This window comes from Pan troglodytes, chromosome X, assembly GCF_028858775.2.
Source record: "Pan troglodytes isolate AG18354 chromosome X, NHGRI_mPanTro3-v2.0_pri, whole genome shotgun sequence".
In the NCBI taxonomy this organism is placed as follows: domain Eukaryota; kingdom Metazoa; phylum Chordata; class Mammalia; order Primates; family Hominidae; genus Pan; species Pan troglodytes.
In genome coordinates, this window is record NC_072421.2 from 41,440,503 (window position 1) to 41,724,586 (window position 284,084).

General features: G+C 41.3%; 1 protein-coding gene, 1 long non-coding RNA gene and 1 pseudogene across 7 annotated transcripts; 2 read left to right on the top strand and 1 right to left on the bottom strand.

The window, feature by feature from the left end:
* Nucleotides 1-1,395: 1,395 nt before the first annotated feature.
* LOC129138632 (uncharacterized) lies at nt 1,396-24,291 on the bottom strand. The gene is made up of 4 exons (XR_008541955.2): nt 24,012-24,291; nt 10,325-10,465; nt 4,971-5,112; nt 1,396-4,218 (listed from the first exon to the last, which is right to left on the bottom strand). It is a non-coding gene; the product is annotated as an uncharacterized LOC129138632 (long non-coding RNA).
* A 47,574-nt stretch (nt 24,292-71,865) lies between these two features.
* Nucleotides 71,866-72,829, top strand: LOC739812 (chloride intracellular channel protein 4-like; annotated as a pseudogene).
* Nucleotides 72,830-80,263: 7,434 nt separating this feature from the next.
* Nucleotides 80,264-227,117, top strand: USP9X (ubiquitin specific peptidase 9 X-linked). Of its 6 annotated transcripts, none has more exons than XM_016943056.4 (45): nt 80,264-81,081; nt 118,546-118,799; nt 124,065-124,210; nt 126,506-126,585; nt 129,775-129,887; nt 131,871-132,089; nt 135,723-135,838; nt 136,033-136,284; nt 136,360-136,498; nt 138,326-138,478; nt 139,556-139,660; nt 143,430-143,636; nt 145,988-146,124; nt 148,020-148,153; nt 157,869-157,956; nt 160,959-161,301; nt 162,569-162,664; nt 163,094-163,305; nt 165,084-165,324; nt 165,559-165,708; nt 166,934-167,054; nt 179,076-179,206; nt 179,483-179,761; nt 181,603-181,728; nt 183,076-183,201; nt 184,393-184,559; nt 191,340-191,448; nt 191,681-191,827; nt 192,458-192,604; nt 193,617-193,839; nt 196,210-196,430; nt 200,471-200,661; nt 205,677-205,850; nt 208,783-208,924; nt 210,109-210,862; nt 211,411-211,534; nt 212,561-212,786; nt 213,291-213,420; nt 217,406-217,591; nt 218,928-219,148; nt 219,235-219,323; nt 223,436-223,592; nt 223,750-224,010; nt 224,670-224,765; nt 226,561-227,117. In XM_016943056.4, exons 2-45 carry the CDS (start codon nt 118,704-118,706, stop codon nt 226,696-226,698), a joined length of 7,713 nt encoding a protein of 2,570 aa, XP_016798545.1. In that variant the 5' UTR covers nt 80,264-81,081; nt 118,546-118,703; the 3' UTR covers nt 226,699-227,117. The 6 variants fall into 6 exon arrangements, with proteins under 6 accessions (XP_016798545.1, XP_016798547.1, XP_016798544.1 ...); XM_016943058.4 differs by having other exon boundaries at nt 223,750-223,962; XM_016943055.4 differs by having other exon boundaries at nt 80,287-81,081; nt 148,005-148,153.
* Nucleotides 227,118-284,084: the final 56,967 nt, after the last annotated feature.

Sequence of the window (284,084 nt, forward strand, 5' to 3'; positions counted from 1 at the left end):
GAAAGAGCGGGAATCAAAAGAATTCCTTTGTTCCCCTGTAACTTTCAGGCTATAAAAAGCAAACACTCGCATTGTTCAGGGCCCTCTTGTATGCTGTGGAATGGAGGGACCAGGTTCGAACTTGTAGTAAAGATCCTTGCCGCTTGGCTTTGACTCTGGACTCTGGTGGTCTTCTTTGGGGAACTAACGGTCTGGGCATAACACCAGCAACTCGGGAGGCTGAAGAGGGAGAATCACTTGAACCTGGGAGGCGGAGGTTGCAGTGAGCCAAGATTGCCCCACTGCCCTCAAGCCTGGGTGACACAGTGAGACCCTGTCTCCAAAAAAAAAAAAACCATGCTGCTAAGAGCATGTCTGCACATGTATCCTTGCACACTTTTCCATTTATTTTTGTTACCCAGGTGACTCCAGGTCCTCCAGTCTGCACAATTTACCTTTTCCTTTAATATCTAAATAAAATGCTGGAGACTCATCCCCTCCAACAAAGGGAAGTTCAGCACTTCCCCCAAGGTCTTCAAGAGGTCTCAGCGGGGTTCCGTTCCTCTCAATCACTTCTCACTCTGTTTTCCTGTTTATCCCTGCAAGCATTTCATCCTCTTGGGCAGCTGTCCCCTTTCAACATGACTTTGCCTTTCTTCCTTCATCTGTCCAAAGTGCCCCTAATGCATGGCAGCCACGTGTAGCTGCCTTTCACTGAGCTTTGGGGGAAATGAAAGACAATCACAATACAGGGCAGGAAGTAATCAAATTCACACCAGATATTACTGTTCCTAGAAAGTTGCTGGCCATTCTCCACCACCTGGGGACTTCTCATGGATGGCATTCCTTTATGGATCCTGCCATGCTCCTGGGACCTTCTGCCTTCTGCTCTCTTTACTGACCCCCTGACCTTTTTATATCTTCTCTCCTTTCTGTGTACCTAAACTCTTTTTTTTCTTTTTTGAGATAGAATCTCACTCCATCTCCCAGGCTGGAGTGCAGTGGCTCAGTCATAGCTCACTGCAGCCTCGAACTCCTGGGCTCTAGTGATCCTCCCACCTTAGCCTCCTTGGTAGCTGGGACTACAGGCATGCATGACCACGCCTGGCTAATTAAAAAAAAAAAAAATTGGCCGGGCGCAGTGGCTCACGCCTGTAATCCCAGCACTTTGGGAGGCGGGCAGATCACGAGGTCAGGAGATCATGGCTAACATGGTGAAACCCCATCTCTACTAAAAATACAAAAAATTAGCTGGGCGTGGTGGCAGGCGCCTGTAGTCCCAGCTACTCGGGAGGCTGAGGCAGGAGAATGGCGTGAACCTGGGAGGCGGAGCTTGCAGTGAGCCGAGATTGTGCCACTGCACTCCAGCCTGGGCGACAGAGCGAGACTCTGTCTCCAAAAAAAAAAAAAAAAAAATTTAATTTAAAAATAAGGGTCTCCCAGGCTGGTCTCAAACTCCTGGCCTCAAACCATCCTCCTGCCTCTGCCTCACAATGTGCTAGGATTACAGACGTAAGCCACCATGCCCAGCCTTTGTACCTAAACTCTTTATCTTCTCACTCAAGCAGCCCTGAAAATTCCAAATGCCTCCTGCTTATTTTTATTTTTTATTTTTATTGAGACAGAGTTTCGTTTTGTCACCCAGGCTGGAGTGCAGTGGCACAATCTTGGCTCACTGCAACCTCCGCCTCCCAGGTTCAGGCGATTCTCCTGCCCCAGCCTCCCAAGTAGCTGGGATTACAGACGCACTCCACCTTGCCTAGCTAATTTTTGTATTTTTTATAGAGATGGGGTTTTGCCATGTTGGCCAGGCTGGTCTCGAACTCCTGACCTCAGGTGATCCACCTGCCTCAACCTCCCAAAGTGCTGGGATTACAGGCATGAGCCACTGCGCCCAGCCCCTCCTGCTTATTATTTAATCCCTCCCACATCCCAGGCAGCAGCTTCCTCCTTAAAACATCTTCTTCATTTAGCTTCGAGAACGCTACATTCTCCTGGTTTTCTTCCTCACTCACTGGCTCATTCTCTTCATCCTGACCTCTCAGCATCAGGGTGTCCCAGTACGCAGACTTTAGATCTCTTCTCTATTATTGCTTACTCCTGCATGAGCTCACCCAGTCTAACGGCTTTAAATACCCTCTATACACTAATGAGTCTCAAATTTGTATTTTCTGTCCTGACCTCCAGACTCATGTGCCCAATTGCACCACTAAAAACACAAAAGTATTGGATAGAACCTAAATAACCCAGTTTGAATGGTTATTCTGTATCTCATTCTTTTTCTTTTTTTTCTTTTTTTTTTGAGACAGGGTCTCACTCTGTCGCCCAGGCTGGAGTGTAGTGGCACACTCTCGGCTCACTGCAACCTCCACCTCCCGGGCTCAAGCGATGCTCCTGCCTCAGCTTCCCAAGTAGCTGGGATTATAGGTGCGCACCACCATGCCCAGCTAATCTTTTTGTATTTTTAGTAGAGATGGGGTTTCACCATGTTGCCCAGGCTGTATCTCATTCTTAATCTGTCCATAACTAAATTCTGCATTATTCCCAAACCTGCTCCTGCCTAGCATCCCCCTTCTTAGTAAATAACGGCTCCATTCTTCCACTTGCTCAGGCCAAAAACCTTGAAGTCATCCTTGACTCTCATCTTTCTATTACAATTCACATTTGACCTCGTAGCAAATCCCTTCAGCTTTGCTCTTATAGTGTTATTGCCTCTGACCACTTCTCACCTTCTCCACTGCTGCCCTGCCCTGGTCCAGCCTCCTGACAGCCTCCTGGATGGACCACTTGCAATAGGTCTTAATTGGTCTCTCTGTGTCCACTCTTGCCCAGCTGTAATTTACTCCTCATGGATAGCCTTTCAATATTTAAGCCAGCAAAGGTCATGTTCCACTTCAAAACTTTCCAATGGTTTCCCACCTGACTTGACCCAAATCAAAAGCCAGTGTGATCTGTCCCCTGGCTTTCTCTCCAACCTCAGCTGCTATCACCCTCCCTGCTTGCTCACCATGCTCCAGCCACATTGGTCTCCCTGCTGTCCCCTGAATAAAGAAGTTCATTCTCAGGAGGCTGAGACGAGAGGGTCGCTTGAGCCCAGGAGTTCGATGTTACAGTGAGCTATGATCACGCCACTGTATTCCAGGCTGGACGATAGGATGAGACCTTGTCTCAGAAACGAAGTTCGTAAACTTCCTTCTCATCTTCGGCCTGTGTATTACTTTCTCCGCTCCTGAAATGTTCTGCCTTCAGATATCAGCATAGTTTCCTGCCTTTGTTCATTCATGTCTCTGACCCAACGGCACCTCCTCAAAGAGGCCCCCCTTGACCACCTTATCTAAAAATAGCACCCATATTACTCTCTAATCCTTGACGCTGCTTTATTTTCCCTCTTGGTACTTAATCTGACATTTGGTGACATTTTTCATCTTTATTTTTATTTATTTATTTATTTTGAGATGAAGTCTCGCTCTGTCGTCCAGGCTGGAGTGCAATGGCACAATCTTAGCTCACTACAACCTCCCCCTCCTGGGTTCAAGCAATTCTCCTGCCTCAGCCTCCCGAGTAGCTGGCCTTACAGGCACGTGCCACCACGCCCAGCTAATTTTTGTATTTTTAGTAGAGATGGGGTTTCGCCATGTTGGCCAGGCTGGTCTTGAACTCCTGACCTTGGGTAATCCGTCCACCTTGGCCTCCGAAAGTGCTGGGATTACAGGCGTGGGCCACCGCGCCTGGCCCATTTTTCATTTTTAGATTGCCTCTTTCCCCCATGAGGGCAGGAACCTGGTCTGTTTTGTTTATTGCTATATTCCTATTATCTGGAAGAAGAACTGACACAGAAGGGGTGCCACAAATTCTTGTTAATTCTCTTCGTTTACGTTATGCAAGGTTCAAGTTCTTCCCAAATAGAATATAGCATGGAAGTTCTTGCGGGTGCTCTCTCTCCTCAATGCAAGACATGGCCACCTCTGAGATACAGTTGGCTCACCCCTAAAATGCTAAAGCCCAGCGATCACACAGGCGCACATATTAGAGCACTTCCTTCTCATAAACTCCCAGAAGCAGAATTACTAGATCATGAGCTAAACTCCCAAATTAACCTCCTGAGAGGTCAATGCTAATCCCTTTCCCATCAGCAGTACTCCATTACGGTGTACTCTGGGCCTTCAGGCAAATAATAATGATGATGATGATGATGATGTTGATGATGATGATGATAGTGTCCTCTTCACTCTTTGTTAACTGGAAAATAAACAGATCTCTTTAGTGGCAGGGAAACTTCTGGGTTATCAGGACCAGTGAGGTCCTGGGATGGGCTTTTAGGAGAAAAGAAGCTCTTCTGGCAGCTTCCATCTCTGAAATTACGTCCCCACCAATACTGTAAATTGCTTCCCCATGATGCCAAGTCATGTTTATTCAGGAATTCATTCACTTCATAATTCCTTTTGAGTATGTATTTTGTACATAAACTCCAAACATTTGCCAAGCTCAAGAATATTCCTTGAAATAAAGGAATTTGGCCAGGCATGGTGGCTCACACCTGTAATCCCAGCACTTTGGGAGGCCGAGGCGGGTGGATCACCTGAGGTCAGGAGTTTGAGACCAGCCTGGCCAACATGGCGAAACCTCGTCTCTACCAAAAATGCAAAAATTAGCCAGGCACAGTGGCAGGCGCTTGTAATCCCAGCTACTTGGGAGGCTGAGGCAGGAGAATCGCTTAAACCTGGGAGGCGGAGGTTGCAGTGAGCCGAGATTGTGCCGTTGCACTCCAGCCTGGGCGACAGAGCGAGACTCTGTCCTCCCCGCCCCCGCAAAAAAAAAAAAAAAAAAAAGGAATTTATAACTATCCTGGCATTTAGCAGTTTACAGGGGGGTTTCACTTCCGTTTTCTCATTTGGACCATGCAAAAGCCAACTGAGTACAATTCTGCCCATTTTACAGATGAACAAACCAGAGGCACAGAGGAGAGGGATTTGCCCGAGGTTACACAATACCTGTGAGTCACAGCCAGGACTAAGGATCCTGTGAGCTTCTCAGCACATGCCACTCCTTCCTACAACACCCTGCCAGGTCCACCACCTCCGTAAGTGGAGAATCTTAACGAAGGGCGACCTATGCACGCACCTGACTTCTGAGCTGAGGAACAGTAGAATGAAGGAGTTATTTTTAAATGGCTTTTACCGAGCCTGTGATGTCATTTCATTGATCACGCTGGGAGATGCGGTGCTGAGTTGTGCTATGGCAACTCGATTAAGGCTGGGAACTCCATTTCCTAGAAGCCCCTCCCTGCTGTGATTCCGGGTTAGAGTTGGCCAAAAGAGAACCTTGTGCAAGAATTGTAGGGCGGAAGGCGAGCAGCAGTCACTGCCCTTGGCAGGTTTCCCGTCAGATACAGTGAAGGACAGAAACAGAGGGGCCCTGAGAGGCCCTGCAGCTCCCGGTTTATCCGGCTCTCTCCTCTGCTCCCTCCCAGCTAACATTTCCTGCTGTTGGCTCTGCTACCCAACAGCTGCCTCGGGCCCACCACCAGGGGCTTGGCTGTCGCCCCACATGGGGCGGGAGCTACGTAGAGGCCACAGCTCCCATAAACCTCTCCACGAACTCCCCCTCCGCGGCCCCGCTTCGGTGGCTAGATGTGCTTTGGCTTCTGGAATTTTCCTGCAAGCTCTGATTTGTCCAACTGCACCAGTGCTTCCGGCAACGGCTAGTGACTCTCTGATCTTCTGACTCCTCCTTCCAGACATTCACTTCCCCAGCTCTTCCCACAGCTGTGAACGGTTTTATTCCTAGAATACTCACAGTGGCTCTGTTTCCCTGGCTGAATCCTGTTACGATACTTACAGATTCTGCTTTACATGAAAAATAGCATAAGAAAAAAAAACTGTTCTGGAGTGTAAGGCAGAATTCCACCTGATACTTAGAATCTATATATCTCATGTGCTTGATTTATAGATTGGATATGTGGGAACTAAGGAAAGAAGATTATTCAATGAACCAGTGGAGGAAGAATCGTGTATGCTTTCAGTGTAGACCAAACTGGGGAAATAGATGAGAGAGGAATAACTGAAAAGACATAACCTTCTTTATCTTGTTTTTCTAAGCTCAAAAGATGGAAGAGGGGAAGGAATTGGTAGTGAAGCCATTTTTGTAGTCTGGAAATTTTCTGTCAAGTTTTACATAATTCCTTAGGGCATACCAAAGAAAATAATCAGTCCTATCTACCCTCTAAGTAACTATCTTCTCTTGAAAGAGAAAGGAGTGATTCTTACTTAGGAAATCTAGTTCTTTAAATATAAAATACGAAATTGAGCCTGGGCAACATAAGGGAGACCTTGTCTCTACTAAAATTCAAAAAGAATAAAAATTAGCCAGGGGTGGGGCGCAAGCTGATAGTCCCAACTACTTGGGGGACTGAGGTGAGAAGATCGCTTGAGCCCAGGAGGTTGAGGCTGCAGTGAGCAATGATCTCACCACTGCACTCCAGCCTGGGTGATACAGTGAGACCCCATCTCAAAATAGATACATTAATTAAATTAAATGTGAAATTACACGTGAACAGGAGCAAACCGATGTTTAAGGATTCTTAAACATTATAAAACCAACAGGACAATATCTACCTGGTTAATGCTGAGGTGAATAGTCAAGGCTCTAATGTTAATAAATAAATACATCAAAGATCTTTTCCTTTCTCTTCCTTATTGTAGCCTCCTCTCTTTGCAACAGAGAAAGGAGGTCTTAGAACAGTTTCCAGTGGAGAAGAATTTTGAAATTCAGCGTTTTCTTCCTAGCAGCCTGTATATATGTGAATGTTCTATGCCATTGTTCTTTCAAAATCATGCTTGTTTGTCTCCCTCTTCCACCCTCACGCAGTGAGCGTTTTCACCCAGTGTCTTTAAAACATGCCTGCCTCAGGTGGCCGGTCACTTTATCAAATAAAAGGTGGCTGGCTTTGCCAATTTCTTTTCCCTACTCTGCATTAATAAGCCTGGCTCACAGTGCAGTAGAATTTTATTTCCACCAAGCAAATACAGATTGCTTTCTCCTTGGCTGCTTTTTAAAAGTCTTCTCACTCTCACTTGTGTCTAGATCATCCACCCATCCCTGCAGCACTAATGCTGACAGTGGCCAAGAGTATGAAATGTTCTCAAGCCAGTCCTGAACCCGCAGATTCCTCCTCGGCCACTGGTCACAGGAGTGCACAGGGGGACCACTGTGCAACCCAGACAACCACCAGCTCATCCTCACAAAGAAGAGATCGTCTCCACTCCTGGAACCCCCTGAGACTCCCAGGGACCCAAACTCTTGGCTCTTGGCTCTGCCTGGAGTTTTATCTCCAACTTGCTGGGTTTACTACCAGAGTCCTAGTTCTCTAGGGCTGCCGTAACAAAGTACCACAAACATGGTGGCTTCAACCCACAGAAACACATCCTCTCGCACTTGTGGAGACCAGGCATCCAAAACTAAGGTGTCCACAGGGCTGTACTCCTTCTAGCTTCCGATGGTTGCCAGCAATCTTTAGCATTCCTTGGCTTATGTCCTCATCACTCCAATCTCTGCCTCTGTTGTCACAACTCCTCTGTGTAGCTGCATCTTCTCTTCTGTCTCAAGTCTCTCTCTGTCTCTCCCTTTTTTATTTTTATTTTTATTTTTTTTGAGACAGGGTCTCGCTGTCACCCAGGCTGCAGTGCAGTGGCGTGATCATAGCTCACTGCAACCTCTAACTCCTGGGCTCAAGTGATCCTCCTGCCTCGGCCACCCAAAGTGCTGGGATTACAGGTGTGAGCCACTGCGTCCAGTTTATAAGTTTTATAAGTTTATAAGTGCCCTAATAAGGACACTTGTCATTGGAATTTAGGGCCCACCTAGATGATCCAGGGTGATCTCCTCATCTTGAGATCCTTAACTTAATTACACCTGCAAAAACCCTTTTGCCAGATAAGGTCACATTCACAGGTGCCGGAGTTAGGAATCAGAACACATCCCTTGGGGGCCGCCCCTCAACCCACCAGGCTTTGTCTGCCTGGACTCAGAAGTATTTCCTTTCCAGTTTTTTTTTTTTTTTTTTTTTTTGATACGGAGGCTTGCTCTGTCGCCAGGCTGGAGCGCAGTGGTGCGATCTCAGCTCACTGCAACCTCTGCCTCCCGGGTTCAAGCGATTCCCCACCTCAGGCTCCCTGGTAGCTGGGACTACAGGCACGTGCCACCACACCCGGCTAATTTTTTGTATTTTTAGTAGAGACGGGGTTTCACCATGTTGGCCAGGATGGTCTCGATCTCCTGACCTCATGATCCGCCCGCCTCGGCCTCCCAAAGTGCTGGGATTACAGGCGTGAACCACTGCGCTTGGCCTTTCCTTTCCAGTTTTAAAGAATTTTCAGGCCGGGTGTGGTGGCGTGGTGGCGCGTGCCTGTAATTCCAGCTACTCAGGAGGCCGAGGCACGAGAATCGCTTGAACCCAGGAGGTGGAGGTTGCAGTGAGCCAAGATCGTGCCACTGCACTTCAGCCTGGTGACAGAGCGAGACTCTGTCTCAAAAAAAAAAAAAGAATTTTCTGGCTGGTGCTAAGGTTCACACCTTTCACGCCTGTAATCCCAACGCTCTGGGAGGCCAAGGCAAGAGGATCTGTTGAGCTCAGGAGTTCAAGACCAGCCTAGGCAACATAGTGAAACCCCTGTATCTACAAAAAATTTAAAAATATCCAGATGTGGTGTGCATGCCTGTAGTCACACCTACTCTGGAGGCAGAGGTGAGAGGATTCCATGAGCCCAGGAGTTTGAGGCTGCAATGAGCTATGATGACACCACTACACTCCAGCCTGGCCCACAGAACGAGACACCATCTCTTAAAAAAATAAACAAATGAAAAATAAAGGCCAGGCACAGTGTAGTCCCAGCACTTTGGGAGGCCAAGTTTAGCCTGGCCAACATGGCGTAACTCCATGTCTACTAAAAATACAAAAAACAAACAAAAAAAATTAGCCAGGCATGGTGGCACATGCCTGTAATCCTAGCTACTCGGGAGGCTGAGGTAGGATTGCTTGAGCCTGGGATGTTGAAGCTGCAGTGAGCCGTGATCACGCCACTGCACTGCAGTCTGAGCAACAGAGTAAGACCCTGTCTCAAAAAAAAAAAAAGTTAAGCCAATATATTTCCTCTCCTTTAAGAGGCAGCTTATGGCTGGTGCTGGTGTTGGCTCTGATTCGAACAAAACTAATTGTGTCAAACCAAGTGGTTTGACATCCTTAAGGGTCTAGCAGAATTCTTGGCCCTGTTTCTGAATGGTTTTACGATGTCACCAGAGTGCGATGCTGATTTCAGCACTGCCATTCACTTATGTCCTTCAGGTTTCTGGATCATTCTAGCTCTCTCTGCCTAACCATAACTGTCACCAGACAGGCAGGGTTTACAATGACTGCGTAGGTGATTTCAGCGCATTATCTTATTTCTTTTAACGTACGTTTCTGCCATTATCTTGAGCCTAGTTTTGTTGTTGTTGTTTTTTTTTAACAAGACCTTAACAAGAACAAACATTGTCTTTTTAAGGGGAGAACGGCTGTAGAATTGCGGGACTGGAGGAAGGCAGCAACAGGCCGTCATGAAAAGTTTAGAGAAGAAGTGGCCACCCTTGGGTATCAATTAAAGAAAATGGTTGAGAGTTTCTCCTGATGTTCTGCATAGTACAGCTCAACTCAATCAAGAAGCAGTCCCTAAAAGGCAGACAGTAACTGTTCAATTGAATTGATTGGGGATGGATGGATGAGTAACAAAAATTGGCCTTAAGTGGAACCCACACATCCCACACATGTATAGCAATTCAGAGTTTATTCAACCAAATTCTGTGGCCACAGATACAAAATCACTTGATTTAGCCACACTGTGATGACGGACTCTTCCTTCATTATGTGAATCGCTATTATGCCTTCATGATAATAACTAAGATGAGTTTGGGATGAAAAGGTAACAATGACATAAACTGACTCATAGGCTTAGGTAGCGGTTGGGCAACAAGGTAGAAGAATAACTCAAAAATTATATTTGAGGTTGATTGTCGTGACTCATGCCTGTAATCCCAGCAGTTTGGGAGGCCAAGATGGGAGGATTGCTTGAAGCCAGTAGTTCAAGACCAGCATGGGCATAGTGAGACCCTGTCTCTACCAAAAAAAAAAAAAAAAAAGAAAACCAGAAAAAAAAAGAATGATAGTTTAGAAAAGAAGAGAACATTGGGTCTTAGAAAAGTCAGAACCGGAGGGGACATATATTAATACAAATAGGATGGAAGTTAAGCAAGACAATCAAGAAGAGGTGGGTGGAATTTTGTTGAGAAGAGGCTGAAGAAACATTGATCTTACTTGGATACGTCTGAGAGTACAATTCAGAGAACCTGTGAGCTCCAGGGACAGAAATACCAAAAGCTTAATTCTGGCTTGAAACCGGTGCCCAAAGGAGTGAGTTTTCTCTATCTTCCAGCCCTAAAGAGCTTGTGAGGCAGCCTGAGGGAAAAAGATCAGAAATTTTAAAAAGTCTGATGTGCACATTAAGTCGTATCAAATTGTACTTAGGGACTAGGCAAAGCTCCTATAATTCACAGACCAAGAAAATATAGCCAGCCTGGGCAACATGGCAAAACCCTGTCTCTATAAAAAACACAAAAATTAGCCGGGCATGGTGGTGCATGCCCGTAGTCCCAGCCACTCTGGAGGCTAAGAGGGGAGGATTGCTTGATCCTGGGAGGTGGAGATCGTGCCACTGCACTCTAGCCTGGGCGACAGAGTGAGACCCTGTCTCAAACAAACAAACACCACAGAAAAGAAAAGAAAATATAGACCAAGGCCGGGTATGGTGGCTTACGCCTGTAATCCCAGCACTTTGGGACACTGAGGCAGGCAGATCATGAGGTCAAGAGATTGAGACCATCCTGGCTAACACAGTGAAACCCTGTCTCTACTAAAAATACAAAAATTAGCCGGGCATGGTGGCGTGCACCTATAGTCCCAGCTACTCGGAAGGCTGAGGCAGGAGAATCGCTTGAACCCGGGAGGAGGAGGTTGCAGTGAGCCGAGATTGCGCCACTGCACTCCAGCCTGGCAACAGAGCGAGACTCCATCTAAAAAAAAAATATATATATATATGTATATATATACACCAAAGTTCCTCACCTTTTGGTAAGACAGATGTGTTGGTGACCAAAACAGAGCAAATGGAATCCTGAATGAGACTGAAGGGCTGCAGCTATGTGGTAGAAAAGACAGGAGACTACCCTAAGGCCTCTTTGCCTACAACACAGATGCCTAACAATATTTTTTTCTAAGGTTCTCAGTGATAGTTGGGTGTCATTTTTACATATTGTGTTTTGAAATTATAATCCAAGCACTTAAATAGAAGAGAGGCCTAAGGTAAACATCTCGGGTGACCAGATGATTTTCCTATATGACTCTTTTTTTTTTTCTTTTTTTTCTGAGACAGAGTCTCCCTCTGTTGCCCAGGCTGGATTGCAGTGGCTTGATCTCGGCTCACTTCAACCTCCGCTTCCTGGGTTTCAACGATTCTCGTGCCTCAGCCTCCCAAGTAGCTGGGATTACAGGCGTGCACCACCACATCCGGCTAATTTTTGTATTTTTAGTAGAGACGGGGTTTTACCATCTTGGCCAGGCTGGTCTTGAACTCCTGACCTCAAATGATGCACCCAACTCAGCCTCCCAAAGTGCTGGGATTACAGGTGTGAGCCACCACGCCCAGCCCCTATATGACTCTTGTAGTCGTTTTTCACCCACTAAGGCTCAGTCAACTCATAGTAGTAATAAAACCCTTGTACTCATACAGTACTTTACTGTGAAAAAGTATTCTAGACAGTATTTCATTTCATTGTTTCCTAAAGTCCTGGTGAGGAGACATGCCCTAAAGGCCCAAGCCTTTGAGAAAGAAGGAACCCATAAAGAAGGAGGTCATTCTGGAAGCTCCCAGCTGTGCCAGTGAAGGTCAATGCAGTACCCTGAGGCCGTTATCACTCGTAGGTCCAAAGTCAATGAGACAGAGTGGTAATTGGAACCCAAAAGGGGAAAGTCCCTTAAAGAAGCTACCTTGAAAAGAGCTATGACCTTTTGTCTAGGAACACAGCCACACTGAAGTGACCTCGAAGGGAAAAAACCAGGAACGTAGATCCCTGGCTTCACTCTACCCTGTTGCTTTACAGACAGGGTCTCACTCTGTCAGCCAGGCTGGAGTGCAGTGGTGCAATCACAGCTCACCGTAGCCTCAAACTCCTGGGCTCAAGCGATCCTCCCACCTCAGCCTCCCAAGTAGCTAGGACTACGGGTGTATGCCACCACATTCAGCTAATTTTTTTTTTTTTTTTTTGCTTTTGGTATAGATGAGGTCTTACTATGTTACCCAGGCTGGTCTCAAACTCCCGGCCTCAAGAGATCCTCCTGCCTTGGCCTCCCACATTCTTCCTTTGATTTCTTGCTGGAGCTCCCCCTTAGCCCAACACAAGCAGAAGTCAGAGGGACAGAGAGCAGGGTGGAGGAAAATGGAGAGCAGGTCTGAGAAGCAACAGAAGCTATCTAGCACTACCTGAGTGACCAGGATTTTCTTCCTTAATTGAACCCTTCTATGCCATATCATCGCATCATTTAACTCTTGCCAGCCCTGGAAGTAAATGGTATTTTCCCTATTTTAGACGTGAAAAAACAGTGACCAAGAGAGGTTAAATGATTTAGCCAAGGTCCCTCAGTTAGTAGGTAGGGGGGCCATGATATGACCCAAGTTTGCTGACACCAGAGCTTGTTCTGTTCACCACCCAGTTCAGCCTCCTCAATGCCACGGAGCCTTCACAGGATTGAGATGGCTCTAGGAATCAGATAAGACAGCAAAGGGAGCCAGGCACAGTGGCTCATGCCTGTAATCCCAGCACTTCGGGAGGCTAAGACAAGTGGATCACTTGAACCCAGGAGTTTGAGACCAGACTGGGCAATATAGTGAGACCCCATCTCTTAAAAAAAAATTACGGCCAGGCGTGGTGGCTCACACCTGTAATCCTAGCACTTTGGGAGGCCAAGGCGGGTGGATCACCTGAGGTCAGGAGTTTGAGACCAGCCTGACCAACATGGAGAAACCCCATCTCTACTAAAAATACAAAATTAGCCGGGCATGGTGGTGCATGCCTGTAATGCCAGCTACTCGGGAGGCTGAGGCAGTAGAATCGCTTGAACCTGGGAGGCAGAGGTTGCGGTGAGCCGAGATCCTGCCATTGCACTGCAGCCTGGGCAACAAGAGCGAAACTCCATCTCAAAAAAAAAAAAATTTGCTTTTAATTAGCTGGGCGTGGTGGTGCATGCCTGTAGTCCCAGCTACTCAGAAGGCTGAGGTAGGAAGATGGCTTGAACCCAGGAGGCAGAGGTTGCAGTGAGCTAAGATGGCACCACTGCACTCCAGCCTGGGGGACAGCAAGATCCTGTCTCAAAAAAATAAAATAAAATAAAATAAAATAAAATAAAATAAAATAAAATAAAGACAGCAAAGGGGATGCTCCTGCATCACAGGAGATGTTGCTCTTGCCATCCTTTGAAACCCTTAAAACCAAGACGGACACACCAATTGTCCTCAGGGACCACAGAAAAGGGGACATTGAGAAAACTTGCTTTGAGAGGAAGCAACTATGAGAGAGGAGAGGGAAGCCAAACTGGGAAGAAAGGAAGAAGCAGGAACCAGAGGCTGGCCTGCCTGGAGACGCAGAGAGGCAGGAAATTCCCCAGGCACAGCCGAGGCAGGCGTCATCAGAGGGAAGAGGACTGAGGTGGGGAGGCCGGCAAGTGGGGTAGATTTTGGGCAAGCTAATCGCAGGCCACCATGCAAACGCCTCTGGTTTCATCCACCCTGCAAGCTGGTGACATGAATATTTTCTCAAAAGTAGAACTGAACTAATTGGAGACATAACTATGCCTCAAAGATACTCTGCACATATTTCAGCAGAGCCAGGGAAAATCAGTGAGTCAGGCCGCTAGAAAGAGCTGCTCAACCTTAGGGATAGTTCTAGCTGGTTGGGGGCAAGAGGATTCAGTGTAACAAATGCCTTTCCGCAGGGGTCCCTTCTCCCCTTATGCTCACATTAGAATTTTCCCTTGACCTATTGAATGATGGAAGAGAAATCCCTGCTGGCCAGTTTCACATGAGCTTCTCACAACTCAAAGAGGGAATGAGTGCCAGGCTCACATTTATTTACGTAGTCCTGGGAAATGTGTTTTGCACATATTTCTTACTTAAATACGTATTTCTTATTTAAATCAACCTACATGTAAAAAGTACTGATTTCCTTTTACAAAGAGGAATTTGAGGCTCAGAGAGTTGAAGTTATTTCCTGAGGTCGCGCTAGTTACTGGGAAAACGGAGTTCCAATATTCAGGCCCTCAAATCCCAGTACCTATTTCAAGTGACTCTGATATATTCTGTATTTCTGAAATTCAGAAAATTCAATAGAGGGTAGCCCACTTGGAGAAGGAACAAGATGTACACCACAGCAGCAAGGGGAGGGGAGAGGCTACGCAGATCTAGCAGAACCCCTAGAGATCTTAACTGAGAAGAGAATAACCACGAGCCGGAAATGTACCAATGTAATTTTGAAAAGAAGGTTGGCCACAGCAGAGGCTCACGCCTGTAATCCCAGCACTTTGGGAGGCTGAGGCGGGTGGATCACCTGAGGTCAGGAGTTCGAGACCAGCCTGGCCAACATGGTGATACCCCATCTCTACTAAAAATACAAAAAAATGGCCATGCGTGGTGGCTCACGCCTGTAATCCCAACACTTTGGGAGGCTGAGGTGGGCAGATCACGAGGTCAGCAGTCTGAGACCAGCCTGATCAACATAATGAAACCCCATCTCTACTAAAAAAAAAAAAAAAAAAAAAAATTAGCTGGGCGTGGTGGCAGGTGACTGTAATCCCAGCTACTTGAAAGGCTGAAGCAGGAGAATCGCTTGAACCAGAGAGGCGGAGGTTGCAGTGAGCCAACATCGCGCCACTGCACTCCAGCCCGGGCGACAGTGTGAGACTCCATCTCAAAATAAATAAATAAACAAACAAAAAATCAGCTGGGCATGGTGGCGTGCGCCTGTAATCCCAGCTACTCAGGAGGCTGAGGCAAGAGAATCGCTTGAACCCGGGAGGCGGAGCTTGCAGTGAGCCGAGATCGCGCCACTGCACTCCAGCCTGGGCGACAGAGCGAGACTCCGTCTCAAAACAACAACAACAACAACAACAATAAAAATGAGTAAGAGTTCACCAAATGGAAAAGCAGGGCAGAGCACTCCAAACAGAAATCCACAAGTTGCTGCTCCTCCCTCTCTCTCTTTTTTTTTCTCCCTCTTTTCTTTTCCTTGCAATTTATTCATTGAAAAAAAATGGGGTGATTTGTCCTATAGAATGACCTGTTACGTTGGGGTTTTGCTTATTGCATCCCAGAGTGTCTTTAACAGGTTCCTCTGCCCCCTGTATTTCATATAAATTGGTAGTGGAATCTAGAAGTTTTATCAAAATCAGGTTTGATTTTTTTTTTTTTGGCAGCAATACTTCATAGGCGATGTTGTAAACCTCTATCAGGAGGTACATGATAGCTCCTTTTTTTGTCATATGGTGACCATTGATGATTAATGCCTAAATCTGTTACTTCAGTAACTATTTGGAAAATAATGATATTCTAATTCAAAAGTTCTCAAACTTTTTGAACTTAGAATTCTTCTGTGCTCTTAATAATCATTGAGGCTCCCCCAAAGAGCTTTTGTTTGTATTGGTTATAGCTATACATATTTATCATACTTAATATTAAAACTGAGAAATTTTTAAATGTATTAGTTCATTTAAAAATAATAATCACTGGGCATGATGGCGCATGCCTGTAATCCCAGCACTTTGGGAGGCTGAGGTGGGAGGATTGTTTGAGCCCAGGAGTTCGAGGCTGCAGTGAACTGTGATCGTGCCACTACACTCTGGCCTGGGTGACAGAACAAGGCTCTATCTCTATTAAATACATAAATATCTGCCCGGGCATGGTGGCTCATGCCTGTAATCCCAGCACTTTGGGAGGTTGAGGTGGGTGGATCACCTGAGGTCAGGAGTTCGAGACCAGCCTGGCCAACATGGTAAAACCCTATCTCTACTAAAATTAGCCGGGCATGATGGTGCATGCCTGTAATCCCAGCTACTCAGGAGGCTGAGGCAGGAAAATCGCTTGAACCCGGGAGGCGGAGGTTGCAGTGAGCCGAGATTGTGCCACTGTACTCCAGTCTGGGCAACAGAGTGAGACTCCGTCTCATAAAAACAAACAAACAAAAAACCATAAATATCATAAGCACAACATATTTTATGAAAAATAACTATATTCCCCCAAACAACAAAAAAGTAATGAGAAAAGTGGCACTGTCCATTTGCTTAAATCTCTTTAATGTCTAGTTTAATAGAAGACAGCTAGATTCTCATGGCTTCTATTTTCAAACTGTTGTAATATGTTGCTTTGGGTGAAGTATATGAAAAATATCCAGCTTCACACAATATGTAGCTAGAAAAGGGAGGAACATTTTTAATAGCCTCTACAGATAATTATGGAGATTCTTTTCTGAAAGTAGTTGTGTCATAAAGGTTAATTGCAATGTGGAATCTGAAACCACATCGATGTCCTCTTCATACTCTGTTTCATTGAAATATATTGTATACTTTGGATCTTTTTATATCAGTTATATCTATTCATATTTACCATACTTAATATTAAAACTGAGAAAATTTTAAATGTATTAGTTCATTTAAAAATAACAATCATTGCCGAGTGCGGTGGCTCACGCCTGTAATCCCAGCACTTTGGGAGGCCAAGGAGGGCAGATCACAAGGTCAAGAGATCAAGACCATCCTGGCCAACATGGTGAAACCCCGTCTCTACTAAAAATATAAAAATTAGCTGGGCACGGTGACACGCACCTGTAGTCCCAGCTACTCGGGAGGCTGAGACAGGAGAATCGCTTGAGGTTGCAGTGAGCCGAGATCTGCCACTGCACTCCAGCCTGGCGACAGAGCAAAACATTCTCACAAAAATAAAAATAAATAAATAAATAACAATCACATCACTTCTCGGCCTTTTGGCTAAGATCAAGTATAAAAATAACAATCACTGCGCTCAGTGGCACATGCCTGTAATCCCAGCACTTTGGGAGGCTGAGGTGGGAGGATTGCTTGAGCCCAGGAGTTCGAGGCTGCAGTGAGCTATGATCGTGCACTCTGGCCTGGATGACAGAGCAAGCCCCTATTTCTATTAAATAAATAAATAGATTTATTTTATTATGTATAACATATCTTATGAAAAATAACTATATTCCCCAAAACAAACAAAAAAAAGGAATGAGAAACATGGCACTGTCCTTGTTGTTTTGGGTGAAGTACATGAAAAACATTCAGCTTCACACAATATGTAGTTAGAAAAGGGAGGAACATTTTAATAGCCTCTACAGATAATTATGGATATTCTTTTTTGAAAGTGGTTGCGTCATAAAGGTTAACTGCAATGTGGAATCTGAAACCACATCAATGTCCTCTTTATACTCTGTTTCATTAAAATCTATTTTGTACTTTGGATCTCTTACTCATCCTTGATTGTGTAACATCATGCATTAGTCATTTCAAAAATATTGGTTCACTGAATTTTACAGGTATTGCAAATGTTGACACATTTCATTACACAATATCCAAAATGTCCCATTCATTAATGTCACCACCAATCTCATCAGAAAAGTCTTAAAGTATTGAGAAGATATTAAGCTTACAGTGGCACATACAAGTTTCCCAAAATTCCCATTTTCATTTGAAAGCTCGAATTTTATGATTGGTAACAAATACTGTCAAATTGTTTCCCTTGAAGTGACAAGGCTCCCTTCTTAATTTTCAGTAAAATGTCTGCCAAATACCACTGTGTGAATATCCATAATTTGCTGTCAGTGGTTCTTTCAAGTAAAAATGGTGTTCCACAAAAAAAGTGGCTAGTTCAGCTCTCAACTCAAACAATTGCCCATCTGCTTTTCCTCAAGATAGCCACCATCCCTCAGAGTGCAGCCAAAGTGCTTATTATTATTATTTTAACTGAGACGGGGTCTTGCTATGTTGCCCAGTCTGGATTAGAACTCCTGGACTCAATCGATTCTCCCACCTCAGTATCCCAAATAGCTGGGATTACTGGTGTGTACCACCGTATCCAGCTGGAGTATTTTATGTAGATTTCCCATTTCACCATATAGAATATTTAAAAAACATGTACTCAAGGGTTGAAATTTAATAAAATTAATAATTTTGACTCCTTCAACAAGGCCATTGTTAAGTGAAACTAGCAATTTCTTTTACTGTGAATGTGGCAATAAAGAATACAGTGACTACTAGTTTAGTCCGTACCACTGCCTTGGTTCATACTGAGGTACCAGCAGTTTTAGCCACTCTTGGTTTTGCACCATCCCTGGTCAACCTAGTGAAAGAGGTAAGTAATATCTTAGTTGAATTATGAAAATAGTTTGACCTCATGGACCCCTGAAAGAGTCCAAGAATCCACACTTAGAGAACCATTGTTCTACTTCTATCATTCCTTCTTCATTTTTACCTTAAAACAAAATTATTCATTAGCCTCTCCATTCAGAGCACAACTTCTTCATTTTTAAACTGAAATACTTCCATAGAGAGAAAATTTCCCTCATTCACTATGTGGTCACCTTGAGGTCAGTTTGTACAAGAAAGGCAAGAAAGGAAGTTACCTTCTTGATTCTTTCCCTTTATTTATTAGTTGTTGTTGTTTTGTTGTTGTTGTTTAATAAGGTTCTTGAGGCCAGGCTATGGCCTCAAAATCTGGTCCCAGCTCCTCAGGAGGCTGACACAGGAGGATAGCTTGAGCAAGGAGTTCAAATCCAGCCTGAGCAACATAGCGGGACTCTCCACTAGTTTGTTTCATTATGAACTAATGGATTTAAACATATTTGATGTTTCAATCCATTGCAGTTATTTTTATTGATACTTAAATCATCCCATTATTTGCTAATGAATGCCTCTTCACATTGGCTACTGAGTCCTTTTGACATGACCCCAGTAATCTTTGACAGCTCCCCTGCCTTCTCGTACAAGATGTTCCCTGGTCATACAGTACTTTTCCTGACTCAGACCTGGAATGAAACATTTCTCTGAGGAGCTCTGGTTTCTTTCAGTAGGAAATGATGTTCAAAGATCATAATCCAGGTGCCAGGAATGCTGTGGCATCCAATTTATTGCCTCTCAGGTCCAAATTCATCCTTTTAGACTGTTCTGTGAAAATGAATCTGGGCCCTTTAAATTTTTTTCCTTTGCCAATCAGCACTGAATTTTTGTCAGTAGGGGACGCTAAAGAGACAATTCCACGGCCAGGCACAGTGGCTTACGCCTGTAATCCCAACACTTTGGGAGGCTGAGGCAGGCGGATCACTTGAGATCAGGAGTTCAAGACCAGCCTGGCCAACATGGTGAAACCCATCTCTACTAAAAATGCAAAAGTTAGCCAGGCATGGTGGTGGGCACCTGTAATCCCAGCTACTCGGGAGGCTGAGGCCCAAGAATCACTTGAACCCAGGAGGCGGAGGTTGCAGTGAGCCGAGATCACACCACTGCACTCCAGTCCGGGCAACAGAGCAAGACTCTATCTCAAAAAACAAACAAAAAAAAAAAAAAAAAAAAAAAAACAAAACGAGAGAATTGCAGGAGGAAAGGGGTTTTGTTTGTTTGTTTGTTTGCTTTCTTGGGTTCTGCGCACTCTCTCAGCAAGTTCCTGTAGCATTGTCCAGCACCAGGCTCCTGTAGCACGGCACATTCTCCAGCGCCCAGCTCCTGCAGTGTGTAGTGGCCAGCAGGACCCAGTAATGAACAGCTTTCCCTAACATCCGAGAGGGTAGATTTCTTTTCTTTTTTCTTTTTTTGAGACAGGGTCTCACTCTGTCACCCAGGCTGGCGGGCAGTGGCACGAACATGCTCACTGCAGCCTTGATCCCCGGGGCTCAAGCCATCTTCTTGCCTCAGCCTCCAGAGTAGCTGGGACTACAGGCACGCGCCACCCCACCTGGCTAATTTTTTTTTTAGTTTTAGTAGAGACAAGGTCCCCTATATTGCCCAGATTGGTCCCAAACTCCTGGGCTCAAGCGATCCTCCCCTACCTTGGCCTCCCAAAGTGCTGGGATTACAGGCGTGAGCCACCATACCTGGCTTGTACTTCTTTTTTGTCCTTAGGGTATACCCCATTATAAACTTACAATCAAATTACTATCTTTTAAAGTTCACTTGAAATAATTTGTCTCCATGTGATTAAGCCTGCAGCTCAATACACAGATCCGTTCGTTTCATTTTGCTTTTGATTTTTAAATGCTGTGTTTTAAAATGTTGATTTAATAATGCTTTATAATTATGTAAAATATTGACATTGTTCTAAAGTTAAATCTGTAAGTCAAAGTATCTTCAGAAAAATCTAGGTTCTGTCCCTTTATTTCCTTCTTCCTCCCACAGGTAACCATTTTATTTATGGTCTAACCTTCTATTGTCTTTAAAAATATAAGTACATAATATATACATATTTGTATATGTTCTTTGATTTTTCTACCTTGCTTTTTTTTTTACTTTACATTATATCCTGGAAAATACTTCATAGCAGTACATAGAAGTATTATTTCTTCCCCTTTATACTTACATAGTATCTCATTGTGTAGATGTATCCAAATTTATTCAGTTAAGCCCCCAATAAGCATTAAAGTTGCTTCCGGTCTTTTGCTACTATAATTAATGCTGAAAGCAATAGGTTTGTGCTTTCATCTTTTGGGATACATTCCTAAAAGTGAAACTTTCGGATTTTTGCGGTCAAACTTTTGGATTTTTGCTAACCTGCGTCAACCTAAAAGGAAGAAGAGGCTGAGGCACAAAATCTAATTTAAAACGTTTACTTGAGCCAAAGGGAGGACAGCTGCCCAGGAGACCCAGCCCCCAAGTAACCTTGGATAAGAGCTCCGGCTGGCCTTTGTTACAAGCAGTTTTTTAAAGGCAAAAAGAAGGGGGAGAAGGGGTGGGCTGATAAAAAGCTGTTTGCCGAAAATTCTCACTGGTTTACAGAAGTAACATTGATTAGTAATTGACTGTACATTGTTCAGCTACAGGGTGTGGGTTAGTGTCCAGCATTGTTAAATTAATTTATAGCCATCTGTGGCAATAGCAAGCGATTTGAAGAGATGAATACTTAGCTCAACGGGGGAGTAGGATGTGATTGCTGTATCATTTTAATGTCTCTCCGGGCCTGATAATTTAAAGAGACTTGGCATTCCTCAAATAAAAGTTCTTTTCTTTTCTCGCCTGCTAGGAAAGAAAAGGTATCTCATTGTAGTTTTAATTTGCATTTCTCTTACTGTGAGCAAGATTGAGCTCTTTCCATATGATAGAGAGTCATTTGCATTTATTTCTCATATCTTTAGCCCGTTTTCTTGAATTCTTAGTCTTTTTCTTCTCTAGCTTTAAAAGCTTTTCATATATTAGGGATAGTAACTCTTTGTGATACAAATTCCAACTATTTTTTTTTCCCATTTTCCCACTTATTTTTATTCTATCTAAGGTGCTTTTGTTTCTTTTTGCATGCAACAGGTTATTTTAGTGTAACCAGATTAATCTATGTTTTCCTTATTGCTTTTGTACTTTGAGTCACAGTTGTAAAAGCTTTATCCTCTCCCAGATAATAAGGCAGTTTTGTTGACTAAATATGGTCCTCAGATCAGCAACTTAGGCATCACCCGTATTCTGTTAGGAAAGCGGACTCTCAGGTTCCACCCAGGCCTATTGAATCAGCCTCTGCGTTTTAAAAAGATCCACCACCACCACCACCCCGCTCCCCGCCATAGTAAATTTGCAATTTAAAATTTGAGAAGCACTGGTCTAGAGAATTCTGCCCATATTTTCTGCTAGAACTGGTGAGGTGGATGAATGATTTTTAATTGGAACTTATTGGTGACATCCTATCCACAGCTGCTGAAGAAAAACAAGAAAAGAGGCCAACCCCAGCAAAGGGTGTAAATGAAGCCTGCCTAGATAACTAACATTATTAAATACAGACACGAGAATCTTCTATTGAAAAAGTCATTAAAAATACATATTTTGCAGTGCTAGGATTACATGATTGACATATTGATCCGTCAATTTTATGAAACATCTGTGGACAAATTACTAGTGAAAAAAATGGGCTTTGGTTATTTTCCAAATGAATAGCATTATCTCCTGCTGTTAAGCTTTTCAAGATTCTCGTGACCAGGGACTTTGCAGAGGAAAAAATAGACCTCTTTAAGGCTTGCTGCACTGCACAAGCAAATTCTATTCCTCTCCCACAAGCTGCAAAGATGGTCACATGACCTGCACTAAATAAATGGGTGGGTAAAAGATTCCATAGAAAGATTCTTATCATGCCTTTCCATCTAGCATCATGTAGCTGTTTGTCAGTAATTTTCATTTCTGCCAGAATGTGTTACTCAATCTCCTTTGCCAATAGGTTATGTAGAACTTAATAAGAATGAGCAGGGCCAGGCACGGTGGCTCACGTCTGTAATCCCAGCACTATGGGAAGCCGAGGCGAGCAGATCACCTGAGGTCGGGAGTTCGAGACCAGCCTGACCAACATGGAGAAAGCCTATCTCTACAAAAAATACAAAATTAGCTGGGCATGGTGGTGCATGCCTGTAATCCCATGCACTAATGGGAGGCTGAGGCAGGAGAATTGCTTGAACCTGGGAGGCAGAGGTTGCAGTGAGCCGAGATCGTGCCATTGCACTCCAGCCTGGGCAACAAGAGTGAAACTCCATCTCAAAAAGAAAAGAATGAGCATACTGGAGAATGAGATCTTGACTCAGCTGTTTGTAACAGCTTTTTGCACTTTTCATTGTCTTGGAATGCGAAGAGGTTTTGCAAGAATGATTAAAGCAGGAATCAGCCATGATAAGATGGTGCTATCATTCATTTTTAACACACAGGCCTGGATTCAAGAGCCACTAGGAGTTCTGAACACTATTAGAAAAATAACTGCTTAAAAGTGCAGAACTGCGCCTCTGGGCATGAGGAACATGCTGGTATAAATTTGACAAATGATTTCTCGCTCTAGTTCAGTTTTGACTTTACTAGTATTTCTGAAGCAAAGTTCTCGAAACTCAGTATCTCGTTTTAAACCTAGATTTCAGATGAAAAGTAGGTTTAAAAATATATATGTGGGCAGGACCCGGTGGCTCGCACCTGTAATCCCAGCACTGTGGGAGGCCAAGGCAGGTGGATCACCTGAGGTCAGGAGTTCGAGACCAGCCTGGCAAATGTGGTGAAACCTGGTCTCTACTAAAAATACAAAAATTAGCCGGGCATGATGGTGCACGCCTGTAATCCCAGCTACTCGGGAGGCTGAGGCAGGAGAATCGCTTGAACCTGGGAGGCAGAGGTTGCAGTGAGCCGAGATCGTGCCACTGCACTCCAGCTGGGTGACAGCCGAGGCGGGCAGATCACGAGGTCAGGAGATCGAGACCATCCTGGCTAACACAGCGAAACCCCGTCTCTACTAAAAATACAAAAAATTAGCCGGGCGTGGTAGCGCGCGCCTGTAGTCCCAGCTACCAGGGAGGCTGAGGCAGGAGAATCGCTTGAACCCAGGAGGTGGAAGTTGCAGTAACCCGAGATCGTGACACTGCACTCCAGCCTGGGTGACAGAGCGAGACTCCGTCTCAAAAAAAAAAATATGTGTGTGTGTGTGAAAACGCTTCATAAACTATAAAGCGGCATTTTTATTTTGGTGTTTGTCATGGGATTATGGTTCACATTTCAGTTTTATAAAAAGCAGAAAATTTAATATTCCAAATTAGAAAGATTATTTAGTGAACTTCCATATGAAAAGCAGAAATATTAATATTCTAAATTATAAAGATTAATGAATTTCTATAAATAAAGTAACAGCTTTCCCCAAATTCAAGAAAGACATGATCCTCCCCAGCTTCAGCCTTACCTGGTATTCTATGCTTGCAGGAACCATTCCCATGAAATGTTTTTCTGTAGTCATAGCATCAGCCTTTTTACACAGACAAAATACACAGTGAAAATACTCAGTTGCTAGCTGTTCTTATACATTGCCAGTAGAATATAAATTGGTATATCCCTAGAGGTTGATTTTGCAAAATTTGTCAAAATTACAAATACATTAATTTTTTTTTTTTTTTTCTGGCGGAGAAGGCTGTTCTCCCTTCACTTCCCTAGTCTGGGCTAGCTTTGTGACTTGCTTTGGTCAATAGAATAGGGCAGGAATGACTCAGGACTCTCACAGGTCAGGAAGTTTGAAGCTTCTGCCTTTTGCGTGTGTGTTTGTTTGTTTTGAGACAGATCTCACTCTGTTACCCAGGCTGGAGTGCAGTGGCACGGGTCCAGGCTCCCTGCAGTCTCTGCCTCCTGGGTGCAAGCGATTCTCGTGCCTCAACCCCCCGAGTAGCTGGGATAACAGGCATGTGCCACCACACCCGACTAATTTTTGTATTTTTAGTAGAGACAGGGTTTCACCATGTTGGCCAGGCTGGTGTTGAACTCCTGGGATTACAGGTCTGTGCCATCACACTTGGCAAATTTTTGTATTTTTATTAGAGATGGGGTTTCACCATGTTGGCCAGGCCGGTCTCGAACTCCTGACCTCAAATGATCTGCCCACCTCGGCCTCCTAAAGTTCTGGGATTACAGGCATGAGCCACCGCACCTGACCAGAAATACATGAATCTTTTGATCCATCAATTCCACTTCTAAAGATTTATCCTAGAGAAATATTTACACACATGTGAAATAATGCATGTAAAGGTTATCATGAACATCAAAGATTGAAAACAATCTAAATGTCCTTCAGTGGGAGACTAATTACATAAATTATGCCACATTCATGGAATACCATGTAACTATGAAGAAAAAAATGAGAAAGTAGTCTGTGTGGTAATATGTAAATATATCCAATATATATTGTTAATGGGCAAAAGCAAGAAACAGAATATAGTATGCTGCCATTTAGGCAAAAGGGGGACATTATATACACGTGCACAAACACAAAAGAGAAATATAGGCCGGGCGCGGTGGCTCATGCCTGTAATCTCAGCACTTTGGGTGGCCAAGCGGGGAGGATCATGAGGTCAGGAATTCGAGACCAGCCTGACCAACATGGTGAAACCCCGTCTCTACTAAAAATACAAAAATTAGCCTGGCATGGTGGAACATGCCTGTAATCCCAGCTACTCAGGAGGCTGAGGCAGGAGAATTGCTTGAACCTGGGAGGCGCAGGTTGCAGTGAGCTGAGATCACACCACTGCACTCCAGTCTGGGTGACAGAGCGAGACTCTGTCTCAAAAAAAAAAAAAAAGAGAGAGAGAGAAATATATATACATAACGAAAGAAAAATATATGTGTGTGTGTGTGTGTATATACATACACACACACAAAAATATAATATTGCTGGGGGAGTAAAACTGGATGTCTGGGGAAACAGATGAGAAGAAGACTTTTTTCACTATGTACTCTTTAATACTTTGAATTTAAAACTATGTGAACCTCTGGGCACAGTTGCTCAGGCCTGTAATCCCAGCACTTTGGGAGGCTGAGGCAGGTGGATCACTTGAGCCTAGGAGTTCGAGACCAGCCAGGGCAACATGGTGAAACTCCATCTCTACTAAAAATACAAAAATTACCTGGGCGTAGTGGTGTACCCCTGTAATTCCAGCTACTCAGGAGGCTGAGGAACGAGAATTGCTTGAACCGGGAGATGGAAGTTGCAGTGAGCTAAGATTGAGCCTGGACTGCGCCACTGCACTCTAGCCTAGGTGACAGAGTGCGATTCCGTCTCCAAAAAAAAAAAAAAAAAAAGCACAGTTACCAGTAGATTGTGGAGAAGTCTGACCAAGCAGCTCCACTGCTACCCTTTTGCTCCTTGCTGGCCTGAAATTTTCTCCATCGGAATCACCTCCCTGGGTTGTGTGACCGTGCCTGTAGCTCACCTATTCCCACAGTTTCGGTCACTGTTGATTCACATATAGGCTCAGCCTGACCTCAGCCCTAAGGCCAAACAAGACCCACTGGGTAAGAAGGTTATAGGAGACCCCTAGCACCATGCAGGGATTCAGCATCAAGTTGGCCCAACTGCCATTTGAGGATCGGCAAGGGAATGCCCAGTGTTCCTGACATGTGGTCACCCTGCGTTGTGCCAGGTGTAAGAACCGCACGCAGTGTGGGTAATTTCCCTCTGTAGGACTGCATTCTGCCAGACTTTTGTTCGTAATTGTCCCAGAGATTGCAGTCTTTGCATCTGCTAGCAAACATTCCCTAAATAGACTCCTTGCTTAGCTGTCTGCCTGCCTCAGGCTCTGAATGTTGCCTTCCCCTGGAGCCTTGGTCGCCAAGTTCTGCCCTCTTGGTGAGAAACCCCATTGCTCCATCCCCATGTTTCAGCCTTCCGTGCTGACCATTTCATTTGTTGTTCACTGCCAAACTCTTCAGTACCGTTGCTATTATTACCTCCATATTGTGTCGTATCTGCTGGAATGAATTTTGTCTTTGTGCCTATAACTAGGGTGCAAGGTCCAAAGTACAACCCAGCCCTTCCCAGGCTGTCCCATCCCATTGCCCGAAATAAGACATGCTGGAAACTGGGAGCAAGTCCACTGTTAAAAATGTGCATCCCGTTCGTGACCAGCCTGGGCAACATGGCGAAACCCCATATCTACAAAAAATACCAAAAAAATTAGCCAGGTGTGATGGTGTGCACCTGTAGTCTCAGCTACTTGGGAGGCTGACATGGGAGGATCATTTAAGCCCAGGAGGCGGAGGTTGTAGTGAGCTGAGATCACGCCACTATACTCCAGCCTGAGCAACTGAGCCAGACCCTGTATTTAAAACAAAAACAAAAACAAAAAAAACTGCACATCCCTTACTGGGGGGTTTTCTGTGACTCCTCTAAAATTTAGTCTGCTTAACATTTTCTTTGAATATGTATAATCTATTGGTTACTCATTGACATCATACACTCTTCCCCCCCCCCCCCGAGACAGTTTCCCTCTTGTCACCCAGGAGAGAGGGGTTTCACCATGTTGGCCAGGCTGGTCTCGAACTCCTGACCTCAGGTGATCTGCCCACCTCGGCCTCCCAAAGCACTGGGATTACAGGCGTGAGCCACCATGCCCGGCCGACATCACACACTTTTTTTTTTGAGATGGAGTTTCGCTCTTTTGCCCAGGCTGGAGTGAAGTGGTACGATTTCAGCTCACTGCAACCTCTGCCCCCCATGTTCAAGCGATTCTCCTGCCTCAGCCTCCCTAGTAGCTGGGATCACAGGCGCCCGCCACCACACCTGGCTAATTTTTAAAAAATATATATTTTTGGTAGAGATGGGGTTTTGCCATGTTCGTCAGGCTGGTCTCGAACTCCTGACCTCAGGTGATCCACCCGCCTCGGTCTCCCAAAGTGCTAGGATTACAAGCGTGTGCCACCGTGCCGGCCATCATACACATTTAATGGAAGCTTAAGATGTCAACTTTTACACACAATGCCAAGAAATAGATCGGCTATAATCAAATCATCTTCACAAAAGATGAGCAGAAGCCATGGAAGGCACCACAGTGGCTTACGACAGTGGTTCTCAAACTTCAGCGTGCATCAGACGGAGAGATTGTGAATGCAGAGTGCTGGGCCCCACCCCCAAGGCTTCTGATTCAGTAGGTCTGGGGTGAGGTTGAGAATATGCGCTTTTAAAAAGTTCCCAGGTGGTGTTCATGCTATTGGGCCACACACAGAGGTTAAGATGAGAAAACTGAGCTAGAGGGATTATATGACTTGCCTAAAGTCACAAAGCTAATAAGTGGTAGAACCATAATTTTGAACACAGATATTTTGACTCCAGGAACATCACTACATCATATTCCTTTTGGCAAAAACAAAACAAAAAAAAATAGCAATATTGTTACGGGTGAAGGGTATCCAGATTCTTGGCGTTTTGAACAAATAATTGGACAAAATGCACAATCAAAGCAAGAAAAAAATGAAGCAACAAAAGCAGAGGTTTATTGAAAATGAAGGTACCCGAGCATAGGGGCTCAAGAGCCCAGTTGCAGAATTTTCTGGGGTTTAAATATCCTCTAGAAACATTGATGTACACCCTATGTAAATGAAGTAGTGGCCTGCCATCAGTCTGATTGGTTACAGAAAGCTTTCTGCAACCAATCAGAGACTGAAGAGAAGTTACAGAGGTTGCCCTCTATGCAAGCATCTGATTGGTTGTGGAAAGCAACCAATCAGAGGCAAAAGTGAAGTTACAAAGTTACACTTCTATGCAAATGAAGACTTAGCATGCAATCAAGTCTGATTGGTTGTGGAAAGCACCAATCAGAGGCTGAAGTGAAGTTACAAAATTATACTCCTATGCAAATGTCTGATTGGTTGCAGAAAGCAACCAATCAGAGGTACTTTCAATTTTCCATCTGCCACTGCAGAAAAGGGAGGGGGTTTGCAAAGGGAGTAGCCTCCGGTCCTTTTGTTACTTAGTTGTGGAAAGTTGGGGTTTTCCTTTTGATTTAGTTCTAGGAAGTCAGCGTGAATCGGCCTTAGGTTCCCTGCCCCCAGACCCTATTCTCCTGCCTCAATATAAACAAACTTAAAATCTAAAATCTAAAGAAAACATGAACATTTTAGAATCATTGTGATATAGCATTTTAAAAAACTTTTTCATAACATCTATTTTTTCAGCACCCTGAGATTCTCTACTAAGTGCTAGTGCTATTAACCATTAAATAAATTTTCTCAATAGTTTTAATTGTTTTCAATATAGAAGAAAACAAATGTTTATTGAGCATCCAGTATGGTAATCATGGATGGTAATTGCCAAAAATATAAACAATGCACTTCAGAAAAGCCTCTATTCATTCATCAAAATCACAAATAATTTAAAATTTTTCTGGCTGAATTTTTAATAATTTAATGCAAAGCTACAATTTCATTGGCAACGGTTCTGTTAAAATGTTCCTCGGTACCTTTTCTGCATTTTTCACAGTGGCACCTTTATGCATTTGAAAAATTTGGACTAAGAAATGCAAATAAATCAGCAACTGTCCTTACCCTTAAAATTGTGTGTCTTGCCAGGTACTTACTCTATCTATTACATGATTAAAAACAGTAACCTATAATTCCTTTCCCTAAAAATAAGTGTCAAAGTTATGGTGCTATCACACAGGCAGAGCAAAAATCTTTAAACTTACTAAATTTTGCCGGACATGGTGGCTCACACCTATAATCCCAGCACTCTGGGAGGCTGAGAAAGGAGGATCATTTGAGGCCAGCAGTTCCAGAAGAGCCTGGGCAAAAGAGTAAGACCCCATCTCTACAAAAAATAAAATAAATAAGCTGGGCATGGGGGTATGTGCCTGTAGTCCGAACTACTCAAGAGGCTTTGGTGGGAGGATCACTTCAGCCCGGGAGTTCTGGGCTACAGTGAGCTATGATCATGCCACTGCACTCCAGCCTTAGGCAACAGAGTGAGACCCTGTTTGTTTAAAAAAAAAAAAAAAAAAAAGGCCAGGTGCAGTAGCCCACGCCTGTATTCCCAGCACCTTGGGAGGCCAAGCAGGCGGATCTCGAGGTAAGGAGTTTGAGACCAGCCTGGCCAACGTGGTGAAACCCCATCTCTACTAAAATTACAAAAATTAGCTGGGCATGGTAGTGCATGCCTGTAGTCCCAGCTACTTGGGAAGCTGAGGCAGAAGAATCACTTGAACCCAGGAGGCGAAGGTTGCAGTGAGCCAAGATTGTGCCACTGCACTCCAGCCTGGGCAACAGAGCGAGACTCTGTCTCAAAACAAAACAAAAGTTATCGACTGGATAAAGAAAATGTGGCGCATATACACCATGGAATACTATGCAGCCATAAAAAAGGATGAGTTCATATCCTTTGCAGGGACATGGATGAAGCTAGAAACCATCATTTTCAGCAAAGTAACACTAGAACAGAAAACCAACCACCACATGTTCTCACTCATAACAGGGAGTTGAACAATGAGAACACATGGACACAGGGAGGGGAACATCACACACCGGGGCTGTCAGGGGTGGGGGACAGAGGGAGGGATAGCATTAGGAGAAATACTTAATGTAGATGACAGGTTGATGGGTGCAGCAAACCAACCTTGGCACATGTATACCTATGTAACAAACCTGCACGTTCTGCACATGTACCCCAGAACTTAAAGTATAATTTAAAAAAACAAAATAAAGAAAGAAAGAAAAAGTTTTTCTAAATTTTGCTAACATATTGACTAAAGGAGTCATCCATGCAGATAACGTACATCAAAAAGTATAATTATCTTGTATGTTTTAAGACAATCCTTTATGAGTATATAATATATTTTATAATATGTAATTCCATCTGACTTCCTCATACTTGCAGCTAAGAAATGGCCAATTATTAATCCATCTCTGCCACAAGGCTTTATCTTTACCTTGCCAACAAAGGCTTCAGAATCCTTTAGGCTAAAAAGCTAGCAAGTTTAAAAAGCTTTGAGAAATGTTCTTGACACACCCGTGAACACCTGTGAGCTCTAGGTAGGCTCTCTGTGTACATACAAGCTCTGTTCCATTCCAACAACCTGGACAGTAGTAACACATGTAACAAGTGTGCTCTTTGGTGAAATGGAGATTCTGAATTATTCATGGTAGTTTCACCAATAAAATGATCTAATGTGATACTGATTAAGTTTGTGTTCATATTTTCATTATACTGTATAATCTGGTCTAGAAATGCTTCAAACGTTAGACCTAAATGAAACTACAAAACAAACAAATCAATTTATTACTGGATAGGTCATTGATTAGGTAATTTAGAACATTTACAGAATTTTATCTTATGAAATTACACCAAGGTCACCAAGCTGCAAAATAAAACTTGTGGGCCAATACAGTAGGCAGAATTCTAGGAGTTCAGGAATCTGCATTAAGTCCCACATATACAGAATAAATTCTATGTAGCTGGGCAAAGAACGATTTCCTTTTTTTTTGTTTTGAGATGGAGTCTTGCTCTGTCGCCCAGGCTGGGGTACAGTGGCACGATCTCTGCTCACTGCAATCTCTGCCTCCCGGGTTCAAGTGATTCTCCTGCCTCAGCCTCCCGAGTAGCTGAGATCACAGGTGTCCACCACCATGCCTGGCTAGTTTTTTTTTTTTTTTTTTTTTTTTTGAGACAGAGTTTCGCTCTTATTGCCCAGGCTGGAGTGCACTGGCACAATCTCGGCTCACTGCAACCTCTGCTTCCCAGGTTCAAGCGATTCTCCTGCCTCAGCCTCCTGAGTAGCTGGGACCACAGGCATGCACCACCATGCCCTGCTAATTTTGTACTTTTAGTAGAGATGGGTTTTCTCCACATTGGTCAGGCTGGTCTCGAACTCCTGACCTCAGGTGATTCGCCTGCCTTGACCTCCCAAAGTGCTGGAATTATAGGCATGAGCCATCGCGCCCGTCCAATTTTTTGTATTTTTAGTAGAGACAGGGTTTCACCATGTTGGCCAGGCTGGTCTCAAACTCCTGACCACAGGCGATCTGCCCACCTTGGCCTCCCACAGTGCTGGGATTACAGGTGTGAGCCATTGCGCCTCGCCGCAAAGAACGATTTCTACAGAAATAGCTACCAGGAAGTTGTATTCAAACAATTTCCAGAGTTCACACAGGACCAGCGATCTTCCAAGTTTCTACCAAGCTGAGTAAAGAAACTTTGTTGAATAAATTGGGAACTCAGTAGAGACCCCAGAGGCATCACACCCTAGGGGTGTGGCTAACCAAGCCCTAAAGGAAAGGTTGCTCTGAACCTACCCTAAAAATTTTAAAAAGCAAGCCTTGAAGAGATCAAGCTGATCTGCAAGTAACATAAACTGTCTGCCAGAGCAAAGTCCAACAGTATTTAAAGAAGAATGACGAATTCTAGGACTTAGCAATGTAAAATTCATATGCCTGGCATCCAAAGAGAAATTACCTAGTATGTGCCCAGGAGTTCAAGACTATCCTGGACAACATAGGGAGACTCCATCTCTACAAAAAAATTTAAAATTGAACCAGGCATGATGGCACATGCCTGTGGTCCCAGCTACACAGGAGGCTGAGGTGGGAGAATCGCTTGAGCCCAGGAGGTCGAGGCTGCAGTGAGCCATGATCACAACACTGCTCTTCAGCTTGGCAACAGAGTGAGGCCCTGTCTCTAAAAAAGAAAAAAAGAAATTTCCTAATATATAAAGAAACAAGGCCAGGCACAGTGGCTCACACCTATAATCCCAGCTCTTTGGGAGGCCAAGGCGGGTGGACCACCTGAGGTCAGGAGTTCAAGACCAGCCTGGCCAACATAGCGAAACGCCGTCTCTACTAAAAATACAAAAATTAGCCGGGTGTGATGGCACGTGCCTGTAATCCCCGCTACTCAGGAGGCTGAGGCAGGAGAATCACTTGAACCCAGGAGGCGGAGGTTGCAGTGAGCCAAGATTGTGACACTGTACTCCAGCCTGAGTGACAGAGCAAGACTCCGTCTCAAAAAACAAACAAACAAACAAACAGAAAACCCAAAATATGGCCCAAAACTAAGAGAAAAAATAGTCAATGGAAATAGACACAGGAATTACGAAATGATGGGGTTAAAAGACAAGGATAATAAAACAGCTATTATACATATTCTTGGATGGGCTCGGTGGCTCACACCTGTAATCCCAGCACTTTGGAAGGACGAGGTGGGTGGATCACTTGAGGTCAGGAGTTCGAGACCAGCCTGGCCAACATGGTGAAATCTCATCTCTACTGAAAATACAAAAATTAGCTGGATGTGGTGGCTCTTGCCTGTAATCCCAGCTATTTGAGAGGCTGAGGCAGGAGGATCACTTGAACCCAGAAGGTGGAGGTTGCGCTGAGCCGAGATCATGCCACTGCACTCCAGCCTGGGTGGCAGAGTAAGACTCCATCTCAAATAAATAAATAAATATTCTCAATATAGTAAAGTAAAAATAGGAAGTACAGTAAAAGGAAATATGAATTGAATGAAAATATAAATGGATAATACAAAAAAAGAACAAGGCCGGGCATGGGGGCTCACACCTGTAACCCCAAGACTTTGAGAGGCTGAGGCAGGCAGATCACTTAAGGTCAGGAGTTTGAGACCAGCCTGGCCAACATGGAAACCTGGTCTCTAGGAAAATACAAAAATTAGCTGGGCTTGGTGGTACACACCTGTAATCTCAGCTACTGGGGAGGCTGAGGCATGAAAATTGCTTGAACCCGGGAGGCAGAGGTTGTACAGAGCCAAGATCACGCCACTGTACTCCAGCCTGGGTGACAGAGTGAGACTCTGTCTCAAAAAAAAAAAAAAAAAAGGAAATTCTAGGTATGAAAAACAAACCAAGTACCTGAATTTACAGTTTCATTGAATGGGATTAATAGCAGATTAGACACCAGAGAAGAAAAGACCAGAGATTTGAAGACAGAAACTATCCAAAATGAAGCACAAAGAGAAAAATGGCTAAGAAATGATACATAGGCCAGGTGCGGTGGCTCACCCCTGTAATCCCTGCACTTTGGGAGGCCAAGGCACGCGGATCACGAGGTCAGGAGGTTGACACCATCCTGGCCAACATGGTGAAACCCTGTCTCTACTAAAATACAAAAAATTAGCCGGGCATGGTGGTGCACGCCTGTAGTCCCAGCTATTCAGGAGGCTGAGGCAGGGGAATCACTTGAACCTGGGAGGCAGAGATTGCAGTGAGCTGAGATCGCGCCACTGCACTCTAGCCTGACAGCAGAGTGAGACTCCGTCTCAAAAAAAAAAAAAAAAAAAAAAGAAGAAAGAGAGAAAGAAATGATACATAGAGCCTCAGTGACCTATAGAACTATAGAATAATACTAAGTGATTTAATATATGTGTAATTGGAATCTCAAGAGAGGAGAAAGGAGGAGGACACAAAAATACTTGAAGAAAGGATGGCCAGAAATTTTCCAAATTTGATTTTTAAAATCCTGTAAAGCCACAGATCCAAATAGCACAATGAACCCCAACGAAACAAAACTGCATCAAGACACAACAAAGTCAAATTGCTAAAAACCAGTGATAAAGAGCCTTTTTTATTTATTTATTTATTTTTTGAGACAGGGTCTCGCTCCGTTGCCCAGGCTGGAGTGCAGTGGCTCGATCTTGGCTCACTTCAACCTCTGCCTCCTGGATTCAAGTGATTCTCGTGCCTCAGCCTCCCCAGTAGCTGGGATTGCAGGCACATGACACTATGCCTGGATAATTTTTCTATTTTCCGTAGAGATGGGGTTTCACTATGTTGGCCAGGCTGGTCTCAAACTCCTGGCCTCAAGTGATCTGCCCACCTTGGCTTCCCACAGTGCTGGGATTACAGGTGTGAGCTACCATGCCCGACCTAAGAGAAAATCTTTTTTTTTTTTGAGTTGGAGTCTCACTGTTGTCGGCCTGGGCTGTAGTGCAATGGCACAATCTCGGCTCACTGCAATCTCCTCCTCCTGGATTCAAGCAATTCTCCTGCCTCAGCCTCCTGAGTAGCTGAGATTATAGGCATCCGCCACCACACCCAGCTAATTTTTGTATTTTTAGTAGAGTTGGGGTTTCACCATGTTGGCCAGGCTGGTCTTGAACTCCTGACCTCAGGTGACCCACCCGCCTCGGCCTCCCAAAGTGCTGGGATTACAGATGTGAGCCACCATGCCCCACCAAGAAAATCTTAAAAGCACACAGAGAAGAAAGGTACATTATGTACAGGCGTACAGAGGTCAGAATCACTGTAGACTTCTCTTCAAAAACTATGAAAGGCATAAAAATTCTTTATGGAACTGAAAGCGGGAAAAAAGGGTTTATTTAGAATTCTCTACCCAGAAAACATCCTTCAGAAATGAAGGTTAAAAAAAAGTTTCAGACAGAGCCGGGCGTGGTGGCTCACGCCTATAATCCCAGCACTTTGGTTGGCAGATCACGAGGTCAGAAGTTCGAACTTGGCCAATATGGTGAAACCCTGTCTCTACTAAAAATACAAAAATTAACTGGGTGTGGTGATGGGAACCTGTAATCCCAGCTACTCGGGAGGCTGAGGCAGGAGAATCACTTGAACCCAGGAGGCAGAGGTTGCAGTGAGCTGCAATCGCACCGCTGCACTCCAGCCTGGGTGACAGAGCAAGACTCCGTCTCGAAAAAGAAAAAGTTTCAGACAAACAAAAATTGGGAGAATTTGGCACCAGCCCATCCGCACTACGAGAAATGTTAAAAGAAATTTTTCCAGCAGAGAAATATGATACCAGAAAGGAACTTGGATATACACAAAGGATCAAAGAGTGCTGAAATGGTAAATATGTTGTTAAATGTAAAAGTCATTTTTCTAATTTTCTAATTCTTTTACGAAATAATTGTTTATAGCAAAAGTAATAACAATGTACTGTGGGGTTTCTAAGACAGGTAGAAATAAAATGTATGGCAAATTAACACAAAGGCCAGTAAGGGAAAAAGGGAAGTACACTGTTGTAGGGTTCTTACACAATATGTGAAGTGGTATATTATTTGAAAATAAACTATGATAAGTTAAAGAAGCAGTTTGTAAACCCTAGAGAAACCACCTTAAATGAAACAAAGAGGCACAGATGGGCAGGTGCGGTGGCTCACACCTGTAATCCTAACATTTTAGGAGGTGACATAAGAGTATTGCTTGAGCCCAAGAGTTCAAGGCTGCAATGAGCCATGATCATGTCACTGCACTCCAGCCTGGATGACAGAATGAGACTCTGTCTCAAAAAAACAAAAACAAAAACAAACAAACAAACAAACAAACAAAAAACTACAAAGCCATAGTAACCAAATCAGCATGGTGTTGGCATAAAAACAGACACATAGACCAGTGGAACAGAATGGAGAACCCACATAAAAATCCACACATTTACAGCCAATTCATTTTTTAGACCTTTTTTAAAAATTAATTTTTAAAATTTTATTTTTAATAGAGACATGGGGTCTTGCTTTTCCCAGCATGGTCTCAAACGCCTGGCCTCAAGGGATCCTCCTGCCTCAGCCTCCCAAAGTGCTGGGATTACAGGCGTGAGCCACCATGCCCGGTCCAACCAACTCATTTTCGACAAAGGCGCCAAGAACATGCAATAGGGAAAGGACAGTCCCTTTAATAAATGGTGCTGGGGAAACTGGATAACCATATGCAGAAGAATGAAACTAGACCCCTATCTTTCACCATATACAAAAATCAAACCAAATAGATCAAAGACTGAAACTGTGAAACTACTAGATGAAAGCATTAGATAAATGCTCCAGGATATTGGTCTGAGCAAAGATTTTTTGGGTAAGATCTTAAAGGTACAGGCAACAAAAGAAAAAATAGACAAATGGGATCACATCAAGCTATAAAGCTTCTGCACAGCAAAGGACACAATCAACAAAGTGAAGAGACAACCCACAGAATGGGAGAAAATATCTGCAAACTACACCTCTGACAAGTGATTAATAACCAGAAGATATAAGGAGCCCAAACAACTCAATAGCAAAAAAAAAAAATCCTAATAATCCAACTTAAAAATGGCCAAAAGACCTTGAATAGACATTTATCAAAAGAAGACACACGGGGTTGGGCACGGTGGTTCACGCCTATAATCCCATTACTTTGGGAGGCCGAGGCAGGCAGATCACTCGAGGCCAGGAGTTCAAGACCAGCCTGGACAACATGGCGAAACCCCATCTCTACTAAAAATTAAAAAATTAGCCAGGTGTGGTGGCATGCGCCTGTAATCCCAGCTACTCAAGAGGCTGAGGCAGGAGAATCGTTTGAACCCGGGAGGCGGAGGTTGCAGTGAACCGAGATAAGGTCGTAGCACTCCAGCGTAGGCTACAAGAGCAAAACTGTCTCAAAAAACAAAAACAAAACAGAATTACCATATGATCCAGCAATCCTGCTGCTGGGTATATACCCGCAAGAAAGGAAATTAGTATATTGAAGAGACATCTGCAGTCCCATGTTTATTGCAGCTCTGTTCACAATAGCTAAGATTTGGAGGTAACCTAAGTGTCCATCAACAGATGAATGGATAAAGAAAATGTGGTACCTATACACAGTGGAGTACTAGTCAGCCATAAAAAAAGAATGGGATCCTGTCATTTGCAATAACATGGATGGAACTGGAAGTCATTGTGTTAAATGTTATTATGTTATTACCTCTTAGAGAATGCATTATGTTAAATGACTTCCAGTTCCATCCATGTTATTGCCAGGCATAGAAAGACAAATATTGCATGTTCTCATTAATATATGGGGGCTAAAAAAGTAGATCTCATGAAGATAGACAGTCGGTTGGTGGTTCGCAGAGGCTGGGAAGGGTAGCAGGGAGAGGGAGATTAAGAGAGATTGATTAGTGGGTTCAAATATACAGTTTGATAGAAATAAGACCTTGTGTTTGATAGATCAGAAGAGTGACTACAGTTTACAATAATTTATCATATATGTCAAAACAACTAGAAGAGAAGAATTAGAATGTTTCCAGCTTTATGCTGGAAAAGACAAATATTTAAGGTGATGGATACCTCAACTATACTGATTTCATCTTTACAGATTATATGAATGTATTACATGATCACATGTACCCTCTAAATATGTACAGCTATTATGTATCAGTGAAAAGAATAAAATTTTAAAAATACCCCACACAACTACAGAATACACATTCTTTTCAGATGTACATGGAACACTCACCAAACAGACCATATGCTGGGCCATAAAACAAGTCATATTAAATTTAAGAGGACTGTAAGCAAACAGAACGGGCTCCTCAACCACAACAGAATTAAATTACAAATCAATAAGAGAAAGATATCTGGAAAATGCCCCCAAATTTGGAAACTAAACAACACACTTCTAACCCATGGGTCAAAGAAGAAATCACAGAGGAGCTAATACTGTATTTTTAATGGGATGTAAACAAAAATACAACATATCAACATTTGTGACTTGCAGCTAAAGCAGAGTTTAGATCTTAGAGGAAATTTTATAATATTAACTACTTATATTAGAAAGAAGAGGCCAGGTGTGGTGGCTTATGCCTGTAGTCCCAGCTATTTGAAAGGCTGAGGTGGGAGGATTGATTGAATTAAGGAGTTCAAGGTTGCAATCAGCTATGATTGCGCCACTTCATTCCAGCGTGGGTGGCAGAGCAAGACCCTGTTTCTTGGGAAAAAAAAAAAAAAAGGAAGAAGAAATGTCTAAAACTGATTATCTAAGCTTCCACCATAAGCTAGAAGGCCGGGCAGGGTGGCTCATGCTTGAAATCCCAATACTTTGGGAGGCCGAAGCATGGAGGATCACTTTGAGACCAGGAATTCAAGACCAGTTTGGGCAACATACCAAGATCCTGTCTCTGAAAAAATTAAAACTAACAAACAAACAAACAAAAAAACAAGCTAGTAAAAGAACATATTAAACCCAAAGAAAGGAAAAGATAGGAGCAGAAACCAATATAATAGGAAATTAACAAACAATAAAAAGATCAATGATACCAAAACCTGGTTCTTTGAAAATATAAAATCGGTAAACCTCTAGCTAGACTGACCAAGAAGAAAAGAGAGAAGACACAAATTACCAACATCAGGAATAAAGGAGGGCACGTCATCCAGATCACAGAGACTATATATACATATGCGTTGCTACGTGTGTGTGTAGCAATGCATAATCAAAATAGATAATAACTACATTAATTAGAAAAGGATGGATAATTATAAATCTGGTTTTAAAGCAAACATACACACATACACTCACACAAGCAACCAACCAGTAAATCTTTTTAAAGATTTTTCCCAATTCAGGTTATTACCTCTCAGAGAATGCATTTTCCACAATATTTCAGCACATAACATCAAGAATATTCAAAGCTCTAGAAAGCTGCCACTGTGACTCATCATGACGCAGTCTGAATAGAATTGGCAAAAAGTACCTCTTATTTTTATAAAAAAAGGATATGTTTATTTCAGAAACACAGCATTGGTGAACAATCTGAAAATAAATGTTACTATCTGCCATATTAACAGAATAAAGGAACAAAATTATACGTGTCTCAAAATGCATTAAAAGTATTTGATACAGCTTCTACTCATGATAAAAATCCTTAGAAAGCTACAAAGAGACATAGGCTTCCTTAAAATGACACCGACAACAAACATACACAATGATAAAATACTGAAAGCTTTGAAATCGAAACAAGACGAGGTTATCCACTCTCACTATTTCATTGCCATTGTAATGCAGCTCCTAGTGAGTACAATGAGGCAAGAAAGAATAAACGAGAATGCATCATGTCTTACAAAGGAGCAATAACTCTCATTCTTTGTCAGAAGCATGATTGTGTATATGGAAAGTTGTATATGTGGAAGGTCACCAAAGTGCAGGATAAAACGTTAGTATACAAAATCAGTTGCATTTTTATATGCCATAAAAAAATTAGGAAATGAATTTTTTTTTTTTTTGAGACGGAGTCTCGCTCTGTCGCCCAGGCTGGAGTGCAGTGGCGCGATCTCGGCTCACTGCAAGCTCCGCCTCCCGGATTCTAGCCATTCTCCCGCCTCAGCCTCCCGAGTAGCTGGGATTACAGGCGCCCGCTACCACGCCTGGCTAATTTTTTTGTATTTTTAGTAGAGACGGGGTTTCACTGTGTTAGCCAGGATGGTCTTGATCTCCTGACCTCGTGATCCGCCCGCCTCGGCCTCCCAAAGTGCTGGGATTACAGGCGTGAGCCACCGCGCCTGGCCAGGAAATGAAATTTTAAGAGAAATCATTTATAATAGCACAAAAGAAGCAAATACTTAAATCTATCACAATTGTGCAAGAACTCAACAGAGAAAGCTGTAAAATACGGTTGATATTATTAATAGAAATGCAAGGAAACTTACACCGAAAAACTTTATATTGTGAAAATATCAATTTTCCACAAACCTGCTAGATTTAGTCATCTACATATTGTGTCTTTAAGGGGAGATTGGCTAGCTTATTCTTTTTCTGAATATGAATTTTAATCCATAATCAGTGCCATTATTGAGAATATTAAGATGCTTTCATGTTGAACTGATTAAAACAGCATTTGGAATAGTAAATGACATGTAATGTATGAATAACCTCCAGCTGGCCGGGTGCTGTGGCTCATGCCTGTAATCCCATCACTTTGGGAGGCTGAGGAGGGTGGATCACTTGAGGTCAGAGGTTCGAGACTCGCCTGGGGAACATGGTGAAACCCCCTGTCTCTACTAATAATAAAAAAATTAACCGGGCGTGGTGGCACACGCCTCTAATCCCAGCTACTTGGGAGGCTGAGACAGGAGAATCGCTTGAACCCGGGAGATGGAGATTGCAGGGAGCCAAGACTGTGCTACTGCACTCTAGCCTGGGCGACAGAGTGAGACTCTGTCTCAAAAAATTAAAATTAAAATTAAAAAAAACCCTCCAGCTATCTTTTTTCTTTTTTTTAAGTGTAAAAATTATAAGCAACTATAATGAAAAGTCTTCAGAAGTATTCTCTGGGAGACTCAGGATTGAAGAGGCCAGAAGCAGAGAGCCAGCAGGTCCTAGGAGGTGGTCTACTACAAGATCTGGGGGCTCACCGCCTACTTGAAAAGATACAGAACTCCTGCCCTCAATAAATGAAAGAGAAGTTGAACTACTCTGCAAGTCAGTTTTCATCAGTATTCATTTTCTTTCGAATCGTTGAAAGACTGAAGATGCCTGTTAAAATAGGTCTCTGTAATAATCCTGTAGGAAAAGTTTGCCAAGTTTTTCTGATTTTGAACCCAAATATTGCTTAAGCATCTGGGGCACAGCTCCAAATGTATTGAACTTGCTTCTCCCCCTTGCCAATGTTGCATAAGGCCCTTTTCAAAGCCATCTTAATTCCATTTTACCAGCAGTATAGACCACACACAAAGTGGTGCTTCTGGCTTTTGTAATCAGAACGCAAAGGCACCATCCTGCCAGTACTGAAGTCAGCCAAGCCCAACCCTTTGCAGGGAGCTCCTTCTGGTGTGATGGCTGATCAGCCTGCTGGCTTCAAGAAGAGCTCTCTGAGTACCAGCATAAACAGCACCGGTATAAACCAATCCACCAAGGCAAAGTTTTGTGGAAGAGCCTGGCAGGTTCCTCACCCTATACCCATCCCCAATGCACCCTGTGACTCCACTCCCTCCGCCACTCCCATCAGCCTCTCATCTGCCACCAGAATGATTTTTTTTTCCTGCCTTCCTGTGTGTTGCTTAAACATTTTTTAGAATGCTATTTTGATTTAGCTTTAGTGTTCTTTGGGTGTATCTCTTTAATGGTTGCCCTAAGGATTGCCTTATATATATATATATATATATATAACTTATTCTACGGTTGTCAACATTTTACCAGTTTGAGTGAAGTGTTGAAACTTTACCTCTTTTTATAACTCTCAATCCTCCCCCGTTTATAATATAATTGTCTTAAATATTTCCTCTACATACATTGAGAACTACTGCATAAGCCAAGATTATAATTTTGTTTCAACTGTCAAATATAATTTAGAAAACTCAAGAAGAGAACAAAAGTCTATTGTATTTACCCATGCTTTTGGCTTTATCATTCTTTCTTCCTTCCTGATGGGCCAAGATTTCTTTTTCTCTCATTTTCGTTTTGCTTAGAGAATTTCCTTTAGCTATTCATTAGGGCAAGTCAGCTGGCAACAGATTCTTTCAGCTTTTTGTCATCAGAGTATATCTTGATTTCCTTTTCGTTCCTGAAGAATATTTCGGCTATACAATTCTGCATTGAAAGTTCTTTACAGCACTTGAAAAATGTTTTGCCATTTCCTGCTGGCCTTCATGGTTTCTGTTAAGAAGAAATCCACGTTCGTTTGAATTGTTTTTCCCCTACAGGTAACATGTTGTTTCTGTCTGGCTGCTTTCAAGATTTTTTTCTTTGTCTTAATTTTCAGAAGTTTGACTGTGATGGGCCTTGGCATGGATTTCTTTAGGTTTATCCTGTTTGGGATTTTCTCAGCTTCTTGAGCTGTAGGTTTTTGTCTTTTGCCGAATTTCAGAGCTTTTAGCCATAATTTCTTCAGTTCCACATTTTTCTCCTCTCCTTCTGGAACACCCATGGTCTGAGTATTAGATTTTTTGTTACAGCAGTCTCACATGTCCCTGAAGCCCTGTTCTTTTTGTTTGTTTGTTTGTTTGTTTGTTTTTTAGTCTATTTTTTTCTCTGTTGTTCAGATTGGGTAAATTCTATTTGATTCTCAAATTCTGATTCTTTCTTCTGTCTATATTCTGCTGCTGAGCATATGCCTTGAGTATTTTATTTCAGTTATTGCAATTTTTAGTTCAAAAATTTCCCTTTGGTTCTCCCTTATTATCTTTGATTTCTTTGCTGAGACTTTCTACTTTTTTTGTTGTTTCAAGCATGTTTGTAGTTGCTCGCCAAAGCATTTTTAGAATGGCTGCTTTAAAATCTTGTCAAATAATTCTAGCAACTCTGTCATCTAGGTTAATTGTCTTTTCTCATTCAAGTTGACATCTTCCTGGTTCTCAGTATAACAAATGATTTTTTTTTTTTTTTTTTGAAACCAGAACATTTTGGGCATGATGTTGTAAGATTCCAAATATTATTTAAATCCCGTGTTTGAGCAGACCTCTCCTGCCTTACTATTGGCAGATGAAGGTGAAAGTCCAGGTTCTCCCCTCAGGGGGAGTGAGTGTGGGAGGAGTGTTCCTTGTTATTGGCAGGCAAGGGTCGGGGTTCAGGCTCCCCAGTAGGCTTCCTTTGATACCACCCTGGTTAGGAGGGTTGAAGGTGTTTCATTATTGCCTCCCTTGACGCCATCGTATCAGGGTGACCTCATTACCATGGAACAGTGGTGAAAGTTCAAACTCTCCACTCTTCTGACACCACCCCAGAGAGGAGGGGGAGGAGTACTTTGTTACTGCCTGGTGGAGGTGGACATCCAGGCTGCCCATGTGGTTTCCATTGACACAGGGAACGAGGAGGCTCCTTACTCTCCAGCAGGGATGTTCCGCTGCCTTCCTACTCAGCCTTCTCTGACCCCACTGGGTGTGGGGAAGGGGTGGTGTGAGGCACGTCCTTACAGTCTGGTAAGGGTGAAAGTCTAGGCTCCCCATTTGGCTTTTGTCCCACAGGGTGGAGCCACAACTTTTTTTCTGTCGTGTTTGCTTGCAGCAAAGTGATTATTGTCTAGAAGTTTTCTGTCTTGCTAGGCTGTCCTTTTCCTGGTCCTTTGGCTAGAAAGAGCAGACTTTTCTTGGAGGTTTTATGTTTTGCGTTTTTGTCTGTGGCTATTGATGTTTCTAGGTTGCTGGCTTCACCAGCACCCAGTCAGGAAGATGTCAGACAAAAAGAAAATTCTGGGAATTCGCAGCCATGTTGTTCCTTGGGTCCCAAGGCCCCTAAATGACTGTGCCTTTTTCTCTCTGCCTTTCAGTCTTCATATGCTTATTTTACATAGAAAATCTAGGGTGTTGGCGGGCGCGATGGCTCAAGCCTGTAATCCCAGCACTTTGGGAGGCCAAGGCAGGCAGATCACTTGAGGCCAGGAATTCGAGACCAGCCCGGCCAACATGGTGAAACCCTGTCTCTACTAAAGTAAAAAATAGCTAGGTGTGGTGGCACATGCCTGTAATCCCAGCTACTTGGGAGGCTGAGGCAGGAGAATCCCTTGAATCTGGGAGGCAGAGGTTGCAGTGAGCCAAGACCGCACCACCACACCCCAGCTTGGGTGACAGAGTGAGATTCTGCCTCAAAAACACAAACAAACCAACAAACAAATCTAGGATTTTGAGCTGTACTTAGCAGGAGGAATAGTACATTTACTCCATCTTCTCAGAAGCAGAAGTCCCAAAGGCTGCCTTTTCACATTTCATCACAGCCAAGAAAGTATTACTCCACTCTGCTCTATGTTTGGATTTGGAAGGCCTTTCCTACTGTAAGGGAGTCTATGTTGGAATGGGGAACTGTCTTAAAAAACAAATTACTGGGCCGGGCGCGGTGGCTCACGCTTGTAATCCCAGCACTTTGGGAGGCCGAGGCGGGCGGATCACGAGGTCAGCAGATCGAGACCACAGTGAAACCCCGTCTCTACTAAAAATACAAAAAAAAAAAAAAAAATTAGCCGGGCGTGCTGGCGGGCGCCTGTAGTCCCAGCTACTCAGAGAGGCTGAGGCAGGAGAATGGCGTGAACCCGGGAGGTGGAGCTTGCAGTGAGCCGAGATCGCGCCACTGCACTCTAGCCTGGGCGACAGAGCGAGACTCCGTCTCAAAAAAATAAAAATAAAAAAAATAAATTATTGGGTCTAAAAAAGAACAAACTTGAGGCCAGTCGCAGTGGCTCACACCTGTAATCCCAGCACTTTGGGAGGCCGAGGCGGGTAGATCACATGAGGTCAGGAGTTCAAGACCAGCCTGGCCAACATGGCGAAACCTGGTCTCTACAAAAAAATACAAAAATTAGCCGGGCATTATGGTGGGCGCCTGTAATCCCAGCTACTCGGGAGGCTGAGGCAGGAGAATCATTTGAACCTGGGAGGCAGAGGTTACAGTGAGCTGAGATCACGCCATTGCACTCTAGCCTGGTTGACAAGAGCAAAACTCGGTCTCAAAAACAAACAAAAAAGAACAAACATCAAAAACCTAAGCCCCTGCCAAAATTGTCCTGTCTCCCTGCTGTTAAGATTATGTAGGACAACAAATCCACGATTTTGGGGAGGAGATGATGAACCCAAGTCTGGGGGTTTTCTGCATGTTTTTTTTTGAGAAGGAGTCTCACTTTGTAGCCCAGGCTGGAGTGCAATGGTGCAACCTCGGCTCACTGCAACCTCGGCTCACTGCAACCTCCTCCTCCCCGGTTCAAGCAATTCCCCCACCTCAGCCTCCTGAGTAGTTGGGATCACAGGCGTATGCCACCGCGCCCAGCTAATTTTTTTGTATTTTTAGTAGAGATGGAGTTTCACCATGTTGGCCAGGCTGGTCTCAAATTCCTGACCTCAAGTGATCCGCCCACCTCGGCCTCCCAAACTGCTGGGATTACAGGCGTGAGCCACCGCACCTGGCTGAAAATGTAGTTCTTAAGTTTATATGGAAATGTAAAGGACCAAGAATATGAAAAAGAACAAAGTTTGAGAACTTACGTTACCTGATTTCAAGGATTATTATAAAACTATTATCATCAACAGAGTATGGCATATAAATTAACAAGTAGAATAAAAAGCTAGAAGTAGACACACACATATATAGTCATGTGATTTTTTACAAAAGCACCAATGCAATCTAGTGGGGGAAGGAAAGTTGATGCAACAAGTGATGCCACATGGAAAAATATGAATTTTTCCTCACACCATATACGAAAACTAATCTGAGATGGATCACATACCTAAATGGAAATGGTAAAACCATATGTCTTTCGGAGGAAACCTCAGAAGAGTATCTTCATGATTTGGGATAGGCAAAGTTTGCTTAGCAGGTCACAGAAAACAGTAACCGTAAAAGAAAACATTGATTAGAGTTCATCAAAATTTAAAACTTCCGTTCATCAAAAGACAACATTAAGAATATCAAGGCCAGGCACAGCAGCTCAGATCTGTAATCACAACACTTTGCAAGGCCAAGGCAGGAAGACTGCTTGAGCCCAGGAGTTTGAGACCAGCCTGAGCAATATAGGGAGACTCCATCTCTTAAAAATAAATAAACAATGGCTGGGCGTGGTGGCTCAAGCTTGTAATCCCAGCATTTTGGGAGTCTGAGGCGGGCTGATCACTTGGGGCCAGGAATTCAAGACTAGCCTGGACAACATGACAAAACCCCATCTCTACCAAAAATACAAAAATTAACCTGGGCGTGGTGGCCGTGCCTGTAGTTCCAGCTACTCAGGAGGCTGAGGTGGGAGGATCGCTTGAACCCGGGAGGTGGAGGTTGCAGTGAGCCAAGATGGCAGCACTGCACTCCAGTCTGGGCAACAGAACGAGACCCAGTCTCCAAAAATAAATAAATAAATAAATAATATTGAAAGCCAAGCCACAGACTGGGGAAAATATTCATAGAATACATATTTGACAAAGCACTGCTATACAGAAAATATAAAGAACCTGAAAAATCAGTAATACTAAGACAAATGGCCCAACTTAAAATGGGCAAACAATTTGAGTAGACACTTCCTAAAAGAAAATAAACAAATGAACAATAAGCACATGAAAAAGTGACCAAGGTCATTAGTCACTAGAGAAATACATATTAAAACCGCAATGAGATACCACTACACACCTATTAAAATGACTTGACCACCCCAAATGGTGAGGATGTAAAGCAACAGGAACTCTCAAACCCTATTGGTGAAAATGTATAATTGTATAACTACTCTGGAAAAAGATCTGGCAGTTTCTTATAAAACTAAACAGTTACTACGCTATGACCCAGCAAGTCCATTCCTAGGTATTTACCCAAAAGAAATGAAAATATTTGTCTGTCCAGGCACGGTGGCTCATGCCTGTAATCCCAGCACTTTGGGAGGCCAAGGCAGGTGGATCACGAGGTCAGGAGTTCAAGACTGGCCTGTCCAATATGGTGAAACCCTATCTCTACTAAAAAATACAAAAATTACCCGGACGTGGTGGCACATGCCTGTAATCCCACCTACTCGGGAGGCTGAGGCAGGAGAATCACTTGAACCCAGGAGGCAGAGGTTGCAGTGAGCCGAGATCACACCACTGCCCTCCAGCCTCTCCAGCCTGGGTGACAGAGTGAGACTCTGTTTCAAAAAAAAAAAAAAAGGAAAGAAAAGAAAAGATTTCTCTACACAAAGGCTTGAATATGAATGCTCAATGAAGCTTTATTCAAAACACCTAAGCCCAGGAAAAAACTCAGGTGTCCATCAATAGGAGAATGGGTAAACAAGCTCTCATACATTCATACTGTAGGGGAGGCAAAATTTTACTTCTACCTTCTTTGGATCTCCAGCAGGGCCTGAGAATTAATTTGGCATAAGACAGATGAGCAAGAGAAAAGCATACAAATTTATTCAATATAAGTTTTCTATAATACAGGTGACCTCATAATAAGGAAATGAAGACCCAAAGAACTGGCAAAACTTGGCCGGGTGTGGTAGCTCACGCCTGTAATCCCAGCACTTTGGGAGGCCAAGGCAGGTGGATCACTTGAGGTCAGGAGTTCGAGACCAGCCTGACCAACATGGTGAAACCTCATCTCTACTAAAAAAAAAAAAAAAAAAAAAAAAAAATTAGCTAGGCATGGTGGTGGGCACCTGTAATCCCACCTACTCAGGAGGCTGAGGCAGAAGACTCGCTTGAACCCGGGAGGTGGAGGTTGCAGTGAGCTGAGATCCTGCCCTTGCACTCCAGCCTGGTTGACAAGAGCGAAACTCCGTCTAAAAAAAAAAAAAAAAGAATTGGCAAAACCAAAATGCTTTTATACTGAGTTCAACAGAGAGGCAACTGTGGAAAAGTAACTAAAATATATGAGAAGATTAAAGAAGATCAGTTTGTACAGAATTCTCTCAGTCTCAACTGCCCATCCTTGATAAGAATGTTTCTATTCTCTTGATACAAAGAAGGCCGTGCTCGCTTAATAATTTTATCTCGTATTTTTTAAAAAGAAAAGGGGGATCAGAGTGTCCTTCTTGCGTCTGCTGTTTTTCAAGTGCCTTTAACCCCAAATAGTCAATATGGCATGGTGACATATTTTAGGGTGACATGTTCGGAATTCCTTCAATACAATGGAATACTACACAGAGGGAATGAATTGCTGATAGATACCATAACATGAAGAATCTCAAAATCATAACGCTCAGTGGAAGAAGCCTTACATAAAAGACTACATACTGTATGATTACATTTACACGAAATTCCAGAATGACCAAAGTAATCTATAGACGAAAAAAACAGAACAGTGGTTGCCTCTGGTAGATGGGATGGGACAATGCTTGGGAAAGAACATGAGGAAATTTTCATCAGTGATGGAATTGTTCTATATCTTCATAGGGCTTTTGATCATATGACATTTTTCAAAACTCAGTGAATATGCTCTTAAAATTTGTGTCTCTTGTTATAGGTAAATTTTATATAGAAGAAAAACTATAAACAAATTTTTCAACTCTTATTAACTATTTGCCTGCTAAAGTATTTAGGGAGATGAGTACTGATGTTAACAATTTACTTTAAATGCATTAAAATAAGATAGACTAATGGATGGATAGAAGGATAGAAAAATAAATAGATTAGTAAGAAAACAAATGTAGCGAAATGTGAATGCTAAAATCTAGATAATTTTATGAATGTTTGCTATAAAACTCAATGTTGCCATTATGTTTAAAAATTAAACGAAAATTTTCGGCCGGGCACGGTGGCTCGCGCCTGTAATCCCAGCACTTTAGGAGGCCGAGGTGGGCAGATCACCTGAGGTTGAGAGTTTGAGACCAGCCTGACCAACACGGAGAAACCCGTCTCTACTAAAAATACAAAATTAGCCGTGCATGGTGGCATATGCCTGTAATCCCAGCTACTCGGGAGGCTGAGGCAGGAGAATTGCTTGAACCCGGGAGGCGGAGGTTATGGTGAGCGGAGATGGTGCCATTGCACTCTAGCCTGGGCAACAAGAGTGAAACTCTGTCTCAAAAAAACAAGCAAGCAAACAAACAAACAAAAAATTAAATGAAAATTTTCATAATAAGACCAGGCATGGTGACTTATACCTGTAATTACAGCACTTTGGGAGGCCAAGATGGGAGGATTGCTTAAGGTCAGCAGTTTCAGACCAGCCTGGGCAACATAGCAAGACCCTGTCTCCATTTTTTATTAAAATTTTTTTTCATGATAAAATGTTAAGAAAAAAGTAAAAAAATTCAAAAAGAATATGTAGTAAAAAGTAAAGTCCCCCTTTTACTACTCACCCCAACCAGTCCCCCTTTCCAGAAGCAACTACCACTAACAGTTTGGTAGATATTGCTCCAAATCCTTTTCTTTAAATTTGCATATATGTATATGTTGAAATATATAGTGATCTTTTAAAAACATAAATGGGGGGCCAGGGGCGGTGGCCCACACCTGTAATCCCAGCACTTTGGGAGGCCGAGGTGGGCAGATCTCCTGAGGTCGGGAGTTCGAGACCAGCCTGACCAACATAGAGAAACCCTGTCTCTAACAAAAATACAAAAATTAGCCAGGCGTGGTGGCGCATGCCTGTGGTTCCAGCTACTCAGGAGGCTGAGGCAGGAGAATCCCTTGAACCTGGGAGGCAGAGGTTGCAGTGAGCCGAGATTGCGCCATTGCACTCCAGCCTGGGCAACAAGAGTGAAACTCCGTCTCAAAAATAAATAAATAGGATAATACTATTCACATATTAAGTAACTTGCTTTATTTTGTCTTGGAGTTTGTTTCATGCCAGCACATCTACATTGGCTTCTTTGTCTTTAACTTCTGCTTGCTACCCTATTCCCAATAGAAATGTAGGTTGCTTAAAGTTTTTTTGCTATTAAAAATTACTCTTCAAAAAGGCTGGGCCAAATTACCTACAAAATGACTATTTTTTAATATTGTGTGTATCAATGCCTGATTCCCCACACTTTTGCCAACACTAGATACTATTGATCTTTTTCATTTTTGTCTACGTGATGGGTGAAAAACGTTTTGCATTTTCCTGAGAGTTGGTGAGATTGAGAGTCTTTTAATGCTTTATTGGCCATGTATGACTTTTCTTTTGTGAATTGCCTTTTCATATTCTTTGCCCTCTTCTCTATTGGATTTGACTTTTTCTCATTGATTATATATTCTGGATAAAATCACTTGTCAGGTATCATGTTGAAAATATAAAAATGTCTCTAGTTTGTGGCTCGTGTTTTTGTCCTTTCATTAACAAAACTTTTTAATTTAAATTTATTCAAATGTATAAGCCTTTCTTTATGGTTTGCACTACTATGTCTTATTTAAGAAACTTCCCAATATCACAAGATTATAAAAATATTCTCTTATTATTATCTCCTACAAAGTTTCCTAGTTTTTTTTCCTTTTCTTTTTCTTTCTTTCTTTTTCTCTTTTTTTTTTTTTTTTTTGAGATGGAGTCTCGCTCCAGGCTGGAGTGCAGCGGAGCAATCTCGGATCTGCCTCCCGGGTTCAAACAATTCTCCTACCTCAGCCTCCTGAGTAGCTGCGATTACAGGTGCATGCCACCACACCCAGCTAATTTTTGTATTTTTAGTAGAGATGGGGTTTCGCCATGTTGGCCAGGCTAATCTCAAGCTCCTGACCTCAGGTGATCCACCCACCTCAGCCTCCCAAAGTGCTGGGATTACAGGCATGAGCCACCACACCTGGCCCCCAGATATTTTTTCTAGGCTGACCTATAACCTGTATAGTTAAAAAAACAGGATGACATCCTGCATACTGCTTTATAACTTGTTTTGTCATTTAGCTATATATTTTGAACATCTTTTCATTTGAATAAATGTATCAGTAGTGTTGTGGGCAGGGTTTCCCAGGAAACAGACTCTGAGACAGAGATTTGTGTGCAGGAAGTTTATCAGGGAATGCTTTCAGGATCAACATGTATGGGGGAAGGGAATGAGGTAGGATTAGACAGGAGGAGAAGTTAGACTGTGGTGCAGTATCAACAAGGGCTCCGGCTTTGTTGCTTAGAGGCCCTGCAATCCTGTCACAAATTGAAGAAAGAAGGCTGGGCCTTTATATACCCGTGTCGTTTGATGTGAGCTGCCCCTGGGAAGGGGTGGGGGTGACATTGAGCAAGGCAGCTGACTTCAACTGAATTCAATTCCCAGAGGCAGATGAAGCCTGTAGCACTCCCAGTAGCTGGGAGTCCTGAAGTGGGATCTGAGCCCTGCAGTACAGAATCCACCATAGTTAGGGACACTATTGACTTCAACCAGCAGAAAACCCAACCATCCCTTGTTTCATAAATAGAAGTTAGTCTCAGTTAACAAGCCCTCAGTAGGTGATTGCTAGCATCAATGCTATCTATCCCTTTTATTAGGAAAACAAAAACTTTCTGAGAAATACTCGGTAGATTTATCTTTACGTTTCATTGGCCATAACTAAAATGTCCATCCCTAGGTGCAAGGGAGGCTGCGAAAGTAGTATCAGAATTGTCAGGATTTTGTGCCTGGAGCAGTGAACATTGCTGCCCTGAACAGTGTCCAGATTGTTAGTATAGAAGAAGAGCATAAAGGATATTAGACATGCAACTAACAAAATAGACTTGTACAAAATTAGTTTGAATAGTTGCATATGGATTTAACTTACTAAAACAGTCTCCATATTGCTGGACACTCGGTAGTTTCCAACTTTTTGCTACTATCCACCGTACTGCAATAAACACCCTAGATATTTTTCTCTGCCCATTATTCGTTGGGGATGAAATTGTAAACATATAATTGATAACAACAAAAAAACCAGGGGAATGGATCTTTGAAATAATTTTGATGCAGATTACCAAGAAGTACCTTTGAAAGTCCCTACAAATTCATGTTTTCTCCTGCATTAAAAAAAAAATTTTTTTTTGAGATGGAGTCTCTCTCTGTCGCCCAGGCTGGAGTACAGTGGTGAGATCTCTGCTCGCTGCAACCTCCACCTTCCGGTTTCAAGCGATTCTCCTGCCTCAGCCTCCTGAGTAGCTGTGATTACAGGTGCGCACCACCACGCCTGGCTAATTTTTGCATTTTAGAGATGGGGTTTCACCATGTTGGTAAGGCTGGTCTCAAACTCGTGACCTCGTGATCCCCCTGCCTCAGCCTCCCGAAGTGTTGGGATTACAGGCATGAGCCACCATGCCCGGCAGTCCGGCAGTGAGTTGAGAGGTCTATTTTTCCTCACCACATCCTCACTGTAGTCCCAGCTACTCAGAGGCTGAGGCAGGATGACTTTAGCCCAGGAATTGGAGGCTGCAGTGAGCTATGACCACACCACTGCATTCTAGATTGGGCAACAAAAGTGAGACCCTGACTAAAAAAAAAAAAAAAAAAAAAAGTATCTTTTTTTTGTTTGTTTTTTGAGACGGAGTCTCACTCTGTTGCCCAGGCTGGAGTGCAGTGGCGTGGTCTCAGCTCACTGCAAGCTCCACTTCCCGGGTTCAAGCAGTTCTCTACCTGAGCCTCCTGAGTAGCTGGGATTACAGGCGCCCGCCACCATGCCCGGCTAATTTTTTGTTTGTTTGTTTGTTTTTGCTTTCGTTTTTAGTAGAGATGGGGTTTCACCATCTTGGCCAGGCTGGTCTTGAACTCCTGACCTCGTGATCCACTTGCCTCGGCCTCCCAAATTGCTGGGATTGCAGGCATGAGCCACCTCGCCCGGCCAAAAGTATTTGTTTTAAATCTCATTTTGTGTAGACTTTTACTGTCCATATTTGCTAATTTTTGCACTGTAGTTGAAAAATGTGCTCCAGACTGTTTTGGCTTTTTGGAACGTATTGAAATACAGTAGATGTTTTTGTTCTTGTGCTGTGAGTGATAATTCCAACAGGTCTGAGTTGCTTTGCTGGTCAAGGCAAGAAACATACAAATTAATAATGTTTCCTGGCCGAGCGCAGTGGCTCACGCCTGTAATCCCAGCACTTTGGGAGGCTGAAGCGGGCGGATCACCTGAGGTCGGGAGTTCAAGACCAGCCTGACCAACACGGAGAGACCCCGTCTCTACTTAAAAAAATACAAAATTAGCCGGGCGTGGTGGCATGTGCCCGTAATCCCAGCTACTCCGCAGGCTGAGGCAGGAGAATCGCTTGAACCCAGGAGGCACAGGTTGCAGTGAGCTGAGATCGCGCCATTGCGCTCCAGCCTGGGCAACAAGAGGGAAACTCCGTCTCAAAAAATAAATAAATAAATAATTAAAAATAATAATAATTTTCCCTTTTAGCTAGGAACCTCACAGGCTGGAAACATACAAATTAATAATGCTTCCTTTTAGCTAGGAACCTCGTCAAACATACAAATTAATAATGTTTCCTTTTAGCTAGGAACCTCACAGGCGGGATGGGGGCGGGGGGCGGGGGCCCACGGCAGAAAGATTTTCAGAGCACTTTGACCCAGTTTGATAGAATTGTTTATTGATAGCAATTAGGTTAGCCGGCGCGATGGCTCACACCTATAATCCCAGCCCTTTGGGAGACCGAGGCAGGCAGATCACCTGAGGTCAGGAGTTACAGACCAGCCTGGCCAGCATGGTGAAACCTTGTCTCTAGTGAAAATACAAAAATTAGCCGGGTGTGGTGGTGGGAAACTGTAATCCTAGCTACTTGGGAGGTTGAGGCAGAAGAATCACTTGAGTGTATGAGGTGGAGGCTGCAGTGAGGTTGCAATGAGCCGAGATCTGCCACTGCACTCCAGCCTGGGCGTCAAGGTGGGACTCTGTCTCAAAACAACAACAACAACAACAACAACAACCACCAAAGAAAAAAAAAACGACCAGGTGCAGTGACTCATGCCTGTAATCCCAACACTTTGGGAGTCCAAGGCAGGCGGATTATGCAGTCAGGAGTTTGAGACCAGCCTGGCCAACATAGTGAAACCCCGTCTCTACTAAAAATACAAAAAATTACCTAGACATGATGGCATGCGCCTGTAATCCCAGCTACTTGGGAGGCTGAGGCAGGAGAATCACTTGAACCCAGGAGGCGGAGGTTGCAGCTAGTGGAGATCGAGCCACTGCTATAGCCAAGATAAAATCATAATGCTACAAATCCAACAAAATAACTTGAATATTTCACTCTCTCTAAATATATGAATATATTATACTAAAAATGTTTGGAATAATTTTTAGTGAATATTATATGGAATATAATAAAAATCATTGATGCACTTTATCATTTTTGTACACATTATAGTCTTCATGGAAATGTAAGTATTAAATATTTACTAGCTCAGAAAAATTCTATAAGTCCACATGCAGTTCAGGTTAAATATATAGAAAAATTAAATAGTCAAAAATGGTATTTGAAATATATATAATACAGTTTTTAAAGTAACAAGTTATCACTGAAATACATAAAGTAAACTAACTTAGTAGTAAGAATGATGTGAAAATATATGGACACTACAGAAATCCACTTAGGTATATCTGTTAAAATAGTGAAGATTAAAAAGAATTAGGCTACCAAATGCAGATCACAATACATAGAAAATGAACACTCTCTGCACAGTAGGTGGAAACATAATGCAGTATAACTCTTTTGTGAACCAATTTAGCAACACAAAAGCAGAACATGAAACTTTCCATATCTTTGACTTAACAAATCTCTGTGTGTCTAGCACCCTAAGATAAACCTACATCCAGCAAAACCTTTATACATAAAGATATTCATTGCGGCGTTATTTATGATGATGAAAATTATAAGTAACTAATGTCCAAAAACTGGAGAAAAATTGATAAATGATGAAGCCATTACAACATTATGTAAACTACAGGATCACTATATAATGGAGTTGAATGAAGGTATAAAATAGAATAAAGATGTCTATAGGTTGCCATTAGGTGGTCTGTTGGACACGGCATTAATTGAAGAAAGCAAGGTGCTGAAAAGGTGTATAGTAAGTTAATTTTGGAACTACAGATATATGTACATATTTTTTGATATTTTTCCAAACAAAACAATGGAAAAATAAAGCAGGTAGTAACAAAAGTGGTTTCTTAAAGGTGGAAGTAGGCAATGTGGAACACACAAAGGTGAAAGCCAGAACTCTCTGAATGTATCTTGCTTTATATTTTTGCTTTGTGTAAAAGATGGCCCCCAACAATCCCCACGTTGTGGTATTTACACCCTTGTGATGTCCCCTCTGACACTGTACCAGGGTTGATCTGTGAGACCAGTAGAATTTGGCAGAAGTTACATCTGTTTTGTGTGTGGGGAAAAAAACCAAAAAAAACAGAATTTGGCAGAAGTGATGGTATAAACATTTCCAAGATGAGATTCTAGAAGACAATGTAGCTTCCTTTTTACCCCGTTTCTCTCTCTTGGATCACTTGTTCTGGGGGAACCAGTTGCCTTGTAGAGCAGTCCCATGTGGCAAGGATCCAAAGCCCAGCAAAGCCATGTGACCGAGCCCTGGCGGAAGCAGATCCTCCGGCGTTAGTCGAGCCTTACCACATCCCTGGCTGACATCTTGACTGCATTTCAGGAGACCCTGAGCCAGGGCCACCCAGCTAAGCCACACCGGATCCCTGATCCACAGAAACTGTGAGATAATAAAAGTTGGTTATTTTAAGCCGCTAAGTTTGGTATAATTTGTTATGCACTAATAGATGTTAGAACAGTAAGATTGTTGTAAATAATTTAACAACTGGGCCAGGCGCAATGGCTCACGCCTGTAATCCCAGCCCTTTGGGAGGTCAAGGCGGGTGGATCGCCTGAGGTCAGGAGTTTGAGACCAGCCTGGCCAACATGGTGAAACCCCGTCTCTACAAAAAAATACAAAAAAATTAGCCGGCCTTGGTGGCGTGTGCCTGTAATATCAGCTACTCAGGAGGCTGAGGCAGGAGAATCACTTGAACCCGGGAGGCGGAGGTTGCAGTAAGCCGAGATCGCGCCACTGCACTCCAGCCTGGGGGACAGAGAGAGACTCTGTCTCAAAAAATAATAATAATAATAATTTAACAACTGAATATAATCCAAAAGAAAAGAGGCAGTCATTAAAAATTGAAGACAAACGAAACAAATTGAACCTGATTGTATATCAAGTTGGTGGCAAAACTACACATATAATAATGATTTCAAGAGATTCATGAACACAATATTTTCCCTGTACATCCTTAGTGGGCTGGATCCTAAGGACTAAAATAACTGCGAATAAATCTTAAATGGCATTTGGTGATCTAACTGTTAGTAATAACATTGGTATTGTTATGCTGAAACTATTTTATCTATATAGGGGAAGAAAGCAAATAGGTCATTATGTTAATATCATTAGGAACCAAGATTTTACACATGAGAGAAGAGATGCAAACACAAAATCAAAGAAATTAAGTAAAAACTCTTTAATCTTTAATTGAGGTTAGAAATAGCAGTATTTATTCATAATTTATTTTAATTTTGAAAAAAAATTTCTTAGCTTTGTGCACTGAAAAGACCTGAAAGTAATGACAGCATGATAGCAATAAAGACCCAGCATCCATATCATAGTGAGTAAATATAATTTAAAACAAACAAACAAGCAGAACTCCTTAGGGAAGTGGCTAATTCCAATTCCCAGGTAGGAAATGTAAAAGATGAACTTGGAATTACTAGAAGTTAAGGGAGAAATTACAGATTCCAAGGGTTGTATGACAGTATAAGGAGCCGACTTTTTAAGGTCCCTCACTGGTACAAGATGGATAATTTGAGCATCAAAAAGCATAATGAGGCCGGGCATGGTTGCTCACACCTGTAATCCCAGCACTTTGGGAGGCCAAGGCAGGCAGACCACTTGAGGTCTCGGGTTCCAGACCAGCCTGGCCAACATTGTGAAACCCCATCTCTACTAAAAATACAAAAATTAGCCGGCCATGGTGGTGTGTGCCTGTAATCCCAGCTACTCGAGAGGCTGAGGCAGGAGAATCGCTTGAACCTGGGAAGCAGAGGTTGCAGAGATTGAAGGTCGCACCACTGCACTCCAGCCTGGGTGACAGAGAGAGACTCTGTCACACACACACACACAAATGACAGAATTGGAGCATCAGCTTTTATGAAGGATAGTCTAGGTTATGGAAATGCTTTATGTCTTGATGTAAATGGTGGTCACATAGTTGTACAACATGTAAATATTCATCAAGCTGTTCACTTAATATTCATACATTATATTTTAGGTAGTTTAATTAATTTAACCTTAATTTAATAATTTTACCTCAATTTTAAAATTACACTTCAATTTTTAAAAATCTCCATTGTGGGGCTGGGCACGGTGGCTCACTCCTGTAATCCCAGCGCTTTGGGAGGCTGAGGTGGGCGGATCATGAGGTCAAGAGTTCGAGACCAGCCTCAAAAAAAAAAAAAAAAACCTGGCTACCAAATGCAGATCACAACACAGAGAAAATGAACACTCTTTGCATAGTAGGTGGAAACGTAATGCAGTATAACTCTTTTGTGAACCAATTTAGCAACGCATAAGCAGAACATAAAAATTTTCGGCCAGGCGCGGTGGCTCACGCCTGTAATCCCAGCACTTTAGGAGGCCGAGGTGGGTGGATCACGAAGTCAGGAGTTCGAGACCAGCCTGGCCAGGATGGTGAAACCCCGTCTCTACTAAAAATACAAAAAATTAGCTGGGCATTGTGGTGAGCGCCTGTAATCCAGCTACTCAGGAGGCTGAGTCAGGAGAATCTCTTCAACCCAGGAGGCAGAGATTGCAGTGAGCCGAAGTCGTGCCACTGCACTCCAGCCTGGGCGATAGAGCGAGACTCTGTCTCAAAAAAAAAAAAAATTCATATATTTGACTTAATAAATCTGTATCTGTGAGTCTAGTAGTCTAAGATAATTCCACATCCAGCAAAACCTTTATACAGAAAGATATTCATTGCAGCATTGTTTATGATGATGAAAATTATAAGCAACTATGTCCAAAAATTGGAGAAAAATTGATAAATGATGAAGCCATTACAACATTATGTAAACTACAGGATCACTATATAATGGAGTTGAATGAAGGTATAAAATAGAATAAAGATGTCTATAGGTTGCCATTAGGTGGTCTGTTGGACACGGCATTGATTGAAGAAAGCAAGGTGCTGAAAAGGTGTATAGTAAGTTAATTTTGGAACTACAGATATATGTACATATTTTTTGATATTTTTCCAAACAAAACAATGGAAAAATAAAGCAGGTAGTAACAAAAGTGGTTTCTTAAAGGTGGAAGTAGGCAATGTGGAACACACAAAGGTGAAAGCTAGAACTCTCTGAATGTATCTTGCTTTATATTTTTGCTTTGTGTAAAAGATGGCCCCCAAGAATCCCCACGTTGTGGTATTTACACCCTTGTGATGTCCCCTCTGACACTGTACCAGGGTTGATCTGTGAGACCAATAGAATTTGGCAGACGTTACATCCGTTTTGTGTGTGGAAAAACAAAAAAACAGAATTTGGCAGAAGTGATGGTATAAAAATTTCCAAGATGAGATTCTAAAAGACAATGTAGCTTCCTTTTTACCCTGTTTCTCTCTCTTGGATCACTTGTTCTGGGGGAACCAGTTGCCTTGTAGAGCAGTCCCATGTGGCAAGGATCCAAAGCCCAGCAAAGCCATGTGACCGAGCCCTGGCGGAAGCAGATCCTCCGGCGTTAGTCGAGCCTTACCACGTCCCTGGCTGACATCTTGACTGCATTTCAGGAGGAGACCCTGAGCCAGGGCCACCCAGCTAAGCCACACCGGATCCCTGATCCACAGAAACTGTGAGATAATAAAAGTTGGTTATTTTAAGCCGCTAAGTTTGGTATAATTTGTTATGCACCAATAGGTCACTAATAGATGTTAGAACAGCAAGATTGTTGTAAATACACACCCACATATATATATATATATTATATATATATTGAAATGGAGTCTCACTCTGTCACCCAGGCTGGAGTGCAGTGGCACGATCTTGGCTCACTGCAACCTCCGCCTCCCAGGTTCAAGCAATTCTCCAGTCTCAGCCTCCCGATTAGCTGGAATTACAGGCATGCCCCACCACACCCGGCTAATTTTTATATTTTTAGTAGAGATGGGGTTTCACCATGTTAGTCAGGCTGGTCTCTAACTCCTGACCTCATGATCCGCCCACCTCAGCCTCCCAAAGTGCTAGGATTACGGGCGTGAGCACCACTGCGCCCAGCCAAGTTGTAAATAATTTAACAACTGAATGTAATCAAAAAGAAAACTAGAGGCAGTCGTTAAAAATTGAAGACAAACTGAAACAAATTGAACCTGATTATATATCAAGTTGGTGGCAAAACTATGCATATAATAATGATTTCAAGTGATTCATGAACAAAGTATTTTTCTTGTACTTTGTGGGCTGGATCCTAAGGACTAAAATAACTGCGAATAAATCTTAAAAGGCATTCGGTGATCTAACTGTTAGTAATAACATTGATATTGTTATCCTGAAACTATTCTATCTATCCGTGGAATAAATCAAGTAAGTCATTATGTTAATATCATTAGGAACCAAGATTTTACACATGAGAGAAGAGATGCAAACACAAAATCAAAGAAATTAAGTAAAAACCCTTTAATCTTTAATTTAGATTAGAAATAGCAGTATTTATTCATAATTTATTTTTATTTTGAAAAAAAATTCTTAGCTCTGTGCACTGAAAAGATCTGAAAAGAAATGATAGCAATAAAGACCCAGCATCCAGATTATAGTGAGTAAATATAATTTAAAACAAACAAATATGCAGAACTCCTTAGGGAAGTGGCTAGTTCCAATTCCGAGGCTGGAAATGTAAAAGATGAACTTGGAATATCCTATCTTACCAGAAATTAAGAAAAAAATTAAGGACTCCAAGGGTTGTATGACAAGAATAAGGAGCCGGCTTTTTAAGGGCCTTCACTGGTCCAAGATGGAACAATTTGAGCATCAAAAAGCATAATGACTGCAAAGTACTGTAATATTTACACATCAAGTATTTTAAAACTCCATGAGTTCATAATGACATCAATAATCAATAAATAAAACCTCACTGGTTACCTTTTGGAGGCTGCTGGAACATCAACTGACTAATTGTATAATAGGCAAATAAAGGAAAAGAATCACATTTATTTTGTTTTTCTGGGCAAACTATATTCAAGAGCATCCAGAAATGATAGGAAAGTTCTTCATTATGAACTAATTCAAGTTCATAAAAAAATGACAGAATTGGAAAATCACCTTTTATGAAGGATAGTCTGGGTTATGGAAATGTTTTATGTCTTCATATAAGTGGTGGTTACATGGTTGTGTAAATATGAATATGTAAATATTCATCAAGCTGTTCACTTGATGTTTGTTCATTATATTTTAAGTAGTTTAACCTTAATTTAATAATTTTGGCTGGGCACAGTGGCTCACGCCTGTAATCCCAGCACTTTGGGAGGCTGAGGTGGGCGGATTTCCTGAGGTCGGGAGTTCGAGACCAGCCTGACCAACATGGAGAAACCCTGTCTCTATTAAAAATACAAAATTAGCCAGGCGTAGTGGTGCATGCCTGTAATCCCAGCTACTCGGGAGGCTGAGGCAGGAGAATCACTTGAACCCGGTGGCAGAGGTTGCAGTGAGCCGAGATTGTGCCATTGCACTCCAGTCTGGGCAACAAGAGCAAAACTCCGTCTCAAAAAAAAAATTTAAAAAAAAATAATAATTTTACCTCAATTTTCAAATTACACTTGAATTATAAAAAAATTTCCATTGTGGCCGGGCCCAGTGGCTCACGCCTGTAATCCCAGTACTTTGGGAGGCCGAGGGAGACAGATCACTTGAGGCCAAGAGTTTGAGAGAAGCCTGGCCAACATGGTGAAACCTTGTCTCTACTAAAAATACAAAAATTAGCCAGGCATGGTGGTGCGTGCCTGTAATCCCAGCTACTCGGGAGGCTGAGGCAGGAGAATCTCTCCATCCTGGGAGGTGGAGGTTGCAGTGAGCTGAGATCGCACCACTGCATCCAAGCCTCGGTGATAGAGTGAGACTCCATCTCAAAAAAATAAAGAAAATTTAAAAATCTCCATTGTGGCCAGGTAAGGTGGCTCACGCCTGTAATCCCAGCATTTTGGGAGGCTGAAGTGGGCGGATCACCTGAGGTCAGGTGTTCGAGACCAGCCTAGGCAACATGGTGAAGCCCTGTTTCTACTAAAAATACAAAATTAGCTGGGCATGGTGGTGCGTGCCTGTAGTCCCAGCTACTCGGGAGGCTGAGGCAGGAAAATTGCTTGAACCCTGGAGGTAGAGGTTGCAGTGAGCCAAGATCGTGCCACTGCACTCCAGCCTGAGCAACAGAGTGAGGCTCCGTCTCAAAATTAATTAATTAATTAATTAATTTAAAAAAAAAGGTCAGGCGCAGTGGCTCACGCCTGTAATCCCAGCACTTTGGGAGGCCGAGGCAGGCGGATCACCTGAGATCAGGAGTTCGAGACCAGCCTGGCCAACATGGTGAAACCCCATCTCTACTAAAAATACAAAAATTAGCTGGGTGTGGTGGGGCATGCCTGTAATTCCAGCTACTCAGGAGGCTGAGACTGGAGAATCGCTTGAACCCAGGAGGCGGAGGTTGCAGTGAGCCAAGATTGCACCACTGCACTCTGTCTTGGGTGACAGAGTGAGACTCCATCTCAAACAACAACAACTATAACAACAAAAAAAACAAGTGTTCTCTAACCAGGCATGATGGTACATGCTTATAGTCTCAGCTACCTGGGAGGCTGAAGTGGGTGAATTGCTTAAGGCAGGGAGTTAAGGCTGTGGTGAGCTGTGATCTCACCTTTGAATAGGCACTGTACTCCAGCCTGAGCAAGAGAGTAATACCGTGTCAGTAAAAAAAAGAGAGAAAAATGTATACCTGGAGAGCACTAATGCCCTTCTCTTACTACAGACTTCCAATAGCTGCCTTAGCCTATATTTCCATCTGGCACTGCCCTGTACTGATTTAGCAGAAGATAACATGGGGGGAGAGCTGTTCATCCCAACCACCCACAGACCACCGCACATCTTCTGCAGACCCCTACAGTCCAGGGGGCCACCAGGGGAGAACTATTGCAATCCTGCAGGAAAAACCAACACCCTAACCAAGCCCTTAGAGTGGCAGCAGTGTCTGTGGTATCCAGCTGAGAGTAGAGTCTTACAGAGACTGTTGCAGTGGACTTGTTCCTAAGTATGTGTGACAACCCCCAGCAACTCCTGGAAATAATGAGGTGCTTTTTGTGGGGAGTTGAGGTTCTTGCATGAACAGGTGGCAGGGCAATTAGGTTACACCTAGATTTTGTTTTATGGCAACAGTGGACCTGGATGTCTGTGGGAGTGGCAGCTTGCAGGAAGAAAGGTAGACTGTTTCACTTTCCCCTAAATAGGCCTGGGGCTGGGATCCACAGTGATCCACTGGGATCACAGTGTGGGACTGGGATCCACCGGGCCTGGGATCCACAGGAAAAACAGTTTTTTCCTGGCAGAGGAATCAGCAAAGGCAAAGGTGGTAGCATGTTTGTTGTTAAAGGAATGGTAAGGAGGCTGGCTGGAACGGAGGGAGTGAGCGGGGAAAGTAAGAAATGAAGTCAGAGAGATAATGATGGGGATTGGAGACCATGGCAGCCTTCTCTGATCATTTCCTGCCCAAGGGTTGTTTTACACCTCGAAGCGTTTGAGAGCAGGCTCTTGGTTTCTTTGGTAATTTAATTCCTTCAAAACCATAGAAGGCTTCAGATCTCTTTGCTTCCAGACAGTTCCATGCGCTGTAATGTAACTATGCCCAATGTACTTTCCTAGACATAGTGGTAAAGTCTCCTTTTTGCAGTGTTTGTTTCTTGTTCCTGTGCTTCTTTCTCTTTCAAATTAATGTTGGCTACCTCAATGTCATCTCAAGCAACAGGCTTAGGTGAGGGCACCACCACCCTTAATCTAATTTTTGCTTTAGGGCAGGGTCCCTCTAAGTGAGGGGTCTTTATGGACTATTGTGTCAAGGGGTCAAAAGCTCACAAGATAGGACATGAAACTGCCTTGCAGCAGTTCCTTGCCCTTATCTCCCCTTGTTCCAGGAAGAATCGGGGGGCATTCTGCCAACACTCAGGTCAGACTGCAGCCAAGCCTCGCTTGTGTGGCCTACATGAAGATGTGCAGCGTCACCAGCATATCATGACAAAGTCTTCCCGTACACTTTGTGACACAAAGTCTTTTTCGGTCTCCTCTCTTCTTATTTGGGATATAGAAGTTGTGAGCTTTTCTAACCCTGTATCCCCAAATTTCCCAACTCTTTCTTTTTAACTTTTAGGTTCAGGGGTACATGTGCAGGTTTGTTATATAGGTACATTGTATGTCACAGGGGTTTGGTGTACAGATTATTTCACCGCCCAGGTAATAACCAATAGATAGTTTTTTGATTCCTCCTCTCCTCCCTCTGTCCACCTTCAAGCAGGGCCTGGTGTCTATTGTTCCCTTTTTTATGTCCATGTGGAATCAGTGTTTAGCTCCCACTTATAAGTGAGAACATGAGATATTTGGTTTTCTGTTCCTGTGTTAGTTCACTTAGGATAATGGCCTCCAGCTTCATCCATGTTTCTGGGAAGGACATGATCGTGTTCTTTGTTAATGTTGCATAGTATTCTATGGTATATATGTACCACCTTTTCTTTATCCATTCTACCATACATGGTTGTTTAGGTTAATTCCATATATTTGCTATTGTGAATAGTGCTGCAGTCAACATATGCATGCATGCGTCTTTATGGTAGAATGATTTGTATTTTTCGGGGTATATACCAATAATTGGATTGCTGGGTGGAATGGTAAGTCTGCTTTGAGCTCTTTGAGAAATTGCCATACTGCTTTCCACAGTGGCTGAACTAATCTACATTTTCATCAGCCGTGTATAAGCATTCCTTTTTCTCCACAACCTTTCCAGCATCTGTTGTTTTTTGCCTTTTTAATAATAGCCATTCTGAGTGGTGTGAGATGGCATCTCGTGTTGGTTTTTTTTTTTTTTTTGACATGGAGTCTCGCTCTGTTGCCCAGGCTAAAGTGCAGTGGCGCGATCTCAGCTCACTGCAACCTCCGCTTCCCAGGTTCAAGCGATTCTCCTGCCTCAGCCTCCTGAGTAGCTGGGATTACAGGCATGTGCCACCATGCCCGGCTAATTTTTTTTTGTGTGTGTATTTTTAGTAGAGACAGGGTTTCACCATGTTGGTCAGGCTGGTCTCGAAATCCTGACCTCGTGATCCGCCCGCCTCAGCCTCCAAAAGTGCTGGGATTATAGGCGTGTGCCACCATGCCCAGCTAATTTTTTTTTTTTTTTTTGTATTTTTAGCAGAGACAGGGTTTCACCATGTTGGTCAGGCTGGTTTCGAACTCCTGACCTCGTGATCCGCCCGCCTCAGCCTCCAAAAGTGCTAGGATTACAGGCATGAGCCACCGTGCCTGGCCGTGGTTTTTTTTAATTTGACTTAAGGGCAGGGGGACTTTGGGGACTTTGGGGTCATTGTGGTTTTGATTTGCATTTCTCTAATAATTAGTGATGTTGAGCCTTTTTTCATGTGCTTGTTGGCCATGTGTATGTTTTTTTAAATTTAATTTAATTTAATTTAATTTGAAGTCCTGGGATACCTGTATAGCACGTGCATGTTTGCTACATAGGTTAACATGTTTCATGGTGGTTTGCTGTACCTATCAACCCATCACGTAGGTATTAAGCCCCTCATGCCTTAGCTATTTGTCCTGATGCTCTCTCTCCCCTCACTTCCCTGTGGATGTGTCTATGTCTTGTTTTGAAGAGTGTCTGTTCTTGTCCTTTGCCCATTTTTAAATGGGGTCGTTTGTTTTTTTTTCTAGTTGATTTAAGTTCCTTACAGATTCTGGATATTAGACCTTTGTCGGGTTCATAGGTTGTAAATATTTTCTCCCATTCTATAGGGTGTCTGTTTACTCTGTTGATAGTTTCTTTTGCTGTGCAGAAGCTCTTTAATTAGGTCCTATTTGTCAATTTTTGTTTTTGTTGCAACTGGTTTTGGCATCTTTGTCATGAAATCTTTGTGAGGTCCTATTCCAGAATGGTATTTCCTGATTATCTTGCAGGATTTTTATAGTCTTAGGTTTTACATTTAAGCCTTTAATCCATCTTGAATTGATTTTTGTGTATGGTGTAAGGAAGGGGTGGAATTTCAATCTTCTGCATATGGGTAGCCAGTTATCCCAGCACCATTTATTGAATAGGGAGTCCTTTCCCCATTGCTTGTTTTTGTCAACTTTGTTGAAGATCAGATGGTCGTTGGTGTGCGGCATTGTTTTAACTCTTTTTTTTTTTTTTCAAGACGAAGTCTTGCTCTGTTGCCCAGGCTGGAGTGCAGTGGCACGATCTTGGCTCACTGCAACCTCCACCTCCCGGGTTCAAGCAATTCTCCTGCCTCAGCCTCCCAAGTAGCTGGGACTACAGGCATACGCCACCACGCCCGGCTAATTTTTGTATTTTTAGTAGAGACAGGGTTTCACCATGTTGGCCAGGCTGGTCTCAAACTCTTGACCTCTTGATCCCCCCACCTCGGCCTCCCAAAGTGTTGGGATTACAGGCGTGAGCCACCGTGCTCGGCCTATTTTAACTCTTTATTTTCTTTCATTTCTGCTATTGAACCAGCCGGTTCTTGAGTCAGCTTTTGTCTTCATGTAATACCTTGCTAAATACAGCAAGTAACCATCAATACATACCTAAAATTGCTTTCTATCTTTTTTTCCCTAGAGTTATAGGCCCAGGAGACATTTGATCTGACTTCTAATTTATTACAGGCGACTTTTTAATCAAGAATTTTGCTGCTTTTTAACATGGGTCTCCATGTTGTATCCTCCAATATCAGTTTTGTCACTGCACACTGGCTCAAATACAACACGTTTTGTTATTGCTCATCTTAAAGTATTATGTGGGTGAACAGGTCAATGGGGCAGCCTTCCTCCATGCAGTCATTCAGAAACCCAGGGTGACAAGAGCTTTGCTACCTTCAGCACATGGCCACCAAGGTCATCCTTGGGGGTCGCATGCAGTCATCCCTACTGCAGCAACCTGTCAGAGGAGAAAAACATAGGAATATGTTTGTGAGTTTTATAGGAGCAGACTAAAAGTGGCATGAGAAATTTGCTCTCATATTTCATTGCTTATAAAGCAATTTCATCATATGACTATATCTAACTGCAAGGGGAGGCTGGGAAATGTGTGCCCAGGAAGAAGAGGAAAGCATGGATCAGGTGAGGAGCTAGCCATCTCTGCCACGGGTGCTTTGGAATAGTGTATTGGCAATGAGAGTAGTGAGAAGTTGTAGAATTTTAGGTTTATATTGAAGGTAGAGACATCAGAATTTGCTGACTCCAAAGCTTTTGGACTAAATAATCGGAAGAATAAAAATGCCATATACTGATATGGTAAAGACTATTGAGAACTCAGTTTTGGGCATTTAATTTTTGAGATGTCTATTAGCATCCATGTGGAGATGTCAACTAAGCAGTTGGATATGCAGGTCTACAATTTAAAGAAATGGTCAGTATTGAAAATGTAAATTTGGGGATCCTTAGTACATGGATGGTATTCAAAGCAGCTGTATACTAAATGAGAAACTATATATAACAATACTGAATTTCATTCACTCTACGAAGTGCAATTTCCTCACATCTTTGAAATTGGAATGCACTTTAGAACACTCAGCCTTCAGTTATGATTGGCAGTGTTTTCTTTCTTTGTTAATGGCACATAAAATAATGATGTATCTACAATTGATGGCACCTCAGATTCAATGAAGCATAGTAATAATGGTAAAAATGATAATGATAATATTGAGCACTTAATATTGTGGATGAGACACTGTGCTAAGCCACTTCTACGATTATCTTTATATGCAGTTGTAATATAGAAAGGCTAAGAACACAGACACTGGGGCCTGACTGGGTGGGGTCTGTCTGAATTTTAGCTCTGTGCTTACTAATCACATGACTCCAGCCAGATGCTTTATCTATGCCATAGTTTTCCTATCTAAAATAAGATGATAATACCACCTAACTTACAGGTTTATTATAAGGATTAAAGGAATTAATACACATATAGTGCCTAGAACGAGGAATTAATACACATATAGTGCCTAGAACAGTGCTTAGCACATAAGTACTGAAATGATTTAATATTATTGTTAAAATATGTGAAAAGCATATGTAGGTCAGGCACGGTGGCTCACGCCTATAATCCCAGCACTTTGGGAAACCGAGGGGGGCGGATCACTTGAGGTCAGGAGTTGGAGACCAGCCTGGCCAACATGGTGAAACCCCGTCTCTACTGAAAATGCAAAAAAATTAGCCGGGCATGGTGGCGTGTGCCTGTAATCCCAGGTACTCAGGAGGCTGAGGCAGGAGAATCGCTTGAACCTGGGAGGCGGCCACTGCACTCCAGCCTGGGTGACGGCAAGACTCCATCTCAAAATAAATAAATAAATAAATAAAGAGCATATATGTATGCATGTAAAAATTGACTATACTCGTTTTTGTTTTTGTTTGTTTGTTTGTTTAAGACAGAGTCTCCCTGTGTCACCCAGGCTGTAGTGCAGTGGAATGATCTTGGCTCACTGCAGCTTCCTCCTCCCGGGCTGAAGCCATCCTCCCATGTCAGCCTCCCAAGTAGCTGGGACTACAGGCATGAGCCACCATGCCCAGCTAACATCCCTTTACTTTTAATCTATGTCTTTATATTTAAAGTTGGTTTCTGTTAGATGACAAATAGTTGGGTGTTGGGTTTTTTTAATCTCTTCTGACAGTTTCTGTCTTGTAATTGGTGTATTTTATAATAATTAGACCACTGATGTTTAAAGTGACTGTTGATACAGTTGGATTAACGTCTACCATGTTTGTTACTGGTTTCTATTCATTATCCTTGTTCTTTGTTTTTTTTTTGTTGTTGTTGTTGTTTTTGCCTTACACTTTTTTTCTGCCTTCTCTGGTGTTAGCTGAACGTTTTTTTTGTTGTTGTTGTTGTTTTTCTAAACAGGATTTTGCTTTGTTGTCCAGGCTGGAGTACAGTGGCATGATCTTGGATCACTGCAGCCTCGACCTCCTGGGCTCAAGTGATCCTCCTACCTCAGCTTCCTGAGTAGCTGGGACTACAGACGTGCGCCAGCACACTTGGCTAATTTTTGTTTTTTTTTTGGTAGAAAGAGGGGTCCACCATGTTGGCCAGCCTGGTCTCGAACTCCTGGGCTCAAGCAATCTGCCCGCCTTGGCCTCCCAAAGTGCTGGGATTATAAGCATGAGCAACCGTGCCCGGCCAGTTGAACATTTTATATGATTCTAATTTCTCTCCTCTCTTAGCATATCAATTCTACTTCTTTCTTTTCAGAAGTTGCTCTAGAGTTTGCAGTATACATTTACAACTAATCTAAGTCCACTTTCAAATAACACCACCACTTGACAGGTAATACAAGTATCTTATAACAGAGTATTCTCAATTCCTCTCTCACACCCCTATAACATTGCTGTCATTCATTTCAGTTATCCATAAGCTATACTGAATACTGCTAATATTGAATCACTGCTATTATTATTTTGAACAAACTGTTATCTATTAGATGTATTAAAAATAAAAATAAAATATTCTATTTTACCTTTATTCCTTCTCTAATCCTCTTCCTTTCTTTTTTTTTTTTACTTTGAGACGGAGTCTCACTCTTGTCACCCAGGCTGGAGTGTAGTGGAGCAATCTCGGCTCACTGGAACCTCCGCCTCCCAGGTTCAAGCAATTCTCCTGCCTCAGCCTCCCGAGTAGCTGGGATTATTGGTGCCTGCCACCACACCTGGCTAATTTTTGTATTTTTAGCAGATGGGGGGTTTCACCATATTGGTCAGGCTGGTCTCGAACTCCTGACTTCAGGTGGTCCACCCACCTCGGCCTCCCAAAGTGCTGGGATTACAGGCGTGAGCCACTGCGCCTGGCCAATTTGAAACTTTTAGTAGCCTGCAGTAGAGTCGTTGGGGGTGCCTCTTTAACTTGGCCCTGGCTCTCTTGATTCTAGAAAGCTCTGTGTGGAAACAGGGCCCTTTCACATGCTTTAGAGAAGCTACTTTAATTACTAAAAATGATTTAGAAGTTTAGCATTTTAGCAGATTTTTCTAAAATATTCCAAACAACTCTGTAATAGAGACTAGATTATAAATAATTCTCTTATAATTTTGTGTATACTGTCGATTTGAATATGCTTTCTTTTTTTTCTTTCCCCCAATGATAGGATAAGCATAAAATTCAAGACAGTTGCTGTCTAGAATATCATGTTCTAATTTAGTGAGATCCAAATTAATGATGTTATAGTAGATGAATTGGTAGCAAATGAGCATATTTGCTTATGGGCTTTAAAAGTGTTTACTTTTTCTGAGATAAGTAGTAATATTTCCAAATTAGAGTAGACTTTGAAGAAACTCTAGCAAAAGGAAGAGTTGGTTGAAAATCTCCCTTTTTACAAGACTTCTAGGCTAGTCAAGAAGAAATAGCAGTGCTAAGACAGAAAGCAGGACAGAACTGAAGCTTCTCCAGGCTGCAGTCATGTCGAGAATTTGACTTGATGTCTGACTTGAATTAGCAAATGGTTGGTCTGGGTGACTGCAGTGCAGTTTTGATTGTGAATATGGCTGGAAAATTTGGAATCCTCTAGACGGTATGTAGATATATATCTGAGATATACCACTGCTAAGGAGCAATGGATTTACTAGAACTAGCATAGGGTCAGGAATGAGGCATAATTAGTGCCACAAACTGGTGATATCTCCTCCTGGGAAAATATGTACTTCTTAGGCCTAGATGAAATAAACACGATTTCGCTAGTAAAAACAAAAGGATCAAATTATTTTGCGCTATGGTGGTTTACATAAAATATTTAAGGTACAGCCTTATTTTTTTTTATTTTTATTTTTAAAAGCCCCAAAGATCTAAAAACTCTACAGTAAAAGGAGTGAAATAATACCTAAAACACTGGCTAATAAACTCTGGTGGAATATTAATAGTGATGCCCCCTGGGGTAAGGTAAGGTGGAGATGCAGAGAGGCAGGTTGGCCTGGGGTCAGCTCTGGGGTCCCTCCAGCACTTTTCAGGTCTTACTCCTCAAATCTTTATTTTTATTTTTTATTTTGTTATTGTTGTTGTTTGTTTTCAGATGGAGTTTCGCTCTTTTGCTCTTGTTGCCCAGGCTGGAGTGCAATGGCGTGATCTCGGCTCACTGCAACCTCTGCTCCCTGGGTTCAAGCGATTCTCCTGCCTCAGCCTCCCGAGTAGCTGGGATTACAGGCATGTGCCAACACATCTGGCTAATTTTTATATTTTTAGTGGAGACGGGGTTTCGCCACATTGGCCAGGTTGGTCTCAAACTCCTGACCTCAGGTGATCCACCAGCCTCTGCCTCCCAAAGTGCTAGGATTACAGGCATGAGCCATTGCGCCCGGCCCTGCTTTTTGTTTTTTTTTTTGAGACAAGGCCTGGTTCTGTCGCACAGGCTGGAGTGCAGTCGTGTGATTTTGGTTCACTACAGCCTCAGCCTCCCCAATAGTTGGGACTACCGGCATGTGCCACCATTCCTGGCTAATTTATTATTATTTTTTATAGTGATGGGGTCTCCCTATGTTGCCCAGACTGGTCTCAAACTCCTGAGCTCAAGTGATCCTCCCACCTCGTCCTTCCAAAGTGGTGGTATTACAGGCCCTGGCTGATCCTTGCTCTCTCAGCGACCCCTCCTCCTTTTTGCTCCTACCCCAGATTTCTTCTTCGGGTTTCCTGCAAAGCCATCCAGTTTGATGCCCAGGCCCTGGGGGCTCAGCTTCCACCACTTGGGCCTCTCAAAGTTCTTTTGAAAATCAGAATAAGAAATATTTCATCTCATTGCGTATCTTTATTTCGTTTGGGTTTTTCTTGGCTTTCTAAATTGCTGGGGGGATTTTAAAAAATCTTTTTGTTTTTTAACTAGAGAAACTAACAAAATATACACAGACTCTCAAATGACACTATGGGTACCTTCATGGCTTTGCCTTTAATTATTTATTATTACCTTATTCCTCTTCACAGGGGCAAACCCATGCTTTATGAAGCCTGATGCTTACACAATTATGGGAGCCTTCTTTGAAAAAAAAATTTCAAAATTACAAATGCAAAATTAGGTACAAAAGGGAATATTTACAATGAGAAATCACCACAAATGGCAAGATTTAAACAGCTGACAAATTAAACAGCGCAAAATCCAGGAAAAAAAAAAACCATGGTTGATCAAAATTTCTTCTTTTCTTTTCTTTTCTTTTTTTTTTTTGAGATGGTGTCTTGCTCTGTCGCCCAGGCTGGAGTGCAGTGGTGCCATCTCAGCTCACTGCAACCTCTGCCTCCCAGGTTCAAGCGATTCTCCTGCCTCAGCCTCCTGCCTCAGCCTCCTGAGTAGCTGGGACTACAGGCACGTGCCACCAGGCCCGGCTAATTTTTTGTATTTTTAGTACAGACGGGGTTTCACCGTTTAGCCAGTATGGTCGCTATCTCCTGACCTCGTGATCTGCCCGCCTCAGCCTCCCAAAGTGCTGGGATTACAGGCGCCATCTCGCCTGGCCTTTTCTTATTAATAATTTAGAAATGTTTATTCAGCTTCACAACTTGTTAGTAATATCAAGTACTTTTTGTTTTGTTTTTTTTGAGATGGAGTCTTGCTCTGACCCCCAGTCTGGAGTGCAGTGGTACAATCTTGGCTCACTGCAAGCTCAGCCTCCCGGGTTCAAGTGATCCTCCTGCCTCAGCCTCCTGAGTAGCTGGGATTACAGGCGCCCACCACCACGCCCGGCTAATTTTTTTGTGTGTTTTTAGTAGAGATGGGGTTTCACCATGTTGGCCAGGCTGGTCTCGAACTCCTGACCTTGTGATCCGCCCACCTCGGCCTCCCAAAGTGCTGGGATTACAGGCATGAGCCACCGCGCCCGGCCAATATCAAGTACGTTTTTAAGATGATCAACTTTGGTCGTGCGCAGGGCGTGGGGAGGTGCTGAGGGGCCGAGGCCGCGGCCAGTTAGACGCCGTACTGTCCAGAGAGCACTGCGGCGGGAGCCGGCAGTCGGAGCAGCCTTGGAGCAGGAGCAGCAGCAGCAGCAGCAGCAGCAGCCGTCGCCGTTTGCGGAGCGCAGCCGAGCCGGCCATGGCGTTGTCGATGCCGTTGAACGGGCTGAAGGAGGAGGACAAAGAGCCCCTCATTGAGCTCCTCGTCAAAGCTGGCAGTGATGGTGAAAGCATAGGAAACTGCCCCTTTTCCCAGAGGTTCTTCATGATTCGTTGACTCAAAGGAGTTGTATTTAGTGTCACAACTGTTGACCTGAAATGGAAGCCTGCAGACCTTCAGAACTTAGCTCCCAGGACCCACCCACCGTTTGTAAGTTTCAACAGTGAAGTCAAAACGGATGTAAGTAAGATTGAGGAATTTCTTGAAGAAGTCTTACGCCCTCCCAAGTACTTAAAGCTTTCACCAAAACACCCAGAATCAAATACTGCTGGAATGGACATCTTTGCCAAATTCTCTGCATTTATCAAGAATTGAAGGCGAGAGGCTAATGAAGCACTGGAGAAGGATCTCCTGAAAACCCTGCAGAAACTGGATAAATATCTGAATTCTCCTCTCCCTGATGAAATTGATGAAAATAGTATAGAGGACATTAAGTTTTCTACACATAAATTTCTGGATGGCAATGAAATGACATTAGCTGATTGCAGCCTGCTCCCCAAACTGCATATTGTCAAGGTGGTGGCCAAAAAATATCACAACTTTGATATTCCAAAAGAGATGACTGGCATCTGGAGATACCTAACTAATGCATATAGTAGGGACGAGTTCATCAATACCTGTCCCAGTGATAAGGAGGTTGAAATAGCATATAGTGATGCCAAAAGACCCACCAAGTAAAATCGCATTTATGAAAGAGATGTCTTCATGTCTTCCCCTAAGAATATGCTTTTCCTAACAGGCTACTCTTCTTCTTATAGAGTAGAAATTGTATTTTGCACGAACATGCAGTTATTGAGGATTAGGATCAAGGGTAGACAAGGTATAGTAGTTATCTTAAAATATACACTCCTTGACCAGGTGCGGTGGCTCGTGCCTGTAATCCCAGCACTTTGGGAGGCTGAGGCGGGCAGATCACCTGAGCAGGAGTTCAAGACCAGCCTGGCCAACATGGTGAAACCCCGTCTCTACTAAAAAAAAAGAAAAAAAAATTAGCAGGACGCGGTGGTGCGCACCTGTAATCCCAGCTACGTGGGAGGCTGCAGCTGGAGAATCGCTTAAACCTGGGAGGCAGAGGTTGCAGTGAGCCGAGTTCACGCCACTGCACTCCAGCCTGGGAGACAGAGCGAGATTGCATCTCAAAAAAAAAAAAAAAAAAAAAAATATATATATATATATATACACACACACACACACACACACACACACATACACTCCTAAGCAGTATTATTTTAAAATCCTTTTACCCTGCCTACCTCTGTACCCGTGTTCCCCTCTTTTTAATTTGGAGACACTCCACCACAAACTTTTCACTTTAGAGGTAGCCTGCCATCTTTCAGGAGCCCTCACCATTGTGTCTATTCACTGTGCATAGATGGCAGAATTTTGAAGTGCAATGTCTGTTTAAATAGTAGCTACGACTTTATCAGGCAACCCCAAACTGGTGCATAATGCATGGTATAAGGAATATTTATGTATTTTTTGGATTTTTGTAATATTTAGTGCAGGGTGGAGGGCTAACAGAGGAAAGAGCTCCATTCTTCAAACTAGAGTGATGAAAATTCATTCTGAAACTCAAAGTATTTTCTTTTCTTCTTTTTTTTTTTTTGAGATGGAGTCTCACTCTGTCGCCCAGGCTGGAGTGCAATGGCACGGTCTTGGCTCACTGCAACCTCCTCTTCCCGGGTTCAAGAGATTCTCCTGCCTCAGCCTCTCGAGTAGCTGGGATTACAGGCGCCCACCACCGCGCCCAGCTAATTTTTGTATTTTTAGTAGAGAGGGGGTTTCACCATCCTAGGCAGCCTGATCTTGAACTTGTGACCTTGTAATCCACCCTCCTCATCCTCCCAAAGTGCTAGGATTACAGGCATGAGCCACTGCGTCTGGCCCAACTCAGAGTATTTTCATTTTGGATATTTATTCTGTTGTTTTTTATTAACCCAGTGATTACACTTGGCCACGTTCGAGGAAGGTATGTCCATTGTAATTTTGATGATCAGAATTATTTTTTTTTGTTGTTGAAAGACAGATACTACTTTATCAGGGACGTTAGTCAAATCAAATGGAAATTGGTAAATGGACAAAAGCTACCTAGTTAAAAGGATGATCTGACAACATGCTTTAATCCCACTGTATGTGGAAAGAGCATAGCTTAAAATCTTGAGAAATTTGGACCATAAAATTTTCATGGTAGACAGTTCGTGCAGTATATAAATTGGCATAATGGAAATAATCTGATTTTATTTTTACAACTAACAAATCATTCCTCTTCATTTAAACACCTTTTGTATTTATTTCAATGAGGAGATTGGAGTCTGAATGGAAAGTCTTACTGTTTTCCAAGGGATTCTGAGAAAGTTTTGTATTCAACAGTTGGAAAGTTCTCTACTATTCTAGTTGATAAAACTTCCCTTTTTTGATGTAGATGCATATTTTCTATACAGTTCTGTTGTCTTCTTTTACTACGACTGTTAACTTTTGTCATAAAATTCAAATAAGATTTTATTTCTTGGTAATTTTGACTTTCACAATTTATCTTTAAATCCTTGAGCAATCTGTTTACAATTAAGAGATTTCTGACATTTATTCTTACACTAAGTGGATAAACTCTAGGATTTAGGCATGTTAACTTTATTTCTGTTGTGTTTTGAATCGCTCCAGAGTTGCATGTAGATAGTATTTATTTCTGTGCACTTAAACCTATTTAGAAAATATCTACGAAGTAAAAATGGAGAGGAAATAGAAATGTATTTTTTCATGAAAATTTTGATGGAAATTTCATCAAGTTTAATGATTCACCAATTTCTTACATTAATTTGAATTAAGCATTTAATTCAAAGAGAGGGGAGCATTCATTATTGATATATTTGGGCTTTTAAAAACTCCATCCTTTATAAATAGTCAAAGTTTGGGCCACACAAATTATATTTTCATCATGGAAAAATTTCAACTTCTCAAGCCATAATGTTGAACAGAATTGGAGTATTTTCTTTAGAATTTCTTGAACAGGCAAATGAAAGCTTATTATAGCATGCATGTATTTTCTTTTCTTTTTGGAACATCAACACCAGTATATTGTTGGCAGCTATTGTATCAAAAAAATAAAGTATACTTTCACTATCATAAAGGATTCTTTCCCCCCCCTCATGAAAATAAACAACAACTTGGGGTAAAAAAAAAAAAGATGATCAATGTTGAGACAACTGTCAAGTTTCTTTCATACATGGGCTGCAAGTTTTCAAGACTTTTGTGCAGTTACTAATATGAAATAGTCTTTGAGTTGATAACACTTCTAACTAGCTTATCCTCGATGTTCTCCTTCTAATGTCAGTGGTATTGATTGGTGACTAAGCCCCATGTACCATGACTAAGACCAGGTAGCTGGTCCCCTTTGAGTGGGCAGATACATGGTAGTTTTGCTTTAGATTCCTTTATGTCCCCAGAACTCAGGGATGATCCAAGGCTGGGGCTACTCTTGCTGTCCTTACATCCAAGTCTTTGGCTGGGAATAGGTCAGTTTCAGAGACATTCCCACAGAGCAGGAGGGACAGACTACTTCTAAGCAGGTTGTTAGGCACTGGTGTCTAAAATTTGGTCAAATTTTAGACACCATGAGCAATAGCACATTATCAACTGTGATCATTTAATTATCTCTTGTTTTCCCTAGCTACATTTTCTGCCTGTTGTCATAAAGATTAAGTGGGACCACCTACTTAGATTTTTAGTTATTGTATTTTTATATTAAAAATAGTAACTCATTGTGGACTTTGCTCATTCCATTCAATCACAAAGCCTTCTCTAGGGAACATATTATCAAAGGTCCCTCCTCTTCTATTTTAGTTTGGCCATTAGCCCAGAAAGTATTTCCACAGGTATGAAGCATATAACCCCTTGCCTATAGAACTTTAAAATTTGTACCCCTGAAAATATTAAATAACATCAATTTATCCAGGAAAATTTGTCTATGATTTAAGATAAGTGTCCTAGTAAACAATGAGTATACTTATCAGATATTTCTGGAGCAGGGGGAGTGGGGAGAGAGAGCAATGAGAAATTTCATGAGGAAATGTAATATAATAAGGTTTTGCCCTAATAAAGCAGAACCAGGAAGTTAAAAAAAATTACAGTTTGAAAACTAAAGGACAGGTGTTAGAAAAGAGAAACCCAAACAAAGGAAGAAGAAAGACCTGGACTATATGGATTTTAATTTAAGGAGTTGCACTGTGATAATAAACCTATTCTTTTAACTCAAAACTGTTTATTTCCTATCCCATTAACTAAGTGGAAGATCTCAAAAGGGGACAGTCCTGTAGGCCAAATCTACCCTGGGAGCCAAGGTGCACCCTCTGGGTAGCTCGAGAGAGCACAAGGCATCAGTTGGTGGTGAGCTTGACTTGAGAGTTGAGACTAAAACAGCTGGTGGGAGAGTAATGTATAGCCTAAACCATATGAAATTGTATGTGGCTGGATTTTCTTTTCTTCATTTTTTTTTATTGTAAAATACAGATAACTTAGAATTTACCATTTTAAGAGTACTATTCAGTGGTATTAAGTACATTTGCAATGTTGTGCAACCATCACCACTTTGCATTTCCAGAACCTTTTTCAACATCTCAAACAGAAATTCTGAACCCATAAAACAACTCCCTATTACCCTCCCCCTAGCCCCTGGTAGCCTCTATTCTACTTTCTGTCTCTATGAGTTTGACTACTTTAGGTACCTCATATAAGTGGAACCATACCATATGTGGCCTTTGTGTCTGGCTTCTTTCACTTAGCATAATGTTTTCAAGGTTCATCCATGTTGTAGCATGTATCAGAGTTTCATTCCTTTCTAAGGCTGAATAATATTTCATTGTGTGTATACACCAAATTTTGTTTATCCATTCATTTGTTGATGGACATTTGGGTTGTTTCCACATTTTGGCTATTGTGAATAATGCTGCTATGAACGGTGGTGTTCAAGTGTCTGTTACAGTCCCTGTTTTCCCTTCTTTGGGGTATATACCTAGGAGTGGAATTGCTGGGTCATATGGTAATTTTATGCTTTTTGAGAAACTGCCATGTTGTTTTCCACAGCAGCTGCACCATTTTACATTCATGCCAGCAATGTAGGAGGGTTCCAATTTCTCCACATCCTGGCTGGACACTGTATTATTATTATTTTTTTGGTTAATAGCCTTTCTAATGGGTGTGAAGTGGTATCTCATTGTGGTTTTGATTTGCATTTCTCTAATGACTATGATGTTAAGTGTCTTTTCATGTGCTTATTGGATATTTACATATATTCTTTGAAGAAATGGCTCTGCAAGTCCTTTGCCCATTTTTGACTTGGGTTTTTCGTTTTGCTGAGTTGAGTTGTAGGAGTTTTTTATATGTTCTGGATATTAATGCCATATCAAATATATTATTTACAAATATTTTCTCCCATTCTGTAGGTTGCCTTTTCACTCTGTTAATAGTGTCTTTTGATGCACAAAAGTTTTTAATTTTGTTGAACTCCAATTTGTCTATTTTTTCCACCTGTGCTATTGTCATAGCCAAGAAATTATTGCCAAATCCAATGTTGTGAAACTTCCCTGTCACGTTTTCTTCTAAGAGTTTTATAGTTTTACCTCTTATGGTTAGGTTTTTGATTCATTTTCAGTTAATTTTTGTATGTTATGTGAGGAAAAGATCCAACTCCATTTTTTTGCATATATATATATATATATATATATATATATATCCAGTTTTCCCAGCACCATTTATTGAAAAGACTATCCTTTCCCTCATTGAATGGTCATGGCACCCTCGTGGAAAATCAGTTGATCATATATGTTAAGGGTTATTTATGAGCTCCTTATTCTATCCCATTGGCGTATATACCTGTCCTTACGCAGTACAGTTTCATAGTGAGTTTTGAAATCAGGAAGTAGGAGCCCTCCCAACATTGTTCTTCTTTTTCAAGATTGTTTTGGCTAGTGGCGAGGTGGGGGGGAAACTCCTTATCTGTATGAATTTTAGCATCATCTTGTCCATTTCTGCAAAAAAAAAAAAAAAGCCTGCTGGGATTTTGATAGGGATTGCATTGACTCTGTAGATCAATTTGAGGAGTATTGCTATCTTAATAGTATTATGTCTTTTAATCCTTGAATATGGGATTTTTTCATTTATTTCAGTCTTTAATGTTTTTCAATGATGTTCTGTAGTTTTCAATGTACAAATCTTGCATTTCTTTTGTTAAATCGATTTTTAACTTTATTGATTTTGATGCTATTGTAAATGGAATTTTAACTTAATTTTCAGATTGTTTATTGCTAGTGTGTAAAACTATAACTGATGTTTAAATATTGATCTTATATCCTGCAGTTTTGCTGAACTTGCTTATTGGCTTTATTTTTTTTATAATGGATTTCCCAAGATTTTCTATATATAAAATCAGGTCATGTGAAAGTAGCGATAGTTTAATTGTTCCTTTCTTATCTGGATGCCTTTCATTTCTTTTTCAGGCTAGAACTGCAAGTACAATATTGAACAGAATTGGTGAGAGGGGACATCCTTGTTAAAGGTGCACTTTTGATAGGGTTAAAAGACCAGTGTTCAACACTTTCCAATCCTGACTTTGGGGAAATCATTTACCCTTTCTGTTTCCTTATCTAAAATCGAAAATAACAGCCTATAGTGTACGCGGGTGGTCGTGTCTGCTTTTTAGAAGCCCATGAGCTAGTGGGGAAGCAAATGATTCATGGAAATAATTATAAAAACAAGGTAACATATGCTAAGAGTTATTAGGGCTATGAATGATACATCTTGGATACCCTATTAGATAATTTGTGGTGAAAAATTTGTAAACAATCTTGTGCTAAATAGAGAAATGGTTTAAAAATTTAAGATACCAGTAACTTGCTTTCACTGTCACCTACATTAGTTTGGTTCCATTTTTAACAGTCTTTTATTACAAACTGATATAATCATAGCATAACTAAATTCAACCCTCTTCTCTATAAAATAGATCTCGGTTTGTAGGGTTTTACTATGATTTTGCATGCCATTTGATGTCCACAGGTATTTTTTAAGTCAAAAGGAAATCTGTAAATTAGGAACTGTTAATTTCCTCTTCATTTGGGCATCCTAGGTAGACTGTACAGATTTGTTCCAAGCACCCCATTAATTTGAGATTAGCCTAAGTTTTTCCTATGCCCGCACTTTGGAATATAAACATGTAGAAAATAGTCCATGACACAGCGGATGGGTTCATAAGTTTCTTCCGGGTCCTAACACCGAATTGTGCTGATGATCTGGCAATGGAGGCTAATCTTGCCACATCAAGTACGGCCTATTCGCTAGGCCGTCTGGGGCACTTTATAATTTTTTTCTTTGCTGGTCTGTTTGAAGGGCTCCTATGGCCAAAAAGGTGGTCAGTCCCGTCAGCTAGGCTGTGAGAACGCCTAAACGCTTTGAGGTAGTGATGCCGCATGATCGTGTGAAAGAGTTTCTCAGAGCACCTCCCTCGCGGGGTGGGGAAAAGGACCTCACTCCCCACGCCCCCTCCTTCCGCTGCGGGAGATAGCCACACCTTCCCCCTATCGGCGCCAAGCAGGTGGCCAGGCCCTCGGGACCTCGCGCCCCCGCAGCCAGTGGCCCGGCCAGCTCGTGCGTCACGTGACGCGGGTCAGCTGCACCGCCGGGACCTCCAGGCACCGCGGCGGCGACCGCCCAGCGCGTGGTCTCGAGATCTCATCTTTCCGCGCCCCTCCCCCCACGGTCCCGGAAAAGGGGGAGGCCGGTGACGTCATCATCCGGGTTCTTGTCGGCGGGGCCACGGTTCACAATGGAACAAAAACAAGCGGCCCGAGTCAAACTATGAGCGACGCGGCTGCGGCTCACGCGATTAACCCTGTCGTGGCCACACACCCCGCCAGTCCCTGCCGCCCAGCCCCTCCCGAGTGGTGTGCCAGATCTTTTCGGGCCTCCCTTCCCCATCTTCGGTCCTAGAGCCACCTCTGCGCTCGTCCCGCTCCTGAGCCGAGGGGCATGGAACAGGATTTCTGGCGGTAGCACGACCCTGAAGGGGCCAGCCGGAAGAAACAGTACTGCGCGAACAATCTTTACCGCATTGTCTTCCCCTCCCCCACCCTAGCTCTCCGGGTTCCCGGCGGCTCGCGCCCAAGCCCAGCCCCCTCAGCGGCTCGCGCTGCTCTCCCAGCCTTGACGGCCCGGGGTGGAGGGAGAGAAGAGGGGGCAGCTGAGCGGGAGGGGGCTGGGCAGGAGCAGGGGGAGGGCCGAAAGGAGGGGCCTGAGAGGGGCGGGCCCTGACGGGGGCGGAGAACTTCGGGTCTTGGGCGGCTCTGGGGCTAGTGGGAGTCTGCGCCGCCGCCGCCGCCGCCACCGCTGCTGCCGCCGTCGACGCTACCGCCGCCGCCACTGGCCGAGCGGTTTTTTTTTTTTTGGTTTGCCGGATCCGCCATATTGACGACGACGGGCATCCGCGGCTGCGGACGCTAGTCTCCGCCGCCGCCGGAGCCGCAACCTCTCCGCACCCGGCCCCGTCAGGGCCTCTGTCGCGCCGAGCCCCTCCCCGCCTTACACAGCTCCTGGGCCTCGCGGGAGCCCGCCGCCGCCGCCTCTCTCTCACGGGAGGCGGCCGCGTTAGCGCCCGGTGCTTGGGTCGGCGCCGGGAGCGAGGAGCGAGCTACTTCAAAGCCACCGGGCCTGGAGCGGGGACAGAGGCGGCGACTAGGGGAAGGTGAAGCCGTCGCTGCAGGAGGAGGAGCAGGAGGAGGTGACGCAGGAGAAACGCACCGCCCGGAGCCCGTCTGAGCTCTGCGAGAGCCCCAGCCTGAGGGGAGAAGGGGAAGAGGGCCGTCGCCGGCCAAGGAGGAGGAGGAGGAGGCGGGCGCGGCGAGGAGCGAGTTCCGGCGCCGCTGTGCAGCCTTTTGGTTGAGACGCCCGCAGCCCCGAGCCCGGCCGCCGCAGCCTTTCGATACACTTTGTTGCCGGTCACCCCCGGGCCTGGGATGCACCCAGGGTAGGTCTCGTCCCGGGACCCAGCCCCACCGTCGCCTGGTGCCTCCCGCCTCCGTGTGCCCTGGTTGCGAGAAGACGTCTGTGTCGTGCGGTGAGTGGCCAGCTGCACTGGGGCGACGCTCTTTCCCGGGGCCAACAGCTGGATGTGGGTGAGGGGAGGAGGGCGAGGGGGGTGTGCGTGTGTGCGAGCCTCTTGCCTCGGCGGCTGCCGGCCAGGCTGGGGCTTCCCCGTTCCCCCTCCTCCGGCCCGGGCTGGGCGGGCGCGCGGGCCCGTGGGCCCGTGTTGTGTGTGGAGCCGGTGTCCCGAGAGCGTGTCTGTGTGTTTTGGACTGTAAGGGAAAATGGCTGACGGCTCCGTCCCTCCCCCTCCTCCCCCTTCCCGTCCTGTCTGGGGCCGAGTAGGAGGATGGAGTCTCCGGGCGTGGCGGGCAGCCCCCCCGCCGTCCGCACCCGGGGGCCGGGTCGGTTTGGGGGCTGGCCGCCCCCCGCCCGGCGGCCGCTTTCCTACCCGGTCTGGTTCCACTTGACACCAAACGCCATTACTGAGGTGGAGTGATTTGGAGCCGGGGAGCTAGGCCTCGGCTACGCCTGGCTATCAGGCCTGACGACTTGTCCGCCTCCCCCCACCCTCCCGCGATAACCCGCAGTTTCTCCCCGGCCCTGGGCTCCTGGAGTGGGAGCTGGGTTATCGGCCTCCTACACCTCCTTCGCCCCGCTTTATTTGCGGAGGGCCAAAGCCGTGAAAGGGGTTTTTGAATGCAGAAATCGCTTCCAAGCTAGCTTGGACCTGTTACCTTTCTATTTTTAACTGTTTCTGCAAATATTAGCATGTGCGAGTTTGGTAGGGATCAGGTCTTCAGATTCTTGTGACGTGAGGCTTAGGGTTGGATAAATGGCTGATTTTTCATTCATTGTGAAATAAGTTAAAGAGTTATACAGCAGGTGTGTAGATGGCTTCTTAAATTATTTGTGTGGATTTCTGTAGCGACTAGAACTTACACGAGAATTTGCAAAATTTCTAGTAGAACCTGCTTAAATTAAGCATGTTATTTTTTGGAAGTTCCATAGTTATAACGTTAATTGAATTTACACGGTGCAGTTTACAGGTGTATATGATTGTTTCAGATTGTCTTTTAATTTAAATAAGCAAGTTGTAGGTATAGATTAAATATTCATGCTTTATTTTTCGGGGAGAGAAGTATGTGTACTGTTCTTTTACCTGGAAACCCATGAGTCCCTAAATCTACTTAACGTTTGTATACTTTCACTTTTGAGGAAGAATGATTTGGGGTGCATTGATTAGGAAACTTTCCAGCAGGTACTTAACCCTCTCGGAGCTGATTACCCTTAGGTAAGGACTCCTTAACCATGACTAGCTTGGCTGGTTAGTACACTTGAACTTAAAAATAGAGACTACAAACTCTCCTTTAGATCTCGCTCGTCTTCTAATTCGCTGGGCTGCCATTTTGGTTTCAGCAAATGCCTTCAAATTCTTGAAGAATTATGTATTAAATATAAAAAAGTGTCAACATTCGTTTTCTCAATTTTTAAACTCATGTGCTGTGTCATACATCTAACTTTAACCCTTTAAACTTTATCGTTCCAGCTTTTGGGTGGAGTGAAAGCTTGAAGTATTTGGAATTGGTGTTCCACAGGTGAACTCAAAATGTCTTTGGTAGTTTACTGTTTTGTTTTCTCTAATTTAAAAATAGGACGTTTGGACTATATGAATTCTCTCTACGCCTTTTCTTGTATTTTTTTGCATGAACATGTAACTTGTAATTCTGGTTATCAACGTTCTCATGTTTCTTTTGTTTGCTGACCTTGGTAGTTTCTGAGAATTTCTGGAGGGAGTAATAGCACCAGCAACAGTACATGTGAGAATCTTAAGTTACTTCAGGAAGGAACTTTGAAGGGCAGATTTTACCTTTCACCAGGTTATTGGGGTCTCTAGTTTGGTGTTCCATAGTCCATAGTTCTCATGGTTTTGTTTGTTTGTTTTTTGTCTGTCGCCCAGGCTGGAGTGCAGTGGCACGATCTCGGCTCACTGCAACGTCCACCTCCCGGGTTCAAGGGATTCTCCTGCCTCAGCCTCCCTGGTAGCTGGGACTACAGGCGTGTGCCATCACGCCCGGCTAATTTTTTGTATTTTTAGTAGAGACGGGGTTTCACCGTGTTAGCCAGGATGGCCTCGATCTCCTGACCTCGTGATCCGCCCGTGTCGACCTCCCAGTTCTCATGTTTTATCTATGGAATGCTCAAGTAGGATTTACTTTAGATCTTTTTTCTTCCAGAGTCTTGTTTTTAATATCTTAAGGTATGAGATTTCTTTGCTATCTTCTCAGAGATTTTTCTTTGACATGGTGGTAATAATGCAGCTTATGGTTTTGAAATGGATGTTTGTCATGAATTTGCTAATCATCCAGTTCTTGATTAGTTGGTCACACAAGTGTCTTTGAGCTTATTTTTATTTAATAAGATCAATTTCTAACGTTTTAGTTTCAAAATTTTAGTATTAAAACCAATCTTTGTTTAAAACAGATGTTAAGAATTAGTTGTTTGAAATATCTAGCAGTGTGTGTTAATGGATTAGTGTTCTTCTAAGTCTTTTGGGCAGTGAAGGTGAGGGGGGTCTTATCCTGAGATTGAATTAGTTGATTTTTATTCTGAAAGAACGTATTACTTTTTATGGTAGCCTACATTATGTTTCCCCTCTTGTAGGTATGTTTTCTGAGTCTTGAATTGTTTTTCTTTTTTTTTTTTTCAAAAAGGGAAAAAACCGGATTTTAGTTTTCATTTGGTTCTTTTAGGAGCTGTGTTTTTGAAAGCCATTCTGTGTATTGCTAAGTTCTTGTATTATTTTAACATAGAGTTTAACGTTAATATTTGGGAAAGAGTTAGTGCATTGGACCTCAACCCTGACTGGACATGAGAATCACTTTGCGGGGTTAAAAAACAACCACAACAAAAAAACTGATCCCTGGGTTCCACCCCCAGAGACTGATTAGTTGGTCTGATAGGGAGCCTGGGCAAAGGTATATTTTAAAAGCATTGTGGATGATTCTTACATGCATTTGGAGTTGAAAACCACTGGGCTATTGTTTTTATCATGTTGTTAGAACTTTCAAGTGGATAAATAAGAAAATGGATTTTTTTCTCAATTGTTTTCAGTTATTAGCATGATTATCATTTGAGCATTAATTGTCTGTCAGCACTGTTAAGCATTTTCCATTTATTGCCTTACGATGGGTCTGAGGTCTGTCAGGTTCAACCAGTGGTGCTTCGACTACTGTGCTATGTTAGTGAAATGACACTGATTGCTATTTTTAAAAAAGCATTTAGAGCTTTTGGTTTGTTTCTCGTACCAGAGTAAGTTAAGATATAGTTTAGTTTTTAAGACTATCAAGATAGTCTCGAATTTGATAAATATCTTGGTTGCCCAAGGGAGATGTTAAAAGCTATGTGGCAAATAGGTTTCTCCCCTTCCATATATCTTCCAGCGTGCTCAGGGTGATAGTTTAGTTGTTGCGTTTATGACAAAATATTACACAACATTCCTAAAAGGTGTAGAAACTGTGCATTTGTCTCCTAGTAATTTATTTAAATGATCCCACAAATTACCGTTTAGTGTCACATGAAATTCTGTTATCTCAGTTTGAGAATTTAGAGTTTTATTTGTCTTAGTCAAAATCAGTTTGATTTTGATTAAGCGTTTTGAATTTTGTGTTGTTTTGGGATTGATATATACTTGTTTTATGGAACGAATGAAATAACAATAACAGACATTTATTTGGAGTTTCTGTCTCTTAATCCCCTTGGTCCATTGGACCAAATTCTGCATGGTGGGGGCATGGCAGCAGGGAAGCCTATAGGAGTTTAGGATCTATGAGGGTTTTTTGTTTTTGTTTTTGTTTTTTTTTTTTTTTTGAGACAGATTCTCACTCTGTCACTGAGGCTGGAGTGGTCACGGTTCACTGCAGCCTCCACCTCTCCTGGGCTCAGGTGATCCTCTCCCCTTAGTCTCCTGAGTAGCCGGGACTACAGGTGCTCCCATGCCTGGCTATTTGTATTTTTTTTGTCTTTTATAGAGATGGGTTTTGCCTTGTTGCCCAAGCTGGTCTTGAACTGCTGGGCTCAAGCTGTCTGCCTACCTGGGCCTCCCAAAATGTTAGGATTCCCGGCATGAGCGACTGGGCCTGGCCCTATGAGCATTCTTAGTGTGACACAAGATTCCCCGAAGATCTTTTTGTTAAATTATAGAAAATGAGACTATAAGGATCATGAAAAAAGTTGATGTAATAAGGAAAAAGACTTAAAACTTCTAACACTTATCTATATTGGGCATTGAATTTATCATTTATTGTGGATTATAAAGTGATGACCATTGTAATATACTTTTAAAGAATAACTTGTGAAAAAGTATATTGTTAGGATGAGATCGCTTACCTAAAATTTATTCTTCAAAGATACCCATGCCAAATCTTGGTGTCTTCAACGTGTGTATACACACATACCTTATATTTGGCAGCAAATGGATTTTCAATTTTATTCTCAATCACTGCCTAACAAGGATTTTCTACCACCTCTGTGTATCAATCATCTGTGGAGCTTTTTCAAAATATATATTTGCTCTATAGGTGAGTCTGATGTGTAACCAGAGGTTTTTTTTTGCAGTCCCTTTTGGAAAGGGGAGAATTGAGACCCTTTGCATGTCATGTGTTCCACCATTAGGCAGCAGTACTCTTGCTTGAGTTTCGTTTTGTTAGTCACACAGTCAAAAATTCCAGACTGAAACACAAACATGTAGTGAAAAGCTCAAACACTAGAAGAGACAGGGATTCCACACTCACATGTATTATATACAGTATATGTGCACATATATATCAAATTTATTGTCACTTAGCACCTCGGTGTTACGGTTCCAGCTCTACTATAAACATTAATATCTGTTAAGACATTTGTTTCCTTTTTAATCCGTTCAACAAATACTTCTGGGGCATCTGCTGTGTGCTAGGCACTGTTCTAGAGATTACTGTTGTCTAGAAGCTAACATATGAAGTGAGGTGGGCTGGACTAGCTGATCTCTAAAGTCTTTAGTGCTAATTTTCTGGCATTCTTTTATGTACCTCGTAGGAGAGATTGGATTAAGTTGTTATTTAAAAAAACTTTGTTATGGTATATGCCAAGTGAATTTTTTTTGTCACTCTAAATAGAATTTCATTCTGAACTCCAGTTTTCTCCAGTGAGCCCAAATGTCAAGTATAGTAGAAATAGGTTCTTTTGGAATTCTTGGCATACTGGCTTTAGGAATAGCTGTACTTCTGATGCTGTTAATTTTTGACCAGAAATTACATACTCTGGTGTCACCCCTTACTCCTGCCATTCCTTTGCTGTATTGATGCTCTATTATCTCTATACAGTGTGTTTTTCTATTTAATTTACTTTGTTTAGGTGTTTTGATTAATTTTGTCCTCACAATTCTATCTTTTAAGGTTAGTGGCTTTCATTCTAAGTCAGTGATAATATCCTTAGCACCTAGAAAGTGCCTGGCATATAGACATTTAGTGTAACTGTTGGATGAATATAGTTTATCACATTCTTGCTATTTTACTTATTTTTTGCTAAATCTTTTTACTTCTGGGAGTCACTTTTCTTACTAATCTCATTACAATGAGAAATCCTGGAAGAGATCTCAATTCTTTCTAGTCAGACCCTTCATTTTTCAGATGAGAAAAATGGCTCAAAGAGGTGAAAGGTGAAGTAACTTGACCAAGATAGCATGCCATAGACTACCTTCTTTATGAAGCTATATCTATATGTGTCAAATCACATTAATTATTAAATTCTCTGTAGTCACTCATAAAATTAACATTAAACTGTCTCCCTGGTAATGGATAATAAGGTCAGGGATTCTGTCCTTTACCTTTGTATATTACAGAGCACCTAGAATAATACTGTTTACAATAACCATTTGATTACCTGAATGGGAAAATCTGGGGCAGTATTTAACTTGCAGTACCTCCAACCTCTTGTACAGAATTGATGCATCTTCATTTTATGGCACCCTTCAGTTTATTCTTATTAATCATGTGAGCTTTGAACACCATGTTAGTCAACCATAATCAAAGGAATTGTTTTCCTTGGGATGAGTTTGAGCTGGTGATCTTGGATATTAGATCCCATCTTCTACAGAGCCTGTGAATTGGGTGGAAAGGAAAAAGGGAGTGGCGAAGCCTCCTGTTAGTATCCTTGATGTCCATTTTATTCCTGCTGACTTTGGTGGCTATTGAGAGTTATAAGTTGAGGCTGTTGGTTACATCTCTCATTTCTAGTCTTTTCTGTTAACTGGTTACTTAGAACTCCTAAGTAAGGCCGCTCATTATTAACTCGGACCCCAGAGAGCATGGAAGTTACCGTATAGTATTGAACCCATTTCTGCCTAACAGTGTTTTCTCTCTGGTCGAGGTGTAGTGTACAAAGTTTTTGTTGCTCTGCTTGGTAACATCTCTGGAGTTCAGAGCACAGGGATCAGTAAACTTTTTCTGTAAAGGGCCACATAGTAAATACTTTGGACTTCGTGGGCTAAGAGGCAAAATTGAGGACATTGGGTAAAATTTTTATTGGTGAAATAAAAAATATAATTAAATACAGTTATGTATAACTTAGGTCTAATGAGAAAAACAATTTGGTGTGTGTGTGTGGAGGGGAGGTAATACAGTATTTTGCTTTATTGGGTAAAGTTCAGTGTTCCCTGTCATCAAATTGATTGCAGACGTTCTGTGTGAAATCCATTCTTACCTTGTGAGCTGTACAAAAACAGGAGACTGGAATTGGTCTGTTACCATAGTTTGCCAGCCCCTAGTTAAGAGCAGTGATTTTTTTTTTTAAGAGGAGGGGTCTCGCTGTCACTCAGGCTGGAGTGTGGTGACGCAGTCATAGCTCATTGTAGCCTGGAACTCCTGGGTTCAAGCCATCCTTGCACCTCAGCCTGCCGAGTAAGTAGGACCACAGGCCGACATCACCTCACCTGGTTAATTTTTGTTAGAGAACAGGGGTTTGACTGTGTTTCCCAGGCTGGTCTCAAACTCCTGGCCTCAAGCGATCCTCCTGTTTTGGCCTCCCAGTGTTGCTGGGATTATAGGCCTGAGCCATTGTGCTTGACCCTCCTATTTGATACACTATATGTTAACAACTCTGAACCTCCTTTCCTTAAGTCAGGTTCGAACTTCTGTACATTAGCTGATGAAAGGGATTTCTTTTTATTGCAAGGTGGTATTGCCTGAGAATAGTTTGGTTTCAGCAGCTTTGCTGTATTTGTACGGCAGTATCTTGTGTTTATGTGCAAGTTCCGATGTATTTTGCCTTTTTATAAGAATGAGCAGAAAACAAAAAAGTAAATGGCAGGATCTCGGCTCACCACAACCTCCGCCTCCTGGGTTCAAGTGATTCTCCTGCCTCGGCCTCCTGAGTAGCTGGGATTACAGGCATGTGCCACCATACCCGGCTAATTTTGTATTTTTAATAGAGTTGGGGTTTCTCCATGTTGGTCAGGCTGTCTTGAACTCCCGACCTCAGGTGATCCGCCTGCCTCGGCTTCCCAAAGTGCTGGGATTACAGGCATGAGCCATCATGCCTGGCCTACCTGGAGGTCTTAAATATCCTTGAGACAGAGGGAACTGGTTAGGGATATGAATCTTAAACCTTACTGGATTAGGTTGTGCTCATTGGTTAGGTTAGTTGGCTTTGTTCAAATAGTGAATGAAATAATTAGAATGAAATAGGAATTAAGTGAGGCAAATGTATGATGAAGTTTACATTTGAAAGGTGAGGGTATAATTAGAAATAAAATTTTCTGTACTCTGTGAGTGGGAAAAACCCCTAAAAACGTGACTGTTGTTTTTGAAATTTTTGACTTCTCTCACATTTTCGGGAATGTGAAAGGAGGATACTGGCTATGTACAGCATTTGTCCAGACTTTTGAAAATATAGAAAATCTCATTTACTCATTTAATTAGTGTGTATATTATCTGTTTACTGTGTCCTTTGTAGATATAATTAATTATCCAGGATTCTTAAGAGTTGACTTGGAGCATGCTGAGCTGAGGCAAGAGGGATTGTGGGGCCAGACTGAGTGTTGGAGGAGGAACCTACTGTAGTGACTACAGGTGTATTTCTTTTTTCTTTTTTTTTGAAATGGAGTTTCACTCTTGTTGCCCAGGCTACAGTACAATGGTGTGATCTCGGCTCACTGCAACCTCCGCCTCCTGGGTTCAAGTGATTCTCCAGCCTCAACCTCCTGAGTAGCTGGGATTACAGGTGGGTGCCACTATACCCGGCTAATTTTGTATTTTTAGTAGAGATGGGGTTTCACCATGTTGGCCAGGCTGGTCTCGAACTCCTGACCTCAGGTGATCCACCCGCCTCATCCTCCCAGAGTGCTGGGATTACAGGTGTGAGCCACCGTGCCTGGTGTGTTTCTTGTCTGATGTCAGTGCATGTCGTTATCTGAGCCATATCAATGTCAGCTGAGGATTGCTTTGTTATCCTCGGTGCATTATGGGAAGGAGAATCGTGTCAGTGCTACCTTACTGTGATTGAATTGAATTCATTGATTTAATATAGATTCAGTTAGTACGCCTTATCCATAATATTTGGGATCAGAAGTGTTTCCGATTTTGTAATTTTTCCCCCATATTTTGGAATATTTGGAATATTACTTGCGGGTGAGTGAAAATTCAAAATCCGAAATTTGGGGCCAGGCGCGGTGGCTCACCCCTGTAATCCCAGCACTTTGGGAGGCTGAGGCGGGCAGATCACTTGAGGTCAGGAGTTCGAGACCAGCCTGGCCAACATGGTGAGACCCTGTCTCTACTAAAAATATGAAAATTAGCCAGGCATGGTGGTGTGCACCTGTAATCCCAGCTACTCAGGAGGCTGAGGCTGGAGAATCCCTTGAACCCAGGAGGTGGAGGTTGCAGTGAGCCCAGATCGCGGTACTGCACTCCGTCTAGCCTGGGTGACAGAGCGAGACTCCGTCTCAAAAAAAAAAAAAAAAAGTTCAGATTTTGGAGCATTTTGGATTCCAGATTTTTCAGATAAGGGATGCTCAACCTGTGCCATTTTAGGCACCAGAGGGTATATAAAGATGATTCTCTACTTTCAAGGCTCTGAAGTATGGTGAACCAGACAGTTATACAGTGCAATTACAGCTGTATTAAGTGGAGGTGTGAAAAGTGTAGTAGGAGAGATGGAGAAATCATTGTTTGGCATTGGGTGAGGTCTTCAAAGATGTCCTATTTTCATGGCCCTATTAATTAGAGCAGGGACTTCCGGTCAGAGGGATCAACTTGAGATCAGGCAGGGTTTTTTAACCCTATTGACAGTTTGGGCCAGATAAGTCTTTGTTGTGAGGTGCTGTCCTACTCAGCCCTGGCTTCTACCCACAAGATGCCAGTGGTATAGCCCCTACCCCACTCATATGTCTTCAGACATTGCCAGTTGTGCCCTGGGGGCAAAATTGAGAACCATTATTTGAAGTGGAGCAATGCAAGTGTGAAAGTATAGTGTTTTCAGAGTAAGAACTAGTAAGAGAGTGTGCAAGGAACACTAGAGATACTGGGAGGGGAGGGGTTATGGGAGATGGAACTGAAAGGTAGTTTGAGTGAAGCTAAAATCACAAGGGGTAACCTTGAGTGCCCTGTTAGGACATTTGCCTTTTACTGTTAAGGTAATGAGAGATGTACTTTCAAGTTTAAGTGAAAGGAGACATTAGATTTGATTTGTGTTTGTTTTTGAAAGATAATTCTGATGGCATTCGTGGCAGATGTGTTGGAGAGTTGAGTGTCGGGGGATTGAGATGGTATTTTAACCGTTCTTCTGAAAGATAAGAAATAATGATTAGGGAATGGAATAAAGGAAGGAGATCAATGGGGTGATCAATGGGGTGCTCCCATGGTATGAGGGAGGTGCTGCTAATTTGAGTTTGGCTTTTCTGCCACAGAATGGAGTACTGAGCTAAAAAGCAAAACACCTCTATTGTCTTCCCTTTCAACTTTTCCTGCCACCTCCAATTCCCTTTCCTCACTGAGAGCTGCTGTCTGTTGAGGTCTGTTGAAAGGTCATTAAGAGAAGGGAATCTGGGTTACAGAATGACTACTCTCTCAATGTGGTTCCTTAAACAGTGGATTATCAAAGCACAAGTGTCATCTTCCCCCCCCGCTCCCCGCAAAGGGTTAGACTGGCATCCAGAGAGCATTAATTGTAGCCTCTCCTTGGTTTGTGTAGATGTTATTTTGCCCTAAAATACTTTGATATACAAACATAGGTGAATAATCTGATGGTTTAATTGTAATTATTTCATTGCTTCCTATTTTGGAGGTTAGCTTTACTATTTTAAGTGAGAATGTAGTCAGTGGAAGGGTACTGGACTTGGAGTCACAAGATCTGTGTTTTATTTTTTTTATTTTATTGATTTTTTGAGACAGAGTCTCGCTCTGCCACCCAGGCTGGAGTGTAGTGGTGTGATCTCAGCTCAGTGCAACGTCTGCCTCCTGGGTTTAAGTGATTCTCCTGCCTCTGCCTCTCAAGTAGCTTAGGATTACAGGCACCACCACCCACGGCTAATTTTTGTATTTTTTGTAGAGATGGGATTTTACTATGTTGGCCAGGCTGGTCTCAAACTCCTGACCTCAGCTGATCAGCCTGCCTTGGTCCCCCAAAGTGCTGGAATTACAGGCATGAGCCACCGCGCCTGGTCAAGAGCTGTGCTTTAGTTCCAGTTACCCAACTCCCTGTGTTAAATCACTTAGCTAACCTCTTGGGTCTTCATGACTCTGTAAAACCAAGATGTTGGGCAAGAGGGTGAGTTAAACTACTACTTTTTTAAGTTCTTAAATTTTATCTTTATTCCCAAAGATGTGGAAAAATCTGTAGTCTAGAGAAGAGAAATTGTCAAGTAAAGGAAAACAGAGAAGGTAAACACTTTAATGGGTTTAGAAGTTGGTTATATTCCTCCATTTACTTGTCAATCCAACAACTTGAATGTCTCCTCCCCCTTGTTTCTCCTGTGTGTGGTCTGAAGGGCTTTATTTTATTTAGAATCTTGTGGGTTAATTGTGCTTGGCCCACAGCTTGTACTGTGAATTTAGGGACCATAGACTTTGTAGCCAGGGGTATAATTTCTTTGTTGGCAGAGCAACTTAAAGTTTGGTTAAGTTTTCATCTGCAGTCTAGTGCTTTAATAACATAACTTGCTAAAAAGTGATATAGCCTGCTAGGGGAAATAGTATTTAGGGGGAAATTATTTTTTCCGAATTGAAGATGAAAATACACAGATAAATACAGTAATAGTGATTTTTATCTGGCACAGATGGTTTCAGAGAAAATGTTGATACCTCATTTCTTATTTTACTGTAAGAGAACTAGCAAAAGAAGCTTATTTTGTTTCTTAGGTGAGTCATTCTCAAACTTCTTGATCTCAGGATGCTTTTATACTCTTAAATTATTGAGGATCCCAGAGAGCTTTTGTTTATGTGGGGTTACAGCCATTGATTATTTACTGTATTAGAAATGAAAACAGACATTTAATAAAGTTATGTATGCTTTTAAAAGTAACAAAACCCCACTGCATGTCAATTAGATATTTTTATGAAAAATAACTTTTCCAGAACAAAAATTAGAAGAGAGGCATTGTTTTACATGTTTTACAAATCTCCTATCTGGCTTAATAGAAGACAACTGGATTCTCTGCGTCCTTCTGCCTTCAATCTATTGCGATATAATACATCATATAGCCTTTGGAAGAACTCCATAGTACACTTGAGAAAGAATGACAGTGAAAATGGCAAGTAAAGTCTTACGAAAACAATTTTGACCTCTCTGACCTCTTGAAAGGATCTCAGGGATCTTTGAGAACCAGTGTCTTGGACTGCCAAGAGAAGATGTGATGTTATCTTTTGAGTGGCTTATCTACTGTAAATTTTATTTTAACTGAGATATATAACTTACAGTAAAATGCACAAATATTAGATTGTATAGCTTGATAAATTTTTAGAAAATATATACATCTGTGTAGTCATTCAGATCAAGATACAGAATATTTCCAGCACCCTGGAAGGTTCCCTTATGCCTCTACCTCCTCCCTGTAAAACCCCAAATACCCTGACCTCTTTTTTTTTTTTTTTTCTTGAGATGGAGTCTCGCTCTGTTGCCCAGGCTGGAGTGCAGTGGTGTGATCTTGGCTCACTGCAGCCTCCATCTCCTGGGTTCAAGCGATTCTCCTGCCTCAGCCTCCCGAGTAGCTGGAATTACAGGCACACACCACCACACCTGGCTAATTTTGTATTTTTAGTAGAGATGGGGTTTGGCCATGTTGGCCAGGCTGGTCTCGAACTGCTGACCTCAAGTGATCTGTCCACCTCGGCCTCCCAAAGTGCAGGGATTACAGGCGTGAGCCACCGTGCCCAGCCTGACCTCTGTCTTTTAATGAATGTTATGCCTATTTTTGAACTTCGGATAAATGGAGTAGTACACTATATACTCCTGTATCTGGCTGCTGTTGCTCAATACATGATCACTAACTGTCTTTTTCTTTATTGTTTTTTTGAGATGGAGTCTTGCTCTGTTGCCCAGGCTGGAGTGCAGTGGCGAGCTTGGCTCACTGCAACCTCCGCCTCCCAGGTTCAAGTGATTCTCTTGTTTCAGCCTCCCGAGTAGCTGGGATTACAGGCGCCTGCCACCACACCTGGCTAATTTTTGTGTTTTTAGTAGAGATGGGGTTTCGCCACATTGGCCAGGCTGGTCTCGAACTGCTGACTGCCTGCCTCAGCCTCCCAAAGTGCTGGGATTACAGGTGTGAGCCACCGTGCCCAGCCAACTTCGTCTTTTTCATTACTGTATAGTATTGTATTAAATCCATGATTTATTTATCCATTCTGTTGGATTGAGGTGGGTTTTTTTCATTTGTTTGTTTTGAAACAGGGTCTTGCTCTATCACTCAGGCTGGAGTGCAGTGGTGTGATCACAGCTCAGTGCAGCCTTGTCCTTCCAGGCTCTAGCGATTCCTCCCACCTCTGCCTCTTGAGTAGCTGGGACCACGGCCACATGCCACAATGCCCAGATAATTGTTTTTTTTTTTTTTTTTTTTTTTTTTTTTAATAGAGATGGAGTCTCACTATGTTGCTCAGGCTGGTCTCGAGCTCCTGGGCTCCAGCAATCCTCCTGCCTCAGCCTCCCAGAGTGCTGGGATTACAGGTGTGAGCCACTGTGTCTGGCTGACGTTTGAGATTGTTCACAGTGTTTTCACCAATATAAAGAATGTTGCCATGAACACTTTTGTATATGTCTTTTGGTGGTCTTTTGCTGCATATCCAGGATTGGAATTGCTGGTTTATAGGATACATATGTGTTTAGCTTTAGTCAATACTGCCAAACAGATTTCCCAAGTAGTTGTACCAGTTTAAACTCTTACTAGCAGTAGGTCGTGTTGCTCTTCCTTATCAATACTTAGTATTATTATCAGTCAGTGTTTCTAATTTTAGCCCTCTTGGTGGAAGTTTAGGAATATCTGGTGGCTTAAATTTGTATTTGTGTCTAGTGTTTAGAATACTTTCACGTGCTCACCAGTCATTTTACTATTTAACTCTTGCTTACCTATAAAATTTGAAGCTTGGCTAATAACATCTTTTGTAGTTCAAAATCACTAGTTGAATGAATTTTCTGAAATGAGGCTTTTAAAAATAAACTTAATTGGCTGGTCATGGTGGCTCACACCTGTAATCCCAGCACTTTGGGAGGCCAAGGCAGGTGGATCACGAGGTCAGGAGATCGAGACCATCCTGACCAACATAATGAAACCCTGTTGCTACTAAAAATACAAAAATTAGCTAGGCTTGGTGGCATATGCTTGTAATCCCTCTTCTGAGAAGTCTTTAATAGATACTCTCTACCCTCTTCTAATTTACTCCCTTTCCAAGCGTTTTATTAAGGAAAAATCAAACATACACAGATGTAGATAAACTTCCATTTGCCCATCAATCAGCTTCAACTCATGGCTAGTCTTTTTTACCTACCCCCTTCCATTTTGATGCAAAACCCAGACAGCATTTCATCTTACATATTTCAGTATATCCCATTCTAATTTAGATGTTTTTTTCCTTGGTGCTCATATTGTGCTGCTCTATTGTAAATTATAAGTTCAATTTAGTTCTTACATATTCTCTCATTCTGCTTTGTAAACTTCTCACAGGTAACAATCACTAACACTTAACACCTGTGTGTGAGGATCTATGAAATTGCTTCACCTGCATAAATTCTTTATATTCTTACAACAGCTCTAAAAGGTAGATATTACTGTCTCTGTTGTATATATAAGGAAACCAAGGCACAGAGGTTGAATAACTTGTCCAGCTTGTACACCTAGTTAAGTGGTAGAACAGGAATTCAAACTAAGGCAGTTTATCTTCAGTCTTTAGTGTTAACTACTGCATTACATAATGTCTGAGTAAATGAGCGCTCTACTGCATATAAGTTCCTTCAATCGTCCTTTTTAATTAGCATTTTTTCCTTGTTAATTTTGCCTCCTGTCTTGCATTTCCAACGGCACACAAGTATTATTTGCTCTTTCATAAAATCTAGCTAAAAGGGCCCTTAGCATACAACTCTCTTATTTTTTATTTATTAAAAAAAATTTTTTTTTGAAATGGAGTTTTGCTCTTGTCACCTGAGCTGGAGTGCAATGGCGTGATCTCAGCTCACTGCAACCTCTGCCTCCTGGGTTCAAGCAATTCTCCTACCTCAGCCTCCTCAGTAGCTGGGATTACTGGTGCCCACCACCACGCCCAGCTAATTTTTGTATTTTTAGTAGAGATGGGGTTTCACCATGTTGGCCAGGCAGGTCTCGAACTCCTGACCTCAGGTGATCCACCCGCCTCAGCCTCCCAAAGTGCTGGGATTGCAGATGTGGCCACCTCTCCTGTTTTAAAGATGATCATCCCTTGCTTTTAGCTGTTCTGCTTCTAATTTTATATGTGATATTCTATCAAAAAATTGCTGACCTCTGGTCTTTTTGTTTAATAATAGTGTCTCTATAATTATGGGGAGAAGGTACCACATACTGAATTTAAATATTTTCATCTTTTATATACTATATTTTAAATTTTTAATGTTTTTATTTTTGCTTTAACATTGTATTTGAAAATTTCATTTGCAGTAACTCGATACAGCTTTCACTTTAGATTTTTCTGTTTTGAGTATTAGCCCTTACGGTGTTAATTTGAGTGTTCGAATCTTTAGGATTAATTGTGCAAAGATATAAAGACTTTAGAGAAGCCAGCCAGGCACGGTGGCTCACACCTGTAATTTCAGCACTTTGGGAGGCTTAGGCGGGTGGATCACGAGGTCAGGAGTTCGAGAGCAGCCTGGCCAATATGGTGAAACCCAGTCTCTACCAAAAATACAAAAAAAAAAAAAAAAAAAAAAATTAGCCGGGTGTGGTGGCACATGCCCGTAGTCCCAGGTACTTAGGAGGCTGAGGTAGGAGAATTGCTTGGACCTGGGAGGTTGGCTCACTGCAACCTCCACCTCCTGGGTTCAAACAATCTCCCTGCTTCAGCCTCCCTAGTAGCTGGGATTATAGGTGCCCGCCACCACGCCTATAGCAAAGATCGCACTACTGCACTCCAGCCTGGGCGACTGAGCGAGACTCCGTCTCAAAAAAAATAAATTAAAAATAAATAAATAAATAATGACTTTAGAGGATACTTCTTCTCAGATCTTTCTTAATGGAATTTGTGTAGTAAAACTATTACAGAAACAACCCAAATGTCCATTGTCCATCAAGTGATGAATGCATAAATAAAATATACAATGGAATATTATCTGTCAATGAAAAGAAATGAAGTACTGATACATGCTACAACTTGGATGAACTTTGAAAATGTTATGCTTAAGTGAAATAAACCAGTCACAAAAGACCTCATATCACATGATGCCATTTATATGAAAATAGATTAGCATGGGACTGAGGGGAGGTTGGAGGGAAGGGAGAATGCTATTAATGGTATGAAGTTTCTTTTTGGGGGTGATGAAAAAATAATCTGAGATCGATTTTGGTGATAATTGTGCAACTCTGAATATACTGAGAACCTTTGACGTGTACACTTTAAATGGACGATTTGTATGGTATGTGAATTAGATCTCAAGGGCGTTATTTTAAAAAACTTAAATATAATTTATAATGATAATCTCATTGATTAAACATAATTTGAAATTCTTTGGTGTACTTTTTCAGATTGTTTACATTTATGATTTAACCAATCTGGTTTTGGAAGATACAGGCAGAAAGAACACCCAGTGGAGGCACATAAAAAATGTTATTAGACTGGGTGCAGTGGCTCATGCCTGTAATCCCAGCACTTTGGGAGGTGGAGGTGGGCGGATCACTTGAGGTCAGGAGTTCAAGACCAGCCTGGCCAACATAGGGAAAACCTGTCTCTACTAAAAATACAAAAAATTAATTAGCTGAGTGTGGTGGCACACACCTGTAATCCCAGCAACTTGAGAGGGTGAGGCACGAGAATTGCTTGAGCCCAGGAGGTGGAGGTTGCAGTGAGTTGAGATCACGCCGCTGGACTCAAGTCTGGGCGACAGAACGAGACTGTCTCAAAAAAAGAAAAAGTTAATTATTAATACTGCCTTGTCTAAAATGTCATAAATGAAATGAGATCTTTGTTTTCAGTGTATTGGGTTAGCATTTCATGATTGGGTTAGTAACTTAGAAAAGTTAGATAATTTTGTCAAAAATTGGTAAAAAGCTGTTAACAGATAACTTTGAGTTTATCTTTTTTTTTTTTTTGAGACAGAGTCTTGCTCTCTCACCCAGGCTGGAGTGCAGTGGTGCAATCTTGGCTCACTGCAACCTCCACCTCCTGGGTTCAAACAATCTCCCTGCTTCAACTTCCCTAGTAGCTGGGATTATAGGCGCCCGCCACTACGCCCGGCTAATTGTTGTATTTTTTAGTAGAGACAGGGTTTCGCCATGTTGGCCAGGCTAGTCTTGAACTCCTGACCTCAGGTGATCCGCCTGCCTTGGCCTCCCAAAGTCCTGGGATTACAGGCTTGAGCCACCACGCCCGGCCTAACTTTGAGTTTATCTTAACCTGTTGTTTCAACAGAGTAGATTGATTGATAGGCATACCCGCATTCTGTAACATTTGATGTGACTTATGTCTAATATTAAGTCAACATTGCTCACCTATTGGCTGATTTAGGGACTGGGGTTTGTCGGAACTTCACAGCCTTTGTAATGATTTAAAAAAGGAGTTTTCTTTTTAAAATAAGTCTTTTCGTTTTGATGATATTTTTCAACATTAGTACATGCATTTTTGTATTATCCGGATGACTGCCTCATAATCAAGAACTGTTAACATCATTTTGGTACTTATGTTAGCTTAATAATGTGTTGGTGCCAAGGGCAAATGATGTCACAGGATACTATGTGTATAGAGTAGTGTAATCATTCAGGTAGAAGTAGGAACATATGATGGTGGTATAGCCATGCAAAACTCGAACCCATGCCTTAGCATTCAGTAATACACTGCCATCTGTCACGTTATATTAATAGTTTTATTTGTATTCCATTTATAAATTTATTTTGGTTTTAGTTATAAGAGCAGTAAGCATAAGGAATTTAATCCTAATTTCATTTCTGCATTTATTTAAGCAACATTAAAATAGAAAGTGATTAAATTAGTTTTTAAAAATTCTGTTATGATAGAACCAGAATTTGCAAGCTTGAGCCAGCTTACTTAATATTATTGCTGGAAACCTAGCATTTGGCATTAGGTGACTGGAACTGGGACTGCAGTTTTGTATTTACTAGGTTATTTCTCTATTTATGAAGTGGGAAATATATTTCTAACTAAAAGGGTCGTTCATTTGTTCATTCTTTCACTCAACAGATAATTAGTTGTGTAGCACCACATAATTTTATCTCATTACTAGTTTAATTTTCCCTGCTGTCAAATTTTCTTTAGAGCCAGCACAAAATCTGATAGGAATATTATGCTATGAATTGTCTTCTAGAAGGTAAGATACCACCCCCACTCCCCCTTTTTTGAGACAGGTTCTTGCTCTGTCACCCAGGCTGAAGTGCAGTGGCGTGATCATGGCTCACTATAGCCTTGAACTCCCAGGCTTAAGCCATCCTCCTGTCTCAGCACTCCCAGTAGTTGGGACTACAGGTGCATGCTACCACGCTGAGCTAATTTTTGTATTTTTTGTAGAGAAGGATTTTGCCATGTTGCCCAGGCTGGTGTGCTGGGCAATTCCTGGGCTCAAGTGATCTGCCCACCTCGGCCTCCCAAAGTGTTGGGATTACAGGTGTGAGCCACTTCACACGGCCTATACCTTTAACTTGAAATTTACTTTTTAAAAAATAGGACAAAATAATTTTAAAATGTGGTAGGATTCTGTTGTAATGCAATGGAATAACAGCTATATCAGTAAAACTGTTGAGGCTGTTCATTTATTTAAAAACCTAAGCAATTGTGGTGTGTATACCAGGAGCAGAAAATTCTGATAATTTATAGTTGGGAGAATAATTTTCCTCTGGGCTGGTCTAGAGATTATATTTATAGGGACCCTCTGAAGATTCAAAAATAAGAATTGTCAAGAGGGGATAATCAGCATTTCAAGAGAGGAATAACCAGCACTTGTTAAAACACCTGCTCTTTACTGGGTCCCTCCGTGTGTCTGGTACTTCACATACATTCTCCTATTAAAGCTTTTCAACAGTCTCTGGAGGTATTAGCCATCTTGAGAGAGAGAAAAAAAAGATACCTGGAGTTAGAACATCATCTGTTGTCGGCCTGTCTGCTATGTTGCAGTATATGCATTGTTGAAAACCTCATAGTCTGCAAAAATCAGGTACCAAAAACTAACAATGTGTATAGGGAAAAATGGGCTTAAGAGTAAACTGATCACTTCAAAGCTATGTTACTTTGTAATTAGAGCACTAACAAAACAATAAAAATTCCAGTAAAATAGCACAGTTTTGAAGATCCTAAATTTCTGACAAACTACAATAAATATAGGACTTGAAAAAGGTAGCTTGATGGAAGGGGCAGGTATAAGGGGGAGGGTTGGGGTGACTGACTTAGGGAGACAAAGCTAAGATGCATAAATATCAGGTGGAACTGCGTACATACTTCTGAGACAGAGCATGTGGCCTGACTAAGCCAAGAAGAATAATGTGGGGCTAGGAGGTGGTGGTGATGAGCATCTGGTTCAGACGTATAACCCCCAACCCCATGCTGCATTCAGCTTCTGTTACTCGTGGGTACAAAACATCAATGTGTTGGGGGAAAAGTGGCAACCACTATTCTACTTTGTGAATTTGACGACTCCAGGTACCTCATAAGTGGAATCATAAAATATTTGTCCTTTTGTGACCGCTTTATTTCAGTTAACATAGTGCCCTCAAGGTTCATCCATATTGTAGCATGTCAAAATTTCCTTGCTTTCTAAAGCTGGATTATTTTCCATTGTTTGTATGTATATTTTATTGACACATTCATCTGTCAAACGGATACATATGCTTCCACATTTTGGCTATTGTGACTAATGCCGCTATGAACATGGGTGTACAAGTATTTGTTCAAGTCCCTTTCAGTTCTTTTGAGTGTATACCCAGAAGTCGAATTGCTGTATGTATCATATGTAAATTCTGTGTTTAACTTTTTGAGGAATCACCATATGTTTTCCACAGTGGCTGCACCATTTTACATTTCTTCCAGCAATGCACAGGGGTTCCAGTTTCTCCCCTTATCCTTGCTATCACTTGTGTTTTCTGCCTTTTTGATTATAGCCATCCTAGTGATATCTCATAGTGGTTTTGGTTTGCATTTCCCTGATGGCTAATAATGTTGAGTATCTTTTCATATGCTTATTGACCATTTGTATGTCTTACACATTCAGATCCTTTGCCCATTTTTCAACTGAGTTGTCTTTTTATTATTATTGAGTTGTATGAATTCTTTGTATATTCTAGATACAAGTCCCTTACTGGATACATTATTTGTAAATGTTTTTCTTGTAACTTGTGGGCTGTGGGTTGTCTTCTCACTGTTTACAGTGTTCTTCGGAGCACAGAAATTTTAAAATTTTGATAAAGTCCCATTTAACTATTTCTTTTGTTGCTCCTGCTTTTGGTATTGTATCTGTTAGAATCCATTGCCAAATCCTAGGTCATTAAGATTTACCCTCATGTTTCATTCTAAGAGTTCTATAGTTTTTTTTATCTTATATTTAGGTCTTTGATGCATTTCATGTTAATTCATGTTGTTACTGGGAAACACTTCTATATGTAGTAGGCTCAACAATGAATTATACACATGTTGTGTTACACAATGCATTTTAAGTCAGTTAAGAGAAAGGAGAAATATGCAGTCATACTGTTTTCTTATAATTGCATAATTGTATTTACCAGTGTTATTTCACTGAGGTTGTGTCTTGTCATGCTCCTCCGGTTGTCATACTGGAAGTTGATTTCTGAATTAATTTTTTTTTTTTTTTAGACAGAGTCTTGCTCTGTCACTCAGGCTGGAGTGCAATGGCGCGATCTTGGCTCACTGCAACCTCCACCTCCTGGGTTCAAGCACTTCTCCTGCCTCAACCTCCGAGTAGCTGAGATTACAGGTGCCTGCCACCACGCCCAGCTACTTTTTTGTATTTTTAGTAGAGATGGGGTTTTGCCATGTTGGCTAGGCTGGTCTCAAATTCCTGACCTCAGGTGATCCACCAGTCTCGGCCTCCCAGAGTGCTGGGATTACAGGCGTGAGCCACTGCACCCGGCCCTGAATTCATTTTTGAAATAAATTTGGTTGATAGTTTTCTTTCTTTCTTTTCTTTTTTCTTTTTCTTTTTCTTTTTTTTTTGAGACAGAGTCTTGTTCTGTTGCCCAGGCTGGAGTGCAGTGGTGTGATCTTGGCTCACTGCAACCTCTGCCTCCTGGGTTCAAGTGATTCTCCTGCCTCAGCCTCCCGAGTAGCTGAGATTACAGGCGCCCGCCACCATGCCTGGTTAAGTTTTGTATTTTTAGTAGAGATGGGTTTCACAATGTTGGCCAGGCTGGTCTCGAACTCCTGACCTCGTGATCCACCCGCCCTGGCCTCCCAAAGTGCTGGGATTACAGGCGTGAGCCACTGCGCCTGGCCAATTTTTGTATCTTTAGTAAGGATGGGGTTTCACCATGTTGACCAGGCTGGTCTCGAACTTCTGACCTCAGGTGAGCCACCTGCCTTGGCCTCCCAAAGTGCTGGGATTACAGGCGTGAGCCACTGCGCTTGGCACGATAGTTTTATTTCTTTCAGTGCTTGAAGAATGCCATCCCACTGCCTTCTGGCCTTCATGTTTTCTGGTGAGAAATCAGCTGTTGGTCTTACTGATGATCCTTTGTATGTGGTGATGGATGCACTTTTTGCTGCATTCAAGATTGTCTTTGTATTTGGCTTTTGACAGTTGATGATGTTTCTCAGTCTGGATCTTGGATTTATCCTACTTGGAATTTGTCGAGCTTCCTGCATGTGTAGATTAATGGTTTTCATTAAATTTGGAGGCAGTTTTTGATTCTGATTTCTTCAAATGTCTTTTCTGTTCCCTTTTCTCCCGTTTCTGGGGCTCTCATTATGCATATGTTGGTTTGCTTATTTTGTCACACATTTCTCTGAGGCTCTGTTCATTTTTATTCCTCTGTTATTCAGATTGCTTAATCTAACAGTCTGTATCTTTGCTGATTCTTTGTTCTGACAGCTCATTGGCTGAATTTTTCATTTCAGTTATTGTACTTTTCAACACCAGAATTTCCGTTTGGTTCTTTTTGTTGTTAAATTCTGTTAGTCTCTGTTTGTTTAGAAATTGTCATATTTTACTTCTTTAAGCATGGCTTCCTTTAGTTCATTGAACATAAGCATAAGAGCTGTTTTTGAGGTCTCTGCTAAGTCTGGACCTTCTCAAAGTCAGTTTCTTTTGCCTACTTTTTTTCTGTGTGTGGGGCACACATTCTTCTGTGCATGTCTTAAATTTTTTTGTTTAAAACTGGACCTTTTATATAATATAGCAACTTTGGATACCCTACACCTCTAGCAGCTTTGTTGTTTTTTGCTTCCTTATTTATGTAGTGACTGGCTGAACTATTTTAGTGCCTACCCCTCAGCCTGTGATGTTGCTCTTCAGAGGGTGTAGCCTTAGTCATGCCTGGGATGATGGTGATTTTAGCAAGGCTTTGTGAGTTTCTGTGATCTCTCTGTTAAACCTCTCTCTGTGTTGATATCACATGCACATATTAGCCTCTACTAATTGCCTACTGATTGGTCTGTTGATTTAAATGACTCTTTGGGACATAAATTGCCCCACAGTCTGATCCAGTTAAATTCTTATGCTTTCCAGGGGTAAGTAATCTTTGAGGCTGTGTCTGAGGTTTGTTCTGACCCCAGGAAGGTTCTTAGCTTTTATTTCCCTGGTTCTCTCTGGTAAGCTGCTAGCTGAGTAGTTTAACTTGTTGCTGTCCACCACAGGTCTTTTGATAGCTGCTTATTACCATGATCTCTCCTGTTTTCTGTTGTTTTCCAACACACCCTCAGGCAGCATATTACCATATTGTTTCAAATAGTTCACTTTAAGACAACTTCAGAACTCTGTTCTTACGGCCTGCCTTTCCCCCTGGGCAAAATCTTTACACCACTGCTTCAGAACTGGGTTGGACTGTGGCTCACTTCTCAGAGTGACACCTCTGCTTCTTGAGCAGGGTGATTGGCTTTGCCTGCCATGGAATCTTGACTCTGAGTGAGGTGGGGTGGGGGCCATTAGGACCACGCTTTTCTTGACTTGCTGCACCTGGGGTTAAGAGCGTCTGCCTCACAAGTGGGGCCTAGCTGGAAAAAAGAGCCCCAGACTTCTTAGCCACTCTTGGTGCAATAGAGCCTCTGCAACTCAAAGTTGGGGGTGTTGAGAAATGCTGCCTGCCTTTCCCTCCTGGGGAGATACCATCAACTGGGAGCTGGGTCGGGGGAGGTGTGTTCTTGGCCGTTCTCACCTGGAGTGGAGCTACTGTCCTGCTGAGCTGGCTCAAATGCCACAGACTGTCCTTACTGAGATATGGTAGATTTTCTTAAATAAATTATTTTTTCATTTGGTATATGCCCTTAGGACAATTTCCAGAGGCTTTTAGTGTTTTTTGTTTTTTAAAAAAATAATTTTCACCAGTTAACGATTGTTTCACTGGGGAGAGCATTTACGGAGCCTTTGATGGCACCATTCCAAAAGTTATTTTTAATGTAAAATTACTCAAATTGCCTACAGCCACTTAAAAATTTGTGTTTGAGAATGCTTTGGAAAAGATGCTGAAGTTTATATGTATGTAAAAGCTTCATTACTCTAATTGTGTACGTACAACTTGACAGATGCTCGATATGGAGGAGGTTTGAATAAGGGTGTTTGGCCAATTACTGAGCATTTCTAAAAGAATAAATTTCTGCTGCCACAAAGAATTTTGAATGCAGGATGCAGTTCTGTTGCAGTGACTTATAGGAAGTAGCCATGGATGTACACAGTAATTTAGTGACAAAAATCAGGAATCTGTAAGGGGTGTGTATGTGTGTGTGAATAGTGTTGGAAATAAAATATGAGCATTTAGCTCAAGTAACGTATTTGAATTTAACAAAGATTAATTGGACATCTTTATTTGCATTAACCTGAATTATTGATTGGATTTAAAGCTGTCTAGAAGTAGCATCACACTGGGGATGGGGAGGGCAGGAAACCTGTGCTTAATACAGTTATCTTGACTGGCTTTGGGTATAATTTATCATAATGTGTGATAAGAATGATAAAGTCTGTGCAAATGATAATGGCAGTGCTGGTGGAACTAGGAGAAGAAAAGCTTTTACCTTTGAGCAAAGGCCACATTTTAAAATAACTTAGGGATGTTTAGGTGTATAGCTGTGGGCTCAACTATTAAAAATAACTTACTGTATTTCAGACTCCTTAACATGAACCTCCCCATTTAACACACTCTCTCTGTCAGAGGGAGAGATCCCCAGACTTCTCAGCCACTCCTGCCTGTTTGAGAAGCATTCTCAAACACCCCCTCCCCCAGAGAAGGGGCCTCATTTTGTTGCCCAGGCTGGCCTCAAACTCCTGGGCTCAAGTGATCCTCCTGTCTCAGCCTCCGGAATAGCTGGGGCTATAGGTGTGCACCACCACAGCCAGCTAATTTTTATAACATGATTTTTTATTCCATATATCTGAGGAATACAGCTAATTGTGTCTTAGTTCCTTGATATGTACTATAACAGTGACAACGATACTTAACATGCAGAAATTGTGAATTAAGTGAAAAATACAATTTTGTAAAACATGTTTCTGCATCAAAAACTAAACAGTTTGTCTTGGGAGTGGGGTTATGGTGAGATTAATGGTAGTTTCCCCCTCCCTTTTCTGACATTATTGATGTATGGTGTGATAGTTAAAACTGTAGGACACTGGCACTTGTACTGTCTGAGTTTGAATCCTGGCTCCTACCACTTTGACAGCCTGTAGTCCTCTGTCCCAGTTTTTTTACTCATGAAATTGGGCTGATAATAGGGTTGTTCTAAGGATTAACTTGCTTAGAATAGTGCCTGAGACAAATACTTAAATGTTAGCTATTGTCACTATTAATGAGGAAAATGTTATTTAAAATTTGAGGTGTGTCAACCTGGCTGCACTAGTATTGAAGTTGGGAAATGAGAGACAAAGTTGGAAAAATAAGTTAAAGGCTGATTATGAATGACCTTGAATATGTACCAGATGGAGAAGAGAAGCCATTCAAGGTTTTAGAGATTGAAAGTGTTGAGATTAATTTAGCATTAATATACTGAACGATTGGTATGGTAGTGTGGACGCTAGCCAGGATGCTGTTAAAATAGGAGTCTAGGCTAGAGTGGTTTGAGTGGGAGTGGAAAAGATAACATTGGACACATCATGAAAGAAGAATGAAGGAGATGGGAAGGGAGAGATTTGACTTTGTTTTTACTGTATTTCCCCACACTCCCAATTTTAGTTTTGAGCACTGCTATAGACTGAACGTTTGTCTCCACTCCTCCACCTCGCAAATTCATATGTTGAAACCTAACCCTCATGTGATGGTATTAGGAGGTGGGGCCTTTGGGAGGTGATTGGGTCATGAGAGTGGAACCTTCACAAATGGGATTAGTGCCCTTGTATTAATAAAAGAGACTCCAGGGAGTTCCCTCACTCTTTCTGCCTTGTGAAGATACAGTAAGAAGATTGCTATCTGTAAACCAGAACGCAGGCCTTCACCAGACGCTAAATATGCTTGGCACCTTGATCTTAGACTCCTCAGCCTCCAGAACTGTTAAGTGTTACTTGAGCCACTCACTCTGAGCTTTTGTTACAGAAGGGGCTAAGACAAACAAACACCTGTTGTTTGCCAATGAATCCTTGGGATTCAGTGATGAGCAAAGCTTGCATAGCTTCTGCCCTTAAGGAGCTTTTATGTTTTAGTAAGAAGATAAACTCACACAGGTGCTATGAGAAAATAGGGTAGCTGGCTCCTAGAGCCTGGGATGTGAGTACTTGATGAATCCTGAGTCAGGAGAATTGGGAGCTGCTGAATTAATATGGGTAAAACTAAGCAGACTGCTTTGTTCAGAGGCTCTCAGAGGTGGCATGAAGGAGCACTTTGTGAAGGAACAACAAGAAGGCAAATTGAACTGGAGTTTGAACAAGCTTTGGCTGGGGTTAGCTGCAAGATGAGGCTGGAATTGGGTGTTTGAGGGCCTTGTAGACCATTAGATAAATATTTTGATCTTCATCCTGGTCTTTGAAGATTTTTTTTTTTTTTTTTTGAGACGGAGTTTCACTCTTGTTGCCCAGGCTGGAGTGCGGTGGCGCAATCTTGGCTCACTGCAACCTCCACCTCCCGGGTTCAAGCAGTTCTCCTGCCTCAGCCTCCCTAGTAGCTGGGACTACAGGCATGCACCACCATGCCCGGCTAATTTTGTATTTTTAGTAGAGATGGGGTTTCTCCGTGTTGGTCAGGCTGGTCTCGAACTCCCGACCTCAGGTGATCTGCCTGCCTTGGCCTCCCAAAGTGCTGGGATTACAGGCGTCAGCCACGGCGCCCAGCCAGTCTTTGAAGATTTTTAAGCAGTGCTATGACATATTTTGCATTTCAGTAAAACTCATAGCGATGATTTTTAATACCGAAAGAACAAAACAATGGTAGGAATGGATGCAGGCCTGACAGTCACTGCTTTCAAAAGAAAGCTCAATCCCTTTTCCCTGTTGTTTCCTTTTCTCCCCGTTTGAATTTATAGAGAACAACAGAGATTCTGTAGAGAACCTTCATGGTATAGTTGGAAGAGCCAAGGGTTTTAGAGTCTTAACGGAAATTATTGTGATCTTGTATAAGCTCAGTGTACTTAATCTCTTAGCTTCTATTTATGTCTGTTAAATTGGACTGATGGCTGTATGAGATAGGTATTATGATTAAATGAGATTATACAAATAAAGCACCTACTGTTGTGCTTGATACACAAGTAAGTACTTAAAACTTTTCAAGAATAATATACAAACTAAGAACTGGAAAGGAGCCACAGAGAACTTTTGAATGGAATGGAACCAACAAGTCCACAAAAGAAAAAAAATCTTTAGCATAAATACTGAGACCTGTTTCGCCTTGCCCACAGGGTGGTTATGGACCATAGTGTCTAAATATAATTGATTGTGAGGTGTATGCTACAAGTAATTATAAGCAATTAAATAATTAGTTAAAATAGTAATGTTTGCAAATGAGATTACCTAAAAATATTAGAGTCAAGATTATCCCCTTAATTATTTTCACTCACATTTCATGTGTTTTCGATTGAGGCATCAAAAGAACCCTTGAAGTCCAGCATATAAGCTATTAATGTTTGCTGTTTTTATTTTGTGTTCTGCTTTATACAGTTTTTGTTTTTTGGCAATTTCTCTGTGTCCATAGAAGTGTGTCAAACCTGTGATAACCTTATTTTAGTGTCCTTTCTCATGCTGTGGTAGAAAAACTGCTGTGTAGGTTACTTTTTCTTCTAGACAACAATGCACTAAAATTTTGTCTTTAAAAACATAATTGAATCTGTCATAGCAACAGCATGTTCAATTTAAAAATTCAAAAAGATCTAAACTTGGCTTAAAATAAGTTTTTTTGTTGTTGTTTTTATTTGAGACGGAGTCTCGCTCTGTCGCCCGGGCTGGAGTGTAGTGGTGCGATCTTGCTCTCTGCAAGCTCTGCCTCCCGGGTTCACACCATTCTCCTGCCTCAGCCTCCCGAGTAGCTGGGACTTCAGGCACCCGCCACCATGCCCGACTAATTTTTTGTATTTTTAGTAGAGACAGGGTTTCACCGTGTTAGCCAGGATGGTCTCCATCTCCCGATTTGTGATCTGCCCGCCTCGGCCTCCCAAAGTGCTGGGGTTACAGGCATGAGCCACCGCGCCTGGCCAAAAATAAGTATTTTTGTACTCTAAAATGGTGGGCATTTTGAAAGAAAGCTTAGCTGAAAAGATGCTGCTTACTGGATTGTAATAAACATGAAACAATTGATTTATACGTTCACATTATAATTTTAAATCAGTATATAGTTGACCCTTGAACAACATGGGTTCAAACTGTGTGGTCCACTTTCACTGCAGATTTTTTCAATAAATATATTGGAAAATATTTTGGAGATTTGTGACAATTTGAAAAAAAACAGGATAAACTGCATAGCTTGGAAATACTGAAAAAATTAAGAAAGGTGTGTCATGAACACGTAAAATAAATGTAGATAATCTATTTACTACCATAAAATATACATAAATCTATTATAAATTTAACATTTATCAAAACTTAATGCACACAAACGTTTTTATAGACCACATGTGGTGCCACGTGCAGTTGAGAGAAATGTGAACAAATGTAAAGATGGATTAAGTCATAACTGCATAAAATTAACTAGTACATTCTCTACTACTGTAATTTCATAGCCATCTCCTTTTGCAACTGCGATGAGTTTGTTGTAAGTATCCGATGAAAATATGTGACGCTAATCTCTGCATGAGCAGTTCATCTCTCCAGTAAATGGTCTATCGTAGTAAAAAATGATCTCTCATGTTCTCATGTATTTTTCATCATGTTTAGTGCAATACCATAAACCTTGAATAACATTACGGGACTCATGAAGTGCCACTAGTGGTGCTGGCGAACGGGCTCCCAAGAAGCAGAGAAAAGTCATGACGTTATAATGTTCTGCAAAGTTTCTTATAAGAAAAAGTTGAATTGCTTGATAGGTACCATAGATTGAGGTCTGAGGTCTGCAGCTGTGGTTGTCCGCCATTTCAGATGATTGATCTTGTAAACAGATGATGTAATCTTACTTTATTGGTAAAAACAGTACAGTACTATAAATACATTTTCTGATTTTCTTCTTTCCTTTTTTTTCCCCTTTTCTTTTCTTTTTTTTTTTTTTTTTTTTTGAGACTGTCTCACTCTGTCACCCAGGCTAGAGTGCAGTGGTGCGATCTTAGCTCGCTGCAACCTCCACCTCCCGAGTTCAAGCGATTCTCTGCCTCAGCCTCCCTAGTAGCTGGGATTAAAGGTGCACACCATCACACCTGGCTAATTTTTTTTGCATTTTTTATTAGAGACGGGGTTTCACCATGTTGGCCAGGCTGGTCTCAAACTCCTGACTTCAAGTGATCCGCCCGCCTCAGCCTCCCAAAGTGCTGGGATTACAGGTGTGTGAGTCACCACCCCTTCTGAGTTTCTTTTTTTCTCTAGCTTGCTTTATTGTAAGAATACAGTATTATAATACATGTAACAAAATATGTTAGTCGCCTCTTTATGATCAGTAAGGCTTCTTGTCATCAGTATGCTGTTAGTAGTTAAGTTTCTGAGGAATCAAAAGTTATTTATGGGCCGGGCGCAGTGGCTTATGCCTGTAATCCCAATACTTTGAGAGGCCGAGGCGGGTGGATCACGAGGTCAGGAGTTTTAGACCAGCCTGGCCAACATAGTGAAACCCCATCTCTACTAAAAATACAAAAAGTAGCCCGGCATTGTGGCACCTGTCTGTAGTCCCAGCTACTTGGGAGGCTGAGGCAGGAGAATCACTTGAAACCAGGAGGCAGAGGTTGCAGTGAGCCGAGATTGTGCCACTGCACTCTAGCCTGGGCAACAGAGCAAGACTCCGTCTCCAAAAAAAAAAAAAAAGAAAAAAGAAAAAAGAAAAAAGGAAAAGAAAAAAAAAGTAGTGAGGTCTGGCGCCCTCTGCTGGTGAAGGCTAAGTATAGCTTGTGTTGTACAGTTAGGTCTCTTGTCTCTAGTGAGTCAAATATTTTAAGAATGGAAAAACAAGGGTTATAGATGTCGGTTAAACATAGAAATTTGAAAGGAAGAGAAGTAATTCCCTTTGATTGTTGGTACATAAAACCGGAATAGGCAAAATTCACAAGTCAAGATAATTTCCAAGTCAAGATAATTTCCATGTTTGAGCTTAAGGATGATCTATCAAATTGTTTTCTAAGAAACTCATTTCACTTTGATGTCCAGTAAAGGAAATAATCTGGTAGGGGGTTGGAGTTGCTGTTGCTTGTTTATTGTCTCTATCCCCAGTCTGTAATGTTCCACAAAAGCAGAGATATTTGATGCACTGTGTACTTCCATATATTCTCCTATGATTAGAACAATATGTGGCCCATTGCAGATGCTCAGTACACAATTTTTGAATGACTAAGCTTTGAGTTTTTATTTAAACACCTTTTTTTTGGATGAAAAGAAAAATTGAGAGAAGCAAATCTTAAGTATCCTAGGATCATATATAGAATCAGAGGATTTCAACGTGCTGTATAAAAGGAGAGAGATTCTGGAACATAGGGCAAATTTTAGCAGAGTTGGGATAATGACTGGGTAAGAAAGGATAATTCTTTGTCCTAAAAGGGATTTCTCTGGTATTAAGGCCCTGTGTGAAAGCTGCTGGAGAAATTCAGTTCTGCAAAGTTTAAAGTAAATGGTTTGCTGTTTATGGAGTACTAGATTACTTAATACAGTCCAGCCTTTATCTAGGTAAAGGTGATGCTTTTCCCATTGTGGAAGATGTTAGGATGCTAAGTTTGAATATGAAAATGTGTTGTGTGTCGTAGAGGCAATCAAATCACCATTTTGGTTGTATTTCCCATTGCAGAAAATTAAAGATGCTTCTGTTTGTATAATAATTTTGTTTTTATGAAATAAAGCGTAAAACTTCATGTGGTAAATTTTCACACTGTGATTCATTGTATTTGAGCATGCCTATAGAAAGTAATTGTTACTGTGTCAAATAGTGAATGATTTGAATAATTACTAAGTTGTTCAGTTGTGTGTAGGATACTGCTGCTTTGACTTGGTAGAGAGCTTGTTCTAGCCCTGCTAGGTATGCCTAAATCTCTGTGACATAAAAAACAGGCTCTTTTAGAGTTGTGAGACTGCTACTTGAAATCAGGCAAAGCTGTGTGATTCCCAGCTGTTTCCACCACTTGAGTATTGAATAGGATTTATTAAGAAAAGTAGTGGTGTTATTCTTGGATAACTTAGTTGTATCTGTGATAAGTTTTTTTCCCCCACTCAAACCTTTCCAAATTATATCTGAAGGCAATATTTTCAGATTCATTCCTGAAATATTTAGGAACTCTGCACAGTACATTGTAGAAAGGGAAAAGAAAATTTACATTTTTTTGAGAATTACTGTGCTTGCTATTTGCGAGACTCCTTTTATTAAAGCAATTCTCATGGCTTTCTTTTTTTTGTGTGGGTAATAGCATCTCAATTTTAAATACCTGGAAAAAGAATGAGAGAGGTTGTTACTTTCTTTTTAAGATAGGCAGATTGTAAGTGACAGAAGTTGGATTTTGAATGAGTTATGTTTGAATCCAGAAATTATTTTTAATTGCTCCATGCCTATTTCCTGCTCTTTATCTTGCATCTTAGTGTGCTGAGGGAAAGGGATCAAATTCTTATGTGGTAGTAGAGAGATGCAGCAGAATATGCTGTGCTGAGACCTGACATACCTGCTCAGCAATACCGGAAATATAGAAATGAGGACAGCTTGTCGGGTAGAAGAAACAGAAACCAAGAGCTAGAAAGGCGAGACTATATAAGAGATAGGGATAGCAAGCAGCTTGAGGCTTTTGCTGATTGAGTGTCCTGTCATAAGCAGAAGATGATTTAGTTCTGTGGTTTTAGAGAAAGGTGTTTTGAGAGAGGAGTTTCACACTGCCGCTTTTCCCATTTATCTTAGTTATTTTGTTTAAAGGGATAGTCCCTTAGTTATCCACATAATACTTTTGTCTAGAATAACTTATACCATGACTTTTGCCAGGTATTTCTGATTTGTGTATAGATGGTTACTGAATTCATATAGATGGAAGGATATTGTGCATAAAAATATGAGAATATAATTTTGAGGTATTTTAGCTCAAATGATCTCCAAATGCTAAAAGAACTGCAAGGTAAGGGAACAGTGAGTACTCTATATATACAATTTTACTGTGGGAAAATATACATAAAATTTACCATTCTAACCTTTTTTTTTTTTTTTTTTTCTTCTTTTTTTTTTTTTTTTGAGACGGAGTTTTGCTCTGTTGCCCAGGCTGGAGTGCAGTGGTGCGACCTCGGCTCACTGCAAGCTCTGCCTCCTGGGTTCACGCCATTCTCCTGCCTCAGCCTCCCGAGTAGCTGGGACTACAGGCGCCCGCTATTGTATGTTTATTAGAGGTGGGGTTTCACCGTGTTAGCCAGGACGGTCTCAATCTCCTGACCTCGTGATCCGCCCACCTTGGCCTCCAGAAGTGCTGGGATTACAGGCATGAGCCACCACGCCCGGCCCTTTTTTCTTCTTTTTTGAGACGGAGTCTCACTCTGTCATCCAGGCTGGAGTTCAGTGGCACCAACTCGGCTCACTGCAACCTCTGCCTTCCGGATTCAAGCGATTCTCCTGCCACAGCCTTCCGAGTAGCTGGGATTACAGGTGTGCGCCACCACGCCCAGCTAATTTTTGTATTTTTAGCAGAGACAAGTTTCACCATGTTGGTCAGGCTGGTCTTGAACTCCTGACTTCAGGTGATCCACCTGCCTCAGCCTCCCAAAGTGCTGGGATTACAGGCGTGAAACACCGTGCTCAGCTGATTTTAACCATTTTTAAGTTTGCAGTTCAGTGGCATTAAGTACATTCACATTGTGGGATGCTTACCATCATCCATTTCCAGAACTAATCTTCTTTCCAAACTGAAGCGCTGTACCCCTTAAGCAATAACTCCCCATCCCCCCAGCCCCTGGCAACCATCATTCTACTTTCTGTCTCTACAAGTGTGACTAATCTGGGTACCCGTGTACGTGGAATTATGCAGTATTGTTCTTTTGTGAATGACTTATTTCACTTAGCATGATGTCCTCAAGGTTCACCCATATCGTAGCACCTGTCAGAATTTCCTTTCTTTTTAAAAAATTCTAAATAATCCACTGAACATAGGTACCACATTTTGTTCGTCCTTGGATTGCTTCCTGGAAAGACTTTTAAAAGAGACACAGTATTGGCTTAGTAGACAAGGTGATCTCCCTGGCCCCCTACTTGCCCCACACTTGGGAATATATAGTCGCTAACCTCATCACTCTCAGGAGGAGATGGTAGGGAGTGGAGGTTGTATTTATTTTTGGGAAAAAAAACAGACTCCCAGGTGGTGCTGATGAATCCATCTCTTCCTACCCTTTTGTGAATAGTTGAATCTGTGTTCAAGATTCCCAAGTTTTGCCTGAATTCTAGACGTGTAGAGCCAACTCTCTAGTGGTTTTCACCTCAGTTTCAATGTTAAGAACTGTACGAACTGCCACTCTACCCCTTTCCTTGGAAGAGAAGTGGACGGGAAACCTGGAGTCCAGGATTATATAAGCCAAGGAAGCTCAGAGTTTCAAGAAGGGAGAGGTGGTCAGTGTCTAATGATGAGAAGAGGGCAAACAGGATGAATATTGAGAAGCAGTTATTTGATTTGTCAGTAAGTAGAACATTGATCTGTGGACCTTCTTCTCATGCGTCCCCTAATGCACATACTCAAAAGCTTTGTATGTAATTTTTTAGGGGAATTAATCTTGAAGCCCATCCCTACATCTCGATTAAGACCTTCTGGCTTAAAGCAGTTTTAGTTTTAGTAGCTTTGGATGGAGCCAGGTGATGAGAGAGAATGGACAAAGTGGAAGGTGAGATGGGCGGGGCATGGTGGCTCACATCTGTAATCCTAGCACTTTGGGAGGCCAGGGAGGAGAATTGCTTGAGCCCAGGATCTCGTGACCAGCCTGGGTCTCAAAACAACAACAATAAAAAACCCAAAATTTACAACTTACCTACTTTGTCTTCATCACATTTATTTAAAAAGAAAGAAAAAGGGGAAATGGAGACAGTCTTATGACTTGTGGGAAAAGGGAAGGGCAGACACTGGTGATTTTCAGTAGGGAAGATTCAAGCACAGGCTGGGAAAAGATTGATTGGGGATGATGATGATTGGAGCATCATCCCTTGGAGAGGGTATACAATGGGATCATGACTCCAGGCTGAGGGACAAGAAAAAGAAGAAACTGGAGCAGATTTGAAGTAGACAAGAATAAAGTTGAATTGGTTAGCTAATATTTTGAGTGCCAAGAAAATAATTATTCACATATTAGCCAGGTGTGGCAGCACGAGCCTGTAGTCCCAGCTACTCGGGAGGCTGAGGCAGGAGAATTGCTTGAACCCGGGAGGCGGAGGTTGCGGTGAGCCAAGATTGCGACACCGCACTCCAGCCTGGGTGACAGAGCGAGACTCCGTCTCAAAAAAGAAAATAATCATTCACATAATTTGTCAGCAGACCCAAAGTGGCTAAGGAAAATGATATGCAAGTTTCTCAAGGTTTTGAAAATTGTCTGCTTCACGTAACACTCTTTGTAATTTAGGGTGTATAAAATGGATAACAAAAGCGAAAGAGGGACTGCTTAAATCAGACCTTTTCATTTTTTTTTCCACTTTATGTATTTAAAGAGCTTCTATGTCTTTAGACTCACCAGTACTTGATAGTATCAGTCTTAAAACTTTGTTTTGCTTCGCCAGTTTGATCAGTGGAACAAATTTTGGTTTTGTAATTTGCATTTTCGCAATTACTAATGAGGTTGAGAGGCAGGCTAGTGTAGCATTTAAGAGCTATGGACTCCCTGGGTTGGAATCCCATTTTGCCACTTAGTACTTACTGATACGGTAATTTACTTTTGCTCTCTGTGCCTCCCTTTCCTTACCTGTAAAGAGGGATGATACTAGTTCCTACTGCATACATTTGTAAGGATTACGGTGCTACAAACAGTGCCTAACATGCGAAAAGCTCTATTTTAAAATTACGTCTTATTTCATGTATTTATTAGTCACTTCTATTTCTTTTTGAGAAGTCTATCTTCATATCTGTTTTTCTACTTCTCCCTGAAGCTTCTGAATTTTGCCTAGAGGAGGACATATCTTTTTTGTGTGTGTGACAGAGTCTCGCTCTGTTGCCCAGGCTGCAGTGCAGTGGTGCCATCTCGGCTCACTGCAAGCTCTGCCTCCCAGGTTCACGCCATTCTCCTGCCTCAGCCTCTCCAGGTAGCTGGGACTACAGGTGCCCACCACCACGCCCGGCTAATTTTTTGTATTTTTAGTAGAGACGGGGTTTCGCCATGTTAGCCAGGATGGTCTTGATCTCCTGACCTCATGATCTGCCCGCCTCAGCCTCCCAAAGTGCTGGGATTACAAGCGTGAGCCACCGCGCCCAGCCAACATATCTTAACAAATCAGTTTTTGTGTGTGCTTTAGTCAAGTTTTTTTTTTTTTTTTGAGACAGGGTCTCGCTGTGTTGCCCAGGCTGGAGTGCAGTGGCCCCATTTCATCTCACTGCTACCTCCGCTTCCTGGGTTCAAGTGATTCTCCTGACTCAGCCTCCTCAGTAGCTGGGACTACAGGGGTGAGCCACCATGCCTGGCTAATTTTTTTTTTTTTTTTTTGTATTTTTAGTAGAGATGGGGTGTCACCACGTTGGCCAGGCTGGTTTTGAACTCCTGACCTCAAGTGATTCGCTTGCTTTTGGCCTCCCAAAGTGCTAGAATTACAGGCGTGAGCCACTGCGCCTGATTTTAAACATATTCCTCTAGCACTTTCTATAGTTGTTTACATTTTCCTCATTAATCTGCCTGTAATTTGTGTGTATGTCAGGTGGTGGCGGGGGTTAAAATGTACGTCAACTTTTTTTTGACAATGATAGAGAACTTGAAGAGGAAGAAGTCTTAGAGTCAGATCTGAATTAGAGTCTGCTCTGCATAACTTAGGCAAGCCCCTGCTGTCTCTTATTTTTGACTCTGTAAAATGGAGATAATACTCAATTTCTGTGCTGCATAGACTGAGTATGAGAATCAAGTGAGTTGTGGCAAAGCACTTCGAAACTTCCTGCAGTGGCTTGGTAACCTAAGTGTCTGGTGAAAAATACTTGGGTATTAATATTACAGAAGCAAGCCCCAGGTAAGTTTTATATACCATGGTATACATTTGGTTTTGAATGTCTTAAGCCAGGTCATAATTAGAAAACTTAGAAATGAAACTTTGCAATGCTTGTGGGAAGTCTCTCTCAATCTCTTGAGAGCCAGTGAGTTAGAACCAATCAGTTAAGTTTCTCTATCTGGTGGCACATTAGAGTCATTCACTGGGGGAGATTTTTTGCAAAGTTCTGATGCCTAGGCCTTACTCCCAGATATTGTAATTTATTTCATCTGGAGAGGAACCTGGGCATCAGTGTTTTAAACAAAATCACTTCAGGTGATTTTATTGTGTAGCTGAAGAGGGCTACTGATCTAATGAATATAGAATTGAGGATTTGGTAGCATTCTCCTATACTTGTTTGCTGGTCAGTTTGTAAAGAAGAGTTCCCTGTTCTTAAACAGTTGTGGCCTTGTAACCCTGTTATGGCTCTAGGAGTGGCTGGAGCCAAAACCTTGCCAAAGTAGAGAGCTGAGATCATCTGACAAATTCAGTTGTATTGGAGTATTATGTAGTTTGAACCCTCTTAAAATTTTACCAGAGGTTTTTGGGGGGTTTTCAGGGTTTTTTGTTTGTAGGGGGTGGAGAGAGCGGGGAGCTTAACAGAAATTTGTTCTCTCACAATTCTGAAGGCCAGAAGTCCAATATCAATGTGTTTGGTAGGTTTGGTTTCTTCTCTGGCTTGCAGGTGGCCACCTTTTTGCTGCATCTTTACGTGGTCTTTACTCTGTATGCGTGCACCCCTGATGTTTCTCTCCAAAGCGTCAAAGTTTATGTTAAAAGTACTTAGAAGCTAGTTTAAAAAACCGTTTATAATGCCCTAGTATCAGTGATAAATGTTAGTTGTGCGGCCTGCCTTGAAATGTTTTAAAAAATCACTTTGTACTTTGTCTTAGTACACATGTTACTGAAACAGGAGAGTTCCCTGACTCCCTCACAGGATGTGTGACAGGGATGTGGCTCATTTATTCCTCTTATGGGAAGGGGAGCACACAGGTGAGCAGGTACAGGGGCCAGGGTGAGCACTTTTGGGCTCCGGCCCCACAGCAGTGTCTAGGAGTGTTACAATGCTCCTTTAGCCTTGCTGTCCCAGCATAAGTGTTAAACAGCTCAGAGAAGAGTCAGTGTGACAGCCTTTTTGGGTTTCCGCATTTAGGGCATCCCGAGTTCTTTTCCTGTGTCTGGGAAGAATCAGGTCACAGGGACTTGAAGGATGGTGAATGTGGGGATTTTATTGAGTGGTGGAGGTGGCTGTCAGTGGGATGGGGAGCTGGAGAGGGGATGGAGTGGGAAGATGATCTTCTCCTGGAGTTCGGCTATCTCACAGCCAATCTCCAACTGCCCCCAGCTTGAACCTCCTCTCCACCTTTAGACACTTCCTCTCTTCTCTCCTTCTCTGCTGTGCTTCTCTGCCACTCTTCTGCTTTTGGAGCCTGGGGCTTGGGGTTTATATGGGCACGGGATAGGGGTGCGTGGCAGGCCAAAAGGGAACACTTGGGCATGAAAACAGGAATGCCTGTTCTCATTTAGGGCTGCAGGTCCAGGCTTGAGCCCTCACCAGGGACCCCACCCTCATACCTCTTGTCCTTATTCTTACAGTATAATGAATGCATCAGCAAATTGAAAACAGATAGTTTTTGCCGTTTCTTAATTTAATTAAAATGACAGTTAAGTACTTTGATATATTGCCTTTGGAGTCATTTCCAGGAGGCTATATTTGTTTGTTTTCTTGGTATAATGGCCAGTGTACCAATGATCAGTTTTAAGTTAAATGTAGTATTAATGAAACTTCAGCTTTTTACTTTCTCTTCTTGTTTGTATAGCCCCTTTTTCCTGATTAGATTCACTGGTGATACTAAATTTGAACAGTTCCATAATTCATGTTTTTTATATCTAAAACCAATTACTTTTTCCCCTTTCTATTTGTAGGTTATGCAATGGTCTCTGCAAGATGGTTTATTCTTGAATTGGACCTTTTTAAGACTGACAAATGCTGGTACTTCATCTTCTATAAGTGGACTATAATTTCTTTTCTCAAGACAACTACATAAGCAGACAAAATTGCAAAGATCTGCCCTGTGTCGAGTATGACAGCCACGACTCGTGGCTCTCCGGTCGGAGGGAATGACAACCAGGGCCAGGCTCCTGATGGACAGTCTCAGCCCCCCCTCCAACAGAATCAGGTAGGATGTTGAAGATACTAGTTAAAGCTACAGTGGGGCTGGACTCAGTGGTTCACATCTGTAATCGCAGCACTTTGGGAGGTTGAGGCAGGCAGATCACTTGAGGTCAAGAGTTTGAGACCAGCCTGGTCAACAGGGTGAAACCCTGTCTCTACTAAAAATACAAAAATTAGCCGGGCGTGGTAGCATGCACCTGTAATCCCAGCTACTTGGGAGGCTGAGACAAGAGAATCACTTGAACCTGGGAGGCTGAGGTTGCAGTGAGCTGAGATGGCGCCACCATACTCCAGCCTGGGTGACAGAGCGAGTCTCTGTCTCAAAAACAAAAACAAAAAACCTACATTGGTGGGTCTACTGTTGGGGTACTAAATGATGGAACATGTTCTAAATAATTTGTGAAGCAACTGTTATTTTAAGTTTTGATTAACAAAAGTGAACACATTGGGCGCAGTGGCTCACACCTGTAATCCCAGCACTTTGGGAGGCTGAGGCAGGCGGATCACAAGGTAAGGAGTTCGAGACCAGCCTGGCCAATATGGTGAAACCCCATCTCTACTAAAAAATAGAAAAAGTAGCTGGGTGTGGTGGCACGTGCCTATAGTCCCAGCTGCTCGGGAGGCTGAGGCAGAAGAATCCCTTGAACCGGGAGGCAGAGGTTGCAGTGAGCCGAGATGGTGCCACTGCACTCCAGCCTGGGTGACAGAGCAAGACTCCATCTCCGAAAAAAAAGAAAAGTGAACATAGGTCTTGCATAGTAACAAGAAAGCTCAAGTGGTGTAGATGGTAATACTTGAGTATGTAGTCTGTCTTTTTCTGATGGCTTATACTGTCAGTCATTAAAATTAACTAAGCCATGTGTCAATTCTAAGGGGGAAAGCATTAAATCATTCAGTGTAGCCTATGGTTAGCATTGGACCCATCATAAATCATGACACCACTTTCTACCCCATAAATACATACAATTGTAAATTGTCAATTTACAATAAGATTATAAAAAGAACATGGACCCAAGTCATGTTGCCTAGCGTTCAAATTTCAGCTTTGTACCATACTTGCGTTATGACTCTGGGTTAATTATATAACCTCTAAGCCTCAGTTTGTTTATCTGTACAATGAGGGTAATAATAGTGTAACTACTTCATGGACTGTTAAAAGGATCAATTGAAGTAATGCTAAACATAGATTTTGGTATTAAGGTTATGCTGGCCTCAAAACTCATAGGGTGTATCTCTTTCTGTTCTCTGGATGAATTTATGCGAAGTTTATTATTTCTTCATTAATTGTTTGGAAGATTTTACTGGTGGACCCATCTGGCCTGGGGTTTTATTTATGGAAAAGTTTTAATTGAAGATCCATTTTTTAATTTGGAGATGGGGTCTTGCTCTTTTGCCCAGGCTGGAGTGCAGTGGCACGATCTTGGCTCACTGCACCCTCCACCTCCCTGGTTCAAGCGATTCTCCTGCCTCAGCCTCCCGAGTAGCTGGGATTACAGGCACGTCCCACCACACTCAGCTAATTTTTGTATTTTTAGTAGAGATGGGATTTCACCATGTTGGTCAGGCTGGTGTCGAACTCCTTACCTTGTGATCCGCCTGCCTTGGGCCTCCCAAAATGGTGGGATTACAGGCATGAGCCACGGTACCCGGCCGATCCATTTTTTTTTTTAAGTGGAGGAATTTTTTAATTTTTAGTGTCTTTTGGTAAATTATGGTTTTCAAGGAATTGGTTTATTTCATCTAGATTTTCAAATTTGAGGTAAAGTTGTTAACGACCCTTTTTATTATCTTTTTTGTGTCTTGGGGCCTATGGTAATGCCTCCTTATTTCTGATACCACTACCAATGTCATTAAACCTTCTAAAAACAACTCTCTTGGCTTTACTCCCTCCCCCCACACCCCTCCCGCCAACACACACACACACACACACACACACACACACACACACACACACACTCACACACTCTCATTCTCACTCACACACTCTCTCGCGCGCGCTCTCTCTCTCTCTCTCTCTCTGTTCCTTTTGCTTACTTTGGATTTGGTTTGCTGTTCTTTTTCTCATTTCTTGAAATGGAAATTTAGATAATTGATTTCAGTTGTCTTTTCTAATATATACAGTTTTATATTGGGAAGTATTAAATTGAATGACAAAACATTAAAACTTACGATGTACAGCTCACATCACAACTTACCTTCTATAGAGGTAAGAGGTAAGTTGAGGTGTGTGTAAATGATCACAAACATGCTGCTTCCAATTATTACATGTTTATGTAGAGTCAGGTAAGTTTTTAGGCAAAAGTGTTATTTTGAAGTTTTTATACTGTTATTTGGGGATAAGTTCTTATTGTCCAGCTATTACAGATTAGATATTCTATCGTAAGTAGTATAGAAAAGAGCTTCTGTCTGTCTCTCCTTTTTCTTCTTTCTCTGCCATTTTAGAGAAGTGAACAAGTCGGGGGTTTTTTCTCCCCCAAATAAATGTGTCAGTTTTATTCCTTTTCCTCTCTAGTTCCCATTTTCGAGACATAAAATATTAAAGTGTATGGTCACAGGTCTTGGACAGAGTTAAGACCTTCCTGTGACATAAATTTGTTAGCCAGTATTCAGGTTTTTAAAAGCGTAGTCAGAGGTTTGAGTTGGATGCTAAAGATTTCTAATTTTACACCAGAAGCTAGTAGTTAGAGTTCCAGTATCTTTCCCTCTTTCTTTTTCATTTTATACCTGCATTGTCCATGGAATTCTAACCTCTTTTGCAATGTTTCTGACTTGCATGGCTTTAGACAAAAATCAAACCTTTAATTTAACCTTACTCTTATTTTAAGGTGTACTTGATGATTTTTAGAGCTCTTGGGTTTGTGATATTCAACCTAATATTCTATGTCTACATTGTGTTCTTTTTCTTCTAAAAACTTTACATTTTTAAAGATGACTGGTAATTTAAAATAACAAAGGAATGAAACAAATTACATTATCCCTCACTCTTACATTTTGTTTTTCTCTACTTTTTAATGTTAGGATTTTATTTTACAAGATCTGACACGGTTGTACCAAGAAGCAGCAACCAAAGTGTTAATCACTGTTCAATTTAGGGCTCACTTTTTGGATATGCTTTTTATGTGCTGGCATAAAGGGAATTTCTAAAATCAGATTTTTCACTTAATTTTTTTTAAGCATGCCTTTAAAAAAAATTCTCTTAGAGAATTTTAGGCTTTAGTATGTAGTAAAACTCGATAAATGAAACAGCCTTGGCAGAGACACCGTGGGATGAACACTCTTGGATGTGGTTGCTGGGAGGGTGCAAATTTTCTGTAATGAAATTTGGCAGTATTTGTCAGTGGCCTTCAAAGAAATTGTTTATACTGTTCTAGTAATTATATATCCAGGATCCTATCCTAAGGAAAAGTTGAAGTTCAACACAAAGGTTTATATATGAGAACATTAATTACAGCTATGTTTATTTTTGTTAGCAGTAAAAATTACCAAATACTAAACGTCCCCTTAATTTTGTTTAATTCATGGAATATTATCTGGCCATTAATATTTTTTTAAGATTCTTAATCAAAAAATTGAATACCTAGATATATTGAATGGAAAAGGACAGAGACTTATGTATAATTCCAGTTTTATTGAACATATATATGGACAGTTTTTATTTACTCTTAAAGATTACAAGGAAATAAATATCGGTGGTGTTTATAGGTGTGGAATTACAGGTGTTTTAAATTTTATTTTTTATATTTTCTATGAGCATGTGTAAACTACCTGTATATCAGGGGGCAAGGAGTTAAAAAATAATAAAGCAGGCTTCCAAAGTTACATACTTCACATCGGACATTTTTGTTGGACTTGTAACACTTGACTTCCGTGCTGTAGTTTCCTGTGCCTTGAGACCAGCTATGTGAGCACCTGCACAGTGTTACTGTGTTACTGTGAGCACCTGCACAGTGCACCATTTAGTTACTAATTGACCATATGAGTTCATGTATAAACTTTGTGAGTAAAACATATTAATGCTGGTAAACTCATCTGTCTTCGTGCAAGTGCTTATTTATGCAACTCTTTATTTTACAACTGTTAAATAGGTGCTTGAATGATAAGGCGAGGGGCCCGTTTCTTTTAAAGGGCCATCAGCCTACAGTGAATAGAAAATTCAAGAACACATGAATAAAAATCAGTTTAAAATTTAGGTTAGTTTCATTTTGAAAGAGAAAATACCACCTGCTTTCTGAATTAAGAGTAAAGGTCATAAAAGTCCATTCACTTAGTTGTGAAAATATTATGCACTGCTAAAGCGGGGGGAGAGAAAGACATGCTAAAAATGAGGAATGAAAGAGAAAAATAGCCATGTTAGTTGAAAGTGATGTTACTTATTTAAGAACCATAATCATGAACTTCTAAATAATTATTGTTTGGATAATGGTTTGGGTGTAGGGAAGTTATGGAATAATTACATTTTCTCCCTTCAAATAAAAAACAGAAGTTATAAATTACTTTATAATGTATAAAATGTGATGTATCATATTTGTGGAATAATTTCTGTCATGGCTCATATAATGGGAAATGTAAGCAGAGAGGCAGTACACTTTATGATTAAGAACACAAACTATTTAGACTTTGATAGAAATCCTGAGTATAGAATTTGAGCTGTGTGATCTTGGGCTACTTACTTTCTGAGTTTTTTTCATCTATTAAATGGCAGTAACATATTTCATTAGGTTGTTGAGGATTAGATGAAATTATTTTAAAGCACAGTAGTACAGAGATGGCCTGAAATATCATAAACTTTCAATTATTTTATCTTTTGTAAAAATTTACAATGCAGTTGTCCCTTAGTATTCATGGAGGATTGGTTCCAAGACCTCTTACCACTTGGATAGCAAAATTGGTGTATGCTCAAGTCCCTGATATAAAATGGTTTAGTATTTGAATATAACTCATGCACATCTTTCTGTATATACTTCACATCATCTCTAGATTACTTATGATGCCTAATACAGTGTAGATGCTATATAAATCATTATTATGCTATATTGTTTGGGGAATAATGACAAGCAAAAAAGTTTGTACATATTCAGCACATAGGCAATTTTTTCTGAATATTTTCGATCCAAGGTTGTTGGTTGACTTTGCAGATGCAGAACCCATGGATATGTAGGGCTATTTACAAAATTTTTAAATCTGCAATGCTTGTCTATGTTGGTGTTTGGATTACTATTTTACATATGTTATAGAAACTTAAATGTGGAATGTTTAATTTTTAATTAAGACTTCATCGCCTGATTCTTCCAATGAAAATTCCCCGGCAACTCCCCCAGATGAGCAAGGTCAAGGTGATGCCCCACCACAGCTTGAAGATGAGGAACCTGCATTTCCACATACTGACTTGGCCAAGTTGGATGACATGATCAACAGGTGAGTTGGTGTGTAACACCCAAGAAAGAGAGCAGACAGGAAAGTAACCCCACTGCCTCCTTAATAGTCTTTATAGCTTCGTCACTGCCAAGTGCTTTATAACCCATGATTCTTAATAGATTTAATAAATGAAAGGGAGTGACAGTGTTAGTGAAAATTTTACATTAATGATGATGACCCTAGTTGGGTTGTTTCCGAAGTAAAATTGTATGTTCAGTTTCCCTCTTGGAGAGTTTATGAAGTTTTTTTCTCATTGGTCTCTTGGTTGCTGGATGACTTTCATAATTTTTGGGATGGCCTGAGGTAAATCAGGTCATGAGGACATTGAGTTCCTCAGAGCCTGATCCTAGTGAACTCTTGACTAGTTTGAGCTATTTAACCATCCTAGATGTTTCCTTTTTTTGGTCTTCATCTCAGGGAACAGTTCAGAATATAATTTTTCACACTTATAGTACAAACCACCACCCTATCCCACCCCACACACTTTGATTATTTAGAGGAAACCTCCAAGAGAGTGAAGCTTTAAGCTTTTGTGCAGAGGAAGAAAAAGATTTCAAGAGGTTAGGGAAGAGCACATCAAGGAATCCCATGTGACTGTGATCCTCACCAGACTGTGGGCTCAACAAGTGAGTGCTAGGAAGGTGTGACACATTTCCCCCTCACTCCCCAAAAGGAAAGTAATGAAAACACATGTTCTTAAAGGCACTTGCTTTACTGAGTTTTTTTTTTAATTTCATTTTCTAAAAATAAGTCAACACTATTAAATGCATAATGTGAGGGGAAATAGAAATCCTTTGCATTGAAAAAAGAAATCTAAATACATAAATAATGAGTATGCGTTAACAGAAATATTTTGTGTAGGTAAATTTCTCTGTAATTTCCCCCTTACATACACATATTCCTGCCAAAAATTACTGTTAACAATCAATACATTCTTCAGATTACCTTTGTGTTTACTATCATATATGAATTGATTTTTCTATAAATAGAGGATTCTTACTATAATTTTGTAACTTGCTTTCATTTATCTTGAATATTTTTCCTATTAATAAATTCCATTGTTTTTAATTATATATTTATAAGAATACATTGTGTGATTCTGGCAGGTGCCTATAGTAATGGTATATAATAAATTATATTTAATAGTGGTCCCTGACCATTCTCTATAGCAGTGATACCATAGCAGAAGGTTGTATTGTTTGTTGCTTTTCCATACTTGTCTGGTGGTTGGTGATTGGTAATAAAATACTTCTTAGGCTGAAGTTGCATATTATTAGCAAGTTCTCAGGGGGGAGAAAAATACAAATGATTTTTTTTTTTCTTTTTTTCTTTTTTCTTTTTTTTTTTGAGATGGAGTCTCGCTCTGTCACCAGGCTGGAGTGCAGTGGTGTGATCTCGGCTCACTGCAACCTTCGCCTCCTGGGTTCATGCGATTCTCCTGCCTCAGCCTCCTGAGTAGCTAGGACTACAGGCACGTGCCACCATACCCAGCTAATTTTTGTGTTAGTAGAGATGGGGTTTCACCATGTTGGCCAGGATGGTCTTGATCTCTTTTCTTTTCTTTTTCTTTTTTTTTTTTTCTTTTGAGACGGTGTCTCACTCTGTTGCCCAGGCTGTAGTGCAGTGGCACAATCTTGGCTCACTGCAACCTCCGCCTCCCAGGTTCAAGCGATTCTCCTGCCTCAGCCTCCCAAGTAGCTGAGATTACAGGCATGTGCCATCACACCTGGCTAATTTTTGTATTTTTAGTAGAGACGTCATTTCACCATGTTGGCCAGGCTGGTCTCGAACGCCTGATGTCAGGTGATCCTCCTGCCTCGGCCTCCCAAAGTGCTGGGATTAGAGGCGTGAGCCACTGCTCCCGGGCAACCCTGTCTCTTACCAAAAAAAAAAAAAGGGGGGGGGTGGCGGGGCAATGAAGAGGTTTATCATAATGTCTCCTTTGATCTGAATCCTGAAAGAGCACTTCCCTATGAATTTTAACAAAAATATCCATGATACCTAATTAGTTAATATTTGATTGTTATAATAGTTTTATATCCTAAGTTATCAAGATAATTTAGTTTTCTTCCCTCTCTTATTGCTGTATCTTTTGACAGTACCTGTAAAAATTTGTAGAGGCATCAGGTGGTGCTTAGTCCCACAAAGCAGATAATCTGCCAACCTTGTCTTAATATTATTTTAATATTAATATTAAATATTTTCATAGCAAGATAATTATAATTAGTAGCTCATTTGTAGTGCCTCTTTTAGTGTACAACCATTAAGCATGTTTTTGTTTGGTAAAACTTTTAGGCCTCGATGGGTGGTTCCAGTTTTGCCGAAAGGGGAATTAGAAGTGCTTTTAGAAGCTGCTATTGATCTTAGTAAAAAAGGTAAGTTATATGTTTTTATGCTTCCTATAATGTATGCTACTAGATGTATTTTTACTTTATCCCAAAAGCGGATGAAGTGGATTTGTTTTCCTTCATCATAAACACATACTGCAGCTTGCAAGGAGGGGCTCATATCCTTTGGACGTTCTTAAAGGATGTTTGTGAACTCTCTGAGGTCACATAAAATTTATATTTGTATTTCTAAGGAGTGGATTCATTGTTTCGTCAGATTTGCAAAGAGGTTGTCACTCAGAGGTTAAACATTTTTAATTGAGGGTCTTATCTGTTATGGGAAATACTATACAAAAGAACATTTTACAATTAAGTACTCTATAAATGATGGATGGTATGATGGACTCCAGACATATCTGCCCCCTGCCCTCCTTGTAATTATCTTGAGTCATTTCTGTCCTCAAAATATTACTATGTAAGTCTACAAATTATTTACACTTGACCTTTGACTGCTTTACTGAAATGACAGTGAATTAGGATGTGTGGCTCTTTGTACTCAGTAAAATTTTACCTAGTAAAATCTTCATTCATAATCCTTCAGGTAAAAATTACCATTTCATTAATATTGTACTTCTGAAATAAACTGTCTTGCTTACATATTTGTAAGATAGGGTCTTGCTTTGTCACCCAGGCTGGAGTGTGGCGATGTGATCATGGCTCACTGCAGTCTCTACCTCCTATGTTCAAGCAATCATTCCACCTCAGCCTCTTGAGTGGGATACAGGCATGCGCCACCATGCCCACTAATTTTTTTTTTTTTTTTTTTTTTGAGATGGAATTTCACTCTTGTTGCCCAGGCTGGAGTGCAGTGGCGTGATCTTGGCTCACTGCAACCTCCACCTCCCCGGTTCAAGCGATTCTCCTGCCTCAGCCTCCCGAGTAGCTGGGATTACAGGCGCCCACCACCATGCCTGGCTAATTTTTGTATTCTTAGTACTAAGACGGGGTTTCACCATGTTGGCCAGGCTAGTCTCGAACTCCTGACCTCAGGTGATCCACCCGCCTTGGCCTCCCAAAGTGCTGGGATTATAGGCATGAGCCACCGCGCCCAGCTAATCTTTTTTTTTTTCTTTCTTTCTTTTTTTTTTTAGTAGAGACAGACTGGTTCCCCGGGCTGGTCTTGAACTCCTGGGTTCAAGTGATCCTCCCACCTCGGCCTTCCAGAGTGCTGGGATTGCAGGCGTGAGCTACTGTACCCAGCCTATTTTTTTTTTTTTTTTATTAATACACAGGAAAGGTGTGATTTTTCTCTTAAAGAATCAGAAGATGAAGTCTCAGTTTTTGTTTAACCAGCAAAAGGAAATCTGGTGTTTTTACTCAGTTGTCCAGAAAAAAAGCTTAATGCTGGAATTAATCTTTTTTTTCCCCCAATGACTTTGGTCTACTTTAGGTGCAGTTGAATTATCTAACAGAGGACTACCATTGTAATAACTTTCAATTCATTGTTTAAGATATTGCAGATTAAAAAGCAGTAACATTTCATTTTCTGAAATAGGATAGCTATGGATGTGTTATAACTAACAGTAGGCACTATCACAATTGAAACTGATTATTGTCAAAATTAACATGTTTAGTACTTTAAGTTCAACTCCATGGCAAGGGAAAGTTTATCTTTTAATAATTCCCCTCTTTTGTTTAAAGAACGTGTCCTTATGCCTCATTAATCTTGTAGAAATAATATCCCAAAGTGAAAATACAATACGCGGACAGGTTACAGTTGTTTTCACCACTCAGAATTTTTTGTTCTTTTACACGTTCACTAATTCATCAAAATTTTTTAAAGAAAATATCTTTTTTTATTTTAAAAATGTTGAATTTTTATGGGTATATAGTAGGTGTATATATTTTGGGGTAATGAGATATTTTGATACAGGCATACAATGCGTAATAATCACATCAGGGTAGATAGAGTATCCATTACCTCAAGCATTTATCCTTTGTGTTTCAGACAATCCAGTTTTACTCTCTTAGTTATTTTAAAATGTACAATTAAATTATTTTTTTACTGTACTCACCGTTTTGTGCTATCAAGTAACTAGGTCTTATTCTAATTTTTGTACCCATTAACCATCCCACTATTCTTTACGTCCGTGAGTTCAATTGTTTGATTTTTAGATCCTGCAAATGAGTGAGCACATGTGATGTTTGTCTTTCTGTGCTTGGCTTATTTCACTTACCATGGTGACCTTTTGTTCCATCCATGTTGTTGGAAATGACAGGATCTCATTTGTTTTTAATGGCTAAATAATACTCCATTGTGTATATGTACCACATTTCCTTTATCCATGTATCAGTTAACACGTAAGTTGGTTCAAAATCTTGGCTATTGTGAACAGTGCTGCATCAAACATAGTAGTGCAGATATCGCTTCAATATACTGATTTTCTTTCTTTTGGGCATATCAGCAAATTTTGGAAGACTTCTTTGCTAAGCATGTTCTAAGTCCTGACTGTAAAATGATGGATAAACACTGATTAATGGTATTTCATTTAATAGCATTGACATTCAGTGGACATGTATTCCTCCCTCCACCATATTTTTTTTCTGAGACCACGGTTATTTTCAACAAGTTCCAAATTTTTAAAAGTTTAAATTACCATCTCTTTTGTACTATCAATCAAATAATACTTTATATACAAATTGAATAGTTTTTATTTTGTCATTAAGAGTTACAGATTTTCTTTGTTTGGAAGCACATTGCTCTGTTGCCTTTCTAAAATGAGGTGAAATTAAGCAAAGATATAAAGAAACAGAGACACTGAGATAATTGAGAGAGGCTAATAAGGAAGACAAGACATAATTCATTTTATTTGATCAAACACAGAATAGTATAAGGATATTGATGCTAAATGAATGATTTATGAACAAAATAAGATTTTAAAAATTGGGAAATGCTTTTAAGGTCGAAGACTTATTTTCAGGGAGCAAAATACTATTTAAATTTGCCTCTTCTTGTGGTGCTGCTGATCACCATTTTGTATTTAAGGCTAGTGCCATAATTTGTAACATTTTCAGTTAGTGTTAATATTACTTGGTTAATCTACTTTTATGCAATTAAATATTTGTTAGCTGTCGGTGAAGTTTCCAGTTATTTATTACCTTTTATTGTATATTGGACAATGTAAAAACAACCAGATAAACATTTTGTTTGCATTAATTTTTCTCCCTTTTTCTTAGGCCTTGATGTTAAAAGTGAAGCATGTCAGCGATTTTTCCGTGATGGGCTAACAATATCATTCACTAAAATTCTTACAGATGAAGCAGTGAGTGGCTGGAAGTTTGAAATTCATGTGAGTCTTGCATTTGACTTTAAAGGATCAGATTTACATAGTGATGCCTGTGAGTGGGGAGAGGTATATGTGTGTGTGGCTGTGTTATATTTATTCTGTTATAATTGAATTAAAAGGTCTAAAAATGAAAAACTTAAAAATGTTTATAAATTAAGTCTCTTGAAGGCCGCATGGTCATTTAGAATAAGCATGAGATTTAGAGTTAAGCTTGGGTTTAATCTCTCCTCTGGGATCTCAAGTGTCTGTGACCTTAGGCAAGTCATCACATTTCATTGAAAATGTAATGCTATCAATTGTAAGGTACATCACTGTTTTATGGACTATTAAGGAAGAAAAACACCCAAGATGGGGCATTTCATATACGTCTGGGACACCAAAGGGTCAGTATAGAGGTAAATGAGAAATGAACTTGCTGTGCAGAAAGGGACAGCAAAAAATCCTGCATATCTCAACCTTAGCACTTGGTGGAGGAAGGGATTAAAAAAAAAAGTGAAAATCTAAACCACAAGCCAGTATTTAAACAGTTTCGTAGTCTGAATTCAAATTATAGTTGCAATACAAAAAGCCCTTAAGTGGAAAATGTAAAGTGGTCTCATGTTGGTAGTGCCCCCAAGTGACTAGCAGAAGCAAACACAATTCCTCTCTGCAAATACCTTCCATTTAGGAAAACAGTAATGTATTGTTCATTGATTATAAGATAGAGTCAGATTCCAGAGATCTTAAAAAGTGAAAAAAGTATATGTCTCAGACTGATAAAATGCCATAACTACTCTAAGTCTCTGTTGCTTTTGTTTTTTGTGTGTTCCCCCCCCCCGCCCCCCCCCCCCCAAGACGGAGTCTCACTCTGTCTCCCAGGCTGGAGTGTAGTGGTGCGATCTCAGCTCACTGCAACCTCCGCCTCCCAGGTTGAAGTGATTCTTCTGCCTCAGCCTCCCGAGTATCTGGGACTACAGGCGTGCGCCACCACGCCTGGCTAATTTTTGTATTTTTAGGAGAGATGGGGTTTCACCATGTTGGCCAGGCTGGTCTCGAACTCCTGTCCTCAAGTGATCTGCCTGCCTCAGCCTCCCAAAGTGCTGGGATTACAGGTGTGAGCCCCCATGCCCGGCCTCTATTCTTTTGTATACTATGGAAATGGTCATAAGTTGTCAAGCAGATAATATTTTTGTGGCCTATAACCTATTTCCCAAATATGACCATAGCATAAAAATTCCACATTTTCTGATTTAACATGTAATTTTATAGGTGTAGAAATGGAAACTTTGGAAGTGGCGTCAGACTTCTGCATTTGACATTTAGCTAGCAAATTTATCTTGGATGATTGACATATTGTTTATTTTATTTATTTTTATTTTTTGAGACAGAGTCTTGCTCTGTTGCCCAGGCTGGAGTGCAGTGGCGCCATCTTGGCTTCCTTGGAGCCTCTGCCTCCTGGGTTCGAGCTATTCTCATGCCTCAGCCTCCCGAGTAGCTGGGACTACAGGCACATGCCAGCACACGTGGCTAATTTTTGTATTTTTAGTAGAGACAGGGTTTCACCCTGTTGGCCAGGCTGATCTCAAACTCCTGGCCTCAAGTGATCCACTTTCCTCAGCCTCCCAAAGTGTTGGGATTAACAGGCGTGAGCCACTGTGCTCAGCCTGACATATTGTTTAGACTCTAGAATTGCTGCCTCTCGTGTACAAATTCCACAGAGAAAAAATAGTAACTTGCATCTTACCTGTGGACGTAGAGCAGGAATAGATAACTTATGGTGCCTCTTGTATTTTTTAAGCCATAGCAAATGGCTTTTGAAAGTACCATATAAATTATGAAGTAAACAAATTCTAATTTGTCCTTTGATAATCAGTTTGATCCCAATATTAATGATTAGAAAAATGGAGAGATCATTATTTGTTAGGATACGATTAATATTGGAAGATATTTCTGTTTGAAATTGCAGTGTTTTGATCTTGTAAATCGCCTTTCCCCCTTGTATAACAGAGGTGTATTATTAACAATACTCATCGTCTGGTGGAGCTATGTGTGGCCAAGTTGTCCCAAGACTGGTTTCCACTTTTAGAACTTCTTGCCATGGCCTTAAATCCTCATTGCAAATTCCATATCTACAATGGTACACGTCCATGTGAATCAGTTTCCTCAAGTGTTCAGTTGCCTGAAGATGAACTCTTTGCTCGTTCTCCAGATCCTCGATCACCAAAGGTGTGTTGGTTTGTTATTTTCAAAATTAAATAATACAATTGTTTTGTTCTGACACAGAATCTTCAGTGATCTGTATTTAAAGTGTGACAATGAAATAACACTTTAAATGAAAATACACACAACCAGGAGCCTTTTTCGAAGCTTTGTCGTTCTAGTTCTTTGTTTTTTCTGCATGTATAATTATCCCCATTGTCTTCTGTCCAGCCTCTTTAGAAGTAGTCATAATTTGGGTTAGTAGGAAACAGACTGTATTTTTTCTTTGAAATAGAGTAGGAGATTACTTCTTTGACCAAGGACACAATTGTTGTTCTGTAGGGCCGTGATCATTTTAGGCATTCTAAGATTTTGACTCCAAAATCAAGTATATCCTCTAAATACCTAATAATACATCATAAAATTACAGAAATTGTTAATGAAATCAATATAGTAAATCTTCCAAATCTCACTTAAATATATTCTGTACATAAATGTAAGTTTTCTATATTGGTGTAAACAGACTGTACACTTTAAAAATTTTTTCCCTAAACTCTGCTTCTTTTAATAAATATTATATAATTTTAAAATTTTAGATTTTAGGGAGACATTTTTAATATTATAGGTCTTGTACAAATTTCCCTTTTTCTATCCAGCCAGAAAGATTTTAAGTCATACATTATGCAGAACTTGGTTTATTTTACTAATAAGCTGAAGTTATCAAAAAAATGTCAAACTTAAGTTGAGATTTTCTGATATTTCCTAGTTCATATAGTTGCCACTAGATGGCTTATTTTTGCTTGAGTAGATCAGGTTACTATCTAAATAATGGCAATCTTCAAAATGAAAATTTTAATCTATACCTGTATTTCTTTTTAAATTTTACTTTTTTTTTTTTCTCTATGTGCCAGTAATCCACAACTTAAGAGATTCACAGGGCACAAAACTTGATTTAACATGGCTAAATGTAAAATTTTTAGTTGACTTCTGGTTGAAGATAGTTTTATATCTTTGAAATATAGTTCTTGCTATTAAACTTATAAAGTGTAGCGATTGTGAGAGTGTTAGCCTTTCAAAGCCTTCAAGAGTACAATTTTTAAAAATATAGCCCAAAATATAGTTGCAAATCAAGGAGAAGCATATTCTATGGAGTTACCTTCACATTTACTTGATATTGAAGTAAGAGAAATTTTATCATACAGCTAAACAGGTCTTCTATAAGCTTTTTAAAATCTGATTAAAAGGGGACATATTTGGCAGCATCTTCAACCATGTCCTAGTTGAATGCAGATGTCATGATATAATGAAAAATCTAAGAGATATGTAATAGCCTCCATATGTTTTTTTCTCCTGTTCTCCAAAAGTGATAGTGGCAAAATTCAGATCATCAGACTTAGTCGATGGAGATAAACTTTCTAAGCTGTAGATTCACTTTCGGATACTGTTTGTAATGAGTTTCATTTACCTTTGAGAAATTTGAGTTACAGAGCTTAAAAGTGTTTTATTGGGAATATTTTTGAGCCTTAATACTTAATCATTCTCTGGAGCTTTTGGTAGGTCTTCTGTTCTACTTCAAATTCTCTCTACACCTCCTACCCTCCTGGGACATTGAACCTCTGTGGCCTCAACTTTTGACCCATGACAAAGCTAAAGCTGTCAGGACTATCTCTCAGAGTGTTTCCTAATCCCCATCTTCCCCCAAGATGTTTGAAGATGTTTAAATGAGATCATTTATTCAAACATTTAAAATATAATAAAAACTTCATAGGTTACGACAAAAGGTCTTAGGTGAAATTAACCATGCTATCTTTGAGAAAAGGAACTTGTAGCAATAGAAAACTATGTGGAAAGCATATGGTGAATTGTAAGCTATGTGGTCATTTTGAATTTTCTATTTAGGGCGACTGATCTTTCTCTGCCAGTCTTGAAAACTTAGAGCCAGAGAAGGAAAGCTGTTGTTGGCAGCTGCTGAAGCTAGCCTATTAGCCTCAGTTTGAAGCACTCTTATCTGAATATTCCCAATTGTTTAAGCATACATTGCAGCCAAAGAAATACAGAAAGATTAGCTTTAGACTAATTCTTTACTGTGTCCACACCTGCTGTTTTATAAATATTGTATGTAACTATCAAGTATATCAATCTAATAGTCTCATTATAGTTACTGAAGAAATAAAATATATTACATAATGAGCATGTACTTTCTTACAATTGCTGAATGACAAAAGGGATCTGGTGAATTAAGTACTCGAGTTTTAATGGTTTTGAATTAGCCTTTCATGACTAAAAAGGTAGGAAAACACTATTAAATTGAAATACGATAATGGATTTATTAGAGAACTTAGTTCATTCATATTCTTTTAAAACCATATAAAAACTAGCAGTAGGCCAGGCAAGGTGGCTCACGCCTGTAATCCTAGCACTTTGGGAGGCCAAGATGGGTGGATCACCTGAAGTCAGGAGTTCAAGACCAGCTTGGCTAACATGGTGAAACCCCATCTCTACTAAAAATACAAAAATTAGCCGGGTGTGGTGGTGTGTGCCTATAATCACAGCTACTTGAGAGGCTGAAGCAGGAGAATCCTGCTTGAACCCTGGAGGCAGAGGTTGCAGTGAGCCGATAATCGCACCATTGCACTCTGGGCGACGAGAGTAAAACTCCATCTCAAAACAAAAAAACACACACAAAAAACTAGCATTAGCTATCATATTTTCTCTTTAAACAAACATTGAACATACAGCCATTTAGCATCTTTACTTTTTCCTGTATTTTTTTTAAAAATAGCTGTAGAAATTATTTTTGCTTAAGGCTTAGAAGAGAAATTGTGTATTTTGCCCCTTGTTTTCCAGTGGCTTCTAAAACATGGCCTAAATTTTAGAAGGTGGCAAGGTGTGAAAGGTTTTCTTAGGTACATTAATTTCTACATATATTTGATTCTTATATTTATATAGCCTTTTAATTCATTTTAGGTTTTTACATACAGACAGGCTTTTAGCCTCACAACTGTTGTCTGTGCCAGCTGTATGGTACTTTGAGCTACAGCTCTTTCTTAGACAGTTCATCCTGTTGCATGGTGTTACTTCTAAGATAAGGAGAACTGGGTGCAATTTGTATAAGCAAAAGTATCAACCAGCATATTCTACTTAGGAACAGTAGATACTAGTACCAGACCTTAGTTTTTAATTGACAATTGACTCTCAGGCTATTAGTTACTGTGTTTATAGGGAAATTTTAATGTTTTACAACTAAACAAGAAGTAGATTCAAAATTCATTACCAAGTAGCTTCTTCTTAACTCTCTTGAAGTCTTTCTGCCTCCTGAAAATTATTTTAATATAAAAGACTTTCGAGTAATTAGAAGGTATTCATTCTTATATGGTGGGATATCTGAAATAGGAGCATGTCTTCTAATTCCTGTTCACCACTTACATTGGTACAAACAGACAGAACTATGCCCCAGTGATTTAATCTATACTTACTACGTATACTGCTTCTGTCTCACAGATGGAATTACTATGAACAAAATGCAATGTTTTGTGGTCCTTTGAAAGATGATTTATTTTATTGAATTTACTATTTCTAGTATATTTCAATAAGGCTTTTTTTAAGTGCTTTTTACCCTTTAAAGTAGGAAGTTAACTTTTTTCATTAATTGTGTTACAGGGTTGGCTAGTGGATCTTCTCAACAAATTTGGCACTTTAAATGGGTTCCAGATTTTGCATGATCGTTTTATTAATGGATCAGCATTAAACGTTCAAATAATTGCAGCCCTTATTAAGTAAGTTACATTTAAAAATCAATGGTTAGTGCACCGTAGAATTGCTGGTTTTTGCTTCATAAAAATTGAGTTTTTCAAGTGTGGTTTCTTCAACTAATAACTTGGATTTTTAAAAAGTAATATAAAGAATTTAGTCCTAAATTGATTTTAAGAAATTGCGTATTTACAGGAGTTTTGTATCTTTCTTATTTCAGACCATTTGGGCAATGCTATGAGTTTCTCACTCTTCATACAGTGAAAAAGTACTTTCTTCCAATAATAGAAATGGTTCCACAGTTTTTAGAAAACTTAACTGATGAAGAACTGAAAAAAGAAGCCAAGAATGAAGCCAAAAATGATGCTCTTTCAATGATTATTAAATCTTTGAAGAATTTAGCTTCAAGGGTTCCAGGACAAGAAGAAACTGTTAAAAACTTAGAAATATTTAGGTTAAAAATGATACTTAGGTAAGATACTTACCTCTTGAAATAATTGTTAATGCCGATTTTAGAATCATACTTATCACTGAATTTTTCTTACAGATTATTGCAAATTTCTTCTTTCAATGGAAAGATGAATGCACTGAATGAAGTTAATAAGGTGATATCTAGTGTATCATACTATACCCATCGACATGGTAATCCTGAGGAGGAAGAGTGGCTCACAGCTGAACGAATGGCAGTGAGTCTTTCAGTTCTTCTTCATAGGAATAAGAACCTACTTAAGACAAGAAATTAGAATAGCTCTAGCTAAAAAAATTAGTAATAGTAACATTTTAAAGTAAACTGAAATTGGGAGGTGTTTTGATTGATTTATAACTGTTCTGAGAACTTTTTGAAATAACATAGTTTATTATTTGGTAGTGATATATGGGTAGCTTTAAAACATCTTGATAAACTTAGTGATGAATGTGGCGTTTTGAAGTAATTATTAGTTTGTTGGAGAGTGGGAAGTTGGTTGAAATGGAGTAGGTAGAGTTGATCTAGAAAATGGATTGGGTAGTATCTAGTACCTTATAAAGTGGCCTATTGTTCATTTGACCATTTACAGTTAAACGTTTTAAAACAGGAAATAAAATTACTAGAATAAGATCTATACAAATTGTTTTATCACGATTTTGAGAATTTTATTTTGAAAGCCCTTATTTTGACATTGAAATTTTATGAAACTTTATGTACCATAGCTATTTTGTATTATATTGTTTTGAAATGAGTAAGTATGCCATTTAAGTTACAGTGCCAATACTTTTTGAATGTATATGTGTAAACTGTCCTTGCCCTCAAGGAGCCCTCACTTAATAGGGGAGTTAGTGATTAGAGTATGTTAAAATGCATGTGGAGACTGCTTAGATATTGCCCTGTGTTAGGGGGTCAGGTGGTAGACATCTGGTTTCATACATATGATGTACGTATCTGCCTCATGGAAAGTCCAGCACAGAGCTATTCAAAGTGTGCTCTGAAGACTGGTGCTGGTTCTTGAACTAGTCCTAGATAGGACAGAAAATGGCATTAAGTGTTTAGAAACTTTCATTGCAGTTTGACATTGCGACATTTTTATTGTGTTTTACAAAAGTATCTGTGGCTCTGCAGTGGCTCACGCATGTAATCCCAGCACTTTGGGAGGCCGAGGAGAGATTGCTTGAGGCCAGGAGTTTAAGACCAGCCTGGGCAACAAAGCGAGACCCTGTCTCCATATTAAAAATATATGTGTATATATGTAGAATAACATAAAAACAAATATCTGCAACAGATTAGACATTAAAAACTGGCTCATTATCAGCTGAGACATGTACTTCTCTAGCACATTTTGGGCCTAACTACTTTTTATTCTCAGCTAAATACTGCAAAATCATATAGTGTGGATTACTCCCTGTTTGTATCATGAGTTAGCACTTTATTCTGTTGCTATAGATTAAATGAATGCTAGTTGAGCAAGCTAGCACAGTGTTACAGAAAAACAGACTGTGGAAGCATATGACTTGATTCATATTCCAATTCTAGCATCTGTGAGCCTGTTTACATTTTGTAATAGAATAATGTATCTCTTACTAGGATTGTTTGGAAAATTAAAGAGATAATGGATAAGCAATAATAGTGCCTAGCACATGATAATTGTTAATAAATAAAAGTAAAAAATAGAGAGCCTTTTTACCCAAGGTCAAAACATAATTCTGTGGCAAGATTGGGATAAAGAATCCAAAGATCCTAAAATTGGTCCTGTACTCACCCTACCATGGTGATTGTGTACTTAAATAATATTTTTCTGAGTAAATGCTGGAGTGTAGAATCTTCTTAATTTCAGTATTATTTATGGGAGCATTTCTGTATGTGCAAAATTGTTATAAAATTTCATAATTTTCCATTAAAGCAACACATAAGTATATTTTACCAGTATTATATTTTGTAAATGTGTTTTGAATTTCCTTATATTATTTAATAATAGTGTGAGCAATTAAGAAAAAATTGTTTTAATTTCTGCTTTCAAACACGTTTTTGAATTAACATTTAGGAATGGATACAGCAGAACAATATCTTATCCATAGTGTTGCGAGATAGTCTTCATCAGCCACAATATGTAGAAAAGTTAGAGAAGATTCTTCGTTTTGTCATCAAAGAAAAAGCTCTGACCTTACAGGATCTTGATAATATCTGGGCAGCACAGGTAAGGAATTTAAGATGATGGCTATTTAGTTTTTAAAATAAAGATACTAAAAACTGAAGAAATACATTAGCTGTCATGAAATGGATGCAGGCTTGTATTGTTTGACTTTGAGAACGTTTAAATGCTTGTTACCCTGCCAGGAATCTTTTTGAAATAACCAATAATCTTTTAAAAATAAAAATATTCTTTTATCTGTATTTGATAAAGGTTGAGAATTTGTCAGTGGTTTTAAATAAAGATGCAAACAGTAACATCATAAGGAATGTCTATTGAAAGAGAGTAAAGACATCTGTAATTGGTTTCTTCATAGATTTAATAGAAAGCAAAAACCTCCAGTGTCAGGAGAATTAAATCACTTGATTATTTATAAAGACCTGTAATAATTATTCCAGAGAATTTATAACTCTTCAGAAGGATTAGTAACCTTTTTAGTTTTTGAATTGGAAACTACAACTCCTTCTGTTATCTTAATGACAGTTTTCTAATCGTGGATTTCTTGTGAAGCATTATTGAGTTGTAGATTATAAAGCTTTGTTTTTTTAGTCTATAAAAACCAAGAAAACAGCTTTGCCTTTGAGTGCTTAAGGTTCCAGTTTTGAAACAATATTGTTAGTGTGCCTTATTTTTGTATTTGCAATACTAAAATGGTCAAATTAAATAAATTGTATTAAAGGTTTGTATGAACCGCCAAAATACACATTAGCTGTATTTATTATATCATGAAATTAAGTTGCCAGGTTTTAGATGGCAGTTCTAAAGCATTTTATAATGTTAGAATTTTTTTTTTTGTTTTGAGATGGAGTTTTGCTCTGTTGCCCAGGCTGGAGTACAGTGGCTCGATACCGGCTCACTGCAACCTTGGCCTCCTGGGTTCAAGTGATTCTCCTGCCTCAGCCTCCCGAGTAGGTGGGATTATAGGCATTTGCCACTGTGCGGGCTGTGTTAGGAATTTTCTTGTGTTACATAGTTAAATGAAGGAGATAGGAGTACTTTATTAATTGTCAGCAAGCAGTATACACTACTTGATCTATTACTCAGATTCTTGTGCATTGTGATTTCGTTTTTGTTTTTCAATAGGCAGGGAAACATGAAGCCATTGTGAAGAATGTACATGATCTCCTGGCAAAATTGGCATGGGATTTTTCTCCTGAACAACTTGATCATCTTTTTGATTGTTTTAAGGTAATTGTTAACATAGCAAAATATTACCATTCTATTTCAAATAGAATTGATTAATTAGATCTGTGAATTACTTTTAGCCAATAAATACTTAAATAGAAATCCCATTAAACAGTCTGTGGTGTGAAGGAATTGGCCCATTGTTTTCTTTTCCAACAAGAACTTGATGTTCATTTTCTTAATAGCCCCCATAATGGAAACTCAGACTATCACTTTTTCTTTCTTCCCCCTGGTAGTTTCTATTTTAGTTACAGGTTCAAGCAAATTGTAGGACTACAGGGAAGGATGATTGGCTACAATAAACAGTAAGATGAAAGCAAGAGAATACCAATATCTTGGTATTCTGGGGTCATATGTACAAGCAAAATATGAGTTAATCAAAATGTAACTGATAAGGTAGCCCAAGAACTCCTCCTACAGTCATATCTGCATTGATGCCATCATGTTGGTTTTTGAGGCCATGTTTTGTAACATCTTTGATTAGTTGCCAGGGTTAGGTTTGTGAAAGCTCAAGTGGTTAGTGAATTTGTGGATTAAGAACATAACTTTTTGGCAGTTTGCACTAAGAGGTGTTCTGTTAACAACTGGCATTAGATCAAGAGGTCACCAACGTTTCTTGTTAAAAATAATAATTATACTGACCAGTGGGAACATAAATTGCTATAGCCACTTTGGAAAATACTTGGTATTTCTGGTAAAGTTTAAGATTCTCGTTATGAGAATCATAACGAGATCATCAGTTTGACTTCTGAATATACACTTGAGAAACTCATGCACACCAGGATACGTGTTCAGCAACACTTGTTAGCAGAATTACTTGTAATAGTGCAAAAACCTGCTATGTAGGATAGATAAAACATAGAATAGATAAATTATGGAATGTTCATACAGTGCAATATTTCACGGCAATGAAAGAGCAACTCAACCATATGGATGAGTCTAATAAACAGAAGGTTGAAGAAAGGAATAAAGCCACACGGTAATTAATACACCTTGATTACATTAATGTAAAGTTCCGAAATGGGCACAGCTGGTTTCTGGGATGTTACTTGCCGTGTATTATTTTTTACCTGGGTACTAGTTACACAGGTGTTCACATTGTGTACTGTAATAATGGTATATGCTTGTACTTTTCTAGATATTTCACAGTAGAAGAAAAAAATACCATTTTTACTGGCTTCCATCACAGACATATTAGATCAGTAGGTACTGAAGCCCAAGAGTCTGTATTTTAAGCAAGTTTCACAGATAAGTCTTAGGGACATTAAAGCTTTGATTTATGGAAAAATCGCTGCCCTATGGAAAATTTTATTTTGAAGGGAACAAATTATTGAGTGAATCTTTTATGTGGTTTTTATATATTTTGTTTCTATACATGTAAAAGCAAAACTTAAATACTTTTTCCATCCATTGAAGTATAGCAAAGGCAGCTGAGGAAATAATAGAATTGGTCATCATGGGCACTGCAAAGATAAAGACTTCCGAAATGATGATACGTGCGTGACCAGTGATGCCTTTGATGAGAGAAGGAAAAAAAGGGGTTGTTATTATATCTGCTGTATCCCCCCTCTTCTCAGGATAGTCTAAATACAATAATGGTCTGAATATAATAATAACTCTTCATGTTCTTCCCCCTTTGGCTTAACATATGTTTATTGAGCACTTGTCATTTGGTAACAAGCAATTTTTTTCCAAGGTGTTGGTAAATCTGGCAATTCTTATGGAGTGTTGAAAGTTTCTGCTAAAGATGATTTTGAAAGGAAGCAATGAAGTCTGAGTCACCTTGTGGTTCTTTGCAGATTGCAACCAAATGATTCCAACCTTCTGGGTTAGACTTTGCTTTATGTACTTGGCCTAGAGCCTAGTTTTTAAACATTTGAGTTCTAAGTAAGTTTCATATCTTTGCCAGCACTTGTTCTTGTCAGAGTTCTGAATTTTTGACAATCTTCTTGGTGTTTGAAATGTTACCTCATTGTGCTTGTGCTTTTAGTTTTTATATCCCTTGATCAATAATGAGATTGAGTATCTTTCTGTATATTTTTTGAGCTATTTGCCTTTTTTTTTTTTTTTTTTTTTTTTTGGTGAATGCCTGTTCAAGTCTTTTGCCTGTTCCCCCCCTCCCCCCACCGTGGCATTATTTGTATTTTTTTTGGATTGTAGTTCTTGATATATTTTGAATGCTAATCCTTGTCAGTTCAAGAGTTACAAATAATTTCTCCCAGTTCGGTTATCTTTTTCATTCACTTAATGGTTGTACTGGTTGAACAGATGTTCTTAATTTCTCCTTTTCATGTAGTTTGTATGTCTAAAAGATGAGTACATGAAAAAATTCACGATACCATTATCTACCTAAAAAACAATAATTCCTTAATATCATAAAATAGTTTTAAAACTTCCAGTTGTCTTAGATCATACATCTTCATTTTAGAAGTAAGTTTTAATCAGGATCCTGGTGCAGTCCATGTGTATGTCTTTTAAGTCTCTTTGAAACTAGCTTTCTTCTTTTTTACTTCCCTTGCAATTTATTTGTTGAAGAAACTGGATCGTTTGTTGCCTTGGTGTCTGTCAATAGTTTTGATACAGAAGGTTTTTTTTTTTTTAATTTTACTAGAGCATATCTCAAGTGGTGGTGTGCTTTTCCTTGAGGAGGAATACCTAGTTGTCTCTCTTTTTATAATGTTAGCTAGAGGTTTTTAATTGTAATCTGATATTTTAGTCTTACATTTTTAGCAGTTGTCATATTCCTTTTGTTATTTTGTGTAGGCTGGAAGGAAATAAAAACAGGCATTCACATCATCTTTGAAGATGTACCATATTAATAATTCCATTGAACTAATCTTCTCTCATTAACTTAATCGTTCTTTTTTTTTTTTTGGAGACAGAGTCTCACTCTGTCACCCAGACTGGAGTGCAGTGGCGCGATCCCAGCTCACTGCATCCTCCACTTCCTGGGTTCAAGCAATTCTCCTGCCTCAGCCTCCCAAGTAGCTGGGATTACAGGCATGCGCCACCACGCCCAGCTAATTTTGTATATTTAGTAGAGATGGGGTTTCACCATGTTAGCCAGGCTGATCTTGAACTCCCGACCTCAGGTGATCTACCTGCCTGGGTCTCCCAAAGTGCTGGGATTATAGGCGTGAGCCACCGTGCCCGGTCAGCTTAATCGTTCTTCTGCTGTTTGACCTTAAGTTCGTTTCAGTTTATTTTCTAATAAACACTGATCAGCAACTTAGTGCATTTGCTGCTGCTATAACAGAACACCACAGACTGGGTAATTTATAAAGAACAGAATTTTATTTGGCTTATGGTTCTGGAGGTTGGGAAGTACAAGAGGCATGGTGCCAGCTTAACCGTGAGTTTTGGGGGGGACATTCAAACCATAGCAGTAACTTTACTCATAAAACTTTTCCCATATTGCTTAGCAGCATCCCTGGTCTCTACTCACTAAATGCCATTAGTACCCTGCCCTTCCCCAAGCATGATAACCATGTTGTATTACAATACCATTTTAGAGGTTTTAAAAAAATGTATTTTAGAGTTTTTAATTGGGTGTCTTCTAAATTGAAATAGTGTATCATTTATTTTTCTTTTTTGGAATTTAACTCTACCCTATAAAAAAAATACCAGGCTAACTATATTTTCAGATCTCACTTGAATAGTTCTGTGCTTAGCTACGTTGCTTTTGATGAATTTGAATATAGTTAACCTGGTGACAGTTTATGAAGTGGTGACTAAATATGTGTTGTTTTCATGTCACTTAATTTTTTTCTAGGCCAGTTGGACAAATGCAAGTAAAAAGCAACGTGAAAAGCTACTTGAGCTGATACGTCGTCTTGCAGAAGATGATAAAGATGGTGTGATGGCACACAAAGTGTTGAACCTTCTGTGGAATCTGGCTCACAGTGATGATGTGCCTGTAGATATCATGGACCTGGCTCTCAGTGCCCACATAAAAATACTAGATTACAGTTGCTCCCAGGTAAGAGTGTACTGCTTTGCTCACTTTTTGTGACTTTTCCCCTTCAGTTAGGTTGGCTTAGTTACAGGATAGTTCTGTTACTCTGACATTGTTAGTTTTTAAATGATCTTCTGGAGTTGACTTTTTTTGTTCATTAGTCTGCTTTCCTTAGGATCTGTACATCAAGGTTTTGTGACTCATCTGAAAAGCATTTTAGTCTCCTTGGGAGAAAGTATAAACAGAACAGATTATACAGTGGTGGCATTATCAAGTGTATGGTTCTGAAATGCCGTTTCGAATAGAATTCGAATGTTAAAGCTGATAGGGACTTCAGAGGGAAGAGAAATTAGGTTTTCTTTGCTCATAGGGAAGTTAAGAAAAATTAATAGAATTTCCTAACCATTAAAACATTTAGTGCCTCCACAGTGAGCAAATCACACAGTTTCCCTACATTCTAATTTGTGGCATGTGTATTTTTTAACACATGGTAAAGTGAACATTGCTGAGTAATTTCTCACATGTTAATAAAACTATTTGTTACACTGATGAACTGGTATTTAGGTAAGAGCCAAGAAAAGCTCAGGAAGGTGTATTAATGTAGATACTACTCAGGTTTTGACTATGTTTACTTGTGACAGTTCGGTAAGTATTTATTCAGCAAATTAAATAGTAATAAGGGCCTTGAGTATAAATTATTTCATTAAACCAAGGGTCCTTCTGAGGAGTCTTGAAATCAGAGCAGTACATTTGCTATCAGGGCTTTTAACTAGTAACTTCTCTTTTAAATATCTATTAGTATCAGTGCCTGGCATAGTGATGTACACATTCATTCATGAATAGTTACTGAGTTTCACTGAATTTAGTAGACTGTTGCCTTTTTTCAACTTCAACTTTCATTTATTGTTTGGGAAAAAATTTTTAAAAGTCATTTTCCAACTGTCACCTTTTCCCTTCTGCTTGCCAAAACTGTTGTCAAAGTGTACATTTGATCATAAATGTTTTCATGGCCTTAAAAATGTACACACTATTAAACCCAACAATTCTACTTAGAGAAATTTCTTCTCAGAAATAGTGAAAAAGGATACAAAGAGGTACCCACAAGGACATTCATTAGTGTTTATGGACATGAACATGTGGAAGCCTCCTGAATAATTACTTTTTTTTTTTTTGAGACGGAGTTTCGTTCTGTCGCCCAGGCTGGAGTACAGTGGCGCAATCTCGGCTCACTGCAACCTCCGCCTCCCAGGTTCAAGCGATCCTCCTGCCTCGGCCTCCCCAGTAGCTGGGATTACAGACGCGTGCCACCACACCCAGCTAATTGTTTTGTACTTTTAGTAGAGACTGGGTTTCACCATGTGGGCCAGGCTGGTCTCGAACTCCTGAGCTCAAGTGATCCACCCGCCTCGGCCTCCCAAAGTGGTGGGATTACAGGCATGAGCCACAGCGCCCAGCCGTGAATAATTACTAATAGTTTATACAAGGTTCGATTATGGCGCCATTAAAAGGATTAATATCACTTAAGAGTATGATTCTAATTTTGCTGCCGAAAAAGGAATATCTGTGTATTACAAAATAACCCCAAACTTGAGGGGTTTCAGGAAAAAAAAAAAAAAAACAAAAAACTTCACAAAATTGTTTTCCTTTCCCTGTACGCAAAAGTAAAACAATCCGAGCTTACGAAATTGTTAGGCACACAAACTTGCAGTTCTGATTACTATTGACTTTAGGGGAAGAGGTGAAGTAACTGAGGTTTGAGAAGTAAAATACCATAATTGAAATAATTTTGGGTTTATAACATTTTTAATTTTTAAGTTTATATCTGCCTCTGTCCTTTTTCTCTCCTTGTACGTGTGTTTCTTTATTTTGATTTTGGTGATTATTTTTAAATGTAGTTGTCATTCTATTTATTTTCTTAGTCAAATATACATTTTTTGTGTTCTTCACTGTACTAAAAGATGGCCCATTTAGAGTAAGTCAGGGTCTTGTTATATATTAATTCTGGATTTTATGATACGGTAGAATCTCTTAAAATACTGGCTAAATACCTACCCTCTGGCAAACTTGGAAAATCAAACTTTCTGTCAGTGTGCCTGATACTTAGGATCTGTAGTGTGTACAGATATATTTCAGTCCATATAATACAAAGCTTTTATAACAGTGCTGGGCTTTTTGGAGTTCTGGTAGTAAGTGTGAAATAAAAACAAACTTAAAGCTTTTATTATTTAAATTAAACTCTTTACTGTAATTACAACATGATGCTTGTATTGCTAATCTTAAAAGAAAAGCTTTTATTTTATAATTCTCAAAATAATTTGAAAATAAAATTCTCCTGAGTATTGATCTATTTAAAACATTGAAATCATTTGTTTAAGGACCGTGATACACAAAAGATCCAATGGATAGATCGCTTTATAGAAGAACTTCGCACAAATGACAAATGGGTTATTCCCGCACTGAAACAAATTAGAGAAATTTGTAGTTTGTTTGGTGAAGCGCCTCAAAATTTGAGGTAAGACTTTTTAACATAGAAAATTTCAATACTTAAAATTTATGTACTTTATTGAAAAGAAACAGCATATTGGCTGGCAAATGCAAATTTTTAAATTAGTGGAGTGAGAAGAGGCTATATAAGAAGTGTTTGGAACAAAAGAATTCTTTATTACATCTACCTCCTTTTTTTTATTAATGAGGAAGTAAGCCACAGTTAAGTGATAAATCTCAGAATCAAGGTAATATTGCCTTTGGGTTCTTGGTTCAGAATTATTATTATATACATACTATATTTCCAGCAAGTATGCCAAGAAGTTTCATAGCATGTCTTTAAAGATGGATTAGACCACAAGAACATTTAAATTGATGAAACATGACAAGATAAAGTTTCATAATTTTTAAACATTTATTTTAGCTAAATTTCTTTTTAATAGCTGTCTTTATACTATCTTAGGTGTCAAATTCTGGTTACTGAAATAATTTGTCCTATTTTCTGGTAGTACAGTTGGAACTGATAACATGAAAAGGAAAAATAATGTGAAGAGAAAGAGAGCAGGGTGCAGTAGAAGGAATATTCACAGTGGAGTCAGGATTCCTAGGTGTGAATCTTGTGTCAAACCAGTAATTTAATCTTGTAAAAATTCTGTAAAGAATCATGTTTGGCCTGGTGCGGTGGCTCACCCCTATAATCCCAGAACTTTGGGAGGCCGAGGAGGGCGGATCACCTGAGGCCAGGAGTTCGAGACCAGCCTGGCCAACATGGCGAAACCCCGTCTCTACTGAAAATACAAAAATTAGCCGGGCGTGGTGGCATGCGCCTGTAGTCCCAGCTACTCGGGAAGCTGAGGCACTAGAATTGCTTGAGCCCGGGAGGCAGAGGTTGCGGTGAGCTGAGATTGCAGCACTGCATTCCAGCTTGAGCAACAGAGTGAGACTGTCTCAAAACAAAAACAAAACAAAACCGAAAAACATGTTTTCTTTATATGTAAGATTAAATGATTGCTAGGATCCTTTACAGCTCTAGATTACTATGATTATACCTCAGACAGAAATAGAAAAGGTCATGTATATGTCTTTATTTAAACAGTTGAACTTTGTCTCACTTTTTTCCCTAAGGCTAGAAAAAATTAGCAAATTGGAAAAGCTATAGAGATAAACACTGTAAGAAATTGAGACATATATCTCGTTAACAATAATATTTATTTGAGGGGCATATTTTGAGTATGTTTGGCTCATCGTACATATTTCGGCCTTTCTCAAATGAATGCATTTATCTTTCGAAGTAAATACAGTAGTTCACATACTCTCCCAAGAACAGTGGCCTTGTTTCCCCTAAAGTAGTAGTAGTGGATGTGAAAGTTGATTGGTTTCAGTGAAGGTAGCAAAACAGATTAGGGTTTCAATGAAGATAGCAAAACAGATAAGTCTTTGTGGTGACACCTGTGGGCAAACTTGGCTACAAACAGAGTGTCCCAGGATGTTTTCTTAAATAGCTAATAAGAAGAAAATGCTAAGAGCATTTTCTTTGATTGAATTCTTCCTTACAACTGTAGCATAATCTTTGTGATGCTAGTCTTGCAAAAAATGTTTCTATTTTATAATTTTGGGAATAATTACATAACATAAGTGCTTTGGTACAATTATAGTATAGACATTAGTCATTGAGGTATACTCCCATTTGGTGAAGTTGGAGAATAGTGATGGATGCTTTTTGTGTAAAATAATAATGTAATAAATGTCTTATCTTTTGAAGAGTTTAAGTTGGTTGTGATATTTTCATTAAAAGAAGTAAATGTACAAAAGTATAATTTTTAAGTTTTTACATCAGTAGCTAAGAATTTAGATAGTACGAACTCTTCTGGTTACAACAGAGTTTAATTGCCTAATTATATTGTTAAGTTCTTCTCGTTTCAGTCAAACTCAGCGAAGTCCCCATGTGTTTTATCGCCATGACTTAATCAATCAACTTCAACACAATCATGCCCTAGTTACTTTGGTAGCAGAAAACCTTGCAACTTACATGGAAAGCATGAGACTATATGCTAGAGGTATGTATTGTAAGCTAAAATAAACTATGGGAAATAGCAGGGACCTTTTTTTGCATTAATTACCTTAGAAATGTAAATCATGTTCCTTTATGGATTTAAGATCCACTATTACTCCCAACTCTTAGACATCCTAAACTCTAGGCCAGCAGTTTAAGAGTCTTCACTAAGTGCTTGCCTTCGCCCATTCTCTTTGTTAAATAGATTTTTGTTCTCTGCTTTGGGAGCTCTGCCTGCCTTTTTTACGATTGATCGCTACCTTCTTAGGAATGTACTTGGCTCATTTTCAATCTTTATGTCCTTCACCACCACCTTTAGCTTTTTAAAAGGAAACTTGTTTTGTCTAAGTCTGTTCTTACTTTATAGTTCTTTTATAATGCCAAGCCTATGTTTTGTAAGTGCTTCAAGACTCCATGAATTTAAAAAACATAAGAGTAGAGATGAGAGGCTGGCTGTAAGAATCTAGATGTTTACATTGGCATTCAAAGTGTGAAATTGTTTGAACATGTGTAGGATAAAGTTTCCTGTGATTTCAACAGATCCTGATTGTAAGTCTTAGCCTGCCATGTGTGGAGCCCTGTGTCAGTGCTCTTTTGCCCTTTGACAGTTATGTCAGTCTGTGTGTGCAAGAGTAGGGATGGCTTCTCAGTATATACTGTTCCTCTTCTGTCTTATGACAAATTCATACCCCTTTCCCCACTGATACTTTGTTGTTTCACGTTTGTTTCCCGAGCAGTATGTAAGAAAATACTGTATTACGAATGTTAGTTATAGAGTTAAACATACTGATTACTCAACTTACCATTCATTTAACATGTTATGTAGGATCTGCAGAAGCCCATAGTGTATGTTAAAAATGAGAATATTTATAATACTCATTATTTGAGGAGTAGGCTTTTGACATTATTGAATAAAATCCCCTCGTGCTTAAGAATTACCAGATTTTTGCTTAATACTTATGTACATTTCCCAATGAAATTCAGATAAACATAAAAATTAAGCAACTCTTCTGATACTCCCAGTGATAGTGTTGACTCTTTATTCTTCCATTTATCCCCTCGGGGCCAATAGATTGTTAGAGCTAGACAAGCAATCTAAATGTTAGGCAGCTGATGAGCAACAGACAGTGATCTTAGCATTTTAGTCTTAGGTTCCTTCTAAGCAGTGTAATAGAATGATCAAGGCAATACAACCATGTGATTTATGTTCTATACCAAAGGTACTCAAAATCAGTGACATAAAAAAGAGGTTTATGTGTAGTATACCCAAGCATTTGGGTTTAGTATATTATGATTATAATCTCTTCCTGGTGGTACAAAGTCCTCATGGTTGCCAAGGAGGGCCTTCCCCCAGAGTGGAGACATATAATTCATATGTGCTTTAATGCTAATTTTTATTTACTTCATTTGCATGTGGTGTTTAATTTCATTGTCAGAGGTCAGGAACCCGGCTGTCTCACTAGGGTTTTTTCTGCTACATTTTAGTACAATTCTACTTGAGTTACCGCCTCATCTCAACTTCGTTATCACAGGAATGATTACATTCTTCAGTTTTTCCTCCTTATGTTGTCTGTATATCTGCAAACTGAGAGATGTCAGTCTGCATAGTTGCCTAGGTCTGAAACATGACCCAAACATATTAGCTGTATGACTGTGGGCAGGTTATTTATGCTAGAATAATGTCTGGCACATAGTAAATTCCCCTCTGAATTTTAACATCATACCTTTTTTTCCTCCTAACCTTGGTACCTTTTCTTCTTCCAATTTATTACACTATTCTTGATTAATACTGATGAGTCTGGAGATAGTTAAATATGGGGGTGGGGGCAAATAATTTTTAAAACTAGTAAAATTCTTCTATTAAACTTTTTACAACGTTAAATCACTTCTGTGGTAACATCCACTAACATTTCTAAATTTGCAATTCTAAAGTTAATTATGGTTTTTGCCTCTATAATAAAAGTGATAGACAAATCCCATTAGCTATGAGGCATTAGGTTACTTGGCATGATAACATCAGGCTTCCACAGTTTACTGATATTCTCAATTTCTGATAACCATTTTACCAATGGTTTGTGCTGCCTGTATTTTATCTTCACTAGCATCTTTAGCTTTTGGGGGAAAAACATTTCCTCAGTAAGCATGATCAGCTGATTTTACCTCCTATAAACATTATTTAGATAAAAGAATGAACTTAGTAAAATTCTCTACAGTATTTACTCATGTTCTCACTACAAGTGTTTTCATACACTGGTACTTAAATTATTCTTTAAAAGTTTTTCATATGCATACAATGAAGTATAAACCACCTTTTAGTTTTCACTCAAGTTTTAACTCATTGGTAGAATGAGTTAAACCGAAAGTTTAATTTACCATTTTTTCTTGTTTCTGGATAGAGTTGGATGACCCAACTTCACTGTAGGTCAGATTTTTGCACTCTGTTTACTTAGGATGCTACTTTCTGTTACTTCTTCCCGGTCTTTTCCATCCAACAGTAACAGTTTTTAGGAACGTTTTCCACACAAAAAGATTGCTTTATGAGTGTCATTCACCAACAGTGCTATGTTAGGGTGCAGATCCTGTGCTAGATTTTCTCAGGACTCATTCCTATACATCAACTATGAAGTACTATTAAGTCTGTGTGACTGACTTCTCTGTGGTTTAAAAATAATTAAATATTATCCATTTTGTGAACAGTTTATACCTTCTTGGAGAAACGGCTGTTTCCAGGCGTGGAACAGGGAAAGTACCACATGATCCTTGACCATCCTATTCCAGAAAGTAAGAAAGTGCTCAACGATCATGTTGACATGTCAAAAGGACACAGGAGTTGGCTTTCACTGGCCATAATTAGGTCAAAATTAGTAATGAAAATAAAATATGAAAATACTCATGTAGACAAAAATGCCAACTAACAAATGAAGAGTATATGATGAAAATAAACCCAAGGGGGTGAGGATTTTCACGTCTGGAATGGCAGAATAAAATGTTCAGCAGACCTTAACAAAACAACCATTTAACCGGAGAAAAATATAAACAATAGTCATTTAGAGTACCTGAAAATTGTCCTAAGGGAGTATAGCAAATGGGAAAACACTCAAGAAAATCTATTAAATCTGCAAAACAGCAAGAGTCTGTAGCATTTGAGCCACAGCTTGTTCTGTTCTCCCATGTTCAGATCCAGCTTTCTTGTGTGGAAACTCTACTCCAGGCAGGTGTGACTAAGAAGCAGGGGCTCCTTCCCTGAGGCTGCCAGTCTAGGGCTGTAGTTTGACCACATGAGGTGGTGTGGGCTACTGGCATTTCTGATCCTTTTCAGTCGTATGTGGCAGAAGCTCTGTTCCAGGCAGTCATGTCCAAGAAAACCGAGACTCCCTTACCCCATTCAGTGCCTGCTTGTAGGATAAATGCTTTACTTAAGGCATGGCAGGCTGAGAATATTGGGCTCTGATTATCCCCAACCTGGCTTGCTCACAGGGTGGACATTATATGTCAGGGAGTGCAATCTGAGAAAATCAGAGTTTGATCCCACACACCCAACACCAGCACCTGCTCTTAAGGCAGGGATATAATTTTGGGAGAAGTTAGCTGCTGTCCTCCCTCTATCTCCTGAACAGTAACATAGATGTTCTGTCCAGATGGAGAGAGAAGGTGTGAGGATGCTGTGCTCAGCAGTTGTGCTTGAAGGGACCAACTTTCTTTGGACCAGACCATGCTGTGCCTAAGGGTATTATCACAAATGGAGATTTGGGTGATGAAGAATTAGGAGATTGCTTGTGGCTCCCTTATACTGGTATCAGCAAGTCACAGGATGAGCAACCAGAAATTTAACAGAAAGATCTAGATAAAGAGATGGCCAAGACAAGCTCTCTTGTGATCACAGTCAACCCTGGGGGTCAGGAATGCTACGTGTATGCATTAGGCTTCACCTAAGCAGAAACAATCAGAACTGGACACGGGACAAATTGAAAACATTCCCCAAGCTTCATGTCAATCCGTCAGCAAAGGGTGAAAGCCTCACCAGTACAGTGGACTTAAATACAGCTCTGACCAAACAAAGCATTGGGTGAATAATAAGCTACCCCGACTCAGGGGCAACTCTTAGGAAGCCAGACATGAAAATTACATGTATCCCTGGCAGTCTGGAAGACTTGCTGCATCCTTGCTGGAGTGATTGAGAAGGGAACAAGCAAGCTGCTAGTCTCCGAATGAGCATAGGACAAAAACATAAACTTTTTGAGTAGTGTGATAGCAGCCTCCAAGCCACACAGACATCCAGTGGTAAAGGGTAAAAATCTACTAGTCAAGGAGGCTTAAACACAGCGTTTGGCCAATAAGGGGCTTATACTGACGCAGGGGCAACTCCTAGGTAGGCAGGCTAAAGGATTAAAAGAAGGAGGAAAACATGGGGGCAGAGCTGTCGGAAGCTGTGCGCTGTGAGGGAAATAGACTATGAAGTCTATTTCCCAGTCACTATATCCCATAGCCATAGCCCTTATTTCCCATAGTCATATTTCTGTTTCCCATAGTCATAGCCCAGTCACTAAACAAGCAAACGGGTGGGGGAAGGGAGATCAGTATTCAGGTTGTTGTTGCATATCTAACATGTCCAGATTTTGATGACAAAAATTGAGGCATGCAAACAAATGGGAAGATGTGACCTGTAGACTGACGCAGAGACTGCCTTTGAAGGAGGCCAAATGGAGGGCTTTGCAGACAGACTTGACAGCAAAGACTTGAATTACAAATATGCTCATAGAACTGAAGAAAACCATGTCTAAAGAATTTTTAAAGTATGATGACAATGTCTAATCTAAATTAGAGGATAGTAAAGAGAAATTATTTTTTATTTAAAAAATCATGTAGAGATTTTGTACTTGAAAAGTATAATAACCAAAATGAAATATTCATAAGAGGGGCTAAAGAATAGATTTGAGCTGGCAGAAGAATGAATCAGTGAACCTGAAGATAGATTAGTAGAAATTATGCAATCTGAAGAACACAGGAAAAGTGAACAGAATCTCAGGGAAATATTGGGTACCATGAAGGGGACCAACATTAATTTTAATGGGAATACCAGATGAATGAGAGTGACAGAAAGAGACATAGTCACTGAAAACGTCTCTAATTTGATGGCAGACAAGAAGCTTAAAAAAGAATTGCAAATAGGGTAAATGCAAAGAGCCCCAGACTGAGACACATTATAGTCAGAGAGAACAATTGGAAGGTGGTGAGAGAAAAACGAGTCTTCCTGCACAAGGAAACCCCAATAAAAATTAACCGCTGACTTCTCATCAGAAACATTGAGGCCAGAAGGCAGTAGGACAACATATTCAAAGTGCTGGGGTTGGGGGACAGACATGACAACCAAGAATTTTACATTCAGCAGCACAGTCTTTAAAATCTGAAGGCAAGCTGAAGATATTCCCAGATAAACAAAGACTGAGAGAATTTGTTGCTCTAAGACTTGGCTTACGAGACACCCTAAAGGAAGCAATTAGGCCCAAAACAAGTGACATCAGACAGAGTGTTCCGAATTTGCAGGAAAAAAAATACTTGAATACTATAAACCAGCAGTCCCCAACCTTTTTGGCACTAGGGACTGGTTTTGTGGAAGACAGTTTTTCCACGGACTTGGGGGTGGGGGGCTCACCTCCTACTGTGCAGCCCCGTTTCTAACAGGCCACAGACCTGACAGACATCTATGGAATACTCCATCCAACAATAGTGAAACTACTAAAAGCACATATCATCTTAATAGATGCAGAAAAAGCATTTGTCCAATCCAGCCTCTTTTCAATATAGAAAGGCTCAAACTAGGAATAGAAGGGAACTTCCTCTACCTGATCAAGACTGTCCCAAAAAACCCACAGCTAACATCATACTAATTAATGGTAAAAAACTGGTTGCTTTCCCCCTAGGAACAAGAATGAGACAAAAATGTCCACTCCAACCACTTCTATTTAACATTCTGCTTGAGGCATTAGCCAGGATAACTAGGCAAGAAAAAGAAGTAGACAACCCAATTAAGAAATGGATGCAAAGGATCTGAATAGAAATTTCTGCAAAGAAGGCATACAAATGGCCAATGAGCACTTGAAAAGATGCTTAGTATTATTAGTTATTAGGGGAATGAAAATCAGAACCACAGTGAGATAATGCTACTTCATACCTACTAGGGTGACAAAAAAGACAACAGTAAATGTTGATGAGGCTATGGAGAAATTGGAGCATTCATATAGTCCTTGTGGGATTGTAGAGTGGCACCCACCTTGCAAAATATTAATCGTAGAATTTACCATATTACCCATTCCCAGTTACATACCCAAGTAAAATGTATACATAAATCTGTACAACATGAATGAACTTTGAAAACATTATGCTAAGTGGGAAAAAGTCTGTCAGAAAAATACCACATATTGCATGATTCTTTTTTTTTTTTTTCTTTTTTTTTGAGATGAAGTCTTGCTCTGTCGCCCAGGCTGGAGTGCAGTGGCGCCAACTCGGCACACTGCAACCTCCGCGTCCTGGGTTCAAGTGATTATCATGCCTCAACCTCCCGAGTACCTGGGATTACAGGCACATGCCGCCATTCCCGGCTAATTTTTTTTTTGTAGAAACGGTTTCGCCATGTTGGCCAGGCTGGTCTCAAACTCCTGCCCTCAGATGATCAGCCCGCCTCAGCCTCCCAAAGTGCTGGAATTACAGGCATGAGCCACTGTGCTCAGCCATGATTCCATTTTTATATGAAATGCCTCAGACTTAAGCAGGGAGAACAAAGGGAGAGGGTGGTTTGTACAGGGTTTCTTCTTGGGGTGAGGAAAAATGTAGACTTAGATTGTGATGATGATTATACAACTGTACTAAAAAATTTGAATTGTATTTAAATGGATAGATTTTATGGTACTTTATGACTCGATGTTTTTTTTTAAATGAAACTTTTAAAATAAGTTCTAAAATGGGCCCTAGAAAACTTGCTGTTTATGATGACAAGAACCAATTTATGTTAGTCTCTGCCATGATTCACTACCTCTTCCTACCTATTTTCATAGACATCTGAGTAATTTAGTCTCATCTAATTCTTCCTGCTGTTTTCAGCGGGATATTTGCCACCTAGACAATATGAGTCAAAAGTGGATTATCCTCCTCATTTGACTGCTAGCTAACAAGTCCAGGTATTTGTTTTGAACTGAATATTTACTACTAAACTACCAATTTTATATATATATATATATATATATATATATATATATATATATAAAAATTTGTCTTGACAGCTTGGAAGCTTCTCTGTAGTAAGAGGGCCTCTTCATTCCTATTTAGCATAAAGGCATCTTATTTCTTGACTTTTATTGATTAGCTGTCAGCTGAATGTTTCCAAAGTTCTACTCTTTGTGCAGGGTCCCAGTTCTTCTTAAGTAAAGTGTTAGCACCTAAACAAAAAAAGGGAGGTGGGTTGTTAGCTAAAACTAGTGGGCAAAAGTTTAACAAAATACTTACATAGCCTCAAAGTCTCTCTCTACAAATTACTTATTAATTACAAAGAGCAAAATAGTACCTTTACAGCAGAGAAACCTGCCTCCCTTCTGTGTTACTCGCCACAATGCTTAGACTGATCTAATTATGACGAAGTGGCATGGAAGCCCAAATTGAGTGACATTTCAACAAAATTGACCTCCAGTTTTCAAAAAGGTCAAAGAACACAAAGGATGATTAATTCTGCAGATTAAAGAATAGAAAGTCATGAAAACCAAATGCAATGTATATTTAATCTTGGGCTTTGTAGAAAAGATGTAAAAGGACGTTATTGGGAAAATTGATGAACTCGAATATGGACCATGGATTAAATCAGTGCTCCTCCGAGGGGGTGGAGGTGGCTATTTGACAATGTCTGGAGCTGTCTTAAACTGGGGTTGAGGGGTGGGTAGAAGCCTGGAATGTTACTAAGTAACCTATAGTGCAGTCCTAGACAGAACAGTCCTGTACAACGAAGATTACCTGGCCAAACGTCAATAACGGAAACCCTGGGTTAGATGATGATAGTATTTTACTAGTGTAGTTTTCTTGTTATTTGGAAATACTCATTGAAGTATTTAAGGGTAAAAGGACATATGTCCAACTCTTAAATGGTTTATAAAGATTATGCACACACGTGTATGTGTGTATTTTTTACATGTGTGGCAACTAATGAAGCAAATGGAGGAAGATGTAAACAATTGGTGAATACAGGTAAAGAGTATAAGAGAATTCTTGCCTTTTTTATTTTTTATTTTTATTTTTTTTGGTGACGGAGTCTCGTTCTGTTACCCAGGCTGGAGTGTAGTGGCACAATCTTGGCTCACTGCAACGTCCACCTCCCGAGTTCAAGCAATTCTCTTGCCTCAGCCTCCAGAGTAGCTGGGATTACAGGCGCCTGCCACCATGCCTGATTTTTGTATTTTTAGTAGAGACGGGGTTTCACCATGTTGGCCAAGCTGGTCTCGAACTCCTGACCTCAGGTAATCCGCCTGCCTTGCCATCCCAAAGTGCTAGGATTACAGGCGTGAGCCATGGCGCCCTGCCTTTTTTTTTTTTTTTTTTTTTTTTTTTTAAAGAGACAAGGTCTTGATGTTGCCCAGGCTGGAGTACAGTGGTGCAATCATAGCTCACTGCAGCCTTGAACTCCTGGGCTCAAACCATCCTCTCACTTTTCTTTTTGAGACAGGGTCTTGCTATGTTCCCCAGGCTGGTCTCGAACTCCTGGCCTGAAGCAATACTACTGCCTGGGTTGGGCTTCCCAAATTGCTGGGATTACAGGCATGAGCTAAAACTTGATTTTCTTTACAGTTTCTTAAGAAAACCTCTTGAAGTAGTCCTTTAAGTCCCAATCTCTGATGAAATATGCATTCCTGAAAGTAGAGTGTTTATGCCTGTTTGCATATTCCAATATATGTGGAATTAGAAAGTAGTTTGGTCGTAATATATGGGGCTTTTTTCTTTACCAAAGCATCAAAACCAAATATGTTTCCAGACATTATGAATGTCCCATCTTTATAACACATCAGGAGTTTGTTCAGAGAAGAAACATCAATGTTTTGAAGAATTTGATTACTGATTTCCAAAAGAGCTTACATAATTAGAATCTTTAACAATAGCTTGCACATACCATAGGGTCTGGGATCTGATATGGAAATATAGTAATTAATGCTGAAGGAAAATGACACATTCTGGACATTAACATGGTAATGGTGACAATTGTATGATAACTTGGTCATGTAGAGTAGCATCTTGTGTTACCCTCACTTCTTAGGTGTAAATTAGTAATATTTATTTTTATACCAAAATAATTTTTTCTTCATGAAAACACCTTTCAGTATAACAGGTAAGAAATTGAAGAAAAAAATTTTGTCTTCCTTATCAGTTCATAGACCACTTAGGTCGGTCTTAGGCTGCAATCATGAATTGCTTCATTGCGTGTGAAGGTTGCACGAAGGGGTTGTGCTGAATAATTATTTTTGATAGCATATTTAACAGATTATTTTGTTTTGGTTATGTAACAGGAACGTATTTTTGTGGGGAAAACAGGAGATGGATAGAAACCACCAACTGGTAGAATTTAGGTTGCCTTTTAATGATAAAGGATTAGTGACATTTTAACTGGCCTAATTTCTTTGGTTGAAGTCAAAGCAGTGATTTGGGTTATCCATGTGTATAATGCATGGTTTTTTCTTAATTTGCAGACCATGAAGATTATGACCCACAAACTGTGAGGCTGGGAAGTAGATATAGTCATGTTCAAGAAGTTCAAGAACGGCTTAACTTCCTTAGGTTTGTTTTATACAGTTAGTGTTGCTCTCTTTAAGAAAAAGATAAGGAATACAGAATGAATAGACTGTATAGCTTGGTCTTTGTTGGGTGGCCTTTTCCCAAGTCCCCAAGTCATGTAAGACATTTCCCTGTATTTGTTACTAAATACTTTAAAATGATTCGCTGAGTTTTAACTTTGTTGCAATATTTTAAGAGAACACATTTTAACCTTTAGAATTGACTTTGTTCTTCATATCTGTTTATGCTGGAAATAATGTTTATTTTTAAAGGGCAAATTCCCATATTTTGACACAACCGGAAGGAGGACTATACTGACTTAATGATATCATAGACACTAAGGAAACGGGGGCAAAAGGCTGCTAGACCAGCACCTCAAAAGAGTGGTTGGAGTCCTCTGGTATCTTGTTTATTCTAACAGTGGCTGACAGGCAATCTAAAGTCATGTGTTAATAATATCATTTCTGATTGGCTTGAGGGGAAAAGGTTTATTAAGATAAAATGTAGTCTAGGGCTGGATTTTCTCTGCAATATTTAGCTTTTGGTGATCATACACTTACAGATGTGCAAAGTGCCTTTGTTAAAAATTTTGATGGTCAGGCACGGTGGCTCACACCTGTAATCCCAACACTTGGGGAGGCCAAGGCAAGCGGATGGTTTGAGCCCAGGAGTTCAAGACCAGCCTGGGCAGCATGGCGAAATCCCATCTCTAAAAAAAAATACAAAAATCAGCCAGGCATGGTGGTGTTCACCTGTAGTCCCGGGTACTCGGGAGGCTGGGGTGGGAGGATCACTTCAACCTCGGAGGCGGAGGTTGCAGTGAGCTGTGATTGCACCACTGCACTCCAGACCCTGTCTCAAAAAAAAAAAAAAAAAAAAATTTTTTTTTTAAATGAGAGGTTCCTTTTGAATTCAAAAAACCACATGTAGCAAAAGAGCTTGTTTAGATTACAAGTGTGCTAACAGAAATGCCCAGATTATCACTGCTTCTTGACGTCTATTTTATTTATTTATCTTATTTTATTTTTTTGAGACGGAGTCTCACTCTGTCGCCAGGCTGAAGTGCAGTGGTGAGATCTCAGCTCACTGCAGCCTCCACCTCCCAGGTACAATTCTCCTGCCTCAGCCTCCCAAGTAACTGGGACTACAGGCATGCGCCACCACGCCCAGCTAATTTTTGTGTTTTTAGAAGAGACGAGGTTTCACCATGTTGGCCAGGATGGTCTCTATCTCTTGACCTCGTGATCTGCCCGCCTCGGTCCCCCAAAGTGCTGGTATTAAGGTGTGAGCCACCGCGCCTGGCCCCATTTATTTTAATAACATATTCTGGGGAGTTTTGTCCTGGGCTGTGTTAATTATGGATTTCTATTTATTGAACTCTGTGCTTATTTATGGAGAAAATTTTAAGTAGCTATATTAATGATTTTGAGGAAAAACCTCTACCAAATTTTAAGAAATTTGGCATTTGTTTAAAGTGCATTGTTTTTTTTTTTTTCTGTGTGTTTTGTTTTTAACCACCTGGATAGAAGGACTTGCCTCCTCCCCACATTGAGAGTTACTGCCATAGTAAGCAGTCGTTACTGATTGGCATGTGTTATATGTCTCTTAGGTTTACTAGAACAGAAAAGTGGTTTCAAGCCTTTTTGCCATTTTAAAGTTTGGAATCAGAGGAACTATTGTAGTTTCTACTCTGTTAGTACCTCTGTATGTGAGCTAATAGCAACTAACTCAAGGAAGAGGAACCTGACTTTAATGCCTGCTGTGTGTTGGGCCTGTGCCAGACACTTTATATTTACTCCGAAGCAACACAGTGCAGCAGGTGTTACTCCCATCTGATCAGTAAGAAACCCAAGATTCCAATGGCTTAAGGTAGCTTGTTTGAAATATCACAGCCAGTATATGATGGAATTGCACTACTCAACTAGGTCTCTTTTACTTAAGTCTGTGCTCTTCCTATTAGACCGGTAGTTTTTCAAACTTACGTAGGAACTTTAGGGCTTCTGAGTTAAGTTCCTTGAAGATTTCTGAACAAGCAGTAGGAAGTTTCCCGATTTTTCCTTTCTTTTTCCTCTCCCAACAACTGGTGCAGCTCTACTTTTTAAAATATATATCAGATTCCAAATGGGATTTTCATTTGAAGAAGGGTCTATGCCATCTTTAGAAAAAAACGAAAAAATGGAAAACCTTTGAAAATTTAAGCAGTTTTAACTCATAAATATTGATGGATTAGTTATTTGTGAAAGTCACTTGATTGAATACCTCATTTTTCAATGATGCCATATAAGCAGGCTGCTAAGTCTTTTTTGTTGTTGTTGTTGGAGACAGGGTCTCACCCAGGATTCTCTACTTAAATATGACTGTTGTTAATTGAGTGCTACAATTAAATTAGCCATTGCCATCTTTAATTGGAGTGCAGCGGCACAGTCTTGGCTCACTGCAACCTCCGCCTCCCGGGTTCAATTGATTCTCATGCCTCAGTTTCCCCAGTAGCTGGGACTACAGACATGAGCCACCACACCCGGCTAATTTTTATATTTTTAGTCAAGATGGGGTTTTGCCATGTTGGCCAGGCTGGTCACAAACTCCTGACCTCAGGTGATCCGCCCACCTCAGCCTCCCAAAGTGCTGGCATTACAGGCGTGAGTTACTGTGCCCAGCCTAAGTCTTTTATTTTTAACTCAAGCTACTAAACATGCTTCTTTCCAAAAGTCTGGTTTCAAAAACTAAAGGTTCATGGAATGAATCTTTTATTCCTAATTCAGCTAGCTGCATTTCAGGCACAAAGTGGGTGTTCAGTGTGTGCTTGTTGAATTAATTAATATCTAGTGGGGATTTTTTTTTAGTACCAGATAAAAGTAGAGAAATAGGTTATTTTGAAAGAATGAATATCTTTTTATCTATAGTTAAAATATAATGGTGATAACTGTATTTTGTAGGTAATACAGATTGCCTTTCCGGATAAAAATTACATAAATCTAATTGCCAATTTTTAATGTTTTTTCAAGATTTTTATTGAAGGATGGCCAGCTGTGGCTATGTGCTCCTCAGGCAAAACAAATATGGAAATGCTTAGCTGAGAATGCAGTTTACCTTTGTGATCGTGAAGCCTGTTTTAAGTGGTATTCCAAGTTGATGGGGGATGAACCAGACTTAGATCCTGATATTAATAAGGACTTCTTTGAAAGTAATGTGCTTCAGCTTGATCCTTCTCTGTTAACTGAAAATGGAATGAAGTGTTTTGAGCGATTCTTCAAAGCTGTGAATTGTCGAGAAGGAAAACTAGTAGCAAAAAGGAGAGCCTATATGATGGATGACTTGGAGTTAATAGGATTAGATTACCTTTGGAGGGTAAGTCAAAAGTAGGAACTCTGTAAATGGTGTCTGATGTACTTTTTCATATACGTAAGGAATTGTAATTTTGCATATAAATTGTGTATTTTACTCTGATGTTTGTCTCAGGAATTTGGTGTAGTTAGGAATTGTTCATTTTTATTATGTCACCTGTCAGTGGGCTTTTTCTTCTCTCTTCCTCTCCCTCCTCCTGCCACTGATGTTCCTTTTGTCTTAGCTTAGTATCTGTGTATTCCATGGATGTGCACTAAACATACAAATCTTTCATTCCTCCCCCGTGGATATTAATATTCCTTCCCGAGTTTTCATTCAGTGTCGATCTGTTTCCTCCTCTTCAATGTTTAACACTAAAATAGAGGACAGAAGAGAGGACTTGTGTTTAGTATAGATTATGAGTATATGCTTTATTGGCACTGTTTACCTTGTGATATTTTTGAATACCTGGGGGAATAAAATACTATCTTTTTAAGGCTAATCTATTTTTATAGTACTAGTATATTATGCCTATCTTTAATCTGACCTGTTATACAGCAGTTTATATTGTTTGGATGTCTCAAATATTTTCCTGCAAACCATAGATAAAGATGTTTATTGTGGCATTTGAGTATTTAAAAGCTTTTAATTAAGTATGTGGTTTTCAACATTGTTTTAACAGCAGAAACACATCTTAAAACTCAAAATTTGCACCACACTACAAAAGTAAACTGAATTGAACAAGGAAAGTATGTTTTCTTACTTGGTCTCCCCATGCTTACCCCCTTTCCCCTCCCCAACCCTTTTATAGGGGCCAACACTGAAACACTTCCTCAAAGTCCCCTAGGGTTCTGAACATAGTTTGGAAACGACTAATGTAATTAGATGAGTGATAAAGATTTATAGAAACTGGGGGTGGAGTAGTCCTTTATGCTAAACTGTGTTTCATGTAATCTCTTATTTCCTGTCAACTAATTTGAATTTCTTCTTGAGTGTCTCACTTGGTTATCAAGATATTAAATTATAGGGTTAAATAATAGTGGTCAAAGCGTATTTTATTTTTACAAAAACGTACCTTTCATTCTTAAATTATTCAGAGACTTTCATTTTGCATTTATTACCCTTCCTTTTGGTCTGTGCTTCTCACTTAATTTTACTTGATTATCAAAGTCAACTTACCATTAAATCATTGAATAGTGTGTTTAAGATAACTGAGGATATGGTTTGAATTTAAATGCCCAACAAAAATATATGTTGAAAGGGATGAATACTTTTATCATTTTGAAACCAGGTCGTGATTCAGAGTAATGATGATATTGCCAGCAGAGCTATAGATCTCCTCAAAGAGATATACACAAACCTTGGTCCAAGACTACAAGTCAATCAGGTGAGGATTGATGTGCATTAAAACTTCCATATATAATTCTTTCGGCCCCCATTTCTCTTATACAAAATAAAAAAAATATTATCTAAATGAATCTTGCCTTGATAGTTGTCTTGAAGTGATTGGGTTATTTTTAATGTAACTATTTATTATATGTTGAAATGGCAAAGAAAGTCTATGTGAATTCATTTTGATGCTAACACCTAATCCTGAAGTTCACTTTTGACTAATTTATGTTTGTTAACTTATGTAATGCTAGCTTCCTTTTAATAAACATACATTTTATTATTGTATGGATTCTCTACTTAAATATGACTGTTGTTAATTGAGTGCTACAATTAAATTAGCCATTGCCATCTTTAATTGGATTAATATTTGGTTTTTACATTTTAAAGCAATTTTAACTGTGTTTATTTGGCCCGATATTTGTAGGTGGTGATCCATGAAGACTTCATTCAGTCTTGTTTTGATCGTCTGAAGGCTTCCTATGACACATTGTGTGTTTTGGATGGTGACAAAGACAGTGTTAATTGTGCAAGACAGGAAGCTGTTCGAATGGTTCGAGTATTAACTGTTTTAAGGGAATATATAAATGAATGTGACAGTGATTATCATGAGGAAAGAACAATTCTCCCTATGTCGAGGTTTGTGAATAACTAATCTATTGGTGCTAATTCTTAATTATTTGATATTTTCCTAGCCATTTGGTAAAAGGAGAGCAGAAATTTTTCTCGTTTGAAAATTGTTGTCTTTGCCCATTAAAAACATTTTCATTTCATCTAATTTTTTTTAATAACCTCCCCCACTCTCCCATCTGGTTTTTTTTTTGGTTTTTTGGGTGAGGCATTCTTAAGTAGTTTTCTAGTTTTCTTTTTGTCTTTGACATTATTACTCATTAAGTGTTGCAGTGGTATTTTGCAGTTGAAGTGTTTTTGTTTATTTGTTTATTTTGAGAAAAGGTCTTATTCTGTCACGCAGGCTGGAATGCCGAGGTGTGATCATGGCTCACTGCGGGCTCAAGCGACCTTTCCACCTCAGCCTCCCAGGTAGCTGGGGCTACAGGCACAGGCTACCACACCTGGCTAATTTTTTTTGACTTTTTGTGGAGGTGGGGTTTCACTACATTGCCCAGGCTGGTTTCAAACTCCTACGCTCAAGCAAATCCTCCTGCTTTGGCCTCCCAAAGTGCTGGGATTATAGGCGTGAGCTACAGTGCCTGGCCTGTAAAGAGCTCTTAAAAGCTGCCTTGCATGGCATATAACAAATATTTTCAAATGGTGTTTCTAGTTTTGGGATGTTTTTTATAGTCAATGCCATCATTTTTTTTTAAAGAGTTTTGTTTATTAATCATGAAATTATATACAGTTGCTTCTTGAATATGATTTTTATTTTGTATTTTACTTTAAAAAAAGGTACTATACCAATATAAATAGCATTTTGGAGTGAATTTTGATATGAAGGCTTTTTTCCAGAAAAAAAATAAAGTGCATTGTGGCATTTTTGTTGATGCTTTTAACAAAATGTAAAACGACCTTTTAAATGTAAAAGGTAAACTCTACCTTCTTTTTTTGAATTTTTTTTTTATTAATACAAGGTCTACCTATGTTGTCGAGGCTGGTCTTGAACTCCTGGGCTCAAGGGATCTTCTTTGCTTGGCCTCCCAAAGTGGTAGGATTACAGGCATGAGCCACTGCGTCCAGCCAACCTTTTACATTTAAAAATAGTCTTAGTGAGTTGGGCTTTTACAGCATAAAAATAAGCGTTATATCTTGGATTTAATTTCATTTTAGTAGACACCTCATTTTCTGCAACCATAGATACAAGACTAACAACAATAGAATATGATTATGTTTTTAAATATTATTTATATTTTTAGTTAAAAGGAGCAATATTTTTTTTTCTTTTGCATTTCACTCTTGTTGCCCAGGCTGGAGTGCAGTGGTGCAGTCTCGGATCACTGCAACCTTTGCCTCCCAGGTTCAAGCGATTCTCCAGCCTCAGCCTCCCAAGTAGCTGGGATTACAGGCGCCCACCACCAAGCCTGGCTTATTTTCTGTATTTTTAGTAGAGATGGAGTTTTACCATGTTGGCCAGGCTGATCTCGAACTACTGACCTCAAGTGATCCACCCGCCTCAGCCTCCCAAAGCGCTGGGATTATAGGCATGAGGCACCATGCCCGGCCTTATTTTCAAGATACTGAAAGTAATACAGGTTGAGTATCCCTAATCCAAGAAATCCAAAATTTGTCTGGTCCCAGACATTTCATATAAGGGATTCTCAAGCTGTATTAAGTATCTTTAATTCACATCCTCTTGTTTAATAAGAAAATACTTAGTGTTAAATCCCCAGCATTATTTTCTTGGCAACAAAATTTCAGAGTCTGCTGAATATGATGATGTCTGTCTTTCTTTTTCCCCCCAGAGCATTCCGCGGTAAACACCTCTCTTTTGTAGTTCGATTTCCAAACCAGGGCAGACAGGTTGATGACTTGGAGGTATGGTCTCATACAAATGATACAATTGGTTCAGTACGACGATGTATTCTCAATCGTATTAAAGCCAACGTAGCCCATACAAAAATTGAGCTCTTTGTGGGCGGTGAGCTGATAGATCCTGCAGATGATAGAAAGTTGATTGGACAATTAAACTTAAAAGATAAATCGGTATGTATGTATAGTTAACAGATTTTTCAATAAAATCAAACCAGAGACTATCGTTTAATCAGTAAATACTAATTGAGCATTTGTTATGTTTGGGACTGTGTTAGGTGTTAGAGTTACAGCATTAAAGTATAGCATGTAGTCTTTCGGATTTTTTGGTTGGTATATCACTAAGTTTTGTGTTTTGTGTAAGTATTTTTCCTTGTTTTTGATATTAACATAGTATATAATTTTCAGCTTATTACAGCCAAACTTACACAGATAAGTTCCAATATGCCTTCAAGCCCTGATAGCTCTTCTGATTCCTCCACTGGATCTCCTGGAAACCATGGTAATCATTACAGTGATGGTCCCAATCCAGAAGTGGAAAGCTGTTTGCCTGGAGTGGTGAGTAGATACAGTTTTGAACTACTGTATGTAAGGCATCATGCTAGGGTTTTTGAGAATAAAGTATATAGAGTGGTTCTTTCTTTTCTTGAGGAGCTTACAGTTTAATGAGACAAAAAAATAAATATACAGTTAACCACCAACTTCAGAATGGATCCCTTTAAAAGGTAATTGTAACACAGTTGGAATTTAAAACATAATTTCCCCATAGGTATAGTATTGTTACTTTTACATAAAATTAACCAATTAGAGCTTAATAATAACACTATTGGATGTATAAATTTAGAGGAAAACAGTCATCCCTCGTATACGTGGAGAATTGGTTCCAGGACCTCTGCATATACCCAAAATGCTGCAGATGACCCTGTGCAACCAGATATACAAAAAGTTAGCCTTCCATATACTTGGGTTTTGCTTCCTGGAAATACTGAATTTTCTGTCCACATTTGATTGGGAAAAAAGTCTGCATGTAAGTGGACCTGTGCAGTTCAAACTTGTGTTGTTCAAGAGTCAGCTGTATCACTTTCTAAAATTTATACCACAAAACGGATAGTTCTTTTAGAACTATATATGAGCTGGGCATGGTGGCTCACACCTGTAATTCCAGCTACTGGGGAGGCTGTGAGGCAGGAGGATTGCTTGAGCCCAGGAGTTCTAGGCTGCAGTGAGCTGTGATTGTGCCATTATGCTCTAGCCTGGTCAACAGAGTGAGACCCCCATCTCTAAAAATATAAATAAATGAAAACAAGAACTATGTAGGAAAATACCTGTAATCTTTATCAGATTGTCAGTAACATATAGCCAAAGAAATATTTTTAAGCTCTCCTTTCGCCCCTCCCCACAGAAATTTTAATGGTTACAATAGTAGCAGCCACTCCAGTGTCAGGAGGATTTGGCTCTCTATAACAACTGGATTAAGAATTTGGTAGTGGGCATGGCAGCCTTCTGTTATGTCCAGAGTCTAAATTGTATATATGAGAGAAATGGTTTAATAGAACAGGAGAGGAGCTATCACAAAAAAATGACTGGAAGTGACTTGATGATGTATTTGATCTGCACTATTAAGGATTTGTAGGGATTAAAAGATGGGAAAGTCAGACTATTTCAAAGAGTAGAAATTTCATAAGTAAAAGTATAGGGATTAACACAGAGAAACTTACTTGGGCTTTTATAAAACGGGAGTAAATAATTTAGAGGTAATTATTTTGTGTATTTTATATTCTAGATAATGTCACTGCATCCCAGATACATCTCTTTTCTTTGGCAAGTTGCAGACTTAGGTAGCAGCCTAAATATGCCACCCCTTAGAGATGGAGCAAGAGTACTTATGAAACTTATGCCGCCAGGTAAGAATTTTTAAATGATGATCAAGTACTTGCTGGACAATAAAGGAGTATATTAGCAAATTCTGTTTCTAAATGGACCATGCTTTTTGGTATAGACTATAACAAGAGTTGACAGATGACAGCCCACAAGCCACATCAAGCCCCCTGCTTGTTTTTGTGCATCCCAAGAGCTATATTTTTAAGTGGCTACAAAAAAAAAAATCTAGAAGAATAATATTTTGTGATATATGAAAATTATATGAAGTTTAAATTTTAGTGTCCATGATCAAAACCAGGCTCATTTGTTTACATTCTGTCTACATGACTGCTTTTGTCTTAAAATAGCACAGCTCAGGAGTTGTGGCAGAGGCCATATGGTTCACAAGCCTAAACTGCTTAACTTTCCTGGCCCTTTACAGAAAATGTTTGCCTATACCTGGACTATAATATGGGTCATGTGTCATCTGCGGTATTGTTCCTTTTTTATCCTTAGAAACAACCACTTCCAACTTCTCACTTTTACTTTAGTATATATATGTACCATTATGTCTGGAGTGTCCTCATACAGCTATTTCTTTGTTACTTACAGATATATACTGATTTTCTGCTGTGTAGATGAAAACTTAACTGTTACATACCCCCACATCCTCCCAGTATTTGCTTAAATCCAGATTCAACATTTACGTTTCCAAGATTGTTTGAAATATAGTTCTCTAGATCACTGACAACTTTTATCCTGGATTTAATAATTTCCCTTTTATTTTCCTGATTGTACACCTATCACTTATTCTTCCCACATACTTTTTTTTTGAGATATTTTTTATCTGAATGTAGGCAAACTATCACATTTGATTAATGGTTTGTGTATAGAATCCTAGGTTTGAAAATATATTCCTTCTGGCTGGTGGCATTGCTGATGAGAAGACCAAAGTCCTCTTGGTTTCTATTCCTTTGCATGTGACCTTCGTTTCTGGAAGTTTTGGTTTTATCCTTACGTTTTGAAATATTATGATGTGCCTTAGCGTTAAGTCTGTTTTGTGGTGTGTCACCTGTGGGCCTGGAGATTTCCTCAGTTGAGAGAGAGTTGTATTCTTTGATAGTTTTCTCACCAGCATTTTGCATTTTGTGTGTCTTTGAAATGTCTAAGTGTGATGGTGAATTTACTAGATCTGATTTTACCTTTTCTCTCTTCCCTTCTCTCTTTAATCTTATTCCACCTTTGGGGTGGCTTCTTTAACCTTTTCCAGCTCTTCTGTTGGCTTTTCCCCTCCAAATATTCTAGTGTTAAAATTTCAAGACCTTTCTCTCCTTAGTGATCCTTTTCCATATACAGGATTTTGTTTTTCACTAACACATTCTTGCATTTATGTTCTAATATATGTGTGTTCCTTTAAAACCTAATGTTCGGCAAAATTATGCACTAAAAATAGTAGGGCTTTTGGGGAAAAAGTAGAGTTTTGGCAGATCATTCAAGCCTATACAACCTAAAAATTTTTTAAATGTATTTTTTGGAAATACTTACAATCTTACAGAAAAATTAGAAGTATAATTCAAGAACACTTGAGAGTAATTTACTGGTTTTTGTAGTCCCATCGCCCACCAAATACTTTCCCTACAAACAAGGATATTTGTCTGTATAAGCAAAATTAAGCCATCTATACCAGGAAATTAATGTCGATTCATTACTGCCATCTACTTAGCAGACTCTATTGAGTGTTTTCAGTTATCTCCTTCACAGCAAAAAGATATAGTTCAAACTCAGATATAGTCAGCCCTCCATATACATGGGTTCTGGATCTATGGATTCAACCAACTGTGGATTGAAAATGTTTGGGGGAAAAAACATTGTTCAAAGTTCCAAAAAGCAAAACTTGAATTTGCCACATGCTGAGTACTGTGTTGAATCCACACGAATGAAGCTATGTGTAAGCATTGTATTAGGTGTTACCTAATACAATGTACAGTTAGGCACCAGATAATGACGTTTCAGTCAGTGATAGACCACATATACAATGGTGGTTCTATAAAATTATAATACCATATTTTTACTGTACCCTTTCTATGTTTAAATACACAAATACCATTGTGTTATAATTGCCTACAGTATTCAGTACAGTAACATGCTTGTATGGGTTTATAGCCTAGGAGCAATAGGCTATACCATATATAACCTAGATATGTTGTAGGCTGTATCATCCAGATTTGTTGTAAACACACCCTATGATGTTCACACAATGATGAAATCACTTAATGATGCATTTCTCAGAACATATGCAACACGTGACTGTAATCTGGAGATAATTTATACAGGAAGATGTGCATCGGTTGTATGCAAATTCCACATCATTTTATATAAGGTATTTGAGCATCCCTGGATTTTGGTGTTGGGAGGGTGGATCCTGAAACCATCCCTGCACCCCCACCCCCCATGGATACCGGCGAATAACTGTATTGCATTTAGTTAATGTATCTCTTAGTTTCCTTCTGAAACAGTTCCTCATACTGTCTTTGACCTTCATGACCTTGACTCTTAAAGATTACAGGCCAGTTAATTATAGAATGTCCTTCAGTTTAGATTTGTTTTATCATGATTGTATTCAGGTTATGCGTCTTTGGCAGAAATACCACAGAAGCGATGTTCTGTTCTTCTCAATGCATCCAGTCAGATAGTATGTAATTTCAATTTTTCCCATTACTGACGATGATCACTGTGATCACTTGAGTTTTTTCCTTGCTTTCCCACTGTAAAATTACCCTTCCCTTTGAAAGTATTTTGGGCCAGGCACAGTGACTCATGCCTATCATCCATCACTTTGGGAGGCCGAGGTGGGCAGATCGCTTGAGGCCGGGAGTTCGAGACCAGCCTGGCCAACATGGCATAACCCCGTCTCTACTAAAAATACAAAAATTAGCCGGGCGTGTTAGCGTGCACCTGTAATCCCAGCTACTTGGGAGGCTGAGGCTTGGACCTGTGAGGCGGAGGTTGCGTTGAGCCGAGATCATGCCACTGCACTCCAGCCTGGGTGACAGCGAGATTCTGTCTGAAGAAAAAAAAAAAGTATTTTGTGCAGAGGTACTTTGAAAATATTTATACTGTTCCTCATCAGACATTTTATTCATTCGTTTATATCTGTATGAAATCATGATCAAGGAGTTATAATCTGTTACTATCATTTATCTTGATGCTGAAATGATCTCGTTTGGCCAGTGGGAGTCCTTTCAGACTGTTCTGTGTTACTTTAATATGTTCCCATTATTCTTTCAGCACTCGTATGCTCTTTGGCTCAAGATGTTTAAGATTAGGTCAAGTGTAGTGGCTCACGCCTATAATCCTAACACTTTGTGAGGGTGAGGCAGGAGGATCACTGGAGCTCAGGATTCATGACCAGCCTGGGCAACATAGCCAGACTTCATTTCTATTAAAAATTTCAAAAATTAGCCAGGTGTGGTGATGCGCACCTGTAGTCCCAGCTACTTGGGAGGCTGAGGTGGGAGGATCACTTGAGCCTGGGAGATGGAGACTGCATTGAGCTATATGATCAAGCCACTGTACTCCAGCCTGGGCAACAGAACAAGACGCTGTCTCAAAAAAAAAATTTTAAAAAGTTCCAGATTAACATCCTGTACCCTCTCTGCCCCAGTCCTGAAATTGGCTATTTCTCCAAGGAGGCCTGCTTGATTTATTTTCCTGGAGAATGGTGTTTAGAAACCAAGATCTGGACATTTATTGCACTCATTGCTATTGATGTATTGTTGCTCCCTGGCTCTCTAAGCAGTTAGAACTAAGGAATGTGTGTATGTGTATCCACATTTAAGTCTATTACTATATATACACACACACACACACACATGAATATATATATGTGTGTATGTTTTTACAAAACCATGAGGTCACACGACTTCCTCCCATCCCAGCCTATCACAGTTTCATTCTAGTTTTCTCCCTTTCTATATTTGTAATTTTTTTTTTTTTTTGAGACAGAGTCTCGCCCTGTCACCCAGGCTGGAGTGCAGTGGCGCGATCTCGGCTTACTGCAACCTCCGCCTCCCTGGTTCAAGGGATTCTCCTGCCTCAGCCTCCCAGTAGCTGGGATTACAGGCGTGAGCCACCATGCCTGGCCAAACTCTCTTTTCTGACGATGAAAAACCTGGCTTCTGTTATCCTCTCACTTATTTTCCTATTTAATCAGTTATCTCCAGCACCCCCCACCCTTTCTTTGAATGCAGAAGGACTCTTGTCTCTGAATGTTGGGTCTCTACCCCAGGGACACTCCTTGCTCTGCTTGAGTTGAATCTTTATGCTGAGCTCTACCCACTTGTTGGGCTCCCTCCTCCTCCTCCATGGTCTGTAATTCCCAACATAGGACTACCTTTAAAACTTGCACATAGTTTAATTAGAGCACTCATAAAATGATAATTAGTATCCTCAGAGATAATTTGGACAGTCCAGGCAGGTACTTCAGTGTGGCTGAAGGCTTCCTCAGGAGATAGTAAAAAGACACAAAACCAGTACAGAGGAAATGCTGACTTGACATTGCTGAGATACAGTGCAAAAGAGTGGAGCTCTGAGATAGATGGGCTACCATTAAGATAGGCACAGGGGGAAGTAGAACCTGCCAAGGTCCATGAAAGTCTAGTTTAGGATTGTATCTCACAAGATGAGCCCTTGATGCAAGTATTCACTTTAAATTTTCCTTTAAAAAGAAACAGGCTTCTGCTTACACATCTACCAAGCTGAGGGGGCTTTTTGCTTTGCTCATTTTAATTTTTTTGTTGAAGATTAACAGTTCTGCTGTTCTGGCTACTGTTGGCTGGAAGAAATCACACATGAACAAACTCACCTTCTGCATTATACTGACATCATTATATTTGCCAATTGATTGTGAGCTAATTGGGGTTATAGAAATGTGCTATAGCATAACAGACTGTAATTATTTCTCTCTAGGCTATTACTGATGGATATTATGTTTTCTTCTTTTTCCAGCATCATCTACTGTCCTTGAGTTTTTTTTTAACTAGCTTTTTATATTAAAATAATTTCAAACTGTTTACAAAGAATACAGTTGGCTCCCAAATTCAGTAATTAACAGTTTGCTGTAGTGATGGCAAAAGTTTCCTAACATTTGGAGAGCAAGTTGTAGACAATCATCTTTTTCTTCCTAAATAGCTTAGTATATGTCTTCTAAAAACAAGAATGTTCTCACTTACATTAACATAGTATTATTCAGAATAAAAAAAATTTAGCATATACAGTAATATCATCTAATCTGCAGACCATTTTCATATTTTGACACTTTCCTCAGTATTGGACTTTATAACAATGTTTTCTGGTTGAGGATCTAATCCAGGTTCATACATTGCATAATTATTCGGTATCTCTTTCAGTTGTCTTTAATCTGGAATAGTTCCTCAGTCTTTGTCTTTTGTGACTTTGTTTTTGAATGGCACATGTCAGTTGCGCTGAATATCTCTCATTGGGTCTTATCTGTTCTGATGATTATATGGAGGTTGTACATTTGACAGAGTACTACTTGTATGTTGATGTGTCTAAGAGCATCACATTGAGAGACACATGTCACTGTGTCTTTGGTGACATTAACCCAGATCACTTAGTTGATAGCTGCCAGGTTTCTCCTCTAAAGGAGAGAGATGCTTTGTATAGAGAGATGCTTTGAGACTTCGTAACTATCTTTTTCCTCATCAAACATTTGTTTTATCATCTATTGTGATTGTTGCCTAAATGTTTTTACTATGATGGTTGCAAAATGGTAATTTTGTTTTAACTTTGTCATCCTTTCTACATTTATTAGTTGACATTCTGTAAGGTAGTGCTTTGTTTTCTTGCCTTTATATTTGTCATATATGATCACTCTTATGGGTTTATTTTATTCATTGGGTTATAACCATTGTAATGGTTATTTATTTTGATGCTCAATTGTCCTAGATATGGTCAGTGGAAGCCCCTATAGGTTAGACCCAGACATACAACCTCAATTTTTTTAAGGTACTTTATTGTACTTTATTATTTTCTGGTATGAGAAGATGTTTCAAGCTTATCTATAGTATTTCCTCTGCCCCAGCTCTGGAATCTGCCATTCCAGAGTTTTTAGAAGGAAGGGTATTTAGAAATCAGAATCCGAGGTTTAAATCTTTTTTTTTTTTTTTGAGACGGAGATTTTGCTCTGTTGCCCATGCTGGAGTAGTGCAGTGGCGTGATCTCGGCTCACTGCACCCTCTGCCTCCTGGGTTCAGGTGATTCTCCTGCCTCAGCCTCCCGAATAGCTGTGATTACAGGCAACTGCCATCATGCCCGGCTAATTTTTATATTTTTAGTAGAGACGAGGTTTCACCATGTTGGCCAGGCTGGTCTCGAACGCTTCACCTCAGGTGATCCACCCACCTCTGCCTACCAAAGTGCTAGGATTACAGGTGTGAACCACAGTGCCCCTGCCAAGTCATCCTTATTTCATTCTAATTGTGGTAAGGTGATACCTCATTGTGGTTTGGATTTGCATTTCCTTAATGATTAGTTATGTTGAGTGTGCTTTCATGTACATGTAGGCCATTTGGATGTCTTCTTTTGAGAAATATCTATTCAAGTCTTTTGCCCATTTTAAAAATCGGATTTTTTGCTGTTGAGTTCCTTATATATTCTGGATATTAACCCCTTGTCAGATGCATAGTTTGCAAATATTTTCTCCAATTCTGTAGATTTGTCTTTTTGTGGTCTTATTTCCTTTGTTGGGTAGAAGCTTTTTAGTTTAATGTAATTTCGTTTGTCTGTTTTTGTGTTTGTTGCCTGTGCTTTTGAAGTCTTAGCCAAAAAGTCCTTGCCCACACTAATGACATGAAACATTTCCCTTGTGTTTTCTTCTAGTAGTTTTATAGTTTCTGGTCTTACATTTAAGTTTTTAACCCATCTTGAGTTTATTTTTACATATGATGAATAATAGGGGTTTAGTTTCATTTTTCTGCATATGTATATTCTGTTTTTGCAACACCATTTTTATTCAAGAGATTGCCTTTTCCCCCAATGTGTGTTCTTGGCACCTTTGTTGAAAATCAGTTGTTTCTGATTATGTGGATTTATTTCTGGGTTCTCTATTCTGTTCAATTGATCTGTGTCTATTTTTGTGTCAATACCATGCTGTTTTGGTTACTATTGCTCTATAGTAAATTTTGAAGTCAAGTAGCTGATGCCTTCAGCTTTGTTCTTCTTACTCAAGATTGATTCGGCTATTTGGAGTCTTTTGTAGTTCCATATGAATTTTAGGAGTGTTTTTTGTATTTTTTTGTTTTACCTTGCAGATTCACCTCAAAGGATGTTTTTTTCTATTTCTGTGAAGAATATAATTGGTATTTTAATAGAGATTGCATCAATCTGTAGATTGCTTTGGGTAATATGGACATTTTAACAATATTTGTTCTTCCAACCCATGAACATAGAATATTTTTCCATTTATTTGTGTCCTGTGTTCGTTCTTTCATCAGTTTTTTTTGTAGTGATCTTTCTCCTCCTTGCTTAAATTTATTCCTAGGCATCTTATATTTTTGTAGCTATTGTGAGATAACTTTCTTGATTTCTCTTTCAGATGGTTTGCTATTGGCAAATGGAAACACTACTTAGTTTTGTATATTGATTTTTGTATCCTGCAGTTAACTAACACAGGTTCACGCTTGTACCATTCCAGCTTCCTAGTCGTCTTCCATTCCGTATTTGTATCTCTACAGCAATGAGAAATCTGAAACCTGAGGGAATTGGAAAGGCTTCTTAATCAGTCTTCAGCCTCTGTCTTTAGGCCTTCGAATCATTTGTGCCTTCCCAAGTGTTTGTTGTTTTCATACCCTTGGCTTTTCTCAGATTTAGTGGGGCATTAATTTATAGGCACCCTCTTCTCCTTGCCTTCACAACAACTAAACCAACTTCACAACTTCAGCTAAACCAACTATCTATCCCCATCTTCACTACACCTTCAGTAATTTGTTGACAGCTGTTTAATGTGTTGCTTCCTCTTCTGTTTTTATGTTCTTTTGAGTTTATGTATTTTTACATTCATTCATTCTCAGTGGGGTTTGGGGATGAAGTACTGATAAATATAGTTCAGTACACCATATTTAGTTGACATAATTTTTAAAGCTGTCTTCTGCTTTTATTACCTCCATTTTCTAAATTAAACACCTTGTTGGGCTTCTCATCTTGCTTTGCAATTATTATGGGACAGAAGCATTTCACATTAGATTCTTAGCTAAGGCTTCTCTCAAAAGATATATTTCATTCTTGTCTGTTACATCGTTTAGAATTTACATAGTTTCATTTGCTAGTATTTCAGTAATAGTCCTTGCATTGCTTTACTGCAGATTCAACCTTCACAACATACTGTAAAAACACAAACCCACCACTGAATCCTTGATCTTGTGATTGGCGCTTAATGCCACCAGATGGCGAGCATGAGCTCTTGTCAGACAGTTAAGGCAAGAAACTTGAAGTGGGTGCTTTCTTCATGTTTTATATAATGAAACTAGAATACCTAAATTTGAAACAGCCAGCTTTTGAAAAAGCTGGTAATGGTTGTATTGCAGCAGAAAATCATAGGCTTTGGACTCAAATGGACTTGAGTTCCAATCCTGCTTCTAATTGCTACTCTATGGCGTTAAACATAAGTTTCATAGTTTATTAGAGCTTCCTTATCCTTATAATGATAACTTTTTTGTGTAATTGCAGGGATTAAATGAAACAATGTATGGAAAACCCCTAGCCTAGGGACTGGCACTTAGTATTCATTAAACATTAAACCACTCTCTGTCACTTCCTTTTCTTAGAGCTCCTGCTTCCTTTCTTATTTAAGAGTTTGTGTCTAAAACGTGGTAATACAATCTTTTGTAAAAGTCTGTTGTAAGCTCTTAGCACTGATAAACTCAACTTAAACCACACATCATCTCTATAAGGTATAGTTAATGACTAGGAAAAAAGCTAATGATTCTATCTTTCCCCTCCATTTAAAATACATCCAAGAGTGCACAAATGCTAAATGATCACCCAAATGTTACACCTCTTTTCATTCTGAATCTTTGCCTGAAGCCAAGTGCCCATGTTATGATTTGCTGTTAAACTTAAAACTTCTGCAGTCCTCTCTATATGTAATACCATCTTTTGTAAAAGTCTGTTGTGAGCTCTTAGCACTGATAAACCACACAACATACCTATAAGGAAATTATTAATTTTATCTGTATTTTAAAGACGGAGAAACTGAAGCACAGAGAGATTGTTAATTCACCTGGGACACATAGCTTAAATGCTATTTCTCATTTCTTTTTTTTTTTTTTTTTTTAAAGAGAGAGGGCCTTACTCTGTGTCCCAGGCCTAGAGTGCAGCGGCATGATCCTAGCTCACTGTAACCTCAAACTCCTGGCCTCAAGTGAGGCTCCTGCCTAAGAGTAGCTAGGACTACAGGTACACACCACCACACCTGACTTTTTTTTTTTTTTTTTTTTTTTTTGAGATATAGAGTCTCACACTGTCGCCCAGGCTGCAATGCAGTGGCGCAGTCTCTGCTTACTGCAGCCTCTGCCTTCTGGGTTCAAGTGATTCTCCTGCCTCAGCCTCCCGAGTAGCTGGGATTACAGATGGACGCCACCACGCCCAGCTAATTTTTGTATTTTTTGTAGAGATGGGGTTTCACCATGTTGGTCAGGCTAGTCTTGAACTCCTGACCTCAAGTGATCCGCCCACCTCCGCCTCCCTGAGTGCTGGGATTACAGGCATGAGCCACTGCGCCCGGCCCACACCTGGCTTATTTTGAAAATTTTTTTGTAGTGATGGGGGTCTTGCTGTGTTACGCAGGCTGGTTTTGACCTGGGCTCCAGTGATCCTCCCATCTTGGCTTCCCAAAGCTTAGGTATCTTTTCAAAAGGCTAGAAAGAAACCAAAATCGTCATAAACTCTGGATGACAAGATTATGACTGGCTTAAATTTTTCTGGCTTCCATTTTTTATAAAATGTAACATGATATAATCAGGGATGAATATGAGAGCTGGAATGGCCACTGAGTGTTAACTTTGATTCAGATCTCTCAAATGAGTAAACTATAATTCAACACCATTAAATGATTTGCTTAGAATTCACTACTTCTGACCGGGTCACGCTGGTAATCCCAGCACTTCAGGAAGCCAAGGTGGGAGGATTGCTTGAGCCCCTGGAGTTTGAGATCAGCCTGGGCAACATGGCATAACTCTGTCTCTACAAAAAAATATGCAAAAATTAGCTGGGCGTGGTGGCACACGCCTGTGGTTCCCAACTACTCAGAAGGCTGAGATGGGAGGATCACCTCAGCCCAGGGAGGTTGAGGCTGCAGTCCTCACGCCACTGCACTTCAGCCTGGGTGACAGAGTGAGACCCTGTCTCAAAGAAGAAAAAAAAAATCCACCACTTCCTTTTCTTGAGCTCTTCTTTTTTTTTTTTTTCCCTCCTACTCCCCTTTGCCTCCATCCTTCACTCAGAATATTTTTAAGCCAAGCAAGCTACTATGAGATACAGTGGTTAAGCATATGAATTGGTTTGCTTTTAGGGAGTAATTTGACAATGTATGTCAAGTCTTTGGGCATTATGTTCAACTTCTTTATGCTTGCAGGGTTTTGCATGGTGAAAATTATAAAAATTCAGCTGCTAGGATCTTTGATGTTTAAAAAGGTGAGGGGAGGTAAAAACCTAAATGCCCAATAATAGGAATTAAACTGGTAAAATAATATTGTCATTTTAATAATCAGATAAAATGATATAGATGAATATTCAATGACACGAGAAGATATTTATAAATATTTTATTATAAAAACAATATTTTAATTGGTTACATTATATGTCACTATGCCTTCAGAGTAGAGAGAAGTGACAGTTTCAACACAAACTGAAAAATTTGTAAGATAATGGCTGCTATTTCTAGGCCTGTAAAAATTCATTTACCCAAAGAAAAGCGTAGTTTTTTTTTTTGTTTTTTTTTTTTTCTGGAGATGGAGTTTCGCTCTTGTTGCCCAGGCTGGAGTGCAATGGCGCAACCTTGGCTCACTGCAACCTCCGCCTCCCAGGTTAAAGCAATTCTCCTGCCTCAGTGTCCCGAATAGCTGGGATTACAGGCGCATGCCACCACGCCCGGCTGGTTTTTGTATTTTTAGTAGAGATGGGGTTTCATCATGTTGGTCAGGCTGGTCTCGAACACCTGACCTCAGGTGATCTGCCTGCCTCAGCCTCCCAGAGTGCTGGGATTACAGGCGTGAGCCACTGTGCCCAGACCTATTTTTCTTTTCTTTAAAAGAAGCTTTTACTTTAAAAAAAAAAAAAAATTATCAAGGTTTTTTTTTAAATCATAGGGCAGTTACCTTAGATCATCAAAATACTTTCCAAGGTTGATTGACTATTAATAAAGTTGGAATATTTGGTAGCTAATGCTTAATTGTATTTTGGGATTATCTTATTTTTCCCCCACTGTGTCTTTTCACTGTAATTTAAAATTATGTTTTAATATTATGACAAAAGGACAAAAGCTCTGCTTGCTTTGAGGTGAATGTACATAGGCACTTACCCTTTTTCGATGTTTGCTTTTTAGGGTTCATTTTCTTGGATATCACTACATTCCTTTCAGTGAAGCAAGCCAGTTAATATATAGTGTCAGGGGGCAAACAATAAAGAGGTTAGAGGGAAGAGTTTATAATTTTTTTCTTGTTATTTTCAGTCAGAACTACTTCCTTTTGAAATGTATTTTTTTCCATCTCCAGTGGCTGAGAGGAGAGTATCTTGATTTGAGGTCCCTGAGTAGCAGATGCTTTGTATTGAGAGTAACTGATTAAAGAGCCCTGTTTTTTGTTTTTGTTTTTGTTTATTTTTTTTTCTTTTTTAATCATTCCAGGTCTTGTCATGTCTTAGGAAGTTTGAGCCTATAGCCCAACTGAGTGGATTGTTATTCCATATTAGTATGGTCTTCAAGATATCAAAAGTTAAATATGTATGAACACATGAATTACATTTTCACACTGTCTCTTTTTTTCCTCCAGATAGCACAACGATAGAAAAATTAAGAGCTATTTGTTTAGACCATGCCAAACTTGGAGAAAGCAGCCTTAGTCCATCTCTTGACTCACTTTTCTTTGGTCCTTCAGCCTCACAAGTGCTATATCTAACAGAGGTTGGTTTTTGGGGTTTGTTGTTGTTGTTGTTGTTTTCTTTGTTTTTCCTTTTAAATTTATTCTGTGTTCTTTAAATTTGACCTTTCTTTCATATGGTAAGGTGAATGATTTGGGTAAAATTGTAATGAAGTAGTTTTGAAATGAAATATTAATTTGAAATAAATAATAGTGAGATGGTCAAGAGTTTCTTGGCACTGACAATAGTACAAATAGAAGTTATTATTTTTTTAAAATCTTTTAATACAGCCCTCTCCCCCTCTTCTCTATTTTTCCAGGTAGTCTATGCCTTGTTAATGCCTGCTGGTGCACCTCTGGCTGATGATTCCTCTGATTTTCAGTTTCACTTCTTGAAAAGTGGTGGCCTACCCCTTGTACTGAGTATGCTAACCAGAAATAACTTCCTACCAAATGCAGATATGGAAACTCGAAGGGGTGCCTACCTCAATGCTCTTAAAATAGCCAAGCTTTTGCTAACTGCCATTGGCTATGGTCATGTTCGAGCTGTGGCAGAAGCTTGTCAGCCAGGTGTAGAAGGTGTGAATCCCATGACACAGGTAATAGACTTTTTAAAAATCCTTTTATAATAGTAGATAGCAATTTTTAAAGTAAAACTAATTAGTATTTTAAGTGTAGAGTTCAAGGTTGACTCAATGTTCAAAGTGCCTTATTTCAGACGTTTTCTTTATGATGTTTGTATTAAAAGTGCAAATACTTTTCGCTGACAGCTGATAATCTGAGGGTAGTTTCTCCCTGCCCACTTAAATCTTGCTTGACTTTCATTTATTTTAAACCTAACAGAAACTCCATATGAATCTCTTATTAACTTGTGCCTGGCAGATATATAAAGACACAGATTGTAATAAGAGATACAATTGGTTTATCTTGTTGCTTGTTTCCCTTCCCACCTTGGGCTTAAACCCAAGTTCTGAGCTTATTCTGACTCGGTTTCTGCCTTGGTGGCATTCTTGATCCATGTCACAAAAAATTCTCAAGACATGCCAGAATTTGATACTTATTTATGAGAGATCAAACTACGCATTTAATTCTAAGTAAAATTTTATAAACATCATAAATGATTGTTTTACTAAGTTACTGATAGAAGGTAAAACTTCAGGGATAAAGATTTTCTTCTTTAGAAATGGCTTAGTTTTCAATTGTGGAGATCAGAATGTTGATATTTATGGTAATATCACATATAATTGTTTTAGCTATGATAATACTGTGGTTATGTTTAAAAGGAAGAGCCCCCTATATTTTTGAAGTGATTGCTGAGATACTTCCAGGTGAAATTATATGATATCTAGGATTTGCTTAAAAACAATCCTGGGGTGGAGAAGTGATGGAAAGCAAGGGAGGATAGTCAGATTAAACAATTTGGTTCACTGGCGATAATTCTTGAAGCTAAGTAATATGTACATGGGAGTTAATTATACTACTTTCGACACTTTGGTGTGTGTTACGAATTTTCTGTAAAAAATGGCTTAAATTTTATATTGTTTTGTATCACAGGTCCCATCTTTGTTAGGATTTTTTTTTTTTTAAAGTAGTTCTTATTAGGTAAGTAAAAAGACAGCTTCTTGTTAGGATAAAAACAGATTTTTGTCATGATCCCTGACACAGATGCTTAATGAAGTACACAGAAAACAATTACATGTTTCCACTTTCACCTTTCTTCAGTATTTATTCAGAGAATGTGCCACTATGGATACAGAGGTACATAATAACCTCTAATCTCAACGAGCTCACAGTAGGGAGCCCAATGCAAACTTAGTAATATAGAAATATCTTAAAATAATATTGTAGAAATATTTACAGTATATATATATAGGAGGGGAGTTACAACTTGAAGGCAGTCAGAATTACCTCGCTAACAACTACGTAATGAAATTAATCTGTCACTGATTTAACAACTTGATTATAGCATTAAGTAAAAACTAGGGTACCTTTCATACATTAGTCCTCTTACTGCTTTTTCAGTATTCCTTAATTTTTCTTTTTTTTTTTTTCAAAGCAAAATGTGGTAACAATGGGGAATACAAGCAGGGTCTGCCCAAGGCATGTACATAAAAGATGTACAATACTTTACTGAGTCTCTAGAAGGGAACCAGTCTATTTAGTGTATCATTATCCCCTGCAAGTTAAGCTGAGGCCAGATTTAGAGACACGAGTTGATTGCTCTAGAATGGGGATTTGCAGACATGTGGCACTACAGTGCACAAGGAAGAGAGGAAGCCCACTTTGTTGGCAGTGCTTTTTGTGTAAGTTGCCACAGGTTCTATAATGTGTATATGCAAGGAAGTCGTTCTGCGGGAGTGGGTGATGAATGAAGAGCAGTTGGTTAGGTCTGGTTATGTACAAATTATTTACTCCAAATAAAATGGTTAACTTTTTTCAGATCAACCAAGTTACCCATGATCAAGCAGTGGTGCTACAAAGTGCCCTTCAGAGCATTCCTAATCCATCATCCGAGTGCATGCTTAGAAATGTGTCAGTTCGTCTTGCTCAGCAGATATCTGATGAGGTTAGTTTTATCAAGACTTCTGTCACAATTTTAACTTTCCTAGGCCCACTTATTTTAATCACTGTCTCATTCTATAGATAATGTCCCCTTAATATCAGTTTTGTCTACTATTAATATTAGTACTTTCTGTTTTTAATCAACTTTATGTATAATAAACAGCATCCTTTTAAAGTATACAGATGGGGTGATTTTTTTTTTAAGACGGAGTCTCACTCTGTTGCCCAGGCTGGAGTGCTGTGGTGCTATCTCGGCTCACTGCAACCTCCACCTCCCAGGTTCAAGTGATTATTCTGCCTCAGCCTCCACAGTAGCTGGGATTACAGGTGCCACACCCACCCCGCCATGCCCGGCTATTTTTTTATTTTTAGTAGAGATGGGGTTTCATGATGTTGGCCAGGCTGGTCTCGAACTCCTGACCTCTGGTGATCTGCCTGCCTCAGCCTCCCAGAGTGCTGGGATTACAGGCATGAGCCACCATGCCCGGCCCAGATTCGGTGAATTTTGACATATATGTGTGAAACCACTGCTGCGGTCGAAACCGAATGTTTTCATCACTCTTTATGCACTTTTGCAGTTTATTCTTTCCCCAGGTAACTACTGCTCTTTTTGTCCCTAGAGAGTATTTTCTGTCTTCTGGAGTTTTATATAGGTGGATTATAGTGTGTGTTCTTTTGTGTCTGGCTTCTTTCACTAAGAATAATGACTGAGAATTACCTGTGTTGTGTGGATTAGTAGTTCATTCCTTTTTATTGCTAACTAGTACCCATTATGAATATTCCACATTTTGTTTATCCATATACTTGGTGAAGGACAGTTGGATCATTTTCCCTTTTTGGCTGTGAATAAAGCTGATGTAAACATTGTGTACAAATGTTTGTGTAGACATAAATTTTCATTTTTCTTGGATAAGAAACTACGAGTGGAAAGGTTGTCATCTTTGTAGTAGTAAAATGTAATAGTAAAGAGCTAGAGAACTTGGGGAGCGTACTTTGTTGTATTGCTGTTTAAAGGCAGGAGGTGGGGAATAAGCCAGGTGCAGTGGCAGATGCCTGGACTTCCACCTACTTGGGAGCATGAGGTAGGAGGATCTCTTGAGCCCAGGAGTTCAAGGCTGTAGTGAGCTATGATCACACCACTGTACTCTAGACTGGGTGACAGAGCCAGAGGGCCCTCCACCCCCACCTTTTTTTTTTTTTTTTTTTTTAAGACAAAGGCAACTTGGGAATTTAAAAACAATGGTACTACACAGTAATTCCTATTTCCTTTACAAAGTGAAACATTTTTGTTTTTCTAAACATAATTTCACTCTCATTCTATCAACTGTTCTATTTACTCATTATCTTGCAGGCTTCAAGATATATGCCTGATATTTGTGTAATTAGAGCTATTCAAAAAATTATCTGGGCATCAGGATGTGGGTCGTTACAGCTAGTATTTAGCCCAAATGAAGAAATCACTAAAATTTATGAGAAGGTAAGAATTATCACAGAACTATATTCCTTGTAAACAAATGTTTCTTAATTGTGCATGTGGTTTGATTTTTATTAGCTTTGCTATTTTTAAAAATTGAATCACTTGCATCTTAATGGTTGAAAATTAATTGATAACTATGTTGAGAATATGGTAAAATTTTACTTTGAAAATGAAGTACTTAAGAATCGTGCCATGTGGCTGCTTTTTAAATGAAATTGCCTTTTGCTGCTTCTTGTGGGGGTCAGATATAATTGTCTCATACTGAATTTGCTTTATCCCATTCTCTTTTTTCTTTTATCATCTTTCTGTCCTGCGTAAATTTTGGTTTGTCAGTTATGGTATGGCATTTAAGTATTTTTATTTGATTGTCTTAAAGCAGTCAAAAATAAGAGTGTTAGCCAATTAGATATCATTCCTGACCTTCTATTAGATTAAGCAAATTATCTACAGAAGAGAAGCTGTGGTTGGCTTTTTGATTTATCATGTGTACCTGCCCCTGATGCTACATATTTAGAAGGAGAAATTGAGTTACAGGAACTTCCCTGACTTGGTAGAGCTTCTTTTACATGGCCAACATCACCCTGATTTGCCCAGGATATATGTTGATGTTCCATAGTATCTGTCTGGCACAGCCCTGGGTATTCATTCAGCTTATTAACTGAATACTTATTCTGTTTCAGGCATGTACTGTAGTTACTACTTTTTGATTAATAAAGTCAGATTAGAATTCATTAGGTACCTCCCCACGCATATTTTAGGTTGTAAGCCTTTGAAACCCTTCCTGAATAGTTGTCAGACAATTGATTTTGAATAAAATGGCACAATAGGCAAGCAACATAATGGAACTAGTCAAAAGTACCTAAGTGCTATGCCACAGTGGTTCCTGAGAAAGGATTGGTTGTTGGTTCAGAAGTAAACAACTCAGAAGGTCTCAAAAAGATAGGTAGTGTGCTCAGTGTGCTCCTTCAGCCCTCCTGAAGACATAGGAAAATAATGGAATTAGACTTTATTTTCTATTATAGTCATTTCCAGACTATTCCAAAGGGGCCTCAAGAGTTAACATGCAGCCATGGAGAGACTGAGGCCAGGTGGTTTAAGTGAGCAGATGAGTTTTAAGCACTAACTAGAAGTTGTGTGAGATTTTTCTTAAATACTTCTTTGGGTAATTTGTTCTTGATTGTAATTTTACAGACCAATGCAGGCAATGAGCCAGACTTGGAAGACGAACAGGTTTGCTGTGAAGCATTGGAAGTGATGACCTTATGTTTTGCCTTGATTCCAACAGCCTTAGATGCTCTTAGTAAAGAAAAGGCTTGGCAGACATTCATCATTGACTTACTATTGCACTGTCACAGCAAGTAAGTATCTTTTTTAATTGTAAGAAACTTACTTTTTGTAAATGGAGTGAATTAATTTAGGCTGGCAAAATGTGTCCCCAAAATTAAATATTTATTGTCTCTATGGCATATTGGTATTGAGGAAAATTTTATTATTTAAGAGTGTTTTGCTTAACCTAAATGTTTGGTTTTAGTCTCTGCAAATGCCAATATTAATTGTCAAAGCATGATTTTTTTCTAATCTTAGAATTTAGTTTTACCTAGGAGGTATATAGATTAGCCTATTTCTAAAAATCTAGTTTGCAAGATTTAAATCATATAGGACATTAGCCTCCTATCTTAGATTCCTAGATGCTAGGTTTTTTTAAAGCCAAACAGAATTTGATATGAAATTTGTAAGACAGGGTCATTGTAAGAACTTTTGCAGTTTACACTGATAATAAAGATCAGTTATAAAGCTCATGTTTTCATTTCAAGAGCATTTAATCAGTGGCAGTAATTTTGTTTTGGGTTTCTTTTTCTGCAAGTCAGTCAGATTTATAGAAAATGTTGGTTTCCATCCTCTTGTATCAATCTGATCCTGATCTTCGTATATGGTAACTTTATTAACTTGGGCTCTAATTTGTGTCACTGTTGTATGTAATTAATCTGTTTTATCTGTATTTTGTGAAAAGACACAGAAAATGTTTACTTTCATCATTCCATCACATGCCATTCAATAATGACAAAATTCATTGATGAAAGGTTGATGTAAATTCACAATAAGTCATTTGTTGAAATGAAACATAGTAATAATTAAAGTTTTAAAAATGTACATGCTGTGGGGGGTAGGGTTCAACTTGCCCACTCGAGAGGATGTAGAGTCTGAAGTGGGAATGTCACTTTAGAGTCTAAAGTGATTTAGTGGGTTTAAAGTGTGAATATCACCTATTTTAAGAAGGTTCTTGGGTAAGTTCTTTGAAGAAATCCAGTCCAGCCTATTCAGAAACTCTTAACAGGATCCCCACAAATCGGGTTGGTCATGCTACCTCCTTGAGAAGACAATCCTGCACGTTGGAAAAGATAAATAGGTTTAGTAAGTCTAGTTCCATTTAATGATGCATACGTGTGGGAATGGTGAGGATAGGAAAGATGATTAGCCAACAGTTTTAATGACGTCAAACCTGGAGGGTAGCAAGTTTGTTATTCTATGTTGAATTTTAAAAATCTTAAATTAGGAACTTATTTCATCTCTTAGTCTACTAACTATTAAGGAACTTGATTTAGTAGGGTTTTTTGCCCTCTACCCTTTATGAAAATTACCCTTATATAAGTCAGAACCATTTTGCCCCTCTCTTCCCTGAAACTTGCATGCAGTGCGGTAAAGTACTGTAGAAAGCATGTTATCTTATTATGTCACCATATTGTCTGCAATAATAAGGAGGGTGTTCTAAGTTAGGATCTTTTTGAGTTTTAAGTACCTGATTTTTATAAATATCTGAATACCTACGTAGGTTCAAAATCCATTATTTCCCGTTAGTAAGAATTTGTCAGCAAGTCCGACTTGGACATTAATTATTGGCATTAATATTCTAAAATCTGAATCCCCAGGCCGGGCACGGTGGCTCATGCTTGTAATCCCTGCACTTTGGGAGGCTGAGGCAGGTGGATCACCTGAGGTCAGGAGTTCCAGATCAGCGTGGCCAACATGGTGAAACCTCGACTCTACTAAAAATACAAAAAATTAGTTGGACATTGTGGTGGGCGCCTGTAATCCCAGCTACTTGGGAGACTGAGGCAGGAGAATTGCTTGAACCCGGAAGGCGGATGTTGCAGTGAGCTGAGATCGCGCCATTGTACTCCAGCCTGGGCAATAAGAGTGAAACTCCATGTCAAAAAAAAAAAAAAATTGAATCCCCAAATACATACTGGCCCCAGGGTTTTCAGATAAGGGATTGTGAGCTGTGTACAAGTCTGCCCCTCAGATGGAGTTTATAATCCTATAGTAACGTTTAAGCATAGTTATTTACAAGGTACTTCTCACTTAATCCGTATAGCAACTCAGAAGTAGACTTTGCTGATGGAGAGGCACAAGGACTGTAGAAATTAAATGACTAACAAGGGCATAATGATCACTAAATGCTAACACTAAGACTGAAGGTTTTCTGCTTCTTGAGTTCTGACATTTCTGCCACACAAATTGGGCTCTGGGTGTAATTATAATCCACCAGCAAATATGTGAGTCCCTACCTATGTGCTTGGCAATTAAAACCAAAGTCAAATAAGGCAGTTCTTGCACTCAAGGAACTTTGAGAGAGAAATTGGTGCCATAAAAGGTAAAATACTTTGAGAATTGGAAAGGCCATAACTTACTTTCTACCTGGAAGGAGCAAAAGTGAAGGTTTTGTGCAGGATGTAGCATGCGAGCTCATGTTTGGGCAGGATTTATATGTGCATAAAAGTAGAAGATGGTCATTGCCAGTGCGCGCGCTCTCTCCCTTTCTCACTCCCAGTTATGTGGCTTTTACTTCATGTGTCTTTGAACTCCATACACTTTCCTCCTCATGGTCTACCCTGATCTAAGCAGTCTGGACCCACTGCCTGGACAATCATAGTATCCTTGATCTTCCCACCTGTAGTGTTGTACTCTTCTAATCTGTTGACTACACGGCAAGCAGAGTGATCTCTAGAAAATATGAGCATGTTGCTTTCCTGCTTAAAATCTTTCCATGTCTTCCCGTTATCTTTGAATTAAGTTCAAACTTTTAAATTTGGCTTATAAGCATTCCATAATTTGGTCCCTGCTTCTACTCATTCAGAAGTTTCAACTTAAATGCCACATATTCTAGTAACTTTTCCTTATCCCTAATCTAGGAAAGGTTTCCTAGACCTCTGTTCCTGTTAGATGGTCTGCTTCCACATCATGACACTGACTTTATTTTATTGTAGTTAGTTGCAATGGATTTAAATTCTTTTAGATAAACGATATTTTTTTCTGCTGTTTCCACAGCCTGTTGTTTTATTCCCTGCCTAGTTAACTCACTTATGTTACCTCTCTGATCCGAGAAAGCATTTGACTTTGCCACTCCTGGGATAGTGCTTTCAGAGCAGAGCTGAGTATTTGGTTAAATGTTTAGAAAAGGAGTCAAGGATAATACTGTACAGGAGGTTAGTGGGAGTCAGTTTGACAGAAGGCCTATGGTGCTAAGGTCTAAGCAGTGTTTGATGTTAATGTGGTGTAGGCAGTCTCATGTATATGTTTGGTAAATATTGATCAAATACCTATTGTGTACAAGACACTACCCACTGTGGATATGGCAAAACAGACAAAATCTTAGCCTTCTAGGAGCTTACATGCCAAAAGGGATGGGGGAAGAGAAGACATACGAGAAGTATATCAGATAGGAATAAGTGCTATGGAGGTGAAATAAAGCAGGAAAAGGGGCTGTGTAGTACGGGGCATGAGTGGAGTTCATTTTTTTATAGGGTAGTTGAAGAAGACTTCACAAAGGTGATAGCTTTGTTTAGAGGTCACCTTTTATCACTACCTTTCAGAGCAAAGTAATAATCCATGTGACTCATGGAGAAAGTATATTTTAAGCAGAAAAAACAACAGATGTATATGTCCAGGCATGTCAGGAACATGCCTGACATGTGAAAGAACAGCAGGGAAACTGGAGTGGATGGAACAGAGGCGGTAGGGGACGGGGACAGTTGTCGGGAGTAAAGTCAGAGAGGATAACAAACACCCTGTGAGGGTTTTTATAGGTCATTGTGAAGACATTGACTTTGACCCTAAGTGAGATGGGAATCTTTCAGAGGGTTTTAAGCAGAGAAATGATGTGCTCCACCTTAACTTTGTAAGTTTATTCTGGTTAAGAATAGTATGTAGGATAGCAGGAAAAGCAAGCTATTTTATGAATTTAAATAAAAGATGACAGTGGGCTGCATGCAGTGGTGGCTCATGGTTGTAATCCCAGCAGTTTGGGAGGCCAAGACAGGAGGATCACTTGAGGCCAGGAGTTTGAGACCAGCCTGGGCAACATAGTGGGACCTTGTCTCTAAAGAAAATAGAAAAAATAAGCCAGGTGTGGTGCACATGCCTGTAGTCCCAACTACTCAGGAGGCTAAAGTGGGCAGATCACCTGAGCCCAGAGAGGATGAGGCTACTGTGAGCCCTGATCGTGCCACTGCACTCTAGCCTGGGTGACAGAATGAGACCCAGTCTCAAAAAAAATTTTTTTTTAGCTGGATGTGGTAGCATGCACATGTAGTCCTAACTAGTCAGGAGGCTGAGGTGGGAAGATTGCTTGAACCCAAGAGTTTGAAGTTACAGTGAGCTAGGATGATGCCACTAAACAGCCTGGGTGACAGAGGGAAACCCTGTCTAAAATAGAAGGGACTGACTATTGTGAAGATAGAGGCAACAGGATTAGTTGACAGAAATGTGTTTCTTTTGAAGCACTATAGAAGTCTGCATTTGCTCAGGGAAGTTTTATCAGGTATTCACGAGCATCAACTTTTTATTGCCCCTCATATTTGGGCTGTATACCTAGCTTATTGAAAAATTAGTAAACCAAAGCAGTGGGAATAACATACCTTTGAAAATCTGATTAAGTTATGGGCTTGCTCCCAGAAAAGTAGATACGCCTGACTTTGGTTTACTTGGGTTCCCCCCAAATTCTACCTCCAAAAATTTTAGGGGCTTCTGAATCCCTCTGATTTATAGGCCTATGGACTGTTTTCAGAAACCTAAGATAACCTCTAGGGAGGGAGGTTAGTACACAGAATGTATGCTGTCAGGTCCTTTACACTTGTACTTTAAATTAAGTTCTGAGGGCTGGGCTCAGTGACTCACGCCTGTAATCCTAGCACTTTGGGAGGCCGAGGCGGGCGGATCACCTGAGGTTGGGAGTTTGAGACCAGCCTGACCAACATGGAAAAACCCCGTCTCTACTAAAAATACAAAATTAGCCAGGTGTGGTGGCATATACCTATAATCCCAACTACTCGGAAGGCTGAGGCAGGAGAATCGCTTGAACCTGGGAGGCGGAGGTTGCAGTGAGCCGAGATGTTGCCATTGCACACCAGCCTGGGCAACAAGAGCGAAACTCTGTGTCAATAAATAAATAAAAATAAATTTGGTTCTGAGTTATCTAGTAACTAGCACAAAGACAGAAATGTAGTTATCCATGAAATGCAGTTTGTGATGTCTGTAAGATATTCACAAATGCTTAGCAGGTACTTGTTGAGCATCTTCCATGTGTCATACATAGTTCTAGGTGCCAGGACCTTTGGCATCAAGAAAGCCCCTACCCTGAAAGAGCTTACTTTGTAATGGAGATAGACTACACATTTGATAACTGGTTCTTGAGGTCCTCTTATACGCCAGACACTATTCTAGGTTCCAATGGCACAGTTTTAATTAAAGGTAGATGATGTCTCTGCCCTCTTGGAGCATTTTATTCTAGTGAGATCTATATAGTACATAACAGTTTTTAAAAAAGATAGATCCATGATTCCCAGATCTGAGAATCATGAGACAAGGTTTTCCCAAGGGTCATCAGAGAGAAAATATGGTATTGTGATTCTCAATCTTTCTTTTTTCTTTCTTTTTTTTTTTTTTGGAGATGGATTCTTGCTCTGTCACCAGGCTGGAGTGCAGTGGCGTGATCTCAGCTCACTGCAACCTCCGCCTTCCGGGTTCAAGCAATTGTCCTGCCTCAGCCTCCCAAGTAGCTGGGATTACAGGTGCCCACCACCACGCCTGGCTAATTTTTGTATTTTTAGTAGAAACGGGGTTTCACCATGTTGGCTAGGATGGTCTTGACCTCTTGACCTCCTGATCCGTCCGCCTCACCCTCCCAAAGTGCTGGGGTTACAGGTGTGAGCCACCGCACCCAGCCTGTGGTTCTCAATCTTTAGTGCACATCAGATTGACCTAAAGAGTTTATTAACACATTGCTGGGCCCCACCTCCAGTATTTCTGATTCAGGAGGTCTGCATTGGAGCCTGAGAATTGGCATTTCTAACAAGTTCCCAGATAATGCTGATGTTGCTGCTCTGGGGACCGTGCTTTTGGAACTGCCAGTACGGTATAAGGCAGCAGTCCCCAACCCTTTTGGCACCAGGGCCCAGTTTCATGGAAGACAATTTTTCCGTGGATCAGGGAGGTAGTGGGGGATGGTTTCGGGATGAAAGGATTCCACCTCAGATCATGAGGCATTAGTTAGATTCTCATAAGGGGCACATAAGCTAGAACCCTTGCATGTGTAGTTCAATAGGGTTTGCGCTCCTATGAGAATCTAATGCCACCGCTGATCTGACAGGAGGCGGAGCTCAGGCCATAATGCTCATTTGGCCTTCTGGCCTGGGGTTTGGGGACCCCTGGTGTAAGAGACATCTGCCACAATAGCCTTACTGTGGTTACTACAGAATTTCCACAGAGCTGTTGTGCAGAACCACAGTTGAATAAAAATTCTGTGGAAGGCCAAAAAGATGCATAAGGTTATTGTAGTAGAGCATTTGGTATATAGAGGAACATTTCCAGCCTGTTCCAAGAAAGAGGTGTTAGAAGGTGGTATCCCTCAAACTCTTAGTGTCAATTTGAGGTTATAGTCCTGGACATACAGCTTAAGTTCATGTATTATGTGGTGTTGGCTTGAGTGCTTGTTGTGTGTAGGTAGGGTAATCCTGTATCCTTACTATTAATTTATTTCCCTTTTATACTCCCCCCACCCCTCCTCCCCAAGAGGGAACAATGTTACAATCATTTTTTAAAATGGAAATAATGTATTAAATATGAAACATTTTCTATTTCAGAACTGTTCGTCAGGTGGCACAGGAGCAGTTCTTTTTAATGTGCACCAGATGTTGCATGGGACACCGGCCTCTACTTTTCTTCATTACTCTACTCTTTACTGTTTTGGGGGTGAGACTTTTTAAAATATGCTTATCAATGTGATTCATTCTTTAAGCAAGAAACATTCAGAAATTTGTGGTTTTAGCTTGCATTAAAGTTAAGACAGTCTATATTTAATAAATGAAGTACTACTTTATTTCCTGCACTGTGGTAGTCATCTTCTCTAGTTAACTCTGGGTTTTTAAAAAAGTGGATTTTGAGGATGGACGTGTAAATTGATATTATTCTACTTTGTTTCCAGAGCACAGCAAGAGAGAGAGCTAAACACTCAGGCGACTACTTTACTCTTTTAAGACACCTTCTTAATTACGCTTACAATAGTAATATTAATGTACCCAATGCTGAAGTTCTTCTCAATAATGAAATTGATTGGCTTAAAAGAATTAGGGTAAGTTGCAGTTAATACTCCATTTATATGTCATTATTAGTAAATAGAATGTTTTATTGATGATTTATATTTTTTGAGCATTTTGGTTAAATGGAAAACTCCAAAGATTGATAAAAGGGACCAAAGAATGTACTCTGCATCAGTGGACGTTAGTAATCTGTGATTCACAAAATTAATGCATATCTAGTTTTGTAAAATGAATTGCTTACTTGACACTTGAAATACTGATGTTCAGCTTCTTTTATTTTAGCATTTTGGGCCTTTTTGCAAATTCTAATTTTTTAAAAAAGTATTCTTGAATTGTTTATGTCAAAAATGAGTCTGATAGAGCAGAACTTTCTACCATAACATCTGATACTTTTTACTTAGGCAAAATGATACAAGAATTTATTTCTGAAGAGATTTGTAGTTTTTAGCCTTCAAATTAGCATTTCTTCTAGTAGTTCATAAAGCCAATTTCTAGAAAGTTCTGAAGAAAACAAAGTTGTTTGAATGGAAAGACTTAAGGAAATTATCTCATATCCCTCCAGCTCTGTCTCGTTCTGGCTCCTCTCTCCCTTTTTACCTCCCTTTCATAAGCTAGACATTTGATTTCTTCCCCACCCCCACCCCACCCCCCGCCTTTGGCAGGATGATGTTAAAAGAACAGGAGAAACGGGTATTGAAGAGACGATCTTAGAGGGCCACCTTGGAGTGACAAAGGAGTTACTGGCCTTTCAAACTTCTGAGAAAAAATTTCATATTGGTTGTGAAAAAGGAGGTGCTAATCTCATTAAAGTAAGTTCTGTGTTCTTGGTTGTAAGCTACATATCATAACCTTCTAAATGTTTATAATCAAATTTAATTTATAGTAGTATCATGTCTTTGTACTTTCTTGATCTTTTCTCTTTTTTAAGAATCTTTATCAAATTTACAGTAATTTAAGAAATACAGTTATGCCTTACTTTATTCAAGAGACATTTCTAAATTTGTATTTAAATAAGATTTCATGGCTGGACTTGCTGGCCTCATGCCTGTAATCCCAGTACTTTGGGAGGCCGAGTCCAGTGGATGGCTTGAGCCCAAGAGTTGAAGACCAGCCTGGGCAACATGGTGAAATCCCTTCTCTACAAAAGAAAAAAAAAATTGCCAGGTGTGGTGGCGCACACCCATGGTCCCCAGCTACTTCAGAGGCTGAGATGGAAGGATCACCTGAGCCCAGGAGGTGGAGGTTGCAGTGAGCTGAGATCGCACCACTGCACTCCAGCCTGAGGAACAGAGCAAGGCCCTGTCTCAAAATAAATAGATAAATAAATAAGATACTTTATAAAGTAATTGTTGTTTAGTTTTTCTCTTTGGAAAATCTGAATTGTTAATTTCATTTAATGAGGCAAACCTCTGTTTTGTAAGAATGCATCTTGTATATCTTTAATGAGTTTTTTCATACATGTAGTAACACAAGGAAACAAAGTTTCATTTTTGTACATTTTATTTCTATTCAAAATGGGTTTAATTTGCTATACACTTGATTAAAGGAGCAAACATTTAAAATAAAAATTTTGATAAGTACTATATTCAGTTCTTTCTTAATATTTACAAATTTATTTAACCTGCGAAATTAGGTATGTTAGTGATAGTAAATAGTGTTTTGAAGGAAGATCTTTTTATTAGAAAATCTGAGTTTTCTGAGATGAAATGAGATCTTAAATTCCAATGAGTAATTTTAAAATGATTTACTTACAAGAGAACTTTTTTTTTTTCTAAAAATATATAGCATTGCTAATATGTAATCCCTTTTTCAACTTTTTAGGAATTAATTGATGATTTCATATTTCCTGCATCCAATGTTTACCTACAGTATATGAGAAATGGAGAGCTTCCAGCTGAACAGGCTATTCCGGTCTGTGGTTCACCACCTACAATTAATGCTGGTTTTGAATTACTTGTAGCATTAGCTGTTGGCTGTGTGAGGAATCTCAAACAAATAGTAGATTCTTTGACTGAAATGTATTACATTGGCACAGCAATAACTAGTAAGTATTTTTAATAGAATGTGATAATTGATCATTTCAATGTTTCAAAGTTGTTTTCCTGTTTTTCTTTCAGAAAATATTTCCAACTTACATATTTCTTTCAGTAACTAGTTTAACATTTTTAGTGAATGAATGTACAGTTAAGACCATTATAGGCCGGGCATGGTGGCTCAGGCCTGTAATCCCAGCACTTTGGGAGGCCAAGGTGGGTGGATCACCTGAGGTCAGGAGTTTGAGACCAGCCTGACCATGGTGAAACCCTGTCTCTACAAAAAATACAAAAATTAGCTGGGCATTGTGGTGCACACCTGTAATCCCAGCTACTCAGGAGGCTGAGACAGGAGAATTGCTTGAACCCAGGAGGTGGAGGTTGCAGTGAGCCGAGATCGCGCCACTGCACTCCAGCCTGGGTGACAGAGCAAGACTCCATCTCAGAAAAAAAAAAAAAAAAAAAAAAAAAAAAAAAAAAGAAAAGAAAAGAAAAAAGAAAAATAAGACCATTATAAGCAGACCACCTTGTATAGAAAAAAATTCAAACATTTGTTAAGTGGCATCCTATAAGTGGTGTCGCCATTTGGCAAGATAAATTTCATCTCATGAAACCTGTCATAAAATTCAAACTCCAGATTAAAAGGTAGCCAAAGTAAATGCCGTAGAGTATAGACATAAAACTTTATTTTATTTATTTATTTTTTTGAGACGGAGTTTCACTCTTGTTGCCCAGGCTGGAGTGCAGTGGCGCGATCTCGGCTCACTGCAACCTCTGCCTCTCGGGTTCAAGTGATTCTCCTGCCTCAGCATCCCAAGTAGCTGGGCTTACAGGCGCCTGCCACCATGCCTGGCTAATTTTGTATTGCCACCATGCCTGGCTAATATTGTATTTTTAGTAGAGATAGGGTTTCACCATGTTGGCCAGGCTAGTCTTGAACTCCTGGCCTCAGGTGATCCACCTGCCTCGGCCTCCCAAAGTGCTGGAATTACAGGTGTGAGCCACCACACCTGGCCCAGACTTAAAACTTTAAGTTGCATATATTGGAAAACCTTTCAGGTCCTCACTTAGAAGTTCCTTAACGTTATGAGTTCGAAGAAAATCTGGCTTTGAAGATTAGAACGTGAGAAGTTACCATTTTGGTGCACCTTATTTATGTTCTCATTTAATGCCCACACCAGGCGCATGAATAGGCTGCAGATTTCAGACCTTACAGATAAGGAATTGAAGCTCAAAAGGGCAAGGGCAATATAAAATATTAATAACAAAAAGCAGAAATAAGCATAATTGATGCTGTTTTAAGAGAAAATCGCTATTTAGAACACTTAAGAATATAATTGATTATAGTAAATCTTTAAGAACATGTCAAATTACTTTTTGATGTGTTTCAGAATGTTTGGAAGTTTTAAATAACATCTCAGGAATTTCTGAATAAATTGATTGCTTAAAAGGTTAGACCTTTAGCTGTCCTATCAAATCTATGTATTGTGAGAATTCTTGTATTTTTTTTTTTAACTTAATGGGGGTTAATTTTTTAATCACAGATTGGAGTATAGTACAACGTTGTTTGCATCCTTCCCTATCTGCCATTGTTCCCTGTCTGCCATTGTTCCCCATCTGCCATTGTTCCCTGTCAACACAGAAATATTTACCTAATTCCATTTTTGGCCATGCAGTTTGGTATGATATAATTAACTGGCCCCCTAGACAATGATACTTAATGTTGTTTCCAGGTTTATACTAGGTGGAGGGAGATAGGAAGATGTATAGTGATTTACAATTATCACAAATCTGCTGTCTTGCTTGCTCCTCAAAATAGCATTATAGATATCAGGAAAGCAAGTGTTACTTTTATTATTACATTTACTAGGAAGAAACAGAAAGTTACCTAAAGGTGGGGGGAAAAAAGTGATAAGCATCAGAACCAGGATGTGAGCCCATGTGGTTTTAGGATTATTTAAAACTGAGAAAATTATAATGTGTTGATATATTTAGATAACATTTCATTCCTTGCCAAATTTGAAGGCAAAAGTATCAAATAATTAAGAAAGTGAATAATGGCTAAAAATAAAGATGCAAGTAAAGTTAGCATGTAGACATTAGAATTATACTATCTTGTACTTTTGAGACTGCCATAGAAGCAACATCATATGAAACGGGTTTGCGGGTGATTGGATAAGAAGCTGCACAGTGGTGCCTGTTGCTGTATATTTTAGATTGTTGGAAGATGAAGTGCAAACTCAGAACACTGCTTCAGGTTGCTGTAGGGTTAGTCGAATTATGGGTGGTAGAATTATTGCCAGGGTTGCTTTGTCAGCATAATAGAGTTTGAAAGGACAGAATGGCCGTGTTCATGCTACAAGAATCTTTCCTTCTCTCAGCTTGTGAAGCACTTACTGAGTGGGAATATCTGCCACCTGTTGGACCCCGCCCACCCAAAGGATTCGTGGGGCTGAAAAATGCCGGTGCTACTTGTTACATGAATTCTGTGATTCAGCAACTCTACATGATTCCTTCCATTAGGAACGGTATTCTTGCCATTGAAGGCACAGGTAGTGATGTAGATGATGATATGTCTGGGGATGAGAAGCAGGACAATGAGGTAAATTTGAGTTACCATTTCTGTTTTCTGTGTTTCAAGTTATGATACCAGATACTATTCTCTCTTAAGAGAGTGTTATACTTTCATCAAACGTATTAAAGTATATTTGAAAGTTAGGGATGGGCCGAGCACACACCTGTGGTCTCAGCTACTCAGGAAACTGAGGCAGGAGGATTGTTTGAGCCTGGGAGCTGGAGGCTGCAGTGAGCCATGATCATGCCACTGCACTCCAGCCTGGGTTACAGAGTGAGACCCTGTCTCAGAAAAAAAAGAAAAAGTAAGTAGGGATGGACTTCTCCCAGCCAGCATGAACTGCTACCTCTTAACATAGTATAGTTCTCACTACCTACCAGAATTTAAACTGCAGATAATTTTTAGAATGGTTTGTACATTTCTAAAGCAACAGTTGGCTGGGCATGGTAGCTCACACCTATAATCTCAGCACTTTGGAAAGCTGAGGCAGGTGGATCACCTGAGGTCAGGAGTTCAAGACCAGCCTGGCCAACATAGTGAAACCCCATGTCTACTAAAAATACAAAAATTAGCTGGGTGTGGTGGCACATGCCTGTAGTCCTAGCTACTCGGAAGGCTGAGGCAGGAGAATCACTTGAACCCGGAAGGTGGAGGTTGCGATGAGCTGAGATGGCACCAGTGCACTCCAGCCTAGGTGACAGAGCGAGACTCCGTCTCAAAAAAAAAAAAAAAAAAAAAAAGCAACAGTTAATGTACTCGTGTTTTTTTGTGTAGAGTGTTTAGTATAATTTGGGGTTTGTTTAATGGTAAGAACCTTCATTTTTGATAATAGTTTTAAATTTTTACTTTTCTATTTCTAAATTTTAATTTTCTATTTTATGCCAAGTTATACAGTATCTGCCAATTTCACTGTCTGTGCTTACTTTTAGGTTATTCTTTGAATTTCCCTTAGATCATAGCTCTTCTTGATTAGGAAACAAACTTTCCCTACTTTAAATAGTCTCACGTAGTCTTGTGGCAAAATTTAGGCTGCCTACTGAGTATCCAGTGCAGTATAAAGCAGTGAAGAAGTTGAGTTGTAGTGGCGAATCAGAATTGACATAACTGTAAGATAGCTCTTTAAAGAAGAGCATATGGCAAGAAGACTTAAGTTGTGGTCATGTTTGTGCTTACCATGTAATATTTCCTTGGTTTTACTTTTCCTGTTTATAGTGATAGTGGGAACTGAAGAGAGAAGCCAGAGTATATTCTAATTGTAGTAAATGGTTCTTTTCATTCCCTCCCTTCAGTTGCCAGAACTGATTTTGCTCTGAAGAAGTAGTTGATGAATTGGAGCTTCTGAAACATCTGCTTGCCTCAACTCTTCCCTAGACCTGCTGTGCCAGATGGTCTAGGGATTGGGTTCTGAGCACTTTTACTTTATAAAAAAAAAAGCTTCATAAAGGACACTTATACCCATACCTGATTAAAAACCACTGCTCTGGGAAAAAAATGTAATTCAAATTCCAGTTCTGGAGCCCATCATATACCTGGGATATTGAGTTAAACACAAGTAGATATAGGTAATTGTACTGGCAAGAAGTAAATGAGGCATAGAAAATATAATACAATTTCAAATAAGGTGTACCACTTTTACTCTCATGGTATCCTCTGCTCCATGTTGTCTCTGCACCCCAGTGTACTGTGGGAGTTTTTGTGGGGTTTTTTGGGTTTTGGTTTTTTTGGCTTATGTTTTTGTTTCCATCCCTAGAGTATAAGTTTCTCATGGGCAGGGACTGGTTGTTGTCTATTTCTATATCAGAGTTATCAGATACAACTCAGAGAATACTGAAAGATAGTTAAATGTAAAAACACATTCTTCTTTGTAGCTGCCATATGATTATGACCTTTAGGAATTCTGTCTTCATGTTACATCTTACACCACTACTTCTGTTGTTTTTTAAAATTGTGGTAAAATACATATAACATGAAACTTACCATCTGTTTTTAAATGTGCATTTGTCCTATTAAATACATTTACATTGTTGTACACCATCACCACCGCCCATCTCCAAAACTCTTCATATTGCAAAACTGAAACTGTAGTCATTAAGCTACTCCCCATTCTCCCTCCCCACAGCCTCTGGCAACTACTATTCTTTTTGTCTCTATGATTGACTACTCTACATACCTCATATAAGTGATTATATAAGTGAAATCATACAGTATTTGCCTTTGCATAGCTGGCTTATTTCATTTTAAAGTCTAAGTAATATTCCATTATATGTATATACCACATTTTCCTTATCCATTCATTTGTCGATGGACATTTGGGTTGCTTCCCCATTTGAGCTATTGTGAATAAGGCTGCCATGAACATGGATATACTTATAGCTGTTTGAGGTCCTGCTTTCAATATTTCCAGGTATATGCTCAGAAGTGGAAGTACTAGATCATTTGGTGATGCTATTTTTATTTTATTATTTATTTTATTATTTTTTTCAGACAGAGTCTCACTCTGTCACACAGGCTGGAGTGCAGTGGTGCTATCTCAGCTCACTGCAACCTCTGCCTCCTGGGTTCAAGCGATTCTCCTGCCTCAGCCTCCCGAGTAGCTGGGACTACAGGCACGCACCACCATACCCTGCTAATTTTTGTATTTTTAGTAGAGATGGGATTTCACCATATTGGCCAGGCTGGTCTCGAACTCCTGATTTCAGGTGATCCACCCACCTTGGCCTCCCAAAGTGCTGGGATTATAGGCGTGAGCCACCATATGCGGCCAAATTTTTTGAGGAACTGTTTTCTAGAGTGACTGCACCGTTTTACATTCCTACCAGCATTGCACAAGAGCTCCAATTTCTCCATATCCTTGCCAACACTTGTTATACTCGCTCGTTCTGGTAGTTGACACCCTAATTGAGTGTGAGGTAGTATCTCATGGTTTTGATTTGCATTTACCAAATGGTTAACGATTTTGAGCATCTTTAGCTGTGCTTATTACTGGCCACTTGTTCATCTTCTTTGTCTATTTTTAAATTGAGTTGTGTTGTTGAGTTTTAAGAGTTCTCTGTATGTTCTAGATATTAACTCCATATCAGATATGTGATTTGCAGATACTTTCTTTTGTTGCCTGTACCTCTGATGTCATATCCAAGAAATCACTGCCAAATCCAGTGTCTTGAAGCTTTTGCCCTATGTTTTTTTTTTTTTTTTTAACAGTTCTGTGGTTTTAGCTCTTACATTTAGGATTTTGATCCATTTTGAGTTAATTTTTGTATGTAGTGTTTCATAAGGGCTCAACTTTATTCTTTTGCATGTGGATTATCCAGTTTACCCAGCACCATTTGTGAAAGAGTACTACAGTCATGCACCACATAACAACGTTTCAATTACAGACCATATATATGACAGTAGTCCAATAAGATTATAATGTCGTATTTTTACTGTACCTTTTCTATTTTTAGATGCACAGATTCACCGTTGGTTTGCAGTTGTCTACAGTATGTAGTACAATAACATGCTGTACAAGTTTACAACCTAGGAGCAATTGGCTATACCATCTAGGTTTATAGGTACACTATGATGTTCACATGACAAAATACCTAATGATGCATTTCTCAGAATTTATCCCTGTCATTAAGCAAAGAATGACTATACTGATATAGGTATATTTTATTGACAGATCTGAGCATTTTATATACAACAGCTACACAAAGGATATATTATCCCCATTCACACATAAAGAAACTTGAAGCCTAGAAAGTTTAAGTAGTTTTTACTTGCTCAAAGTTACTTGGTTTATAAGTGGTAGAGCCTGCATTTATGTCTAGTTCAGTCTAAATTACTATGCTAATGCTACACTATATTATCTATCTCTCTTACACATGGTCAGGGTTATTTGGTTATGATAACTAATATGTGAAATGGTGGGGATAAACACTAAATAACTAAAAATTTATAAATTGAAAAGTGCTTTGGAAATGAGCATAATAGGAATACAAATCATTTGTTCAATAACTGCTCGGCATTTGTCTCAACGTATTTTATTATACTTTAGCTCATTGGTGACATTTTTTGGTTTCTAGAGCAATGTTGATCCCAGGGATGATGTATTTGGATATCCTCAACAATTTGAAGATAAACCAGCATTAAGTAAAACTGAAGATAGAAAAGAGTACAACATTGGTGTCCTAAGACACCTTCAGGTCATCTTCGGTCATTTAGCTGCTTCTCGACTGCAATACTATGTGCCCAGAGGATTTTGGAAACAGTTCAGGTAAACTATGGATGGACAGTAATAGAGATACTTCTTAAAATGAACATCTCAATACACTAACATAAAACCTCTGAAAGACATGTTGGAAGGCATCTTTTTTTAAGCACTGGTAATATTCAAACTGTCCTTAATTGGGTGGGTTTTTTGTTTTTCTTTTCTTTTTTTTTTTTTAGGTCCCCTTAGGAAGAAGTAGAAACTGGCATAGTAAGTAAGGGCAACATCCTTTAGTCTCTTAACCATATTATTAACTTTTTATTAGGAAAACATCTAATAAATACAGAAGTAGAAAAAATAGTATGAACCCCTGTATACTTGTCACCCAACTTCAGTAGTAGTCAACTTGTGGCCAGCCTCATTTAATCTATATTCTTAACCTATTTTTTTTTCTTTTTTTCTTTTTCTTTTTCTTTTTTTTTTTTTTGAGATGGAGTTTTGCTCTTGTTGCCCAGGCTGGAGTGCAGTGGTGTGATCTTGGGTCACTGCAACATCCGCCTCCCAGATTCAAGTGATTCTCCTGCCTCAGCCTCCCAAGTAGCTGGGATTGCAGGCACCCACCACCACGCCTAGCTGATTTTTTGTATTTTTAGTGGAGACGGGGTTTTACCATGTTGGCCCAGACTGGTCTCGAACTCCTGACCTCAGGTGATTCCCACCTCAGCCTCCCAAAGTGCTGGGATTACAGGCGTGAGCCACTGTGCCCGGCCCCTACCTATTTCTTTCTAGATTGTTTTGAAGCAAATCTTAGTTCCATCTGTAAATACTTAAGTATGTGTCTGTAGTGTCTGTCTCAAAACATGATCATGATACCATTATGTTTTTTTAAAATTGCTTAATATCAAATATCTCTGTCAGTGTTTGAATTTACCGAGTTATCTCATAATTGGTTTTTACTGATATTTTTTAAAAATAAGATTCAGTTGAGGTCCATTTACCACAAATGGTTGGTAATGATCTTGATTATTCATCTGTTTCTTTTTTCCCTTTACAATTATGGGGGAATCGGAGGACAAATAGTTTAGCATGTAAATTTTCCCACAGTCTGAATTTTGTTGATGGAATCCCTGTGGTCGTTTATTATTTTCTGTTTTTCTTGGTCACCTGCATCTTCTATAAACACCTTATGAGATCTAGAGGCTTGATCAGATTGTGGTATTATTTTTCTTTTTGTGGAATGGATAGGCAAGGCTACTTCATAGGGGGTAATGTTTATCTCCATGAGGAGTGACATTATAATGTCTGTCTTCTTATGATGTTAACAGCAATTTATTATTATTATTATTTTATATATATATATATAATTTTTTTTTTTTTTTTCGCCTGAGATGGAATCTTTGCTCTGTCGCCCAGGCTGGAGTACAGTGGCGTGATCTCAGCTCACTGCAACCTCCGCCTCCTGGGTTCAAGCAATTCTGCCTCAGCCTCCTGAGTAGCTAGGGTTACAGGGGTTACAGGCGTGGGCCAACCATGCCTAGCCAAGTTTTGTATTTTTAGTAGAGACGGGGTTTCACCATGTTGGCCAGTCTGGTCTCGAACTCCTGACCTCAGGTGACCTGCCTGCCTCCCAAAGTGCTGGATTATAGGCATGAGCTACTGCTCCCTGGCCTTTTTTTTTTTTTTGGAGATAGAGTCTTGCTCTGTTTCCCAGGCTGAAGTGCAATGGCTCGATCTCAGCTCACTGCAACCTCTGCCTCCCAGGTTCAAGCGATTCTTCAGCCTCAGCCTCTCAAGTAGCTAGGACGACAGGCCCACCACACACCGCTAATTTTTTGTAGTTTTAGTAGAGATAGGGTTTCGCCGTGTTGGCCAGGCTGGTCTCAAATTCCTGACGTCAGGTGATCCACCCGCCTCGGCCTCCCAAAGTGCTGGGATTACAGGCGTGAGCCACTGCACCTGGCCAATTATCATTATCTTAATACAGTATTTCTTCAGGGTTATAAAATAACAATATTTTATTTTTTCATTTAATAGCTAGAAAAGATCTATAAAGGGAAAATTGCCCTCACCATTTTCTTTTTAAGTTAGAAAACTCAGATTACATTTTTATCTTGTTTCCTTTGACTTTAAGTCAGTACTACGTCATGCACTGTGCTAAAATAACTACAGTACAACCACGTAACTCTTACTGTGTATGAAAAGGGGTATAATTCTTTATAGCAGTGAGGTTTGGTTTGTTTTGTTTTGTAAGTAATCCTCCTTGGAATCCCTTCAAGGTGCTTCCCGGCCAGCTGAGAGGAGCAGGGAACGAAGGGTCACCTAATACTCTGATCTGCCTTCCCTTCTTCTGACAAAGCAGTATAAATTTCTTTTCCTCCCCTAACTAGGCCCTCTACTTACTCTGTACTAGTGTCTTGCGTGGACCACCCTCCCTCCCATCTCTCATTTTGCTTTTAGTCCCGTCACCCAGCATACCATTCTCCCTCCTCTCTGACTATTTCAGTTCTGTCTTCTTTCCCTAGGTTATTCCAATTCCATCTCTGCCTTAAGGCTATTTTAGCATTTCTGTTTATGCTCTTCCAAATTGAAGAACACAAACAGAGGCTTATACTGGGTTTTTTTTTTTTTTTGAGACAGAGTCTCACTCTGTGGCCCAGGCTAGAGTGCAGTGGTGTGATCTCGGCTCACGGTAACCTCTGCCCCCTGGGTTCAAGCAATTCTCCTGTCTTGGTAGCTGGGATTACAGGCGCCTGCCACCATGCCCAGCTAATTTTTGTATTTTTAGTAGAGACCGGGTTTCACCATATTTGTCAGGCTGGTCTTGAACTCCTGACTTCAGGTGATCCACCCGCCTCAGCCTCCCAAAGTGCTGGGATTACAGGCGAGAGCCACTGCGCCCAGCTGAGGCTTACACTTTTTAAACTTTCGTCTTGTCATTCAGTTACAATTTTTTCTCTTGTAATGCCTTTGCTTTTTTGACTTTTCAGTTACTCCCTGTGCTAGTGGAGCTCGGTTTGTATAGACTAGCACTTTGGATTATCCACACTTTAGATACATAATCTACTCTTGACACAAGCGGGTTAGTTAACTACACTTCCTCACCCCATTCTTTTATTTTGAAAAGTTTCAAACCTACAGAAAAGATGAAGAAGAGGTATAATTATCACCTTTATGTTATATTCTTTATGCGGTTTTACTAATTAACATTTTGCCATATTTGCTTATCTTGCCATATGTGTGCTTGGTTTTTGGTTTTTTTTTTTTTAAGTTTTGTTTGTTTGTTTGTTTTTTGTTTTTTTGAGATGGAGTCTTGCTCTGTCGCCCAGGCTGGAGTGCAGTGGCATGATCTTGGCTCACTGCAAGCTCCCCTTCCTGGGTTCACACCATTCTCCTGCCTCAGCCTCCCAAGTAGCTGGGACTACAGGCGCCTGCCACCAATGCCCAGCTAATTTTTTGTATTTTTAGTAGAGACAGAGTTTCATTGTGTTAGCCAGGGTGGTCTCGAACTCCTGACCTCGTGATCCACCCGGCTCGGCCTCCCAAAATGCTAGGATTACAGGTGTGAGCCACCGCGCCCGGCCTTTCTTCTTAAGTTGATAGTGAAGTTGCAAACAGGGCGCTTAACCCCTTCATACTTCAACATATATCTTATAAGAGATCATATATCAGAATAAGGCAATTTTCCTACTTATGTATGATACAGTTATATCCAAGTAATATAATAACGATTTTTAATCTCTAATATTCATCAGTATATATTCCGATTTCCCAAAAATGGTCTTTATAACTTATCTCTCTATCCCAATCTGATACTCATGAAGGAATCACAAGGATTTGGCTGTTAGCTCTTTAGTTGCCTTTTATGTAAAATAATCTCCCTAACTTGTGACTTGTATCGCACTGAAATTTTTAAAGAATCCAGGCCAGTTGTCTTGCAGAATGTCTTTTTTGATTTGTGTGATTGTTTCCTGATGATTAGCTTTATGTTAAATGTTGAGGGGGTGGGGGCAATAAAACTACATAATTGATGTTTTGTGTTTCTCACTGCACTGTATTGGAGGCATGTGTTATCCACTTAATTATTAAATGATATTAATTTTGATTTCTTGGTGTCTTAACAGATCTCTCCTTTATAAAGGGTACCTTTTCCCTTTTGAAATTAGTTGATTACATGTTTGAAAGTTTGAGGAGTTGAATATGGTTTGAAAGTAAATAGAATGGACTGGTGTAATTTCCAGTAATGAAACAAGCTGATTTTTAACAAATAATATATTTGATTTTAAACTTACTGTATACAAATTTTTACTTGTGTAAAATATAATAGAGATCAGATTATTTGCTATGTAGAAAAGGTTTTTACAAAAGTATAAACAGACAGTTCTTGCATACTTTAAAATGTCATTTCTTGCTTAGAACAAATACACTTAAATTCTCTATGTACATTATTCTGTATATACAAAATCAGGTATTATTGATAGTTTCCAGCAGTGCCTGAGTTTTAGCAGTATGAGTTCTCATTTTTGTGGTATGTAGTGATGGTGTCTTTTCTTAGATTACTCAAGAGATTAACTCTAGAACAAGTTAAACCTTTCTCTCTTCACTTGGGAAAAAAATAAATTTAAGAGTAACTAGATCTGATCTTTTTACTATTTATAATCCAAAATTTAAGCAAAATGAAAGAAATAAAATAGTGATTGTAACATCCACATAAGAGTGAGATCCACCACCTCATCTTAATAGTATCTTTAATTGGATTCAAAATGCATGCATGTGTCATACCACCTGAAGCAACCATCCTTCCTGGAGCCGTACTATCCATCAATTACACCACTAGTTTTTTGGCAGTTCTTTGCCACTAGAGTACTAGTTTTACTATGAGGCTCACTCTCTTACCCCACTACATTCTACAGGGAAAGCACATTCTTTTTTTCCTACTTTTTCCATGTAATTGAGGAATAAAATCTCGGTTTTATATACTGTTGTTTGTGGTCTTGTTGCTTTTTTTTCCCCTGAAAAATATAGTTGTACATATTGTTCTGTGAATGTTACATGTTACATGTTTTATTTCATTCATTTCTTAGGCTTTGGGGTGAGCCTGTTAATCTGCGTGAACAACACGATGCTTTAGAATTTTTTAATTCATTGGTGGATAGTTTAGATGAAGCTTTAAAAGCTTTAGGACATCCAGCTATGCTAAGTAAAGTCTTAGGAGGTTCCTTTGCTGATCAGAAGATCTGCCAAGGCTGTCCACATAGGTAAGTACTAATTACACATTGAAAGTATATGTTGTACCATGTATATACTAACAGAAATAAAATTTTTACTAGTACTTACATACAAAAGTGGAGTATATCACTGATTACTAAATACCTGAAACAGAATGATTTATATACTTTGCATACCTTACTGCTGTGGGGCTTTTTTTTGTTTTTGTCAGTTAACTTTTAGTTCCTTCTACTCTGCCTGATCTCTTAGCCATTTTATTATATTATACTCTTACAGTCTCTTTCTTCCTTTCCTTTCCTTTCTCCTTTTTCTTTTCCTTTCTCTTTTTTTTTCTTTCTTTCTTTTTTGAAAGAGACAAGGTTTCTCTTTGTTGCCTAGGCTGGAGTTCAGTGGCATGATCGTAACTCATAGTAACTTTGAACTTGTGGGCTCAAGCAATCCTACTGCCTCAGCCTCTCAAATAGCTGGGACTACAGGCATGTGCCACCACACTGGCTAATTTGTAAATTTTTTTAGAGATCGGATCTCTTGTTGCCCAAGCTGGTCTCAAAACTGCTGACCTCAAAATCAGTCGTCACACCTCAACTTCCCAAAGTGTTGAGATGACAGGCGTGAGCCACTGCGCCCGGCCTACTCTTACATTCTTTTACAGAAGATTATTCCTGAGGAAATAAAATGGCATTTTGCATATAGCTACAGGTGTTATTTATAAATTTGCCCTTTATCTTAGAACTTGAGTGATTATAATAGTGTAAATACAGTAAGTTTAGAAGATGACAAAGCTATGGTGGTATTTCCTATACAAATGAAATAATGACTTTTAAAATAGCATTGATTATTGTCATTATCTTTAAGGTATATTTGTATACAAAACATATCAAACCTATTGTAAAAAAAAGATTTTACAAGAAAAACATTGACAAAAATTGTTTGACTTGAAAATTGATTAAGGGCTTCTATTAGAAATAGTTAATGAGTTCATTACTGATAAATATACATGCCTGTCATATGGAAGTTTTACTTTGGGACTTGTTATAATATGGATTAATGTTGATTTGCAATCGTTTTTCACCAAAATGTCACAGTAAGATAGTATTTTCTACAATCCAAACTGTATTAAATATAGTCATAGGGTTGAGTACACATGTGGTTTGTGGGGGTGTTTTGTTTTTGATTACCAGGAAATGATTGGGCGAGAGGTAATACTATATAAATGAGAAATTTCTAGCAAGTTATAGTCTTACCACTCATTCATAATTAGGGAATATACTTATTCACTTAGCCTAGGCAACTTTTAGTCCTTTTGAAAGGCCTTTTATATTAGGTGAACAATAAAATAAAATTTTAACCTTGTTTTTAATTAGTGATAAAAACAGCCAACTTTGGGGTCATTTGTTCATGTTACTCCTCCTTAGTTTTAGACAATTTTCTAAATTATTTGGAAATCACTGGTTTTGTTTGGCAAGTGAAATGTCAAAAGATTATGGTCTTGAAATCAGATCCTTATACCTGATCAACAGCTAAACTAGTCTTATTTTTTTAACTAGCTGGGCATGGGGGTGGACTCCTGTAGTCCCAGATGATTGGGAGGCTGAGTCAGGAGGATCGCTTGAGCCCAGGAGTTAGAAGTTCCAGTGAACTATGATCATGCCACTACATTCCAGCCTGGGTGACAGAGTGAGACCTCACCTCATTAAAAACAAAAAAGAAAGAAACTCTACTTTGAGTGCCCATACAACCGTTCTGTTTTTCACTCTCAGTACAGTATTCATTGAATTACATGAATCTGTGTGTTACAAGATTTTGCCCAACTGTAGGCTAATATAAGTGTTCTGAACACATTTAGGGTAAGCTAGGCTAAAGCTATGATGTTTGGTAGGTTGGGTGTATTAAATGCATTTTCAGCTTATGATATTTTCAATTTATGATGGGTTTATTGGGCTGTAGCCATTTCATAAGCAAAGAGCATCCGTACTTGCTGCAGAGACCATATGCTTCACAAAGCCTAAGATAAATTTACTATCTGGCCCTTTACAGACTTTGCTGTCCTCTAATGTTAGAACACCTTCTTTTTATAGGTGTTGAAGAATATCCTACTTTTGAAGTGTAGTCTAAGATCTAACTTTTTTCCCTCTATGGGCTGTTCCCTGATTATATAGTAGCAATTTGCTTAATACCTGCTTTATATTCCATTCATATAATTTATAAATGCCTTTGTGTACCTTTTTTCCGGAGTTTAAAATTCCTTAAATATAAGGGACTATCTTAAACATTGAATATCCCTCAGTGCTTTTACACATAGAAAGCACTCTCAGTCTATCCATTGGATGAATTAATGGTTAATAATGTATTCCTCACATCCCTTGTTTTGCATTTATGCATGTGTCTCACCAGAAATTGGAAAGTCTCTTTGGTAGAAAATGACCATAAACTGGGATTCTAGCTCCTTCTCAGGTTGCTAATCCTGTACTCATTTGTGTGTGCAAACTTTTGCTTTACTAAGGCTTCCATTACAGAAAAGGAAGAATATATAAAAATTTAGCTTATTTGTAGTTTATCATTTTCAGAACTTAATAAATTCATGCTTTGGCTTCAGCATGAATTACTGTCTAAACAGATAACACTAGAAGCAGCATCGTATACTACAAAGAGATTAAGCTGTGAGCCCAGACAGATTCAACTTTAAAATACCATTTCACCTAATAATCTTGATCAAGTTAACTTTTTTATTGCTAACATTCTATGACTTACGGGTTTCGCATTATAAAAATGGCAAATGTATGGGTGCAGCAAACCAATATGGCACATGTATACATATGTAACAAACCTGCACATTGTGGACATGTACCCTAGAACTTAAAGTATAATTTTATTAAAAAAGGCAAATGTAGTTTACATTAAGTCCATAACTAAAATGTTTACAAAACTAAGGGATAAATCCTTTTTTAAAATCGTTTTTAGGTACGAATGTGAAGAATCTTTTACGACCCTAAACGTAGACATTAGAAATCACCAAAATCTTCTTGATTCTTTGGAACAGTATGTCAAAGGAGATTTACTAGAAGGTGCAAATGCATATCATTGTGAAAAATGCAATAAAAAGGTACGGGCTGTCCAGTTTTGTTTAATTTTGATTAATGGATTTAGAAGAAATTGGTTTTTTTGGTTCATCCTCACAAGTCACCCTATTTTTATTTTCTCCTACTTTGGTATAGTGGTAGCAGAGAAGTAGTCAATATGATAACTAATAGAAGGTTTGGCAAGGAAGGAAAAAAAGTAGTGCCAAAGGGGCTAGGTAAATAAGATAAAAATAGGTAAATAAGAGTGAATAATTTTAAAAGTCATAACGTGATAGCACATTCTCTTATATAAGTTACACAGACACTTTCCATCTCTACCGAGAAACAAATTGCCATTGAACCCCTCAAAGATACAGAGCTGATAGAGGAAAACATTTCTCCTGTCATGTCCAGGATTACTTGTCAAGACCAAAACATTTGCTGAAACCATTAATTACTTTATTGAACCACATAAGATTTCTTTTAGACTAGTCAAGTGGCCCATAAGATTTCTTTTATCACCTATGTTATAAAACCATTTATTTTGGAAACTTATTAGCAGTTCTTTGAGAGAGATGATTCACATGCATTATAGTAATGAATAAGGTGTATCTTTGGGAGCTCCCAAACCCTTTCACCCTCAAGTCACTTGTGTTGTTTTGGCCTTATGCACCACTTAGAGAAGTCTTGAAGTTTAAAGATTGAGATTGTGGGCTGTAAAGCCATACTGCCTGCCACCTGCAGCTCCTGAGACCTGAGGCAAGTTACTTGACCTCTCTGTGATTACTAATTTTCATCTTTTAAGGTTCAGTAGTACACACTTGAGAAGGTTGTAAGGATTCGGTATGTTTTTACTTGTGCGGCACTTAGTATATATTACCTGGCATCTGAATTACCCAACAAATATTAGCTACTCTTATTGTTATTGTAGTTCTTTGGTTTGTGCATAGGAAACCACCTTCGTGGGAACAACAGTAAACATCAAACAGGTAATAATGGCTAGATAACAATGACAGAAACCAGTCAACAACTTACCATTTGCATATTATTAATTTCAGCATTTAAATCAGCTGATAGGATTATCTTGATTATGCTCATTGTCATGTATTTGTTTATACTTAAAAATTCAGATAAGTCTTAATATCATTTAAAAGTTTGCTTGGGGGTTTTTTTTTTTTTCCTGTGGATTTTAATAGAACATCTGGTAACTTTGTCTTGTTTATTTTAGGTTGATACCGTAAAGCGCTTGCTGATTAAAAAATTACCTCCTGTTCTTGCTATACAACTAAAGCGATTTGACTATGACTGGGAAAGAGAATGTGCAATCAAGTTCAATGATTATTTTGAATTTCCTCGAGAGCTGGACATGGAACCTTACACAGTTGCAGGTGTCGCAAAGCTGGAAGGGGATAATGTAAACCCAGAGAGTCAGTTGATACAACAGAGTGAGCAGTCTGAAAGTGAGACAGCAGGAAGCACAAAATACAGACTTGTGGGTGTGCTCGTACACAGTGGTCAAGCGAGTGGGGGGCATTATTATTCTTACATCATCCAAAGGAATGGTGGAGATGGTGAGAGAAATCGCTGGTATAAATTTGATGATGGTGATGTAACAGAATGTAAAATGGATGATGACGAAGAAATGAAAAACCAGTGTTTTGGTGGAGAGTACATGGGAGAAGTGTTTGATCACATGATGAAGCGTATGTCATACAGGCGCCAGAAAAGGTGGTGGAATGCTTATATACTTTTTTATGAACGAATGGACACAATAGACCAAGATGATGAGTTGATAAGATATATATCAGAGCTTGCTATCACCACCAGACCTCATCAGATTATTATGCCATCAGCCATTGAGAGAAGTGTACGGAAACAGAACGTACAATTCATGCATAACCGAATGCAGTACAGTATGGAGTATTTTCAGTTTATGAAAAAACTGCTTACATGTAATGGCGTTTACTTAAACCCTCCTCCCGGTGAGTATCAAGAGAGTTTAGCTTCTTAGTAATAAAGAATAATTTCTAGTAGGCGTCAACATGTTTAAGTTCATAAAATTAATGTTTTCACTTTAAATGAGTCTAAATTGCTGGGTGTGGTGGTTCATGCCTGTAATCCCAGCACTTTGGGAGGCCGAGGTAGGTGGATCACCTGAGGTCAAGAGTTCAATACCAGCCTGACCAACATGGTGAAACCCCATCTCTACTAAAAATATAAAAATTAGCCAGGTATGGTGGCATGCACCTGTAGTCCCAGCTACTCCGGAGGCTGAGGCAGGAAAATCGCTTGAACCTGGGAGGTGGAGGTTGCAGTGACCCAAATTGATGGCCACTGCACTCCAGCCTGGGTGACAGTGAGTCTCCATCTCAAAAAAATAAAATAAAATAATAAATGGGTCTAAATTAAAGTAGCCTGAGAAGGGTTCTTAACAAATTTAGGACTTCTCAAAATTAATGGAAACACAGACTTGTTTGAAAATGGGGTTGGAAAATAAAAATGTGTTTTTATATCTGCATTTTATTTATAGGGCAAGATCACCTGTTGCCTGAAGCAGAAGAAATCACTATGATCAGTATTCAACTTGCTGCTAGGTTCCTCTTTACTACAGGATTTCACACAAAGAAAGTAGTCCGTGGCTCTGCCAGTGATTGGTACATTGCTTTGGATTTTCATTCCTATTACACTAATGTTTGGTTTGCTTCTTTAATAGATTGCTTTATGTTTTTCTAAACCAAGAGAATTTTGTTTGAAGTTTGGAATATAGAATAAAAACTCTGGGTCACAATAGAGAAATCATATTAAAATAGTTACTTAGTCTAAACATGGCCTTTTGTTATTCAGAAGCTGACTTCTGCTTCTATTACCTTGTATCATATCTTTGACATCCCTGCACCAAAGACTACAAGATGAGACTGGGGGACAGTGACTCACACCTGTAATCCCAGCACTTTGGGAAGCCAGGGTGGGAGGATTGCTTGAGCTCGGGAGTTCAGGACCAGCCTAGGCAACATAGTGAGACCCCCATCTCTTCAAAGAAGATTTTAAAAATTACCCAAGTATGGTGGCGCACACCTGTAATCCCAGCTACTCGGAAGGCTGAGGTGGGAGGATCGCTGGAGCCTGGGAGGTTGAAGCTGCAGTGAGCCATGACTGTGCCACTGCACTCCAGCCTGGGCAGCAGAGCAAGACCCTGTCTCAAACAAAACCAAAGATTACAAGATGAGACTGAAAAGTGTAAGCTACTTATGAAATTTATTAGGTTTTAGCTTACCTAGATTGAATTCTGACACCGATTAAAAGGGTAAAAAATTAAAATGGTTTTCTTAAGTTTCTAATTGTGAAAGTATAGAGGCCATTATAATACATTGATTTAATAATTTTTACTTATTCATTTCAGGAATATGTCAAGATAAGGGGGTGGTATTTTGTCATTGAACCTAGGAAGAGTTTGTTAATGGATTTTTAGAGGACAAGCTTTCACCTGTTTGGTAACTCTGAGAGAATGGACCAAGTCATAGTATTTCTCTATTGTTTTAATATTAGAAGCAACCTTTGCTGGTTCTCTCCAGCAGTAGAGGAAGATCTTTGTCTTTTTTTTGGTTCAATGAGACTCATCCTTTTACTATAGAGAACAAGTTATTGACTTAATAGTCATAGGTTTTTTTGTTTTATTTTAGGTATGATGCATTGTGTATTCTCCTTCGTCACAGCAAGAATGTACGTTTTTGGTTTGCTCATAACGTCCTTTTTAATGTTTCAAATCGCTTCTCCGAATACCTTCTGGAGTGCCCTAGTGCAGAAGTGAGGGGTGCGTTTGCAAAACTTATAGTCTTTATTGCACATTTTTCCTTGCAAGATGGGCCATGTCCTTCACCTTTTGCCTCTCCTGGACCTTCTAGTCAGGTAATTGCACAGCTTTCTTTCTAAATGATGAGATGTTTACAAATAAATTGTGTTTCCTGGAAGTCGAAGTCACAAGCATATGTGCATCCACTTGATATGTTTACCTAACAGAAACACACAATATGATGTCAGTGAGTTCCATTTAATATTACTGCATGGCAATGAATAGTAATTATTGGCTCTTTAAAAATGTAAGAGAATTTTCTCTGTTCGGTTACATGCAGTAGCTTAATTATAAGTTTACTGTTAAGTAGATTTTTTCCTATTTTGAAGGTTTTTTAAATAGTCTTAGATTTTTTTTAAAAATTACAAGTGTAAAAAATTATAATGAAATCCACCTCTGATCTTCATTCCCTTTCCCAAGAAGCAAAATAGTTTAGTTTGTGTGATCAGTCCTTCCATAAATGTATGCCTGTATCAGCATATGTGCATGTCCTTTTTATGCAAGTAGAAGTATACATATACCTTGTTGCTGTAAAACAGGTAATGTTTTATCCTTTACAGGCTTATGACAACTTAAGCTTGAGTGATCACTTACTAAGAGCAGTACTAAATCTCTTGAGAAGGGAAGTTTCAGAGCATGGGCGTCATTTACAGCAGTATTTCAACCTGTTTGTAATGTATGCCAATTTAGGTAAGAATTTAAGTTTTTCAGAATTCTGTTTTGATGTATCATATTAAATTGTGAAGTCATTTAGGTCAAGTGATGAAATATAATCTGATCTGAAGTAGAAACAATTTCCCATAAAACCTGTTGTGAATTTTATCTGAACATGGCACTTTCACCTTTTACTTTGTTTATGCATGTGTCTTTGTAGTAGACACAGGTCAGAATCTGTGTTTTGATTTTTTTTTTTTTTTTTTTAATCTCCTAATGCAGTGGTGCCAAATCTGGCTGCTTTTGGAAAATAATGGACTGGTTTCTAGGCCTCTTCTCACACTGATTGAATCAGCATCCCCAAAGCTAATGTCAGGGAATCCATGTTTTCAAAGGGGTCCCCAAATGGTTGTGATACTCACCAAACTTAGATAGCAGACTTGGTCTGTACATAAGTTTTTGTTTAAGTAAACCACAATTATGGATAATATAAATACTCGCTTAAAATATTAATTTAGGGGCCGGGCACAATGGCTTATGCCTGTACTCCCAGCACTTTGGGAGGCCAAGGCAAGAGGATTGCTTGAGCCCAGGAGACTAACCTAGGCACCATAGGGAGACCCTATCTCTACAAAATAAAATTTTAAAATTAGCTGGGTGTAGTGGCATATGCCTGTAGTCCTAGCTACTTGGGAGGCTGAGGTGGGAGAATCACTTGAGCTAAGGAGGTTGAGGCTGCAGTGACCCGTGATTGCACCACTGCACTCCAGCCTGGGCAACAGAATGAGACCCTGTCTCCAAAAAGCAAACAAACCAAAAAGTCATATATCCAAAATGAAGTTCTATATCCAGGCGTACCTGTCGTTTCAGGTTTTTTTCTGTGATCTTACTTAATCACCATTGGATCCATGGCCCTTTTAACATAAGGGAGATTGTACTTTTCATTTGTCTATTTAGTTTGTCTTCTTTTCCCTTGTCTTTTCCGTAATTGCAGATATTTGGGTATTTGTAGATGAGAAAGAATATTTATTACACAGACAAGCATAAGTGGAATCTGTATTTCAAACTTAAAAATGCCAAATTTAGACATTCAGAAGAATCCTATTCTGTTCACCTCTTTTAGATATTGCCTGTTCACAAAGCACACATCATTGTTCCATAATGTAACCTACTTGTAAAATTTTCCTGCTGAAAACAAATACTGTAGGGCCTGTAAACCTTAATATGAAGTCCTTAAGATCAGATATGCATTGGGATTGAGAATTGTTTGGATTTAAGAAAAGCAAGGCAGTGCATATATCAACATCTCTATAGCAGGGTCTGAGACAACAACTTACAATTGAACACATTAATATTTCTACAGTAAAATATGAATATTTATACTGAAGGGAGAAATAAAGACTATAGCCTTTAGTCAGTTTGGGCTAGGTTATCCCACCAACCACATTTTGACAGCAACTTAATGAAAAACTTTGTTGGGCTGGGCAAGGTGGCTCATGCCTGTAATCCCAGCACTTTGGGAGGCCGAGGCAGGCGGATCACCTGAGGTATGGAGTTCAAGACCAGCCTGGCAAACATGGCGAAACCCCATCTCTACTTAAAAATACAAAAATTAGCAGGGCGTGGTGGCGGGCATCTGTAGTCCCAGCTATTCGGGAGGCTGAGGCTTGAATCTGGGAGGCAGAGGTTGCAATGAGCCAAGATCGCGCCACTGCACTCCAGCCTGGGCAACAGGGCAAGACTCCGTCTCAAAAAAAAAAAAAAAAAAACTTGTTATAATAATAGCTTTTGGGCCGGGCGCGGTGGCTCACGTCTGTAATCCCAGCACTTTGGGAGGCCGAGGCAGGCAGATCACAAGGTCAGGAGTTCAAGACCAGCCTGACCAACATGGTGAAACCCCGTCTCTACTAAATATACAAAAATTAGCCGGGCGTGGTGGCACATGCGTGTAATCCCAGCTACTCAGGAGGCTGAGGCAGAAGAATCGCTTGAACCCAGAAGGCGGAGGTTGCAGTGAGCTGAGATCACACCACTGCACTCCAGCCTGGGAGACAAAGCGAGACTCCATCTTAAAAAAAATTAAAAATTAAAATAGCTTTTGGAATCTTAGGATTTCAGATAAGAGGTTGTGGACCTGTTTTTATTATGTTTTTGGGAATATGGCAATAAATAAGATTGTCTAATGGGATATAGAAGCAAATAATGTAGTTGCCATAAAATATGTTAATAGCTATAATAGGGAAAATGCAAAGTGCATCACGGGGGGCATGGTACCTGAAGGGATTTGGGGAGTGCAGAAGACTTAATGGGGAATGTAACGTGGGAATTGGTTAGTTGAGCTTTCCATCTAGAGTGTGAACAGCAGATGCAAAGACTTGATAAACTTGGCGTGGCTTATTGGATGGGATGAAAATTGTCCAGTCTGACTAGAATTGATGTAAGATGGGAATGGCAGGAGTTTCTGATCATGCAGTTCTAATAGGCCTTGTGAGAGAGACTGAGGCATTGGATGAGCCATTGTAGGGTTTTGAACAGATAATACCATCTAGAAAGAGCACTGTGGCCACAGTGTGGAATGTATTGCAGTGGAGTAAGATCCCAGAGAGTGTTAAAATGATCTATAGACATAAGATCATTGTGACCTGTACTGGAGAACTGGCAGTGAGGGAGATACAAGTGGACAGATAGATATATGGTGCTTTTTATAAGAAGTGGAATCAGTGGATTTGGTGATGGGATATTCAGAGAAGGAGGGGACAGGGAAGAGATGTGAAGAATGATGCCCAAAATTCTAACATGAACAACTGTGAGTGGATAGTGGTACCATTTACTGAGGGGAAACACAGGAGGAGAAACATGTATGTATGGGAAGAAAGGGGTGAGTTGAGTTTGGGTAGATTGAGTTTGAGCCTGTGTGACACCCAAATGGAGATATACAGTAGAACAGTAAGTAATTTGTCTTGAAATGTTTTTGAATCATCTGAATGAAAATATCTAGAACATTAAAGCCGTGAGCATGGGCTAGATCATCCAGGGAAATCAGTGTGAGAAGATAGCCTGGCATGGGAACTTGGAGAAACATCAGTTTTTAAGAGACAGGAAGGAGGAGTCGCAAATAAGAACAAAAAGAGGTAGAAAGAAAATCAGGAATCCAGGGAGGAAGAAGTGGTTATGGTTTGAGAACTGCTCCTTAGCTTATTACCGTGAAGAGGGGCCAAAACCAAATTGGCATGAGTTGAGGAATAGAAAATGAGAAAGTAGAGAGACCAAATGTAGGTATCTTTTTCAAGAAGTTTGGCTGTAGAGGAAAGAAGAGAGGCAGGCAATTTATAAAAGAGTTCTTGCTTCTCATTTAATGTAGTTATTTTGTTGTTTTCATCCTCCTTACAAATGAGGGTCGCAGTCTTGGTTAGTCCCTTTAGGCTCTCCAGGCTGTAGAAAGTGTTCGTCTTCTGGTCGGGCGTGGTGGCTCATAATCCCAGCACTGTGGAAGGCCAAGGCGGGCAGATCATGAGGTCAAGATATCGAGACCACCCAGGCCAACATGGTGAAACCCCGTCTCTACTAAAAATACAAAAATTAGCTGGGCATGGTACGTGCCTGTAGTCCAGCTACTGGGGAGGCTCAAGCAGGAGAATTGCTTGAACCCGGGAGGCAGAGGTTGCAGTGAGCTGAGATCATGCTACTGCACTCCATCCTGGCGAGAGAGCGAGACTGTCTCAAAAAAGAAAGTGTTCATCTTCCTTACAGTGAGCCGGTGTGATTGGAATGTCATAGTCATAGTCACTGTTGAACAATGTTAATACTTATACTTAATGGGTGAGTTTTCTTTTCTAGTAAAATAATTCTCTGAATGCTAAGTAAAAGTGATAAAATTACAAATCAAAATTTTTCTGATCATAAAAATTATAGACAAGATATTTTGTATAACTACTTGTTTTATTCATGAAGCCCTTGCCATCTTAATTTTTTCCTCATATTTTTCTCCCTCTCTTCTCCCCTTCACTCCTTTTTGTTGTAGGTGTGGCAGAGAAGACACAGCTTCTGAAATTGAGTGTACCTGCTACTTTTATGCTTGTGTCTTTAGATGAAGGTCCAGGTCCTCCAATCAAATACCAGTATGCTGAATTAGGCAAATTATACTCAGTAGTGTCACAGCTGATCCGCTGTTGCAATGTCTCTTCAAGAATGCAGTCTTCAATCAATGGTAAATTTGAATGCTCCATTCTTTACACTAGTTTTTTTTGTTTGTTTTGAGACAGAGTTTTGCTGTTGTTGCCCAGGCTGGAGTGCAATGGCGTGATCTTGGCTCACTGTAACCTCCGCCTCCCTGGTTTAAGCCATTCTCCTGCCTCAGCCTCCCAAGTAGCTGGGATTACAGGTGCCCACCACCACGCCCGGCTAATTTTGTATTTTTAGCAGAGACGGGGTTTCGCCATGTTGGTCATGCTGGTCTCGAACTCCTGACCTCAGGTGATCTGCTGTCCTCGGCCTCCCAAAGTGCTGGGATTACAGGTGTGAGCCACCATGCCCAGCCCTCTTTACGGTAGTTTTTAAATGCTGCTGGGCATATATAGTACTAAGAGTCTGGAGGAAGATTTTTGCTTTGGAATATTTTAGCCCTGTACTTTTTTTACGTGTTTAATGGGGATCTTTTTTCTGTCTCCTTGTGACTGAGGTTGATACCATGTTTATGAAACAGTTTAAGAATTAACTTTTTAGGCTGGGCTCAGTGGCTCATGCCTGTAATCCCTATGCTTTGGGGGAGGCCAAGGCAGGAGGATCACTTGAGCTCAAGAGTTTGAGCCTGGGCAACATAGCGAGACTTCATCTCTACTAAAAATTAACAACAAAAAAGTTGGCTGGGTGTGGTGGTGTGCACCTGTTGTCCCAGCTACTCAGGAGACTGAAGTGGGAGAATCACTTCAGCCCAGGAGATCAAGGCTGCAGTGAGCTGTGGTCACGCCACTGCACTCCAGCCTAGGTGACACAGTGAGACCCTGTGTCCAAAAAAAAAAATTAACTTTTTATATTTAGATTTTGCATTTTTATATCTTGGTATATCTATCTGATCATTATAATGCATAATGTTACTTTCTTCGTTGTGCTTAGGAAACTTGATTTAAAATGTTATTTCTCTAAAATAAAACATTTGGCCAGACATAGTGGCTCATGCCTGTAATCCTAGCATTTTGGGAGGCCGAGGTGGGTGGGTCACTTGAGGTCAAGAGTTCAAGACCAGCCTGGCAAACATGGCAAAACCCCATCTCTACAAAAATACAAAAAAATTAGCCAGGCGTGGTGACGTGCACCTGTAGTCCCAGCTACTCGGAAGGCTGAGGCAGGAGAATCACTTGAACCTGGGAGGTGGCGGTTGCAGTGAGCTGAGATCGCCCCATTGCACTCCAGCCTGGGCGACAGAGCGAGACTCCATCTTAAAAAAAATAAAAAAAAATTATAGGCTATTTTCTATCGTGAAAGTTGTGTATTATTATTGTGAAGAAGCTTATTAGTTTTTTATTGGTGACAAATCTGTATTCTAGGTAATCCTCCTCTTCCCAATCCTTTTGGTGATCCTAATTTATCACAACCTATAATGCCAATTCAGCAGAATGTGGCAGACATTTTATTTGTGAGAACAAGTTATGTGAAGAAAATCATTGAAGACTGCAGTAATTCAGAGGAAACCGTCAAATTGCTTCGTTTTTGCTGCTGGGAGAATCCTCAGTTCTCATCTACTGTCCTCAGTGAACTTCTCTGGCAGGTAAAAGGAAAATAACATTTGTATGTTTATAATTTGATTTGTTATTCCTTTCATTAAGTTACTCACCATGTCTTACTTGTTTTTAGGTTGCATATTCCTATACCTATGAACTGCGGCCCTATTTGGATCTGCTTTTGCAAATCTTACTGATTGAGGACTCCTGGCAAACTCACAGGTGGATACTCTTTTTGTGACTGGAAACAATTAGGCTTGCCCAAGTGTTAGAGTTAACTGAAATTGACAGTCACCACATTTTTTTTAACCTATTGGAGTTCTAGTGAATGTTTTATCTTAAACCTAGGACAAGGGTAAATAACAGGTTCTCCCCTTTTCCTCAGAATTTTATTTCCTTTTTTATTCTTTTTTCTCACTGCCTAAGTTTCATACTTAATAAGCCTGTTTCTTTAGAATGACTTTTTTAATTAAGGAGGAGCTAGCTTGGGCATTTGGTAAATATTTGAATTTCATTAATGATGCCCGAGGATTATTTTATGATTAGATTACATTTGTTTTAGAATTAGTCACTTGAAGCAACTTAGTCATTAGTCACATGAAGTATAATAGTATATGTAAAAAGTCTTCAGGTAAGTACGGTTTCTATTTTTCATGGTACTTATATTCTGTAAAGTCACCACAGACACTGAGTTAGCAAATACTGAACCATTACTCCTAGGAGGAAATACAGAATTAGGTTTCTATAAGCCTCTGTTTACATTTTTATCAACCAGTCAATACATAACCTTGTTGTATGTGTGTTTCTACTTAAAGTCATTTAATATATTTTGTTGACTCATAAAGTTCACAGCCAACAGCTCTGTAACTTAAGCCTGAACTTAAGCTTCTCAACGCATTCTGCATAAGGCACATCACAGCCTTCTTGTGGTTAGGAACATTAGATAGCACTTCAACATTATATACTTGGGTCATTTTAAACATAAAAATAACCAGCAAAAGCACAAATATGTGGAAAATGTGGCACTAAATACACCATGAAGAAGGACACTTGTTTACAGTTTAAGCTGAAACAAGAGAGAATGACACTCTTCTGGACTTCAGCGAGGAACGTTTGTGTTGGACAACTTGATATTTTTGCTGCTCTGTATATGTCCACAGATGACGAAGAAAGCACCTTGATGATTGATTTTGCAGTTATAAATAAAGTTTAGGAAGTAAGCAAATTCACAAATGTGGAATTCATGAATAATGAGGGGATCAATTATAATTAGTTTTTATGAGAACTTTTAGAATGTTAGCTTTTTTCCCCCGTAAAAACTAAGGTTATCCAGCTTAACTGGCCCTCAAACTTTCACTAGAATTTTTCTATTTGTTTTTGGGGTTTTTTTTGTAGTAAAAGTTGAATATATTATCTTTAATCCCAAGAGTTATATAATAGATGATAAATTATGGTATTAGTTGACAGCACTGCCAGGTTTTAGAACTTCCCTTCCCACATGGAAGATAGTATAATTGTTTGGGAAAACAATTCAAAGTCTATGTCGCAGTTTGCCTCCCATCTGCCAAGGTAATAAAACAAACTTAAAAACAAGTTCTGTAACAACAAAATGCTTAAAGAGAAGTAACAATCTGGAGTTTTAGTGGGGATTGCGAAAGCCAGAATTTGCAACTTAGTATTTTCAAATTATCTCCAAATTTACCATAATAGATTTCAAACAAATACTGTAAAAATAGCATTAAACCAAAAATCAATTTTCGTGAGACACAAAAGATAGTAGCTCAGAATTATAGTCATTTATTCAGGCAGTATTCAGTGCCCTTCTAAATATGTTCATAGGATTTGAAAGCTTCCTTCAGAGTAGATTTTAATGAAATCTAACTTTTACTATTTTCTTTTTTAAAAATGCTGTATTTCTGGGCACAGTGGCTTACCCCTGTAATAAGCACTTTGGGAGGCCAAGGCAGGAGAATTGCTTGAGACCAGGAGTTCAAGGCCAGCTTGACCAACATAGCAAGATCTTGCCTCTATTTTTTAAAAAAAGAAAGTACTGTAAGCACTTACAGTTTTAAACCAGTTAATCACATCTTAGCTCTTGTTTGCTTAGAGCAAGTGATAATGGCAAAGACATACGTGCTAGATTAAATGTGGGAGTTACACTTTTGTGTAATGAGATTAGTAAGATACTGTTACATGAATCACTGGCCCAAACGTGAAAATAATTTTCTCATAATGAGCTTTTAGTTCATTCAGTAAACAATGTTCAAATATTTATAGAGTGTCTACCATGTGCCCAGCACTGCTTGGCATCAGGTAATAAGGCAAGTGAAGATAGTATTAATAAAAATGGCATTTGAGAGCAGTTGATGCTAATGGGGAGAAAATATGATATGGCAGAAATAATGATTTAGCACTTCATTGTTACTTGAAAAAACTGAAGGTAAAAGCAATTTATATGTAGTGTTTCAGATGAAACAGCAAGAGGGCCTGAACATGGTTGATTTGTCTGAAATGATTAAGCTTTGCAAAATTGTTGAAGTAATCTGTTTTGTTTGGAAATCATGAATGCGTTTGATGGAGGAAAAAAATCTTACTTTGACTTTAAACATACTGTTAAGTAAAATACATAGTGTATATTAGAATCTTTAAATTCTCAGTGTCCAGGTTATGTTTTCTAATTGAGGTAAAATTTACATAACAAAACTCACCATTTCAAAGTATACAATTCAGTGACTTTTAGTACATTCACAATGTTGTATAGCCATTACCACTATCTGATTCCACAACTTTTTTTTTTTTGAGAGGGAGTCTCACTCTGTCGCCCAGGCTGGAGTGCAGTGGCGCGATCTCGGCTCACTGCAAGCTCCGCCTCCCGGGTTCACGCCATTCTCCTGTCTCAGCCTCCCGAGTAGCTGGGACTGCAGGTGCCCGCCACCATGCCTGGCTAATTATTTGTATTTTTAGTAGAGACGGGGTTTCACCGTGTTAGTCAGGATGGTCTCGATCTCCTGACCTCGTGATCCGCCCACCTCGGCCTCCTGAAGTGCTGGGATTACAGGTGTGAGCCACCGTGCCCATCCCAGAACATTTTTTTTTATTACCCCAAAAGGAAACCCCTACCCAATTAAGCAGTCACTCACCATTCCTTCTAACCCTGGCAACCACTAATCTGTTCTCTGTCTCTGTGGATTTGCCTCTTCCAGACATTTGGTAAAAACGAAATCATGCAATTTGTGTGTCTGACTTCTTTCACTTAGCTTAATGTTTTCAGAGTCCATCCATGTTATAGCATGTATCATTACTTTATAGCTGAATAATATTTTGTTTTATGGATATATATACACCACATTTTATTTACTGGCACATAATCTTTTTAACACAAAAGAAACAAGGCATGTTTGTGCCCCTACAATCATGTTTTAAGTTAGTTAGTTCAGGGAAAGACAGGACTAGTTGGCTTTGTATTATTACTCTGTTGTAGTTTGGGAGAAACTGAAATGAAATCCTGTGTTATTGGCAAATCAGCCAAATTGTACTATTGCCTGTCAAAATGCTTTGCCTGCCATGTATTCTCATTATTAGAATTCAAATACTGTACCTCCAAATTATGTCACTGAATCCTAACTTGCCTTCAGAGATGCAGTTTTGTAAAAGGTATTGATGTGTAGCAAATTACCCTCAACTACAGCAGTCATAAACTTAGTTATTAACTTTTTTAAAGTTTGCATTACTCTTGAGTGTCCTGAATTCACTTCAGGTAATGTGTTTAAATTACATACATGGCAGAATTATTTTGGACTGGTAATAAGTTAGTAAGAGTGCAGACTCTGGAGTCACACTGCTCCGCAGCTATATGACCTCGGCAAGCTGTGTAACTCTGTGCCAATTTTCTCACCTGTTAAAAGGTTTAATAATAAGGCCAGGCGCAGTGGCTCATGCCTGTAATCCCAGCACTTTGGGAGGCTGAGGCAGGCGGATCACGAGGTCAGGAGATTGAGACCATCCTGGCTAACACGGTGAAACCCCGTCTCTACTAAAAATACAAAAAATTAGCTGGGCGTGGTGGCACGTGCCTGTAGTTGGGCTGAGGCAGGAGAGAGGCGTGAACCTGGGAGGCAGGACTTGCAGTAAGCCGAGACGGCGCCACTGCACTCCAGCCCAGGCCGTCTCAAAAAAAAAAATAAAATAAAAAATAAAGGTTTAATAATAGTACCTATTGTCTAATGTTAGATTAAATGACTAAAAGACATTATTGAGTGGCACATAGTAGGCACTCAGTATATATTAGCTATTAGATTTTAGATGTTTTTATTTTATATCTGGTTCTCTTTCAGAATTCATAATGCACTGAAAGGAATTCCAGATGACCGAGATGGGCTGTTTGACACAATCCAGCGCTCTAAGAATCACTATCAAAAAAGAGCATACCAGTGTATAAAATGTATGGTAGCTCTATTTAGTAACTGTCCTGTTGCTTACCAAATCCTGCAGGTGAGGATTTTTTTCTTATAATTTTGTAGAAATCTTAATCAGAATTAAGGATTCTGTTTTAAAAGAAGAGAATCATGAGAACTTGGGGTTGTCATTTTAAGTTAACTTTGAAGTATTCCAAATCCTCTTATCTGTATGGTTTTATTTTCTTTTGCAGGGCAATGGAGATCTTAAAAGAAAGTGGACCTGGGCAGTGGAATGGCTTGGAGATGAACTTGAAAGAAGACCATATACTGGCAATCCTCAGTACACTTACAACAATTGGTCTCCCCCAGTGCAAAGCAATGAAACGTCCAATGGTTATTTCTTGGAGAGATCACATAGTGCTAGGATGACACTTGCAAAAGCTTGTGAACTCTGTCCAGAGGAGGTAAAAAAAGCCACCAGTGTGCAGCAGATAGAAATGGAAGAGAGCAAAGTAATTATTTTATAGGCCAGTGTTTATGTATTAATGATATTATTAAAAGATTATGTTGAAGTTTTGGGTTTTGAAAAATGTTTATTCGGCTGGGCACGGTGGCTCACGCCTGTAATCCCAGCACTTTGGGAGGCCGAGGCAGGCGGATCACCTGAGGTCAGGAGTTCAAGACCAGCCTGGCCAACAAGGTGAAATCCCATCTCTACTAAAAATAGAAAAATTAGTCGGGCGTGATGGCAGGCGCCTGTAATCTCAGCTACTTGGGAGGCTGAGGCTGGAGAATGACTTGAACCCAGGAGGCACAGATTGCAGTGAGCGGAGATCGTGCCAGTGGGCTCCAGCTTGGGTGACAAGAGTGAAACTCCATCTCAAAAAAAGAAAAGAATGTTTATTCTATGTCATTTTAAGCTAACGAAGGGAGCTTTCTTTTGGAGAAATTTATGTGAAATTGCCTGAAATGTAGTAATTCTGAGAGAATGCAAATCAGGTTTTTTGTTTTGTTTTGTTTTGTTTTTTCCCCAAGTTCTTTATCTGCAGTAAAAGAAAAGTTGCTAATGGGTCAGTTTTGTAGATTTTTAAAATTTATTTCAAATAGAAAAAGTTAAAAGTAAACTTGAGTTTGCCTACGTAATTTTTTATCTTGAAATATTCAAAATTAGGAGCCAGATGACCAAGATGCTCCAGATGAACATGAGTCACCTCCACCTGAAGATGCCCCATTGTACCCCCATTCACCTGGATCTCAGTATCAACAGGTAAACAGGAGTCAGTTTATGATTTTATCCCCTAGAACTGGGTTTTATGCTTAATTTTAGAGGATGGCTCAATTGTTTGTTGTGACTACAAAGTAAGAAGTAGGATTATCTAGACTAGCTTTGGGAGCATGATCCAGAAGAGGGATGGTTTGGAGTGGGGGTCATGGTGTAACATGTTTGAACTTAACCACTGTAGGGTTTTCCTTGTCAAGAAGGTGTCCTTCTTGTGCTAGTAGTTAATAAAACTGTATGAGAATTTATATCAACATAAAATGATCATTGTTTAGTGCAAAGGATTGTGGTGACATTTCCGGTGAGGTAAAATCTTCACCTGGATTCTAAAAACATTATTAAGATATGGCAATGAAGTAAGAAGTCCTTGGTTACTTAGCCACAGGTTTCAGTGATGGTAAAAATCACTGGAAAAAAAAGGATTTGGGTAGATTTCCATAGGTGATTAAAGTAAATAAACTAGTAAATAAATAGCAAAAGAAATGAGATGAAGAAACATTCTAAATGATAACTTTTTCTTTCTGAAACCAAAATGTGACTAAATCAGCTCTTGTGAGGCAGTGGTACTCAAACTTGAACAGGCGTGAGTCTCCCTGGAAGGCTTGCTCCAGCAGAGAGCTAGATGCTACCCTAAAGTGTCTGATTTCATAGGTCTTCAAGGGGCTGGAAAATGTACATTTCTAGCAAGTTCCCAAGTGATGCTGCTGGTGGTCCAGGAACCATACTTGGAGAAACATTTCAGGCATTCTTTCTTACATTTCACTGTGTACATAGAAGCAAACTGAATAGTTAGGAAGTACACATTCAGCATACTTATTTTCATCTATAGAAAGTAAAGCCTGGCCAGGCGCGGTAGCTCATGCCTGTAATCCCAACACTTTGGAAGGCTGAGGCAGGTGGATCACCTGAGGTCAGGAGTTTGAGACCAGCCTGACCAACATGGAGAAGCCCTGTCTCTACTAAAAATACAAAATTAGCCGGGTATGGTGGCGCATGCCTGTAATCCCAGCTACTCAGGAGGCTGAGGCAAGAGAATCTCTTGAACCCAGGAGGCAGAGGTGGTGGTGAGTCGAGATAGCACCATTGCACTCCAGCCTGGGCAACAAGAGCGAAACTCCCATCTCAAAAAAAAAAAAAAAAAAAAAAAGTTAAGCCTAAAATCTTGGCTTGGCTGATGGAGCATGTACAGAAAAATGAGAGCACTGTAGGGTTCAGACATTTTAAAAGGTTAAGGAACCAAATCCACAAGGAAGGTTAACTTCCTTTGACCCTGAGAAAGCTCTTATGTTAATCATGCCTGGTTACTTTATCATCTTGAACATTGTTCTGTTTTTAATCAGCATTATTGTGAGTTCAGGGTTACTGCTCCTATATATCTTACATCATGGTTAGTCAATCGGATTTAGCATGTGGAAGGTCAATAGATGCTCATAGATCATTCTCTGAAAATTTTTTACCAAGAGCAACAGTGGGTTAATCCTTTATTTGCCAGACTTGAGTCTAAATAATTTTTGGCACTAAAAATCACTTTGGCCAAAGATTTATGTGGACCTACACAATCACTGCTCTTATTCAGGGTTTTGGGGTTTGCATTTACACTACGTTTTTCAAGCCTTTTTTTGTTTTTGTTTTTGTTTTTGTTTTGCACTATAGTAGTCCAAGGGTATTTACAGAGTAAGTCCCAAGAATAAAAGTATACATTTCCAGAGACTTCAGACCATGATTTTGAAGTTGTTTTACTATGTGAAAAGTTTTAACATACAGATCTCTTCTCCTTTCCCAGAATAACCATGTGCATGGACAGCCATATACAGGCCCAGCAGCACATCACATGAACAACCCTCAGAGAACTGGCCAACGAGCACAAGAAAATTATGAAGGCAGTGAAGAAGTATCCCCACCTCAAACCAAGGATCAATGAAATGCACATAATTAACTGGTTCCATCAAGACTGTGCACCCAGGCCTTACAGTCCAACCTTTTTCTGTGTCTGGCTAATATTTAAAACTAGAAAAACTATTCCTAATCAACATGGAGTGGAGAGTTTATTCACTGTCTTATCTGCAGAAATTTGCTGTCAATATATAACCCGCCTGCAGTGGAAAGTGTATAGTGTTTTGTAATAAATGGCCTGATGCTAATGTGTAAATGGCAAAGGTGTATATAGTATATTAATGTTGACTGTTAATTCTTAAGCAAGAAACTTTTTTCTTGATGAGACTCACAGATCTACACAAACTACAAAAGTTAATTTTCTTGTTAAACCCACTGCACTCTGCAACCAGTGTTGCCTGCCTCATGGCAGTTGGATCAGCTCCTTTACAAAAAAAAAAAAAACAACCAACAGCAACAAAACAGAGCCCATCCATGTCAACCACACCAATAGTTTCATGTTAATTCTTTGCCACTGGAGTCAATTTTGCTATGAGCAATGTAAGGCTGGTAACCTTTAAATTATTTGGTTGATGTGGAAAATTGGTGATGTAACACTGTTTCTAGATTTTTTTCATTGCCTTTTTATTCTGATATTAGGTTAATCACTTTGAAGCTATAGTTATGCTGTAACATTTAGCATGGCTTCACACCAAGTTAGTGTAGCCAATGAGGAAAAAGTTACCATAATGACAGCAGTTGTCCGAGAAGTGACAGCTGTATTACTCAGAGCTTTTACTTCTTACACCTAGAATATTAAAATATAAAACAAGGGGAGAAATGTGACAAACAGGCTATTTTCAGTTGCACATATGTTCCTTATATATAATGTTTGACAGTTCAATCTCTGGGTGGAATAAAGAACACTTACGTATCAGTAATGGGAATTTTTAAAGATTTAAAACAAATATGCAAAAATTTGCTATGCCAAGATGCTGGAGCATAATAGAAGACTGTATTTGGTGTGCTTGTTTTGTTTCTTTGGTAGAGTTTATTAGGTGAATCTTCTAAAACTTTCCTTCTGTTGGATCCCAGTGACGTGGAAGTCATCAGAACCCCATGGTACTTGGAGTACCTCTCTGCACCAAGATAGCTGGCTGATTTTCTGCTCAGTCACAATTTTACTTGAAAGCAAGAATTGTCCTAGCTCCTTTTCCATTATTCCAAAACGTTTAACATTCAAAGCCAGGGTCTCATTAAAAAAGAAACTACTGGTTGATATAATTGAGATATCACAATTTCAGAATAAACATTTGATTAAAAATAAGGAACTCCTCAGTTCATACTGTATTTAAAAGAGAATTGGTAACTTGAATGTGTGTAATTTTTTGGAACCTGTCTAAAAACCAAATACCCCTGCAAACAGATACAGCCCACCCTATTCTATTTAAATATTTTGCTGTTTTATTTTATAGAAATTATTTTGCTGAATTCACAAATAGAATTTGATTTAAGAAGAACTTTTTGTCCTGTGGTGTGTTTTTGGTTTTTTTTTTTTTTTGGTTACTTTTTTTGTCCTTTTTTTTTTTTAAAAGAGGACTGCATATTAAAATTCATTCTGTGCATAGCATGCCTAGGCATGACACTGATTCAGGATTTCAGTCACATCAAGTTTTTGTGCACAGAAAGATTTGACCTTTGGCCCTCTACTGAAAATTTTGAGAAATCAGGATGTTGACACTGTAAAAGTTTCCTAACATAATCTTGTACTTTTTGTATGTTTTTTATATACATGTATATTTAATGAGCACAAGCTTGGTTGTATTTTTTACAATTCAGTTAATAGGGAAATGTTTTGTCAAAAGGCTACACTTGGAACTGAACAAAGCAGAAACAAAATTGAGCATTGCATTATTTTGTGATTAAAAGGGGCAGGTATTTAAGATAAAGCTTTGGGTATCTTATTTGTAGTACTGTATACTCAACCTGTGCTTCTAGGTGTTCCTGTAGGACATTTTGACACCGATAGTTTTTACTTTGAGTGAAAGTCACACACGGTGTTTGCAATTCCAACTGATTTTTGTTTTGTTTTTATTTTTTTTGTTGTTTTCTTCTTTGAGATGGAGTCTTGCTCTGTCACCCAGGCTGGAGTGCAGTGGCACAATCTTGGCTCACTGCAACGTCGCCTCCTGGGTTCAAGCGATTCTTCCGCCTCAGCCTCCCGAGTAGCTGGGATTAGAGGCACCCACCACCATGCGCAGCTAATTTTTGTATTTTTGTAGAGACAGGGTTTCACCACGTTGGCCAGGCTGGTCTTGAACTCCTGACCTCAGGTGATCTGCCCGCCTCGGCCTCCCAAAGTGCTGGGATTGCAGGTGTGAGCCACCGCACCTGGCCCCAGTTGATAGTTTTTTTAATTTAAAAGTTCCTCAATTCCAAGCTCTTTAAACGAGTGAAATAGGTTAACTTTATTTGGATGAGTTAGGTGTACCATCTCACCATCTGAGAGGAGATTTATATATTTCCTGCTGCTCCTTAACAAAATATGTAATGTACTTAAAAACTTTAATGACTTCCTAGTTGAGAGAAAACTTGACATATAAAAGGCTGTGAATTTTTCTGCTTGGAGGAAGAGCCCAACCTTGGTTGCTTTGAATTTACAAGCCCCCTTGTGCCAGGTGAGGGGCTTGTGAGTCATTTTTGTCTCCATTTGAGGAAGAGTGGTATGTGTTGTGACTAGGAGCAAGGGAAAGTGGAGTTATTTTTGTTTGTGCAAATTATTTTCTATATTTAACTCAAGCATTAATGTATAACCAGAAATTTAAAGATGCATGTTGTTGCAAGAGCAACATAATGGTGATTTTGAGGTCTTTTTCTGAACACAAGTGGCACATTTTAAATTTCGAGTCTTCAAAGTGCCTAAGGATTATTTAGTTCTCCCTCAACTGATTTTTTGAGCCATATATTTCCTATTTTAAATGTTTGCGGAATCGCCAGTCTTCCTTTGAAAGAAACAGCCCCCAGAATTCTAAATGACACGATTATAGAAGACAGTAGAATGTGTTACCATAAAGACTGAAGATATTTTAGTTGTAAAACCATGTGAACAAGGGCTTTTGCCCTATTGTATCTAAGTATTTCAGTGCACAACTTGTTAAACCATGTTGCTGCTGTTTCTAAGCCCTCCACCAACTGAACTTTCATGTTTAGCATTGTAGAGGCAGAAATAACATACTAGGTTTTTTTTCTTTCATTGATTTTTCTCCTGGTGATAATTTCCCAGCCTTGTGTCTTTTAGCTGTTGTGTATACAAATTTAGAATTAAAATGTTTTCTATTTTTTTCATGATTAACTTAGTGAATAACTTAAATCCTTAATCCTCGTAGTGGTTAGAAAGATGAGGAGACACTTTTGACTTACATTTGTAAATGAAAACAAGTTGTGAATATTCAGATGACTACTTCGAAGTAATTCAGTTTTTTTATTAGTATTTTTCCAGCTTATGTTTTCCCATGAGCTATTTTACTTTGCTGAATTTTGTGGTTAATTTGGTGGATATATCCTGCCTTATTTAGGATTATAGCTGGATAAGAAAATTGCCTTTTCATTGTAAGTGCCCAGTTTTGGTCTCTAGTTTGAAGGTACTACATACTGCCGATAAAGGAAAACACTCCCCTACACCCCAGTTTTTGTGTTACCAAGAAAAAAAAAAACAGTATTGGTTTCATAGTAGGACTCAACCAGAATTAGTCCTACATATATGTGAGTGTTCAGTTTTTGCAAATAAGGTTTTTGAGTGTGATAAAACACAGAAGTGCTAAGTGTATTGAGAATTTGCTGCTGATTGTATTTATAACAATTACTTTACGTTTGCAGAAATTTAGCACTTTCCCTCCAAATTTATAGGTGTAAGAGAAGCGGGGGCAAGGTGCACCACATTTTAAAACTGCAAATGTGTGAAAATTTATTTAGAGATTCAGATTCCTAAAAGGAAATTTCACCACCCAAGTCATGCACTTCTTAGCCTTTTACAAGCCAACAGACTGACATGAAGATTGTTCACAGTTCCTAAGATTTAGCACATATACAAAAATAAAACTTTATAAATTCAATTTCGGTTTTCCCTTTATTTATTAATACAAGATTTCTAAACAAGGTAGATGTGTAATAGAGCTGAAGGGAATTTTTTAAAGGGAGATGTTTATGAGGAATTCAGCCATCATTGTGTATATCCAAAGTGGATTCACACCTAAGGACCTCAAAGAAATGAGTTGTGATCTAATTGCAGACTTTAGAGTTAAAACTAAGATTCAGCAAACTGTGGTGTTTCAGTTCTCTTAAACTGGAAATAAAGCAGACCACATGTTTTGAGGGGAGCCACAGAAGTGAAAGTTAACTCTCTAGCAAGTTCCATCTGCTGTTTTTTAGTGTCTAGAAATAGCTCTTTGTTGTCATGTCCCAGGGAAATTAAGATTTCCTCAGAAACCTGGAGGTGCTTTCCTAAAGTTGGGTTACTTCAAGAACTGCTAAAAGACAAATCTCAGATTTTCACTGGATTTAATTTCACTGATTTTTTTAAATAGAAAACTAATATTTAACTTTTCTGCAATTTGGAAGACTCCCTCCAGTTGGATTAGACTGTATTTTAAGTATTTTTAGCTACATGAGTACATCTAACTGAAAATCTACATCACCACCAATATTTTGAATTGCTTCTTGTAATCTGGTAACTTAGAGATAGGCAAAAAGTTGACATCTTTATTTTTATCTGTACCTGAAAGTTTAGATACTCTAAGTTGGGGTTACATAAAACGTTTCAGTAACTTTAGGGAGGTAAAATCTCAAGAGAAATTTCTTAAATTACACCAAAAAACTTTCCTAAATAGAACACGTTTCAGAGCCATTTAAATAAAGGTTGATTATTTTAAGGTCATTCTATTTAAATGGTCAAAACTCAAGAGTAAAATAGGAATCATTTTAGCCATCTGAGAAAACAAGTCTCATGATCCATTAACATTAGACAATATACTGCATTTCAACAAATCCAAGATGCCATTGGTTACAAGGCGCCTCAGCAAGCAAAATCACTGACTTTCATGGATATTAAAACGTGGGATATCCCATCTGGTAGTAATCCTTGTCATGACAAATGTCTTTTCACATCTGGAAATAGGTTTTTGTCGTGGGCTTTTCTCACATTGCTTTTTTTTCCATTAGTGGAACTTAGAAACCCTATTAGAAACCCTATTTTTATGTGTAATTGCTAACAAAGCTGGCCAATTTACAAGTTTATGAAGAAATGGCTTGATGGAACTGAACCTTTGAGGAGTCACCGAATTATTCATGAAGTGCCCTGTGTAAGCGGTCTTCTTGAGATAGTTTTGTGTCGTAGCTTCTGGTTTTCACATGCATTATAGTTAAGACACCAAGTGGACTTTCTTGCTCTGCCAGTATGGTTCAGCTGCCCTGGACTAGTCTGCCTGTCAAAGCACTCCCTATGTTAGAAAATGAGTATAGAGGCCAGGCGTGGTGGCTCACGCCTGTAATCCCACCAGTTGGAAAGGCCGAAGCGGGTGGATCACCTGAGGTCGGGAGTTCGAGACCAGCCTGGCCAACATTGTGAAACCCTGTCTCTACTAAAAATACAAAAATTAGCTGGGTGTGGTGGCGCACGCCTGTAATCCCAGCTACTCAGGAGGCTGAGGCACGAGAGTAACTTGAACCAGAGGCAGAGGTTGCAGTGAGCCGAGTTGGGGCTGTAGCCTGGGCGACGGAGTGAAACTCTCAAAAAAAAAAAAGAAAAGAAACTGGCTTCTGTAGCCTTCCCAGCACTAGCCAAACTCCTCAAAGGTAAGCAAGTGGGGGCCACCTTGCAAGATAGTAAGAATTGTGTTCATTTTCTATTTATATTCAACCCTATAGATGTGTTTAAACACAAAATATTCCAAATAGGTACTTTGGATATTGGAACATTTTTTTCCATGGAGTCCTTTTTAGCAATTCAGTTGCATCAGGAATAGAAATGTATTCTTAACAGTGTTGCTGCTGTGTCTCTTAAATCACTTGCCATTAATTATCTTATGTTCTCATCTAATTCTTCCCCCACCCATTAAAACATTGGTACACCTTTGGAGTTCAGAAGTAAGGATGATTTTGGCTGGGTCTTAATTCCCATGCTGCTGGGACCAGAGAGAAGAAAGGATATGCTTCATGGAGGTTCAGAATTGCATTCCCTTCTGACCCACCAACTACTGCCTGCACGATAGCTGTTAACAAGAGGAAGCATTTGCAGGATGTCAAGGAAATGAGTCAACATTTAGGGCACATGGTGTGTTGAGGGAAAGTCCTTCAGAATCCATTTTCCTCAGGTGTCTATATGTTTAGGATGTGGCCCTTATTTCTTGATGTAAACTAGTGTTTTCTGCTGGGTGATTAAGGAAACAACTTTTTCAGGCTGTGTTTAAAATCAATCAGAAACCTAGATGGGACTGCTTAAATTTGGTAAGTTAGTACCATTAAGTTGGGTTTTTGTTTTGTTTTGTTTTGTTTTTGAGACAAAGTCTAGCTCTGTCAGCACTGGCGCAATCTTGGCTCAGTGCAAGCTCCACCTCCCAGGTTCACGCCATTCTCCTGCCTCAGCCTCCCGAGTAGCTGGGACTACGGGCACCCGCCAACGTGCCCAGCTAATGTTTTTGTGTTTTTAGTAGAGACGGGGGGGGGTTTCACTGTGTTAGCCAGGATGGTCTCGATCTCCCGACCTTGTGATCTGCCCACCTCGGCCTCCCAAAGTGCTGGGATTACAGGCGTGAGCCATCGCGCCCGGCTAAGTTGGTTTTAAATAAGCTCTTAGGTTGTAGTTAGCCTTTTCTATTGCTCCAAGATTGGATTTTTTATTTTTCATTTTATTTTATTATTTGTTTTTTGAGACGGAGCCTCGCTCTGTCGCCCAGGCTGGAGTGCAGTGGCGTGATCTCAGCTCACTGCAACCTCCACATCCTGGGTTCAAGAGATTCTCCTGCCTCAGCCTCCCGAGTAGCTGGGATTACAGGCGTGTGCCACCATGCCCGGCTAATTTTTGTATTTTTAGTAGAGACAGGGTTTCGCCATGTTGGCCAGGCTGGTCTCGAACTCCTGACCTCAGGTAATCTGCCCACCTTATCCTCTCAAAGTGCTGCGATTAGAGGCGTGAGCCACTGCACCCAATCCAAGATCAGAATTTTTATCTAACAGAAAAACAAAAAACAAAAATTCAGACTTGCACTAAAATGGTAGCAGGTTTGCCTTACTAATGGCCACTGAAGCTTGGTTTAATAACTTAGTAACGTTAAGTGCTAGATAAACTGGATGTTGGGTTGTTGTTTAGCACTTATCAGCACAGCGTTAGACACTGATATTAGCAGGCCTGGCGCGGTGGCTCACGTCTATAATCCCAACACTTTGGGAGGCCGAGGGGGGTGGATCACCTGAGATCAGGAGTTCTAGACCAGCCTGATCAACATGGTGAAACCCCGTCTCTACTAAAAATACAAAAATAATTAGCCAGGCATGGTGGCGGGCACCTATAATCCCAGTTACTCTGGAGGCTGAGGCAGGAGAATTGCTTGAACCTGGGAGGCAGAGGTTGCAGTGGGCCGAGATGGCGCCGTTGCACTTCAGCCTGGGCAACAAGAGCAAAGTTCCATCTCAAAAGAAAAAAAAAAAAAGGAAGAAAGTCCATAAACCCCACCCATGTTCAAGGGGAGGGGCATCTCACATTGGCCGGGCACGGTGGCTCACGCCTGTAATCCCAGCACTTTGGGAGGCCGAGGCGGGCAGATTACCTGAGGTCAGGAGTTCGAGACCAGCCTGACTAACATGGAGAAACCCCATCTCTACTAAAAATACAAAATTAGCCGGGCGTGGTGGTGCATGCCTGCAATCCCAGCTACTCGGGAGGCTGAAGCAGGAGAATCGCTTGAACCCGGGAGGCGGAGGTTGCAGTGAGCCATTGCACTCCAGCCTGGGCAACGAGAGCGAAACTCTGTCTCAAAAAAAGAAAAAAAGAAAAAAAAAGAAATGGCTACAGGATGTCCCTCTCATTCTGTGTTTTTGTCTCTAGAAAAGGATGATAAAGTAACCAAGAGTGACACTTATATTATCAGGTGCTTTTGAGGAGTAATAATTTATCAATATGCAATCCACATTTAGGCTTTTAACTGCTGTTCCACTATGCTGAAGTGCAATGGGCAATACTCATCACAAAAGCAGCTTAGAGCTGTAAACAAAAAAGAGGAATTACTTTTAGGGAAGCTGGTTTAACTGTACAAATTTAAAGTCAAGAATTAACTTAAGATTTAAGGCTAGAACTAAAAGAAAGCATATATAACGTCATACCTGAATCTCCTACTAAATTCTGAAGTTTGGCATTATGTTGGTTTGAAAACAGTTGTTAAAACGTGGCCTTCTGGCCTGGCGCAGTGGCTCACGCCTGTGATTCCAACACTTTGGGAGGCCGAGGCAGGCGGATCACTGGAAGTCAGGAGATCGTAACCAGCCTGGCCAACATGGTGAAACCCCATCTCTACTAAAAAATACAAAAATTAGCCGGGCATGGTGGCAGGCACCTGTAATCCCAGCTACTTGGGAGGCTGAGGCAGGAGAATCGCTTGAACCCGGGAGGTGGAAGTTGCAATGAGCCAAGATCACGCCATTGCACTCCAGCCTGGGCAACAAGAGCAAAACTCCATCTCAAAAACAAAACAAAACAAAACAAAAACTTGGCCTTCTAAATTTGACTAGTGAATGGGGGAAAAGTCAAGTAAGGTTTGTTTGTTTTTTTATTCTGAATTTGTTTACAGATGTACCGTAGCTGAAATACAGTGTTACATTTTGTGTCTAGATTAAAAGAAAATACAGTTGCCTAAAATAATATCCCATATTTTAAATTATGCTGTACATCAATTGCAGTAGTTTTTTTCACCCCACAGTAGTTCTTTGCAATGCATTTAGCGTGAACTCCCGTTGAGGAGCAGCTTTTGTTACAAATTCGATGTGGGATTACAACTTTGAAAACTGAAATACGCCTTTTATTTTTTTGTAGCTCTGATTTGAACCTCATTTGAAAATAAGTACATTGAAGATTTATACTAACACATTTCCAGTGGCTGAGATCAAGTGTTATAGCCACTACTTTGAATGAAAAGAAAATGTGCTAATGTGCTGTACAAAACACACGGGTCCCAGGAAGAAAATAAAATAGCAGCCCATATTTTCAAGTGACAGCAGGTTGTACCCTGACTCAGCACCAATCCATCCAAATCCTTTAGCAGCTTTAAAATGTGGATGTCAGCCGGGCGCGGTGGCTCACGCCTGTAATCCCAGCACTTTGGGAGGCTGAGGCGGGTGGATCACCTGAGGTCGGGAGTTCGAGACCAGCCTGACCAACATGGAGAAACCCCGTGTCTACTAAAAATACAAAAAATTAGCCGGGCATGGTGGCGCATTCCTGTAATCCCAGCTACTTGGCAGGCTGAGGCAGGAGAATTGCTTGAACCTGGGAGGCGGAGGTTGCAGTGAGCTGAGATCGCGCCATCGCACTCCAGCCTGGGCAACAAGAGCGAAACTCCATCTCAAAAAAAAAAAAAAAAAAAAAAAAATGTGGATGTCGCAGGCCCCAGTGGTGACTTCGGTACAGCACCAAAGAAGAAGTGGGCGTGTGAGCTCTGTGTTCTGGCCCAGAGGGGCAATGCCTAGCTCTAAGAAAGCAGTCTGTGTACGGTTCTTCTCAAGTCTGGTCTCCACTCCAAATGTTTTCCTCCATTAGAAAATAAAAGCTTGTTTATTCATATGAAACCCTACCGTGGTGACTTTGATTAAAAATGCATCTCCTTTATAACTTTCGCAAATGGGCTGAATTTAGACTGTGCCTACTTGTAGCCACTTGTCAAGTCTCCAAGACAGGAATTTTTCTCATCTGCATTTCAAAAACTCTTGTCTTTGTTACAATAAACTTTCTCTTCATCAGAAGTTAATTTTAGGCCGGGTGTGGTGGCTCAGGCCTGGAATCTCAGTACTTTGGAAGGCCAAGGTGGGCGGGTCACCTGAGGTCAAGAGTTCGAGACCAGCCTGGCCAACATGGTAAAACTCTGTCTCTACTAAAAATACAAAAATTAGCCAGGCGTGGTGGCATGCACTTGTAATCCCAGCTACTTAAGAGGCCGAGGCAGGAGAATCACTTGAACCCGGAAGGCAGAGGCTGCAGTGAGCTAAGATCATGCCACTGCACTCCAGCCTGGGTGACAGAGACTCCGTCTCAAAAAAAAAAAAAAAAAAGTTAATTGTGCTGTCATAATCACTCAGGAATAATAATGCTGCAAAGATGTTATGGGACTGAAGAAACAATGTAAAGAAAGGAGGTGGCCGGGCGCGGTGGCTCACGCCTGTAATCCCAGCACTTTGGGAGGCTGAGGCGGGCGGATCACAAGGTCAGGAGATCTAGACCATCCTTGCTAACACGGTGAAACTCCGTCTCTACTAAAAATACAAAAAATTAGCCGGGCGTGGTGGCGGGCACCTGTAGTCCTAGCTACATGGGAGGCTGAAGCAGGAGAATGGCGTCAATCCAGGAGGTGGAGCTTGCAGTGAGCCAAGGCCACGCCACTGCACTCCAGCCTGGGCGACAGAGCGAGACTCCGTCTCAAAAAAAAAAAAAAAAAGGAGGTGAGGGTGGCCATCACAACTGAGGCACAGGTTCTACACGTGTGAAGTACACTTTGCCTTAAATTGTGTTCTCTCCCAGTTGCTCTCTTGATTTGAATATGGGTGATTGAGTCCAACTTGACCTCTGGAAAACTCATCACTCCAGGTGCACAATCATTAATCATGTCTAAAGTAAATAGTTTGGAGAAATCCTAGTGTCAGGCATATCTTGCTGGGGTTTTCTGGATGTACTCAGTGTCTTTTTTTATAAGAAAAGCCAGCTTTCTTACAGACCGTTGATGCAACTCTCACATTCAAAAAAAAAAAAAAAAAAAGAGGGGGGTGGGGGGCGGATGCTGTGGCTTACACCTGTAATCCCAGCACTTTGGGAGGCCGAGCGGGGGCGGGGGGGGTGGTGGATCACCTGAGGTCAGGAGTTCGAGACCAACCTGTCCAACATAGCGAAACCCCGTCTCTACTAAAAAATATAAAAATTAGCTGGGCGTGGTGGCGGGTGCCTGTAGTCCCAGCTACTCAGGAGGCTGAGGCAGGAGAATCACTTGAACCTGGGACGTGGAGGTTGCAGTGAGCCGAGATCGCACCACTGCACTCCAGCCTGGGTGACAGCGAGACTGTCTTGTGGAAAAAAAAAAAAAATGTCAACCAATAAAATCTGTTAGCTTAGAATTAAAATGGAAAAATTGGTAAGTTTAGCATTGCATTGTTACCTGGATAGGTGGATGCAACCCAAAGTGGTTGGTTGGTGCTGTTGGCTTTTCAGTTGCTTCCTTGTATTTACCCTTTTCTTTTCTTTTCTTTCTTTCTTTTTTTTTTTTTTTTTTTTTTGAGACAGAGTTTCACTCTTGTTGCCCAAGCTGGAGTGCAATGGCGTGACTTTGACTCACTGCAACCTCTGCCTCCCAGGTTCAAGCGATTCTCCTGCCTCAGCCTCCTGAGTAGCTGGGATTACAGGCATGCGCCACCATGCCCAGCTAATATTTGTATTTTTAGTAGAGACGGGGTTTCATCACGTTGGTCAGGCTGGTCTCGAACTCCCGACCTCAGGTGATCCGCCCGCCTCGGCCTCCCAAAGTGCTGGGATTATAGGCGTGAGCCACCGTGCCCAGCCAATATTTACTCTTTTCTTTAATATTTTATACATTCAGATTTTGAACATATACACATTTAAGGAATATTATCTTGCCCAACTCTGGTTACTTTTCTTTGTATTTTGTTTGAATTAATTTTCATTGAAAATGATTGGATTCTTTGCTGTTGCAGTGCTCCTGTACACTTGAACTTGGTTTCCTTTTCCTCATGGTACAAAGTCAAAGATAGCAAGGGCTGCAGTGGCCCTTAAGAAAGGACTGGAGGCCAGGCGCGGTGGCTCACGCCTGTAATCTCAGCACTTTGAGAGGCCGAGGCAGGTGGATCACCTGAGGTCAGGAGTTCGAGACCAGCCTGGCCAACATGGTGAAACCCTGTCTCTACTAAAAAAAAAAAAAGGTTTTTGCGAAACTTTAAAAATACAGAGAAATGGCTGGGCTCGGTGGCTCATGCCTGTAATCCCAGCACTGTAGGAGGCTGAGGTGGGCGGATCACGAGGTCAGGAGTTCGAGACCAGCCTGGCCAACATGGCAAAAATCCGTCTCTACTAAAAATACAAAAATTAGTTGGGCCTGGTAGCACATGCCTGTAATCTCAGCTATTTGGGAGGCTGGGCAAGCTAATGGCTTCAACCCAGGAGGCAGAGGTTGCACTGAGCCGAGATCCAGCCACTGCACTCCAGCCTGGGCGACATTTCCCCCATCCTCCATTCCATTCCCTTTCCCTACACCAGAAGCAAGCACCATCATGATTCAATGTGTATCCTTCAAGCACAGTTTTTAATGGTGCCCAGCTTTGCTGACAGATGGCCCATTCAGGATGCCACATCAACCCTAAGATAGGGACTTCACAGGGAAAACTGGAAGTGGCGTTTCTCCAGCAAAGGACCAAGAGGATCTTACTTAGTGAATTCCAAAACAAAGAAAATAATCTGCTGCTAACATCAGGAATACTGCTAACATCGTGTGAGCAAAATGGCTGTAACAGAGTATATCCTAGACAAAGGTGTCAGAGTCCAAAAGGAATTGACAATGTTTCTTCAGAAGTGGTCATGAGGCCCTGAGTTGGAAATGGGGTCTCCATGCACGTGGGATATGACATGGCTGCCTCCCCCAAATTTGTGGAAATAAGATTTCTAGTCATGATAAGTTTTTCTCACCTATGGTTTGAGTCGTATGAGCAAGAAAAGGATGGTTTTTGTGTCTGTTAAGTTTTCCTTTTAGAAAAGTACTGAGGCCCAACTTTGTGTAGAGCCTTGCCTTGTAGGGGACTTTGATTCTGCCCAAGACAATTCCTCCAGCTTTAAGCTTGGCATCCCAGCAGCCCAACTTTACAATCTTCCCTGAGCAAATAATGACAAATGAAATAGCACTTTAAGCCATCTGTTCAAGTTGGTGCATTTTGCCTCTGGTGTTTATAAACCTGCTCCAATAAAAAGCAAAAACAAAGCCCAGAGTTTAGCAAAAAGCATGGTTGGGTGAGCAGCCAAAAGCAATTTCCATCTCAGAAAGAAACACAATTTTATTTTTATCCAAGATGTTTTGGTAATGTGCGGTTTGCTTCAGAACAACAAATGTGGCGTGTCCTGGTATCTTGAAGCGTCTCTCCTTATTTGAAGAAAAGCAAAGAAATGGGAGGAATGTGGGGAGGATCATAACTTTGTGGTTGTGTGTTTATGTGTAAGCTTGGCTTTGTTGCTGAAATTAGCAATAAGAATCTTCTGGAACATCTGCCTATCTAGTTCATCAAATGATTCTTCATAATGCTTGGGGGTGATTTTCAGGGCTGACCAATGGCGGTTAGCTTTACTTTTTGTTTGCTTTGGGGTGTTTCAATGGGGATTTTTTTCTAATGATTTGCTAAATGATATCACAAGGTAGCATTATTTTGTCTTGTCTACAGAATATCACTACAAAAAGATTGGAGTATTTAGTTCTCAGCAGCAGTAGGATAGCCCTAATCCCCATAACCCTATGAGGTACGTGAAATATCCTTATCTTACTAAAGAAATTTCATCTCAATGGGCTTAAATTTAATAACTTGTCTGGGGTGGCTCAGCAGGACAAAAGATAAACAGGAAATTATTTTCTTTTTTTTCTTTTTTCTTTTTTTTTTTGAGACAGAGGCTTGCTCTATTGCCCAGGCTGGAGTGCAGTGGTGCGATCTCGGCTCACTGCAATCTCCGCTTCCTGGGTTCAAGCAATTCTCCTGCCTCAGCCTCCCGAGCTAGGATTACAGGCATTCGCCACCATGCCCGGCTAATTTTTGTATTTTTAGTAGAGACAGGGTTTCGCCATGTTGGCCAGGCTGGTCTTGAACTCCTGACCTCAGGTGATCTGCCCGCCTCGGCTTCTCAAAGTGCTGGGATTACAGGCGTGAGCCACCGCGCCCGGCCTTAAATCATTTTTTAACAATGAAAATCCATTTTAGAATTAAGGTCTGGCAGACAGTTCTGTTTAGTCTTGTTATGGTAAGGAACATTCTTGCCTGAAACTGCAAGCACTAAGGAAGTGAATTGTGAAGTCTCTGTACCCTATGTTTGTTCCTCCTCTGCTATTTGACATCTTGCTAACTCCACTGGTTCTGTTAAGTCCTTCCGCGCCAGGAACAATATCATAGTGGTAACTCAATTAGTACTTTCTCAGGGATTTGAACCTAGGGCGTTTGACTCCACAATGCAAACTCTGGTGCCTCAGGATCTAATGGATCAAATTCTTTGTATCATAGCTTTGGTCACCTAGGGCCAATGTGAATGATTTACTCAAGAGATATTTCAACCACACAATAATTTGAGTTCTGATCTCTATGTATTAATAAAAGTCCACCTGATAACACATAAGCACTTGTTTTTGTATTTTTTTTTATTTTTTATTTTTTGAGACAGAGTCTCACTCTATTGCCCAGGCTGGAGTGCAGTGGCACGATCTCAGCTCACTGCAACCTCCACCTCCTGGGTTCAAGTGATTCTTCTGCCTCAGCCTCCTAAGTAGCTGGGATTACAGGTGAGTGCTAGCATGCCGGGCTAATTTTTGTACTTTTAGTAGAGACGGGGTTTCTCCATGTTGGCCAGGCTGGTCTTGAGCTCCTGACCTCAGGTGATCCACCCGCCTCAGCCTCTCAAAGTGCTGGGATTACAGGCGTGAACCACCGCACCCAGCCACTTTTTGTAATATTTTTTAAAAGCCTCCAAAATGAGTGATTTCCAGCAGGCTTGCTCCGGGCTTCCTTAAGGACCTCTGAGGAAGCCCTTGCTACCTGGAGACAGCAGCTGTTTTGAGACTGGCCTTTGTAGCCAAACCTTAGAAACCTTCTGAGTTCTGACTGAAATGTACAATTTGCCATGTATTAACGACTAGCAGAATTCTTTTTTTTTTTTTGAGACGGAGTCTCACTCTGTCGCCCAGGCTGGAGTGCAGTGGCACAATCTCGGGCTCACTGCAACCTCTGCCTCCCGGGTCCAAGTGATTCTCCTGCCTCAGCCTCCCGAGTAGCTGGGGTTGCAGGCGCATGCCACCACACCCGGCTAATTTTTCATATTTTTAGTAGATATGGGGTTTCACCGTGTTAGCCAGGATGGTCTCGATCTCCTGACCTCGTGATCCGCCCGCCTCGGCCTCCCAAAGTGCTGGAATTACAAGCATGAGCCACCGCGCCCGGCGACTTGCAGAATTCTTAATAACTTGGTTTCCTGTATTGGATTAAAATAAGTCTACGTGGTTGATCAAAGGGAGAGGAATGAAACATACTTTCAATAAATGGTTTTGTGCCATTCCATTTATCTATATCTTCAGCCTGTTAACTGTTAGGCTGAAAAATTAGAAAGCTGCCTCTATATAACGAATTCTCAACTATGCCAGATATTAACATCTTAGTAACTGGAAAGTGGCACTGCTTTCTCATTAGCATAAATCTACTTGATTGCACAGACATTCTACCCTGGAAGAAAATATATGTCCTGCCCCGACTCCCATGGGATTCAAAGCTATTTTCACTTGGAAAGAAAATAAATGCAGCCCGTAAGCATATTTTTCCCTAAATTGGCTCTTGTGGGGGAAAATTAAGTTTGCTCACCATTAATATAGAAATTTCTAGAAGGTACAAGAGGTTCTGATTTGAGCAGTATGGTTTCTCATTAGCCAAAGACCCCATAGATGCCTATGAAGAAAACTGGGAAGAATAATTGAAGAAGAAAACAAAATAACCAGATGGGATGCTCCCAGGGGTCCCTGGAGGAGGCACTTTGGAAGTGGTTTCTAAACACTGGGTTGGTCCCCAGACCTCATAATCCTTGAGGATTTTGTCTGGTCAAAATGATGCAGAAGGAGAGATTGGGACAACAGAGTAAGATTTTCATAAGACTGAATTTGCTCTATTTAAACAACTATCCTATGAGATTATATACCTTTGGATCTTTTTAAAAGAATTTTTTACAGAGATGGGGTCTCACTATATTGGCCAGGCTGGTCTCGAACTCCTGGCCTCAAGTGATCTGCCCACCTCCACCTCCCAAAGTGCTGGGATTACAGACGTAAGCCACCACGCCTGGCCTCCTTGGACTCTTTTGAAATTCAAATGTCTTTCCTTATATGAAATGACGGTGATAGTTGTGGTTTGTTTGTTTGCTTGTTTGTTTTGAGACAGAGTCTCCCTCTGTTGCCCAGGCTGGAGTGCAGCAGCGAGATCTTGGCTCACTGCAACCTCTGCCTCCTGGGTTCAAGCGATTCTCCTGCCTCAGCCTCCCAAGCAGCTGGGATTGCAGGCGCGTGCCACCGCACCTGGCTAATTTTTGTATTTTTAGTAGAGACAGGGTTTCACCATGTTGGTCAGGCTGGTCTCGAACTCCTGACCTCGTGATCTGCCCGCCTTGGCATCCCCAAGTGCTGGGATTACAGGCGTGAGCCACCGCGCCCGGCCTGTTTGTTTGTTTTTTAATTCCCTAACTTGGCACAACAAAAAGTTGGCAAACCAAATTGGTTCCTTTTTTTTGTTTGTTTCTTTGTTTTTGATTTTGATTCAGCGTCTCACTCTGTTGCACAGGCTGCAGTGCAGTGGCGCAATCTCAGCTCACTGCAACCTCTGCCTCCCGGGTTCAAGCCATTCTCCTGTCTCAGCCTCCCAAGGAGTAGCAGGGACTACAGGCACATGCCACCACACCCAGCTAATTTTTGTATTTTTAGTAGAGATGGGGTTTCTCCATGTTGGTCAGGCTGGTCTCGAACTCCTGACCTCAGGTGATCCACCCACCTTGGTCTCCCAAAGTGCTAGGATTACAGGCATGAGCCACCGCGCCGGGCCAGGTCCCGTTTTTTAAAAAGTGTATCAGTTTGTGAAATTTGAGATATCTGAGAGCAGCTCATCTATGGCATCTCAGTAAATGTTGGATTCCAAATGAGGCAAGCTGGAATGGGGCCCCTAGTGTTCACTGACACAGCAAACGTAGGGTCAGCAAACGACAGGGTGGAGCAGAGAGGACAGACGTGTGTTTATTTTCTGTAGCTAAAGGACTTGACAAGTCAAAGAATCCCTGGCCATTAAAATCCAAGGAGTAAATATACCAACCCATGTACCTTACACTGATACAAGCTGTTCACTGATCTGAGTGCCCAGGGAGGGTTCATTCCCTGCATGTGGATTTGGGGAGAGATTCTCTTCTCCTCAGGGCCCAGGGACTGCCTTTTCCAGAACTGGCCATCACAATTTGCCCATCTCTCTTGGCAAAGAAGGACCACCTTGGTCTGCTTGTCCAGGCAGGGCCTCCACAGACACTCCCCTGCCCTCACATGGTCTCCCCTCCTCTGGCTTCCTGCCCTGGCCTGGGTAGACTGGCCGTGCTGGGAGGAAAGGTGGCCCCTCATCATCTCCCCTACCCACTGTCCTGGGCCGTGGCCTCCATGTCCCACACTGTCCCACCCTCCACTCAATTGTCATGGCAAGAGAGTAAGTGAAGATGAAAATATGCAAAATTGGCCGGGCGTGGTGGCTCAGGCCTATAATCCCAGCACTTTGGGAGGCCGAGGCAGGTGGATCACTTGAGGTCAGGAGTTCGAGACCAGCCTGGCCAACATGGTGAAATCCTGTCTCTACTAAGAATACAAAAATTAGCCGGGCATGGTGGTGGCCGCTTGTAATCCCAGCTACTCGGGAGGCTGAGGCAGGAGAATCGCTTGAACCCGGGAGGTGGAGGTTGCAGTGAGCCAAGATTGCGCCACTGTACTTCAGCCTGGGAGACAGAGTAAGACTCTGTCTCAAAAGAAAAAAAAAAAAGAAAATATGCAGGATCACATTTGCTTCCCCACGCCCTTCCACTGCCCAGCATTTCCTACTGTCTTTGCCTTGTCCATCCTCTCATCATGGCGGCAGCCAGGCCAGTCTTGTTCTTTGCCTTGGGGATGTATTAGCAGAAAGTAGAGGAAAAGGGGCTGCTTCTAGCATCCAAGTTTTAAAGGGCCTGGCCCCTGAGAGGCAACAAAATAACTCCAAGTGGACCCTTGATTTGAGGCAACACCTGGTGAGTCCAGGCATGTGGACCCTTTTCTGGTGCAGGAACGTGGACCATCTCTCTTGGACCAGAAAAAGGTCCATGTGCCCGGACTCACAAGGGAGTAAAAGGGTGAGGGAAGGTATGCAGGCCCAGAACAACTGCTCACAGCCCAGCTGGCAGAGGGTGCTAGACCCAGAGGGGCCTGCAGATGAGGGCCAGACACAGCCGCAAAGGCGCGCGTGCGTCCTTCACAGTTGCCAACAGGTGGAAACAGCCCAGGCATCCATGAACAGATGAACGGGTAAACAGAATGGGGCCTATCCATACAATGGAATATGACTCAGCAATGAAAAGGAAGGAAGCACTGACGCGTGCTGCAACATGGATGAACTTTGAAAACAGGCTGAGTGAAAGAAGCCAGATACAGGAGGCCATGGTCGCATGATTCTATTGATATAAAACATCCAGAATAGGCAAATCCATAGAGATGGAAAGCAGATTAGTGGCTGCCAGGGGCTGAGAGAGGGGAGAAGGGGAAGTGACTGCTAATGGGCAGGGGTTTCTTTTTTTTTGGAGAAAGGAAAATGTTCTGGAACTAGATAGTGATGATAGTTGCACAAGATTATGAATGCACTAAATGCTACAAATTGCACACCTTAAAATGGTTACAATGGTAAATTTTATGGTATGTATATTTTACCACAATAAAAAAAACTTTTGGCCGGTGAGCTGGCTCACACCTGTAATCCCAGCACTTTCGGAGGCCGAGGTGGGTGGATTGCTTGAGGTCAGGAGTTCGAGACCAGCTTGGCCAACATGGCGAAACCCCATCTCTACTAAAAATACAAAAACTTAGCCGAGTGTGGTGGCGTGTGCCTGTAGTCCCAGTTACTCAGGAGGCTGAGGCAGGAGAATCACTAGAGCCCGGGAGGCAGAGGTTGTAGTGAGCCGAGATGGCGCCACTTCACTCCAGCCTGGGCAACAGAGCAAGACTCCATCTCAAAAAAAAGAAAGAAAGAAAGAAAAAACTTTTAATGGTGAACATGGTTAATTATATATGTATTTTACCACAATAAATTAAAAAAAAATTTTTTTTTTGAGACAGGATCTCGTTCTGTCACCCAGGCTGGAGTGCAGTGGTAGTGCAATCTCAGTTCATTGCAACCTCTGCCCCTGGGCCTCAAGCAATCCTCCCATCTCAGCCTCCTGAGTAGCTGGGATTACAGATGTGCGCCACCATGCCCTGCTAAATTTTTTTGTATTTTTTGTAGAGACAGGGTTTTACCATGTTGCCCAGGCTGGTCTCAATCTCCTGAGCTCAAGCAATCTGATTCGCCTGCCTTGGCTTCCCAAAGTGCTGGGATCATAAGTGTGTACAATTAAATTATTATTGACTATAGTCACCCTGTTGTGCTATCAAATACTAGATCTTATTTATTCTATAAATACTAGATGCTATTCTATTTTTTTGTACCCATTAACAATCCGCACCCACTCCCACTACCTTTCCCAGTCTCTGGCAAGCGTCCTACACTCTACACAATAAATTTTTAATTAAAAAAAATTTATTTTTTATTTTTTGGTAGAGATAGGTTCTCTCTATGTTGCCCAGGCTGGTCTTGAATTCCTGGCTTCAAGCTATCCTCCTGCCTCAGCCTCCTAAAGTGCTGGGATTACATGCATGAGCCACTGAGCCCAGCCTCAATAAATGCTTTTGTTTGTTTGTTTGTTTGTTTTTTGAGATGGAGTCTCGCTCTGTTGCCCAGGCTGGAGTGCAGTGGTGCGATCTTGGCTCACTGCAACCTCCACCTCCCAGGTTCAAGTGATTCTCCTGCCTCAGCCTCTCAAGTAGCTGGGATTAAAGGCGCTGCCACCATGTCCAGCTAATTTTTGTATTTTTAGTAGAGATGGGATTTCACCATGTTGGCCAGGCTGGTCTCGAACTTCTGACCTCAAGTGATCCACCTGCCTTGGCCTCCCAAAGTGCTGGGATTACAGGCATGAGCCACCACGCCCAGCTGCCTCAAATTTTTAAAAAAACATGTGCCTTCCCCTGCACGTTGCTCCAGGGACGTGCACACACACCCTCTGCCTGGCACACCACAGCTGACAAGGGCTGACAATAGTCAATTTCATCAGAGTGCTTTTCTCACCTAGATCCTTCCTTTCTGCCTCCTCACCACACCCCTTTACCCACAAACAGTGGGAGGGGAGCCCTGGACACTCTCAGCTTCCTCCTGCCCCTGAGTTCCAGCGATCAAAGATAAAATTGAAAACATTAGCTATGCTCACCGCTCCCTGGTGGAAGGCAGCCACCTTCTGAGGAGGTCCCATGGGAGAGTGAGTCCCCTCCCCGTGCATAACCCGACCCCCAAATTGGGGGCTCTTCAGACCTCATCAGATCCTGCACAGGCCCCCCAGGATAGGTGCTTGGGGTGCAGCAGCTGGCCAAGGCGCTGTGCCTTGTTGTCTAGGTAGTGTGCCCACCCGGGCTCCCGGTCCCGCCTGGTCACAAGCATCCCCGCGTCAGCTGATGAACACCCCTGTCCAGCAGGTGCCAGACACCCGAAATCAAGAGGAGTGTCCTGTGCTCCAGGAGCCTGAGAGGTGGCAAAGTCCCCGGGGGAGGCGTGATGGTAGGGAAGGCTTCTGACATACCTCTGCAGGGGCCAGGGCCCTGAGTCCCGGGTCCCCATGGTGTGTTTCTGTGTGAAGTCAGTGGCACTGCCAGCGCCGTGGTCATATTACCTAGGCCACAGCTGCCAGGCCTGCAAGCTCTTTCCTACTTCCCTTAGGTGCCCAGACCCAAAGTCAAGAGGACCTTGACCCGTGGGGGTCGTGGGTAATGAAAACCGTCCTGCGAACTTGAACTTCACTAGGGAGGCGGCGCTCTCTCTGCCCCGGTTCTATCACGCGCATCCGTTAGGAACTAAGCGGCACCTGCGCGAGGCTAGGCTTGTTGACATATTTCTTGCTGGCGGCGTCCTCTCGCGTGGAGCACGACTGCGCAAAGCGCCGACAGTCCCCCGAGCGAGGACGGCAGCGAGACTCCGAAGCCCCCTTAGCAACCAAGCCGGTGCCGCTGCCCTCGCGCCGGGACTGCAGCCGGGTCTTCCGAAGTGAGGATATGCTGCCCTCTAGAGGCCGCGGGGTGACATGGCCCATGAGGCTGTCTGGGCAGGGTGGGTTCGGGTGGGAGGAACCAAGGTGGACAAGCCTCGAAGTAAGAGATCTGTTCAAGGTCACAGGGAGTCGGGGCTCATGCGGAGGCACAGATCCAAGCTCTCTGTACTGGGCCCTTTGGTATTCTGTTGGCTCCTATTTTTTTGTTTGTTTGTTTTTTGTTTTAGATGGAATCTCTGTAGCCCAGGCTGGAGGGCAGTGGCGCGATCTCGGCTCACCACAACCTCCACTGCTGGGATCAAGCGATTCTCCTGCCTCAGCCTCCCGAGTAGCGGGGATTACAGGCGTGCGCCACCATGCTGGCTAAATTTTGTATTTCTTAGCTTTTTTTAAGCTTTTTTTTTTTTTTTTTTTGAGATGGAGTTTCGCTCTTGTTGCCTAGGCTAAAGTGCAGTGGCGTGATCTTGGCTCACTGCGACCTCCGCCTCCAGGGTTCAAGAGATTCTCCTGCCTCAGCCTCCCGAGTAGCTGGGATTACAGGCGCGTGCCACCATGCCTGGCTAATTTTTTGTAGTTTTACTAGAGATGGGGTTTCACCATGTTTAGTAGAGATGGGGTTTCACCATGGTCTCAAACTCCTGACCTCAGGTGATCTGCCCACCTCGGCTTTCCAAAGTGTTGGGATTACAGGCATGAGCCACCGTGCCCTGCTGCCCCTGTTATTTATTTATTTATTTATTTATTTTTAGATGGGGTTTCACTCCTGTTGCCCAGGCTGGAGTACAATGGCGCGATCTCAGCTCACCGCAACCTCTGCCTCCTGGGTTCAAGCGATTCTCCTGCCTCAGCCTCCCGAGTAGCTGGGATTACAGGCACGTGCCACCACACCCGGCTAATTTTGTATTTTTAGTAGAGACGGGGTTTCATCATGTTGGTCAGGCTGGTCTCAAACTCCCAACCTCAGGTGATCCACCCGCTTCAGCCTCCCAAAGTGCTGGGATTACAGGCGTGAGCCACCGTGCCTGGCCCTGCCCCTTTTTTAAAAAAGAAAACAATCCAGCTGAGCGCTGTGGCTCATGCCTGTAATCCCAGCACTTTGGGAGGCCAAGGCGGGCAGATCACCCGAGGTCGGGAGTTCGAGACCAGCCTGATTAACATGGAGAAAGCCCGTCTCTACTAAAAAATACAAAAATTAGCCGGGCGTGGTGGTGCATGCCTGTAATCCCAGCTACTCAGAGGCTGAGGCAGGAGAATCGCTTGAACCCGGGAGGCAGAGGTTGCGGTGAGCCGAGATCGTGCCATTGCGCTCCAGCCTGGGCAACAAGAGCGAACCTCTGTCTCAAAAAAAAAAAAAAAAAAAATCTCATTTCTGTAATCCCAGCACTTTGGGAGGCTGAGGTGGGTGGATCACTTGAAGCCAGGAGTTTGAGACCAGCCTAGCCAACATGGTAAAACCGGTCTCTATTAAAAATACAAACTTAGCCAGGTGCGGTGGCGAGTGCCTGTAATCCCAGGTACTTGGGAGCCTGAGGCAGAAGAATCCCTTGAGCCCAGGAGGCGGGGGCTGCAATGAGCCAAGATCATGCCACTGCCCTCCAGCCTGGGCAACAGAGTGAGACTCTCTCAAAAAACAAACAAAAAACCCTCTCACACACTCATACATACACAGAACTCATGAAGCTTAACCCTCAGAGCCCCTCATTTGCAGAAGACCCTTCGGGGCCTTTAAAATGGGATACGTTTCACATATAGTTTTCACATATGTCTTCACATATAGTTTTCACATATGTTTTCACATATAGTTATTATTGGCCATCCTGGGGTAGGAATGACTTCCAGGAATGATCTGACCTGCCCACCTGGCCTCATGATACTATGCACTATAGCAGCTGGGACTGGGCTGGTGGAGGAGCAGCAAGGTTTGGAATGTACAGAGCCAGACGTTAATCCATGGAAAATTCTTCCAACCATCAAACATGAAAACTTGTAAGCAGATCAAAATGAAAGTTTTTCCTCTTAAGAATATAATCAGGCTATGCGTGGTGGCTTACGCGTGTAATCCCAGCACTTTGGGAGGATGAGGCAGGAGGATCTCTTGAGCTTAGGAGTTTGAGACCGGCCTGGGCAATGTAGGAAGACCCTATCCCTAAAAAAAAAAATTAAAAAATCAGCCAGGTGTGGCGGTGCATACCTGTAGTCCTGGCTACTGGGGAGGCTGAGGTGGGAGGATCATTTGAGCCCAGGAAGTCAAGTCTGCAGTGAGCCATGATTGCACCACTGCACTCCAACCTGGGTGACAGAGTGAGTGAGACCCAGTCTCAAAGAAGAAGAAGAAAAAAAAAGAAAAAAAATATATATATATTCAATAATGCAGTAATATAATTGCAAACTCACTATATGATGAAAATATTTTTCAAATATTTCTATATATAACCAATAGAAACTATTCTGACATCCGAGAAGTAAATTGTACCAAAATATTTTTTCAGATCATACCAAAAGAGGAAGAGATAAATTTTGAATAGAGGTAATATATGGGCTCTTAGATTATTAAATAATCTACTTAATAAAATAAGTGAAATACATGAACACAGCAGGAAAACATTTACATTTTGTGCAGATTTGACTAAAATACTGTCATTGATAAAGATAACATAAATCTCATAATAGACTAGACCTCTACAGCAAGAATTGGAGGTCAAATTGGTCCATGAGTATTGCCAATTTAGAGTATTTAAGGTTAGTTCCTGAACATGAAACCTTGATATACCCTGAAAACTTACCGCTTTTATATGAAAGAAACTTGATAGAGGTTTTCCCAAATTTGACAACAATCCTAAAAATGTGCACTGAATTATTAATTATGAAAATGTAAAGCTGACATTTTTCTAAACTATCAGTAACGAAAATCAAATTTCTATCAACCATGTTAGAACAAAAGCTGAACGATCTAACTATCTTTATTTATTTATTTATTTTGAGACGGAGTCTGGCTCCGTCACCCAGGCTGGAGGGCAGTGGCACTGTCTCGGCTCACTGCAACCTCCGCCTCCCGGATTCAAGCGATTCTCCTGCCTCAGCCTCCCGAGTAGCTGGGACTACAGATATGCACCACCTCCTATGCCCGGCTAATTTTCGTATTATTAGTAGAGATGGGGTTTCACCATGTTGGCTAGGCTGGTCTCAAACTCCTGACCTCAGGTGATCCACCTGCCTCGGCCTCCCAAAGTGCTGGGATTACAGGCGTGAGCCACCACGCCCAGCCAAAAACTGAATTATCTTTCTATCCTCTCCCTAGAAAATATTATAAAGTTGTGGCCACACGAAAAGGTGATCAAAGAGTATGCAGCCAAAAATTACAGGGGGAAAAAGGGCCATTGAGGTTTGTTAAGCAGTTAACAAAACTTTGTTAGTTTTCTGAATTATATGAAATTTGAGGTATTTCTCAGCTTTGAAAACATTGTGAATTGCGTTTTCTTTCTAATTCTAAATAGGCATCCCTTTCCTACCTAATTTTGCATTCACATTTTGTGGTTTTTAAAACATTTTTATTAAAATTTTTTTTTCTTTTAAATAAAGACGAAATCTTCCTATGTTGCCCAGGCTGGTCTTGAACTCCTGGGCTCAAGCAATCCTCCTGCCTCGGCCTCCCAAAGTGCTGAGATTACAGGTGTGAACCACTGTGCCTGGCCTGTGTTCTTTTTTTTAAAGGGCTTCCCAAAATTGTATAATCTTTAGGGACCACAAAACCTGGGTCCACCCCCATGCATGCATGCACACACGTGCACATGCATGATTGCACATGTGCATGCACCCCAATGCACACATGTACACATATTCCAGAAAATTCATAGAATCACCAAATTATCACAGATTTATTCAAAGCTTGCTCCAAAGAGAATTATTTTTGCTAATTAACTTTACTAATTAAACTATTTTTCCCATTGGTTCCCCCAGTACCTTCTGTTCCTTTAGTGTCACCCCCAAAGAAATTGCAGAGGACCGCTTTGGGCCATTATCGCACAATTCTCTCAGACAGAAGGGGTGGTTTTCCTTCCTCTTTCGTCTGTCGGGTATTTTAAGATTGTCATCATCTGTTATGCGAAAAAAAAATCAAACTTTCATTTTTATGTTAATTTCCATGAGCTAAACGTTCATTTTGTTTTACTGACATTTATAGAAATAGGTTTTTTAGAAGTCTGTTACTCAAAGTTAAGTGGATGCAACCTGAAGAGGGGTACCTCGTCCCCTGAAATCTATGATAACATCCTCCTTGGTAGGGAGGCTCTGGTCCCATGATGGGATTTTTGCTGACCTAGAAGAGGAAATATAAGAGGCATACGGGTATGCCAGATGGTGAAAAATAGGTTTACAGCACCAAAATAGTGTTGTTTCTTTTTTATTAAAAACTAGGCTAGTATTGAATGCCAGAAGGCGCGAAATCCAGCACTGAGTAAGAATCTCCACATTTAGCATTCATCTTGGCACGCATGACAAGGCAGGGGACAGTGGGCGCCCCAGCCTGGTGGGGGGCATTGCTGCAGGCTGGCTTCTGCGGCACACAGGATCTGGGAGGTCCGAGGCTGGGAAGGCCAGCTTGGCCCCCGTTCCCCATCCCCACCACCATCAGACTGGAAGTCCGCAGCTCTGTACTCTCTGACTCACCGCATCTCCTTCATACTAGATTCTAATGTCCAAGAACCAGGAAGGCTGGAACCTTGACCTCCAAGAAGTCCTAGCTTCTTCAGTGTCATTGTTGGTAACTGCCATCTTTAAAAGTTTCCCCCAGGCTGGACGCGGTGGCTCACGCCGGTAATCATGAGCCACCGCCAGATTGGGAGGCCGAGGTGGGCGGAACACTTGAGATCAGGAGTTTGAACCCCGTCTCTACTAAAAATACAAAAAATTAGCCGGGCGTGGTGGTGGACGCCTGTAATCCCAGCTACTCGGGAGGCCGAGGCAGGAGAATTGCTTGAACCCGGGAGGCAGAGGTTGCAGTGAGCGGAGATCGAGTCACTGCATTCCAGCCTGGGTGACAGAGCGAGACACCGTCTCGAAAAAATAAAAGTTTCCCTCAAACCATTAGCAACCAGCCTCCTTCGAGCTCTCCAATTGAGAAACTAGAATTCAAGAGGGTTAGGCTCTTCGCCAGCAAAATCCTTATCACCTGCGTCATCCCTCTCTGAGTCGGGTAGCTTTTGCTGCAAAACCGACCCCCACAAAGCTTAGGGCCTTAAAACACCAACATTTTGTTGTTGTTGTTGTTGAGACAGGGTCTTGCTCTGTCACCCAGGCTGGAGTGCAGTGGCACGATCACGGCTCCCTGAAGCCTTGACCTCCTGGGCTGAATCGATCCTCCCACCTCAGCCTCCTGAGTAGCTGGGACTACAGGCACACACCACCGCGCCCAGCTAATTTTTTAATTTTTTTGTAGAGACAGAGTCTCCCTATGTTGCCCAGGTTGGTCTTGAACTCCTGGGCTCAAGCGATCCCCCCACCTCGGTCTTCCAAGTAGCTAGGACCACAGACATGGCCAGCTAATTTTTTGATTTTTTGTAGAGATGGGGTCTTACTGTGTTACCCAGGCTGGTCTTGAACTCCTGGGCTCAAGCGATCCTTCTGCCTCCACCTCTCAAAGTGCTGGGATTATAGGCATGAAGCCAAAACGCCAACTGTTGATTTAGCTTTTGCTGCTGCCGGCTGGCAATCTGGGCTGAGCTCAGCTGATACACATGGCTCCCACCTGCATCTGCCAGACTGGCTGCAGATGGGCTGGTCTGGAGTGACCTCAGCTGGTCGGATCGTCGTTCGTCTGCCTGGTCCTGCATCCCCAGCAGGCTAGCCCACGTTTGTTCATAGGGAGGCGGCGGGGTTCCAGGAGAGTGAACAGAAATCGCAGAAATGCTCAAGGTCTCTTGCCATTGAGGCCTGGAGCAGGCACAATGTGAAGTATTCAACCGGTCAAAGCAAGTCCCAAGGCCAGCTCAGGCTCAAGGCCTGCACCTCTTGATTCAAAGAGCTACCCTGCATTGAGAAGGAGTGGGGGCACAGGAAGGGTAATTATTGTAAATAATGCATTGTAAATATTGTATTTTTTCTTTAAAAAGATTTTTTTTTTTGAGACGAAGTCTTTCTCTGTCACCAGGCTGGAGTGCAGTGGCACAATCTTGGCTCACTGCAACCTCCGCCTCCTGGCTTCAAGCAATTCTCCTGCCTCAGCCTCCCGAGTAGCTGGGACTACAGGCGCATGCCACCATGCCCAGCTAATTTTTGTATTTTTAGTAGAGATGGGGTTTTACCATGTTGGCCAGGATGGTCTCGATCTCTTGACCTCATGATCTAACCACCTCGGCCTCCCAAAGTGCTGGGATTACAGGCGTGAGCCACCATGCCCGGCCTTAAAAAGATTTTCTTGTGATAAAATATACATAAAATTTGCCATTGTAACCATTTTTATGTATACAGTTCAGTGGCGTTAAGTACATTTTTAATGCCACTGAACTGTATCTAGCACACGATCATGGTTCACTGCAGCTTCAACCTCCTGGACTCAAGCAAATCCTCCCACCTCAGCCTCCCAAGTAGCTGGGACTACAAGCTAACACCACCATTACCGACGAATTTTTGTATTTTTTGTAGAGACAAGGTCTCCCTATGTTGCCCAGGCTGGTCTCGAACTCCTTGGCTCAAGCAATCCTCCCACCTTAGCCTCCCAAAGTGCTGGGATTATAAGCATGAGCCACTGTGCTCAGCTGCGGATGAGTTCTTGTTCACCTTCCTACAAGGCGCCATGTTTTCATCCCTCTGGAACCTCCCCATGCCCCATCTTCTTGGCCTTTTATGGAGACTTCATTGGATAGGCATGAAGCATGGACATCCATTTAGAAATGTGATTGGGCCGGGCATGGTGGCTCACGCCTGTAATCCTAGCACTTTGGGAGGCTGAAGCGGGTGGATCACCCGAGGTCAGGGATTCAAGACCAGCCTGGTCAACATGGTGAAACCCTGTCTCTACTAAAAATACAAAATTAGTCGGGCTTAGTGGCGTGTGCCTGTAATCCTAGCTACTCGGGAGGCTGAGGCAGGAGAATCACTTGAACCCGGGAGGCGGAGTTTGCCGTGAGCCGAGATCACTCCATTGCACTCCAGCCTGGGCGACAGAGCGAGACTCCGTCTCAAAAAAAAAAAAAAAAGAAATGTGATTGGACAAAAAGGATATGATCTAAGCCTAGCAAGGCCTGTCTGTTCAGATTCTTCTTGGCCTCTCTGTGTGGCATTCCCTCCTCCCGGATATGGGGCGGGATCTCTTCTGAAATGGAGGTCTTATAACCTATGCTGAAGTCAAATAAAATATACAGATAAATCTGAAATTAAAACGTTTTATTTGGGAAGAAAGAATTGCAATTCAGAGCATATATGCAGACTGTCCGGTCTTCGGTATGTCTGAAGAACAAAGAGAAGGTTAGAGGTTTTATAGAAAGGGGAAATGTTACATATTGCTCTTTGAGGAAGCTCATTGGCACTAGTAAGGTTTCAGAGAGCTGGCAAGCAAGCTCTGATTGGAGAGTGTTGGCAGTGGGTAGAACTAGTCTTAGAGTTGCAGCAGTTTGCTTCAGAAGCCATGAGATAAAACTGGTTTCAAGGCCAGGCATGGTGGCTTACACCTGTAATCTCAGCACTTTGGGAGGCTGAGGTGGGCGAATCACTTAAGGTCAGGGGTTCGAGACCACCCTGACCAACATGGTGAAACCCTGTCACTACTAAAAGTACAAAAATTAGCCAGCCGTGGTAGCAGGCACCTGTAATCCCAGCTACTCGGGAGTCTGAGGCAGGAGAATAGCTTGAACCCAGGAGGTGGGGATTGCAGTGAGCCGAGATCAGGCCACTGCACTCCAGCCTGGGCGACAAAGTGAAACTCCATCTCAAAACAAAACGAAACAAAAAACAAAACAAAAAACTGGTTTCAGGTCATAGCAGGCAGTTTCAGCAGCCAGGCTTGCAGAGAATTACATTTTTGGAGCAATGTTATGTGCCCTGCCTGCTTCCCCCTGACCTCCTGACTCTGTTTCAGTTGGGTATGTCAAGAATGACCCAATTCGTATGATCTTTTCTTCTCTCTTTTCTTTTCTTTTCTTTCTTTCTCTCTTTCTTCCTTCCTTCCTTTCTTTTCTTTCTCTCTTTTTCCTTCCTTTCCTTTCTCCTTTCCTTTCCTTTCCTTTCCTTTCTCCTTTCCTTTCCCCTTTCCTTTCTCCTTTCCTTTCCCTTTCCCTTTCCTTTCCCTTCCTTTTCCCTTCCCTTCCCTTCCCTTCCCTTCCCCTCCCCTCCCTTCCCCTTCCTTTTCCCTTCCCTTCCCTCCCCTCCCCTCCCCTCCCTTCCCTTTCTGTGTGTCTTGCTCTATTACCCAGGCTGGAAGACAGTGGTGCAATCATGGCTCACTGCAGCCTCCACCTCCTGAGCTCAAGCAATTCTTGGCCTCCCAAGTGTCTAGGACTACAGGCACATGCCACCATGCCCAGCTATTTTTTTGTATTTTTTATAGAGGTGGGGTTTCACCTTGTTGCCCAGGCTGGTCTCAAATTCCTGGCCTTGAGTGATCCCTCAGCCTCTCAAAGTGCTGGGATTACAAGCATGAGCTACCACACCCAGCTGAAGTATGATCAACTTTTACACCTACAATCACACAAGATAGGCCAGAGAATTTCTTTTTTTTTTTCTTTTTTGAGACAGAATCTTGCTCTGTCACCAGGCTGGAGAGCAGTGGTGCGATCTCGGCTCACTGCAATCTCCGCCTCCTGAGTTCAAGCAATTCCCCTGCCTCAGCCTCCTGAGTAGCTGGGACTACAGGTGTGCACCACCACGCCCAGCTAATTTTTTGTATTTTAGTAGGGACGGGGTTTCACCATGTTGGCCAGGATGGTCTCAATCTCCTGACCTTGTGATCCACCCACCTCAGCCTCCCAAAGTGCTGGGATTACAGGGGTGAGCCACCTCACCTGGCCAGAGAATTTCTTTATAGCCAGCTCCAAGACAGGTAATTTATAAAGAAAAGAGGTTTATTTGGCTCAAGGCAGGAGAATATTAGAGTATATTTTAGTTTCTAAGGTACTATGGTTTGGATACTTAATCCCTCCAAATTTCACGTGGAAATGTGGCCCCCAGTATTGGAGGTGGGGCCTGGTGGGAGGTGTTTGGGTCATGGGGGTGGATCCCTCGTGAATGGCTTGGTGTTGTCCTCGCTGTAATGAGTGCTCTCTCTCTCTTGCTTCCTGTCTCTCCATGTGATCTGCACATGCCATATCCCCTTCCCCTTCCGCCACGATTAGAAGCTTCCTGAGGCCTCACCAGAAGCAGATACTGGAGCCATGCTTCTTGCATAGCCTACAGAACCGTGAGCCAAATAAACCTCTTTTCTTTATAAACTACCCAGCTTCAGGAATCCCTTTACGGCAATGCAAAAGAACTAAGATATACAGGCTGCCTTGGAGAGAAAAAGGAGCAGGTGAAAGGAGGGCAGGAGAAGCTCAGAGAGAGAGAGATTCTGTTTTCTGAGGCCTAAAGCATCCCAATGTTATGACAAGAGAATGTCTTTCACCTTTATGGCTCTGAAGGCTGTTCTGAAGCTGCTTCAGGAACTAAGGACAAAAGGCCAAATGTTATTTATTTATGTATTTATTTATTTTTTATTTTTTATTTCTTTTAAGATGAAGTCTCACTCTGTCTCCCAGGCTGGAGTGCAGTGGTGTGATCTTGGCTCACTGTAACCTCTGCCTCCCGGGTTCAAGCAATTCTCGTGCCTCAGCCTCCAGAGTAGCTGGCATTACAGGCGCCTACCACCATATCTGGCTATTTTTTTTGTATTTTTAATAGAGACGGGGTTTCACCATGTTGGCTAGGCTGGTCTTGAACTCCTGACCTCAAGTGATCTGCCCGCCTTGGCCTCCCAAAGTGCTGGTATTATAGGCATGAGCCACTGCGCCCAGCCCAAATGCTTTAAAAATATATACCTATTGTTTTAGTCACTTAGGAAATAACAAGGGCTATGGCACTTATCAACCAGGAAGTGTGAACAAAAACCAATATAAATATATCATAACATCACAACATCCAAGCCCAATGTGCCATTACAATGTTGGCTGGAACATCGTGCACTACTTATAAAAATGGGCCTTGGCCAGGTATGGTGGCTCACGCCTGTAATCCCAGCACTTTGGGAGGCCGAGGCAGGTGGATCACCTGAGGTCAGGAGTTCAAGACCAGCCTGACCAACATGGATAAACCCCATCTCTACTAAAAATACAAAATTAGCTGGGCGTGGTGGTGCATCCCTGTGGTGCATCCCTGTAATTCCAGCTACTTGGGGGGCTGAGGCAGGAGAATGGCTTGAACCCGGGAGGCAGAGGTTGCGGTGAGCTGAGATCATGCCATTGCACTCTAGCCTGGGCTACAAAAGCAAAACTGCATCTCAAAAAACAAAGCAAAACAAAACACCCCAAAATGACTGAGTTCTGGGAGCTTCTGAATATCTGCACACGTGGAGGTTCCTGGAGGGTGGTACACCTGGAGGGGGCATGGAAGCTCCGCACCCCTTCCCCCATACCTTGCCCTATGTATCTCTTCATCTGTATCCTTTGTAATATCCTTGATAATAAACTGGTAAATGTGTTTCCCTGAGTTCTGGGAGCCCCTCTAGCAATTTTTTTTTTTTTTTTTGAGACGGAGTGTCGCTCTGTCGCCCAGGCTGGAGTGCAGTGGTGCAATCTCATCTCACTGCAAGCTCCGCCTCCTGGGTTCATGCTATTCTCCTGCTTCAGCCTCCCGAGTAGCTGGGACTACAGGCGCCCGCCACCACGCCCGGCTAATTTTTTTGTATTTTTAGTAGAGACGGGGTTTCACCGTGTTAGCCAGGATGGTCTCGATCTCCTGACCTCGTGATCTGCCCGCCTTGGCCCCCCAAAGTGCTGGGATTACAGGTGTGAGCCACCGCGCCCGGCCCCCTCTAGCAAATTAAATGAACCAAAGGAAGGGGTGGTGGGAACCCCGATGTATAGCTTGTCGGTCAGAAGCACAGGTGACACAACCTGGGGCTTGCCATTGGTATCTGAAGGTGGGGGCAGTCTTGGGGACTGAGCCATCAACCTGTGGGATCTGAAGCTATCTCCAGGTAGAGAGTGTCAGAATTGAATTGAATAGAATTGGAGGACACCCAGTTGGTGTCCACTGCAGAACTGATTGCTTGATTGCTGGTGGGGAGAAATCCCCACATATTTTGGGGTCACGGAAGTCTTCTGTGTTGATTGTTGTGTGAGACCAGAGAAAAGACAGTTTGTGTTTTTTCCACTCAGACTTTGGCTTGCTAGAAAACAAATAGAGAGGCCGGGCGCAGTAGCTCATGCCTGTAATCCCAGCACTCTGGGAGGACGAGATGGGTGGATCACCTGAGGTCAGGAGTTTGAGACCCGTCTGACCAACATGGTGAAACCCCGTCTCTACTAAATACAAAAAATTAACCAGGCATGGTGGTGCATGCCTGTAATCTCAGCTACTCTGGACGCTGAGTCAGGAGACTTGCTTGAACCCGGGAGGTGGAGGCTGCAGTGAGCTGAGATCGCACCACTGCACTCCACCCTGGGCAAGACAGAGTGAGACTCCGTCTCAAAAAAAAAAAAAAAAAAAAAAGAAAAAAGAAAAAGAAAACAAATGGAGGCCCCAGCTTGGAGTTCATTGCCATGCCTGCTCTAGCCCCAGCAGTAAGAATTGCTTCTTACTGGACTCAGCGTCAGCAGTGCAATTCTTACTGCACTGATTTAGTGAGCATGACTTAGCGATCACTCAGACAACTGCTCTCCCACGTGAGGATGGTGAAAAAATGACGCTGCAGCCAGCGTCAGAAGTTTCGTTTTATAAGCAGTCGTGCTGTGCTGTGCTGGCAATGGTGCCCTGTGGTTACCACTTTCTTACAGAGCTCACAGAAGGTGTGCTTCAGCTTTGGGATGCTGAGATGAATGGGCTTTGGAGAGAATTTGACAGTTCAAAAAAAACACTTCCGTTTTTAGACATGCATATTTAGCTGTTTGGGAATGCAATTGTTTCCTTCTTGAATGTCAAATATAAGAGTGCTACAGGCCAGGCACGGTGGCTCACGCTTGTAATCCCAGCACTTTGGGAAGCTGAGGCAGGCAAATCACTTGAGGTCAGAAGTTTGAGACCAGCCTGGCCAACATGGCAAAACCCCGTCTCTACTAAAAATACAAAAATTAGCCGGACATGTTGGCGGGTGCCTGTAATCCCACCTACTCGGGAGGCTGAGGCACGAGAATCGCTTGAACCTGGGAGGTGGAGGTTGCAGTGAGCTGAGATCACGCCACTGTTCTCCAGCCTGGGTGACAGAGCGAGACTCAGTCTCAGAAAAAAAAAAAAAAAAAAAGAGTGCTACAGTCACATGACCATATTTGTGCTGAAATCCTGTTTCTTACTATCATTCCCATTCCATTTCGTTGAGACTTGTAACCGAAAGAGGGTCAGGTTGCTTGCCACTTGCAGAAAGAAGCCAAAATAAGAGCAAGTGTGTTAAAAAGAAAGTAAATTTCATTATCCGTTGCTAGCAAGGAAAGGCTGGCCAGAATCCTTTCCAAAAATTGCCATTTTCCAATTTCTGGAGAGGGGGCCCTGGTTTAAGAAGAGGGGCTTGGACTGCAGAAGAGGCACGGGAGGCTAGGAGGTACCAGGTGGCATGTCTCGCTCCAGTGGCTTCTTTTGAATTATTGTTCCATCTGCTGAAGGGGCCAGCACCATCGTGAGTCCACGCAGCTCACAAATCAATCGCAGTCAATCTCTAGCTGAGAGTGAACTCCAGCCTTGAAGTAACCTCCTGCTGAGGAGAGAATTCCAGGGATATCTGGTCCGTGTCAGAATTCAGCTCTGGAAACTTCTAAGGAAATCTATAACCAGATAAGTGAGCATGGTGTGAGTTTAGCAAGCATCCAGGTAAATAAGTGTGCATGACACATGAGAGCATAATGTTGGAAAGGGAAGGGCGTTTGAAAGCACGTTTCGTAAGACCAAAGAAAACACACCTGCAGTTTGTCTCAAAGCTATGTCTTGAGACTGAGGAGAAAGGAGGAAAGGAAAACAAGTTTTTAAAACACACTTTGAAGCTAAGCTGGGTCTAACTCTATTGCCCAGGCTGGAGTACAGTGGCGCAATCACGGCTGACTGCAGCCTCGACTTCCCAGGACCAAGTGATCCTCCCACCTCAGCCTCCTGAGTAGCTGAGACTACAGGCATGAACCACCACACCTGGCCAATTATGTATTTTAGTAGAGACACAGTCTCACCATATTGCCCGGGCTGGTCTCGATCTCCTGGGTTCAAGGAATCTGCCTACCTCAGCCTCCCAAAGTGCTGGGATTACAGGCGTGAGCCACCCCACCTGGTCTCTTTTTCCCTCTTGTTTTTAAAAGATATTTGAAATTTAGCTTTATATTCTGGCCAGGCACAGTGGCTCATACCTATAAACCCAGTGCTTTGGGAGGCCGAGGCAGGAGGATTGCTTGAGCCCAGGAGTTTGAGACCAGCCTGAGCAATATAGTGAGACCCCATCTCTACAAAAAATTAACAAAAAGTTAGCTGGGCATGGTGGTGTGCGCCTGTGGTGGCCCAGCTACTCAGGAGGCTGGAAATGGGAGGGTCACTTGAGTCCTAGAAGCCGAGGTGCAGTGAGCTATGATCACGCCACTGCACTCCAGGTAGGCAACAGAGACCCCGTCTCTACAAAAAAGAAAAAAAAAATGGTCACAGCCATGCATCAGCAGATGTCCAATAATTCCAATGATAGCTGTAATAGTAAGAAAATGACAGGCCCGGCCGAGCGTGGTCGCTCACGCCTGTAATCCTGACACTTTGGGAGGCCGAGGCAGGCGGATCATCTGAGGTCAAGAGTTGGAGACCAGCCTGGCTAACATGGTGAAACCCTGTCTCTACTAAAAATACAAAGAATTAGCCGGATATGGTGGCGGGCACCTGTAATCCCAGCTACTCAGGAGGCTGAGGCATGAGAATTGCATGAACCCGGGAGGTGGAGGTTGCAGTGAGCTGAGATTGCACCACTGCACTCCAGCCTGGGCGAGAGAGTGGGACTCCATCGCAAAAAAAAACAAAAAACAAAAAACAAACAAACAAACAAACAAAAGACCGGACGCTGGATTACGCCTGTAATCCCAGCACTTTGGGAGGCTGAGGCGGGCAGATCACAAGGTCAGGAGATCGAGACCATCCTGGCTAACACAGTGAAACCCTGTCTCTACTAAAAATACAAAAAAAAAAAATTAGCCGGGCGTGGTGGCAGGCGCCTGTAGTCCCAGCTACTCAGGAGGCTGAGGCAGGAGAATGGTGTGAACCTGGGAGGCGGAGCTTGCACTGAGCCGACATCGCGCCACTGCGCTCCAGCCTGGGTGACAGAGAGAGACTCCGTCTCAAAAAAAAAAAAAGAAGATTAAAAAGAAAATGACAGGCTAGGCGTGGTGGCTCACACCTGTAATCCCAGCACTTTGGGAGGCCCAGGTGGGAGGATAGCTTGAGCCCAGGAGTTCAAGACCAGCCTGGGCAACATAGTGATATGGTTTGGCTGTGCCCCCACCCAAATCTCATCTTGAATTCCGACGTGGGAGGTAACTAAATCATGGGGGTAGGTCTTTCCCATGCTGTTCTCGTGATAGTGAATAAGTCTCACAAGATCTGATGGCTGTAAAAAGGGGAGTTTCCCTGCATATGTGCACCTCTCTTTGCCTGCTGCCATCCACGTAAGATGTGACTTGCTCCTCCTTGCCTTCCTCCATGCTTGTGAGGCTTCCCCAGCCACGTGGAACTGTAAGTCCAATTAAACCTCTTTCTTTTGTAGCTTGCTCAGTCTCTGGTATGTCTTTATCAGCAGCATGAAAGCAGACTAATACATATAGTGAGACCCTATCTCTACAAAAAATACACACATTAACTGGGTGTAGTGGCACGTACCTTTGGTCCCAGCTATTTGGGAGGCTGAGGTGGGAGGATCACTTGAGCTTGGGAGGTTGAGGCTGCAGGATTGCACCACTGCACTCCAGCCTGGGAGACAGAGTGAGATCCTATCTCCAAAAAAAAAAAGAAAAGAAAAGAAAAAGAAAAAAGAAAAACAAAAAAACCAACATGTCCTTAAGGGAGCCCTGAGATGGCAATTCCCTCTGTTCTCAGGGTGGCAGGGCAGGGGCCCTGGAATAGTCAACTCTAGATGTTTCAAGAGGGCACCCAGTGTGGTAGACTCTGGCTGTGTCTCCCACACTCCCCACAGGTGGTGAGCACGAGTGACCAACTGGCCAAGGAGGGCTCTGCCGTTAGACACTATTTCAGTGCCCCTTCTCATCATGGACAAGGGTCCACAGAACTGCCGGGGGCAGAAGGTTCTTCCAGGTTCCCAAAGGCTCAGGGCAGATCAAGGTGTAGCCAACAGATAGGGATGGGAAGAGGTGGCCTGGTAGGGCGGTACCTCCACACCATGCCCTAAAACACCGTCACCACACAGATCAGAAACCTCTGTCTTTTTGTGGCTGGTACGTAATTTTTTTTTTTTTTTTGAGACGGAGTTTCGCTCTTCTTGCCCAGGCTGGAGTACTATGGTGCGATCTCGGCTCACTGCAACCTCCACTACTGGGTTCAAGCAATTCTCCTGCCTCAGCCTCCCAAGTAGCTGGGATTACAGGCATGCGCCACCACGCCCAGCTAATTTTTGTATTTTTTTAGTAGAGACAGGGTTTCTCTGTGTTGGTCAGGCTGGTCTCGAACTCCCAACCTCAGGTGATCCACCCACCTTGGCCTCCCAAAGTGCTGGGATTACAGGTGTGAGCCACCGCGCCCAGCCTGCTGGTGTGTAATTTTATGGTGCCCAAGCCAACTGCAGCACGGCTGCTCTCATAATGCAGGTACCTCTGCAAATTAGACCTTCATCATTATTTTGAAATGTCTAATAGGAAAAGATAGTTCAGATTCAAAATCCATTCACATTACATAAGAAATGTAAACATTCCACTTGTCCACAAAGGAAAGAGCTGTCAGATTCTTAGTTTTTTTGTTTTTTCCGGACAGGGTCTCACTCTGTCGACCAGGCCAAAGTGCAGTGGTACTATCTCGGCTCACTGCAGCCTCTGCCTCCTGGGTTCAGGTGATTCTCCTGCCTCAGCTTCCTGAGTAGCTGGGATTACAGGCACGTGCCACCATGCCTGGCTACCAGGTTCTTTAAATATAATTTCAACTGTTGCAAAATTGTAAATGGATGATAAAAAATGTTAAACGTTAACTTGTGCTAACACAACTTCCCCTTGATGGTAGCTATCAAGCATTTGAAGTTGGTTGGGTGCGGTGGCTCACGCCTGTAATCTCAGCACTTTGGGAGGCTGAGGCGGGTGGATCACCTGAGGTCAGGAGTTCGAGACCAGCTTGGCCAACATGGCAAAACCCCGTCTCTACTAAAAATACAAAAATTAGGTGGGCGTGGTGGTGTGCATCTGTAGCCCTAGCTACTCGGGAGGCTGAGGCAGGAGAATCGCTTGAACCTGGGAGGCAGTGACTGCAGTGAGCCGAGATCGTGCCATTGCACTCCAGCCTGGGCGGCAGAGCGAGACTCAAGTCTCAAAAAATAAAAAAGTATTTGAAGTGTTCAGCAGTTCAGCATAAGTCCAGGTCAGAAATTGCCACTGCAAGCATAAAACCTCATATAAAGAGTTTTGTTACACTCCTTGGTGTTTACCCAAACGACTGGAAAACTTATGCCTACACAAAAATCTGCACACAGATGTTTATAGCAGCTTTATTCATAATTGCCAAAGCTTGGAAGCAACCAAGATGTCCTTCAGTAGGTGAATGGATAAATAAACAACTGTGGTATAGCCAGACAGTGGACTAGCACTAAGTAGAAATGAGCTCTCAAGCCATGAAAAGACATGAAGGAAACTTAAATGCATACTATCAAGTGAAGGAAGCCAATCTGAAGAGGCTACGTGCTGTACGATTCCAACTACTCTATGTGACGCTCTTGAAAGGGCAAAACTGTGGAGATAGTAAGAAGATCACTGGCTGCCAGGGGCTAGCCGGGAGGGAGGGATGAACAGCTGGACCACAGGGGATCTTTAGGGCAGTGAAAATACTCTGGGCTGGGCACACTCGCTCATGCCTGTAATCCCACCACTTTGGAAGGCTGAGGTGGGAGCATTACTTGAGCCCAGGAGTGTGAGACCAGCTTGGGAAACATGGCGAGACCCCGTCTCTACAAAAAACAGAAAAATTAGTGGGGCATGGTGATGTGCGCCTGTGGTCCCAGCTACTTGGGAGGCTGAGCTGGGAGGACCACCTAAGCCCAGGAGGCAGAGGTTGCAGTGAGCCATGATTGCACCACTGCACTCCAGCCTGAGCAACAGAGCGAGACCCTGTCTCAAATAAACAAAACAAAACAACGAAAAAGAGAAAATACTCTGTATAATACTATGATGCTGGACATACATAATCATACATTTGTCCAAACTCACAGAATATATAACACCAAGAGTAAACCCTAACGTAAACTGTGAACTCTGGGTGATGATGATGTGTCGATGCAGGTTCATCAATTGCAACAAATATACCACTCTGGTGGGGGATATTGATAATGGGGGAGGCTGTACCTGTCAGGAGTCAAGGGGGTATATGGGAAATCTCTGTATCTTCTGCCCACTATTGCCATGAAACTAAAACTGTTCTAAAAAATATAAAGTTGGCTGGGCACAGTGGCTTACACCTGTAATCCCAGCACTTTGGGAGGCTGAGGTGGGCAGATCACCTGAGGTCAGGAGTTCGAAACCAGCCTGGCCAACATGGTGAAACCCATCTCTACTAAAAGTACAAAAATTAGCTGGGCATGGCCAGGCGTGGTGGCTCACACCTGTAATCCCAGCACTTTGGGAGGCCAAGGCGGGTGGATCACCTGAGGTCAGGAGTTTGAGACCACCCTGACCAACATGGTGAAACCCCGTCTCTACTAAAAATACCAAAACTAGCCGGGCATGGTGGCACATGCCTGTAATCCCAGCTACTCAGGGGCTGAGGCAGGAGACTTGCTTGAACCCAGGAGGCGGAGGTTGCTGTGAGCCGAGATCGCGTCATTGCACTCCAGCCTGGGCAACAAGAATGAGACTTTGCCTCAAAAAAAAAAAAAAAAAAAAAAAATTAGCTGGGCACAGTGGTGTGCGCCTGTAATCCTAGCTACCCGGGAGGCTGAGGCAGGAGAATCACTTGAACCCGGGAGGTGGAGGTTGCAGTGAGTTGAGATCATGCCACTGCACTCCAGCCTGGGCAACAGAGTGACTCCGTCTCAAAAAAATATATATATATATGTGTGTGTGTGTGTGTGTGTGTGTGTGTGTGTATAGTTTGGCTGGGCATGGTGGCTCACACCTGTAATCCCAGCACTTTGGGAGGCTGAGGTGGGCAGATCACTTCAGGCTAGGAGTTCAAGACCAGCCTGGCCAACATGGCAAAACCCTGTCTCCACTAAAAATACAAAAATTAGCCAGGCATGATAGTGGGCACCTGCAATCCCAGCTACTTGGGAGGCTGAGGCAGAAGAATTAGAATTGCTTGAATCTGGGAGGTGGAGATTGCAGTGAGCTGAGATCCTACCATTGCACTCTAACCTGGGCGACAGAGCAAGACTCGGCCTCAAAAAATAAAAATAAAAATAAATAAATAAATAAATAAAATTAAAGGCCGGGCACGGTGCCTCACACCTGTAATCCCAGCACTTTGAGAGACCGAGGTGGGCGGATCACCTAAGGTCAGGAGTTAGAGACCAGCCTGACCAACATGGAGAAACCCCGTCCCTACTAAAAATACAAAATTGGCCAGGTGTGGTGGTGCATGCCTGTAATCCCAGCTACTCGGAGGCTGAGGCGGGAGAATCGCTTGAATCCAGGAGGCCAAGATTGCACCATTGCATTCTAGCCTGGGCAACAAGAGTGAAACTCCATCTCAAAAAAAAAATTAATTTTTATATATATATAAAGTTTATTAAAAGGAAAAGTTATGGGTTGGGTGTGGTGGCTCATGCTTGTAATCCCAACATTTTGGGAGGCCAAGGTGGGAGGATCACTTGAGGCCAGGATTTTGAGAACAGCCTGGGAAACATAGTGAGACTCCATCTGTACAAAAATTTTAAAATTTAGTCAGGTGCGATGCTGCATGGGTAGTCCCAGCTACTCGGGAGGCTGGGGCAGGAGGATCACTTGAACCTAGGAGTTTGAGGCTGCAGTGAGCTATAATGGCACCACTGCACTCCAGCCTGGGCAACAGAGTGAGACCCCCATCTCAAAAGAAAAGGAAGAAAGGAAGAAGGAAGGAAGGAAGAAAGAAAGAAAGAAAAGTTATGTGGATGGAAGCAAACTACAATAGATTGTTGAAAGGCTATTGGCCGGGTGCAGTGGCTCACGCCTGTAATCCCAGCACTTTGGGAGGCTGAGGCAGGCGGATCACTTGAGGTCAGGAGTTCGAGACCAGCTTGGCCAACATGGTGAAACCTCGTTTCTACTAAAAATACAAAAATTAGCCGTGGTGGCATGCACTTGTAATCCCAGCTACTCAGGAGGCTGAGGTAGGAGAATGGCTTGAACTCAGGCGGCAGAGGTTGCAATGAGCCAAGATCATACCACTGAACTCCAGCTTGGGTGACAGAGCCAGACTCTGTATCAAAAAAAAAAAAAAAAAAAAAAAAAAAGCCACAAATTCCTCTCATCCTAATGTGCATACCTTTGTGCAATCTCTGCCATTCATTCGTCCCATCCATCACTGAGGCTTATTTCTCCCCCTCTCCATTCTCCCTTCACCTCTCTAGTCTGGGCTGGCTTTGCAACTTGCTTTGGTTAATAGAATGGGGCAGGAATGACTCAGGACTCTTACAGGTCAGTAAGTTTGAAGCTTCTGCCTTGATTCTCTTAGAAAACTCTAGGTGCCATATAAGGAGGCTCATCTAGCCTATTAGAGGATGAGGGGCGATCTTAGACATTTTAGGAGGAACTCCAGTCAAAACTGGCAGAGGAACTGCCCAATCCAATCACTGGAATGGTAAGAAATAGTAAACTATTGTTGCTTTGGGCCACTAAGTTTTGGGGTGGCTTGTTACACAGCCAAGCCTTAACTAAAGCACAAGCTCAATTTATCGTATCATTAAAAAATAAAAATATGCCAGGCGCGGTGGCTCACGCCTGTAATCCCAGCACTTTGGGAGGCCGAGGTGGGCAGATCACCTGAGGTCGGGAGTTTGAGACCAGCCTGATCAACATGGAGAAACCCCATCTCTACTAAAAATACAAAATTAGCCGGGCGTGGTGGAGCATGCCTGTAATCCCAGCTACTCGGGAGGCTGAGGCAGGAGACTCTCTTGAACCCGGGAGGCGGAGGTTGTGGTGAGCCAAGACCATGCCATTGCACTCCAGCCTGGGCAACAAGAGCGAAACTCCGTCTCAAAAAAAAAATAAAATAAAAATAAATAAATAAATAAAATTAATTAAATGAAAATATATAATGGGGGGGAGTAGGTAAGGATATAGGTGAAAAAAATTGGCCCTACATTGGTAATTTTTTTTTTTTAAGACATGGTCTTGCTTTGTTGAAGTGGCAAGGTCACAGCTCACTGCAACCTCCTGGACTCAAGTGATCCTCCCACCTCAGCCTCCTGAGTAGGTGAGACTACAGACACGTGCCACCATGCCCAGCTAATTTTTAAATTGTTTTATAGAGATGGGGGGGTGGTCTCGCTATGTTGCCCAGGCTGGTCTCGAACTCCTGGGCTCAAGTAATCGGCCTGCCTCAGTCTCCCAAAGTGCTGGGATTACAGGCGTGAGCCACCACACCTGGCGTACATTGGTCATTGTTGAAGGTGAGGATTTGTTATCTACTTATCTACTTTTATGTATGTTCGAAATTTCTCATAATAAAAAGTTAAAAAAGCAAAAGAGGGGGTTGGAAAGATTTCATTAGAAAATGTTATACACATGCTTGGTATTTCACACCTTTCCTAATAGTCTGTATTTAATTTTCTTTTTATGTTGCTTTTTGTTTTTAAATTTTTACCTAGTTAACATTTTTTTTTTTTTCTTGAGACGGAGCCTCGCTCTGTCGCCCAGGCTGGAGTGCAGTGGTGTGATCTCGGCTCACTGCAAGCTCCGCCTCCCTGCAAGCTCCGCCTCCCGGGTTCACGCCATTCTTCCGCTTCAGCCTCCCGGGTAGCTGGGACTACAGGCGCCCGCCACCACGTTCGGCTAATTTTTTGTATTTTTAGTAGAGATAGTCACGTGTTAGCCAGGATGGTCTCGATCTCCTGACCTCGTGATCCGCCCGCCTCGGCCTCCCAAAGTGCTGGGATTACAGGCGTGAGCCACCGCGCCCGGCCCCTAGTTAACTTTTTTTTAAAATTTCCTCCTTTTCCTTTTTTTCTCTTGAAGTTGAAGCCTTGGAGGTGCTTTTCATTCAGTTACAGAAAGCACCACCCCAGCTTAAAATGTATTTAATTTTATTTACAGGATTACATAATATACGGAAAATGAAATATATGTTTTTCCCACCGGGTCCCATTTTGACTCCCCCAATACCCTCCAGTTCATCCCGGAGTGCTGCAGATATCTATACATTTCCTGGATGTCTCAGGAGGTGAAAAAAAAAAAAAAAAAGGCAGGGAGGGAGCCCAACTGACTCTACATCCAGAAACCTCTCTCAAGGCAGCTCGTGCCCCCAGGCAGGATTCCAACAGTGCGGAAGCCCCCAGTCCCCAAGTCCGGGGTGGCAAGGACGTCCAGCCTCCCCGGGGAGCCACCTTGGCCCTCCCTCCCTCCTGCTGGCTGGGTGCCGCGCTGCGGGGCTGCTCAGGTTGGTAACTGTGCAAAGCCGGGGCCCGCCTGCTGGACGATGGGGGTTAGGGGGGTGGGGGTGCTGCGAGGTGCGACAAGGCTCTCCCTCGCTGCAACCACGGAAAAGGCGGATCAGCCTCCATTACAAACCGCTGTAGGAGGGGCCAGAAGCTTGGCTTGGCCAGACCGGGCCGTCGTTGAATCCCTGCATCCATCTTGCCCAGGTTCCCTGCTGAGTCCCCCGCTGGGCTGTGATCGTTGCGGATTTAAACACCACACTGTGGAAGCGGAGATGGCCCCGCGTGCACCGCTGAAGTGAAGGGGCTCGTGGCAAATGATGCGGGGGGACAGCGGCCAGAGCAGACCCCGGCGGGGTGGCCCGCCCGGGAGGTGGCTGAGGGTCCCCGGCTGCGGGGTGAGGGGCGGGACCGGGAGGCACACCCTCCGTGATCGCCACCAGAGGCCGCCTGGAACCCGAGTTTCAACCTCCCGGGGATCCTGTCCCGCTTCCCAGCGATGTTTGCCATGACTGCTGCGAGTTCTCCGACCTCGAGGCCACTCTCCTTTCCTTCCAAGGACGCCCAGAACCCGCGGAGGGAGGAGGGGGTGAGGGAGGAGGGAGAGAGGAGGCAGGAGGGAGGGAGGAAGGTGGCGGGGAGAAGAAGAGAGGGAGGGAGGAAAAGGAACGAACTGCGTTGGCCTGTGGCCTCCGCACTGTAAGATTCTGGCACCCAGGGTCCCGGCCCCCTCTCCTGGGGCCAAACGTTCCGGTTCCCGATGCCAGGCTGCAGAAAAAATGAGCACACTGAACACGTGGACTAGCACATAAATAAGGTTATTACCTCCTTTTTATTTTTTGCACACTAATTAATAAATAAACTACTGCAACGGAAAAAGAGAAAGCAGGCAGAATGCAAACAGCCTCTTGGTGGCTCTGTTATGTAAGAGGGAGGTATGGAGGCTGCTTGGTGGTCAAAGAATTCCTCCAATGCCCGCTCCAAAGCGGAGCCCTGCAACGGCCTTAAATCAAAAGGAAAGTGGGTGTCAGCAGCAAGCACAGAAAGTGGGGCCTAGTTCAGCCAGGAGCTAACACAATATTCCTGCTGGGGTGGGGATGGGGGCACGACTATTACAAAACTAGGGCCCCCTGAAAGCGCCCTGCCCCACCCAACACACACATTCACTTCCTTGTAGGTTTGCGCTGCAGGCAGCTTCCGTTGAACCATACCCGGACCTCCACCCACCATGACCAGAGCTGCTGGGGCTGGGAGCAGGCACCTGCCCCAAGCACTGGGCCACCAGCGTCCCCTTGCCCAGGAATTTAGGATTGGGGTACAGAAAGGGAAAACAGTGTCTATGGAAAGCGGGAGATCATCCTGTGTAAACAGGGGAGCTGGGGAGAGAGAGGCCACAGGGATTCTGCCTTCCGCCTCACTGCAGCATCCTCCCAGCATCTGTAACCATCCCTGTCTTCCGGTTCCCGAGGCACCCATGACCTATAACGTCCTTCTGGGGCTCAGTGAGCTAGAAACTTCTGTTACTTGCACCCAGCAGAGTTCTAAATAATATGCCCTCAAAACCAAGTTTGCTTTCTCATTTTACTTTTTTTTTTTTTTTAAAATAGACTTTATTTTTTTCGAGCAGTTTTAGGTTCACAGCAAAACTGAGAGGAAGGTGCAGAGATTTCCCATATTCCCCGCTGCCCCTGCACAAGCACAACCTCCCCCCAGCAGCATCCCCCTCCAGATGAGCCTGCATGGACACATCATTATCACCCAGGAGCCACAGCTGACATCAGGGTTCACTGTTGCTATGGTACATTCTGTGGGTTTGGACTAATGCATAATGCCACACATCCACCATTATAGTGTCATATGGAGTATTTTCACTGCCCTACAAATCCGCTGTGCTTCACCTATTCATCCCCCCTCCCCACAACACCTGGCGGCTGCTGAATTATTTTTCACCTTCTCCATAGTCTTGCTTTTTCCAGAATGCCATATAGTTGGAATCATACAGTATGCAGCCTTTTCAGATTGGCTTTCGCTTAGTAATTCCTTTTACTTTTGCAGTAAAAGTTTCCTGCTCACGTTTTCCCAACCCTTCTCTCATTTAGTGTATGGTACATACACGGTACAACACATCTTCCAATTGAGGAAAAATCTCATTTCAGGCCTACAAAAAAATTAGAATCAAGTGTTTTTCCTTTCAGAAAAAGGAAATTAACATTTGTGGAAAACTTGAAATGAGAGATCCCGGCATTTCTATTTCCAGCCATAGTGCAACCTGTCTAAAGCGTTCTCTGATTCATCTTCCAGAGAGAGTTTTAAACACCTGGGGAAGCATGCGCAGAAAAGTGGTTTCCTCACCCAAGGATGGCCACGACCCTGTGACCTGACACTCATGGCACGGTTCTGAGGGCTGCTCCCCTCTGCCCTGGCAGCGTGATTCCATCTGCCGTGACGAGAGTCCAGCGGTGCCCTGCATTGAAGCAAAGCCATGGAGCCCTGTTGCAGGAGCACCTGCAAACACTCATCGCCTCCTTATTTCTCCGGAGGTCATAATCATTGTGCCATTGGCAGGTGTTTCTCTCACTTAATCCCCACTCTGTCTCTGCAACCCTCTCCCATCAGCCATAATAACAGCAACAGCAGTTTAAATGTACTGACTGTTGAAAATGTTCCAGGCACCTTCCTTTTTTTAATTTAATTTTTTTGAGACGGCGTCTCTCTCTGTCGCCCAGGCTGGAGTATAGTGGTGCGATCTCGGCTCACTGCAACCTCCACCTCCCGGGTTCAAATGATTCTCGTGCTTTAGTCTCCTGAGTAGCTGGAATTACAGGCACTTGCCACCACATCCAGCTAATTTTTGTATTTTTAGTAGAGACGGGGTTTCACCATGTTGCCCAGGCTGGTCTTGAACTCCTGACCTCAGGTGATCCACCTGCTTCGGCCTCCCAAAATGCTGGGACTACAGGCATGAGCTACCGCTCCCAGTCTCCAGGCACCTTTCTAAGGGCTTTATTTTTATTTATTTACCTCTTTTTTTTTTTTTTTTTTTTTGACAGAGTCTCACTCGTCACCCAGGCTGGAGTGCAGTGGCATGATCATGGCTCACTGCAGCCTCAACATCCTGGGCTCAAGTGATCCTCCCACCTCAGCCTACTGAGTAGCTGGGAGTACAGGTGACACGTGCCACCACACCTGGCTAATTTTTGATGTTTTGCAGAGATGAGGGTCTCACTATGTTGCCCAGGCTGGTCTCGAACTCCTGGGCTCAAACCATCTTCCTGCTTCAGCCTCCCAAAGTGTTAGGATTAGAGGCGTGAGCCACTGCACCCAGTCTAGCACTTTTATTATTATTATTGTTGTTGTTGTTATTATTTTCTGTCTTTCTTTTTTTTTTTTTTTTTTTTTTGAGATGGAGTTTTGCTCTTGTTGCCCAGGCTGGAGTGCAATGGCGCGATCTCGGCTCACCGCAACCTCCACCTCCTGGGTTCAAGCGATTCTCCTGCCTCAGCCTCCCGAGTAGCTGGGATTACAGGCATGCGCCACCACGCCTGGCTAATTTTGTATTATTAGTAGAGACGAGGTTTCTCCATGTTGGTCAGGCTGGTCTCTAATTCCCGACCTCAGGTGATCTGCCCGCCTCGGCCTCCCAAAGTGCTGGGATTACAGGCATGAGTCACCGCACCCGGCATTTATTATTATTATTTTCTTAGAGACGGGGTCCCACAATTCTTCTGCCTCGTCCTCTGGAGTAGCTGGGACTATGGGTCTGCTTCATTGTGTCTGGCTTATTCTCATTTTTCAAGATTTAGTTAACTTGCTCAATATCACATACTAGTTGGGAGACAAAGTCAACACAGGTGGATCACTTAGCAAGGCAAATGGCTACAAGTCTTGTTTAATAAAGCACACATTCAGTCCAAGAAAGTTGAGGCCACAGAGTGTATGATGTAGTTATCTATGGAAAGGTCCCTAAAAGTAAGTGGTGAACCAAGTTTTGAAGATGTTCCATGATCAGGCATCCAACGGGAAGCTAAAACAATTTGCTGCAGATGTCCTGACTGACCATGGACCCTGGGGGTCTGTGTGTGATTCTCTTATCTTGGATTGCGGGGGCTCCAAGTCTATTTGCCAAAGACTTTTCTTTTTCTTTTTTTTTTTTTTTGAGACGGAGTCTCGCTGTGTCACCCAGGCTGGAGTGCAGTGGCGCGATCTTGGCTCACTGCAACCTCCACCTCCCAGGTTCAAACGATTCTCCCACCTCAGCCTCCGGAGTAGCTGGGATTACAGGCAGGTGCCACTGCACCCAGCTAATTTTTGTATTTTTAGTAGAGACGGGGTTTCACCATGTTGGCCAGGCTGGTCTTGAACTACTGACCTGAGGTAATCCGCCCACCTCAGCCTCCCAAAGTGCTGGGATTACAGGCGTGAGCCACCGCCCAGCTATTTGCCAAAGACTTTTCAAGTACTATCGGCCAAAGTGGCAGAGCAGCTTGTACCAAAGCCTGGACTGCAGAGCTGTCAGTTGCTCAGAACTGGCAATCTCTGGTCTACTGGGCAATTGGGTCAGAGTAGCTCATTAGAATAGGGTGTGTGCTGCCTCCAAAATCCAATGACACCAAACATTGTGCCTCTTCCTTTTTTTTGAGGCAAGGTCTCACTCTGTTGCCCAGGCTGGAGTGCACTGGCACAAACACGGCTCACTGCAGCCTTGTCCTCCTGGGCTCAAGCAATCCTCCTGCTTCAGCCTCCTGAGTAGCTGGGAGTACAGGCACGTGCCACCACACCCAGCTGATTTTTTATTTTTTGTAGAGACAGATTTTGCTGTATGTTGCCCAGGCTGGTGTGCCTCTTTCTTCTTCTTCTTTTTTTTTTTTCTTTTGTTTTGTTTTGTTTTTGAGATGGAGTCTCGCTCTGTTGCCCAGGCTGGAGTGCAGTGGCACAATCTCGGCTCACTGCAACCTCTGCCTACCAGGATCAAGCGATTCTCCTGCCTCAGCCTCCTGAGTAGCTGGGACTACAGGCACGTGCCACTACGCCCGGCTAATTTTGTGTATTTTTAGAAGAGACAGGGTTTCACTGTGTTAGCCAGGATGGCCTCAATCTCCTGACCTCATGATCCGCCTGCCTCTGCCTCCCAAAGTGTTGGGATTACAGGTGTGAGCCACCGCGCCCGGCCGCCTCTTTCTTAATGGTAGGTGGTACCGCCTGTCTTTCACTTTGGCAGTGACACCCCACCTTCCTCAAGGTGGTGGGAATGTCTGTAGGTGAATAGTGAATTCAGTTTTTGAAGAAGCCATCAGAAAAGTGAGGGAAGGGAGGGAGCGGCATTCCAGGCAGGACAGGGCAGAAGCATCACAATGGAGCTCAGCAGATTACAAAAGAGGAACTGTGGCAGGGCGTGGTGGCTCATGCCTGTAATCCCAGCACTTTGGGAGGCTGAGGCAGGCAGATTGCTTGAATTCAGGAGTTTGAGACCAGCCTGGGCAACATGGCGAGACCCGCATCTCTACAAAAATTTTAAAAAGTAGCTGGGTATGGTAGCTCATACCTGTAGTCCGAGCTATTTGGGAGGCTGAGGTGGGAGGATTGCTTGAGCCCAGGAGGTTGAGGCTGCAGTGAGCTGTGACTGCATTCCAGCCTGGGTGACAGAGCGAGACCCTGTCTCAAAATAAAAATAAAAATAAACAGTTTAGGCCCAGTGAGCCACTATTATCTGTTAGGGAAGGGTGAGAACCCTCCCAAATCCAAGTTCCCAGACACCAGCCAAGGGCCACCCTGGTACGCAGGCCTTTCTCAGGAGGACAGCCAGGCCTGCTGTGTCCATTCTTTTCTGCACAACCTGTTTTCCATGGGCCCATGAAGAATGTGCACAAGATGGTCACTGCAGTGCTGTTTGTAATGGCAGGGATCCCCAGGCGATTAGGTTGCCTGTCTCAGGGACTGTGGATAGGTAGATGCCCATCCTAGAATCCTAGACCTTTTTTTTTTTTTTTTTTTGAGACGGAGTTTGGTTTTGTCACCCAGACTGCAGTGGCGCGATCTTGGCACACTGCAACCTCCGCCTCCCAGGTTCAAGCGATTCTCCTGCCTCAGCCTCCCCAGTAGCTGGGATTACAGGCGCATGCCACCACGTCCAACTAATTTTTGTATTTTTAATAGAGACGGGGTTTTGCCATGTTGGACAGGCTGGTCTGGAACTCCTGACCTCAAGTGATCCGCCCACCTCAGCCTCCCAAAATGCTGGGATTACAAGCATGAGCCACCGTGCCTGGTCCAATCCTGGACCTCTATCATGCAGTAATTAAAAGCAATGCATTAGGCTGGGCGTGATGGCTCACGCCTGTAATCCCAGCACTTTGGGAGGCTGAGGTGGGCGGATCACCTGAGGTCAGGAGTTCCAGACCAGCCTGGCCAACATGGTGAAAACCTGTCTCTACTAAAAGTCCAAAAATTAGCAGGGCATGGTGGCAGGTGCCTGTAATCCCAGCTACTCAGGAGGCTGAAGCAGGAGAATCACTTGAACTCGGGAGGTGGAGGTTGCAGTGAGCCGAGATCGTGCCACGGCACTCCAGCCTGGGTGACAAGAGCGAGAATCTCTCTCAAATAAATAAATAAATAAATAAAAGCAATGCATTCTATGTATACATAGTAATGTACACACAGTAATGGAAATAGACCTGAAAAACTTAGTCCTTGGTGAGAGAAAGGTGAGAAACAAGGTGAAATATATAACCCAATACCATTAATGTAAACTCAAAATATATACATACAAAAATACATGCATACAGGTGCCACTGATAAAAATTTCAAAAGTAGGAAAACCAATCTATGTTGTTAGGAGTCCCATAGAAATTACCCTAGGGGCACAAGGCGCTTCTGGAGTGCTGGTCATTCTCATTCTTGAGCTGGGCACTGGCTACACAGGTATGTTCCCTTTGTGAAAATGTATCTAGCTGTACATGTATGATACATGCCTTTTTTTCCATAGGTATGTTACATGGCTATACCACTTACATTAACATAAAAAATAAATTCATGCAAAATAGCAGTATTCATTTTGCAAGTGCATATATGAAGGAATGAATACACAACAAAACAATTGCCTGTGGGGGGAGAGGTGAGTGGGAAATGGAAATCAAATGGTACGCACGCGTGCGCGTGCGCAGACACACAAACACACACCCACACCTTATGTGGATCAATGTTGTTAATATGCCACAAACAGAGAAGTATTATGAATTTGACCCTCCACACCTAAGGTTAAAACAAAAAGGCACGATTCAGAAGAGCTCTACTGGCCAGGTGCGATGGCTCATGCCTGGAATCCCAGCACTTTGGGAGGATCGCTAGAGCCAAGGGGTTCGAGACCAGCCTTGGCAACATAGGGTGACCCCATCTCTACAAAAAATGTAAAAAAAAATTAGCCGGGCATGGTGGTGTGCATCTGTAGTCCCAGCTACCTGGGAGGCTGAGGTGGGAGGATGGTTTGATCCAGGGAGGTTGAGGCTGCAGTGAACTATGATTGTGCCACTGTAATCCAGCCTGGGCAACAGAGCAAGATCCTTTCTCAAAAAAAAGAAAAAAAAAAAAGAAGAAGGCCGGGCGTGGTGGTTCAAGCCTGTAATCCCAACACTTTGGGAGGCCAAGGTGGGCGGATCACCTGAGGTCAGGAGTTCAAGACCAGCCTGGCCAACATGGTGAAACCTCATCTCTACTAAAAACACAAAAATTAGCTGGGCGTGGTGGCGGGAACCTGTAATTCCAGTTGCTTGGGAGGCTGAGGCAGGAGAATCACTTGAACCAGGAGGCAGAGGTTGCAGTGAGCCAAGATCGTGCCACTGTACTCCAGCCTGGGTGACAGAGCAAGACTCTGTCTCAAAAAAAAAAAAAAAAAAAAAAAAGAAAGAAAGAAAGAAAGAAAAAGAAGAAAACCTCTACTGGTGATTCAGAGGTACCCACTGGAGAACTTGGTTTCTCTGGTTTCTTTGTGCTGTTTAAGTCTGTCTCCATCTCTCTAGTTTCCTATGGGGCTAGTGACCCCCATGCACACTCTCCCTGACCAGGAAGAGCTCCACGGCTTACCTAGCAGGGCTGAGATCCCACAGGGCCTGCCAGGCCCACCTTCCCAACTGCAGAGGCTGCTCAGGTCTATGATTACCCCTGATTGAGGGCGTTAGCAAGGAGGAAAGATGCGCTCTAAGCAATCAGGGGAAAGACTTTAGAGAGCTGTGCAAATGCTCACACTGGAGCATGCATCAGAATCCCCTGGAGGGAATTCTGGGCCCAGAGTTTCTGAATAAGGCTGGGGTAGGACCTGAGAATCTGCATTTCTATCAGGATCCCGATGCTGCTGCTGGTCCTGGTCCCTGCAGGTCACCTTGAGAGCCAGGGATGCTGAGAAGGAAGAGGGGAAAGGCAGCTGAGGGCCTTTTCTGATTAGCAAGCTCTCCTCCCCGGGGCTTTCCTTGGGTTTCAGAACAAACCTCAGCTCTGGCTGCCCCTGGCTAGGTGGTGAGGGCTGACAGGGGAGCTAATCCCCACAGATAGTGCTGGAAGGTTTGCAAAGGGGAGACATGCGGGCTTTTGATTGTGAAACTTGGAGACATCAACACTCAACCTCTATTTTTTTTCTTTTTGAGACGGGGTCTTGCTCTGTCACCCAGGCTGGAGTGCAGTGGTGTGATCATAGCTCACTGCAGTCTCGACCTCCTGGGCTCAAGCAATCCTCCTCCCTCAGCCTCTCAAGTAGCTAGGATTACAGGTGCATACCACCACATCCAACTTTTTTTTTTTTTTTTTTTTTAATAATTTTGTAGAGACATGATCTCACTCTGTTTTCCAGGCTGGTCTCAAACTCCTGGCCTCAAGCGATCCTCCCAAAGTGCTAGGATTACACGTGTGAGCCATCATGCCCAGTGCAACACCCGGCTTCTGCAATCAGCCGCTCCCTCCATCCCATGCAAGAGGCAATGGTCTGAGCTCTCAGTTGAGAAATGTGGGCCATAGCCAAATTCACTAAGGTGGCAGTGTCAGGGAAATGAGTGCACAACCAAGAAGCGGCCTCCCTCAGTGAGTACATGATGACTCCCCTAAAAAGGAACGGTTAGCCAAGGTCTAGATCAGGCCTCCTTAACTTTTTCACACAAAGGGCATGATAATATTTGTATGATTTATTTGGCAGTGTCTACAAGAGGCTTGGTAAAAATAGACTATTACATTTTCTTTATAGTATATAATTATGGTAATAAAAAGTATTAGAGATTACATAAATACTGAATTTGGCCCAGGCACGGTGGCTCACGTCTGTAATCCCAAAACGTTGGGAGGCAGAGGTGGGTGGATCACCTCAGGTCAGGAGTTCGAGACCAGCCTGGCCAACATGGCAAAACCCTGTCTCTACTAAAAATACAAATAATTGGCTGGGCGCGGTGGCTCACGTCTGTAATCCCAGCATTTTGGGAGGCTGAGGCGGGCGGATCGCCTAAGGTTCGGAGTTCAAGATCAGCCTGGCCAGCGTCGTGAAAACTCATCTCTACTAAAAATACAAAAATTAGCTGGGCATGGTGGCAGGCACCTGTAATTCCAGCTACTCAGGAAGCTGAGGCAGGAGAATCACTTGAACCCGGGAGGCAGAGTTTGCAGTGAGCCGAGATCATGCCATTGCACTCCAGCCTGGGCAACAGAGTGAGACTCTGTCTCAAAAAAATATATTAAAAAAAAATACAAAAAATTAGCCAGGTGCGGTGGTGTGTGCCTGTAATCCCAGCTACTTGGGAGGCTGAGCCGGGAGAATCACTCAAACTGAGGAGGCAGAGGTTGCAGTGAGCCAAGATGGCGCCATTGCACTCAAGCCTGAGCAAAACTCCATCTCAATAAATAAATAAATAAATAAATAAATAAATAAATAAATACTGAATTTGCTTAAAATTCAAATAAAATGACTATGACATTTACAGTTATCTGTATCTTGTGGCAGGCCTGCAGCAGTTCCCATACTCTGGTTGGGAAGATCTGCTCCAGAGCCCACTGGCCCAAGAGCAGGAAGCTGAGAGCGTTCCACCTGTCATGGACAAGAGAGAAGCCTGGCCAAAGGGTCCCCATGTGGTGGTGTATTATTTATCTATGGCTGTGTAACAAAACGTAGCAGCTTAAAGCAACAATAAATACTTACTATCACAGGATCTGTGGGCCAGGAATGTGGGCGCAGCTGTCAGGGTCTCTCTGGAGTTTGCAGTCATGCCTGGGCTACAGTCTTGAAGACTCAACTTGGGCTGGAGGACCCACTTCCAAGATGGCTGACTCACATGACTGACAAGCTGGGCCTGGCTGTTGACTGTAGGCCAGGCATGGTGGCTAACACGTGTAATCCCAGTACTTTGGGAGGCCAAGGCAGGAGGATGGCTTGAAGCCAGGAATTCGAGACCAGCCTAGGCAATATGGTGAGACCCCATCTCTATAAAACATTTTAAAAATCTAGCAGGGTGGCTGGGCGCGGTGGCTCACACCTGTAATCCCAGCACTTTGGGAGGCTGAGGTGGGTGGATCAGCTGAGGTCAGGAGTTCAAGACCAGCCTGGCTAACATGGTGAAACCCCATCTCTACTAAAAATACAAAAAATTAGCCGGGTGTCGTGGCAGGCGCCTGTAATCCCAGCTACTCAGGAGGCTGAGGGAGGAGAATCGCTTGAACCTGGGAGGCTGAGCTTGCAGTGAGCCAAGATTGTGCCATTTTACTCCAGCCTGAGTGACAGGAGCAAGACTTCGTCTCAAAAAAAAAAAAAAAAAAAAAATCTAGCAGGGTGTGGTGGCTCACACCTGTAATTCCAGCACTTTGGGAGGCCGAGGCCAATAGATTGCTTGAGCCCAGGATTTCAAGACCAGCTTGGGGGCCAAGCTGGGTGGCTCACACCTGTAATCGCAGCACTCTGGGAGGCTGAGGTGGGCAGACCACTTGAAGCCAGGAGTTCAAGACCAGCCTGGCCAACATGGTGAAACCCCGTCTCTACCAAAAATACAAAAATTAGGCCAGGCGAGGTGGCTCACACCTGTAATCCCAGCACTTTGGGAGGCTGAGGTGGGTGGATCACTTGAGGTCAAGAGTTTTAAATATAAATATATTTTTAAATATAAAAAAATTAGCCGGGTGTGGTGGTGCTACTTGGGAGGCTGAGGCAGGAGAATTGCTTAAACCCAGGAGGCGGAGGTTGCAGGGAGCTGAGATCGCATCACTGCACTCCAGCCTGGGGGACAGAGCGAGACTCAAACAAAAATAAAAACAAACAAAAATTAACTAGGGGTGGTGGTGTACACCTGTAGTCCCAGCTATTCAGGAGGCTGAAGTGGGAGGATTCCTCAATTCCTCACCACATGGGGCTCTCTATAGGGCTGCTCGAGTATCCTCACAGCGTGGCAGCTGGCTCTCCCCAGAACAAGTGATTCGAGAGAGAGCAAGATGATGTGAAAGGAAAATAAAAACTCATTGGGACCTCAATTCACTCTGCCAAAAAAAAAAAAAAAAAAAAAGAAGCTGAAAGCTGAGTCATGCAAGAAGCTGCTTTTCCTTTTATTCCTAAGCAGATAGCTACAGATAAAAGGTTAAATACCTCTACAGGTAGCTACTCTATGTTATACCTTATCTTATGGAAAGTGGTGATTACTTAGTGCGAGATGAATACATAATTGACTATTCCTCTACTTGCTCCTTTTCTCTTGCAAGATGTGGATTCAGTAATGTGACCATACCCTCCCTCTTTCTCCTCCAGCCTGCTTTTCCCCTTTGAATACCGAAGCCCTTAAAATCATCTTTGGAGAAAGGCACAGACCACTAACTGTTTCTGTGACTCATGTTTATTTCTTCCAGGCATGTCCTTAACCTTGGCAAAGTAAACTTCTAAATTGATTGAGACCTGTCTCAGACACTTTTTGGTTTACAGTGTAAACAAACTGCAATGTCTGTAATGGGCTACCTTCAGAAGTCACACTGTCACCCTTCTGCAGTATCCTATTGATTACACAGGCCAGCCTACTGAACTAGTGAACACCGAAATGTGAGGATCATTTGGGGCCTTTTTTTTATTTTTTATTTTTTTGACGGAGCCTTGCTCTGTCACCAGGCTGGAGTGTAGTGGCTAAATCTCGGCTCATTGCAACCTCCACCTCCCAGGTTCAAGAGATTCTCTTGCCTCAGCCTCCCGAGTAGCTGGGACTACAGGCGCCCACCACCACACCTGGCTAATTTTTTATATTTTTGGTAGAGATGGGGTTTCACCATGTTGGCTAGGCTGGTCTCGAACTCCTGACCTCAAGTGATCCACCTGACTCGGCCTCCCAAAGTGCTGGGATTACAGGTGTGAGCCATCGTGCTTGGCCATTTGGGGCCATCTTTGCGGCTGCCTACCACAGATGGCCTCTGGAGAATGGCAAGGGCTCTGGATATGTAGCCCAGCCTGCAAGAACTATTACTCTGGGCTATTCTTCTTCCCCAACTCTAATTTTGTGCTTGCTATACTAGCTACGATTAGATGTGGCTCATAAAACAGAAAATCAATTAAGTGGTTTAAAAAAGATAGATAAGGCCAGGGGCGGTGGCTCACGCCTGTAATCCCAGCACTTTGGGAGGCTGAAGCTGGCGGATCACGAGGTCAGGAGATCGAGACCATCCTGGCTAACATGGTGAAACTCCGTCTCTACTAAAAATACAAAAAATTAGCCGGGTGTGGTGGCGGGCGCCTGTAGTCCCAGCTACTCAGGAGGCTGAGGCAGGAGAATGGCGTGAACCCAGGAGACGGAGCTTGCAGTGAGCCAAGATTGTGCCACTGCACTTCAGCCTGGGCAACAGAGACTCCGTCTCAAGCAACAAAACAAAACAAAACGATAGATATTTATTTCTCTTTCACATAAAAGTCCAGAGAAAAGCCTCAAGAAGCTCAGGTCGGTTCTTTCTAACTTTCTACCTTTTCACCCACAGGACATGGCTTCCATCCTTAAGATCACAAAATGGTTGCTGGAAGTCTATCATCACACCCACATTTGAAACAGGAAGTAAGAGAAAGGCCAGGGCCAAAAGGCCTTTCCTAGCAACCGTGTGTCCGGAATTGGTGGGTTCTTAGTCTCACCGACTTCAAGAATGAAGCCGCGGACCCTCACGGTGACTGTTACAGTTCTTAAAGATGGCGTGTCCAGAGTTTATTCCTTCTGATGTTCGGATGTGTTTGGAGTTTCTTCCTTCTGGCGGGTTCATGGTCTCGCTGACTTCAGGAGTGAAGCTGCAGACTCTCGCGATGAGTGTTACAGCTCTTAAGGTGGCACGTCTGGAGTTGTTCTTTCCTCCTGGTGAGTTGGTGGTCTCGCTGGCTTCAGGAGTGAAGCTGCAGACCTTCCTGGGGAGTATTACAGCTCATAAAGGCAGTGCGCACTCAAAGAGTGAGCAGCAGTAAGATTTATTGCAAAGAGCAAAAAAACAAAGCTTCCACAGTGTAAAAGGGGAGCAGGTTTCCACTGCGGGCTTGGGCAGCCTGCTTTTATTCCCTGATCTGGCCCCACCCACATCCTGCTGATTGGTCCATTTTACAGAGCGCTGATTGGTCCATTTTGACAGGGTGCTGATTGGTGTGTTTACAATCCCTGAGCTAGACACAAAAGTTCTCCCAGTCCCCACAGAGCACTGATTGGTGCATTTACAAACCTTGAGCTAGACACAGAGTGCTGATAGGTGCATTCACAATCCCTTAGCTAGACATAAAGGTTCTTCAAGTCCCCACCAGATCAGCTAGACACAGAGCACTGATTGGTGCATTTACACACCTTGAGCTAGACACAGAGTGCTGATCGGTGTGTTTACAATCCCTTAGCTAGACGTAAATGTTCTCCAAGTCCCCACCAGATTAGCTAGATACAGAGGGCTGATTGGTGCATTTACAAACCTTGAGCTAGACACAGGGTACTGATTGGTGTGTTTACAAACCTTTGAGCTAGACACAGAGTGCTGTTTGGTGTATCTACAATCCCTTAGCTAGACATAAAGGTTCTCCAAGTCCCCACTAGACTCAGGAGCCCAGCTGGCTTCACCTAGTGGATCCCGCACCAGGGCCACAGGTGGAGCTGCCAGCCAGTCCTGCGCCCTGTGCCCACACTCCTTAGCC

What these genes read in the sequence shown, in the direction of transcription:
- USP9X (XM_016943055.4), top strand. Translation starts at nt 118,704, where the DNA reads ATGACAGCCACGACTCGTGGCTCTCCGGTCGGAGGGAATGACAACCAG. An exon ending in CATGAGACTATATGCTAGAG is followed by an intron (nt 148,154 to 157,868) that starts GTATGTATTGTA and finishes CTTAATTTGCAG; the next exon opens with ACCATGAAGATTATGACCCA. An exon ending in GAACGGCTTAACTTCCTTAG is followed by an intron (nt 157,957 to 160,958) that starts GTTTGTTTTATA and finishes TGTTTTTTCAAG; the next exon opens with ATTTTTATTGAAGGATGGCC.